Source organism: Clinocottus analis, unplaced genomic scaffold, assembly GCF_023055335.1.
Source record: "Clinocottus analis isolate CAN_PGR_092001 unplaced genomic scaffold, fCliAna1.0.p SCAF_4, whole genome shotgun sequence".
In the NCBI taxonomy this organism is placed as follows: Eukaryota; Metazoa; Chordata; class Actinopteri; order Perciformes; family Cottidae; genus Clinocottus; species Clinocottus analis.
Genome location: NW_027176153.1, coordinates 6819223 through 7054222, shown reverse-complemented (window position 1 = coordinate 7054222; position 235000 = coordinate 6819223). Strand labels below are relative to the sequence as shown.

Below are 235000 nucleotides of genomic sequence, written 5' to 3'. Positions count from 1 at the left end.
ATAGCAGGAGAACTCGTATCAGTGTCACAGAATTCCGATCAGACTTTTGCCGTGGCTCATTCGCCCTCCAACACAGAGACCAAACCCACACAATGTGCATCAGACATGGAAAGCTCACCACCAGCAGTGGATTTTAGTTCTTCTCGTAGTCTTGACGAGATCAAACATGAAGATTGTGGTTCACCATCAACCTCATCAGAAGGTACCGGTGCATCCAGCGTCCCTGTCATCCTGCAAATCCAGCCCATCCAGATCAAACAAGAGCCCAACCCCAGTGCCATCTCGGATACTGCCACCCAGCAAACCCAACCCCCCAAAGCCCATTCCCCGTCAGACATCAAAATCGCTCAACTCCTGGTCAACATCCAGGGGCAGACCTTTGCCTTGGTACCACAGCTGCTATCTGCGACAAACATTGCCAACTCGAGCAAAAACGGGAGCACCGTGTTGCCCAAATTTGTGCGGATCGCACCTGTGCCCATCGCAGCTAAACCCACTGGTCTTGGGGAAAGCGGGGACTCAAGTGCGGGGGTTCTCGTCGGAGGTCAGAGGTACCAGAAGAGCACAGTAGCGGACTTAATCAAAATGCACAAGTGCTCTTTTCCCGGCTGTAATAAGATGTACACCAAGAGCAGCCACCTTAAAGCCCACCTGAGGAGGCACACGGGGGAGAAGCCCTTTGCCTGCACGTGGCCCGGCTGTGGATGGAGGTGAGCAGAACCAAGTGTTCTTTTTTTTGACCAAATCACATGATGTCAATGACAGCAGTCATGGACTGCAGAGATGTATTTGAACACCCTTCAGATCTACACACATTGCAACCTTGAACTGATCAAAGTCTGGTGAATGGAGACGAAAGAATAGAGTGTTGGGTGGATAGAATATACAGGATGTAAGAGGTGCAGCTGAATGAGTGTGTTCTATCTATACTACAGAGATTACAGCAAGCAGGGATATCAACTTCCGCTGTGGACTCATATACAGATAGCTGTTGATAATCTATGTATTCCTCTTGTGAGTAGACTTTGAAGAGATGCCCGGCATGAAATTAGTTTTCCATGTAAAGAACAGACAGACCTTAATCAACCATTAATGCAATTGGATGGAACAGTTTTATTGTTTTTGTTGGACTCCTCTCCAAGATCTGAAATGACTCGTTTGAAGGTTTTCATACTTTTTTATCGAACAGGACGGGGCAGAGAGTGTCTTTAATGTCACCAAATTTAGTGGGGACCTGAATGTTTTTAGGGACTAGGCGGTTCAACTTCCAGAGTTTGGGCTGTTTTGCTTTTCTCAGACTAGCGGAAAGAAAACATACAAAATACACATCACAGTGTTGGTTTTAGGTTTTTTATTTGCTTCTGTAGGATTTCCACGAAATTCCCCAAAAGTCAGATGATGGCTCATTTGCATCTTTAAACATAACATTTCAGATAACTTTTCAATTAAAAAAAGTTTCAAAAACTAAGTAATCAATTGGGGATGTTCCATTGTGACTTTTTGTTTTACCCTATTCACCTGTAGGGTCAACTTTACAAAACCATTTTTTCTTTAAAGATCGTATTTTCTCAGACTCTGAGCCATACATCTCTTCTGCGGCAGCTCTTATGTACAGCAGCCATGTTTCGGTTCTGGGAATGAACATTAGCATATATTTAAGAAGAGAATGACTCAAATTTAAAATTTCAGAAAACTTGTGACAAAAAATATTTGACTGAGGGTAAGCAATCAATTGGGGCAATATATGAGTTCAAAACATTTCACCTTGTCTCCCCTGATATGTTCAGTGAGAAGGCTTGGTTTATGGATCGCAGGGGATGTTGACAGGGTCCATCTTACGAAAACTACACAAAATTATATTCAACAGTCACAATTTGTTCTGTTCTCCATGACGACTGTGTGGCTCTACTATCTGTGTGTGTTTGTATCATGGTTCAAGTTGTAGATTAGATAGAGGTCCTTTTGAAGTTCTCTGCATGCAGACTTTGCCCCCTGCTAGTTATTTCACTTGTTTGCTGACTGTCTGCACCCACTACACAAACACACACACACACACACACACACACACACACACACACACAAACACAAACACACACACACGTTCACACGCGCATACATTCGGGATGAAGCTCAAAGTTTTCAACTTCGTACGTGTACTTTTCTGTCGGTCAATCATTGCTTTTCATCTGGAATTGTGATCTGAACTTGTCTATCCAAAGTACAAATTCCAACTTTTGGATTCCATATCTATTAGGGCCGGGCAAAGTTGAAAAAAATGAACTGATTAATCGCATGATTTTTCTGCGATTAATCACATTATACGCCAAATTTAATAATGGAGTAAAAACTAGTGTATTGGAGGCTTTTATTTTAAAGTAACGTTATCAGAACGATATAACAGCACTGGAGCAACAGCAAGTTAACATACATACATATATAGTTTTTTCTTTTTTTCTGAACTGTTCAGTAGTAAGGGTCCCTGTTAGGGACAAACCACCCCTTCTTTTTTCCATGTTCAGTCTGTTGATTACCTTAAAGATGTTTGTTAAAGACCAGCAATTGATTTACTTCATACAAAGGCAATAAGTGCTTTTCATGTTTTTTAATTGAGTTCAGTTTTTCTTCCTCAGTGAGAAAAGTCCAGCCTGTGACGCCCAGTTCTGAACTACACCGTCTGGAGAGATTGAAAGCGATAAGCCCCTCCCAATGCAAAAGAAAGTTAACACATGATTAAATAGTTACCGCCATTAAAGGATTGTCAGATTAACGCTAAATTAACATGTTAATCTGCCTCGTCCTAATATCTATACATGGAGGTATTGCCGGAGAGTGCATGTGTTTGGGCGGAGGCAGGGTTGTGTTAGGCCCAGCATCATGCTTCAGGTTACACTGAGTGTGACGGCGAGGTTAGAATTTGCATAAGCTTTAGGTGAGGTGAGTAAAAAAGAGAACGTTTAGAGGTAAAAGAAAGTTAGTCCCCCCTCAGTGCTCTCTGCACTGAAAACCTGCAGAAACTTAAAAACCCTCCAGATGTGAAAGGTTTTTACAGTGTGTGTTATGTCTGGGCTTAAATTAAAAAAAAATCAACCCTTTATGCATTGTTTGAATCTGGTTTATGGCAAACATGTGTTTTGGTCCCATAAAGATATGATGTATACATTTTGTAGCATTGTTTTTTTTCCCCCTGTGTAATGCAATCAAGATGATGTTCAATCCAAGCCAATGAGTCATTTTGGGAAACACGGTTAGTGGTATTATGCTAAACTAAACTAATTGGCTCAAGGTCCATAGGAACAGATATGCAAGTACTGTAAATCTCTGCAATCACTTTACATTCATGGCTGACACCATGAGTCACCTGAAATTGATTTTGACTTTGGACAATTCTACACACTACGGCAACATGAATGCGGACGTTTTGGCATTCAGGGAGAGTCGGTGATGGAGTAAGTGCGGCAGCAGTTATTGAAGGTTCCTGGTATAATAACAAGGCAGAACAAACGCGGGGCAGGACTGAACAAGATGAGAGTTGTTTCATAGTCGCTTGTTGGATTAGGTCTTTGCCTAACATAAGAAAGTCCCCCTGCGGGCTGTTGGCATTTATTTGCACTAGTTTCTGTTGTTTCTGTTTTACAAATGTTGCCGTTGTGTGATACGAGGCTGATATGACACGTAGTTAGGTGCATTTGTTCTGACTGGGTTGCATTTCTGTCCTCCCCAAACTGCACTCCTACAGGCAGCAATATACTGTACTCTACAGTTTCCCTTTTCTTGCTCCTCTCCCCAGGAAGTGGAGGTGAGCTTGGGAGTAAGGCCCCTCTTATCCTCTGTAACCGGAGAATTGATCCATGTGTTGGCCCCCCTGGGGTAGAGAGGAGTGGTATTTCATTGGCTCCATGTTTAACTCAGTAGAAGTTGTCTTTCTTCCCTCTTTTTTTTCAAAAGCTTTTTGGTATCCCTCTCTTCCCCTCTGTCAGTAGTTTATGGTCATGCTCATGTAAAGAACTGGCCTGGCAACACTTAAAAGGAACCCATGCAGTCAACAGATCAGACTCCCACGTGAGTTTTTCTTTATTTTTATTTGGAGTCGGACAGGGCTAGAACACTAACAACTCGCTGTAATAACGCGGCAGCTGTCATCGGGGCTCTGGCACGTTGTCCTTGTCAGCCGATGCATCCGTCATTACAACAAGACAATTGTGTTGGGTCGCGACGGAGCTGTCTCAGTTTGATTTAGCGCCACTCCTGGACATTTAGAGCTCAGCTGACCATCAGTCAGTTGTGACACGCATCGATGAAAGCAGACAGTGTCCTGCTTCAGAACTAATTCAGGAGTTCAGCTCCTCTGGTTTAAAGAAATTTTGTGAAAAAATCGTTATTGATTAGTGCTGTCAGACATTAAAATGACACGCAGTTGAAACTGAGCCGCTCATAAACACAGTGACGGGACTAACTAAACATGGGTAATGAAAGACAACAGATAAAAGCAAGTACAGTACGTGCGCTTGCCAACAATCTCCTGTTAACATAATTTCTCGGGTATCCCAACCAACCTGATGGTCCGGTCCCGCCCTCACGCGGATGTTTTCAGAGCGCTCTGTTAAACTGTAGAGCCAAGAGCGCCATTTAGAAACAAGCCAGAACAGAGCCTGTGCATGTGTTTCCCACGGCGCCCACGCTCAAATGTGTTTTTGCGCTGCAGCTCCGCCAAGACACCCCGAGGAATTAAGGTGCAAGAGAAAAACTATGAGAACTGGCACGTGATCAATTTCACCTCCACCAACCCCCAAAGAAAAATTTGAAGACCAATCAGTCTATTTGCACAAGTCCTAAACGCATGTTGTGTTGAAAGATCCTTCCAAGAGCGGTATGTTGAAGTTGGGTTCAGGCCCAGTTTGAATCAGAAGAACAGCTGCATGGTTTCTATCATGCCCTGGCTAGAAGCTGCTATAGTACGACTCTAAGGGGTAATGTGTGCATGCACGTCACACGCACATTACCAGAAGGAACAAATGTGGAGTGCAGGGCATGAAGAGACTGATGTGGTTTCACATCTTTACTTCAACAACGATATGCCTCTTGGTGAACATTAAGTAACCCCGCTAATCCGTAGCATCTGTACCCAAAGAAAACCCAAAGATAATTATCACCGACTTCCATTTCCCTCAGCTTTATGGAGTGTAAAAGGTACGGTAAGGTAGGTGTGGCAGTAAATCATTGTCAGAAATGGAATATAATACCAATAAGTATGTTTTCCTTCATGTATAATCACCTAAAAGGAGAGTTGTTGTGTTTTCTTTCCCTTAGAATGAGCTGTTTATATTGACATGGGGTCCTTTTCAATGTCACAATGTTGTACCACCATGTTTCTACAGTAGCCAAGAACGGACAAACCAAACATTCAGCAGCAACAGATTTTTATCCAAAAATTCTGATAAACCAACTGTACATACTTGACCATCACCAAAGAGGCGAAGTTAGCAGCTAACTGGTGAACAAAGTGAAACATTTAGTTTCTTAAAAGGTAAAGCTAATTAAGCTTTTGGCCAAACCAGAGCCAAAAGCAGAGTAAACTCAAAAAGTCAAAATAAATGTTTTTGTTCCGTACAGTTCAATAGGATAATTTTTTTTTAAATTGAACTTTTAAACATAACTATTACTTTTCACAGTGTTATTGTATCAGTCTTGTGCTAACTGCCTTTAAGCAACAATAAACTCCTTTGTTCTTTTGTTTCTTAAAAGAAAACAGCATTGATGTCAATACAAGTAATGCATACATTCCACAGATAATGGATAATGGTACATAGATAATATTTAATGGTTACAAGTTAGCCATGCTAGTGACGTAGCTTTAGGGACGTCAAAGTCCGTCAAAAATTTCCTCAAAAGCTTTTGCATTGACCTTTGTACCATGGTCCCCAGAGGATCAACCCTAAAGCTGTACTACTGTGTGTATTCATGCTAATTTGCAACGGTAGCATTCTTACACACACAACTGTGAACAGAGTAACAGAGTAAATAGAGCTCCTTAGCCTCAGGATGGCCGCATTGTCACCAAGGACTTCAGCCAAAGACCTTTTGACAGTCAGGCTTTTTATAGGGCAGGCTTAAAGTGTTTTGGCAATAAATAATAACCGTGCGTATTAAAAATAATAGACAGGTTCAGTCAGGCAATCCCTCCGCTGTGTACTGTCAGTGGCGTGACTGCACACATCAACATGGAACCAGACGGTAGACGACAGACGGGCAACACCTTTTGGGCAACACAGGAATAAAAGGTCCGTTGGGATGGCAGAACAAAACAATGATATCATACTTAATATATTTCATTCTTTTGCAATGGGAACATATTTTGCATCTGTTATTTTCACGTAATTAGTCAGTTTACAGCAGGAATGCTGTCGTTCACAAAAAACGCAGCATTAGTCTGGTCACACTGGTGACAGATTATCTGTAATAAGCTCCAGTGATAAGAACATATTCTCAACATGTAAAAGGCCAATCAACAGATGAAGGGCTACAATCAAAAGTAATCATTAATTATTCTTAATTATCCTTGAGTGGTGACTAGAAAAGATAACATCTGGCTTTCTGACTATCAATGAACCAAATGTACGAAAAGCAAAGTGAACCGGCGTCAAATTCCATGTATGTGCAAATTTACATGGCTGTTAAAGCTGATTCTGATTCTCTTCAAGGCTGAGTGTTACTTTTTCAGGTTCCTTGCTTTTCAGATTCCACACTTGGGTCTTGTATGTAGGCTCTGTCAGTTATTTTCCTTTTATTGGGTCATTAAATGATGAATAGGCTGGTTGTGTAATCCACATCAATAGTGGAAATGCTTTGAAATAACTGTGAGCGACATCTTTATGTCTCCGTGAGTTATCGCCTTCATGACTTCAGCCTGCTGGTGCTACTGGAAATACACAAGGAAATAAATCCATGTTACAGAATAATCTGATTTTAACAGCTTTACTTTACAGTTACGCACACACACACACACACACACACACAGGCACTACGCTATCAACCACTTAACCCTTCACTATCATGAGATCCCACAATTGGCCAGAGCTCATGGAGACCAGAGCAGAGCAGGCCAGGAATAGACTGGGTTTGGATCGGAGCTAAATATGGGTTGGCACTTTAACTTCACAGAGAAGATGCAGGGCATGCCCTAATGCCCTCTATTTGGCTGTTTAAAGCATCGCCATAGGAAGTGCCGTTTCATTTAAGCTCGAAGGGGATCGTATTTCAAAATGTCAGTCAAGTTCCTCTGTGAAATTCTGTGAGTTTGGATCGACTGCAATTATGGAATGAATCATAAAAATTGGTGCTTCATCTTCCAATTTCCCTTCTGGCAGATTCTCCCGGTCCGACGAGCTTTCCCGACACCGGCGCTCCCACTCGGGAGTGAAGCCATACCAGTGCATCGTCTGCGAAAAGAAGTTTGCCCGCAGTGATCACCTATCAAAACACCTCAAAGTCCACCGCTTTCCACGAAGCAGCAGGACAGGGCGCTCTGCAAACTGACTCTTCTGACCCCACTCTGACGGACTGACGCTGAGTGCGGATGGGGGGGGGGAGGGGCTATGTGTGAGTGTATTTGTGTGACGAAATACAGCGGAGGGAGGGGGAGGTTGAAAGTCCAAACAACTTTGTAAAGGGGTCTGTGCAGGACTCTTGAGCTGGTGCGTGTTTATGTTTATGTTTAAACGTGTCCGTGTGACGTACATCCATGGTACTGTTATAATTTATTTAGTGGTGAGGAAAAAACTGTAAAAAAAACAACAAAAAACTAAAGTGAAACAGAAAACTGTTACTTGACACAACACCCTCACAGGTGGAATAAGCTTCTTGTATATAACAACTGTATTTGTTTTTTGTCTCACTTAAATCTTTTAGCTGATCTAATTGCTACTCAGAGTATTTTTACACTTTGTTGTTGTTGGAGTCAAAAGCCTTATATGGGGGAAAAAAATGCTAAGGGGTCAGCTACTATATAAATCCCTTTTTTACCTTCCTGGAGCCAAATGTTGTTTCGCAAAAACGCATCGCTTGATGGCTTGAAATTTTATTTGTTGCCCAACAAAAGCTAACTGGACATGGGGAGGTGCTGGGGCCTTGGCTCGATTTCTCCCAAATTGACGGCAGAGTGAATGATGCATCAACATTCCTGTAGCTTTGAATAAGTGTCTTTGTTGCCTTTGAGTCTCATGACAGGGACAAAAACAAAATACTGAAGTAACCTCAAACACAAGAAGAATGATCATGTCCAATGTTGAATTACCACTCACCGGCAAACATCATGTCACTACGTAATTTGCACTGGCACACGTGAAAAGTTTGTATTTCTGGCCATTTTTTTTTTTGTCTCATCTGCTCCAGAGTATTTCTTCACAACATTGTTCTGACAATTAAATCAATCCAATGTTAAAAACAGTAATTTACAGAGGCATGTTTGTTCCACGGTCTTCAACTTGCCATAGAAAACATTTGTGTTTTTGTTTTGATGTCATAATCAGTACTTTATGAGCCACTTTACTTCATGTCACTGCTGGCACAAGTGGCACAAGCAAAGGCTGATGGTCTTGAACGTATCAAATCTCTTGCCTCCTCTCCGGCCAAATTTAAGCGTATTTTGTCTGTCAATGCAGATGAGTTTTACTTATCACATGAAACAAAATCATTTACATATCCCATCTACGTGAATTCTTTTTTGCACTTGCTAATGATCCGCTTTATGTATATGTATATTCCTATGTATATGTTACTTCAGCTGAACAGCGGCTCTCATCGCCACAAATAGCAACCACAGGATATTTACAGTACAAGTGAAGAAGAGACACAAAGTATAAGAGAACCGTAAGCTACTGGTCAGACCAGACCAAGTGGAGCCTGGTGTACATGCTTTGGTGAAAAAATATATCTATTGAATTTATAAGGGAGTGCTTTATTTCTTATAAATTCAACTTTTCTTTTCTAAAGCAATGAATGTGCTCAGTTGTGTGCTCTTTCAAAAGTCACATCGACTTACTTTAACATGAGTAGTGTTTTATACTTTTGTAAGAGGCAAGTCAAACATGGCTCTTCCGCTGAAGCTTTAAAAATACAAAACAGTTATCATAGAATATTTACTTTGGTTTTATTACTTTTTACAGCGTATTTGCCAAAGCAGATTTCCTCTGTCCCGGGTCTTGAACATATCAGATCTCTTTCCATGAAACGAGATGCCTTGGTCTGGTACTGTAAGGGAACAGTGACTGTTTTGCTCTTTTTTTCCCCCTCATATCACATTTACCTGTATGCACCGCTTTAGCGTGTGCCATTGTGCATCTCAGTTGAATTAAACCAAATGTGTCGCGGGATTGACGCAAAATGCCTGCTGCAGAGTTCAGACCTGGTTTCCGTGTAACCATAAAGTTGAGGACCAGCTGGCGATAATCCGTCACCTCAGCGTTTGGAGAGAGGAATGTTGACGTTTTGAACTGGAATCCAGTGGATTTTTTTTGTTTTTTTTTGGAAGAGTTTGATTCGCTGAAACCTACATCCATTGACGAACCCCTTGCGTGATGGGTACGCGGCGGCGGATGGAGACGCCGATTGGAAGAAGTGCAACATCGATGTCAAGCATTCCTTCCGTACGATCAGGAGAAACACTTTTCTGAACGGGTGTCCCGTGTGAGCCTATGAATGTATGTAAATACTGTATATGCATCTGAAAGGAGATCTGAACTATTCTTGGAGTGATTTCTGTGATTGTGAAAGATTCTTTGAAAGAATATGTAAAGAAAGAATAACATGATGATTCAAATATATAGTGAAAAATATGGTAACTTGCTTTTTCTTGACAGGTTTTTACACAAAATGCTCATGAAATGTTTCAGAATTTGTAACATTATCTCCAATATTAATATCTCTAACTTGGTCAGGTGCAAATTGCAATACAGCATAATGTGTTATGAAACATGTGATGAGTAAGGTGTGTATGTGCTCTGTAAACACGTTACAAGCAAAGAGTTCCGTTGAATGTTTTATTTTTGCTTTTGTTCCTACGTAAAACACATTTACAATAAAAATCCCAAAACCGATTACATGTTCTCTGTTGTTATCTTCGAACTATTCACAGTCATGATCAGCATTTATAACACAAGTAATTTAAACAAATAAAATAAAAGTATTCGGTAATAAACACGGTCATGCTTATTTTGCTTTTTAACGATTTTTATAATAATTAAAAAGCGAAAGAAGCGTTCAATAAAGTAAAGGATGCCGACAGAGATTAATTTTTTGTTAAAGAGTAAAATCCTTTTTGTTTAGCCAAAAACGACAACTATATAAATACACCAGACTCCATTAACAAAACTGTACATTAAACTTGGCACACTTCAATATTTACAACTTGACATCAAACTCACAAACAAAACCTTAGTTCATCTTTTGGAATTAGGTAACACAAAATGTTTTGATTATTATGTAACAAACAGACTTTTGTATCATTGAATACAGCACTATATGAACCAGAAATATATCTGCCTTAACAAGAGTCCTGAGAGTACAGCCCTGAGCATTCAATAAATGACATGATGCAACGTGGGATTTCTCCCATTCGAGCTCAATATGCAGCTGCTTGCTTATTAAATTTGAGCCATAGCAACTTTATAATGTGCTAACGATATGTCTGAAATCGTGCCCTATTTAGTAAAAGTGAACTTTATGGACAAAATAAAATGTTTCCAGGGCACATACACTACATGTTCACTAGCACAATCTCAAAACAGTGTTGTGGGATTGTATAACTCTACACTTGCGGTGATGACGCAAAACGACTGCAGTTATAAGCTTCTATGAAACAAGAGATTTCTTTCTTCTTCATGTTCTTTTCCGGTATGTATTCTAAAGGTCAAAATAGAAATCCCATATATAAAAGTATGGTTAAGTGACCCATGTGTTTTGGATTGTGGTGCATGCCTACTACTCATTATGTGAATAATTTCTGTCATATTCATGTGATGTGCAGTAACTCTGGTACGTTATTCACATGACATCTGTTGCTTCTGTCCATCCGGGCAGAGGGATGCTCTTGTGTTGTTCTCCTCAAGGCTTCTTTCCTTTTTTTCCCCTGTGAAAGGGTTTTTACAACAGTATCTTTATTTGGGGGAGTTTTTCCTGATCCGATGTGAGGTCCCAGGACAGGGATGTTATGTGTACAGATTTTAAAGCCCTCCCAGGCAAATTTTGTATTTGTGATTTTGGGCTATACAAAATAAACTGAATTGAATGGAATATGAACATATTCCTCTTGAGCTTTTTATCCACATATAGCTCACGGAGTGAGAGGAAAATAAGTGTTTCCTGTGAACTCGCATGAGGAACATAAAGTTTGGCAATGTTAGAAATTTTCAAAATTCGTACCACATGGCAAATTTGCATGGAAATTACACCCCCTCCCCCACAACCCCCCCCCTTTCCATGCTCCTTCATCCAGACTCGTCCTTGTTCACCCCACGACGTATACCCCTCCTTCCTCACAACATCTTTAAATGATGGCTTTGGATGCTTTTTCAGCCTCTTAGGATGTTTGCTGTGTCATTGAGAACAAACAGAGTGGTAGTGGCTAAGCGTCTGTGTGCGCGGTGTTTGTTATGGTTATAGATCATGTTGATTTGTGAGACAGTGCCGTCTTTCTTCTGGGAGGCAACAGAAGGATTTCATTCAACACATCTGGATCCGAACTTTTTTGCTCGTCTCAGGTTCAGCAGCGAGGGTCCCTTTCTTCAGAAGATTTTCTGAAAGAAGAAAAAAAAAGGTTACTAGACACCGATTACCTAGGCGTACTTAAACACTGATTGCTTGGCATGCTGTCATGCTGAGCATGTACGAACATGCCACATGAGAATCAAATACAGTCCATTACTAGGAAAACAAACTCTTGTGGCCATCAAGCTCTTTAATGTAATAATCATTTTGATTTTAGAAAATGGCATTTACAGTCTACGGGGGGTTCCCATTAGACATGTCATTGCATTCCCACATAATCAGAGTCAGTGTAGTGCGGAAACTGCCAAAGAAGAATCCTTTGACGACTGAAGGACTGTTCCAGCGTCAAGGATCCTTTTAATTCTACCAAAAACCTTTGTTCTGAGGATTTTCCAGATTTTCCAGGTTTTCCACTCACAACCCTGTTCCCACGATGCATTTACTGATCCCTGATTTGAAAACACACTTAACAAACTCTCAGTTGTTTCACCATAGCGGTCCACAAATTCATGAACAAATTTGAGGCAAGAAAAAGGCAATCCAAAATTTGCAATCTTGCTTGAGCCTCACCCATATTAGGTCTACAAACCCCAATTCATGCAACGAACCCATTAATGTTAAAGTGTTAAAGTACAAGAGGCCAGTAATGGCCTGGCAGAGAGAGATGGTGGGGTAATAAGAGCGCATAAAACCAGTATATTTTTACATTTAATGCTGTGAATTAAGGATTTATTTTGACCAAATCTTTCGAGCAAAAGTTTGTGATTGTTGTAAGTGTAAGAATAGGATGCGATTGTGAACACGGTAAACAATGTTCACTGACCTTTAGCGTAAGCATTTGAATGCTAACACGCTAAACTACGATTGTGAACACGGTAAACAATGTTCACTGACCTTTAGCGTCAGCATTTGAATGCTAACACGCTAAACTACGATTGTGAACACGGTAAACAATGTTCACTGACCTTTAGCGTAAGCATTTGAATGCTAACACGCTAAACTACAATTGTGAACACGGTAAACAATGTACCTGCCTAACATCAACATGCTAGCATTGTCGTGGTGCGCATGTTAGCAAGCAGATGTTAGCATTGAGTGCAAACCACAAGCAAGTATGTCCGTAATTCTATAAAATAAATCTTATACTCCACTTTCTACATATTTCTACACTTTCTACACTAAGGTTGCCACCCTCTTAATATGTTTTACATCATTAGGACTATACCTCCTACAGCAGCATAGAATATACTGTAATGCTGTAAAAAGTCAAGTAAAACAAAAAAAACAGGAAGCAATTTGGAGCCCGAGAAACAAACATACAAATGATACAATTTGATGACATATTTTCATTTTAAATTGGCCTTTTTATTCTAACACATGTAATTAGCAAAATAATTATTATAGCAGCTGAGAAAGGTGTCTTACATATGGAGGCTCCATCTCCGGCGAGCAGTGTTCTTTACGTGATCACGCAGCATGATGTGATGGGTCTCGCAGGTCCAGTGAAACGCCAACACGTTTCATTTAGACTGCGACGACTGGGCATGGCACTTTATTCACACGCAGGAGCACAAGCAGGATAAACTTAACTTGCACACCTTGTGCAGCAGGCGTGCAAAACAGACAGTTCGGTAAGTGTACACATGCTGCACACACACTCACGTGGAGCAGGGAGGAATTCTCCTGTGGGCAGACATTGCTAACCCTGCCACCTGAGAGCCACATTTATGACAGCGGGAGGGGATGGATTCCACTTCCCAGCAATTTGGCTAGCCATGTGTTCCAAGGAGCCCACGTCTTACATCATCCCCATAGGACAGGAAACGGACATTTTCATGTCTGACTTCTGCTCTCTGCACTGCCTTGTGTGTCTGTGCTCAGCACGTGCATTGTCGTATGTGTCACGGCCTTGTATACCGACAAAGAAGTCACTCTGTTGATCAACCGCATGAAAGAAAAAAAACACACCTTAAGAGTTTGAGCTCCGATCCCAAGTGAGTATCAAAAACACAGCGCTTGTTTATGTGCAAGATCAAACATTTAGAACATTGAACTTTACACAGTTAAGACATGGAAAATTGCCCAGGGCATAAACCAGCGGCCCTCAGTAAAGGTTTCGGCTTGTTTCTTCCAAAACAGTTTCCGTTGAGACAAGCGGCACTCACGCATCAGTAGAAAGTAGTCCCCAATGAAAACTGTGGACATTGAGATCTGTGGATCCATCAGTGTCAGTGGAACAAGGATCTAGATGTACCACAAATTAAAAGTATTGCATTGAAAAAATGATATTTGTCAGCAAAAGGTTCTAAATGTATCAAAAGTAAAAGCAGTCATTTTGCAGCAGAACCCCTCATGTAATTATTATGTGATTGTTTTATTATTATTGATATGATGAGTCATCAACAGGCAGCATTTTAATACTGTAGTGGGTTGAGATGGAGATAACTTAAATGGGTTTGAATACAATTAGGAAGTTAATTAAACCTGAATTTAACACTTTAAAAATGTATAAATGAAATAAATACATGTCAGTGTTGTATTTTGAATGACTAGAACATTTTGAAAATATAGTTGCCTCTATGCATTTTGTAGGATGCATAGCATGATGATGCCAAGCCTGCTTTCACCATTTGGGGTGGGAATTACGAACCACGATTTGTTTGAACATATTTCTTCCAAAGTTACATTTGTGCATGTGTCACAACCTGTTAAATCATTTCCATACACATTTTAAGTAGTTCACATACTTATTCTAAGCCAGACAATGATGTGTAAGGAGCAAAACAAACAAAACTCTATAAACAAAAGCATATTTCTTTTTTTTCATTTTTCCTTTCTCCATCCCCGCTCATTCCTTTTCCATGCCAGGATTCTTTGAAGAGATGATCCAACACAAACTCCTCATCAAGTAGTGGAGCGTGGTGACGATTTGTCACCGAGATGATCGACAACCACCGACTGCGAGGGAGGCGAAGTCAATGGAACCCGCAGTTTTCAAAGGAGAAGAAAAAGTGTGGACCGTCACTTTAAGCACTCGTCTCCCTCGGGCAACAAGCTCTAAACTCACCTTGTAGACCAGCTCTCCTCCCTCACTTTCTCCAGCCTGCTTTCGTTTCACATACTGTATATTGAACCAGTATGCCACACACACACACACACACACACACACACACACACTCACACACCTGAATGCCAGTGCAGACAAAGAAAGTTCGAAGCTCTTCTAGGCAGGGAGGACCTCCCCCACTGAATGGAAAACTCTTGGATGTATCACTGCTTCTACATCCAATTTCCAGTAACACCATCTGTCACCATTATCTAGATGGAATCCTTTTTTTCTCTCTCTATCCGTCCACATTAACACATGTTTTATGTTTCAGGCATCTGAAGAGCGACTTACAACCAAAGCAGAATGGAGAGGAGGATATCCATCATTTTTTTCTTCTCCTCCCATGTCTCTCGCTCTGCCTCAGCCGGCCGACTCTTGGACAGCTAGAGGTGATTTTAATGAGGCAGAACAAACTGGCAGATGGCCAGAGAGGCCGCGGCACTCATGAGGTTGGGATTGGGAGCGTGACCGCCAGACCCCGAGCTGAAGACGTTCAAAGCATTTATTAACCAGTGTGACATACTGTGGTGGCAGCACAGGGAAGCATTGATTGCAGTTGTACTTTTATAGGTCACTGCCTGCTTAGCAGCTGAAAATGTGGAATCACAGAAGATGTTTTAACTTAAACCTGCACTAACAGACTGAGTGGGATGCAGCACGAACAGTCAAATAATGACTTGATGTTGTCTCTATCGACACGTTAAAGAAACATCTTTGTCGGTCTGTCATTGGTTGGCAGTCTGTGGAGTTTTTTTCTTAAAAACGCGACCCCTTTTACATAAAGGTTTGTTATTGTTTGTTCAGCGTCAACCACATTGAGCTTGCATCAAGTAGATTATTATTTACATGTGTTTTTATAAAAAGAAAGTTTGCGCTGCAAAAATGCGAAATATGGAAAAAGAAAAAATATCTCGTAGCAATTTATATAAGTCGTGATGACCTAACAAGTTGCATTTCAGTGAGCTAGGAGGACTTTTGTATTCCAACTTTTGAGCCAAGTGCAAAGTGCGGGAGATCTAAAACTAAACAGGAAAAAAACAGAAATGAAAACGATCATGAAAAACAAAAAAGTGCAAAAATGTTTTCCCTACATGCAAAATACAGATTACAGTAGCCAACAATGTGCATACAGATGGACAGATGATACACAGTCATTGTAGGAGAAGCACAGGTGGTACTGATGACTTAAGGATGGGTTTATTCTATTCAAATGTACTCGGATTAGCCAGCACACACAAAACATGACCCCAAAACCAAAGCAGCGAAATGGAATTCACGCTTTTATTATTTGTGTTTCGATGACTGTGAAATGTCAAATTGTCTTCAGTGAAAGAAAGGTCCTTTAGGCTGTAGGATGGGTTAAGTTTATGTTCAGGTTTTCATATTTTTTCATGCCACAAATGAAAATCCAATGTCCCTAAACTAACAGCGGCTGCTGAGAACATCAAGAGAGATTACACTAATTCTGCTGTGTTCTCAGTGAATGCAATGTGTCAAACATGATGAATCGCTTCGTGCTGTAGAAATGTCAAAAACAGCCTCTTGCTAATGTCAACTTACTTTTAGGAGATTACCCTTTGTTTGGTGGGATTAAAGAGGTAAAAGTCGCTCATTCAGACTTTCTCGTTGCTCGTCCTAGGCATATTGTGTGGAGCATCAGAGTTAAGTAAAGGAAAGTAAAATAGCATCCAAAAAAAGGACTTTTGACGTACTTCGGCCCGTTACCCACAAGACATCATGATCTGTGTCTCCAGTCCACGGCAGTGTCCCGTGTCCTGGCAAACATTTAACAGGCTGATGAATGGTGATGTAAATGTGAGCGCTGGCTTCAATGTGTGTTTATCTAATGAGTCATACCCCCCCCTGAGGAAGGCCATGATGACTTAATCTATCCTCAACTGCAAAGAAACACAGTCTGTGTTTGTGCATTAGTGTGCGTGAGGTGGTTGGTGTATTTCGGTCCGTGAAAGCTTCCGTGTGTTTGCAAGCGTGGACATGTTGGCCAGCAGGCCTGTACAGTATTATCAGTTCGGGTGTCACTGGTAGAGCAGCAACCCTCAGCTCCAGTGTGAGGCCTCTGTGTTTGCCATAATTAAGCTACAGTTAGCACTTCAGCACTGACACCTTCACATGGTTCTGATCCACTGTGTTTTGATTTTCTCTCTGTTGCGTTTCCAATTATTTGTACAGCACCTGTTTAGAATAAATGGTTACGTCTTCCGTAGAGGTGGGAAAAAAAAAAAATCTTCTTCTGCTTTCATGTGTGCGTTTTTTGTTTAATGTAGGATGCAAGAGTTGCAATAAGTAAGAAAAAGAAGAAGAATGAATTGGACGATTCTGCAGCTTTTTCGACACAATTTAGGCCTTTATTTACTGAAGCAAAACAGAAGGGATTGTGGATGACATAGCTTGTCCAGCTTTCACTCAAAAGACTAGAGTTTGGTAATCCTAAATCTTCTGACCATAATCACACCATATTTACCAAACGCAGATCATATTCTATATGTTTTTGGCCCTGCTGTCCTGGCTCCTCAAAGAGCTCCCCATTGACATCAGGACAGCAGACGACATCTTCCGTAAAAACCCTTTTTTTTTGATCGGCTGATGAGTGGCACCTCATGGCAGAACTCGGGGCAGACGGGCTCGATTCCTCCGTGGTGAGGGCAGCACTACCAGGTCATGTTTGCGCGCTGCGGCACATTAAATAGCCCAGAGTTTTTTTTTTCAGCGTGAGAAATACGATGTGTAGCAGTAGAGCGTGACTTAAGACCGAAATGAGCGACAGACCAATGTGAACCTGCTGTGTGTCTTTAGTCTTTCACTGCAGTTCTATTAAGTGCTTAATCAATGTGTTGATTGTACAAAACCCACAGTCTGTGTAGTCTTTCAGATACTATCGTAATATTAGCTTGCGCAGCTGGTATTAAACATGCTAGCACTTCTAGTGAAGCATTAGCGCTCTTTGTGAGGTGCTGGCTTGGCTGTCCCCAGTCATATCCATCTTCTTATATGTAATTTGAATGTCTTTTTATAAATAGGCCAACATCTTTGGGAGGAACAAACAAGACTGTTTTGAAGTGCTGAGTTCAGCCTCAGGGCCATGGATGCGGAAGCCTCATTAACCCAGTGACGCAAGAAAAGGAGTCTCGCGCATCATGCGAGTTGAAGTCTGGACCTGTTGTTATAGGTCATGCCATTAAATTGTAATTTCCAGGAAACTAAGAAGCAGAGAGTTAGAGGAAAACACATTTCTGTGTGTTTGAGTGACACTCACTAAAACTAAACCTCCTCTGACCATGCGGTGTTTTCTCTGATCTAAGATGAACATATTTTCAAAGCATCACTGCTAAGCTGGCTGCATCTATGCCTAAGATTCAAAACTGTCTAAAAGTGTGTGCTGTAATCCCCCTGATTCATCACGTCTCGCTCTGCTATTGATATGTTTTTGGCTGTTTTTTCGAGCGCGATCATTCGGAAACAGTTGTAGGCTTTTGTCTTAAGTTTGAACTTGTTTGGATCAAACTTCATGAAAACTAATCCAATAAAAGCAAAACTGATCCTATTGACTCTACTTCTCTCTTAAATTAATCCCTCAGTAAACACTGTAATGAGTTTATGTCTCAATCTCTAGTTTCAATTCCTCTTCAATACAGCATGATGTTCATTTAGTAAATTATAGTCCATTTAAAGTCAAACAGACCATAAAGCAGGGAATGCTTTAGGGTGGCGCTACCTTGTGATTGACAGGTTGCTACCACAGCGTCGTCCTGTCTGGGAGTTATCTATGTTTTTACAACTTTTACTCTTCTACTGTGTGTTTTTTAGTTTAGTTTAATTGTAACATTTTGGTCGCATACAAATCGGTTGTACATGTCTGCAGTCCGTTGTGTTACTTTTGGTTGCAAAAACCAAGATGTCTCTGGCCAAAAACCCGAAGTAGCCAATGAAAATATGACAAATTTGAGGCCTCTAAACCGTCGACAAACCACTGGCTTACTTTTTTGGATGCAGTCTTTTTTACTTCTTATCCAGCAGCGGGTTGCATCTTCAAATCTAATTTTGTGATATAAGGATATATTCACAATGATTACACTTCCTTTTAAAACATCAAAACACTTCAGAAATGTTCCCTCACATTCCTTTTTTTTGCCATGTCAGAGTATGCCAGTGTAAATCTCCGTCAATAATGTCCATGGGAACGGCAGGGGCGAGGAAGAGAAAGGGACAAAAGAAGTTGTGTTTCGGAAAACTGGGATGTTTGAGTTCGGAGAGGGAGAGGGTTGATGTTGTCAGCGTGTACCTGCAGATTCTCAAGTAGACACGGTGAGAGCAAGGGCCCCTACCGTATCCCCCTAAACACACTCTCCTTCTCTTACGTAATCATGTGTGTGTGGCTTGGTTTACTTAGATATATGAGCATATTGCCGCACATGGGAGACATAAAAAAACAGCAGCAATACATTCACCCCCACCACCTTTTATCGCGTGGTATTTTTGGCTACGTAGGAGCTCTGCGGCTACATTATACTTATTTACACTCACTTTTACAGCACTTTAAGAAAAGAAGCCATGAATTAGAGACGCGCATGCACACACTTGAAAGGCACAAGAGAACGCTGTAAAAAAGGAGAGCGGAGGGAAACATAACTCACTCGTGCCGAGTGCTCTCATTCCGACTAGCCCTCGGGTCCTGTGAATGTGAGGAATTCACAGCGAGGGGTGGAGGGGGGGAAAAAAAACTGTTTGATAGCGTCGCTTCTGCTGTTTTGCAGATGGAGAGACGTGTGACACCCATTCAAATCACACACACACACACGCACACACATGTGCACCCGGCAGGAGGCGTCTTAACCAAACTCCTACGCAGACCCATGCTCACTTATGTTTCACAACACACATTTATAATTTACAAATGTGTGGAAACACACACACACACACACGCGCACGCTCGCTACATGCAACAGGAGACCTTTTAAGCTAAGCCATAATAGCTTTCATCATCTGGTTTCACAGAGTGTGTTCTAACACAAACCAACATCTGTCAACTGTCAGTGCTGTGTCACACACTTCAAGTGCAGTTTCATCCTCAAGACAAACAGCATCTTATTATTATTCAATTCATAAGAAGACCTTGTTCTTATCGTATAAGAAGCACACATATGTACCGGGATATTATGTGTTCCTCACTGTTAATTTTGGATTTATTTTTGTCTGTTATGTGAAATGTGATGTTGGCGCAGACAGTGGTTGATTAAGTGTTCCTGTATTTATGATATAATCACTTCTTGAGACATTGTAGGGTCAGTGGACATGACACCCCTGAACTGGGGTGTATATATATATATATATATATATATATATATATATATATATATATATATATATATATATATATATATATATATATATATATATTGAAAAAATATATAAATTGAAAAAAGGTGCCATTTGCTAAACCTTCATAAAGAGTAACTTTAAACTCAGCGTTGAGAGTTTCAAGCATTTCACAAAATAATATGCCTTTTTTACATACACTATATATGAAAAAATAAACCCGTCAATTTAATGATTCTGGTTGCAAAAATAAGTCTGATAGTATAGAAGTCTATGAGAAAATGACTCTACTTCTCTCTTGATTAATCGCCTCAGTAAACATTGTAAATAATGAGTTTATGTCTCAATCTCTAGTTTTAAGTCTTCTTCAATACAGCATGATGTTCATTTAGTAAATTATAGTTATTTAGAGTCAAACAGACCATAAAGCAGGGGATGCTTTAGGGCGGGGCTACAAGATGAATGACAGGTTGCTACCAGAGCCGTATATGGTATCTCTGCGTTACTCTTCAGCAGTCAAAATATAATCACTTCCGTTCACTGGTTGCAAAAAAACAAGATGGCTATGCCAAAAATGCCAAACTTTAAGCTTCAAATTTCCCAAACCAACAGGTGACATCATGACGACTACGTCTTAAAGGGTTCAGGCAGACATCTGTTCAGACTGATGAGTACAGGCGCAAACCGAGCGAGCGCTCGCTGCTTTGAAATACAAAAGTGTTAGTGAGTAACTTTGGCTCATCATAATTGCATGCACTGGTCATAACTACCAAACGCTACCACTCATGTCTGTTGTTGTCTTTCTACTACTTGTTGACTTGACGGATCTAACAGAGAGAATGTGGATGAGTTTTACCTCAAATAATCCTGCCAACACACCAAAGGATGCTGTGGCAGTGTCGGCAGAAATAGTTTTGACATTTATGCTTTAATGTGGCTTGATGTAAAAAAAAAAACTAAAAAAAACGCGAACGTGACATAAGAGGTTGCCGGGGTTGTGGAGGTCTGTGCATATAAGACACTTCATCCCCCATTAGCTCTAGGGGGGGTAGCTTTTCCTTTCAACTTCCTGGCGTACTTGTTTCATGAGTGCTGCTTGTGTTCGCCGAGTTCACCGAGTGTGGTGGAAAATAAAGTCAAAACACAAGCTCCTTTCATAGTACACCTTGGGAAGTTGACTTTTCCTGCGTGTGGGGGCGACAAAAGAGAGAGAGAGAGAGAGAGAGAAAGAGAGACAGAGACAGAGAGAGAGAGACAGAGACAGAGAGAGAGAGAGAGAGAGAGAGAGAGAGAGAGAGACAGAGAGAGAGAGAGCTGTCTTCATGCATGTGCAAGTGAAATTCTTAGTAAGGAGTGTTCATACATACACACACACACACACACACGCACACACACACACACACACACATTTGGGGGGTTGAAGGAAGGGAGCGTTTTACCTAATAAATCTCATCTGGTCGACTTTGTTCCGCAACTCAAATTACCTCACGGTCATTTACTGTAACTCAGCGGAGTTACACTGAAATTGAGCACCAGTTTCCTGAACACTGCAGGATGCCAGAAATGTCAGAAATCACAAGACAACTGAGACTTGCCCCCAAGTCTTTATTTAGACACCAAAATACTGGCCCTGGAGTAAACTCAGCCACTATGACCAGCCAGTGTGTGTGTGTAGAAGATCCAAAAGTATTTTCTACACACTCACCGGCTTTTTTAAAATGTATTTGCTTGTCAGAACCGAGCGCGCCGCGAGAGCTAAAGCCCGCCGCTTCGCGTAATACCCAGGGGGCAACCTCGGTTTCTGCTGAGGCCAAAGCAGAAGCATCTTAAAGCCAGGTGCATCTCATTCAAACGCTAAAGGAGATCTTGAGATGCTGAGGGCCACTGACCAAGCGTCGGTAGGTTGAGGCCCTGGGAGGATACGAGCAGGCTGCTGACGCAGGGTTCTGAATTCTACGAAAGGACCGAGAGAGACAAGAAATGGAAACCCTGGTAGATACTTTGCTGCTGTGAAATGTGATGTTCTGGCTCACAAATAATGCCTGTGGGCCACAGCAGGCGGCTAAAAGAACTTGTTTTACGTCACAGACCCTTTCTGTGAAAATACTGTAAAAAAAAAACACTTTTGGTGATTTTTAAATCTTAAGTGAAACGGGAGCATGACACTCTTCTCTATGAAGAGAGAAAGATGCATAACAAGTGCTGGCATTTTGTAGATCCTGAGTAGGTAGCATGACACACGCAGTATCCCGCCAACAAATAAAAGCATATCCACTTGCATGAAATCCAACCGGTTAAATACTGCAGCTTGGTCAGTGCCTCTCTGCATCTGATACTGACACACGAGGCTTTCAACTAGCTCCAATGTGAACTCGTCCCATCAGACCTTTCATGCAATCTTTCCGAAACCAAAGTAAAAAACACCAAAGCTGTCTGCAGCCCTATCAGGGGGCGAGTTACAGAGACGCAGAGCACTGTGTGTGTACTTGTGGTTCTCAAAACTAAAACTAAGTAAACCTTAGTTGGAGTTTTATTTTGAAAAGCAACTCTCTGCATGTAACAAGCGGAAACTGACGTGTGTGACATGAGAGAGTGAGAACATGTTGAAACATTATACATGCTGGCTGGCAGATGATCAGTAGTTTGCTTCTTTTTAGTGAGAAAAACCGAATGTGTGAAAAAGCCAGGGGCAGCAATAAAAACAGTAATATGTGATGAGTGACGAAACATCTCATTTTTATCAAACCAACGTCAAAGACGAGATCTCTGAAAGCTTCTTTCATACTTTTAATTGATTGCACTGTTATCTTCACTCAATCTTTTCTTGGAAGTTAAACCATTACATCATTTGGTGAGGAAGAAAAAAGAATATTAAAAAACAGGGTTTTTTGCTTAGGGGCAGCTTAAACACGCTGTAAACACAACATATGACCTTTTTTTTATATACATGGGGAAGTTGCTGGCGAACAGCAACCTATTGTACTTAACACATCCAGCTCATACCGAGCAACATTAGCATTCATTCAAAGTGTATTTTTTGATTGTCCAACAAAGTCCAATACTCACATTCCTTTTAGCTCTACTTCTGGTTCCCACAAATGTATCTGGCTCTTTATTGGCTGAATGCTATGTTCCCCAGCTAGTCGTCCTTTTCTTGCGTCTTAGTCCCGCCCACCAGGGATGCATGGAGCGACGCAAGGAAACCAAGCGAGAAGAGAAGATGCAAGGAAATATGTTTTAAGAGACATGAAACGTCCTTTTCTCCGAAGCGTCACGTGAAGCGATGTCGTTCAGCTGTCAGTCGTTGGAGTGGTTTTCTGCTCCGGACCGTTTTTAGCAAACATTCCAATAAAAATGCATTTGAAATATTGATGAAAATGATTGTATGTTTTCAGTTGATTTAGTAGATTTATTCTATAACTTTTATAAAGACACAGCTATTATCAGTGTCAGAGTGGAGGTGTTTTTTCTGTAGTCCTGTTAAACAAACTGCTTTGAGTATTTATATACTGTCTTTTGTTCAGTGTCCCGCTTACACGCAGGATCAATTACCAGAGGAATGCATCTTATTTAATAAATATCTACGTCGGTGTGTTTTGAAATTCTAATTGTGACCTTATAAAATAACCATACATGTTGTAAAAAGTGTTTCCTCTCTGCAGCTCTCTGATTTTTACATACATAATAAAAGTGATTGAGGGAAACAACAGATCAAATATTCATAGGAAATAGTTTGAGGTCCTTTTTTTGTTCAAACAAACAATAAATGAACACACATTTTACTCAGATGGTGAGTAAGAAAACATTAAAATATATAACTTGAGTTGATTCTGTGATCATCTTCACTCCAGCGATCAGGCCGCTCAGCTGCAGCGTCCAATCAAAGGACAGAGGAATGGTGAGGGGGCGTGTCGAGCGTTAAAACACTTGCTGGAAGCCTGCGCTCGGGACTCCTCGATTATGGCTCCTCCGATTGCCCTCCTCGCTCCTCGCTCCTCGCTCCTCACTCCTCCGAGCCAAAAAAGAGCTTTGGGAACTCCTTAAATATGGCGGCGCAAAACCACTTCCGGTTGAATCGAGGAGCGATGAAACGAGAATTTAGAGACCTGGGATGTACCCTCTGTCTGCTGTTTGGTGCCGGGCATGTAGATGAGTTTTCAGAGCCAAAAGTGTGAGTATGTGCGATACATTCTTGATACACAAATCATACTATTCCTATTCAAGGTCAAGGGGAGCCAATCCCAGCTGACATTGGGCGAACGTGAAAACTCCAAACTGAAGAACCACCTGGGATTCGAGATCGAACACTTTGACATTGTGAGATGAGAGTGTTAGCCACCACTCCATTGTGTAAGTCAAAAATCATACAGCATGCCTTTTGTTTTTAAGCAATATGGTACGAGAGGCAATACTATATCGTCAATATTGTATCGTTCAAGGGTGTTCACCACTGCCATGTATATCATTCCCCCCAAAAATCTAAGTTTACACAAAACAACTAACGGTCGCACAAAATCGACCTGTTGTTGAGTGTGCACTGATATAGCCATACAGAACATTATTGCTAAATACAGTACACCCCATGACTCACTCTCAACCAATCAGAATGCTTGATTTCATCTACCCGTATTATAATAGACAATACAACCCTGAAACCTTTATTGTTTTTTAACGATATCATGCTCACGTTCCCAATTATTCTCACATTTTCCTTATTTGACAATCTCCATGTTTTCACGCTGCACAAAAGTAAAAATGTGTTTTCCGTATAATAATCCTAAAATGTTAAGATTAGCTTCCAATAATGAAGCGGGTGGGTTTGCGTAGCATCAGACGCCGAGAGGCACTGACCAACCTTCTGTACCTAAAATATGACCTAAAAAAACGAAATCAAAATGTCCACAGTCCGCCGAGCTAAGAGCTCGACCACACCCGCAGAACCAAAGACGTATTTGTAACGGGACTCTCACGGTCGGCTGCGCCCCGCGGGGGAGACAAGCCATAATTGCGGTGTTCATTGGCAGACATTTGGCCCAAATGGAGAAGAATTATTTAAAATTACAATAATGAAGGTCATTATTTGGATCTCGAATTTGGTCGGTGCTCACACCCCAATCCCATAGACATACAGCAGTAATGTAAATACACCGGCAAGGTGCAGTTTATCTGCAAATTCACGTGCGCACATACACACAGAAGCGCACTGTGACGGTGGCGGTTAAATAAACCCTACGGTGTTTACTGGGCGGCAGGGAGACTTAAACGGACTCATTGAGGAAGTCAGTCATCTGAGAGAGCTTGAATTATTTTCTACCCCTTCAGCCTTGAACCCAAACTTGTGTACTTCTGTACATCTTTCACAGGGACCAGTGAGGCTGATGGGTTGCAGTGGCAGCAGCCTCAGCAACATAGCCCAGGTATTCTTTGGCTGTACGCAATTTGTCACATGCATTACAGCCTCAGCGACACATTGTTAAATTGAAAAAAACTAAACTTATATATCTTTTAATTTTCTGCTAATTTTGAAGCATACAGGGTGACGTTGTTTTGGAATGACACAAATAAAAAAAACAAATACATAGCTCAATATGTGAAGCATGTACATCTTTCCTCTCTCTAGTAGATGTGATGAGTAAGCTGTAGAGGCTCTACTACAACATTAAGTCGTCTCGGGATGCACTGCACTGTGAAGCTTCGGGGACCAACCAGATTATTTCAAACATAATGGAGCCCACTGTTGGAATTTATGAGCTTTAGTGGAGAGTTTGGGTGGACTCTGTTAGAGTTTATAGACTCACGACTTCAACAATAAATGGTTTTACTGACCAGACGGATCCGTCAGACCCAAAACACCAGAAAAACATTCAAGTGTTTTAGAAAGATTTAGCCTATAGTACCACTTCATATCATGTCTTTTTCATTTCATGCATACCTGCTTTGTAGAAAACGGGTTACAACGACTAAAAGAAAATCACTAATATAAAGTTATAAAAGTGCAATGTGTAAAATCTGGCAAGAATTTTACTTTAAAACAGTTGATGTTATGCCACAAGACGTTTATGTGTTGTGTTGCAGACGTCTGCTAAAATAAGCGTGCTAGCCAGCTAGCCAGCTAGCCCCCGGTCTGTCCTGACTTGTAATACCACTTGGACCTGGTGAGGCGATAGTGAGTCGCTGAGGTGTCCAGTCTGTTCTAAAAGAAAAAGGATGTAGAAAAAGAGCCAAAACATTCCCACGTCCAAGTATCACAGCTTGATCAGAGGGATGCATCGTGGCTCAGTTCAGCGTATCACAGACTGTGTGTCAGTAGTGGACATTGAAATGTCTCCCAGTGGTTTATAGACTGCTGTTTTAAAGCATTGAGCTTCAAGATTTTCATAATTTACTAAATGAACATCATGCTGTATTGAAAAAGACTTGAAACCAGAGATTGAAACGTGTGTGTGTGTGTGTGTGTGTGTGTGTGTGTGTGTGTGTGTGTGTGTGTTTGGCTTACATCAATGACAGGGCTCTATTTCTAGTGCTGAGTTACAGTATGACCATCAAGTGGTGTGTGTGTGTGTGTATGTGTGTACTGTGTCAGTGTGTGTGTGTGTCAGTGTGTGTGTGTGTGTGTGTGTGTGTACTATGTGTCTGTGTGTGTGTCCGTTGGTGTCGGTTAGGTGATGATGACCTGACAGAGTGCAGGCTAAATTACAGACAGTCATCTGATGAAACATGATCTGTATGTATAGCTGTGTGTGTGTGTGTGTGCGTGTGTGTGTGCGTGTGTGTGTGCGTGAGGGGGGTCTAGCTGGCAGGCTGTGCAGTTTCCACCAAGTCAGTGACATTGTCACCCAGCCAGGAACAGAGCGGGACTCTGGGCCGGCCAGGCTGGGGGGAGATACGGCCAATTACTGATGAAACAAAAGAAAGCTCATTGTAATTTCCATAAGAAAACCCTGCCAGTACACACACATTAATCATGTTTAAATGTGGTACAGGAAATGTCATGAATGTGCATATTCTTTCTCTCACTTTTCAGACCACATCCCAAATCGTCTCAGTTTGCTTATTTTATTGTACTGTATGTATTTATAAGTATATATAAACTTGTGATTATACGTATATATCGTCATAGCTATATTTTCCTTAATAGTATTATCCTATTTTGTTAAATCTTAATACACTGCATTTCACATACTGTTTGATCTAATATATTTTATTCAAATTTTATTCAATCATTTTTTGTATTTTGTAAAATGTAATCTGATTTCATCTTGTCATAACAAAACAAACAAACAATAAAAAAGCACATTTTCTGTTTACACAGTTCCTTTTTTTTTCAGTACCTCATCCACATTGACTTTTTCTTTTTTATATTATGTATCAGAAGTTATGTTTACCATGGATTTAAGGTGAGTGGGATTGAAACAGTAAGTCGCATCCTGTAAAGGATGTGTGAATATCTACAGAGTTCCAGCTTGTGGATTGCGCCCCTATAATTGAGCTATTACAGTTGGCTCTGACTGCGATATGTATGCATAGATACTTCTTTCACGTGTGAAGTTGCATGTTCCACAGGTATTTGCCGTGTGCCTCACTGTAAGAAACCCTCCTTAAACCATTACAAAAGTCTGTTTTTTAAGGCCCCGCTGTTGTGGAACACCAAATATGTGTGAGTTGCAACAGCAGCTTATGACAAATAAGATCCACAAAGGCTCTGTGGCTTCGGATCCATTATCTTAGGCTTTATTATAACTGGAAGAGACTCTATGGTCTACTGTAAACACTCCAAAGGACACTCATTTATGATTAGTCGAGTCTTTGCTTTGCAAGTGGCGAATCTGTTCTGTTACAATAACAAAATGTATCTTCCATATTTAATTTGCTCAGCGTAGCATTATGCAGCGACATGCCCAGTATTTTATTTATCAGCACCACAATCGTGGTGTGTATTGGACTGGATGTACACACAACATTACCTCCAGCATTGTTATTGCACCTTACGACACGCAACCGCACGGTGTGTGGCAAAGTCGTTTTGGATATGTGAAAGACGCCAATGTCCCACCGAGTCCATAAATCCCCCAAACAGGGTTTGGGCTCCATTCTCTGCTTTTGGGTTATTAGTTGACTTTCTCTGTTTACAGCAGAGGGCCTCCTGGATCGCTTTTAATGGACTGAATTTGACGATTGGCCAAACAGCTCCACCCGGCAGTTTAAGTGCTAAAACTGCAATAACACAGACAGACAGACAGACACACACACACATACATGCAGTTGCCTGGGGAAAGATGTGCAATTTTGGGGTCAGTGGGGTGATTGTTGAACGTAGGTGTTGCCTTTCCACATGTAGCTCATTGCAGTTCACTGACTACCTGCATTATACTATTTAATCCACTAGATTGAGAAATAACAAACAGAAACGCTTGCATTGCCCAGTTTCACCACTGTCATCAGATAAAGATTGTCTGTGTACTTTGGATTTGAACGTCATTATCTGTTCCAGCTGAAGTACTTACACAACGAACTGTGTCACATTTCAGAACTTCTTCCCTCTTCTAGTGCAACTTTCCTCTGGATGCATTATTTACAAATGTTAAACTCGTGATTACACGCACTATTTGTCCCACAGTCAGCTGGAGATAAGGGGGTTGAGGTCATTTGGGCTCTTTACTTTTTGTAACAGTACCTCAACATCAAAATAACCCATGAAATCCTGCATTCAATATTTTTATGTATGAAACCCAAATGAGTTCTAATACTTGCATTATTTTATATATTTTTTTCAGAATTTCTTTGTGAAGAAAATGTATATTTAAAATAACGACACCAATTTTATGACATATTTTGATCATAACTAATAATATCTAGCATGATCTGAGCAGTAATAATAGTAATAAGACACTGTTTTGGAAAGATAAGGACCTAAAGAATCAAAATCACAGTAAAACAAAGCATTGCCCTGTTACAAAGCATTTTTTGTCAAAAACTGTGTCATTTGGTTAAAAAATGGAAACATTGTCTCACTGGAACATTCTAGGTCTTTAAGTTTGCATAAGCCTTCCCGCTTGCTGTATGAAGTGTTTTTAGAAACGTGGGCAGTACACAAAATAATATTATGAACCCAGACATGATGGAGTTTGATGTTCAGACGTATGTGGAATTTACACAACAAGTATGAAGCAGAACTAGTGGTTCTTTCCATGGTGAATGGCGGACATGGTAACTGTTTTTACAGCGATAAGCCACGCCCTCTTTCAGGCGTGAGTAACATTCGCAACGCGTTTGGTGTGAACTCAGCTTTTTTGTCGAGCCAGCTGTGATCGCAGCAAAAAAAAAAAGTGTCACAGACCGACACGTTCATCCAGTCCGTGCCGCCACACGACTCCACCACGAGCATATGGGGCCGGGGGACTGACCCGCGAACCTGCAAGGTGCGCATCACGCGCGCCGCAGCTGACTTTTATTCCTCAACTGGGTTTCAGAGACCCTCTGACTCGCGTGTGCGTTAGACTCCTTGGTCCTTGTTTCAAGGCGGGTCGGGTGGGTTGCCGACATCGCAGCAGACCCCTGACGCCCTTTACGTGGGCCGATCCCCGCCCTGGCGACGCAACACGGCACTAAGCCCAGTGCACCCCGGTCAACAGGGCAGGGGGCGCATCCCTCCCGGTCGCGACGCATTACAGTGGAGGAAATGCACCAGGCGGGGGTCAACAAAAATGCATGTTGTCCAAATCTATTAACAAAACCGCCACGCTGACCCTGCACAGTGCAGACATGACTTTGCTGCACAAATGCAGCAGCAGCAACCTCTCCTTGCGCCAAGGAGAGGCCGCGGGTAGAAGCACCAGCACCCCCAGTGCCGTGGCTCTTTTATGATTAAATACGACTGCAAATGTTAAAAAAAAACAGTAACATAATCAGCATTTTACTCACCAGACGAACATAAACCTCTGTAGGAGAGGGGTCATTAGTAAGTCCTGAGATTTTAGCTTCTAGGTTTTGACAGGCCCCGCCCCCCCAACCTCACTCAGAGTGAGTAGGACAGAACCAGAACCAGCTAGCAGGCGTCACCGTGTTTAACCAGCGGAGAGAGAGAAGACAGAAGAAGAAAGAGAGACATAGAGAAAGACAAAGGTGAGATGTGATTGGTCAAAGAGCGTTAAGGAGCGTGTCAAGCTGGCCAGCGACCTGAACACAGAAACAGAAAGCAAGGCAGCAGCAAGGCAGCATTTGTGTAAAACAATTACATTATGAAATAGATATAACTTTTAATTATAAAAAAAATAATAATGATTTTTGTGTCATCTTTATTTATATATAATTAGACGTCTCAGCAATAACATGAAATGCTGCATATTCAGGGTCTCCTGAGGATGATTGTCACCATTGTCAGGTCAACATTTCCCTTCGACAAAGACTTTGGGTATGAGCTAAGGTAGCTTAAAAAGTATGGACTTTCTGGTCACCCTTTACATTTCCTCTGGTGCTGTCATGACAAAATGTCCACTTGTGAGCAAGAAACCAAATCAAATGCAAGTGGCCAAATTGCCACAAAACTCACTGAGCGCATTCACGCCCCTCACAGAACGACCCCTCTCAACTTCTCTTTGCTCTCCTCTTGAAAACTCAAGCAAAAGTGGTTTTTTTTTTGTTACTTGTTTGTCTTTTTCCAAGCACATTCATGCTCCCACCGGGATAAACCCTCTTAATATGACTAACCACATAACTGCTCCTCTAAGAACCGCCCCCGCAGAACAAACTACTACTTGTATGGCAGCGAAATGTTGAGCTGGAAAGTCTCTTTTATACCGTCGGATCTCAGGAACATTTGCAGTACATTGAATTGAATCACTACATAAACTTCCAGGCGACTACGCATCCAAATCCAATCTAAGAGCGGACTGGGGCTGATTAGAAAAGCATTGCCTCCGTGTTCTAAACAAGAGTTTGGGCTCAGTTGCAGCAGCACACAAGGCCAACGATCCCAGTCATTAAAAAATAAAGCAACAGTAAATTACATCCTGAACGGCTGCCATTCCTTTTTTTTCTTTCTTTCTGTTTTTCATACAGAGATCCTGCCATTATTATACCATATACATCCAGCATCTGGTTTCCATTTGTATTCGTAAGATGGTGATTGCGGTTCTAGTCAGCCAAGCTCCCCCCCCCCCCCCCCTTCCTTTTGTTTCTGCACTTCTATGGTTTCTATTCAATACTCCGATACAGCAGGACGAAGTGTCAGACCAGAAGAAGAATGACAACCATGTGAAGCCTAACCGCTGCTGGCATCCGTCACGCAGAAGAAGAATGCAGAAGAAACTGTGGCGAATAAACTCAGCACAGAGCAGAAGATACTTTTATTATTACATTTCTCAGCTTTTCTGCCTGCATCTGCTCGAGCGCTGCCGCAAGAACACTCTTATGTGTAACCAAGCTTTTGGTCAAAGGCCTTGAGCTTTGTTTATACTCACGCTTGGTGAGCATGCACGGCGGTGTTGATACTCTGTAAACCAATCTCCATAAGTACACAGTACAACCCAAACATGAAAATACATATTTTTCCCCTTACCTGTTGTGCTATTAATCAATCCAGATTGTTTTGGTGTGAGTTGCTTAGTTTCGGAGAGATCTGCCATCCCTCCAACATAATGGGACTCGGCTTGTGGTGCTCAGAGCACCAGAAAAAATACATTTGAAAAACTAAACAGCAATATTTTTTTTTTTACCAAAGATCATGACCCAGAAACTCAAGGTAATCCACAGACCTTGATGTGAGCAGTTTCTTGTACAGTTGACAGCAAATGGCTCAACATTTTAGATTATTCCTTTGGACAAACTGTCCATTAAACAAACAATGAGAAATAAGGCAAACAGATAAGTCAACCAAGAATCAAGACTCTCTCACATAGAATAATATATGTGTGCGTTGTGTAACAGTGCCATCTTTATACATATGTCTGAGGTTAAATTCCTGTAATATGTGCACCAGAGGAAACAGGCAAAGAAGATCATACTCTTGGATTATGAGGGCCGTCTGGTTGATTTTAACATTCACCAGTATCTGTTACAGTTTAACAGATGTGCAGTCTGGTAACTACACACACACACACACACGCACACGCACACACCCATTAAATGCTCCATGAGGCCTCCATGAACACACGTGTGGTGATTTACATCAGAGGTGACGCTGCACAGGATTAAAATGTATTACTCTGTGTTCCAAATAATAGCCTTCAAATGCGTTTTCCACAGAGCGTAAGACTGACTGAATGCACTGCATGCTGAACATTTGATGCTGACAATAAAGCCGACTGTCCACCAGCTCGTTTGACAGGCTGTAAAAGGCTTTTGTTTAGATACTAAATTACAAAATGCTCTGGTTGAAATTCCCATTTTTTTTCTTCAAATTTTGCATGAAGTCCAATCCAGACTCAAGAAGCTCAACTGGTTGGTGGTCAAAGGTCATTGTGACCTCACAAAAAACAATCATCCTAACTCAAGGATTCATATACCACGACCGATGACGATTCCACACAAATGCCTCAAAGGATAAAGTGATGAAAGAGGTTGGGAATGTCACACCTTTGTGGACGTTACCGCTTTGATGACCAAAATAATGAGGAAACCTTAAACCTTCTGTATTATGATATTGAACATATCTGCTGTGTTCACTGACAACATATTTATGCTGTCACTGCTATTTTGATCTAATCGTAGCAACTAAAGCATTATTAAACTATCGGATTATTATCGGCTATTATCTACTGTATAGGCTAAATATTATGTAAATACACTGCAGAGCTGTGAGTGTCCTTGACTAAGAGTCGTATTATCTGTCCTATAATTTATTGATTTACAAATCTGGCTCTGCACTTTGAGTTTCCCTTCAACACATGTGTTTATTTCTGCTGCCTGATTATATAACCAAAGCTCCAACCTGCTGCCAGAATGTCCTGTCAACAGTGTTTGTCTAGACATGGCTTACCCAGAATGCTTCCTGGTATTTATTGGCTTTCAGAGATGTTTCGAAATGCGTCTTTGATGGTTACTGTGTGTCACTCGTTAGGGTTTCATTAATTATTCATCAACTCTGTATTTTGAGAGAGAGACATAGAGACAGAATGAATATCAAATGTTGAAAATATAGAGATACAGATATGCTGAACATCTTTGGTTTGTCTGAGGGGTAGGGCTGCTCGATTATGGCTAAAATCATAATCACAATTTTTTTTAATCAATATTGAGATTATGATTATTTATAACAATTATTCTATTCAATTCAATCATGAACAAGACCACTGCTTCTACTTCCATTATTGTGTTACATTCTGGATAATATTCAAACGTACACATATTTGCATCACAATATGAATAAAATGTTTACAAAATGTTTCCATACGCCAGAACAGTAGGTGGCGCAACGACCGCTTAGAGTCGACCTGCATGCCGACGTTCACCGATATCTCCCTCCAGGAATTTTCCGCCATCTGCGTATCTTAACATTCCGTCAAAGACGGGTTATGTAAATGCTCATATTTGCGGACCTCTTTAGCCAAACGTTCTCCGACAGGATCCATTGTTCGTGTTTCTGCTATGGCTTTTAAAAACAGCGGTATTATGCTATGAAACCGGAAATGCGAGACTCAGAAAGGATGTGGTTAGCAGACCAATCACAGCCTTGCGGGCTGCGAACGGCTCGCGTAGCTTTGACGGATAGTCAGAAATTTGGGGTGACGCACGCAAGCACACAAAATGGCTGCTGGGACTATGCAAGGGGGTTCTTGCGTGTCTTGCGTGTTTGCGTGTTTGCGTCTCTGCGTAAAACTAAAGTATAAATCAGGCTTTATGCTTGTCTGTGTTGAACGTAAGATACCGTTTCCACAACTTGTAAGAGCGTAATATCTAGTTTGTGAAAGACACAGAGAAACATAAATTTCACACGAGGAAAATCCCGGACGTTTTGGAATCCCATGCCGGACGCATTTTTTAGGTCTCGAAAAGAGGACATGTCCGGGAAAAAGAGGACGTCTGGTCACCAGGTAATTCTCATTACTCACAAAAGTCCAGTGATCCCCTGTCAGCGCCACATGATCCATAGCAGCCAAGTCATTTCCCTTTTTGTTCTTTCCAGCTTCATACAGCTCGTGGATTTGTGTCATGATTGTGCGTCTTTGCGTGCTTTGATGCTCGGGTCCCCCGTTGCCACTCGCAAAACTTTGCGAGTGGCAAGCTCATTCTGCGATCATGCTCATTTAATCGTGGAAGACAAAATCGAGATCGTGATTAAAATTTGATTAATCGCGCAGCCCTACTGAGGGGTCATCAGACTTGTATTGTGGCTGTGGAGGAACGACTTCAGGAAAAGACTAACCATCTTTAGCATGAGTGGTCAGAAAGAGGAGCTCTCATGAAGCTGCTGAGGAAACAAGACGAGCAAACGCTCGTTTCTCTTCTCTGTGATTTTCTCTCGTGCTTTGGGTGTCACTACTCAAAGCTGCAGAATGTCCCGCAGGTCGTGAGCTTGTTCTTGTTCCCCGAGCATTAAATACAAGTGCTTTTCTCATGCTTTTGCCGTCTTTCAGCAACGCTAGAGCAAACTTTTAGTCTGCATGAGACACACCACTCTAAGTGACTGCAGCATAAACTGCAACTGGAGGAGTCGCCCCCTGCTAATCAGCAGAGAGAATGCAAGCTAGGCTCCAGCTCAAGCGGCGATCTCTGTTCTTACAAGCAAATTCACAGTCATGACACTTTTGTTTCTTTGACGCACATGTCACACATGGCACCAGAGATTCAGTGTGTAGTCCAGATTTCTTTATTCTCTCCCAATACTGTGAACAGTGTGAATACAAAGAGAGTCCCAAATAAATATCTAGCTATTATGCCTATGTAGACGTCCTTCCTCGGCTTTCACTTCTTCGTTTTTATAAACACAAATATAACATTAGCTGTGAAACACACAAATCGGACATATACATAGCCTATGCTAACTCAGCACTGCAGATGTCACGAGGCTAACTACACTGGCGCTAAACAGCTAGAGTGTGAGTAGCATCCGTTGCTAATTAGCCAGAGTTAGCTGGCGTGTCTCTTTGGCTGATACTTCTTCATTTAAGACTGTTTCTGCACCCGTTACATCAAAACTCGCCATTGCTACCAACTGGCGACAACGAGTATCGTCCCGCAGCCACTACAGGCAAAAGCATACACACACATATACACACACATATATATGTGTGCGTGTGTGTATGTATATATATATATATATATATATATATATATATATATAATAATCTTGCGTGTTTAGTTTATTCCATTGATGTTGTCTGTAAATGTGGGATGCTACTTTGAAAAAAAAAATTCCTCTTGGGGATTAAAGTACATATTTATCTATATCTATCCATCTACTTAGGTCCCCTCACTTGCACTTCTTCTCTGACAGATTGTTTTGCGTTCCAACCAAGCGCTCCAGGGCCACCCTGACGTTTTCTGTTTTGATCATGCCTTTTTGAGTTAAGTCATTATCTTTGGTATCTCTGTCTTGATTGTTGCTTTTGGGTCCTGGATATCCCTAACAACCCTAACAATATAAAACAATAACACTTGAACACTAAAACAATGTTAGCCCTTAAAAGGTCCAGGGTGCAACACACACACTGGCTGGTCGTCGTGCGTTGTAGGTTTACTCGCGTCAGCATTTTTGGTGTCTAAATATCATTTCAATCGGCAGTTGCCTGCTACCTATTTCGAGCCCAACCATGATGCTTCTCCTAAACATAACTTTGTGGTTTTGTTGCATAAATCTAAACACGTGTTTACTCTGACTGTGCACGCAGCTACCCAGTGTGCTAGTAAGTGATCTGACAAAGCATCAGTGTGTAATAAGTCAGTCTGAGAAATCAATGGGAATCCCATGCAGCTTTAGACAGACGGATGCACTCACGATTATGTCTTTAGTTTTCTGTTTCTTGGAGGTTATCACCATCTTTCTGTCAGCTGACCTGACTCTGATTGCTTCTTACACTGAGCGCAAATGAAGCCTTGTGTTCATTCACGGCATTATAAAGGCATCAATGTGTTTGAACCAAAGTGCTTTTTAGATGCTCAAACTGCGCCTGAAACACACCTTTCTGCCATCAAAGTAAAACACTTCCTCCCAAGTTCAACACAATAGATTCCTTGAAGGAAAGTTTTGAGCTTGTTTTGAGCACAGCCCAAATTTAAAACTACACACTAGTTTATTTTCACTCCATCCTACATACAACATCCTGCTGCTGGAAATAGAGCCCCAAATGTTGATTTATCCGCTGCTAAAGTAGTCCCAGACAAATGCATTTATAGCTTCTGTTTGAGTATCATTGTTTTGAAACTCCAGTGCCTAGCTGTTTCAGCAAATGATGTATCCTTTGTAAGAATTTTTGTTTGTGCACAGTTTTTGAGCTAAGGTGAATTAATCAAGAATATATCCCATTCAGGACATATAATTTCCGGCTAATCCAATAAACGATATTTCATATCTAATTTATCAGAAACATCAGTGGGAGTTTTGTTGTAAGTTTCTTTTTTTTGCGATTGAGTTGAGCAAATTGAGCGGGTGTTCCTCATTAACAGAAAGCCCTAAAATTACAACCCAATGCCCTGCAGTGTATTCACCCTTGGATGTAATTTTATCACTGAGATAGAACAGGTTGTGTATGCGCTGCTGTACTTTTTGGGGGATTTTGAAACACATTTTATGAGACATTTCTTATTGCCTCCCGTCTGTCGAAGGAACCCTGCGGGCAATGTCTGAGGGCGCCTGGGACCCAGTGGTTGACCACAGGAGAGTCCTGCCAAGCCATTGTAACGTTAAAACAACCACTGCATTCCTTGCACTGCAGTACAAGCACTGAGCCAGGCTTGGAAAGTTACCGAATTTGGGGTTTGTGATTTCCGAAAAGCTTCTTGGGGCTCAGATAATAGAGGTTCTGCTTTTAGACTAATAGAAAAAAAGATTATCTTGGAATGAAAAGCACTTTGTGAACCTGGAGATTTGAATTGGTGCATGATAGAAGTGTATTGATGCTGGTGGCAAGCATCAGATTGAGATATAAGACACAGCTTTAACCCTTGGGTGTGATTATGCTCAGACTGATTTGTTTAAGACAACGGTTGCCAACATCTTGTAGAAATGAGCACATACATGCATTCTTTGGCTTTTACACTCCTCTTTGCCAACTGTGAAGCCTTAAAATATTCTTTCTGGGTGAGAAATAAATGGGGGCCACATGAAACAAAACTGTTCATTAAAGTTCATCAAACAAATTACGGGGATACACAGTTAAAAGTTTTGAGAAAACCCCCATTTTAACTTTGGTCACGCTGTTTTTCAAGTAAAAGTGGCATCATTTTACATCATTGCCATGCCACTCTGACATTTTTCCTTCCATACATACCCTTGTGTCTTTTGCAAAGATGAAAAGGGTCGTTTGTCACTGGATAATAGAATCAAATCATTAAATTGGAATACACTTGTGTGACCAAAGCCAAGTTAAACATTCAGTCTCTTTCCCCAAAATAAGTGTGTGTGTGTGTGTGTGTGTGTATATATATATATATATATATATATATATATATATATATATATATATATATATATATATATAATATATAATATATATATATATATAATATATATGTAAGATTGGAACCATAAATTATCTACACACAAACACACACCTGTCTGCCTATATGACAACCTGAAATACATGTAATTAGTGTGAATGCAAGAGAATGATATTGATATAATAATTTGTATTTGTTTGACGTCAGCAGCTGTTTGCAACAGTCATGATTGTAGCAGTTGAACAAGTTGTACACAATGAAAAGGCGGGTAAGGGAAAATGTCATTAAGGAATTTGGCACATTGGCAGAAGGTTTGATAATAATATTGCCAAAGTCTGTTCTGCACATCTTAAATGCTGGAACCCCTTTGCAACAAAACCGAATACAGCAGGTTTGTTGTTTTTTTCTCTCCTTGAGCAATTGCATTATATTTTCAAAACAGTGGGCATCTGTAATTAAAAATGACTGTCTCCAATTAATTTTGTTGGTGCATTCAGCGCTAAAATATACATATGTGTTGGAGTAAAGGTGGAAAGGCTGGTTCTATTGTGGGGCACAATAGAACCAGAAGTACTGAGCAGGGCTGATTGTCAGACCCCTGCGGTATTAAAATTTGCCGTTTTTTAAAGTGAAACTGGTGCTCGGAAACACTACTGCTTTTTGTTCAGAGTGATCGCCAAAATCAACACAAACATAAAGTTCTCATCGTAGCTTTAGGGAAAAAAAAAGGTTTATCGGTGCAGTAAACGCCTTTCAGATTTTGTGTGCCCCATCATAGAAGCTCCTCATTAACCCTGAGATTTGACCCTGTGACCTCCGTAATATTTCCAGCAGGCTCTGCCAAGCACTCTCCACTCAGCGCTGCGGTCGACCGACAAATATGGGCCGATTCGTTATTACTGCTGCTGGCACCGGCTCCTGAAGCACGCAGGGACCTGGAAACTAAAGTTCTCAACCTGAAGCTGTTTTTACGTACACAGGAGCATTTATATGCCACCGGTGGAGCTCTTAACTGGAGCGTGTTTGCAATTCTGTTTCGACTCACGTTTGTCCTGCAGTAGCCGATTTATTTTCCCCTTGCCCAAAAAAAGGCCTCCGTGAATGTGCTCTGATATTTTTTCTGTAAATTGCGTCTCAATATATTGCAAACACTGATAATCACATGCGTCCATTTGCATACAGCTTATTCTGTAAACACATGGCTTGCTTAGGATGGCCTGCCCGATCTTACATCTGTAATTGGGCTTAATTTCCTCCTCCGTTGGCCAAATCAGATACAGCGACTTTGACATTACACAAATAGCCAGAAACCCTGCCAGACACACAGCAGCGCTTTGTGTGTTGGTACAAATCCCACCACAGATATCAACGTGGGGCTCCTTGTGGTCTCAGACAAAAAGATCTTTCAGGTACTAAAAAAAAATAAGATGTGGAGAACTAGCATCTGTTTGTGTGACACATAAACAGATGCACATCTCATTCTTACTCACCTCTCTTTTCCCTTTTTCCCTGGCAGCCATTATCTTGCCGTCTCCCCGTCGTGCTGGCTGAGCCCCTTGGTCCGGGCCATACACTCGCCCCATTCACTCGAACATTTTTTGTTTGTGTGTGTGTGAGTAATTGCTGCAGTGCCGCGTATATGAGTTTACTAGAACAGATAGGCAATCTCATCCTCCTCTTTCAAACCCTGAATTCAGAATTTACATACAAGATAAACAACATAAATGACTTCAGTGACATGATAGAAACAAACAGAAAACAAATTAATGGAGTAAGTAAAGATATCTTGTTTTAAAGTAGAGCAGTGAATGTTAAAGGAGTGTTAAGGGTTTTGGGCTCTGGGTAAAGTAGCCGGTTGTTCCCTCTTAGGCTTTGGCTTTTGGAGGAAATCAGGTCTGATTAAAAGGGAGCTAAAAGCTGCCATCCGTACCATCCATTCCTTGCTTTTCCAAACTTTCCAGACCTATGTAAACACTTTGGAAGGTGACTTTGATTGGAGTTGTAATGTAAAGCCATGCTGTGCATGACGAAGTGGCTGAGTGGTTAAGGCGATGGACTGCAATTCCATTGTGCTCGGCACACATCGGTTCAGATCCCATCCTTGTCTCAGTCAACTACCTGCCTTTGCAACTGCAGAGCTTTGTACTTTACCTGTGATCAAGGAAATAAATTACAAGAAAAAGAGAAGTTGTGGAACTGAATTCTTCTGGAGCTAACACCAGGCTTCCAATAATTGTAAATGCTAACAGTAAAGACAGTCTGCATGTAGACAAAACAGAAATATGCTGAAAATCTTCCTTGTCCACTATTCAGTTGGTAAATAAGAGTGTTTCCATTCAACAAGTATCGGGGGTTGGGGGGACGACACAGTTTCCATGTGCTGTTTAACCGGTGGAGAAAGTGCTATTGCGTGGTTTCATTCAATCTTCTTCAGCCACTGATCAAATGCACAGAACAAACAAAAGTCCATTGGAGAATGTGGGCATCCATCCCCCTACATCGCGCATGCTAAGCGAACACTCTACCATTTGAGCTAATTCCCCTCTGGAGAATGAGTGCCGGTAGTCTCGGCGTACGTCGTTTATACGTACCGTCCATTCATTGCTTTTTCATACTTTCCAGACCTATGTAAACAGTTTGGAAAGTGACTTGGATCGGATTTTTAACGTATCGGCAGTCTATATGTAGACTAAAAAGGAATATTGCTGAATATCCTCTATGCCCACTATTCAGTTGTTAGGTAAGAGTTTTTCAATTCAACAAGGCTTGGGGGGAAAACAATGTTGCCATCCTTTGAAGAATGTGGGCATCGATCTCACTAGCTACCACATGCTAAGCAAGCACTCTACCATTTCAGCTAATTCCCCTCTGCAAAAAGAGAGTCGGTAGTCACGGCAAACCTTGATTATACGTACAATCCATTCCTTGCTTTTCCAATTTTTCCAGACTTATGTAAACATTTTGGAAGGTGACATGGATCGGATATTTAAAGTAATGATAATATAAATCTAAAATTTATGTAGATGCTTTTCATATTCATGTCTAGTGAAGTTCAGATTAGGTTAGCGAGGTCAGTACAACACAGCTATGCAGCTAACGACGGCTTCAGGGTCTCTATGAGACTGAACAGTGCGTAATAAAATATTGTCACGATCCCCGTTAACTATCTTGAAGTGAACATAGTACGTCTAGTAGTGTTAAATCTCTGTTATGGGTTTGTAAGACTGTAAATACTGTTATGTTAGCTTCTGTTAACCGCAGCGAGCAGAAGCATTTTTAGCTTGTGCCCTGACCATAGTCTTGAGTCTGGCGCCTTAGACCACTCGGCCATCCTGACAGCTGAAGAGCAGTTTCTGTCCTAGGTCAATGACTTAAGTGTAACATCATGCTTTGCCCTATTTGAGATTGTCTGCGCTATGAAAATATCATACCTCCCTGTCAACGAGGGTCAGCACGTAATTTTAGTGGATGTCCTCCTCTATCCTCATGCTCTGCTGGCTCAAAAAGCTGGGCCTGGAAAATCAAAAGAACAGTTGTGAGTTTGATCCGAATCTTGAGATATCTGTTTTGCCAAAAAACAGGGATAAAGTTCTCTGTCAAAAGTGGGATTTGAACCCACGCCTCCAATTGGAGACCAGAAGCCTCTTTGCTGAGGAAGGAGTCAAGTCTTGAGTCTGGCGCCTTAGACCACTCGGCCATCCTGACAGGTGAAGGGCAATTTCTTTCCTGGTTCAATGACTTAAGTCTAACATCATGCATTGCCTTGTTTGCGATTGTCTGCGTAATGAAAATGTCGTCCCTTTATGTAAGAGAGGGTCGGCACGTAATTTTAGTGGATCTCCTCCTGTATCCTCATTCTCTGCTGGCTCAACAAGCTGGGCCTGGAAAATCAAAACAACAGTTGTGAGTTTGATCCGAATCTTGAGATATCTTTTTTGCCAAAAAACAGGGATAAAATTGTCTGTCAGAAGCGGGATTTGAACCCACACCTCCAATTGGAGACCAGAAGCCTCTTTGCTGAGGAAGGTGTCAAGTCTTGAGTCTGGCGCCTTAGACCACTCGGCCATCCTGACAGGTGAAGGGCAATTTCTTTCCTGGTTCAATGACTTAAGTCTAACATCATTGCCTTGTTTGCGATTGTCCGCGTAATGAAAATGTCGTTGTCCCTTTATGTAAGAGAGGGTTGGCACGTAATTTTAGTGGATCTCCTCCTGTAGCCTCATTCTCTGCTGGCTCAACGAGCTGGGCCTGGAAAATCAAAACAACAGTTGTGAGTTTGATCCGAATCTTGAGATATCTTTTTTGCCAAAAAACAGGGATGACTTAAGTGTAACATCATGCTTTGCCCTATTTGCGATTGTCTGCGCTTTGAAAATATCATCATGCCTCCCTGTCAACGAGGGTCAGCACGTAATTTTAGTGGATGTCCTCCTGTATCCTCATGCTCTGCTGGCTCAACAAGCTGGGCCTGGAAAATCAAAACAACAGTTGTGAGATCGATCCTAATGCTTGAGATATCTTTTTTGCCAAAAAACAGGAATAAAATTGTCTGTCAGAAGTGGGATTTGAACCCACGCCTCCAATTGGAGACCAGAAGCCTCTTTGCTGAGGAAGGAGTCAAGTCTTGAGTCTGGCGCCTTAGACCACTCGGCCATCCTGACAGGTGAAGGGCAATTTCTTTCCTGGTCAAATGACTTAAGTCTAACATCATTGCCATGTTTGCGATTGTCCGCGTAATGAAAATGTCGTTGTCCCTTTATGTAAGAGAGGGTTGGCACGTAATTTTAGTGGATCTCCTCCTGTAGCCTCATTCTCTGCTGGCTCAACGAGCTGGGCCTGGAAAAACAAAAGAACAGTTGTGAGTTTGATCCGAATCTTGAGATATCTGTTTTGCCAAAAAACAGGGATAAAATTGTCTGTCAGAAGCGGGATTTGAACCCACGCCTCCAATTGGAGACCAGAAGCCTCTTTGCTGAGGAAGGAGTCAAGTCTTGAGTCTGGCGCCTTAGACCACTCGGCCATCCTGACAGCTGAAGAGCAGTTTCTGTCCTGGGTCAATGACTTAAGTGTAACATCATGCTTTGCCCTGTTTGAGATTGTCTGCGCTATGAAAATATCATCATACCTCCCTGTCAACGAGGGTCAGCACGTAATTTTAGTGGATGTCCTCCTCTATCCTCATTCTCTGCTGGCTCAACAAGCTGGGCCTGGAAAATCAAAAGAACAGTTGTGAGTTTGATGCGAATCTTGAGATATCTGATTTGCCAAAAAAACAGGGATATAGTTCTCTATCAGAAGTGGGATTTGAACCCACGCCTCCAATTGGAGACCAGAAGCCTCTTTGCTGAGGAAGGAGTCAAGTCTTGAGTCTGGCGCCTTAGACCACTCGGCCATCCTGACAGCTGAAGAGCAGTTTCTGTCCTGGGTCAATGACTTAAGTGTAACATCATGCTTTGCCCTATTTGAGATTGTCTGCGCTATGAAAATATCATCATACCTCCCTGTCAACGAGGGTCAGCACGTAATTTTAGTGGATGTCCTCCTCTATCCTGATGCTCTGCTGGCTCAACAAGCTGGGCCTGGAAAATCAAAACAACAGTTGTGAGATCGATCCTAATGCTTGAGATATCTTTTTTGCCAAAAAACAGGGATAAAATTGTCTGTCAGAAGCGGGATTTGAACCCACGCCTCCAATTGGAGACCAGAAGCCTCTTTGCTGTGGAAGGAGTCAAGTCTTGAGTCTGGCGCCTTAGACCACTCGGCCATCCTGACAGCTGAAGAGCAGTTTCTGTCCTGGGTCAATGACTTAAGTGTAACATCATGCTTTGCCCTGTTTGAGATTGTCTGCGCTATGAAAATATCATCATACCTCCCTGTCAACGAGGGTCAGCACGTAATTTTAGTGGATGTCCTCCTCTATCCTCATTCTCTGCTGGCTCAACAAGCTGGGCCTGGAAAATCAAAAGAACAGTTGTGAGTTTGATGCGAATCTTGAGATATCTGATTTGCCAAAAAAACAGGGATATAGTTCTCTGTCAGAAGTGGGATTTGAACCCACGCCTCCAATTGGAGACCAGAAGCCTCTTTGCTGAGGAAGGAGTCAAGTCTTGAGTCTGGCGCCTTAGACCACTCGGCCATCCTGACAGCTGAAGAGCAGTTTCTGTCCTGGGTCAATGACTTAAGTGTAACATCATGCTTTGCCCTATTTGAGATTGTCTGCGCTATGAAAATATCATCATACCTCCCTGTCAACGAGGGTCAGCACGTAATTTTAGTGGATGTCCTCCTCTATCCTCATGCTCTGCTGGCTCAACAAGCTGGGCCTGGAAAATCAAAACAACAGTTGTGAGATCGATCCTAATGCTTGAGATATCTTTTTTGCCAAAAAACAGGGATAAAATTGTCTGTCAGAAGCGGGATTTGAACCCACGCCTCCAATTGGAGACCAGAAGCCTCTTTGCTGAGGAAGGAGTCAAGTCTTGAGTCTGGCGCCTTAGACCACTCGGCCATCCTGACAGCTGAAGAGCAGTTTCTGTCCTGGGTCAATGACTTAAGTGTAACATCATGCTTTGCCCTGTTTGAGATTGTCTGCGCTATGAAAATATCATCATACCTCCCTGTCAACGAGGGTCAGCACGTAATTTTAGTGGATGTCCTCCTCTATCCTCATTCTCTGCTGGCTCAACAAGCTGGGCCTGGAAAATCAAAAGAACAGTTGTGAGTTTGATGCGAATCTTGAGATATCTGATTTGCCAAAAAAACAGGGATATAGTTCTCTGTCAGAAGTGGGATTTGAACCCACGCCTCCAATTGGAGACCAGAAGCCTCTTTGCTGAGGAAGGAGTCAAGTCTTGAGTCTGGCGCCTTAGACCACTCGGCCATCCTGACAGCTGAAGAGCAGTTTCTGTCCTGGGTCAATGACTTAAGTGTAACATCATGCTTTGCCCTATTTGAGATTGTCTGCGCTATGAAAATATCATCATACCTCCCTGTCAACGAGGGTCAGCACGTAATTTTAGTGGATGTCCTCCTCTATCCTCATGCTCTGCTGGCTCAACAAGCTGGGCCTGGAAAATCAAAACAACAGTTGTGAGATCGATCCTAATGCTTGAGATATCTTTTTTGCCAAAAAACAGGAATAAAATTGTCTGTCGGAAGTGGGATTTGAACCCACGCCTCCAATTGGAGACCAGAAGCCTCTTTGCTGAGGAAGGAGTCAAGTCTTGAGTCTGGCGCCTTAGACCACTCGGCCATCCTGACAGCTGAAGAGCAGTTTCTGTCCTGGGTCAATGACTTAAGTGTAACATCATGCTTTGCCCTGTTTGAGATTGTCTGCGCTATGAAAATATCATCATACCTCCCTGTCAACGAGGGTCAGCACGTAATTTTAGTGGATGTCCTCCTCTATCCTCATTCTCTGCTGGCTCAACAAGCTGGGCCTGGAAAATCAAAAGAACAGTTGTGAGTTTGATGCGAATCTTGAGATATCTGATTTGCCAAAAAAACAGGGATATAGTTCTCTGTCAGAAGTGGGATTTGAACCCACGCCTCCAATTGGAGACCAGAAGCCTCTTTGCTGAGGAAGGAGTCAAGTCTTGAGTCTGGCGCCTTAGACCACTCGGCCATCCTGACAGCTGAAGAGCAGTTTCTGTCCTGGGTCAATGACTTAAGTGTAACATCATGCTTTGCCCTATTTGAGATTGTCTGCGCTATGAAAATATCATCATACCTCCCTGTCAACGAGGGTCAGCACGTAATTTTAGTGGATGTCCTCCTCTATCCTCATGCTCTGCTGGCTCAACAAGCTGGGCCTGGAAAATCAAAACAACAGTTGTGAGATTGATCCTAATGCTTGAGATATCTTTTTTGCCAAAAAACAGGAATAAAATTGTCTGTCAGAAGTGGGATTTGAACCCACGCCTCCAATTGGAGACCAGAAGCCTCTTTGCTGAGGAAGGAGTCAAGTCTTGAGTCTGGCGCCTTAGACCACTCGGCCATCCTGACAGCTGAAGAGCAGTTTCTGTCCTGGGTCAATGACTTAAGTGTAACATCATGCTTTGCCCTGTTTGAGATTGTCTGCGCTATGAAAATATCATCATACCTCCCTGTCAACGAGGGTCAGCACGTAATTTTAGTGGATGTCCTCCTCTATCCTCATTCTCTGCTGGCTCAACAAGCTGGGCCTGGAAAATCAAAAGAACAGTTGTGAGTTTGATGCGAATCTTGAGATATCTGATTTGCCAAAAAAACAGGGATATAGTTCTCTGTCAGAAGTGGGATTTGAACCCACGCCTCCAATTGGAGACCAGAAGCCTCTTTGCTGAGGAAGGAGTCAAGTCTTGAGTCTGGCGCCTTAGACCACTCGGCCATCCTGACAGCTGAAGAGCAGTTTCTGTCCTGGGTCAATGACTTAAGTGTAACATCATGCTCTGCCCTATTTGAGATTGTCTGCGCTATGAAAATATCATCATACCTCCCTGTCAACGAGGGTCAGCACGTAATTTTAGTGGATGTCCTCCTCTATCCTCATGCTCTGCTGGCTCAACAAGCTGGGCCTGGAAAATCAAAAGAACAGTTGTGAGTTTGATCCGAATCTTGAGATATCTGTTTTGCCAAAAAACAGGGATAAAGTTCTCTGTCAAAAGTGGGATTTGAACCGACGCCCCCAATTGGAGACCAGAAGCCTCTTTGCTGAGGAAGGAGTCAAGTCTTGAGTCTGGCGCCTTAGACCACTCGGCCATCCTGACAGGTGAAGGGCAATTTCTTTCCTGGTTCAATGACTTAAGTCTAACATCATTGCCTTGTTTGCGATTGTCCGCGTAATGAAAATGTCGTCCCTTTATGTAAGAGAGGGTCGGCACGTAATTTTAGTGGATCTCCTACTGTATCCTCATTCTCTGCTGGCTCAACGAGCTGGGCCTGGAAAATCAAAACAACAGTTGTGAGTTTGATCCGAATCTTGAGATATCTTTTTTGCCAAAAAACAGGGATAAAATTGTCTGTCAGAAGCGGGATTTGAACCCACGCCTCCAATTGGAGACTAGAAGCCTCTCTGCTGACGAAGGAGTCAAGTCTTGAGTCTGGCGCCTTAGACCACTCAGCCATCCTGACAGGTGAAGGGCAATTTCTTTCCTGGTTCAATGACTTAAGTCTAACATCATTGCCTTGTTTGCGATTGTCCGCGTAATGAAAATGTCGTTGTCCCTTTATGTAAGAGAGGGTTGGCACGTAATTTTAGTGGATCTCCTCCTGTAGCCTCATTCTCTGCTGGCTCAACGAGCTGGGCCTGGAAAAACAAAAGAACAGTTGTGAGTTTGATCCGAATCTTGAGATATCTGTTTTGCCAAAAAACAGGGATAAAATTGTCTGTCAGAAGCGGGATTTGAACCCACGTCTCCAATTGGAGACCAGAAGCCTCTTTGCTGAGGAAGGAGTCAAGTCTTGAGTCTGGCGCCTTAGACCACTCGGCCATCCTGACAGCTGAAGAGCAGTTTCTGTCCTGGGTCAATGACTTAAGTGTAACATCATGCTTTGCCCTATTTGAGATTGTCTGCGCTATGAAAATATCATCATACCTCCCTGTCAACGAGGGTCAGCACGTAATTTTAGTGGATGTCCTCCTCTATCCTCATGCTCTGCTGGCTCAACAAGCTGGGCCTGGAAAATCAAAAGAACAGTTGTGAGTTTGATCCGAATCTTGAGATATCTGTTTTGCCAAAAAACAGGGATAAAGTTCTCTATCAGAAGCGGGATTTGAACCCACGCCTCCAATTGGAGACCAGAAGCCTCTTTGCTGAGGAAGGAGTCAAGTCTTGAGTCTGGCGCCTTAGACCACTCGGCCATCCTGACAGCTGAAGAGCAGTTTCTGTCCTAGGTCAATGACTTAAGTGTAACATCATGCTTTGCCCTATTTGAGATTGTCTGCGCTATGAAAATATCATCATACCTCCCTGTCAACGAGGGTCAGCACGTAATTTTAGTGGATCTCCTCCTGTATCCTCATGCTCTGCTGGCTAAACGAGCTGTGCCTGGAAAAACAGAAGAACAGTTGTGAGTTTGATTCCCATCTTGAGATGTCTGTTTTGCCAAAAAACAGGGATAAAATTGTCTGTCAGAAGTGGGATTTGAACCCACGCCTCCCATTGGAGACCAGAAGCCTCTTTGGTGAGGAAGGAGTCAAGTCTTGAGTCTGGCGCCTTAGACCACTCGGCCATTCTGACAGGTGTAGGTCAATTTCTTTCCTGGTTCAATGACTTAAGTGTAACATCATGCATTGAGTTGTTTGCGATTGTCCGCGAAATGAAAATGTCGTTGTCCCTTTATGTAACAGAGGGTCGGCACGTAATTTTAGTGGATCTCCTCCTGTATCCTCATTCTCTGCTGGCTCAACGAGCTGGGCCTGGAAAAACAAAAGAACAGTTGTGAGTTTGATTCCCATCTTGAGATGTCTGTTTTGCCAAAAAACAGGGATAAAATTGTCTGTCAGAAATGGGATTTGAACCCACGCCTCCAATTGGAGACCAGAAGCCTCTTCGCTGAGGAAGGAGTCAAGTCTTGAGTCTGGCGCCTTAGACCACTCGGCCATCCTGACAGCTGAAGAGCAGTTTCTGTCCTGGGTCAATGACTTAAGTGTAACATCATGCTTTGCCCTATTTGCAATTGTCTGCGCTGTGAAAATATCATCATACCTCCCTGTCAACGAGAGTCGGAAGGTAATTTAAGTGAATGTCCTACAGTATCCTTATGCTCTGCTGTCTTAACTAGCTGGACCTGATTCAATAAAAGAAGAGTTGTGAGTTTGATCCCCATCTTGAGATATATGTTTTGCCAAAATGTAGGGAGGAAACCTGCAGCTAATATTGTCTATTAGAAGTGGGATTTGAACCCACAGTTTCAATTGGAGACCATAAGTCTCTTTGCTGAGGAAGGAGTCTAGTCTTTAGTCTGAGGGATTAGACCACTTGGCCATCCTGACAGCTCTACTTCAAATCCTTTCCTGGTTTTATGTCCTCCTGCATCCTTATGCTCTGCTGTCGCAACTATCTGGGCTTGGTACAACAAAACAACAGTTGGCAAGTTTGAGCCCCATCATGTGATAATTGTTTTGCCAAAAAAATGGATGAAACCTGCATAGTGACCTGTTTTGGATTTTTAAAGTAAAGCAAGACAAAACAGGACCATTGCTGAATATATTCTATGTCCACTCTTCAACTATTTTAAAAGGTCCCGTTCCATGCTTTCATTCAATCTTTTTTAGCCACTGATCACCAGCACAGAAGAAACCAAAATGATTAAGCGTGACTACAAAATCCACGGAGTATGGCTTTGTGAACGGAGGTGACCATGCAGAGCTCTGAGCTCAGTGTATGGAGTGTGGTCTAACGCTCGCCGCGATAACACTAGCCTCGATAACACTGTCCGTGCTACCACTAGCCTTGCTTGCTAACGTAGCACTAAAGGCTTCAAAGCTAAAGCGGTATCTAAAGACCAAACATCCAATCCTCATGCTTCAAAAGAAAGGACAATGTACAACAGATGCAGAAAAGGTCTGTCGTGTCACTGATGGGCAACTCAAAATGTGCTCTTAAAGCCAGCTGTCACAGATATGAAGAGCAACTTCTGGTTCTGCAAAGATGAAGACTGCTGAAGCTCATCATTTACATATTATAATGATATTTTTTAAATTGACATTATCATGTGAATCACGCCGCCGTGATTTATGACCCTCGCCCCCCAGAAGAACTCCCCCAAATAAAGAAAAAAGTATTTTTTCACATGACGGGCCCAGAAGATAGCCAAGAGTCAAACCACGCTGGCATATTTGTATGGGGAAAAGGGCATCGCTGGTGTAACTAGGCCCTCAATGATTTACTGTAGTGAGCACAAAACATGACGGTTTTGTGACGGTTGCATTCATGTGACTTTTTGCACTGCATTATAGGATGATCTTAGTCGTTTATTCAGGGTTTAAAAAGAGAATTTCACCATCCATTTTCAAAATCCCCTTCAGACAATGAAAGAAGACTGAGGCCATGGAAAGCGAATTATCAATGCAGAGGCCAAACACAATTCTGAACTCACTGTATCAAACCCCTCAAGTGTTTTTTGACACACACTGGCGCACAGAAAGAAAAGTTTTAAAGACTTTGACTTTCCACATTTATTGAACTCAGTTAGTTTATGCGAGTATTTGCTGGCCTTGCAGGCGGTTCTTGCATCTGGGTTGGTATGACATTTAACTGGGAGCGGCGCTTTCAATATTGAGGCCCGGGATGGTGTTTGTTATGGAGCGGTACCTCCCATGGTATATCTGCTTTCTCTGTTGCACAGGAATGTACAGAAATCGAGACCTTGTAAAGATTTCGTCGGTGTAGGGCATCCAAGAGAGAGAGAGAGAGAGAGAGAGAGAGAGAGGTAGACACACACACACACACACACACACACACACACACGTATATACATAGAAAAAGTGTGCCTGAGTTTTGTCCTGAACACAGAGTTTTTAAACACTACCACATGCTAAGAATCCAGCAGCGAGAAAGAGAGAGAAGACACACACACCGTGCCTGTGTGTTTGTGTATTTACGCTCACTTATCTGGCGCTGCATGACAGTTAGAGAGAACGTTGACTGTATTACCCACTGCTGACGCCTCAAGGCAGTTATCCCACTGATTAGGCTGTACTTGGCGGAAGACCACGAGGCTCTGCTTGGAACCAATAAGTGTTGTAACTCGGTCATTCACACACTTACGAAGACGCTCGTCACAATGAACTTCTCTGGCAGAATTATGCGAGAAGATGCACGGCTGGTCAGAAAATGTGTTTTCCAGAAAACTGTCATTGTCGTCCAACATTTCCTGGTTAACGTTGGACGTGGTTGGACTATGTGTGTGTGTAAGTGCGTGTGTTCTGTAAGTAAAACGCTCCATCAAGTGTCACATTTGACACCTAAAGCAGTGAAAGAATTACTTTGATGTGCTGGGCAAATGACAAAAGCAGATGAACAGTCACAGTTGAAACTTGTTTGTAGAGTGAATTATGTGAAATCTACTAACTTGAAAAATGTACAAACTTAAAAGATCCTGGCAGACACTGGACAATTAAATGGTTTTTTTTAAGCATCTTAACCACATCGGTTCAGACTTATTTTACAACCAGAATAGGTTGGTTTGTTGAAGTGAGCCGAATGTCAGGTTGTGTGAACCCTGACCTTGGCTCCCAATTGGTGTACAAAACCACTTGTGAAGTTAACCATGGTTCCCAATCGGCATACAAAACCACTTGTGACCCTAACCAAGGCCACCTTGCGTATCCGTGGTTTGCAAAACCGAGCGCATGAACTTTAACCATAACGACCGATGGCTGCACGTGAAGCCGTGTGACTTTAAACGCGGCTGGTTGGGACTGTTAAGTGATGGGTGTGCATAGTCGTGTGTGACCATAACCTGCTGTCAATAGCACTTGGTGTTGCTTTGAGGGTGGGTCTGTTCCACATCACGGTTTTTATAAGTTTTTAAAGTTTCCCGTCACTCCTAGTTTTTGAAGGAATTTGTTTGAACCGAATCATACAACAAACAAATTCTAAATGTAACCTAATCAATGTTGAATATATTTGAAACTTCTTCACCCAAAATCATAATCATACAGTATATATCAAAAGCATGCATTGTTTGAGTTCCACATTGTATTAGTATACCCTTTATTATGAGCAAATGTATACTGGTCAATGCAGTATACGACTGATAAAACACATGCCATTGCGGCGCATGATTGAAGTGTTTTATTAATTATCTGCTCTTTAGATCTGGTTTTACCATCTGTGAGTCATCAATGGCTGCATGCACAATATTACTCGCCCAAGGGTCCTCCTGGCACGCTGGCTGCTACTTGGCCTAGAGAAGAAGTGGGTTCTCTCTCATATACTAAATAAATACCACTCTCTCTTTCTCTCACATACACACTTTAATGGTGTTCCAGAGTCTGAGTCACAAAATGAAAACGGTTCAATTATGTTCTTTTACGCCATTTTGTGTACTTAACGCATGGACTCAAAAGAAGGAGCGCTCCAAACTAGAAGCCAAGCCTCAGCCAAGGTTGCACACTAACAAAGACATCATTCCTCACTCTCTCAGGACAGGCGATGTCATGCTGCCAGTTGGTTTCATCTGCTTTCTGAGCAGATGAAACCAACTGTGAAGGAAACAAATGAACAAACAAGCCATATCAAATATAATTACTTATCGTCCTTGATTTATTAAATTGGGCTCTGGCACAAGAAAACCAACATGATGTGGAAGAGAGAACTATTACGAACGCATCCAGCAGCATCAGAGTGCGGGAAGCACGCGTTGTTAAATATGAAGCTCTGGCATCCCAACAACATAAAGATGCAAAAACTATATGCACTCTGTTGTTTTGTTGGGCCTTCGTGGCAGCAGAGTCACAGAGGGTTGGTTGGAGAGGTGTGTGTGTTTTTTTTTTACTCCTCCGCTCTCTTTTACAATCTATCCTGGTCTCTGGCCTGCTTCCCTTTCCTCACAGCAGGCCGCCTGCTCTACGGGAGGAGTAAAAGAGTCTGCTCCATTCATTATGTTGAAGCTCCGCTGTCTTTCAGGCTTTTTGAACTTCCACTAGCTGCCAAGTGTCATCCAGGCCCGACAGTAAACCTTTCTTTTTCTTTCTAAGGAGCACTAATAGGAGGCCTAGTAGTAACGTTATCAGCAGCAATGCAGAAGTATCCCGTAAAACCGAGTGAGGCGGGCATAATGCCTTCGCCATGGTATGAAGAAATATAACGTTTATAGAAGGTCTGAAGACGTGTTTATATTAACCCTTTGTTTTCATGAACAGCAAATAATGAAGAACACATATTTTTCGACTACACCTTGAATAAGGAAGGTAGTGCATTAGTAGCACTTTAGTAGTACTTAAATGCCCCTTACTGATAGCACATTGTAGTTTGACTTTATTAAAGAATTTGTACTTTCCTGATTCTTGTTGTTCTCTGTATTCACGGTTGAATGCACTTATTGTAAGTCGCTTTGAATAAAGGCGTCAGCTAAATGACATGTAACGTAAAGAAGATGAGAAGAAATTCAACCACCTCTTATCATGGCTGCCACTGAGATACTTCTGGTTCAAAAGACTTGAGAAACAGTGCACTGTAGAAACAGTGCAAATCCAATATTAGAGTCATGTTAATAGTATTACACGTTAGCCTCGATCTTATACACATGTACAGTACATTGTACACTGCTTCTGCAACTGCCAATGTCTCCTTGTACTTTAGTTTAATACTGTTTTCACATGTAAACCACATGTGAAAACAGTATTAATTTTGATTAAAGAAATGAATCAAAGAACACAAATAGCAATAGTCACACTAACTGGGAGCTGCTCACGGTAATTGTAATGATAACAGTGGCGGTGTTTAAAGCTGCATTGGTAATACAGAGTGAAATGACACTCGGGGTGACATGTGAGGAATATGAGCCGGTGTCCCCCACACCTGCTCGTGTGTTAGGTGGAGCAACTGCTTCAGCCTCTGAGATTTACAGTGACAGTGTGTAGAAATAAACCACACACACACGTATGACTGCATACCATGTGATACAAGGTTGTTTCTGAGAAACGCTCTTCATTTAAAAGTCATTGAAATTGTGTTGTTTTAATAGTATTTTAGTACAATATTACATTTGAGTCAACAATGAATCCAGCTGAGTGATCCTCATCTCCAGTCCCACGTGGCATCTATCGGGTATTTGGTGTGTTAAGAAAAGCAATGCCTGCTGCTACAATGTTCATCTCCTGTCAAAGGAGAACACTGGAAGTAAAACTAAAATCCCATTTTCTTTTGGAAAGAGAGAAAGCCAAAGGAAACGCAGTGGTTCAGCGAGTAGAAATGTGACCTTGACCCCCAGCACTTTGAGCTTCTCCACAGCTCACCCTACAACCCCTTGCCCCCCCCCAACCCGGCACTAGTTCCCATATATCGGAGTTTAAAAGTCTTTGACCCCTTATGCTCGAACCAGACAATTTGCAGAATCATGTCACATGAGCCTCCTTGCACTAGCAGGAGGGAGAGTAGTGATTGTTATTTTTACAATATTGCAAATTGGATCATTCAAACTTCCCACTTATAATAGATTTGAGTTCATCATGGCCTAGACCAGCGATTCCACAAAGTGTGGGCCCACCAGTGGGAAGGTACTGCAAGTGGGCCGTGAGAGGTCATTTATAAATAAATAAAATGTTTTTAATTTTCAATTTTGAAAGGTTTGAAATTAATATAAAAATATTCATGATTTAACTTTCGTGTTATTCTTTTACTGGTGAAACATAATAACACGATCGTTCGTCAGCCAAGCCGACAACTTCTTTATTAACGTCTTCCCTTTTTCACCACCAACATTTCTCTGCACCTCTTCTTCTGTTTTCCTCCTTCAAAATAAAAGCCCCGGAAACACCATACAAAAGCTTACACTGGCAGCAAAGACGATGCCTGCATGCGGAATTAAAGGCGGTTTTGGATGAAGCAGTAAATTTCATCAATGGGAAGCGACCACCGGCAGCTTCTCCCGAAGACTGCTTGCCCGAAGGTGCCGGTAACGACCCACAACGCGCCGGGTCCAGGACAGAAACAGTCCCCGTCCTGCCAGGACGGTAAGAGCCCCCGTCGCGCCGGGTCCGGTCTTCTCTAAGTCGGGTTGTCAGCTGTCAGCTGTTTGGCGGCGCGTATTTGTCGTCTTCGTCGCCCCCCTCCTTCCTCCCTCCGTCGACTAAATCTTACTCCGAGGTTTGTTGAAAAGTTGGCAGCTCTGGAGTTGTGATTAAAGGGTTAGAACCATTGCAATCTGCTAGCAAAAGCTAACAGATTGCAATGGGATAATCCTAAACGCAGCCGTTTTATTATTATTTACAAAAATATTCATCTGATATAAAGTATTTGTTATTGATCTCCAATTAAAAGAATATGGTGGACCTAGAACTGCTGAGTCATCGGAACTTAAATACCTAAATTATCAATGCTCCAAAGCAGTTAAAAAGGCTTCCAATTTGTATTTCTTTTTTTTAAGACATTTCCAAACTTCCAATTCCCTGAACATGTGAATGAAAACATGTATTGTGTCAAAGAGATACTATGGTTTTCATATGAGACACACAAAAAACATGAACCATAGATTCTGATGTCCCAAGGAATACAGGCCAAAACTAAACAGTATTCAAACCACGCATCACAGTTACCAATCCCCCAGGCTCCATATGTGGCCTCCATTTCCTTGAAGTTGAGGCTGAAATGACAGCTGATTGCCAAAATTCTACTGTTTTGCCAAACACGTTGCATTGCTCAATGGACAGAAAAGAATAGCAAGTGTTGTTGTGTGTTCACTGTGAGAGGCAGAAACAAAAGCCCATCAGGGGAGCCCAGCTGCTGCAGGCCAAACCAAAAGACACATGTACGAAGAGCATCACCTCTACATCAAGAGCATGCAAGAAGAGTCAGCAGCCTAATAACGCAAAGTAAGAAAGGGAAGGACTTGGACTTGGTTCGGCTGTGGACACTACCATGCAGCTCCGGGACAGCGCAGAACATTTTCCCATGCAGTTAGGCCATTTTGAGCTCTGCTAACACAAAGGATTCCACACCACAACGAGAGGCCACAGCCTTCCCACCTGACAGCACACATTAGATGAGGACAACAAAATTAAACTATACCCAAGCATGTACGTTAATGCAAGGAGGCACTCTACAGATGCCCTTTTTGCAAATCGCCAGTTAGCTATTCCTATTCAGAAACATACATGGCCACAAACAGCATGTTTGTATTACCAGAAAAAATAAACAGAGAGGTCTGAAACACATGAAGTTCTGTGTTTGGCTTAATGTGCTTCACAGTGCAGGACTCTCTACCACACATGCCATTCCCCTTTAGTTTTATGACAAAAGGACACATTAAAAAAAATAAGTATGTAGGGAAACCTGCCATTATCAAGTATCAGAAAAGACAAAAGTTTTACGGAGGATTGCAGAAACTTTTCCAGACAGGTCAAATGATGACCTGAAGAACAAGAATTACCCAACAAACAAGCAGTTGTACCACATGGTAAGTGGGGCTTTGCAGTGCGAGCCATGGTTGAAGTCAACAGTAGAGGGTATGAAGAACATGGCAAGCAAATCCTGTTGGTTCTGGAACAGATTTAACAGCAATGCCCAATTCCTAATGTGTGGAACACTTTTGCAGCAGAGTTCTGGAGTGGATCGTTGTGAGTGCGTCACCCAGCGAAAAGTCATAAACCCAACGAGTTGAGCCTGGACTTTGTCAAAGCGTTGGACCAAAGACGCAATAGAAATGCAAGCTTGCATATTTCACACTGAGCGTGAAGTGGATTCACGGACCCGTCTGTTTGTTCGTAGACACGTAACCTTGATAAGACAGCTTTCAGCATTTCGGCTTACAATCTTGCCCTCCATTTTTAAATGTACCATGAATATGAAACCACTATATCAAGGACTTGTACTGGATGAGAGTAGCAATCAAATCCTCGTAAACACTGATGAAGCATCAGAATTTGTTGAAATCTTTGCAGCTTTGAGTGAAAACCCAGTGACAATTAATTCATAACATAAGGGTGTTTGTAATTTCAAAGGAAGGTTTACATTACATTTTCCGAACCGCTTATCCTATTTAGCATCAAGGGGGACTGGAGCCGATCACAGCTGACATTGGGTGAAGCCATGGGTTCAGGGTTCTCCAGTTTTTCTCAAGCCTCATATAGAGACAGACAACCATTCACACTCACATTCACACCTATATGGGTAATTTAGAGTCTAATTAACCTGAGCTGCCTGTCTTTGGACTGTGGGCGGAAGCCTGGGATTGGGCTATGACGTGCACCCCACGTGCAGACCTGAAAAGCGAGCTTTTCAAATTGAATGCCTCCGGTGCACTAAGGGAGCATCAATTGACAAGAGTCAAATGAGGTCAGTGCAGGTCAACAGGTTCTAAGCAGGGCAAACTCAAACATAAATTTTCAGTTGAAAAGCTTAACGCCCAAAAATTGTTTCCATAACATTTGTTTTGCAAATTTCAGTGCATTTCACACACCCACACACACACACACGATAAACAAAGACAGTTCTCACTGTAGCTGTAATGACACAAGGAGGTGTTGCAAGAGTGGGTGAAATAGAGTAGTGTGTGTGTGTTTGTGTGTGTATGTGTGAATGGAGACAGCCTGGGGCAGGGCGATAGAGTGGGCAAAGGGGGAGTATCACAAGGTCAGCAGCTGCTGGTGTGACCAGCAACAGGTGCTCCAAGGTAAACCCAGAGGTACACCAGTTAGACACATAGACACATGAGCTATCGGAGAGTGACACACGTTTAGTCAGATATCTCTTTGCTGATACTTTCTTTGCTGATATATATATATATATATATATATATATATATATATATATATATATATATATATATATATATATATATATATATATGTACATATATTAAGTTGGCGTTCTGTAAACCATAAAATATTGTAACACCGGAAAGCCTGCAGATGAACAAATGACTAGTCAGGTGGACGGGCCAGAAGTAGAGCGTCAGGTGTGGAGACAGAAACATAGAAAGACTGACTGGCCAAGGGCTATCATGATAGCGTGGCTGGCAACAGGGGACGGGGACATTTATTTATAGCAGCATTACAAGTTTGCGTGATAGTTTCCACCACGCAGGCCAGAGACCCTGGAAACACATCTATCGCAGCTGTCAACCGCTGCGCTTATCGTCACGCAAGTGCCAAAGCTGCCCTGTCTGCAGCAGCTTACGAAACACTGCAGGGACCAAGACCCTCACCGCCGCCCATCACGCCTGACCTGGGGTATGCACGGGAGTGCTGACCTCATTCTCCATTCTGAATACAAAGGCCAACGCTCGATGGGGATTGTGCAATTCATGTTATGTACATCATTTAAATGACTGAGGGTAAATACATCAAAATCTTCCATATTCCCCTGATAGCTTTATTATCAGCTCCTGTGTTCCTGATGTCCCTCCCATGGCATGCAATACACACCATTGGCATTTATCCTATTTTAAAACTGTATTATATATATATATATATATATATATATATATATATATATATATATATATATATATATATGTGGAACAGCAACAATCCACCAATAATACATTATTATGGAGTTGGACCCTGTACATTATTTCATATTTCATTCAGTTTGAAGTGCAAAAGATAAAACTTAACGCTGAGATACCTCGTTTTATGGTTTACACATTCTTAAAACTCCACACTCCAAGTTTGACAGGAAGGCTTTCTGTAAAAAATATATATATTTTTTAAAGTTAAGCCTCTAAGCCCGAGCTGAGATAACCCTGATGAGATCAGCAGTTATTTAATTAAACTTGACAGAGCTGCTTTCAGAGCCAGAAACTATATTAAATAACTGTTTCCAGAGTGCACTTCTTCTTATGAAGAAGTAAACGGCTCTATCCGTGAATGTGGAGTGTCCCTTTGACATCCACTTTCCTTTTAAAGTTTTTTTATCGTGTTATTTAATGGTATAACCCTGTAGAAGACATATAAAAACTTCTAATTAGCTTGTTCCAGCTCTTTAAAGAAGCTATAATTGATGTGTAAGCAGACTGAAATTCTCAAATACCAGAGCCCGTGTTTACATCTCCACAAAATGTTAACCTGATTTAGAAACTTTGGGTCATGAACACAGTATTCTTTCATGTTTTCTCGCGAAAAAAAGGGAAAAGTCTGTTAGCGGGGGTACTAGTTCCAGCTGTGGAGAACATTTGGCTGTTTAAAGGTGCAACATTTTAAATTAGCAAACAGCTAAACAGCTCTGTAAAGACAGAGCAGGTTATAGGACAGTGTCATGGCCAAAGCAAAGAGCACTGTTAGCACTGTTTGCTGCCGGCTATACCAGCGCCATGTTGAGAGCCATATGGAGACAATGCCTGAATTGCTCGGAATTTGGAATTTAGCACCTTTAAGGAGCGTTCGCGGCAGCGCACGCGTGTCTCAAAATAAACTACGGCGCCCGCGATGGAACACTTCACCTCGTGTGGCGGTGTCGCTCATTGACGTGTTTAAGGTTATCAGATTACAGTGGGCGAACATTGTGTGGACATGATCTCAGCCAAGCACATGTATTAGCAGGTGGTTGTACGTGTCATACCTCTTTTTTTTTTTTTTTTTACAAAAACTAACAAATGTGACAAAGACAAGCAATTTTGACAGAGATCACCTTACACAACACAGCTATAAAAACATATTGCCACCTCACCTGATGTTCCCTGCTTGTGATACACACACACACACACACACACACACACACACACACACACACACACACACACACACACATATATATATATATATATATATATATATATATATATATATATATATATATATATATATACACACACAGTAATTAATGGTACATTCTGCATTGGAGGGCTCACACAGTCATGGCAATATGGAGCCAAAAAAACACTACAAAAAACACAGACTGTACTTAAAAAAAAAACTAAAGGCAGAATTGCTCAGACAAATAAGGAAAGACAATCTCTCTGCTTTCGATTACGAGTGGAAAATAAACAGTGAGGGGTTGTAAACCAGATTTCCATAACCTCTTGGGGCTTCCGACCTCCGACTAGAAGGGTGAAGGAATCCATAAGTATGACATGGATCATGTTTCTATAAAGTGAAATGAAGCCCGTTACAGACGGATGGTACTAACAGACCACCGTGCCCGTTGAGAGCCACCGCGACTCCCCGCTGCTCCACTTTTCTACTTTGAAATCTTGGAAAATTGCTCTTCATACATGTCAACTCTAATATAATGAACATTTTCACAAGCGTCTTGTGTTGTGCTCGCTGCAGCCAGGGGCATGTTTAAACTGTCAAGTGCTCTTAAAATAAACACGCCTCTCCACTGTTGAGGCTTCAATATAATGTGGCAAGTAGTTGAAAATTTTGTGAGGCAACTGTTGTTCAACCCTTGTTTATGTTTTTTTTTTAAAGCCCTAAAAGTAAGTAAGACATGAACTGGACCTTTGTTATTGTTCTGACTCTTGAATCTATGCCTCCCCCTGGTGGAGGGGTTGTAAAGTGTATGAATCAGTGTTGGTCACACGCCATCCGCCTCAAGGAAGCTGTTGCGTAGTTCTTTTGTGTTTCTGCATCCTTGACAGTAAAACTTGGTGTTTATTCGTCTGTGAGATGTTTGGTTGTCTATTTAATGCATGTTGTATGGCCTCTCCTACTGTCGTAAGACAGGTTGGTTTTTCCCTACTGATGATGTGTTGTTGCAATAGTAATCCGAGGTAACTTCCCGTCATTCTTGAGCATACGGCAGGCCGACTTCCGCTTGTGTCGCATCCGTCAGCGATGACCTGATCAACACACTCCTGTCAGTGCTGATTGGTGCCGGCGGCCATGCTGCTGGATTTAGCGTTTCCATCTCATCGCCACTGAGGGGACGACAAAGACCGGCAATATGACTCCTGCTCCAAACTCATGTCAGACTTCATCATCGCCACTTTTGTTTTTGTTTTACTCAAAGCTGCTGTTCGGATGTTTTTTTTATGAACAATGTGTGCAGCAATTTCATTGTTCTCTTCCTGATTTGTTGTTTTTTCTTCTTCTCTAAAACAGATTTAGCTTGCGTTTGTTTCCGTTTCAGTGCATCGGTTAGCATGTTCAGGTTGAGACCTCGTTTAAATGATCTGCAAGCATATGTCTTTATTATTGCTTTTATTGTGTATTTCACTGCACATTCTTGGATCATGTATTTGTGCTTTCTTACCTGTTGCAATGTTTTGGTCCCTGTTATGTTCACTTTGTGTTAGTTCATGTTTTTTCGACTCCTGTACAGCACTCCGTGACCTTGTGCAATATAAATAAACTTTACTTACTTTACTATCAGGGTAATAAAAAAGTATTGCAAAAAAGAAGAATAAAAAAGGCCAGTCCGAGGAGAGGACCCGCTGCCTGTGTAGATTTAAAGGCCTCGTTCTCAGCTCATTAAATCACAAAGATTATTAGTTGCAGGTGTTTGCTAACAAAAACATAGTTATGAATATCATACTTTTTTACCACCTAAGGCCCCCCTGAATCCTACACACTGGTGCTTTACAAGCAGAATATGCTACCTCAATAAAACACCAAGGCATAATGAAATAGAATAAAATAAATATCAATGTGCAATGAACATCTCAATGCCACTATAGTGCAAAATATGACATAATACAGAACACCTTACTGGTAGTTATGAATAACAACCAGCAGATAGAGCTGCTGCACATGTGAAGTCAAAGAAAACGGAGCCATTCTCACTATGTCCCCCCCTATGAACGACAGTGAGGAGTGTATTTAGACCACTCCAGTATTAACATGCCGTCAACATGACCGTTAAATGTCACAAAGTGGTCATGACAGTGGTCATCACGCTGCTGATGGATATCAGAAAGTATCCAAACAATTTCAATTTTGGACGGAAATGGACTTAACTTCAGTTTTCTAACATCTAGCATCCTGAACATGAAACGAGTGCAACTTGAACTAGTTTGAAAGAGCAACATATTGGTCATTAGCCGTGACACGGCTTTGACAAGTCGTGAAATATACTCTCTCCATGAATGAAAAAGTGAAGGCGTTGCCTCTGCCTGCTGCTGTCACCGCTCTTCCAGAGATGGAAAGAGACAGGAGAGAAGGGGGATGGGGGGGTATATCAGTTATCTGCCAATGCCATGAAATATAAGACGGTGGCCCAAGACGGTCTCCAATGATGCACGCGCTCTAACAGTGCACACACGCGTGTGCACGCACAAACGCTTATCTTTACGCACCGAGGCGTGCTCAAAACTGCACTGATAAATAACCCATAATTCTTACTTCCGTTCAAAATATCTAACATGTATCGAAGGAAATATACACAGACCGATACACACAAGTACATCTCAACGCCCCTGAATAGATGTGTAAAATTGTTCCCACATACAACTAAAGGCAATTAGACAGACACTGACAAGGTGGCTGGCAAATGAGAGATAATTACAACAGATTCAAAAGATGGTAATATGAAACGCTCAAAACAAAAAACACATGACTTAATTGCATACTTTTAAAAAAGGGGGAATAATATCATTAAAGACAGCGAGAGATAAGGTAGTGTGGCTGTGCAGAGGCAAAATGAACTTCATCAAACCATATAGTACAAGTTTCATTTTTGTATGATTTCTTCAACACAATTTGAAAGATTTTGTTTTCAGTAAGAGAGTTAGTGCCTCGCAAAAGTTTTTAAACAACCAATCTACAGTTTAGAAGAGTTTTAGTCTACAGTTTCTCACTTTTACATTTTTCAACCGAGCTTGCATTCATTTTCTTGCATTCATGTTCTAACTGCCTATATTTATTATTATATTGTGGGGCGACTGTGGGTCAGTGGTGGAACAAAGATGTCGTTGTATGAATAGTTTGTTAGTCCTGATGGGCAGGTGGCACCTTGCATGCAGCACCTCCCATCAGTGTGTGAATGGGTGAATGATGACATATTACAGTAGTAGATTGTGCCCATCATGGCAAAGCCTCTGGGCATTTCTCAGAGCTCATGGAGGATGAGCTCATGGAGGAGCCACATCGAAGACTTCCAAAGGAAGTGCATCATGCAGAAAGCCTTCGAGTCCCATCAACAGTTCCAACCTGCATTCCCTTTATTATCACATCAAGAAAATCTCAATCAACCTGAAAACATATAGGAGACATTCACATCTTAACCGACATTTACAAATTTAAAACATAAGTGAACATAAATAAACTATATGTGTTTTTCTTTTTTCAATGAGGCTTTTTCCAGACAGAACCTATCAATTTGATTGTCTTCTTTCTCTCTCTCTCTGTGTGTGTGTATGTTTAGTGTGTTGTTTTAGAGGGTGTGTGCACATAAGTGAGAGGACTACCGGTTGTGGCATGGTATCATAGCACAAGACATGTTCACATATACATATAGCCTTAATATAGACATACACACACATAGCAAGCATCCGCGCGGTTATTCTTGGGAGCTCGGGGTTCACCTCGGCCGTGCACGCGCTTACCCTCACAAGCTCCGGACATAATTAAGGTAAGGACGAGACAGGCAGAAACTCCTCTCCGCTGTGCTGTGCTTTTATTCACCGGGGAGACTTTCAGCCCCGAAAGAGTGGTCTGAGTGTGTGTGTCTTCATGGTCAGCAACACAACACGGGTTCTCCGTCTAACGGGGGCCGCCGTGGTGTGCCGTTACGGGGCTTGAGCCGTTCATGCGAGACTCTGGAACCGGGCAGCAGCTGACCTCACTCGGGGGTTCGCCCTCAGTTACAACCGCCAAAATGGTTTGGGGACGGTTCTTGCGATGACTATTTCTACATGTTCTGATTCATTTTGTTTTCTCCTAATTTGTCTATTCCACACAATCTGTAATACGGCAATTCTGCTGATATTCATATGACTGGTAAATTTTGTTTGGAGGGGGGCGGTGCTTAAACGGTTGAGGTTTGGACCCCATCCCTCATGAATTCCTGACATAACAGAGTGAGAAGAAAAAATAACTACACTATATTATAATTATTATAGTAATGCTTATCAAAATACAAAAATAAATCATAATATATATATAATAATAATAATAATAATAATAATACAAACACTGCAGTTCATGTAACATTTGTTTTTAAATATTATTTCCAAACGTCTGCAGTTTCTCGCATTCTCCACTGGGGGGCGGGGCTACTCCTTGTGTTTATCCAGTTGGAAAGCGTTATTTGCATAACCTTGGTTACCGGGGCCGTTGCATTATGGTATGTAGACATGGCAGCCTGCAGTGGCGGTACAGAAGTCAACAGAGGCTTGTTGATGGACACTGTGGGGCTCTGATGCGCAGCTAATGGACCTGCGGACACGTTTGTACATTTCACCGGAATCCAGGAGTCTTTCGTCGACATTGTGTGTTTAAAGGTTTGCATGGTTTGTGGTTTGAAGCAGTTTATTCCGGTCTCTTGGTCCAGCTGGACTGTGGTTCACCAACACACCCGTCGCGTAACGCATGAGAAGTAACAGATGCTTTAAGCCACGCGAGGACTCGTGTGCTCGAGGACTCACGTGTGCAGAATAAAATAAAACACGCGAAATGAAACGAGCTGTCAGGAGGCGGGTCCACGGAGGGTCCGAGCGGGAACAGTTCTTTCCTTTATACTTCACAGTTACAACTCACGTTCAAGCATTTGGAATGGTGTAAATGGGCGCTTGATATTCCTCAATTATTTGTTGACGGTCAATAGCACACATTGTACTTTATATGAAAGGTATACAGCGTTGTAATATGTTCTGTCCTGACCCACACATCGTGTGTTTAGCGCACACAAGAAACAAGACGTCAAATAGTATAATTTAAACAGCCATATTAAAGGCCCAATGTGCCTAATATATCCCCAACAATCCATAAAACACTGTTTATGATCATACAAGTAAGGCACACGTCATCATTGGCACAGCTGAGCATCTGGTAGGCAGTGTTTATCCATGCCTACTACTTTCATTATATCAATCATTTCTGTCCTATCTATTAAATGTGTTCTAACACTGTTGTGTTCATTCTGGTTACATGACATGTATTGCTTCTGTCCATCCTGATACAGGGATCCTCCTCTGTTGCTCTTCTGAAGGTTTCTTCTCTTTTCCTCTCTGTTAAAGGGCCCTCTACAGCCCAGCCAATTTGTGATTTTGGACTATACAAAATAATGGAATTGAATTGCATTGAATTAAGAGTTTCCCGCAGTAGTTGAAACTGAGTCAAAGGACTCGTAAAATATTACAATTCAATTCAAGTAGTAATGTAGACAAAAGGATTATTATAGTGAGAAGGTGACGACACATTGAGGATTGTTTTGATTGAATATATAAAAGAATATATAGATATCTTACTGTATGCTGCACAGTCACCAGGCTAATAAATTAATAATCAGGATGATAAATGGCCACATTAATTGAAGAACATCAAATAGGTCATACCAAATTAGAGGTTCAAGAGAAACTGTACAACTTCTACTCCTTTCCACACACCATTTGAACAATTTAACTGACCACGCTATTTATAGATACAAATTTAAAATGTTTGCCGTTTGTTGGTTTGTGGTCTCTTTACAACAACTGACCCTTTTAATTCGGTACCCACAGATTAAGCCAACACCACCCCACTCGCCACAACCACCACCGCCATCATGCCTGGTGAGGATAAACCACCAACACAACAGACCCGCCAGAGGAAGAAGAACAAAAAGTCCCGTTCCAAGGGGAAGAGCCTGAGTGGGAGTCCGAATGCCCCTCTGGGTGGCGCCGTGGACGGCCAAGATGACCTCCTCTTATCCCCGGCGTTCCAGCCTCCAAAAAAGCTGACAGAGGAGAAGCCGAAAGTGTCCGTTGCCAAAGTGGAGGAGGAGTCGTCCATTGCTATCTGTCTTCAGGTGCTTTTCCCCTACCTGCTGGCTGGCATGGGCATGGTGATGGCCGGCATGGTGCTGGACGACGTACAGGTAAGTGAGGCAAGAGGCTGGTTTTGAGATATTTAACTGGCAGTGTGCCCATTAGTACCTCACGGTACATCTTTAATGTCTTGTTGTAAACTTGTTTTTAGAATTCCTTCCCAACTACCAGCAGCGAGGCTTCTAGTGTGTTGCATCCAACAGCTTTTGATAAGTTAGTAGATTGATATTATGTGCCAATTTCTTTGGTTTGTCTGCTGTTACGTGAGATTACGAGACATATATTTAAAATTAGCATCCATTCAAATATCCTTTGAAAATAGTTATTTAATGAATATTCAATAAAATATAAGTGTATATTGAATTGTATATGTTCTATATTAAGACACTGATGGCACAGCGCCGTGTATTACATCTTTTTTTTCAACAAAGAAATGGTTTGCGCTAGTAAGGGGGTACTTGTCTGAAAAATAGATTTCACAGGGGGTACATTACTGAAAAAAAGGTTGAGGATCACTGCTCTGAATCATCTGCAAATGGCAGGCAACGTTTTTCCAATCGTCTATTATCCATATTTAAAAAACTTGTGCCGTTTCCTGTTGAGTGGCACCCAGAAGCCCACTTTTATATATTAATTAATGAATATATGAAAGTCAATCAATTGAGAAAAATCAATTGAGAATTTATAATGTGTTAATAACTGAGCTACAGTATTTAAGAATTTTGATGACTGTATTTCATCCAGTCTATAAAACTCCCACCAGTGGCAACGTCACACTTTTCCATTATGAAAATTATTACATTGTGATTGCTTGTTTCACGAGGTTACTAATGACACATTTTTTGGATATTTTCATTTCTGTTGAAAGATGTGCCATTAAACAGGTTACTGTTTTATGTTTGCTTGTAAAATTGGTCAAATATTTGCTAGAATGCAATTCACAAGTTGGTCACAAGCAGCAGAAGCCGAGACACTTTTCCACCTCGAGGAACGCAGAGAGGAAGTGAAGCGGAACGGAGACACCGCCAACTGCTTTACAATCACCTAGCACCACTTTGTCTCTCTCCTTCTGTCCTCCACCGATACACGCGTCTTATCCTCACATGGCATATTCCCTTGGTTCCATCTCGTGCTCATCAGTATTTCCTCCACTCTCTTCTGTTACCCACCATGCATCTGACGAGGAGGATAGTTACTCAGGAGTTTTGGCTCGGTCCATTTGTCCCAAAGCAAAGCAGACATGAAAGGACAAAGAGAGACGCCCGGGCGTTATGATGTGACGAATCACTATATTGCCAAACTGTTACAAGGAGTGTGGGAGGGCCAAATCCTAATTCATAAAATATAAGTGGCAAAGGAGAAGGCTGTGAAGGTGAGAGGAAGAAACAAACAATACAATCTGATGCTGCTGCTACTTTTTATGGAATAAACCGGAACCGGAACACCGGCGCTCTGCTCGCAGTTTAAAGGGTGCGTGCATGTGTGCGTGCGCGCCCGCGTGCGTCTGTGTGTGACCTGTTGACTTGCATTTATAAATCAACAAACTTGCATGTCGTGGTGTCTCGCATTGGTGTCAGATTCAATATACCGTTTGATAAATTATTTCGGTCCATCGGAAACAGAAACGTATTCAATGGAGTTGAATTTTTGGGTGGAAATGTCGCAGAGGCTTCTGGATTTTATGTGTTTAGATTTCCGCTTGTTTTTCAACGGCATTTCATTTGGTGCAATGCCGAATGGCTGGACTGCCTTTGTGATTCTGAGAAGAGTGATATATAGGTGGAAATATAATTCCCTTGCCTTTTTTTATAAAACCTTATCTTCATCAAACATGATTTTCTTCAAATGGAAAATACACAATTCTCATGGTTTACAGGAAGTGAAATGTTTCACCTGTGACAGTCTAGTGACAGAGTTTGAATTTGGTGTCTTTTTGAGTGAAGGGAGAAAAATGGAATCACTTAAAATGCAAATAAATGAATTGAATAACAACAAGGGTAATAATAACCATTCGAAAGAGAAAGTGTCTGAGTTGTAGAAGCATGTTTACAAGAGAGAGAAATGTGATCCTGAGATTCTTGTGCACTGACATCAATATTTTAGTCCAGGGGAGCCATGTTGTAGTCACACGGAATAGAACCTATTTGTTTGGTCTCACACATTGTTTTAAAGTAAAAGAACACACCAGGACCCTTTTATGACAGGACCACAATGCAAATATAGCAGGTGGATGCGAGCTAGAGATGGATGGAATGGACGGAGAGAAAGAATGAGTCACAGTGTGGAGAGAGAGAGGGTAAGAGAGAGAGAGAGAGAGAAACGTAGCTTGACCAGCTGACATGGAGAGAGGGATGTCACATGGAGGGAGAGCGAGGTAGGATGAGAGGCAGGCACGCAGCAAGAAATAGAGGGTGGGAGTAAGCCGGTTGTTTCTCTCATGAGTTTGCATGTTGGGCCGCGCAGACAGCCCCGCCTCTTCCTCTGCTACATCACGACAGAGCAAAGGGATGGAGGGAAGGAGGGAGGGAGAAAAGGAGCAGGACTACCCTGACTGGAGGAAAGGAGCACTTCAGCCTGCCAGAAGCCGACTGCTGCATCCTGTCAGTGGACCTCCTCGGATCTCTTTTTGATACCACAGAACTCTTTTTCTTTGTTCTTGTTGTTTGTTGTTTTGCTCCTCACCCTCACTGTGAGCCTGCCACAACAGAGGAGCTGGATTGACAAAGACTCAAAGGAATCCCGCCGCTTCCATCGCTTCAGACCTTTCAGGGTTGTTCTTCCTTGTCTTCTCGCCGTCAATCATTCAGCTGTTACCACAAGCACTACTGTCTTATTCAAGATACAGCTGTGCATTCAGGCTGGAGGTCAAGCAGATTTCAGGCTGGATCTAACAGATTGAGGACTAGATCTTGCAAACACTAAACTCCTCAAGGCTTTGAAACTCCATCAATTGGTTTCTGGAGTAGATCAGCTAAATCGGACTTTTGAGAACGGAACTCTCCACTGTCGGGTTCATTCCTTGGTGTTAACCTGTGTGGATATCGAAGGCATCTTTCCAACCTTTACCTCAAAAGGCAGCTTGGTTAATGACAGATTTTGACTCCAGATGTGGATGCATCTGCGCTTGGTGACGACCATCGGCGGCCGATGAGGAAGAAATGGTGTTGATGATTGTGATCCCCGGGGGTGCTGATAAATAGATACAGCATCACTGCTGACTCACCACCGGGCCAAAGATGTCACGCTCCATTGCCCTTAAATCAGAGTTAAAGCCTCTAATCTTGACGTTGTCTGGGGAAAAAGATAAGCAATCATACAAATGGGAAATTAAGTAACAATCTTGTACATGTTTTACTTCAGAACATCTGAGGACATGGCACCAGCTGATTAACTTTTATCCAATTTTTCCCTAAGGTAAAAAAAAAGGGCTCTTGCAAGCAGTTTTATTTCTTCATTAGAGAAAGAAGGATACAAAGAAAATGTATGTTTTCGTAATACTTTGATAGGAGATCAACCGTGCATTCACAAATCACGTTTGTCCTTGCTGTTTTCAAACCAAGGACGACCACATCGATTGGTTTCTTATTTTTTTGGACACATCAGAAGCACATTTTTTTCCCTTTTACAATTGGATCACATTTCGACTTACCATGGGATAACTACACTTTGAACTAAGTGCTCAAGTAACACCACTTTCAACATGGTGGTGACTCGTCTGGAGCTGGAGCTGTGCTACCAGGGCAGGAAGTTACGCGGCGTGACGTGGAAGTTGACTCGGTCAGAACATGGATTCATACCAGAGAGCTCCTGGCTCATTGCTGCCCAGGTTATAGTGCCGTTCCTGGTGTCAGGGCTCGGACTGGTCTCCGCTGGTATTGTTATGGACCTCATACAAGTATGGAAATCTTGAGAAAAAGTATTTGTGGAATTGTTTTTCAGAGATTAACACATGGGTGAATAGGGTTGGGTACCATCTGAGATTACTCGTGTGATAACCAAGTTTCCAAAAGTTTTTGATACCTTACATTACCTTACTATTTTTTTACTCAACAAAAGTAGCCATAGTTTTTAAACTTTGTCTCAAACGTCAATTGACCTAAAATCGGTAACAAAAATGTTGGGTAAGGTTGGGAAAAGTTTCAAGTTACGATTGATTAAACGTCAAACATTGCTTGCAGATCTGTAACGAGATTTGATGACCATCTCCCAGTCCCATGCCTCGTCACAAGCCTGGCCTACACACACTGAGATTCTGCCTTGCTACATATTGGTAGCACTATACTCTGCATTGGGTCTGAAAGGCGCTGAACATCCAGTACCGACATAATTCCAAGGTTACAGGGTTGAAATACAGTAGACTTCTGTCTTTTCAAAGTTGAGAAGAAGTGTATGAATTTGAGAAATGATTTGATTGTGGAATTTCTTTGGTACTTTACAGTTTTTGCCACTCGGTACTATGGACACATTTAGTCAGTAGCATAGAATTGTTGATATCCAGTTTGGACCTTACCAGCTCTGTGGTTGGATGGGTGAATGGTCTGACAAAGAGTTTAGCATAGTGTTATAGATTATTAAATAATGTAGAGAGATGGGTGCACTGAGTACAAACTGTATACAGATGAATGTAGACCTTTCAATAAAAAGGCAAGAATTGACACAGTGGAGTGAAAGGCAGAGATGAACTTTGCCTGCTGCTTGGGTAATTGGGCATTGTATTTATATGCGTAGCACCCACCCTCCAGTTCCCCTGCTAGCAATGTCAACAATGTTTGTGTTGTTAGCAGCATTGGCTTCTTGCCACTTGCTCAACCAGCTCCATATTGAGAGCCGTGTGGAGGCAATAGATAGAGTCCAGATTTCTTACTGAGTACATTTGAACACCTTTTGTTTATGGGGAGAGTTACAGGAAAACTAATTGGGAAATTGGTGGACAGATTTATTTTTGGAATAATTGCATAGACGGAGGGGAGACGGTTGGCAACATTTCACTTACAAACAAAAGGATAGATTGATGGATCGATGCAGCTTCTGCATCTGTAGTAGTTTCAACCACCATGTTTAACAGATGGAGCGCTGTAGTGTGTTCCATTCACCTCTCTGAGCTTTTCCAATCACATTTAAAAGTAAAGGAGAGGAGAGCCCTGGGATGAAAGTGGACCTTTAATTTAATAAGTTGATGGAGGACAGAAGCCAGAGAGGGAGTATAGAAACGTTGGTATCTTTGACTGTGTATCTGTGTCAAAGCAAGCCACACTGCCACAATATTTCATAAAATATAGCTTGAAATGTTCGAAGTGCACATGCTAATGATACAATATTGATGTCTGAACGATACATAACTATATCAAGCAACAGTATTGGCAGCAAATGTGACAGACAGTTTTATTTTCTCCTGAGTAATCTAGAGTAGGTTTTTTGGCGATCACATTTAAACAGCAGCAGCAGTATTACAGCAGAAGTGGGCCATGTCCCAAGATAGCCTCACAACATGACAGCTGTCAGCGAGACCAATCAGTTCGGAAGCTGAGAACAATGGTATGAATAGACACAGACACACACAAAACGTTCACTATGCTCTTTGTCATGTCTCTGTTCTTTCTCATGGCCTTGTTTAACCCCCTTAAACCTCATCACCACCCGCCCCTCCCTCCACAGTCGCTGCGATATTAACAATTCAGTAAGCAGGAACGATCACACATTGATCGTGTTAAACATTGGTGGGTGGAACTATAAAGCACAAGGGCACTATAGATGTCCGGTTCAGAAGGAGCTCAAGACCAAATCTTAAAATAATATTAACTACATTGTTCTTTTTTCACTTATTTAAATATATAGTTCGTTGGCCAGAGCTGCTCAACGTCGGGTTTCCTTTTCTCCAAAAGTTGCAACTTGTAAAAAAAAAGAAGAAAAGAAATTACATATTAATAAATAAGTATTTGTATTATCATGCATTCTCATCCATGCTGCAGATTAATCTTGTCAAGTTCATGCAAAGGCACATTTGAAAAAAACAAAGAGCAAAATATTTCTCTTCTTCATTACATACATTTTGATTTAGTGTAACTGAATCACTGATCATATTTGTGCTTCAAGGACATTTCTACCCCTGAAAAAATATACATTTATTTTTTATAACAAAACTTCTTATCTGACACTTTTCCCTTTCTTCCTTCTATTTCCGGCCTACTCTGTCAATTCCTCCTCTCATCTTTAATTCCCTCGCTCCCTTCCTCCCTGCCTCTGCTCCACATCATTCTGCTCTTGGCAGCTTCGCTGTTCTTTTATATGTGCATCTATTTAGAGATCTAAACCATCTCGGACCTGCCAACTGGAGTTGTAGTGAGAAAATAGGAGACAGACTTTGTGAACTGTGCGTCTTCTAAACCCAGTGAACCTCTGCAGAATGGCGTCAGCCGATGCTCAGGGATGTGGAAACAGGAAAAGTAGCCGACCAAGTTAGTCTAGAATATGCAATGTGTTTATTTAACTGCATCAGTAAGGGACACAGTTCAGACGGTCAATGGAGATGCTGCTTATGCCTCCATGCCGGAGTTAGCTTGGCCGCAGACATTGTGGTTTCAGGTTGTGTGCCTGTGCCATTGACTGTAGAGACAAAATAAAATAGACATAGTCATCGTTTTATCATCAATTGATTAGATTTCCATTATGAAGCCTCAAGTTCGCAATTTCACCATTGCCATCTTGGATTACGGTCATCGCCATCGTGTTTTTTTTAGTTTTTTTTTTACCAATGAACAGAAGTTACCATATTTGGTATGTGTAGGAGTGATGTACAGACGTATATGTTTCTGGTAGCATCAGCGACCTGTCACAGTAACCCGGCCCTAAAGCATTGCCTGCTTTATGGTCTGTTTGACTCGAAATGACAACATGCCTTCTCCACGCGAAGGAGTTCAAGTATCTTGGGGTCTTGTTCATGAGTGAGGGTAAGGTGGAGCGGGAGATTGGTGCGCTGCAGCAGTAAAACAGGCGCTATACCGGTCCGTCTAGGTGAAGAGGGAGCTGAGTCGGAAGGCGAAGCTCTCCATTTACTGGTCGGTCTACGTTCCAACCCTCACCTATAGTCACGAACTCTAGGTCATGACCGAAAGAACGAAGTCGCGGATACAAGCGGCCGAAATGAGCTTCCTTCGTACATCGGCCGGCTCAGCCTTAGATATAGGGAAAGGAGCTCGGACATCAGGAGGGAGCTTGGAATCGAGCCGCTACTCCTCCGTATCGAAAGCAATCAGTTGAGGTGATTCGGGCATCTAATCCGGAAGCCTCCTGGACGCCTCCCATTAGAAGTTTTCCAGGCACGTCCAACTGGGAAGAGGCCCTGGGGAAGACCTAGGACATGCTGGAGGGATTATATCTCCCGGCTGGCCCGGGAACGTCTTGGGCTCCCCCAGAATGAGCTGGAAAATGTTGCGGGTGAGAGGGAAGCCTGGGTCGGTCTGCTGGGTGTGCTGCCACCGTGACCCGACCCCGGATAATCGGCGAAAAATGGATGGATGGGAACATCATGCTGTATTAAAGAAGACTTAACACTAAATATTGAGACATAAATTCATGTTTTCAATGTTTACTGAGGGTGTTAAAGGAGCCCGCCCTCCTGGTGGGCTACTGAGAAGCCTCTTCCTCCGGTTTGGCTCGGCTGACGCGCCACTGTTCTGTTTCGCTGATGTCGCTCATTGCATGGGCGCCGTGCGTTTCTCCGGTGGTCCGATACTCTGCTGCGCTGTAGCAATAGCAACGTCGCTTCGTCCTCACTTCCCAGTCGCTGTGGCAGTAGCGACGTAGCCTTGTCCTCACTCTGGCGCCTCCGTCCCAATGGCTTCGTCCTCCAAACGCCGCATCCGATAGCCATCCTGGTCTCTATTTCGTTATGTCCCAAACGTGCTGAAGTTTTGAAACAAATTTCCCCTGGGATAGACGTTTCTGACTAATGTTAAAGGACCCCGCCCTTCACACTTGCTACATTTGACACACTGTCCCCGAGATTATTACAAACTTCTCCATTTTCACACACATTTCCTGCATTGGATGAAACCCACCTGGTTGTATCGGCAACACATTCATCATTGCACATCATTTTTGCTTTAAACCATGTTTCATGTTTTTCCCTTTCCTCTCATGGTAGCAACCCCAACAGACAGTAATGCAGCTCCTCTGCTTCCTCACATACCTCAATTAGCTCTCTAAGAACACCTTGTACCTGGGTTGTATCACCCTCGACCATAAAACATTGTATCTCTTTTCTTTTGGCGGTTGCTTTAGTTAACTTTGTTTTTCTGCCATTCTGCAATGTTTCTAATTTATCGGCAAATGCTTTTGCGGTGAGCTTAACATCCTGTTTTTACATTTGTGTTTTAACCCACCCACCACACCGGGTTTATAAAATGGCACATGAGTATCATGAACATTGGCCAACACGCGTCACGCCTCTCATAATAAATGGTCAATAGTCCACCCCACTGGGTCAAACGCAAAAAGTCTGTAGTCTCTGTCAACCTGCTTCGGCCGCCAATGCTTTGGGTGTATTGTCCCACTATGTGTGTACACAATGTACATGTCCACAAACTGGTCTCTCCTCCGTTATGTCTCAAACCTGCCGAACTTTTCAAACAAAGTTCTCTCTGGGATAGGGGTTTCTGACTAATGTTAAAGGAGCTCGCCCTCCTAGTGGGCTACTGAGGTGCCTCTCCCTCCGGTTTGGTTTGGATGACGCGCCACTGTTCTGCTTCGCTCAGGTCATGTTCCCGCACTAGTTAGAAGGATCTACGGACAGGCGGTTCGGTATAACATGCGTTTATTGTCTTTCTGTGGTTCCACAACACAATATTGTCCAGTGATGCCCATTTGTGATGCAATGCAGATTGAGCCAGCTGATTGAGCCACCCCGTCACCTTCGGTGCCCTAAATTCTTATACTCCGCCCTGTCTCAATCAGATACCGCAGCACCGTTCCTGCCCCCAAGGTTAATGCATCCCTCACTTGCACCCCTTCTACTGCTAGCCTCCTCTTCAATCTGCCTCGCTCGCTTCTAAATTTCTGGCAATGCCACATGACATGATCCACCGTTTCTGCTGTCTTTCAGTACTGGCACAGTTGGGTGTTTTTTTAATTAATTGCATTGTTTCGTTTAGCTTGGTATGTCCAATTCTGAGTCTGGTCAATATATTTTGACACCTGCCGTCAATCATGTTCCAACAAGTTATATAGTGGACCTGAACAGCACCACCCAGTGTACATACATAGCAACAATGTGCTCCCATTTGGCTTCTACAGAGGAAATGAATCAAGAGAAGTAGAGGCATTTTTTCATAGACTTCTATACGACCAGAGGAGTCGCCCCCTGATGGTCAGAGAAAAGAATGCAAGTTTTAAGACACTCCCGCATTGACGTCACCCAGCAGAACCAGAGGTTGCCGCCTGGTTACGTCTGTCCGTTTATACATTCCGCCTAGAATTTCTTCAAATTTGTCCCACCTTGATTTATGGATCAACTGATTTAAATTTTGCTGGTTACAGTTAAAATAATCTTTATGAACAGATTCTCCATTTATACACAATAAGACAATATTTTGGTATCAGAAGCATTCTGGTTTCCACTTTGTAGTTCGAGTTGTATTGACCAATTACGTTTGAGCAGGTTTTGGTGCACTGCAAGTAAACAGTTTGAGAGTAAAAGAGGCGGGAACGCACCTACCTAAACACAATCTCAGATCCCACTGGCTATCGTCTAACAATGACTTTGCTTTTCATTGATTTTCAAATCAATTGTACACTGGCTACGTGTGATCTCTCAACCACAACCCCAACCACATGTCAAGTTGCTAATCGCCTGTAAACAACAAGCAGCTATCAGCCGCTGACGACAAGGAACCCCAGAAATATGACCCGCTTATTGCCGTCAGCCCAATAACCGATGGGTCCTGAGATTGAGGTCACTGGGACCTCATAGCCACATCATTTATTATGACAATTTCACAGAAATGTCATGAAAATAATGTAAGCGATGACATCTTGGACGGGCGTTGATGAGAACTACAAGATGCAACCGCGAGGCGCCGGTGATTCTCGTTTTCAAGTTGAGTGAGTTGTAATTTAGTGTGAATTTATAGTTGTGATCAATGCTAATCATTTCAAATGTGTGTGTTTTTTCCAGCACTGGAAGGTGTTTAAGGTGATAACAGAGGTGTTCATCCTGGTGCCTGCGCTGGTTGGACTCAAAGGAAACCTGGAGATGACCCTGGCTGCTCGCCTCTCCACCGCGGTAAGACGACTTTCTTCTCTAATATATACTGTATATTTCTAATTGAAGACACCACTGTAATCACTCCTTAAGACTTAATGTTAACAGCCTACATACAATCAATCACGCACAAGTGATTCAGGACCAAGACCTACTTACAAAAATGTCTCTTTTAATTCTTTAGATATCACGTGATACCAATGTGGTATGTTTTAGTTTCCCAGCTCGGTCAGAGGTCTACCAGATATACTGCAACAATAAGTGTCTTCGTGGTGGAGCAACTTGCTTCTGATTGTCAACAGTTCCTTGAAGCATTAGGCATGATAATGCAACATGTTCAATTATTCAGAACGATATTGAGATCTTGCTTTAGGAGTTGGTCCTGTGCAGTCATTTACAAATTCATTTTCACAGTTTTGGAAGGTCCTTCCTGTAAGTTCTAGTATTTTACAGACCAACTTATTGCAATATCAGCGTATCTGGGGCATGATGACATTGTCACGAGTCGGTGAGACCATCGGAAGCTTTTTAAAACAAGCTCTTGCAACTCTTTTTTTATTGAAGCCAGCATATAACAATATCATTATTTTGTCACTGTAATATATATATAAAAGACAATGGAAGAAATGTAGAGGTTAGAGAATATAGTAGACCTCCAGTTTAGGAGCAACCTAAAAATCCATTTTTCTTTTCCTTCCTCGGCACCTACTCACATCAATATTTACAGCGTACAGTACGAGCCTTACTGTGTACCAAAACAGAAAAAATGGGGACAGCAGTGCAGATATTCGAGTAACAAAATATTAGAAAATATTAAAGGTCTCGGCTATATTTTTAAAATGTGTGAAACTCATAGTTTGCTGTGAGTCATACTTGAATGTGCACTGGGTTATTAAAGAAACACCTAAATGCAAATATGATACTGCCTTCTTCCTTGTACTTCTTCTTTTGTACCCCAGTGGGTTGAAATGTCTTTTCCCTCCACATTCTCACTGAAATGCTGGCACCTCTCTTTGTTTGTAGGCCAACACAGGACAAATGGACGACCCCGGTAAACAGTGGACCATGGTGTGCAGCAATCTGGCACTCATACAGGTAACACACTTACTGTATACTCACATGTTGACCGCTGTAGGCTTTAGATGTGGTCTCATCTGAGATGTTGTAAAGGTTTAATCCAGAAGATGATCAGTCGGTGATGAAGATAACTGCGAGCTGCAGTAAATGTCAGCGTTCTGTATGTCACATTTATCGTTGCCCCTTCTGTTTTCTTTTACGCAGGTCCAGGCGACTGTGGTGGGTTTCCTCGCGGCCGTGGCAGCCGTATGTCTGGGGTCGTTTTCCAGGGGGGGGATTGAACTGGACCAGGCCGCAGTCCTGTGTGCCAGCAGCATCACTACGGCCTTCTTCGCTGCTCTTTCCTTGGGTGAGCAACAAGGGATGATTTCACTGTACAAGTATTACCCAACAGCTGTGGCTCGATCTTCACAACTAAGATTCAATTAGAAACATTTTCAACGCAAAAAAGGCTCCAACCCTACATTTAGTCTTAAAATGTCACATGGCACGTAACAAAAAGTTTATTAGAACATCAAAAGAAGTTTAGAAAGTAGATTGTCATTGTGATTTATAATAAAACTAAGGCATTAAAGAGGTTAAGGGAGTAAGACACTTCACTGCTGACCTTTTGTGTGTCATGTTAAAGTGTTTTCCTTAGTGAAACGCCAAAGCTATTGTACTGTACAGGTTTGTTCAACTGGTTTAATGTTCTGGGTTCATCACAGGACAGCACAGGCACAGATGTGTTAAATGTGTCAAAGACAGGACGCAGTGACAGGAGACTACAGCTGAATCCCTTTTAACTTCCTCCTGCGGCTGTCCTCTTTATTGGTCAGCGCTTACGTCTTTGCTCAATCCTGCGTCCTCTTCATGCCACATAAAGGAATCATTACTAGTTTTAGGACCCACGCTGATTTTCTTAATTGCAGAGAGTTCGATGTGAAGATCGATACCACTCTCAATATGAAGCTAATCTTCTCGTCTAGCTCTCAGCAAGTGAAAGTATCTTTTGGTCTTTATTCAGTCAAAGTAGATTTTGTTAATTCATGCCTTTTTTTACTTTCATTATTGAGTCCTGTTCAGCGTCTTCATCTCTTGCAGCTTGTGCACCTATCCCCATAGCATCCTTTCCCCTCACGTCATCGCTGCATGATCCATAATTCATTCTCACCTCAAATGTTCTGGTGTTTAGCTCGATGAGTTTCCTCTGGTGCTAAGCAAAGCCTGTCTAAAAGGTTCTCTTTTCCAACAAGCCATCGTTGCGTGAGGCTGGTTGGTTCTCTGGAAATAGTTTGTATCAACGTTGAGGCCGAAAGCTTTATTTAGCATCTTGTGAACCTTAAATATAAAAGAGTTGTTTCCTTATTTTAACCTTTTTAACCGTCTCAGTTGAAAGCAATGACACTTAAATTTGTATCAATCATTGGGTTTTCTGTTTCTGTCTGTTCACACACTCTCTCTCTCCCTCTCTCTCTCATCCCCACCTCCCATAGGCCTGGTGATGATCGGAGTGATCATCGGCTCCAGGAAGGTGGGCATCAACCCCGATAACGTGGCCACGCCCATCGCTGCCAGCCTGGGCGATTTGATCACCCTGTCCCTGCTGGCCGGGGTCAGCAGCACACTCTATGAATATATCGGTGAGGAGATACAGGGACCCAGAGGCATGATGGGAGATAAACCGTCTGCTCCGATTCATCTGCTTGTCTGGGCTGCTACATTTTCTGGCGTTAAATGTACATTTAAAATTTCTTATCAATGTTAAGTACAATGAGTAGCAACATTTTGACGATTGCGAACCGTCTTTTTATGAATTTTCTTTTCTCGCTAATATCTGAAACACTAGACAGCAGTAAAAGTCAGGTTCATTTTCTCAAACGGCTGATATGGAGGGGTGATTTTCAATAGCTAACCTGTGTCCTTTCCTCGCCTCCCGTCATATAAAACGAAGAGGAAAGAGAGGCAACCAAAATGATGCCTCTTTTCAGAGCTGTCATTTTAGAGCGACGTCAGTTTAATATGACATGTGTCACTGCTGCAACAGCTGTTGTTTCATATCATACACATTTATTTTATGACTTCTGTCAGATGAGTGGAACAATGTTCATGGCAACCTGTAAATGTACTATTACTTCAATTCAAAACATTGCAGAATGATTATGAGAAAAATATAGGGATTGCTACACAAGAGGTGAGGGAAAGAAAGCTTTTTATCTTTTTTTTTTTTCTGCCCATAAACCTTTATAGAGTATAAGAAGCTGTCTGTCCCTGTCGTACAGATATATGGTACCTGTCCCCCCTGGTGTGCCTGGGTTTCCTGGCTCTGATCCCGCTGTGGGTGGTGGTGGCCCGGCGGAGCCCTCAGATCAGGGAGGTTCTCCGCTCGGGGTGGCAGCCTGTTCTAGTCGCCATGTCCATCAGCAGGTATTTACTTTACGTTATTTCACTTCATTCATTCATACATCTTTGTATTTAGCACAATTTCCAATTTATGAACCTTTAACAGAATAGTTCATAAAAACAAAGTATGCAGTTAGATATGGCTTAGTGTCAATGATGTATGCAGGTTGATCCAAGCAGGTTGTAGTAGGTGAGTGGTGAGCAAATACACATATCAGCCCTCTGACCTGTAAAAAGCTGCCATCAGTGACTGCATGTGAGTCTGACTTCCCTCTGCGTTTGTGCTTCCCAGTTTCGGAGGCCTCATTCTGGACAGGACGGTGAGCGACCCCAACTTTAAGGGCATGGCTGTCTTCACGCCCGTCATCAACGGTAAGCTCTATAAGTCACCAAACGAAGAGATACGTTCACATTTTAGCCATTATGTTTTATTGGTTGTTCGCTGTGACAATTTATAAGCCGCTATTGCAAAGATGTTATCACGGCAGTGCACAGAGGGGATGTCATGAACACGAAGCCATCTCAATTCCCTTCATATTGATATTGTATTTAACTAAAAACAAGAATGAATGTACATTTTCTTTTCATTTTTTTCTAAATAAAACTTGTTTTGATATTTACAAAATATTTACACAAAGGAAAATAATTTAAAAAAAGACTCGAAACCGATTGTCAAAGCAATAAACCAGAAATATCAAATCAGACCACTCCTTAAACAAAAACCCTCCACCAAAATATAACTTAAATAGAAACATAGTCCCATAATATATTAGTCCCAAATAAGACAAAGAGTAAGAAATATACAAAAACATCAAAATCAAAACCACAAAATTCACTAAACAAAAACAAAATATGCCACAACAGCTTCACAAAAGAAAAACTAAACGGTTGTCATTTACAGCATCGAACAAATCATTATTTTTACACACAGTTTGTGCAAATAAGCCGCTATTGAGTCTGAGTTGGTTTTTGAACAAAGTCTCAATGTCCAGTCTTTTGGCTCATTCCTTTTGACCTTTTGAAAAAGGCTGAACACTCGGGTTCATGCCCACAAGGCTCCGTCCAGTCCCTCTACGTGACAATACCAGTTCAACAGTCCTGTCACATAGTCCTGAAGAGCTCTGAGTGCCGAGCGGCCACAGACTGCACCGACCGAGTGGACTCCTCGTTGTGGGTCTGGTGCCGGGCAATGAAGTCAGAACTGAAACTGCAGTGGGACTGAATTTAAAATGTTTAAAAACTTGAATAAAGGTCATTAAATCTAGCCTCCTTCTTGTGATATTTAAGATGAGGGGTTAAGGTAGACTGAGTCTGATCTTACATTTTTTTTCATCTATGTACCCAAAGACGCTTTGTATAGGGCAGAGACAAACAGAACAAAACTACAAACTAAAAGGAAATTAGTCGAAGCATTATGGACAAAACTAAAAATAGAAAGACAAAGGAGCAAACAAAGAAAACAAACACAACATTTTTTCCTCTTATCGTGAGTAAAGGGAAGACGAAAGAAGAGAGCGCAATCAGCTGTGGAGAGCAGAGACTGAAACTGTCTGAAGGTGAACAGTTACTTCAGTCACATAAAAAAAAGATGTTTACCACCAGAGTGCCATTTTAGAATAATGAAGAAGACGACGACGAAAAACACAGCCTTTAGAATAAGTGGTTGGGCAGCGAGCCGCTGAGTCGTCGACATGAACCACTAATGGTCCAACCCAAGAGTCCCGGCAGAGCAGACCGGGCCTTTAATGAGCGGACCGCTGCCCGTCTTGCCTCTGGTTTCCTTGATCTTCCTCCGTTTCTCAATTTGAAATTTGACAATCTGGTTTGAAATTCCCATCTTCCCACGCTGGCTTGCATCTACAACGCATTGCTTTTCTTATTGTTTTTACAAAAAGTTCCCTTGAGCCTTTTCCAAATCATCTAAAAATCAGTGTGGGTTTTTTGGGTTACTGTGTGAGGCACAGATGTTCTTATCAACTGCAACAGACCCAGTTGGATTCAGAGGAAATGAGCTGTGAAGGAGCAAATAAGAAGACTTGACTCGCACCAGAATGGAAGGTTTCAATCTTAACTCAGATCCGTCATGTTGAACCCCGGGGAGCCTTGAAGAACGTCACACCCGTTTAAACATCTGCCCGCAACTCGTCGAGCGCATCAGACACCTTGACACAAAGTAAGAAACAAGTAGTTTATCTGAGTTCTAGGGATACCCACGACTGTGTCTCTGAGATCATTTTATTTGTGTTGTTTTATTCCGATTTTACCGGCGCGTCGGCCTCAGTTTATTAAAATGGACTCTTGTGTTTTGTTACTTGTCTTAATAATACTGTGAGCAGACTGGGGTGAAGGAGTTGAAGTGTCTTTCTCTGGATTCTGACTCCGGTTCACTTCATCGGATTTATGAGGATACAAAATCAATATCGGCTCTTTTGAATTAATATGTGTGGGTAAAACGAGGAGTCTTTGTCCGAAATTGGCTCCTTCATTCGTGTGTTCTCAGTCGCTCTCTGCTTAGTCTCCTGCCCTCTTGTCTGGCCCCGCCCCGTGTAGGAGTGGGCGGTAACCTGGTGGCCATCCAGGCCAGTCGCATCTCCACCTACCTGCACTTCTGGAGCATCCCGGGGGTGCTGCCCTACAAGATGAGGCAGCACTGGCCCAATCCCTGCATCAGCTTCTTCTCCTCAGGTAACACGGCCAGGCTGAATGCACACATGGGCATCGATATACACATTGTGTTATTTATTACAGAAAAGGACATTTAAGGCAAAGCTTTCCTAAACTGTGACATTTCAATAACGGAGAAGACATTATCAGGATGACTATGGGAGCAATGGATAACATTACATTTTTTTAAAGATTGGTTATTGTCGATGAGCCATATTTGCCGACATATTGTTTTTTTTGTTTGTTTTTTATAGACGCTGGAATAGAAGACCTTGTTATGTTCCATAGTTGTTATTTGAAGTTTTACATTTGAAGACAAATTTAAACATAATAACTAACCATTACCCGATAAAACATGTTTACTGAATAAAGAACGAATGCGTCATAATGTAACTCAATAGAACCTCCATATGGTAGCTGTTAGCTCTAGCGTTAGCTCGCTCTCCGCATGCCGATTTCCTCATAGACTAGCAGTTCACTACGTACCATGCAGGGATGGGATGATGCCTGAACCGTAGTACGAGATCTGTGGGGATCTCAGCTCAACTACGACCAGTTACACCACTAAGAATGAAAATATATATTTATTAATTTCATTTGAAAAACTCAAGTCATTTTTCACTTGCTCTTAGTTCAGTTTTTGCAGCGGAGTAAGATGTTGAAATTTTGCTCCCATTTGTCTGGTGGTCAAAATAAACGCCACGTTAACCCGTCAGCTGGATGAGTACCTCGCCAATGGTCTGCTAACACATCTGCCAAAATAACTTGGACAATAGCTTTGATCATCAACATATGATAGCTTGATCTGCTACCCACAAGTTACCAAAAACAAAGCAGATTTACTGTTATCTCAGATCATATGATATTAGTTAGTGAACACTAATTAATTTTCAGTGTCATGGTGTAACCATCTGTTGAAGCTAGAATGTTTCTGTTTGTAGTCTGCTGTTTAAAGAACATTGGATATCATTTTTGATCACGAGAGTGACCTTTTTCTGGGGTCAATGTCCTCTTTAGGAACTGAATGGATTAACCCCGCAGTAGAGTATCCTGAGCAGCTTGTTAAATAGGTGCCAGCTCTTTGTTTGAACACCAGGACATGACTGACTCAACAGTGAGGAAGACTTGCTGCTAAAAAAAAAGGGATCCCAGTGTTAAAATGAAGCGCTCGCCTGTCCGTGTCTCCCAGGGCTGAACTCCAAGTCTGCGCGGGTGCTCCTGATGCTGGTGGTTCCCGGTCACCTGGTCTTCCTCTACGCCATCTCTCTGCTGCAGGGAGACGAGGCGCCCATCAGCGTAGCCTTCACCCTCTGCTACCTGTTTGCTGCTCTGCTTCAGGTAAACTCGCAGAGGTTGTCTTTTTTTTATGTCAATGGATCTGAAGTTTTACAGGACTCTGGTTTAACACGTTCTTGTCCGTAGTGTCAGTGTGATTGCACAAAATTAGACCTTGTGCAGGTTCAAATAGATCTCACGTTTCATATCTGCCCGATTCCCCGAACACATACCCTGCTGTATGGTCTGTTTGACTCTAAATGGACCATACATGTATTGAACAAGACTTGAAACTAGAGATTTTTACTGAGGGAATAAATTGTTTTCTCATAGACAAAAGGAGTCGCCCCCTGCTGGTCAGTAGAGATAATGCAAGTTTAAGGCACTTCTGCAGGGGCTTCACTCTTCACCCCCGGGGGGTTGCCGCCTGCTTTGACCCCATTCCTCCCCATTCCATCCATGTTTAGTTTAGTTTCCTCTAATCACAAACGTCTCAGCTCAGCTTGTCTTCCCCCAACAGGTGGCCATCCTCCTTTACTTTGCCGACCTCATCATCCGTATGATGTGGAGACGGAGCCTGGACCCCGACAACTTCTCCATCCCCTACCTGACGGCCCTGGGCGACCTGCTGGGCACCGGCTTTCTGGCCCTCTGCTTCCGCAGCGTCTCGCTGGTTCAGAGCCTGGGTCTCTGAACGTTTCTCTCTATTCCTCCCTGAACTCTTGGTCAGCCACTTTTCTCACTACACCCATTTTGTTACATTCACGCCGAGATGCTTTTGATTGGACAATAAAGCATTTTCTGATAGTGGTCACTGGGCCAGTTCACACCGAGGGATCTGTTCTTTGTCACTAAATCAAATCTTTACGATGACGGAGACACACTCATTTTACAGCCATCCATCTGGGCAAAGGAACACACGCCCGGCCAACCGTATCCATATTAACCTTTTATTAGTTCTCTGTCCGTCAATGAATTTAACTTTTAATTTTGAATCATTCCTCTTCATCTGTCATTAACTAAGTGTGAGTTTGCTCGGTGCTCACCGTGTCACCTCTTTGGCTTCATTGGTGGAATATTTAGCCGCTTTACGTCTTCAGGGAAGACCAAACAATTGTTCCGTTAGCGGCTCTTTGACGATCGGAACGGCTCAAAGCGGTCAACGTTTGGCAGGGCAAACAAACAAGATATCATGATATCATAAAAGAGCTCAAGAGACAGATTTCACCCGGAGTCTGACTTGGCAAAACAGTCTCCCTCTCATAATGCTAAGCTAAGTTAGCCAGCCACTGTGTAACGTGAACACTGGTGTCAACGTTTTCATCCGACTCAACAGGACAGCGAAGAAGCACATCTCGGCAAATGTTGAGCTTTTCCTTTTGACGTTTAGAATGGGATCCGTTTATGTACAAATCAGTTTGCAATTCTACGGCCCTTATCCCTGTAACCATTGACAAGTGTTTCATCCTCCTCACTTCGTTAAATTCAATTGCAACGCAAGTCACCGAAATGCCAAACAGATGAGAGGACATTTTTGCCCTGATTAAAAAAAATACAACTCAGATCACTCTGACGACACAAACAAAAACTCTCCAGAATGTCTGACATGTCGTCAATATATTGCTTTTCTTTGCACACACAGACAGAGAATGTAATACATGTGGCACACTGCTGCAGCAAAGCTAAAGAAAACGGGTTCAGAGTTCTCAGCCTAGAAGGCAAACTGTTCTAAAATTCTATTTTCTGAAATAGAGAGGCCGTATTAATGCTGTCATAATGCTTTTTAGGATGATTATTTTACACCCACCCCCCCAGTATCTACCAACTAAATGATGTTTTCTCTCTGCTTTCTTATCCTTATGAACTAGTTTGTTTAAGAAATTAAGATAATGTGTTGCGGTACAGGTTTGATAGAATATAGTAGTATATGCATTCAGATATTAAAACCTGAGTGCAGCCACTTTGTGCTCAAAGCCCGAAAGTGTTAACTCCACCGCTTTCTTTATCGGTCCGGATCTGTCGATGTTGTTGTTGTGTACACTAAAATTACACATTTGTCAGGCAAATTATTTTTTTAGATAATTAAAAAAATTTAAATTAGCATTGAAGTCACCGACGGATCCGAACTAAATTGTGAGCATTGGTGTCGTCATTGCACACTAATGATAGTTCAAATCCCCAAACCCTCGTGTTCCAGAACACTGTGAAGCCCTGAAGCCCTCTCACTGTTTGTATAGCCGTCTCAATCTCGCACATTTTGAGCGGCGACTCGATGTATGAAAATAAAAGCAGTGAATGAAAACGATTTTTCTACATATTCATTTTTAACCTGACAGCTCAAGTAGCCGCAGAGAATCCACAAAGCCTTACACTGATTATGAAATCCTCCATAAAACCTCATTACAGCATATATATATATATATATATATATATATATATATATATATATATATATATATATATATATATATATATATATATATATATATTGTGTCACATTCACACACGTGTGACCGCTGGGTTGAGAATTCAGAATTCATCTTTGTTTCCCCTCCAGTCTTCCCTGTTTTCTTTTTCCTGTACGTTTTATGAAGCAAATGTCACTTTGTCATTTAAAAAGTCACATGTAAGTGTCTTGATTACCCAAATTTGCAGTATAAGTATAAAAACCACAGTATTTAGAGATGTAGTCCGAGGCAGACTTCTCTCTTGCTATCATTCTTCACGTATAGATGGGCTTAAACTCAAAAAAACAGTTCTCAAAATGTAACTCATGACGTCACATGACGCAATTCCACTTTCAGCGTTCTCTCGTAAAACCTCCCTGAAGTGACCAACCACATTTCCATTGAAATCTGAAGCATTTCTAAAGACCTGTCCAAAATGATTTTTTACTGTCAGGTATATCTATATCACGAATCAAATAGCTTTTTCACTGAATCATCGAGACTTAGAGGAGAAGATTGTAAAGAAAGCCTCTCGGCAAACCAGACAACAAGCCTATTGTCCAAAATGTCAAATATTTCATTGTAAAATGTGGTTCATCATCCAGCCCTGATCATGTGGATGTGACTTGCACCTTTTCCTTTAATAGTCGTCTACGGCGGCCTTGGTGTCTGATATCCTCCACGACTCTGGAGTGTAGATGAGATGGAAGGGCCTCGGTTCAATGTTGCAACAGTCTTTTCTCTCCTGCTCTCTGTTCGCAAAAACTTGTCCTGTACTTTCATGTTGACACCGCCACGTGATGAGTTTAGAGGCTTTAAAAAAACAAAACATTATTTTGTAATCCGGATGTGTTCACGCTCACCCGAGCTTCCACAGCGGTTCAGCCCTCAGTGTGCAACGAAGATGTGTGCTGTCAAGTATGTGACAAATGTTTGGTGACTGTTTATGTGATTTCTGTGGCTATGAACAGTTATATTTTAATAAAAACATACAGTGTAATGAAATACCTGCTCCTTTTTTTAAATATGTGACTGTCTACACACACACACACACACACACTTTATTGTTCATGCCTGACATGAAAATGTGGTTAGTAATCTAAACTAAGACAATGACATGAGACAATATTTCGTGGGTGAAAACAAATAATGTATATATATATATATATATAAAAAACGTATAAGCCTCCCTCTCTAAGAAGTCGCACAGGTGGAATAATTAAAAACTAAGTTGTGGTTCTGTCCGTTGTTCTTGTGTCATCACCTGGCCTTGGCTTTTGATTCCTGTGGATCATTTCATGGAAGCCAACGGCCCGATAATTTATGTACATTTTTTTATAAGGCCCAAGAAAAAGATGCATGAAATACTCATAATCATTTCATTGGCATGAACATCCTAATTTCATATTTCTTAATTCCAAAAATATATACATTTGTAATGAGCTGCTCCAAGCCTGGAAAGTGGACGAGATCAGGCCGCAGCATCAGGGGGCGGAGCCACAAGTATGCCGTCAAGTCGGGGCAGTTTTTAGCCGCCTTCAAAGAATAAACAGGAAGTCAAAAAGAATAAACAGGCTCCATCAGGTTACTCATCCGGTTTTGGCTCCGCACTAGCATCATACCTAAACACAGGCTGAGTTGGCTCCGCCCCAGCATTACACCTAAACACAGGCTTAGTTGGCCCCGCCCCAGCATTACGCCTAAACACAGGCTTAGTTGGCCCCGCCCCAGCATTACACCTAAACACAGGCTGAGTTGGCTCCGCCCCAGCATTACACCTAAACACAGGCTTAGTTGGCTCCGCCCCAGCATTACACCTAAACACAGGCTTAGTTGGCCCCGCCCCAGCATTACACCTAAACACAGGCTTAGTTGGCCCCGCCCCAGCATTACACCTAAACACAGGCTGAGTTGGCTCCGCCCCAGCATTACGCCTAAACACAGGCTTAGTTGGCTCCGCCCCAGCATTACGCCTAAACACAGGCTTAGTTGGCCCCGCCCCAGCATTACGCCTAAACACAGGCTTAGTTGGCTCCGCCCCAGCATTACGCCTAAACACAGGCTTAGTTGGCTCCGCCCCAGCATTACGCCTAAACACAGGCTTAGTTGGCTCCGCCCCAGCATTACGCCTAAACACAGGCTGAGTTGGCTCCGCCCCAGCATTACGCCTAAACACAGGCTTAGTTGGCCTCGCCCCAGCATTACACCTAAACACAGGCTTAGTTGGCCCCGCCCCAGCATTACACCTAAACACGGGCTTAGTTGGCTCCGCCCCAGCATTACGCCTAAACACAGGCTTAGTTGGCTCCGCCCCAGCATTACACCTAAACACAGGCTTAGTTGGCTCCGCCCCAGCATTACGCCTAAACACAGGCTTAGTTGGCTCCGCCCCAGCATTAAGCCTAAACACAGGCTTAGTTGGTTCCACTGTGGGCTGGAACTAAAGGGCGAATTATACTCTTGCAACTACAACTGCGGCTGGCCACGCAGTCGGATTGACGGACTCGTTTTGGTTTATAGTTCCCGTGCGTTTTCCAGTAGGTGGCGCAACGACCGTTTAGAGTCGACCTGCACACCGACGTTCACCGATATCTCCCTCCAGGAATTCACCGCCATTTCGTGGCCGTTTGCCTGACATGTCATGCCTCTGAGCCACCGCTGGCTCAAAAGATGTCAGATTTTTAAATTTATTTTTCAATCAAGAACGACGTAATTTGTGTTGGACATTTGTTTTTTAATCATTAAAAATATTCTAAATGCAGCAAATACTCACACCTGTTGTCCTTTGGGGTCCTAATTGACCCTGGATAGTTTGACTGTTAGTTCAAGAACATAAAGTGGATACTTTCCCCGATTCTGTTACACCTTAATGACAACTTCATTCAAACACTTTGACAGCAGAGGTGGAGCTGGAGCAGAACTGCTGGATCTCCATAACCAATCTGGCAATCATCAGAAGAACACTTCTGTTTTTTGGGGCGATAGTGCACCAAAGCATGACTCTCGGTGAAGGCAAACTTGGATGAGAACCGAGCCCCGTCTGTTTTTGACACCAATGCAGGGGAAGCTCAGACTCAGTCCTCCGTACCGAAGTCTTCCCACCATGTACAACTTTCTTTTCAGCTGCTGCAGGTCGAGCGCATGTTAAGTAAAGAAGTCGTCACAGGTGATTGTTTTCCCCTTGAGACCTTCATGTCAATGACAACTCACATGCCCTGGTTGTTTTCTGACTGTGCACCAGTTTACTGTACACTTGCATAGCTGGACCTGGCATTGCATGCTGCCCGTATTTTGTATCCCATAATTCCCTAGTTTACTCGGGATGTACTGTTTGAATGCACACAGACATTTAAAGGGGATCAGCTGCTTATCCACAGTCACATCAGTGCCTGGATGTCCATCCATGGCAAGAGCGACACCCCCTTGTGAAACGTCTTTAGTGCCTCATCAACATGTTCATCATCGTGCTCCTTCACTACCTCATCAACATGTTCATCATCGTGCTCCTTCACTACCTCATCAACATGTTCATCATCGTGCTCCTTCACTACCTCATCAACATGTTCATCATCGTGCTCCTTCACTACCTCATCAACATGTTCATCATCGTGCTCCTTCACTACCTCATCAACATGTTCATCATCGTGCTCCTTCACTACCTCATCAACATGTTCATCATCGTGCTCCTTCACTACCTCATCAACATGTTCATCATCGTGCTCCTTCACTACCTCATCAACATGTTCATCATCGTGCTCCTTCACTACCTCATCAACATGTTCATCATCGTGCTCCTTCACTACCTCATCAACATGTTCATCATCGTGCTCCTTCACTACCTCATCAACATGTTCATCATCGTGCTCCTTCACTACCTCATCAACATGTTCATCATCGTGCTCCTTCACTACCTCATCAACATGTTCATCATCGTGCTCCTTCACTACCTCATCAACATGTTCATCATCGTGCTCCTTCACTACCTCATCAACATGTTCATCATCGTGCTCCTTCACTACCTCATCAACATGTTCATCACCGTGCTCCTTCACTACCTCATCAACATGTTCATCACCGTGCTCCTTCACTACCTCATCAACATGTTCATCATCGTGCTCCTTCACTACCTCATCAACATGTTCATCATCGTGCTCCTTCACTACCTCATCAACATGTTCATCATCGTGCTCCTTCACTACCTCATCAACATGTTCATCATCGTGCTCCTTCACTACCTCATCAACATGTTCATCATCGTGCTCCTTCACTACCTCATCAACATGTTCATCATCGTGCTCCTTCACTACCTCATCAACATGTTCATCATCGTGCTCCTTCACTACCTCATCAACATGTTCATCATCGTGCTCCTTCACTACCTCATCAACATGTTCATCATCGTGCTCCTTCACTACCTCATCAACATGTTCATCATCGTGCTCCTTCACTACCTCATCAACATGTTCATCATCGTGCTCCTTCACTACCTCATCAACATGTTCATCACCGTGCTCCTTCACTACCTCATCAACATGTTCATCACCGTGCTCCTTCACTACCTCATCAACATGTTCATCATCGTGCTCCTTCACTACCTCATCAACATGTTCATCATCGTGCTCCTTCACTACCTCATCAACATGTTCATCATCGTGCTCCTTCACTACCTCATCAACATGTTCATCATCGTGCTCCTTCACTACCTCATCAACATGTTCATCATCGTGCTCCTTCACTACCTCATCAACATGTTCATCATCGTGCTCCTTCACTACCTCATCAACATGTTCATCATCATACTCCTTCACCACTTCATCGCCATGTTCAGTAAGAGGACTATAGACGTTATTAAATTTAATAAATCACCCATAATTCAAGCAAATTACATCAAATGCATTATAATCACTAAGAGCATAGTATTAAACAACCCCCATTATTTTCAGACTATTTGATGAACAACAAACTCATTTTGTTGGCAAAATATTTCATCTGGGGTCAGACTGACGTCCTACGCGTCTTGTCCAATAAACAGTTTATTTATTTATTCACGTGACAGGAAAGTGACATAAGGAAAATGAAACTCAAGGAAAGTGAAACTAACGGTGTCAAAACAACTCCCAAGTCCGCGTCATCCCCACAGAGCGAACGAGAGTCCGCGAGTGAGAGCCATGGCGTCCGCGACGTACTCCGAGGAGTTGACCTGTCCCGCCTGTCGGACCTTCTTCACGGACCCGGTGACTCTTTCCTGCGGACACTCCTTCTGCAGGGAATGCGTCGCGGGCCCGCGGTGTCCGCAGTGCGAGACGTCCATTCCTGCTGAAGCAGGGCGTCGTCTCCCGACCACTCTGACTCTGAAGAGGCTCGTGGAGAAGGCGAGAGAAGCGGAGAAGATGAAGCAGGAGCCCGGGAGCGCGAGAGCGGAGGTCTGTGGATCACTTCATGGAGGCCAACGGCCTGAATATTTATGGAAAGGGTTTTTTATGAGGCCTAAGTAGACAATGCATTAAATATTCGTAAATAAGTACATCATAATATTGTAACGGACTCAGGACATGTAATGTTATGGTTTAAATGTTAATTGTTTGTTGCGAGTTCGGGAGGTCACATAAGCTGTGTTGCGGTGTAACCTGTCACTCAAAGTAGCTACCTATGAGCGTGCCTGTGATTGGCAGAGCGAGTGAGGGAGAGGGGCGGGGCGGAGGGGGGGGGGGGGGGACACAGCGACAGCGAGCCTGCAGCTCGTTGCGAGGCTTTCAACAGTCGGTGGAGACCGACTGCGGCCGCCTCGCTCTCGTGAGATCATCATTCACCTTGGTTCATGACATCAGAGCAAGTCAAGATCATTTTGTACACAAATCGAACCGCAGTGGGAGCCATTTTCTTTTTCCTGTGATAATCAGGCAGAAACCTCTGGTTCTGTCGTGAGAAGTCCATACGGACGTTCCTTAAGACCTGCATTGTCTCTAATGATCAGAAGGGGGCGACTCCTCTGGTTGTATAGAAGTCTATAGAAAATTACTCTACTTCTCTCTTGATTTATTCCCTCAGTAAACATTGTAAACATGAGTTTAAGTCACAATCTGTAGTTTCAAGTCTTCTTCAATACAGCATGATTTTAATTCAGTAAATTATGGTAATTTATAGTCAAACAGACCATAAAGCAGGGGATGCTTTAAAGCGGGCTTACTGTGATTGACAGCCGTATACGGCGTCTCTACGTCACTCCTCGACATTCCAAATATGGTATGACGTCAGTCGTAATTCAAGATGGCCAATACTGCAGTCCACAGTTGTAATAGATAATGTTTTATTTCCATAGGTGGCTGAGCTGTGCCCTGAGCACGAGGAAAGGTTCAAACTGTTCTGCGTCACCGAGCAGCAGCTGGCTTGTGTCATATGCCGAGACGAGGAGAGGCACGACGGGCACAAGTTCAAAACCATCAAGGAAGCGGCCGCCTCCCTGAGACGGGAGCTGGAGGAGGACGTTGAGGCCCTTCGCGGCGACATCGCAGCGACAGAGAACCTCGCCGACACACAGAGGGCCGAGATGGTGAAAACCAAGGAGAAGTCTCAGCAGCTGGCGACGCAAATCCGCAGGCAGTTTCAGGAGATGCATCAGTTTCTGAGGAAGAGAGAAGATGAGGTAAAGAACGAGCTGCGATGCCAAGAGGAAGCCACTATGGAGGAAATGAGGGCGAGCTTCAACGCTATGGAGACCGCTTTGTCTGAGAGCAAGGAGTCAGAGGCAGAGCTGACAGCGGTTCTGCAGATCGAAGGCTCTGAGGGGCTCCTGAGGAGCTGGACTCGGGGTAACAGCGGGACGGCCCCAGAGCGCTCCTTCAGGCCAAGGGCCGACGATCTCCGAGTGGTGGACACCTCGCTCTCTTTGGGGCCGTACGAAAGCCACCTGCAGTTCTTCGTGTGGAAGGAGATGCTGCAGGTGATCCAGCCCCGAGCAGAGCTGCTCACACTCAAGAGCATCAGCGCAGATATAACAGTGTCAGATGATGGGCGGAGTTTGTTTTGCACGCCCAAGAGCGAACAAGCTCCATCAGGCTCCTCATTCAGTTTTAGCACCACAGTAACACCAGACCAAAACCGTTTCTTTGGCTCACCGGCGCCTGGCTTTGGCTTCCCCCCACAATCGTACCAAAACAGTGCCTTTGGCTCACCAGCGCCTGAATTTAGCACAGGCTTTTTTGGCTCCGTCCCAGTATCAAAGCAAAACACAGGCTTATGTGACATCTTAATCAAGCGCCATGTATTCAGTGTCAATGAGTTCACTTCAGGGCAACATTACTGGGAGACAGAGGTTGGACACAGGGACTATTGGGCACTCGGGATAAAAGATTACTTCCTAAACTACGACTGCCAGAAATATTCCGCCTGTGATCCCAAAACAATCACAGAGCTAGCACTGGGAGCCCGACTTCGAACGATTGGCATTTACCTAAACTGCTCCTCCAGGAAGCTCTCCTTCTACGATGCAGACAACATGACACACATTCACACTCTGATCTGTGGCCCCATGTCCACGCCACTGTCAGCATACTTTAACATCAGAGTCACAACACCTGATCGTAGCCCTCTGACAGTGTGCTGGTACTGAGGGCCAGATCAATACCACAGCCAGTTTGAGCAGCAGAAAATACCCACAGTTGTACATGAAAGATGATAAATAAAGTAAATACATCACCAAATCTGAAAAAGGCTAATTGTTTGCTGTGTTGTATATGCGCCTGTTGGTTCACCCGGCTTACTCACATTTCTATGGGCTTCATCATAGCAGTTGTAGTTTTGGTGTCTCATGTATAAAGTATCAGATTGTGAATGCTATTCATTATTTTGTGATTCTGTGTTCTCTGAGGTTTTCTTAGCCGTCTGCCTGACATGTCATGCCTCTCTGCCACCACTGGAGGGCAGTGCTGTCACATGACCTCTTCTGTATGAACCGCAGCCAGTCTCAGTTTGTAATGAATACAAAACTAACATGACCAAATATACTCAATAAAACTTTATTGGCTCAAAAGATGTCAGATTTGTTCATTTATTTTTTAATCAAGAACAACAGACTTTGTGTTGGACATTTGTTTGCACACTGACAGAGAAACATGTCCTCCAAGGAGAAGTCTGCAGCATCTATCCTCTCGTGCTGTCCAAGACCATATTCATCTTCATCCTTGTTTCTGTTGCATCTCTGTTTTGCATTGTTCTAAAGTTATGGATGACAGACATAACTGTTAATTAGCCCGTGGACCTCCGCCCGTTACGCCCTCACACAAACCACCGTTACCTAAAGTCTACAAGGACAAACAAGGTTAAAGGTTAAAGGCTGCAGACATCAAGCTTGTCTGCAGCCCGAGCTGACGTCATGCTTATTTACAAATGTGGTCACAACTTCTTACGTACAACATGAACCGTACTACCAAAACTATCTACAGCCCATGTTTCTTAATTTCATCCATGTTCCTAATAATTATTTCCGATGAGTCAGAGTACATCGGTTGCTGCACGAGGCCGAGTTGTGTTAAACGCCGCTTATTTAATAAACCTGATCTCAGCTCTGTCGCCGTGGAACAAAGTTCATCATGCGCTGCAGTCATCAGATCAGTCATCTGGTATCAAGCATGAGTTTGAAACACTTTGATATTTGAAACATGTAAGATGTTCTATTCTCACATTTTAATTGTTAGCCAGCAGATAACTTCACTAATTTGATACATTAAATTTTATAAAGGTATTAATAAATGCTTTGTGTATGCAGAACTACACACGTGATTATATTTATGTAAATATTAAAGGGACTCTGGAGACCCCATGAATAGTTAAATTGAAATTTGACGGATGGCATTGTGACAATAGTCGTTAATATTTCTAAAGCAATAAGCCCCTCCCAATGCAAAAAAAAAAATGCAGTTAACGCATGATCAGATAGTTAACGCCGTTAAAGGATTGCCAGATTAATCTTGCATTAACTTGCTCAGTCCTAATTTCTATAAATACGAAAAATGTTATCGTAAATTTTCTTAGTCATGATGATGCTGTTGTGAAAATATGACATCAGGACGTACGAGGAAGCTTTTGAATAAAGAAAGCGTACGTTTTTCAAGAATAGTTATAACAGAAGAGACAGGACACGCCCCCTTAATGTGACTGATTCGTCTTTAATCATCCAAAGAAACTAAACAAGTTAAAAGACACGGCCGGACACACACACATATACGCACACATACACACAAGTGCATCAGTATAATCCTCATTTGGCTATTAAAAAAAAAAAAACAGCACATGAAAAGTTGGTCTCAAAAAGTCTTAGATATAGAGTTTGGATCCAGTGATGTTGCTATGGGATACAGATGCACAGGTATTAAAATTCACATTTTCCTTCCGTTCCTATGAATGAGCCGAAAGGTGCTGCTCAAGCTTGCTAAAAAACAGATCATGCGGCTTCAAAAAGAACATGTGGAGGAGGCCATATTCTAAAGACCACGCCCGTGATGGTGAGGGAGTGTGTTCAGGGACTATGGGAATATTCGGACTGCGGCGTGAGGATGTCTGCACTTAAACAGACGACGTGCACCACCGACGTGTACCTCGTCAACACAAAGACGGTGCACGTACGACACGGAAACAAGAAAAACGTTAAATTACAAAGCTCAAAAAAATAAAACGATAATCTATTTTGAAGAAGAAGAAAAATGAATAGAAAATTATATCTACATCTGTATATAAAAATGAAAGCTTATAAGTTAGTTTTGTTTTTTCCCCAATATTGAAACCCATTTTGTGTGCGCACATTATATATATATATATATATATATATATATATATATATATATATATATATATATATATATATATATATATATATATATATATATATATATATATATATATCCATGTGTGTAAAAGTGACCTAGGATTGCCTGTCAGTAAGTGTAGAATCATCGTCACGCGGCTCAACCGGCGACAGAGATTCTTCAGCTGGAAGTTTCCCCAACAAGCGAGACGGCCGATGGCTCTTGAACACAATCCTCTCGCAGATCACGCGCCTTTGAGAGGATTTCCGTTACCGTTTGAAATGTCAGTGGGCTGTAAAAACCCGACACGGTAGCAGCGAGCGGGCATTGTGCCCCCCGCCGTCCAGAGGCGGGAGGAACAAGAGAGCAGCAGAGAGACGGCTTCATCATTCATCTGCACACGCACGACTGGAATGATTGGTCTCCTCGAGGCGAAGAGCTCGGCGGCCCGCGGGGGAGTGTCCCGTCGGTGTAATCGGATGTTACCGAGGACCCCTAAAGACCAGAGGCCAATGAGGTAAACACACAGAAACAGAGGAGGGGGCGGGCTCAGCTTGCCTCCACTTCCTGCGGTCCTCACAGAGAAAACCTGGCGTTGGTTGGAAGCCGTGTCCAAACGCTCCGCCTCTCCGTTCAACGAGTGCACCCCATTCTGACGGGATGAAGACGCCCTGATGTTGGAATGAAGACTGAAGAAGAACAAAAAACAAGGCCAGGAAGAATGTGTGTGCACTCCTCGAATAAAAGGAGCAGAGATTAAGGGACACGGGTTAAGGCACCTTGGAACCCTGATGAATCCGAGGTACATTCCAAGACAGGAACTCTGAAGTGACCCGGTGGGGCGTGGTAGGCGTTTATCCCCTTCGTCTCTGCAATGTCCCGCCGCCGAGAACATGTCCGTGTCTGTCCGTCTGTCTGTAGCTCTCCATCTCCCGTGGGTTCACAGCATCTGACGGAGGCGCCTCTTTTTCTGTGCGTTTACAATCATGCAGAGGAGAAAGAAAAAAGGACGGCTTCTACATTTCAGGAAATGCGCTTATTCGTGGTCGCTGTCGACGGGGAAGCATTTGGGAGGGGTGGGGGTTTGCTTTGTCCAGCCAGCGACCAACGAGTAACCGAGCACGTTGGTTTTATCCAACGAGCGGCGGGACAACGACATGCGGGACCCGTCCAGCTTCATAGTTTGAGATGCCAACTCTCTCCAAAAAGAAAAACCAAAAAAAGCTTATTTCCCAAAATGTTGAAGGATTCCTTTAAGACACAAAAGAGCACACACACACACACACACACACACACACACACACACACACACACACACCCCTGCACACACACACACTAAAGCTAACAGTATCAGAGGTCCAACAATAGCCAGTCTAGCCGGCGCAGCGTGACGTCAAGACACACACACAAACACACACACGAGCCCCCCACCACACTCACAGTAAGGGAGGACTACAACTCCCAACAGCTCTGGGAAGATAGGATAGTGCATCGAGGATACTGCAGTCCATTGTTTTCTATACATTAAGAACATTGTGACTATATTTTATCGATATATATATATCTATCTGTCTATACGCTGCTGTTCAAACGTTTGGGGTCGCCTGCCACAAAAAGCTTGATGTCGAGAGGACGACTCAGGAAGTCTGCTGGAGACTTGGTGTAAACATTTGTACACTATAATGCCTAGACAATGCTGGAATATGATGAGGTGAGTTACTCAAGTAAAGAGTTTTTTTTCTTCATATTTTCAAACGTCCCAATGGAAATGGAAGGGCAGTGTAGCGTTAGCCTAATCACAGAGTATCAGCTGACCACACGGTGACCCCTGAGCAGACGGCCCAAAGCAAGGCGCCTACCAAGAATATTTAAAGCCCAAATGTCAGCATCAGAGGTGCTCTTCTGCTTTGCTGGACCGAAAACAAACTCTAAATCAAAACGCTATTTGATGGGTCAGAGCATCGTTCGCCCCTTGAATGCAACACTGTGGGGGCTAAACGTACATTTTAAAATCATTTCATTCTTCTTCTTTTGGGGCCCGGTCGATTTTAAATGTGCATAATGCACAGACATCAGTGTAATAGGCGACTCCAAACCTTTAAGCAGCAGCACACACACTAGTGGCATTGAGCCACTAGAGTAAGGTAACAGCAGTGTAGAGATGTGAGGCTTCATGCGTGGCTGCTGTCTCGGTGATGCACAGACTCACCCTCAACAGTCAATAGTGGCGTGATTACAGTTAAAACCTACAAAAGCAGCGTTAGTCTTAAAGTTTTTTTTTTTTTCTGTTTGCAAAATCCAATATTCTGTCATCGTGACCAAAAAAAACGATGACAACGACTCGGACAAAACAAAGCAGACTCCCTTCTCTCAAAGTTGAGTCCCAAAGTGGAAAGGTGCAAAAGAGAGGTTGTGTTGGTGGTAGCAGTTGTAGAAGTCGTCACTTGGGCACTAGGCCGCGGGATTGTGGGTAGAGCGGGGATCCTGGACTCGAGGGGCTGAACGGAGACGTCGGCGTGCTCGACTTCTTACCCGTTCTTGGTCGACTGGGTTGAAGAGAGCAAAGAGAAGGTTAGACTGGCAGCAGCAGGCGGGGAGCCTAAACATGGAAGTTTTTAATTACGCCTAACAAAATGCACATCACTGACCTTCACTAAGTCCCGCCCCCCTACCATCAAAGCTACCACGGAGCCCACACGCTCACCAACTGCACTCCATAAGGAAATAGTTTACATTATCTTCTCTTTGTTTTTATCTAATCTGTTTGAATGGTTGATCTAGAACGTCAATCTGATTCATTTTGTTGTCAGCTGCGAAAAACTGGTGAAGAATAAATAAAGATAGAATACAGACAGAAGTGCTAACGCTAGATAATGATGGGCTAACGTACTCTGCTAATGTTAGCTTCAGGTTTAACCATGGCTCCAGATCCACTAAACCAGCCTGAAAAGTGTCTGCTGAGCTGAAGATGGATAGTAGGAGGACCGTGATCGTAGGTGTCCGATGCTATGCTATGATAGGCCAGTCTGTGGGCGAGGGGCGGGACTTAGGTAAGGGTCAATTTGAGCAGCAGCCTAACCCTGGTATATGCCACCTGAGTCGAACAACTGGCCTCACCCAGACTTTGGTTTCTTGAGGCTGGCGCCTGCGGGCGGGGTGGATCCCAAGCTGCTGTGGAAGCCAGAAGCATCCACCTGGATCTCATCCTCATCTCGAAGAGCGCTCTCCAGAGCTGCCGCCACCTTAGGGGCGATAACCGGCTCTTGGTACTCTTTAGTGGTCCGAGCGGGCAGGTCCATGTCCAGCATCATGATGTTTTCAGCCTGAGGGGAAGAGAGACGAACAAGTCAATCCTGATACGTTTTGTGTGTAAACTCATGTTGTCAAAACAAGAACTGTGTAAACATCTTATGGAGCCCCGGTGTCGACATTAAGACCGACACCATCCTGCTTTGTGCCATCAGAGCAGAACCAAACGTTGAATTGAACGTTGATATCAAACAAACTGCGAAAGGTTGAAACTTTTAAAGGCGAAAACATGGACAACTAGTAGCAACCTGTCAATCACCTCTAGCCCCGCCTTAAAGCTTCCCCCGCTTTATGGTCTGTTTGACTCTAAATAACCATAATTTACGAAATGAACATTGTGCTGTATTGAAGAAGACTTGAAACTAGAGATTGAGACATAAACTTATGTTTACAATGTTTACTGAGGGAAGAAATCAAGAGAGAAGTAGAGTCATTTATATAGACTTCTATACAACCAGAGGAGTCGCCCCCTGATGGTCAGTAGAGAGAATGCAGGTTTAGTGCATTTCGTATCGGCTTCAATTTCCAGAGCAGGAGGATGCCGCCTGACAAAAGTGCATTTATTTTTAAAAAAAAAAATCATATTCAACTGAAAATATTTCATGTCAATATTGGGCCAACTGTCGAGATGTTAAACATGATACCTACATGCATTCCTGTGCATTCCATAATCATCAGTGAATAAATATCCTTTCCTTGATGTGTGAATACAGGTCACAACGTGCATCTTACTTTGTATCTCATGTCGGGCCGCATCATCATGGCCACGCGAGCATGGTGGCTGAGAGGCCTCCTGTAGCCGACCGCAGACAAAGGCCTGGTCATCATCTGATGGTCACTGGAGCGGACACACACCGAGAATGAGACAGTGTGCACGGCGTTGTGGGAGTATTACATCTTAATGTATCATAATGGTTCTGTCATTATCGAGGAAAAACCTTGTACTTCAATGGAAGAATTGGAACCCTTGTATCTCTATAAACCGATCATCTTCGAATCCAAATATTTTCTATCGCGGTGCTTTTCTGCAGCACGGCTCACGGATCGGCAGCGGTCCGTTTTGCTCGGTCGGCATTAGTGATGTAACGGACCGCTGCCGATCCGTGACCTGTGACCGAGGCGTCTCTACAAAGCAATGCAACGTGCCCCGTGGCCACGATGCAGGTTTGAACCCCCTGCTGGCTCTCATCTATTTAACATTACAAACACATGTCAAACATTCCTGACAAATCATACCACCCTTTACCAATAAATATTTCATTTCAAAGTCATGAAATATTCATCGCTAACATAAGCTGGTCCATCCTCTTTTTAAAAAGCTGCTGCGCTCAAGTTAGAGCACTTCTAATGGACATGCTAAATGTAAAAAAAACAACTAAAGGCATGTTATGATCATTGTGTTACTTACTCCTCTATACGTGTGATGGGCTTCATTTTCCAGTATTCGTCCTCCTCATCAAAGTAAGCCCTGTTGACGATTTTGTTCTTCTCCTCTGAGGGGATGAAGTTCTCGATGATCAAATGTCTAAAACACAAAACAAACAAGCAGTTAGATGAAGGGATGACACACAAACAGCAAACAGACTGAATACTTAATATACATAACAGTTATTACAGCTATTACACTTCAGCAGGATGTCATTGTCAGTTAGAGAGAGAGACAGAGACAGAGAGAGAGAGAGAAAACAAAGACAATCAGGGATCTGTAAAAGTAATATTTTCTTGTTTTTGTATGATCACTCTCTCTCTTATTTTTTAAACATGAATTAACTGATGAAAGTCAATTCATCGGCCAGCTCTTCTGACTGCATATAAGAACCTCATACACACACACACTTCAAACTGTGCCTTTGCGCCTGACGGCATGACACCAGGAGCAGCTCGTTACAGCGTGTGCAGCAGACTGAGCTCATGAGGGACAGAATACTGAGCAGCGTCTCATGCAGGCTCCATACTTCAGTTTGAGGTCCCTGGTGAGCTCATTCTGGGTCTGCTCCAGCTCCTGGCGCTCGTTGATATGCGCCTCCTGGATGTCGTGGATTTCTGCCTTCACGGCCTGCAGCTTGGCAAACAGCTGCAAGACAGAGGAGGAGAGCGAAAGCCACGGTTAACGGTTTATAGAATATTACGCCTTAATACACCTGACTGATCTCATGAGGAGTTATTGATTATCCAAATAGACTAAAACAAAGCACATGGTGTATTCTTGTCAGATATTACCTGATGAAATAGTACCTGACCTACTTACTTGCAGACAAAAAGGCCTAACAAGTACTGAACATCAGGCTTTTCAAAAATAAAACAGACCCATGCAGTACTGATGCCTTCACAAACAATCAAATGCCCATTTGTACTAGCAGTGCATTTGTTATGTACTCAGGAGATATTCATTGATTTACAGCGGCAGCAAACAATGACTCTGTGAGTCGGCCATCCGCTGGCCCCGCCCCGCTACCTTTTTCAGCTTCTTGGTTTTAATGTCGACCTCCTGCTGCAGAGAGCTGTAGGTCTCCTTCAGCTCCAGCGTCTCTTCGTCACGACAGTCCATCTGTTGCTGCATCTCCCGCTCGCGCCGTTTCTGGAAACGCACGGAAACACGCACACACGTTAGGGAATTCCAATAAAATTCAAACATCGCACCACATTATGACACATGAAAAAAAAAAAACATTATTTGCAAACCAGCTGTCAATTAAACAAGTTGCGTTGCTTGTGTTGGAAGTCTAGCAAGCGCACAGCAGATGTGAACCACAGAAAAAGAAACAGGACACCAAAAAAAAAAGAGAAATAAATAAAAAAGCAACAGAGACCGCATTTTGTGGCGCATTTTTGTTAACGGAATAAATAGCCCAATGCGCAACTTGGTGCTTTGGGCAGCGCTTTACACTCCATTAAACTACCAGCCTCTTAGTGTAGTGGCTGATAGGTTGGTATACGCTTGTAGCCAATAGAACAACAGAATAAAGACTTTCTTGGCACGATTGATCTTGGACCTCGACCCTGTTCTTTGTACGTGGACAACAGAGTTAGCGTGATTTGATTGTTGAAGATTTAACACAAGTCTGTCTTTTTTGATTTTGTTGTCCTAAACTAGACCTGCAATGTATTAACCGACTGCTGGATTACACGTTCCTTTCGTCTTTATCTTTCTCCCCCCCACAGGTTGTGGTAGCCATATATTTTGTCTTTCATGCGTCTTACTGAGCCCCTCCTTTTTCTTCTCATTTCCCAAGAGGCTCATTTAATAATTCTTACTGCGTTAATATGATTAGTGTCTGTCCTATCTTAACATGGCTTTACATTTGGACTACAAAAAAAATGAAATAAAACAGCTGGGAAAGCTCACGACAGAATGAGGACCCGTCCTGACGGGGACCAGAAGGAACTCCATGTTTTATATCTGAGATAAATCTGTGAGCTCATGGTGACTAACTGGAACAGAGGCAGGCTGTATTTGCATTGTTTGAATGTTAGTAAAAGTCCTGACACTTTGCATGGGAGCTCCATGTCATCAGTGTGTAAACAGATGAATGACGACATGGAGTGTTAAAAAGCTTAGACTGGTCGGAAGACAAGAAGGGTAAAAAAGAACAGTCTATCTATGTACCGTCACACCCTGATACAAAACAACTACTCTGTCATCACACATTTTCCGTTCATCACGCGTTTGGTTTACCTGTTCTGCGATTTCCTGCCTCCTCAGCTCCAGCATTTTCTGTTGCTCATTGGTGTGATCCACAATATTCTTCCCCCCGACGAGGAGCTTACTCTCCATCGCCTGGATCGAGGAGAAAAAAAAAGGAGACGGAATGACGCTGCTTACATGTGTGCTACAACCCTCAAATACAAAATCAATCTGATGCATACTTGACGTACAGAAACGCACATGAGTGTGACAAAGTCAGCTTACCTTCACTTTGGCTGCAAGCATCTCTCCTGCGTCCTTCTCCTTCTTCAAGTCTTCCATTTTCTTCTCTTTCTCTTTCAGCAGCAGAACTTTCTCCTCCGCCACCAGACTGTGATCCTCCATGATGGCCTTCCTCTCCATCTCAAGCTTCTCCTGCTGCTCCCGCCAGTAATCTCCTTTGTCGTCCCCGTCTTCGTCATCGTCCTCCTCCGTCTCTCCGTCCTCCAGGTCGTCACCATCGCTCCCGTCCCTCCTCCTCTGCCTCCTCTTTTTCTTCTTTCCGGAGCGCTTCTGCAGCTGTTCCTTCAGCCGGGTGATCTCCTCTTGAAACTCCCGGAGCAGGGCATCCTTGGGGTCCTCGTTGATGCGCGGCTTGTTTTTGATGTTCTTCGCCCGGTTGGAGTAGCGCAGCGTCGTCAAGGTCTCCTCCACGTTGTAAGACGCCGGGCCAATGTTGGCGACCATGACCGTGCGGGCGTTGCCCCCCAGAGAGTCCTGCAGCAAACGGGTGAGTTTTGAATCTCGGTAGGGGATGTGGCTGCTCCTGCCGTCCACTAGGGACGATATGACGTTCCCCAGGGCCGAAAGGGACAGATTGATCTTCGTGGCTTCCTTAAGCCTCTCACCCTGAGCACCCGTCTTGGTCTGCCGTTCACTACCGGCTAAATCCACCAGGTTCAGTTTGCCCACTCGGATGTGGTTCTCCCCTTCAACATCCAGCTCGCTGCACTCCACTGTGATGACGAAGATGGCGTGCGAGCGGGAGCTGTGCTCGTTCATGTTTGTGGCGCCCACCGAGCGGTTCTGATTGCCCACATTCATGACATGTTCTATCTCCCGCACACTCTTGGTAACAAATGATGAAAGGTCCTTGACGTACACGCCGGTGTCGGGCCTCTCCCTGAGCTCCAGGCGACGCGTCTGGTCTTTGGAGAGCAAGTCTTTGATCTCCTCTTGGTAAATTTCTAGATACGACGCTCTGACCAGGTACTGCTGATTCTGGGAGCGGGAAATGTGAGTGAAGATATGCTCAAAGGAGTTGGGGATCACCCCTCTCCTCTCTGTATCATTTCTCACTCCCTCCATAGTGTACGTTTTCCCCGTACCGGTCTGCCCATAGGCAAAAATGGTCCCGTTGAACCCCAGCAGAACTGACTCCACCAGGGGCCTGAAGGTTTCATCGTACAAATCTATTTGCTTGGAGTTCCAGTCGTAGACCGAATCAAAGGTGAAGACTTTGGGGTGGTCACTGGACGAGGCCTCCCTGGGGTTCCTGACCATGATCTGGCCCAATTTGACATCGACGGCAACCACCCTTTCGAACTTTGCTGCCCGCTCTTTCTCATTCATGGGGCGACAGCGGACCACTACCTTGACCGTCTCGGCGCTCTTGCTCTTGGACATGTTGCAGAGCGGCTGTGCCGACCCACCGGCGCTCGGCCCTTTGCTTGGTCTGGCCTCCTGAATGCAGCTTCAGGAGCAGTTCCCCAACACAAGGACCCACATCAGACACTGTTGGGACAAGACAGGTTCCATGATTCAACCTGCAACAGCAATTGTCATGGTAACTCAATACCTCAATGGTTAATGCGGCACACAGATAAGCACATACAAAGTAGAAGACTCATTTCAGCTCAATGGAATACAAAGCTGTTGACAGACTGGGTGGCCTGACTGACACCTGTCCTTCAGGTCCAAACTCCCTGCTAGTGACAACGTCTTTGTTTTGCCTAGAAACACACGACGTGCCTCAGAGCCAATTAGTTTAAATTGAGTGAGTTCAAATGAATAACCTCTTCAAAACGGAACATGACGTGAACGTTACACACTGTTCTAGCCGAGTTCCTATTCCCGTTAAGCTAGCGTTAACCGACTAACGTTAGCCACACGAAGCCCGTGAACAGGCTGCTATAAACGTCCTTATTCATCTCCGACAGTGAACGTTGGAATTCCAGGTAATTGTCGTTAAGTGACAACCACTTTGGGCGCTCTGCCAGCAGTGTCATGTTGAAAAACCATGGTGGTTTCATAGCTGCTCAACCCGCGCTGGAGTTCACGGGTCTTCAGAGTAGCGGCTCAGCTAAGAAACGCTAGCCCACACCGAGCCCACAAGCCCGGCCTAGCAACGACAAACACTGGGTAACCTATGCTACAACGCGGCTAGCGTCACCTGGCTAACGCTAGCAGCCAGGTCATAACTCAATGAAACATATCGCCATAGGAAGAAGGAAAACAATCACATTGACGCTGGAGCCATAACATCCATGAAGTACAAACACAGCTGTGCACCCGGCAAACAGATACGTCGTTAAGGACTTACCAGTGGCGACCGTTAGCTAATCCAGAACTCCCAGTCTGCCATTAGCCGCAGCTCGTCCCAACAACGGTCCCGGTTGATGAGTTGCCAGATTCAAGCACTGCATCCCTCCTCCCCACCAGAGTGGTACGTGTGAAACCATATTAAGGCGTATCAATAGCGAGCGTCGGAGGGACCGTACGTATTACAGTTACGCACAAAGCGTACAACTTAAACTGTGAATAACGATGCGGTAAGACCCAAATGCAAGAATTACGGAGAAAATAAAAGCAAGGTACGCGGACATATCTGGCAACCACGTCTCAACGTGCCTCTCCAACGTAGCTTAGTACATCAGCTGATTCCACCGCACTCCTGGCTAAGCTTCCAGTCAGGGAGGTAAACAAGCTGTGTGCATCACTTTATTGGTGAAAAAAAAACCATTATACAAATCATTCAACTTCAAATGTTGTGCATTCACTGCTTTCACACAGAAAACACAATTAGCTTACCAAACATCCACACATGCATTTAATCAACTGAGCTTGTGCAAATCAACTATTTTTGTCTCTCCCAAAACATCCATTAACACTCACTGGATTGCACTCTCTCCCCCTGCGTCTCCCTCTCAACATTTAATACATGGTTCCACACATTTTTGTCAGTTTGGTCCTGATAGGAATTGAGAGGTGCAAAGACGGTCTCCTTTTTCCTCCCTATAATTAGTATGTGCATGGAGATCGGCTTACTGTGCTCCCCTTGGAATGAAGGGGCAAAGAGGAAAAGGAAAGGTGGGATGGAAAAGGAGGGGGAGAGAAAGAGCGCAAAAGAGCATGGGGAGAACATGATCGCCGGCACTGCAGTTCCTTTCCAGGGTTCGCAGGGTGTCAACGGAGCTCCTGCTACAATGATGGCACTTCAATACATGGTTAGCGGCCGCTGACTGCAACAGAAGCTAAATGTTATTGGGAAAAGTTTCCGTAACAGAAAGAAAAAATAAAAACTAGCTTCAGTAGAGTGAACACAAGTAAGTGGAATTCAAGTGTTAGAAAAAGGTAGATACTGGATTTTCAAGCAGGGAACAGACACAAATAAAGTGTCCTGGTCACAGCATTGGCAATGCTGCATCATATTCATAAGCCCTTCCTCCTTTCCTCGCGGATTAAAACCCATTCAAAAATAGGACGGGCTTTCACGGACCATCACGTCACGCATAAATGTTCTCTGCCTTCCACTTGGCCGCCCCATTGTGTCCGGAGGTGGAGACCGCGTCACCATCACGCTCAGAGTTCTTCTTTGGGATTTAATTTCCCGGGCCTGTCCATGCCAAAGAAGGATGACGGAAGGTGGCCGATGTCCCGCTCTCGCTTCACAAAGGCGGAGAAGGAGGAAACGCAGTTGCCAATGAAGTGGTCTGCCCGCCCCAAGATGTACAGGTCCGTTTGGGCCGAGTCGGGTTCGAGGCTCACCACTTTCACCTGAAAAAGGCCAGGATGGAATAAACAGATAAGCAGAAAGTGACTTTTCAGGCAGTTACGTTTAAATTTCTGACCGGGTTTTCAGGAAGTTGATTCTGGCTTCGGCTATTTGGGCTTAACGCATGTTAACCATTCAAATTTGTCTGCAAAGAATCTAATGAAACTGCTAATTGTGACTAAACCTGTTATTCCATTTTGTGCTACAGCTGACAAGCCAGTCAAAAAGCAGCCGGCCAGTTCAGGTTGCACTAAAAAGATCACGGCAGGAACGAACAGGGGAAGAACATGAAGCTTGTTAATGTGTCCGTGGAGGCGTTTACAAACCCACCTTTCCCTTGAGAAACTTTTCAATTTCCCTGCTGTGGGACTCTGAGTCGGTGGCGATGTACACAGAGCGGGCCGAGGTCCTCTTCGTCCACAGCTTGACGGCCCTGCGGATCTCCGTCAGGTCGGGGAGGCACATGTTCATGGTGAGGGGCAGGGCGGTCTGGCGGTTGTGGCCGACGCACTGCGGCGAAGCCATGAAGTGAGGCCCCGCCTCGCCACTCTTCAGCATCTTGCAGGCATTTTGCTGTGCAGGTGAAAGGACAAATTAGAAGATTATGACTGTGACGATTTACTGGTAAAAACCGAATTACAGCAAAGGACTGCAACTAACAAGTTTTTTTTTGGTCACAAATCGATCAGTGATTTGGTCTGTAAAAGATAAAGAAATAGATAAGTGATGCGTTTCCCGCAGCCCAAGGCGGCGTCCTCAAAATATTTACATTTAAGAAGCTGGAGATTAAGGATTTTATTTTTCTTGAAAAAAAAATACTCAAAACTAAATCATCAATTATCAAAATAGCTAGAACTTTATTGGCCGGTTGACAACTAACTGATGAATTGCTGGAGATAGAATGTGACGTGTGAACACATGTGTGATTGTCTGTGTGTGAAGAATATGAGTGAAAGCACACACACACACACACACACACACACACACACACACACACACACACACACACACACACACACACACACACACACACACACACACACACACACACACACACACACACGGCAAAGCGTATCTCACCCAGTCAACGCCAATCCTCAAGTGAATGCCAATGTACGGCCGGAGCAGCAGGGTGGCGATGTGCTTTTCTCCCTCCTCCACCATCTTGTCCGACCACACCACGTAGCGCTGCAGGCCCACGTGCTCCTCTATCACCGGGAACTGGGCGGGAGCCCCAGGCAGCGCCAGCACAGGGTGTTCCGAGGGGGGGAACCTGCTCCAACAGGGGAACGCATTGAGACCTACAGGAGAGGAACAGACAGGAGCCACGGCGCTGGAGCAGCGGGATGCACTGTTGTGGACGTATTTTAGACACCTTGAATAAATGTACGCTATATTAAGAATACTTCTACCGCTTGACCTTACCGCCAGATGGCCCGTCCACTAAGGGTGGGAATCACCAGAAGTCCCACGATACAATATTTTTACGATACTTAATTCCCGATACAATATTATCACGATACATTGAGTATTGCGATATAATGCAATTTATAATAAATTTCCAACCGCAAATTCTCTCCAAAGGAAAACTCTGTCAACAAAAAATAACTTGTTCTTGGACCAAAACGTTTAGAATTGATTAAATAAAAGACTGATACTTGGCTTCCATGTATCGATACAATATCACAACGCAAAATATCACGATACTATGCTGTATCGATTTTCCCCCCCACCCCTACCGTCCACTGGCAATATAAGCCGTTGTCTATGCCCTCTTCAAAGCCACTAGACCCAGAGTCAAAAAGAAAAGATTTTCCTCAACTTTGTTGAATCCAGGCTGACCCTTCTAAAACCCAAAAGTCACACAATACTGCAAATTAACTTATCGATTGAGGCAGCGGTGGCCCAGCAATGGTTGTGTTCTGTTTTTTTTATTTGTCATTGGAGTCTTGTAGCTTTAAAGAGAGTATCAATCACTGCGTCAGGTCCCCATCAGAGAGGGCCGTCTGTTCAGATATGCTAAAGATAGCATAGACTTGACCTGGCATGGATTTCTTTAGGTGTCTAAAATACATCCACAGCAGTGCATTGCTTTCCTCCCGTTCTGAAACTCTTGTCTGTTTCTCCAAACTCCAGCTACTGTAGTAATACACTGACTATGGAGAGGAGCCTCATACAACACCCAAACTATCCCTTTAACAACTGCAAAGGTGAATGAAAATCTTGAGGCAGTATCCTTAAGTCTTATGTCCTCTTCGATAATATTGAATCGTGATCTTAAACAGTATGGTGGAGCTGCTCCAACATGGACTCACTTCTTCATCCACTGAGGTTGGTGGTGGGAACTAAAGGAAATGCCAGCAAACAAGACTGACGTGTCAAAGTCCACACCAACGTAGTCCCAGAACGGACCGAACGGGTTCCCATCCTGAAAACGAATCAGAATCACCCATCCGTATCAGAGCAATGAATATGTCGAAGTAGCCTCAGAGTTATAAGGTGGGGGTTTATAGACCACCAGGGGGCAGTGTTTCACTGTTCACCCCTTTCACGTTCAGGCTTCTTTGCTTCACCTATGCTCACATATCTCAAATCTGGGCAGTAAAGAGAAACTCTGATCCCCAACATGCTCAGGATATCGGCTCCACTGGGCGCTCACCTTCATGGGGCAGGACTTTTTGTCTGCACTCCGCTGCGCGGCAGTCTCAAAGCAGTACGCTCTCCTCTGCCTCAAGGGCCAGTATTCGGGAGCCAGCTTCTCCATGAAGTCCTCCAAACTGACCACACGGTGGTAGGCGGACAGGGCCTCCAATTGGAAGAACTCACCATAGGGAACATGGACCTGAATATAGAGCAGGAAGGGAAAAGAATGGTGAAACCACACAGGCAATTTTGGGTTAGGGCCGGGTTTTCTCATGATGAGACCAGAGCATACAGTGTTTCGGTCGGTTTCATAATACTGTCACACTTTCCTAATCTGATTGGGTTCTTTAATTAGGGCTCAGCGCATTTCTGAAAGACAGTTGTTGTTGTTGTTTTGTTATTTGTTGCTCTTGTTAGTATTTCCAGCAGCAAGACCGCGTCTGTGGGACTGACTTGAAATTAACTACATTGCTTTCCTACATTGTTTTTCTTTGCTGCCACAGACGATTCTTTTCTTCACAAATTAATCTGCTCCCATCGCAGTTTCTCAAAAAAGTCCATGATGGTGTCTGTAGTGCCCCCGTTGCCTATTTCACCAGGCACTACTTGGCTGCTCCCATGAGATTGTTTTGACGTGTTTAAATTAAAAGACAATGTCCAGTGTTTAGTCCGTCATGTTTATTCTTACCACAAACCAAAATAATAACTTCATCGGCTTTTTTTTAGACAAGTTCACCTGCTTTATAAAATACCCATTCTCAGGCACAGATGAAGCTGGTTACAGAGAGGAGGTGGAGGGGGGATCTATTGAGTTTCGCTGCCTCTTATATTTTGAACCGCACAGCAAACCCACGAACTGTTTTCTGAATCAGTCACGTGGTACGGCCGGCTCGCGAGACTTCGAACGTCACCACATACGTCATCGACACAAGCCTCGGTACGCGCTTCACCAAAATCTACTTGATTACTCGACACGCGGTTCGAAGCCTCGACACGAAAGGACAGATCACTATTTTAAATGTCTTGCTTTGTCAGTCCAAAAAAACTTGTCGGTGGCTTCCGGCTCACTGACTGTACTCACATTGGTGTAAGGGGGTGTGTGGTGGCGGTACACTATCCAGGGAGGGACCGCCAGGGTTCGGTTCAACATCTTCGCAAAGGCGAGAGATCCCAGGAAGTGGTCTGCCTGGTTCCCAAAGCGACCTGAACAATGACAGTGGGCAACTTTATGCTCAGTGTCGACAGTGTTATCCTCCTTCCTCACGACAAGAAAACAGGAACGTCAGCCACCGTTATACCATGAGCTATAACTAAGGAGTCTTGCTCAGACAGGAGGAGCAACAGCTGTAGTTAAGTTACAATCATACTTTATTGGAGTTAATCTCATAGTTGTCCCTCAGCTCGACTCGTTAGTTAGCTAAACTAGCTGCGCGCTAAAGCACTGTTGCATTTTATCTGACGTTACACTCAAATGTTACCAAAGTTTTTAGTTTTATTTTTTGACCTGCGGTCCTCTAGTGAATTCAAAGCAGAGCTAAAGGTCTGAGTTCATATTTACGCGATAAAAACCTAAACTATGCCAGAGAGAAAACTCCACTCAACTTATGAATGAGTGAAGTTTTGGATTTGCTAGCTTTGCTCCTCTGGTAAAACAGAACACAGACTCCGTGTCAGCCACAAAGAAGGAATTACCCATGCACGGGCAGTACAACACGTAGCCGTTCTGATCCCACGTCAGTTCTTCGGCAAAGGTCCGACATGGTTGGAGTAAAAACGCTAAAAGCAAACTCGTTAGTTTCAGGGCATGCCGTGCTTGTTTTTTAACCGCCATTGTGGGCAATTTCACGTCCCAGGATGCACTGGGGTTCAGTACGCTTCTTCTGGGGATTTAACGAGGTCAAAACGTGCATCAAATGCGTCTACTTCCGCCCAGCGGAGCGGAGGTGGTACGTCGCATCAGTGTGGCGGGCACTGGATGTTTTATTTTGTGTGTGTGTGTGTGTGTGTGTGTGTGTGTGTGTGTGTTTATATATATATATATATATATATATATATATATATATATATATATATATATATATATATATATATATATATATATATATATATACATACATATAATTCAGCAACCTGAAGTAGTTGGCAAAATTATAAATGGCAAAACAAGTTATTATCTTTAATAACAGCAAATTAGCATATGAACATTGTCATAAATAAGTCAATAAATACTTTCAGCTACTAAAAAACAATGATGCGAGGATTTAATTTAAATGTAAAGAGTGTGGTATCTGTAGTTTGCATCCTAAAATATTCAATATTCTACCAATAGACCCAGAGCACTAAAATGCAGCTGTCTTTTTTATTATTTTTTTAATTATTATTATTACTACCACTACTACCTCGTATCACTACTTTATTCAGCCCTCTGCTGCTTTACAATTTGATTTCATTGAATGAATAAATATGAAAATAACTTTGGATGCACAATATAGATTAGTTTCAGCCGATACAGAGACAGAAATGCTTCTCCTGGCACATGCCAATACGATAACTGATAATTTCACATTTTTGTAATTCCGCTATTGGAATAATATGTAAAAAAGACAACTAAAACAACTTGCAGCAAGATTCTAAACATCCTACAGTAATACAAGGTAGGAAATGAAAAATACAAAATGAGGATGCGAGAACAAACACCATGTTATAACCCCTGAAGAAGGTGTTCTTTTACCACAGAAAAGTGACACTTGACACTGTCGTCAGTGTTCCTGGCACGTCTGAAATCCTTTAATGAAAGACTCGAAAGCCAGAAGTTTAACTACAGACAGTGAGCTGAAGAGAGAGCAGAACCTCCAGCAATGTGATGGCTGGAACACACCAGACCTCATTGTCGTGCCATTTGCTAAATATTCTCTGGAAAAGTCAAGCTCATCTCCATCATGGCTGTCTTTGAGCTGTTGTTTTTTGGTGGTTGGATAATCAGTCGCAATAACAAAATAAAAATCTTTTTCTCCATATGCTAAACTATATGATTTCATTATTCAATTAGGGTAAATCATTAATGTCTTTGTTTTATTGTTTGTTTTGTTGGAGTATTTTGGTCATCAAGACCCTTTTACAGTTCATAAATAGGCACAACGTGAATGGAAGAGTGCAATAGCTTTTTCCAGGTCCGTGTGCTGTTAGTAAGACTGGAAGTTGCCCCATATAGTGGCCAGATATATGCTTGTATTTGTTAGAGAGACCAAGCGTGGAATGTTACATCCACAAGACATTACGAGCTAAAAGTCACCAGACGATCCAACTGCGTTATCTGACTTCACATACAAAACCTTAAACATCGACTCAGGGATTTGACTTTTTTCACTGTTGAAATGGACGCTACAAACACAAGTATTGTTCATTAGTCCGTCAGTCAGCAGTGTTTCAGGTTAGCGTGTGACTGTGTTAACTGGTTGACTCCCAGCTGAGAGCGTTGTGGTCGCCAGCAGCATCTGTTGAGAACACCAACAGAGCATGAAGGTGTCCTGGTAAAAGCCCGTAGTCATTTTTAAATAGATTCTCAATTGTCTTTATCCTCAACGAAATCCATGTACGTGAGTTACTACGGGCAACCACTGACGCATTGGGCTGAACGTCACCAAGTTAAAACGGTCACTCTTTAGCCTAAATCACCTGCTGCATTGAGGCCGTGATCCTGTATTGGGAATCCTGTGGAACTCGAGTCCACTGTTGGAACGTTGACTCTGACAACCGAACGTGCAACAACCGGACATTTTGATGCAGTTTGACGCTCGCTCACTTGAAGTGGAGGCAGAGCACGCGCATGCGCACGCGCGTTTTTGATCGTGGTACGACCAAAAATCTTTATCGCAACATCGGTCGTGTCATGTCGGTTCCGATATACATCACGGGATGGCATGTTTTTCTGGTAATTCAATAAATGAATACCCCATGTGAAATCATCATATGGTTTGCCAACTCTTGTGTGAATGAAATGCTTGAAAAATAAAAAAGTTGAAGAGTAGAACTTCAGCGTGATCCGATTTTATCGGAGAAATGACGATTTGGACGATGTCATTGTCTGACGTCATATCTCGACACGCGGATTCATCGCTATGCGATTCCATTGACAGACGACTGACATTCACACTGAATAATCGCTGATAATACATTTCCTCCGGGATTCCGACGGCACCACCGTCCTCATCGGGCTCCCCCCGCGAAGACGCTCACACGTGTGCTCAACATGGCCGAACACGTGGCCTGGGCGCGGCCCCAGACTCTCTGCCAGCTTGCCTTGCTGCTCCGGACCAAGCGATGATTGCTTAAACGTGTCGCATTAAAGAGATCATTCATCTTCTAGGGAGGCGCCGGGTGACGCGGCCGGTCTGCCGATCTGCCGGCAATTTGTTGCTCATTATCGCTCCAAGGACAACCCAATGCGTGCAAGGCGGCGGTGGTGATAGAGCGTCAGGATCTAACAAATAACACATGGGGAGAGTGAAAAGGGTGCTTCTGAAAGGGCCGTGGAGATCAATTTTCTCCATTCAAACCATAAACCATGACTTATTGGTGGCGTTTCTAGTTCTTCACAAAGAGCATTTGGAGACGTTTTCTACTCGGGCCTTTTGGCTTTAGAGGATTCCCTAATCCCTCCACATCCTCCGGTTCAGCCAACCACGTCGGACGCATTCTCTCTCTTTGTGTTCCATCACTTTTTCTTTTCTCTCCGATGCTCGACAGCTGGCCTCTCTCTCTCTCTCTCTCTCTCTCTCTCTCTCTCTCTCTCTCTCTCTCTCTCTCTCTCTCTCGGCCCTCCTCTTCCTGTGCCGTTTCTCTGCTCCTCCCCCATTCCCTTGAACGCACACTGTTTCTCATTGTTGGAGAGGACAGCGATGATAACAATGCAAAGCGAGCCGCAACTCACACAGGTGAACAAGTGACAAAGTGCTCACTTCGCTTTACTTCATTTTCCTCATTTGTCATTGGTTATCCACGTGGTATTATCTTATTTTACGGGATATGAAGTTGTACTTTTTTTACAGTCCTGTGTTTGAGCAATCTCGTTTCCCTTTTTCGATCTATAAGTTCCTCACACACATAACACGTTACTTAGGTAGCTGCAGAGGAAGTATGTGACGTTTTCATTTACCCCCCCCTCCTTCCCCTCCGCCTATGTGGCCTTTCAGAGGGAAAGAAGGTAGTCAACCTCAAACAACCCGCCCCATGTTGACCTTTCTGTGTTGTTACTGACAACTTGGCTTTCAGCTGGTGTGATTTCCCAGAGCGTGCAAAGACCAAATTTATCTCATGTTGAATCCCCCTAAACTGCAGTTTCTCCACCAAATCGACCTATAAAAGGAAATAAACGGCAGTCCTTGAAATGCATTAGAAAAAAAATGCTTTTTTCTCTCAGGGTGACGATCAGGATGGAACAAAAAAAAGTAACAAAACTCCTTTCAGCTTGAAAGTTTTATGAAGACAGCTATAGTCAAAAGTAACACAACTCAATTGTCAAAATCGCGAAAGGTTGCAGTTTCACTCTCAGCTATCTAATGAGCTTCCCCGACTGGATTCAAGGGGGAAAAAGTGAGGATTGAGTTTCATGACTTTGTCCATCATTATTTGTATTTTCAGGTTTCCCATTGGCAGCGGTGTGATTCAGATAAACCCTCAATGTAAAAGCAACAGGAAGTAACTAACAGAAAGCATCTATTTTGGCTGTAAATGATTTTATCTTTAGGTTTTAAGAAAATAGCCAAAATCTATTTTTATTTGTCCCCGCAGCTAAGAGCCGTTGTTAAAAAAGTAAGACTACAAAACCGCTGACAGAGGAATATACAAAGAAACAAAGTTACAAATAAAGTGACAAAGAAATTGCAATGAATTAGGTTCTTAAAATGTATTTTTGGTCTATATTTAACAATGCTAAGAAAAGTAGTAAAAAAGAACCAAACGCTGTTGACAAAATGTCCATTTTGAATTCGTTTTCTTTTGGCTGCAGCATGGTGACAAAAAAAATACAAAAAAGACGCACACAAATTATAATTTAGGTTCTCTAGAATATTTCTAAAGGCCTATGAATGGCCTATATTTAGCAGTGTTAAAAAATTAACCAAACTGTGTTTGCTTGCTCATAACCTCTCCCTCTATGACGGATGTGTTCCGCCCGTCTACCTTATCAACCTGCTGCACACCAGCGGTGCCGGCTGTCCGCGACCTGATACTCCACCTCCGTCTCAGCTGAGCTCCACTTCCCCACCTCCCGCTCTGGGCTACTCAGATACCATCACACACCAGAAGCCGGTTATATAATCATCGAGCTTCTGGCTTGTGATGGTCACACGTAGCGGAGGAGTGGTGTGTCATTCTCATGTTGTGTAACATTTGTGTCTTGCAGCAGTCATCATATTGATTCATCGGGGTTGATGTAACTTGGCTGTGCCAAACTGGACATTTATGGTTGAATTATGTTCAAATATTCCCTGAACACGTTGGCGTCTCGAGGGTGCTGCAGGGATGACGTGGTTTTGGAGGCCCACCCTTGAAGTTATCAAGTTTAAGTCTCTTTAGTTTGTGTTAACCGCAGACCTTACGTCAGGAATCTGACCAAACCTAAATAAAAAAATAACCCGGACTTCAAGACGAGGAAACAGGAAGTGCAGAAATGAAAAGACAGACTCAATATTTGGGGAATTGGGACTCTTCAGCCTAACTGCAGCGCTGTAGCACCTGCAACCACGAAGTAGTTAGTTCTCCCCATAGCTTGCATGTCGACGTGTCCTTGAGCAAGACACTGAACCCCGGGTTCTTCTCAGTGGCCCACTGCTCCTAAAATTATTATGAATGGGTTGAATGCAGAGAGCAAATTGTATGTATGGTATATGACGACGTGTTTAAGTGTGTGGGGCGACTACTTGTGTTTTCTGCAATAATGTAAAAAAAATCCCAGAAATACAGCAACCCTGTGTGCAACTGGGAGGGACGTGTCTCTCACTCTCTCTCTCTCTCTCTCTCTCTCTCTCTCTCTCTCTCTCTCTCTCTCTCTCTCTGTGTCCCGGAGGTCCTTTCTCAGCTGTTTATCGCCCATCTCCACTAATGTAAACCGCCCATCTGTTTTAAACAAAACACATAAAAACACACAGTCGTTTCCCACCCAAACGAGGGGATCGCTGGGCATTCTGGTGGCGAGGAAATACACTCCAGATGTGAAACTAATTGTCCCTCCTACTAATTGCTATTGTGTTCAGGGATGCTGATTCCGTTGTGTCGTGGTTTGGGTTTTTTTTCTTGTGTGCATGCCTCAAAGCTCGAGGAGGCGACTATGTAGCCGACGGTGTGGACGCGGATGAAAGAGGGTCACCGGGGGGCGAGCTGGAGATCAGACTACTGTTATAAACACGGGCAGATGTTTCGGCTCAGCTGCCTGATGAGGACTTTATTTAAGGAAGCCTTCTGTCCTGGCAACTTCTGAGAGAATCTTCCCTTTCTCTCGTACCCTGGCAGTGCATCCAATCAGGACTGATGAGGCGTGTGGTAGCTCAGAGACACGCAGGGGGAGGGCCCCGCTCAATCAGACCGACAGTTAAAAATCGCCGGCGGGCTCTGCTCAACAGACTGCGTCCGCACCGACCACGCCGTCGTCCAAACAAACTAACAGCGGCCAAATCAAAAGAGGTCGACTGGAGGTATTTCCCATCCAAGACAGCGGCAAAGTCCTTCAACGTCTGCGACGCCAATGTTCGGAGGGATGGCACGCCAAATGTAACGCATCAGGGTGCCGATCCCAGCTGACATTGGCTGAAGGCAGCGTTCACCTGGACAGGTGTCCAGTCTATCTCAGGGCTCATATGGAGACAGAGAACCATTGACACTCACATCCACGCAGGTCATTTAGAGTCCAGTTCGCCTGAGCTGTATGTCTTTGGACTGTGGGAGGAAGCCAGAGAACCCACGCTGCCACGGGGAGAACATGCCCAGTGCACACATAAGGACCGTCTGGAACCCGGGATCGAACCAAGGCCCCTCTTGCTGTGAGGTGACAGTGGTAGCCAACAGAGCATCGCCCCGAAGAATTTCGATGAATTTGAAAGATTTCTTTTACCAAGTTGCTGTAGCGCAATTTAGTCATTTTATTAGTCAGGATTGGGTGTGTTTAGATCTGCATATTGTTCACAAAGTTATGAAAGTGATGTGTAAGTCAAGTCTAATAATGTGCTGTACCTCTGTTACGTTGTTCATTCTGGTCACATGACATCTATTGCTTCTGTCCATCCGGGTAGAGGGTCCTCCTCTGTTGCTCTCCTGAAGGTTTCTTCCCATTTTTACCTCTACATTTTTTTTTCTTCTATATTTTTAGGGAGTTTTTCCTGATCCCATGTGAGGTCCCGGGCCAGGGATGTTGTATGTGTACAGATTATTAAGCCCTCCGAGACAAATTTGCATTTGTAATTATGGGCTACAGAAAAAAAATAAAATTAAAAGATGTTGTTGGTCCAAGTCACTTTATTTGTTTTACCTTTTTAACCAGATAAGTCAATTGATTAGCAGTTCCACACAGTGAGGGAGACGATTACTTTGAATTAGTATGGGATCTGGACGGTATCAGCCGATACCCAAAAACCGTGTATCGGTATTTCGGACACAGAAATTTTTTGTTTTATATTTATACATTCTTCACATCTAGCATAGAAATGATTCTGATGACCACAGGTGTAATAACACAACACTGTTTAGATTGAACATAATAACGTGCTGCGTACTGTGCGTACTCACAGTCGTTTTATTATCGGGCCGATATAAAAACTCTACAGATACGTGACGTTCATTCCTGTACCACGTGGTCGTTACTGTGGAGGGAAAAAAAGAAGAAAAAGAAAAAAAAACTCTGCCTTCATCTTGTTTTTGCAGCATCATTTATTACAGACTGAAGCGCCGGAAAATAGTTCATTCATTAGCCTTTATAATAGTTTATGTAAGAGTTTAAATGTATGATAGTTGTATAATAGTTTTCCAGAGATGATTGGATTAAAACAATAAATAACCATGTGCTTATTATTCTATAACAGAATGCAGAAAAACAATATACATCTTATTTTGATCAAATACATTATGTCTGTTTGTATAACATGTAGAAGTCTCACATTTAGATTTATTTTAATGTGCAAAGATGGAACGCTTTTCCTGAAATCCACAATTCAACCCAAGTCTAATCTTTCATCGAAACTTTCTCAGTTTTAATATTTCGTTTTTAGCAGATCTTTGATTATCTTCATGATGAATGAATCATGAAGGAAACAATAACTTTCATCTTTGCCTTTAAGTTTAACTGTACATGAATGAGCCATTACTTAATATGATTAATTACACTGTATCCAACAATATATGTATTTAAATTCTATGTTTCTTCTTCTTATTATTATTATTATTTGGGAGAAAACTAATTCTGCTGTGCAGGCTACACCAGCACAAATTAGCTATATTTTCTCTGTCAGTTAAATACTCAATTATTGTAATTTTCGTCGCTTTTAGAAAATAATTGTTTGCCTGATTGTAACACGCCACGTGACTTTTTTTTAAATTTTTTTTAAAGCGCATTCGAAAGCTGGTGTTCACGTGGACATGTTTTTTTTTATTTTTTTTTTAGTATATTGCTTTTTATAAATGTCCAAACATTTCCAGCACGCGACGAAATCAAATTTTCAAAGTTGTTTTGGATCCAGTTCCTTCTTCTTTTCCCTCCTACTTTTTTGAGCATTTTAACGGAACTCATCAGCGTCGCCATATAAAACATCTAAAGTACCTGCGCCCGCGAGGTCCAAAATGATGACCGTCTGCGCACCTCCCGCACTTTAACACGTGAGAGGATGACACATTCCCCATCTCGTCCTCCACTTATCTGACAGGTAGGCCTCGAGCAGCGGACCCTTTGGGAGACCCCTCCCCCCCCTCTTTCCCCTGGGGCATCCCCTCAACAACCCCCCCCCCTCCCCTCCCACACACACACAACTGCCATGTTCCACCCCGCTCCGCTGTATTGATACGGCAAAACTACTCTCTTTTTGTTGCTGCTTTCATGTTCGGTCAGAATTGTCGCAATTAGGAGGCAGCGTTTAATTACAAAACCAAAAACGTGAATAACTAACAAAAGTTCTCTGTGATACTGTGATTTTATTTAATACACGTTTTACTATAGCGATCATTAAGAAGCTGAAGTAGTTTGTTTAAGTTAGCCTATCATATTTTGGCTCTTTAAAGACGTGTTTCTTAACAATCAACAGGCATGAAATTTTGTTAAACTCTGATCTCACCACAGAGACAATGATATATATATATATATATATATATATATATATATATATATATATATATATATATATATATATATAATGTTTTATATAAATATATAATTGTATATATGTATAAAATAGTTTATATATGGTCTTGTTTTCTAACAGCACTTGAAGGCAGCATTATTCAAGAGTCTCGCTCTGCTCCCCCAACACACACACTCTCTCTCTCTCTCTCTCTCTCTCTCTCTCTCTCTCTCTCTCTCTCTCTCTCTCTCTCTCCTTCTGCCTCAAACACATTCACCATGCGGGCTCGCGTGGAGAGGGGGGCGAGGGGGAGGAGAGGGGAGAGGGGGGGGGGTGATGAGGAAACGAGTTAATGTGCCCTGGAAGTAATTCTTTCACCCCCACCACAACCCCTATCTCCCGCTCCCCAAAAATAAATCCAAACAGAAGGCAGAAGGTGGAGGAGCAGGACCAGCACCCCCAGCAGCCCCAGTGGCCGCCCCCAGCACGTGGGGACCCGAGGCGGCCGTGCACATTCCTGCTGAAGGCTGAACGGTCTCGTTTTCTTGCTCCGTGTTGACACTTGTTGACGCTTCAGCAGGACAACAGAGCAGAGACTCTAGTGTAAAGCTGTACGTTTTGTTGTTGTTGATACTGTCATTTATGGAAACATTTGTTAGTGGGCTTAAAAGAAACATGTTTTCGTCCGAATAATTGCGAAAACCTCACGTTTCAACAGTGATAATATATTACACTGATAATGTGCGTGTGTATAAATAAACAAGCACGTTAAAAAAAACTTTGATGATGAGTGATGCTTTTCCGTTCTTAATAAAAACGTTGTTACCAGTTTGTTCATTAGAACGCACCAATTTCCAGTGTTTCTTTTTATGGGCTGCATCTTTCATTTCCTATGAAAATACACGTTTGTTACAACTGAGAAATAAATAAATAAACGTTCTCTTAACGAGAAGAAACTTTATTAGGATCCTGTAACATGTTCACTGGTTTCAGGAGTAAAGGGGGATGACGACACAGTGCATTTAAAAAAAAAAGGATAGTCAAATATACATGTATTTATACAAATCCTTCGATTTCTCTCTCTCTCTCTCTCTCTCTCTCTCTCTCTCTCTCTCTCTCTCTCTCTCTCTCTCTCTCTCTCTCTCTCTCTCTATAAAAATATATTTAACAACTGCAATACGCATTGAAAGTATTCATATTGAAATATTATAAAAGATATATAGAGGCTGAATCCTGTATTAACATGCGACTGTATCAACATGATGATATATACATATTACATGTCAATATATCAAACTCTGCCTCCGTTATAGGTAATAATTAATTTAAATATTTATGTTTTTCATAAACCGAATCTAATGCTTGTATAAATTGGACTGCAGGTGTATCAACTGGATGAATTGCTTGTTGACTGTGAGGACTGGTCCGAAAAAAAACAGTAAACTGTCCCTGCTTGGGAAAAAAAAAAAAAAAAAAAAAAAAAGTTTGTGAAAGTGGCCTGACGTCACACTCCCACAATGCTTACCGCCCCATAACTCCGCTGCAGCCTGAGGGGAGCCAGGCACACTCTCAGGCCCCAAATATAAGAACAATTATTGTTGGGGGGGGAGAAAAAACAAATCGGGAAAATAAGAACGAAACGACCGACCGAAGGTGGGGGGGGGGAGGGAGGAACAAGAGCGGCGGCGCGGGGCTCTCCCACGGTCGGGTGTCTGGTCCGGTCCGAGATGGAAGGTTACCGGGGCTCCATGTGAAGCTGACTAATGCGGTGCTGGAAACTTTTCGGTGGGTAAGAGCTGCTTTTCTCCCCCTCTGCCTCCCCGGCTCTCGGGGGGGAGCCCTGAACGCGGCTGCACGTTCTGCTGTTTGCATGTGTCGTCTTTGAAAACAACTCTTTTTTTTTTTAGTTGTTGTTTTTTTTTTTACCAACTTTTTTTTTTTTTTACTCTTTTTTTCTTCTTCCTTTTTCTTTGCTATTACCAGCCTCGCGCTGACGTGCGCGAGGCTCGAATTGTTGTGAATGCGTTTGCTAGCTATCGCGTGGACTACTTTTTTTTTTTTTTTTTTTGCGTAATCCTCGCGTACTTTCGCGGCAGCGTGGAGCGAGAGACCTCCGGGTATTTAATTTGTAATGACGCGACGCCTCCTCTGCCCGTCGAGGCTTCTTCTTCTTCTTCTTCTTCTTCTTCTTCTTCTTCTTCTTCTTCTTCTTCTTCTTCTTCTTCTTCTTCTTCTTCTTCTTCGTCTTCTTTTGAGTGGTGGTGTAAATATGTTGCAAATGCGGTCGTGTGAAGTTGTTGAAACGTGGTGCACTTTGCCCCCCCCCCCACCTCCACTCTTGCCGTTGACTGTCTCGTGTTCATGTTTTAAGCACTTTTTTTTTCTCCCCCCACAAATATTTATCAAAAGTGTGGTGGCACGCCGCTGCAGAGGGGAGGAAGTGTGTTCGCTTTGCGATGGAGGAGGGGGGGGTCTAATAAAAGCGGCTGTATACGTGCATGTATACGTGCACCACGCTCTTATACGTTCTCCAAATGAGTGATATTTAAAACAAATACCAAACCCCTCCACGCTGTCGCAGGCTGGATGCGAACTCGGGCCTCCTTTACCTGCATTGTGTCGGTTTGCTTCTGATCCTGCGTGTGTCTTCTGTGAGGGAGAGAGTGTGCTTTTCCCCCTCGGAAGCGGGTAAATAACAACCAAGAAACCCTCCCTCTCCCTCCCTCTCTCCTCACTTTGATAGTGTGTGTGTGTGTGTGTGTGTGTGTGTGTGTGTGTGTGTGTGTGTGTGTGTGTGTGTGTGTGTGTGTGTGTGTGTGGAGGGGGTGCTGAGGGGGTTTAGGGTCAGAATGTGGGGGTTCCTTCATGCACTTGTTATTGATGGCTGACTTGGCTGCTACTTTGGTCTTTGGTCTTTATTGTCAATTCACGACTGGAAATGTGCAAAAAACTATTGTTGAAGCACCATGAAGTTGTTGATGTGTTTTATGTGTGTGTGTGTGTGTTGGTGTTGTTGGAGGTTTAAGTGCAGAGTGTGAAGAGAATCAACTTCTCCGCCTGGTTTCACTGGCGCTCTATCAAGACAGGGATTTACCGTAATCATCCTACATTATTATACTATAATACCCTTATTCCACGGCTGCAACATTATTGAAAAACATAAACACAGAAGAGTCTGACTTAAGAGAAGTTGTTTCCCTCCACTTGAAGAGGCGAGCTGCCTTCCATCAAGGCCTCCAGCGACATAATAAGGAAATGGAAGTGGGTTTGTCACGAGACAATGGCTTTGTTGCTGCCAGTCGCCGTGCAGGCGGAGACCCGTGTGTGTTGGGATGTGTGCCACTCTCCGGCTGGGACAACCGTCAGCCTCCAACGCTTTAGAGGACCGCACTGTTGGTATTCTGGTGCACCTGTTCATAGCTTGTGTAATTGGCAGTAATAGTTTCATAGAGGGTGGGGGGGGGGGGGGGTTGTAATATAAATGAACAGCTGTATGTTTGAGGTGAGGAATACAAGAATAAATGAAAAAAACAAAACAATAAAGGAGTTATTTTTGGTTTGTAAAACATTTGACTAAAGCGTTTTAAGTCAGCGGTGGCCAAACGTCTTTTAATTGTGGGCCTAAAATCAAACGAGTCCCGGGCCAAATAAAGATGAATCAGTTTAGTTTTCTCCCAGAATATCCAAGTTTCTACTCACACAATTCATTTTCTATCAAAATAACTACACAACAACACTAAACAGTTCCACTCATAACATTGCAGTCGTTCTTTGGTGTGCCCACATATTACACACATAGTTTCTGTATCTGCTTGATTTAAGTTTAATCTAAATGAATTCAATACTTTCAAACTAGTACAGGACATAGCCTAAAATGATAAAAACAAGATTATGATATGTGTAAAATCTGTAGAAACGTGAGGTTCAGTGAAAACAAATTCTGTTCAAATGTTACAAGTGTGGACGTGAGAATGTCTATCGTCAGGATGTAACAAAGAGACTGAGAACATTTTCTAATAAGTATTTCACATTTAAAAAAAAAGAAGAAAAAAAAGATATGCTCAAGCCCTATTCTAGTTTACTTTAAAAAAAAAAAAAAATTAAATTTAAATCCTGCTGTAGTTTTGCAGACCGAAGTTGGAACAAGTCACTAAACACTTCCTGCTTGATGTTTAATCTTTTATCCGTCAACGATCGTGCGCAGAAAATCAACTCCAGAACGTTTTCCTTCGCAGCCCTACAACTCCTGACGGTCGGCGCTGCTCCGAGCGTTCTCAGCCGCTCCGGCTCCCCAAAAAATGGTTTTCTGCAGCGTCCGCTGGCTTCTTCTCATCAACCGCCGTGCGATGCCTCCCGTTACTTCCCTGCCCTCGCGGTCGGAGGCAGTACGTTTCATGTTTGGCACTCATGAGATTGAGGCAAAGAGAGAGAGAGAGAGAGAGAGAGAGAGAGAGAGAGACGGAGGGGAGGTCTCCTCTGAAGTTTCCCCCACAATCCCTTGTGCCTCTGCGGGCAGCGGTTGGTAGTGGCGGCGAAGCCGGCGGCGGCGGCAACGGGCTGATTTCCATTAGAAAAGAGCATCAGTTGGGTTAATGGGAGGGACGGCCCCTCCGAAGGGACAAATGGTAGTTAATAACCAGAGAAGAATCGGAAAAGCTCTGATCCCTCCCTTTGTACCTCTTCACCTTGCAGAGGCAGCGATGGGGGGCAGAGAAGATGGGGACAAGGGAGACCGGGTTCACGCTGGAATGGATGTTGTTCACCGAGGGGCTGCAATAAGATTGCGCTATTTATTATTTTCTCTTGGAGAAAAGACACGAGGGGGGGGGGCTTGAGAACTTGAACACGACTGCAGAAGACTGTGTGTGTGTGTGTGTGTGTGTGTGTGTGTGTGTGTGTGTGTGTGTGTGTGTGTTCCAGTGGCGTTGGACGATTTATTTATTTGTGTGGTCGGGGTTTCATGCAGTAGCTGCTTGTCGCGTTGAGAGAGGAGGGCTCCGGAGATACCGCGTGGGAAGCATTTCTATTCATTCTGTTCGGATTTGAAGCATCATTTTCACCGGTTTCAAACTCTTGTTCAAGCAGAGTTATTTGAAAGCTGCTTGTTTGAGAAATTATTTTGTCAAAATAAGGAAGGGATGGTATTTAAAAAGTATTGCCAATACCGCCCAAAACCCGCTCTGTGTGTTGAAAGTGGATATTTATAACCCTGGAACTAAGAATTATCCCTGGAGCTAAGAAGTCTTTGTTGCAGTAGTTTTAAAGTAAGATGTTGTGTATAAAATGGATGATTTGTAATTTAAAGTAGGGCTGATTTCCAAAAGTTATTTTGAGACACATTGCTGAAAAGTTAGTTCTTCGATATTCAAAGAATCCATACTTGCGGCTTTAAAACCGATCGCTGAATAAGACATTTTTAGGGCGACCAAAGTGTTACAATTAACTTTCATGGAGGGAAAACAAACTGTGAAAGGTTTTTAAGACGAAAACACAGACAACTCCCCGACCGGACAACGTAGCCCCGCCCTAAAACATTCCCTGCGTTATGGTCTGTTTGACTCTAAATGACTATCATTTACTGAATGAACATCATGCTGTATTGAAGACGACTTTAAACTAGAGGCTGAGATGTAAACTCATGTTTACAATGTTTACTGAGGGAATACATCAAGATAGAAGCAGAGTCATTTTCTCATAGACTTCTATACAACCAGAGCAGTCGGCCCCTGGTGGCCAGTAGGGAGAATGCAGGTTCAAGGCACTTCAGCATCGGCTTCACTTTCCAAATTCCATAACTCTTCAAATTCCATCAAATAAAACAAAAACCACGCTAGTCTGTTTTTGATTTCATCTTTTACATGAAATTTGATCACCGTACCGATTCATAAAACACACGCTCACGTTCGATAAACATGTTGTTTTTTTCCCTTCACATTGGGGATAAAAACACGCATGAAATGTCGCTCTTTACCTCGTTTACGGTGAATACAGCCCAATATACATTTACTGCATTTACTTGGCAGCCGTGACAGAGAGCAGAATTATGCTTTGCTGTGTAATAGACTGATTGAAAACAGACGAATATGCAGTCCAACACACACACACACACACACACACACACACACACACACACTTGCATGCATGCAGATATTTACAGGCCTAATTAAAGTTTAAAAAAAAAGAACCTTAGCGTTTTCATTTTTTATTGTGCATCGGCACAAAGTTAATAATACACGCAGACACATGCCCTCGCTTTCCTCACGGAGGCCTTTCGGACCGGGCGCTGCAGCAGCATGCCGGTCAGAAATAGTAAGAGGATGCTAGATGCTTGAACCGCATACTGCCACTTTTCCGCGCCGATCTTTTTCTAGGAAGAGCGGGCCCAGCTGTGGCTTTTCAGAACCGAGATCCATCCATCCACCAGCACCCATGGTTTACACCACACAGCACACGCGCTCTCTTTCCCCTCCGGTTTCCCTATTTCCTCCACGTACCTTCGTTTTTTTTTCGTCCCCTCATATTTTTCACCCCTCTTTTTTTCTTCTCTCTCCATCCCTCCATCCCTCTCTGTTTCACCCCTCATCTGTCCTTTTCTCCCGGACTGAGTTTACAGCCCCCGGGCCACTTCCGCCAGGCTGTCTGCAGCCGATTTATTAATAGGCTTTTCTCTCTCTGCAGTAAACACAGCGTTGGTTAAGGGGTCGTCTCTCAGACACTGATAGACTTGTACTTAACCTTAGGCACTGGCGGACTTGGGGATAGAGGGAAGTCTGTTCCAGGGATGAGCCGCTGCAGATGAAGTCAACGAGGGAGCGCGGGGGAGATAAACACAAGTGCCCTACTGCAACGCGTTTGGGGATGTTTTTGATTTTGGCCGGCGATGACAAGTATTTTTCCTAAAGGTAGCTGAGAACTCTGAGTAAGACCAGCGGGAACAAACGCAGGGCTTCCAACCGGCGACTCATTTTAACCTGTAACTTCAGTTACGTAACAAACATAGTTTTTGTTGACCAGGATGTTTTCCTCAACGTGGTTTTGTTGCCCAACGTAACGCAAAGCAACTCAACCAATGCAACTATCTTTTCTTTATGGCCCACATGTTGAACATCGAGGCTACAGGGACTCCATAGGCCTCTGACCGGGCGTCCATGTGAGATGAGTTGGGAGTGAGCTTCTCATTGGGCACGATCCTTCAAATGAATGGACATCCAGAGCGAGGGCGTTTTCTGTAAAGAGCGGTCCGTTGAGTTTGCCCGATCACTTTAATAAGAAGAGAGGGAGTGGTGCTGGTCAGGTATCTGCACACCGCTCAAACGAAACATGGATTTGTTTCATATTGTTGTGATGTCCTCACTCTTGTAAAGCTGGAAACCCAAATATTCGTGCTTTTGGTTTGATGAGTGACTTCAAATTGTCGGTCACTGAATAGACGGGTTGTTTTCAGCTCTAGTGTCTTATTAATATGTAAGTATTTATAGTTTATTGAACATATAGTTACATTTAATCTTCAAAGCCTTTCTATTGTTCATGCTTTTGTTTTTGATTGATCCACGCTGCTGCATTAATAACTCACTCATAAACCCAGATGTAATTTGTCACAGAACTTCTTTTCTGAAAGAGTGCTTTGAAGCGTGCTCTTCTTACTTTTACGATCGTTTTTCGTTATTGATTAATCTGCTGATTATTCTCTTCATCAATTGATTGATGGTTTTGTTTATGAAATGTCAGAAAAAAGTGAAAAACAAACAAACAATCCTCAAGTTTCAGAAGGCCTCACTTGAAATAATCAAATATCTTGTTTTGTCTGAACAGCAGTATAATTATATTCTGCCCACTGATATTAAAAACGTAGAAAGTCATGATGCCAGAGTGACAAGTGAGTTTGGATGTTTTTCCTAATATGCTTTTTCATTGTTTGACTATGGACTTAATAGTTTTTGCTCCTATTTGAAGAGAGAAATTAAAGGAGTTTGGGAACATATATTTAATTACTGAAGGCTGAAACAAATAAACAGAGAAACGACTAATAACCTGCTGAACATATTTATATATGAATTGTTGAATTCAGTCATCACATATCAGATGTTTGGTGTCCAACTTCTCAAATATAAGGATTTGCTTTTCCATCTCACTAATTAAATACTTTTACAAATGTTTTGCTTTAAAAAATACAAAAATAAATAAATAAATAATGCAAAACCACTAATTTGAAATCGAAATGTGTCTTTTTTTATACACTTATTCATTTAAAAATATTTAAAAAAAACAATAGCAGACGAATATGTTTTAAAAACACATTTGTTTTCACTAATATAGCTGCATACAGGATGGCAGAGGACTTATTTTCTTAAATAAATGAATCTTAAAAAACAAAAGCCCAAACCCAACTGTAGTCTAAACCTGCTCATCCTCTACAGTGGACAGAGATGCGTTTCATTGAATATGATTTGTATTTGGAAAGAGATGCGCCAACACTGAGGCAGAGCCGATCCAAATGAAAATATCTATTTATTTATTCGTGATCATCAGTATTCCTGTCACCGTCTGTTCACATGGTGAGGGCCATTGGAGCCGAAAGGGGAAGCAGAGCACGGCACGCCAGTGCGTTGTCGAGGTTAACACGTGACTCAGCACACAGTTATGATGTGTGTGTGTGTGTGTGTGTTGAGTGTGTGTGTGTATTAACAGTAATATCTCGTGAGTCAGCCAATGGACGAAACCTGATCCATGCGAGAGAGCGAGAGGGAGTGTGACCACGGCTACAGTCACGATGACTACTGCTTCTGATTCATCCTCAGAATTCCGCAGAATGTAATAGCGACAGTATAGTACTCATTTGTGCTGTTTGCCGTTCCCACTTTTTACTTGTTAAGATGTGCGTCCCTATGGCCAAGTGTTTAACATAATAAATAGATAAGAATAAATGTCATAATGTGAGCTATAATAAAAGGCTACATTATTTGTCATATTCAGTTTCTAAACCCATCCCAGGAAGGTTTCCAATACTTAACAACGACCTAAAAAACCACCAGGATGCTCAAACTCTTCCTCCCTCCTTCGTCTCCTCCAACTTGTTTATCAACCTGCTTCTCTCCTCTCCTCTCTTCTCCCCTTGCTGTGTTTTGATCCCCCGTCTCCCCTCTTTCCTCAATCGTACTTCTCCGTCTCATTATTTCCTTCGAGTATGCTCCTCTGTACTATTCTCCTCTCAGAGCTTTGAACCCCCCGCCCCCCTATTTCTCCTCCCTCTGTCTCTCTCTTTTTCTCTCTCCTCTTCTTCCCCCCACGACCACTTACCAAATTAAACCCCCCTCGCTCCCTCGAACGCATTCCATCTGCTTCATAAACACACACACGTTGCACCAAACACGTAACGGTACTCGGAGGGGACTTCCTCACATCTCTCTCTCTCTCTCTCTCTCTCTCTCCGTCCGTTCTCTCCTTTTTTTTTTCGCTCAAAGTCTCGCGGGGGGAACAACAACAAGTTGGAAAAATGAAAGTGGGGGGACAACTGCGCGGTCCCCTCTCTGCGTCCCCTCCAGGGCCAGTGTGAAGTTTCCAGTTTGATTGAAGGCCTCCTTTCTGTGGTGTGCGGTGTGAAAGCTGTCCTAATTGAATGATAAAGTGCCCCGAGATGGAGTCCAGTGAATAGCCAACAATGGCCAGCCTGTGTGTGGTAGAGGGATTTTGGTTCACATCCAGCCTCTGCCTCTCTGCTCCGAGAGGGGGGCCTATTATAACGCTCTCTGCTGGACTTGGTCACGTGACATGCCTACCCCCCCCCCCCCCCCCCTCTCCACTCCACCTCTCCTGTCTTCCCCGCCCCCTCTGCCAATCCGGTCGCATTGTCAGCCTCCTCTTCGCTCTGCCGCTTTTGGTTGGATGCTCTCATTTTGCCAGCGAGTGACTTTCAGTAGCATCTCTCTCTCTCACTCTCTCTCTCTCTCTCTCCCTCTCTCTGTGTGTGTGAATGTGTCTGTGTGAATGTGTCCAGTGGCAAGTCAAAGTGTGCACCATCCACCGCTCCTAAGACACCAAGGTGGCACAAAAATAATTATAAATCTTCTTCACCCAAAGAGTGATTTTTTCTTTTTTTTATGATTATTTGGGCATTTTTTTTCCTTCCTTGGTCTAAATTCTTCCCATATTTCATGAGATAAAAAAAAAAAAAGAATGCTGTTGACTAATTCATTCAGACACGAGCAACGTGCATCAAAACAGCCTGGTATCAAACCTTCACAAGCAACTCTTAGAAAATACTAGGGCTGCAACTAACGATTATTTTAATAATCGATTAATCGCTCGATTATTTTTTCGATTAATCAATTAATCGGATAAAAAATATTAATTATAAAGCATTAATTTGCAACGTTTTATTACAAAAACAGAACTGACAGTGCAAATTCACAGTGCAAAAAATCTTAACAATAAAGAATTTATAAAAAATAAAGAAATAAAAATCAGAAAACTTTACAGGGTTTGTTTGAATGTAAGAACTTGTTCTCTACACTCACAAACATGCACACACATGCACAGACAAATACACTCACAGACACACACTCACAGACGTACACACTCAGAACTCAGAGAACAAGAGATGATATTACAGAAGTAAACACTCAATGTATCAACGGATAACTTACGGACTGCACTTTACCTAAACAAAGGTTATTGATTTGATATCAAACTACAAATCCCAGCAACACTTCCTCTGCATGAAGCCTCATTATATCAGACTGTTGAACGCAGGTCTGTGTTCTGCATATCAGAGGAGATATTTACGCGTTACTTCTCTTGAAGCCTCCGCGGTATTTTAAAATGAAGACGTTATCCAACCCAACAGCTCAAACACGGGGAATGAACGACTAGCTAGCGAGCTAACGACAACGGTTAGCCTAGCTGTTACGATATTGTACACGCAACGCAACGCGACTACAGGCTGCTTTAAGGCTGATTTATACTCGGGTTTTACGCAGAGACGCAAGACACGCATGGCCGACTTTGCGTGGTCAAATCGGCCATTTTGCGTGCTTGCGTGCGTCACCTATCCGTCAAAGCGACGCGAGCCGTACGCAGCCCGGAAGGCTGTGATTGGTCCGCTAACCACATCCTTTCTGAGTCTGGCATTTCCGGTTTCATAGCATAATACCTCTATTTCTAAAAGCCATAGCAGAAACACGAACAATGGATTAAAAGAACAAAAGAGTATAATTCAGCCTGAGAGAAGGTACAACGCGCTGGAGAACCTCCTGGACCTCCTGTCTGCTGTGCTCCGCTCCGCTCAACTGTTTTGTTTAATACTCAAACATCTCCGTGACGTTTTGAGAGGCATAATAATCGTGCAACACAACGAATCGATAATGAAATTCTTTGCCAACTTTTTTAATAATTTTTTTTCTCTGGATTTTCTGGATTTGTTGTTGCAGCCCTAGAAAATACCCTACCAAAATAAAATGTACAAATTATAAAGAAATGCAGAAATGCAAAAGATTGCCCCCGCCAGGCTATTTTATATATATATATATATATATATATATATATATATATATATATATATATATATATGTATGTATGTATGTATGTATGTATGTATGTATGTATGCCTGTCAGCTGTCCTTCACATATCCACCTCATTCAACCAGACTTTAGTGCACTTGTTCAACTTCAGACTGAACTGAACTGGAAAACATGAAAAGCACTTATTCTTTTGTATAAAGTCAATAAATTGCTGGTCTTAAACATACATCTCTAAAGTAAGCAACAGACTGAACATAGACAAAAGAAGGAGTGGCTTGTCCCTCACAGGGACCCTTACTACTAAACACTGTTTATGTTGTTCCCTGATAAAATACTAATGTCTTTTCTCTGGTACCTGTTCAGATTAATCAGTTATTTTTTTCAACTTTGCCCAGCCCTAAGCATGCATACATACATACATACATACATACATACATACATACATGATACATACATACATACATACATACATACATACATACATACATACATGATACATACATACATACATACATACATACATACATACATACATACATACATACATACATACATACTGGTTTGAACACTTGCTGCTTGGTGGTTGTTGTGAGACTCCTGATGGGGCGGGGCCAGGACAGGCACGTTGTGGTACGGGATGCCGGGCAATCTGTTAACTATTTTACCCTCCAACTGAAACCTAAACCTTTTCCTCAGAGCGAGAGAGACGAGGCTTCTAACAGAGCTCCTTACATTCCCCGGCACACACACACACACACACACACACACACACACACACACACACACACACACACACACACACACACACACACACACACACACACACACACACACACTCAAAGTGTTGAAGAAGTAGTGAGGTGGAAGACCACCCTCTGGCATCCTAGTCATTCAAATGAGTGTGTTTTTATCTCTGGGGGCTGGAAGAAAGGAGGAGGAAAGTGCTGTGTTAAAACGCGTTAATGAATAACTCCTGAGCCCATCACACTTTCCTCCCTCACTCACAACACAACCCCATTCTTTATTTCTTTCCTTCTTTCTTTCTTCAGTCGATGTGTTACACCTTGTACATCCATATGTGTTATCAGTGTTTAAATCTGGTCTGTTTCCTGAGAATTCACCTCGATTTGACTCTTGGTATTGGCTCTATAAAACGGTTCACCCCGATATGTCTGCTCTACAGACTGAATGTAAGAAGTGGACGGAGTCACTCATTGGTTTGCCATTGCCATCTTGGTTTACGGCCGCCCACGTGTTTGTTTTTTTTGTCAGCCAATGAACAGAAGTTACCAAAATTAGAATGCAGAGGGAGGATGTAGAGATGCTGTCAGTATACAGCTCTGGAAGCAGCAGCGACCTGTCACCTTGCAGCCCCGCCCTTAAGCATCCCCTGCTTTATGGTCTGTTTGACTCCAAATGGACCATCATTTAATAAATGAACATCATGCTGTATTGAAGAAGACTTTCGATTGAGACATACAATCATGTTCACAATGTTTCCTGAGGTAATAAATTAAGAGAGAAGTGGAATAATTTTCTATAGACTTCTATACAACCAAAGGCTTCATTCGGCAGACACTGAGGTTGCCGCCTGGTTTGATCAGCAGTCAAAAAGTCTCACAACTAGTTGAAAAGCTCCACTACAGTTTGACCTACTTTTTTGTGATAGTTACTTTGCAAAATGTGGGATAGCTCTATTCTGGTATAGCTATGGCTAATACTAGAAAACATATGTAGTTTTGGTCCATTTACCAATTTACCAAATGCGTTTCATTCTGATGTGTAGAGTCTATTCAATAACCATCATACAAATATGTATAGACTTTATGAAGGCAACAAATAAACAACACAAAAATACAAAATACTCACGTGAAAATATTATTGTGAAAGGTAAAAACAGTAGATTGTGTCCGTGCTGCTGTAAGCTTGTTCAGACAACTGAGCTCGTACGTACTGTAAAAATAAATAAGGGGCAACTCAGGGTCCTTTATTTGCGGTTTTCTGTGAAAGTTTTCATGACAAAAACAGAAACAAATCAAACAAACGCCCCTAGTGGATATAAGTCTTAATGCTGGCTGTGTTTTTTTACTTTGGCGACTGTGGCTTCGTGGTGAGCAGGATCGTCTTTCAATCAGAGGATCAACGGTTTGATCCCCAAGACACTTAACCCTAAATTGCTCCTGTAGCTGCGCCGGAGGAGTATGAATGGTTAATAATCCTGATGTGGTGTGGCACCTTCCACGGTGGCTCCTCCCATCAGTGTGTGAATGGGTGTGAATGGGTGAATGATGTCATGTAGTGTTAAAGCGCTTTTGAGTGGTCGGAAGACGAGAGAAGCGCTGTACAGGACCGTTTACTTTTCTTACCGTGAACAAATGTATTTTCTCCCTCGGTTCCATGGAGCTCCACTCTGTCAGCCACTCTGCGTCACCATGAACACACACACTGTGGTTTATTTTGACTCAGTCCCACACACAAACACACACAAACATACACACTGCCATAAACAGTCACTACAGCATCGAATGTGTATTCATCCGCTGCTGAAAATAGTCCCAGACAAGCCTGCTGTTTCGTCTTGTGTGAGTGACGTTTAAATGAAATACAACAGTGACCAGCGGCTGTAGGCGACATTTACGTCACCAGGCCGAGCCACACAAACATGGTAGAGAGCACATTTACACTTTTATTTATAGACACATTGACACTTGATCAGATATCTACTTAAAAAAAGTTATAAAGTAAATAAGTAAATAAAGGTCTATAACTCATTGAGAAATACGAGCTGGAACTCGGTTCTACTATTCCGATCGATACAAATAGGTTAAGTCTTTCACACAAATTTTCATAATGTTTTCATAATACTTTTTTTTAATATAAAAGGTAACAAGAGGCTAGGGCACTTCATCAACGTAGGCAATCGATAAATACTTTGACAAAGTGGATTTTAAGAAACTTTGTCGAATGCATTGTCATGAATATCATTTGATATCCATTAATTTTGTAAATGCCTGGGAATCTGTATGTTGATGCTGTCCAATGTCGAGTCTCTTAGTGGTCATGTGACGATGCAATATGGTGATGTGTGCGTTTGTAAGTCGCGTGCCCGAGAGCCCGTCGTCCTTCAGTTTTTACAGTCGGAAGCCGACATTGTGATCGCGATCGTGTAATTGTGCAGTATGAACCACGATGCTCTGGATCGCTGCATCCCGAAAGCAATTTGTCGATTGAGTTGATTGGATTATTTGGCAACCAGACGCTTGAGCAAAAAAAGGCCACACTTGGCCGGCTGTGTTGATTCGCCGCTTTGCTTTGTTATAAACTACATACTGATACACTGAAGGTCTTTGGTCGGACAAAACAAGCCTTTTGAATTTGTAACACTGTGAAATAAAAAAAGGAAACTCTCCTCAACTAATATTTTATGGGAGTAGATTATTATTTAGCAGGAGAGTATTATTTCCAGAGGTTTATTGACACAAAAAAATATTATTACTTGTACAGTTGCTTCAGCAATTTTGTATCGGGCACCAAACTAGAGGCCTTAGTCTAGTGGCTTCCCCCTTCTCTGGTGTTCTGTCTCTCATCTGTTACCCAAGAGGTGCTGCTCTGCCTCCAACACAAAGACTCATCTGTGAGCTCTGACACTGGGGAGGAGACTCGCTGTTGGAGCTGTGCTTGTTTCCGATAGGATGGAGTCGGGCCCGTGAATCTGGCCTCGGCGTCCGAAAGCCGCCGTTCGGTGTGATTCTCTGCGTCGACTGCTGATTGCGAACATCTGCGTTATCGTGCTCCTCCGTCCTCCTCCGTCCTCTCTCTCTCTCTGTTCCCGTCAGCTGGCTACTTTCTCTTCTCTTTTCATCTCGTTCTTGTTATGAATCCCCCCCCCCCCTCCCCTTTTCCTGCTCGCTTGTCACACGGCTGTCATCCGCCTCACGGGGCCTGCAGCCTCCGATTCTCAGAACGTGATCAAGTTTCAAAAAGAAATTCAAGGAATGCAAGCTGCCCACTGCCCTGCTTATGCAAGAATGTTGTTTTTACAAGTCTCTACCTTTAACACCCCCTTCCTGCAACTTACCACCAAACACACACACACACACACACACACACACACACACACACACACACACACACACACACACACACACACACACACACACACTACTTTCCTCTTTTCCCCTTTCAATACCCTGAGCTTTGTTTAAAAATACTTACTGAGAACAGATAGAGAGGGAGTCGGCGGCGTTCAGCAAACAAGAAATGAAGCCGAGGGAAAGTTAGCGGTGGACGGAAAGGTGTAAGGAAAGAGCAAAAAGTGGGAAAAGGCTGTGGGATCCATTGGAACCTGCAGATTTCTGTAAACAAAAGCCCGTGGCACAATGCCTGTTGTTTTAAGCTGAGCTGACGTTGCCAAACTTAGAGATTGTTTGTTGCTGACCGCATCTGAATCAGAGAGAGCCAGCGGCGGCCTGGGGAAACAAAAGTGTCAGAGTCCCGGTGGCTGGATGGACTGGCTGTGTGTGTTCCAATCAGAGCAGCTAAATGATCACTGTATGTGTGTATGTATGTGTGTGTGTCAGTCATTTATAGCTTCATTGTTGTGAAACACTAAGCTAGTAACTTACAGCGGTTGTCTTTAGCGTCAAAAATGCAGATGCTTGCTCGGTGGCCCCTCTGGGTCCAGTACCAACCCACCGGGGGCCCTCGTTAGCGTCTGCACAAGAATTGTAAACTAACAACATTGTAAACCATCGACGTCCTGATTCGACAGTCAAAGCTACTGACACGGTGTCGAGAGCGAGAAGGTCAATGTCAAGCAGAAGTGTGTTGGACGGTTGCGTCAAACACAGGACTTTCACCCAGGAGACAGCTGATCGCGTCCCGTGTGAAACTAAGTCCCCCCTTTCTTATTTGAGTGTTGTAACAAGCATAACTCATTTTAACGCTTTGACTCTAAAGGGACCGTCGTTTACTTGATATATTAAGATAAACGATGGATCAAATGACTGTGGTCATGGTGACAAATCCACATATAATTATCACTCGACTAATCTATGTTGTTTGTTTTGGTCTATTCAGTCTCACGGCTCTCATCAGCGTCCTTTCCAGCAACTTGATCATATCTGTGCCAGGTGTGTCAGCAACGACCACTGCTGTAATGTTTGATAGAACTGATACAAACCACCATTTCCCCCTCTTGTAGACTGCAAGTGTATGAGATACGTTTTGCACTCGCACGTCTCAATGCCCCAGATACGCAGCTGTCTGTGCAGCACAACTGCAGTTCTCCGTGGAGCGCCTCATGTCGATTGTTTTAACGCTTCCTCTGGTGGTGCTTAGTTTCGTTAGCCGTTATCTCTGTTAGCTGCATTAGCCCCGTCAGCTCCGCACCGCAGGACTTCCACCAGCTGCCAACTGGCTCTCATCATACCGACATGGGAAGACGCGGCCCGTTGTTTCTCAGTTCAGTTTCTCATTTGCCAAGCTGTAGTTTGTAGGTGTGCAGATAGTGAGAAACTATTCCTATCCTGAGTGGAAACGGGAGTCCAGAAACTGAAGCGGTTGTTGATCACTTGCGGAGACAGTTGTCAATTTTAAAGCGTCTTTTAAAAGAATTGTGGTTAATGCCATCGCTGGAGGTCCTTGAGCACAAAGGAGAACATCAAACATGCGGCTGATGGGTCCAGCAGTATGCGAGGACAGACGGACAGACACATAGATGCACACCATGCACCTAATACTTGATCTCCTGACGGAGATAATAATCCACTGTTGGCTGAAACGTCAGCTGTATCAACTTAATAAGAACATAATACCAGATCACCAAATTGAGTTGATCTACTTACTTACATAATTACATATATTATGTACAGGTGTGATGTGCTTTTGTATAATAGTACTCAGGGGTCACATCTAATGTTACAGTTCGTAATGGTCTGTTAAATATATCAAATGTTCTGGAGAACAGCCATTCTCACGTTGGACTCAATGTTACATCATATTCAATACGCTAAAGGTTGTTTGGTTTCGTATGCATGTAAAGTGAGGAGGCCCGCAGCTGTAAAAAGTCTGCGTGTTTGTTGTGTCCGCACGGGCTCTGCTCTTTAAACATGTCGGAGAGAGAGAGAAAAAAGAGAGAGTGGGGGAAGGAGGGCCATTGGCATGACGCCCACTGGCACCGTGCCCACATCTCCGGCTGCTGTGGAGCTCCGTGTCACAGCCAGGACTCCCTGCCAGAAGGGCTTTCCCCAGAATCACCTCTGCACACACACACACACACACACACACACACACACACACACACACACACACACACACACACACACACACACACACTCACACAGTCATGCTGCCCATGTGTTTAGTGTCAACATTTCGATAAAGCTGTGCCAAGCTAACGGTGTATTCTGGCTAGTGGTGTGACTGGGCAGTTTTTTAGATAGATAGATTTTCCAAAGTGCATTTACTGAGGTACTTCATTTCGGTAGCTAGGTAATTCTATTGTATACGTGCACTCCTCCGGGGCTCGACAGTACTGCTGGCCCCGGAGCCCTGCGCGTGGCCTGATGTCCGATCATGCGAGTGGAAAATTTACATGACCATGTACAAATATTTGTTTTAGTTGCTGAATGATATTCTGACGTAGATAACATTTAACTTGCACTTGCAGCTGTCAGTGTCTTGTTGAATGTATCTTGTGGGGCGACTGTGGCTCAGTGGTAGAGCAGGGTTCAATAAGGGGATTGGCGGTACCCGGCTCATCTAGCCATGTTGGTGTGTGGCGCCCGTGTGTGAATGTTAGTTAGTCCTGATGGCCAGGTGGCACCTTGCACGGCAGCTGCTGTCATCAGTGTGTGAACGGGTGAATGATGACAAGCAGTTAAAACGCTTTGGGGTGGTTGTGAAGACTAGAAAAGTATAAGTCCATTTCTGGACAGCATAAAACTAACTCGCAATACTTGACTGACCTCAAAGATAAATTAAAACGAGCCGAACTAACACAAGTTGACCTCGCTCCATTTTTTAAACTTGTTTTGCTTCAAACTACGAAACTTGCATTCTCTCTACTGACCATGAGGGGGCGACTCCTCTGGTTGCAAAAAGAAGTCTGGTTGTATAGAAGTCTATGTAAAATGACTATACTTCTCTCTTGATGTATTCCCTCAGTAAACATTGTAAACATGAGTTTATGTCTCAATCTCTAGTTTCAAGTCTTCTTCAATACAACATGATGTTCATTTAGTACATTATGGTCATTCAGAGTCAAACAGACCACAAAGCAGGGTACGCTTCAGGGCGGGGCTTACTGTGATTGACAGGTCGCTGCCGCTACCAGAAACGTATACGACGTCTCTGCATCACTCATTTACTCATATTATGGTAATTTCTATGTATTGGTTGCAAAAAAAAACATGCTTACAGCCGAACGCCAAGATGGCAACGATAATACTGATGAACTCGAGAAAAAATGCCAGTCAAGGAACATCACCATGACTACGTCCACTTCTTATGGACAATCCGTGGTTTTAGAGGGATACAATAAATCTATTCGGACTGCTTTGAAGAACGTGGTGATGGTGAATTATTTATCTTGGTACAACCACCCACATCTGTTTTCTTTACAAATTAGCGTTGAGAGAGAGATGCCATGTTGGTATTCGTTTGTGGAGCCAGTTAATCTTGTAATTAGTGTCCGCTGTACCCCCAATCATCGTTAAAGGATAGACGTGTGTTCCCCAGATGTCTCACTCCATCCAATGTTAGCAGCCGAGATTAGTAAAGAGGCAAATGACTATGATTATGGATGACAATAAAGACAACCGTGGCTATGATGATGATAATGATGATGATGATGATGATGCTATTTTGCGTCTCTATCACGGCATGTTTGATGTGGCTGGCAAGTTTTTTACTCACATACACACATATCAGGACTTGATTGAGAAGAAGAAGAAGAAGAAGAAGAAGAAGAAGAAGAAGAAGAAGAAGAAGAAGAAAAAGAAGCTCCTCCTAACTTCTGGGTGTTTGAGTTGGCATGTGGGACAGAAGAGAAGAGAAGGAATGAAGGATGGAGAGTCGGAAGGAGATGAAGAAGGAGCCCAAGCACTGCATGGGGGAGGAGGAGGAGGAGGATAGGGGGAGAAAGAAACAAAAGCACTATGAAAGGGGAAGAATAAGTCGGTAACGCGAAAGGGAAGTCGGTGCGTCTCTGCGTAGTTGTCGCTCCTCATGATTTATTTGATGTACAATCCGGTTCCAATCCAGTTGACTGACACTTACGAGTTGAATATAATGCTAGCTAGCTAGCTTCTGTTCTGCTAGCTTCTGTAACTCGATGCCATCTCTCTCATCTGTTCCGACAAAATGAGTCACAGACAAAGTGGCATCCACTTGCTATGAAAAAATGAAATCTTTGTGAAGTTAAACGATGCATTTCTCAGCATATACAAAAACAGACGCATCCCATTAATCATTGACCATCACTCATGTTAATACTCTGTTTTCATGTGTGCGTGTCGTCTTTTAAACAGTTAGATTAGACTGAGATTTGCCGTCCTGTGAGTTCATGTGGGAATTAAAAGCTTGGTCCTGTTTGTGCGTCATGTGTGTGCTGTGTGGAGCTGGTGAGGAGGATGCAGGGGTCAGCCAGGTCAGAGAGGGGGGGTGAGTCCACGCTGCCTGTTTGACACTGGGAATGTGTTTGTTAGTGAGACTGCAGGCCTCGGTTTCAGCTTCATACTTGTATTAATATTTGAACGAGCAGGATATTCGTGTTGATTTCCACCAATTTCTGACCAATGAAATTATTCTGCAATTGCCGTTCTTTTGTGTAATAATGAGCCACAAGTTTGTTTGTTTTCAGGGGGTAACGTTTTACCAGACAACGTTTTGCTAGACACTATTGGTGTTTTCCAGAATAATGGCCAGAATTTGGCATTTCCCATATTCCCATACCACATTTTCTGATTGCACTAGTGATAAATAGCGTTTAATGTTCAGAACAGCACGTTCTTTTCTCTCATCTTTTGCACTCACTGTCTCTTTAAGAAGGTTGGTTGTTCCTATTGTACATTCAGCTGCTGTTATTGTTATGTATGTTATTTATTGCGTCGCGTACATACAGGTGGCGAACCCACATGGATTTGTCAGACACCAGAAATACTTTGCAGTAGTGAAACGATGCAAACACAGGCCGTGTGTCTCCTCTGTTAATACATTCTGCCACAAAAGCGTTTCCGTGCAGAACCAAGACTCCAGTGATGTGGCCGTAGGGACAGATATGTCGCTGGGTTGGTTATGGCCTTTTGGTGCAAACCAAAACATCTCTAAAGCTCCCGAATTTTACCAGTGAAATGTGCTGTAGACATTCTTGGTCCCCAGACGATGAATCCTACTGACTTTCCCAGATAGCACCATCATCCATCTGGTCAAAAAATTTGTCCAAAACTACCTGCAAAACTACCGACACTCCCATTAGTCTCAGCTGTACTTTTGTGCTTACGGATAATTAGCAACTATTAGCATGCTAACAGGTGCTAAATGGGTGCCATCTAAGTCACAAGGCTTTTTTTCTCCTCTGTAACAGTGTTCTCCACCTGTTTCCTGTACGTAACTGTGACTTCTGGTTCAATTGGTGGTCCAAAGTCTGTGTGATGTTTCGGAGGTTCCTGTGTCGTTCAGAACAGCTATGTACCTTTTTTTTTTAATTAGACAGGAAATGGTTGCATGAGGACTGAGGTTCTAATTAAAAGTGAGCCTTTTAAATGAGTGCAAAACCAGCAACGGTTCAGGGGAGTTTACGTCGTCTTGTCACTTTCACCTCAGAGCGAGGGGAAGTCAGGAGAAGCACCGAGCGCAGAGGGTGAAGGTGTTCTTTAGTGACAGTTAGATGAGCCCTGCTAACCCCCTCAAAACCCCCCCGGGCCAGACCACAGCCACAGCTATCTTTAGCCAGGAACACCGCTGGTTTTATGGCCACATCCAGGCTGAATGTGGCCAGGACTAACTGTCGGGATGGGTGAGGGTTTGGCATGGCAGAGCGGAGCTATGGTTGGTGTGTGTTTGTGTGTATGGAGGAAGGGGGAGGGAGGGTCCTCTCACCCTCCATTCCTCCTTCCTCCATGTGTAGACCTTCACCCTGGGTCACAAGCAGGAGAGGAACTGAAACCTGGGGGGAGGAAGGAAGGAGGGAACGCCATTAAAATAGATGAGAGGTTCATGTCTTTATCATTGAACTCAACTAGTTTGATGATAATTCCCTGCTAAGTCCTTTTTTTTTTTAAAGAAAAAGCCAAATTGCCTAATAATCAAGCTGCATGCTTGATCCCCGGTGACAATTCTTTAGCTGATTGTTTAGCTGATTTTCATCCGTCTCTGGGAATAAATTTGTTTTGTTGCATTGCATTAAAAAAAAAAAAGAAGAAGAAAACTTTTATCAAGAAAATACAAACGCAAGCAATATGAAGATATCTGAGAAAATGTGATGGTCATTTTCTCCTATTTTTATTCACTACTACTTTGATCCCTTCATTTGAACTCGTGGATTATTTACTGGATCCTTTATTTGATGCACAATAACTGTCCTCTAATGTACAGCTGGCCAGACAGAGAATGTGAGACATGATTTGATAATAATAACACTCAACTTTTGTATTGGATTTTTTAAGTATGAAATGTAGTGCTCCACGAAAACAACATGGAATAAAGATAAAAACAGAATGCCATATAAAATATATAATGCCATGATACTGAGAAAAAAAAATCAATTTAAATACAATATCTAGAATAGATACTATAAGATGGAAGACCACACTGACTGACCAATACTAATAATAGTATTTAGCATATAGCATATCAGCATGCACATATACATGAACATGCTTTTAAGCACAGCTAGTTTTGTGTGACATCATTGAGCTGATGGCGGCCATGCTGCCTTCATCCTCCCTGGCCTCCAGTTCCCGGTCAAAGCGCTTAGTAAAGCGTGACCTCCCCTCCCGCCCCCCCGTCCCCTATTGCAAGTGACTCCAGTTTTTTCCCTCTCTTTCTTTTTGTATGTTGTCATCCTTCATCCGTCCCGCGTTCACCCGTCTTCTGACCCCCAAAGAACCACTCAGTCAGAAGCAAAGGAGCGTGACTTTAAAATCCCTTCTTTTTTTTAAAGATTTCATCCTGAAAACACCACAAATGGCACCTTAAAGACAGAGCCGTCTAAAACTATGAACATGACGACACGTAAGTACGCTGGATTATTGAAGTTTTAGAACTCAGAAACAATCGCCATGCTTTCGGGGCTCCAGCCATTTTGCTTCATAACAACACGTGACCGCACATGTTGACACCTTTATCAGTTTACTCTGGGAAAGACTCCTTTTTTTCAACTGATTTCTGAAGCTTTGTATCATCAGGGATGTTTTTCTATGTTTTAGATTGAATGTTTGTGCAACATGCCCCTCCCCCCCACCCACCACACACACTTCCCCACCCCCCTCTTCCCTCTCGAGTGCGGCTGTTGTCACCTAAGCTCCGGATGGTGAACTCACTTTCTATATTTAGTTTGTTTGTACTGTACTGTGCAGCGTCCTGCTATGTGGACCAGGGTTCTGCAGAGGCCACCAGGCCGCTCTGGTCCGGGACCGGTCTGGCCCTGCATCGCAGCTGCCAGCGCAAACAAAAGAATCCGGCAAAAAAACACCTCCCCCAAAAAAAAAAAAAAGGAAGAAAACCAACGTTGCTGGATTGTGGCCACGGCAGGCAGTGAAGGGGTTAACAGCACTCACTCAGCATGCGGGAGCCGTGGCGGGCGGGCGGGCAGGCAGTGCAGAGCCTGACCTCTGACCCCTCAGGAAAGGAATGTGGAAGCTCTTTCATCCAGGACAGAAACCAAAGACAACCGGGCGGTTGGAAAGTGGCGGTTCAATTCTGCCCTCCAAATGTTTTCTGATGAGGAGAAGTGCGCAGAGGTTTCCCGTGTGAATGCGCTGCGGAGGGCTCGTTGCAGCCATTTTGAAATGAAGTCCCATCCTGCAACTCGCTGCTCTCGGATCAGTACGGTGACGGCCGAGTGTGATAAGTGGTTGGAAATGGCTGCAGTTGCTTTCGTGTGCTGGCGGAAAAGACTGGCTATGAAGCACGGTGTGCGCTGACCTCTGACCTACTACATGTGTGCTGTGTTTGAAGTTACGCAACAAACAACACGGCCGTGACATGGTACGGACATCTCAGGCTTTTTTTTTGCCGTTGATTTAATCCGGTCTATTCTTCAGTTATCCAAATGTTGTTGTTTTTTGGTCGATTGGCAGTTCTACTGGCGTCACCTTTCCCATCATCAGTACAAGAAAAAGACTTCATTGTTTGCATATTTTAATAAAAAAAATTTAAAAAATTGGGGAAGGAGCAACGGAATAATTGGGGGCAGAAAGGGATAGAAGGAATGGTGGACACAAACATAAACAACAACACTTTGGGATAATATTCAACATAACTTTTGCTGACTTTTGGATAATATTTAATATAATATTATTATTTCACATAGACTGTATAACAAGTGGACGTAGTCATTGGGATTTACCACATTACTTTGTGGAATATGGGTTTGAAGCCTTGATTTTCAGGCTTTTTGCCGTCGCCATCTTTTTGCAACCAGAAGTTTTCAATTAACTTTCATGAAGGGAAAAAAGGGTTGAAGCTGCAAGATGAAAACAATTGACAACTCCCAGATCGGACAATAGTTTGGTAGCGACCTGTCAATCACAAGGTAGCCCCGCCCTAAAGCATCCTCTGCTTTATGGTCTGTTTGACTCTATTTAAAGTTAACCATAATTACTTTGAACTTCAAATGAAAGGACTACTAAAGACCTGTAGAATCAGAGTACAATGAAGTAGCATCACTACATCAGCCTCTACCTCCATGTTAATGTGGACCATGTTAACTCATGGTCAGTAAACAGTAGATGCCTGTAATCTAATCCCATGCTGCTACTTTGATGACATTTTTAGTTCTCTGAGTTTGTCCCACTGGGACAAGTTTACCAGTTTGTATCTTTCCCAATATAATCAAGCAACACATGGAAAGAGTTCATTTTCTCTTTTAAAGATGCACATAAACCCTGCATGAAACCTGAGAAATAGTTTATAATTATCCTTTCTTAACAGCAGACAACTGATAAAAGCTGTGAGATCTACAAATGGCCCTTGAAACAGAAATAGACAATTACATGATTCATTTGCGTAAAGCGTAAAACGCGTTTTCAGTTCTATGTTTATAATTCTTTGACTCTACATAAATGCTTAATGTATCGGCATGTAAGAAAAAGAAGAAGACTCCAATACATGTAAAATGGCCCGTCATGTAAAGGAGTTCTTATTTCCTTCTTGCTTCCTCGTACAGAGTGTTGAGTGCATCTGGAGCTCGCGCTGCCTTATGGTCTGTTGTTGCTGCAGACGGATTCCCTCTACAAACACAACAGTGAGGAGAACAGCCGGGGAACTGAAGTGTCTTCGTTTTTTTAACATGTTGGGGGAGAAACGCAAAAGAGAAACTTCGGACAGATTGTCATCAGTTGATGGAAACAAAATGAGGAACATGCGTCGTGTGTGAAGTGCTGCAGAGACACGTGCGATGAAAAACCTGCACATGCACTCGCCGCTCGCCCCTGTGGCACTGAGACCTCGCAGTAGAAACAGGAGAGCGCTTGATTTAAATCAGTCTTCGCTACAAACAGCAGGTTGAGTTACGAAAGCTTGAAGCTTAAATGACACGGCTTTGGTGCGTCAGCTATTCAAATTTTGACTGAAAAGTCTACACAGCAATTAAACTACGATTAAACACATTCTAAAAGTGATTTAACTACAGCAGATCGTGAATTACAGTGGAGTCAAAAGCAGAAGGGGTCGTTACGGCTACTCTGCTAAGCGAGGCTAACGCTAGTTCATTTTTAGCGGGGCTCGTGTGGCTGTATGAAACTAGAGATTGAGATCATAAACTCATGTTTACAATGTTTACTGAGGGAATAAATCAAGAGAGAAGTAGAGTCATTTTCTCTAAAACGTCTGACTTATTTATGCAACCGTAGGAGTCGCCCTAGAGATAATGCAAGTGTTATCACGAAAGGAAAAAACTGTAAAAATTGATATTAGTAACACTTGTGCTTTTCCTACTGTGACAAGATATCCCATTTTTAATAGGGGTCACATTTTGAAACAAAACCTTTTTTGTAAACATGAACTCCTTCCTCTTGATTCTTGAACATTGTTACTAAAATGGTCTCTGATTCCCACCTCTCTCTTTTTGTAAGAGATTAGTTCCTGTTTGCCTTTTCAAATCAAATCAAGTGCCTTATCCTGTAATAAAGTATTTCATTATTATCATATTACATTTTATTATCATATTACATTACAGGAGAGGGTCCCAGTGTTGCTCCCCAACATACAACATGAGTGCATGGCGTGGTGTTGCCGATCACGTTGGATAAACGCTGAGATGTGTTCGGGGACCAAAACATTTTCGTTGAAGACCAAGGTGTTAATGTTACGTGATCCAGTCGTAACACTGTGGTATAGGTCGGTCGTTGGGGCGCGTTGGGGTCCCGTGTGTGAACCTGCCGCTCCACATGGCCTGTCATGGTGTGTCCTTTGTGTGCAAGCTCTATTAGGTTTAATTCTATAACTTGACGGTGTGGATTCACCTCATTGTACTGTATCTGCCCGCCTTTGTGAGGGCGTTTGAGCACGCCGGCTGGGGGGTAGTTGGGTTTGGGGGGGTACATGATGTTACATTCGGCGTGACCAAAACTCTGTGTGTGTGTTGTATGTGCTGTTGTGTGCGGAGGAGAGGGGCAGGGAGACGCGGCATGGTTCAGGCCAGGAATGTGCGATGTGGGTAGGCTGTACAATGGAGCCGGGCTCCCTGAGGGTGGTCAATGGGACGGGTGTCACCCCCCTGCACCCGCCCTGCTGGGTGATGACCACCGCACAACGCCACAGCTGTCCGGTCCTCTTAACCGCCGCGTACGTTTGGGAGAAGCAAACTCACGTGTGCACGCTGGAGACACGCGGGAGCGGACAGGCCATGCTGGTTGCGCGTAGAAGCGATGACGCGGACGTGCGCGTGACCCTCGCGCGCGCACCCTTGAGCCGCCGACCTTTGGACACGCGCTTGTGCATTTCCATGTAAACACCTGCAAAAGCACTCAGAGCAGATTCCAATGTATTTGCTGCGTCTTTCTTAACTCATTGACCCCTCACACAGAAAGGATGCCATTACATGCGGAGGCGTGCCTGCGAGTGTGTGTTCTGTCACACACGCCCACATGTGTTGACGGTACTGACACGGGCTCGCGTGTCCGCCTCTCGGACCAGAGCGCACGCTAACACTGCGAGCAGCGTGTTCTGTGTCCGCTCAACCTTGGACCCAGCTGGTGTGCTAGCAAGCGAGGGGTCACAGAGGTCACCGAGGGTAAATAAGGGAATGCAGGGATGGCGGGGTTGGGGGAGTCCAGCGGTCTCTCTGGAACACAAGTTAATGTGGGTTATTTTTAATAAACAACCAAGGGTCAGTCGGGACATTTTCGTGGTATAAACACCCCCCCGCCCACAAATACAAGCTCCTCCCCCAAACACCCCAACCCTCTTTCCATCCCGGAGGAGGGGTGAGGGGCTGTGTGTGTGTTTCTCATAGGATTACAGGAGCCTTATCCAGTTCCATTACACACACACACACAAACACGCACAACGCTAGCTCGGTGCACCCGTCTGTCACCTGTACACACACGTGTCATTTCATTCACATACTAATAAAGACATTATGCTGTAGCTGTGGCTGAGAGTCATCGTCAACACTTTTGTTTTTTGCGAAACTTCTGCGCTCCTGTCGTGTCCGTCAGACTTGTCGGTCAGCTCCCCCTAGTGGGCTTCAGCGGAACACTTGCTTTTGAAGTGGACTTTGCTGATGACAATCAAGTCAAGCTTGTTGAGTTGAAAGGAATCATAGCGCAACTTGCTCAGGTTCCAGTCTTTACAGTTTGGGTGGCAGTGGGTCAGTGGGGGGCAGGGATGTCCTAAAGTCAGCGGTTTGATCCTCCGCTCTACTAGTCCATATCGACACTTAAACCCAAATTGATGTGCAGTGATAAAAGGTAGTGTGGACATGTTTTGAGTGGTCTGAAGACGAAAAAAGTCCACTCATAATTTTTCCAGCTTCATCAATGTATTTTGATAAATGTTTTGTCAAAGGCTTAAAATCTCAAATCATTTCTCCTTGCAGGACGATAACAATGCAGAGCAGTCTTTCCCACTCACCCCCAACCGTAGCTGTTGGGACCGGGTGAGGAGCAGAGGACAAGAGAGTGCAGGAGAGGAGCGACTAAAGCAGAAAGAGAGAGAGAGAGAAAGTGAGACGGAAAGTTCAGGGACAGAAAGGACAACTCGTATTTCAACAGGTTAGTTTGTTTGGAGGATAAAGTGTGCTTGATGTTGACACACACATTGAATCAGTTTTCTTTAAAGCACACACTTTCTGTCTCACTGCAGATTTCGGCGTACCTCAATGTCCCCGCGGGATCCTCGGCGCATTCTGTGAGCCGTCGACTCCCCCCACGCGCACACACAACTTCCTACGTTGAGCCCGCCAGGCCGGGGAGCCACGGGTGAACATTCATGGCAGCGGCACTCTAGGGCTGCCATGGCAGCTGCTGCCGCCGATGCCTCACACCGTATTACCGCACTGACGCCGGAGGAAGAGGGACGACGGGCCGCCGCCAAGCTGTTTGGGAGCGCCGCCCCGCTGCCACGGATCGAGCGAGAGAGAGAGCGAGAGAGGGGGAAAGAGAGAGAGTGGGAGAGGGAGGACGAAGGAGAAGGGGTAGGAAAAGTGAGAGGGAGCGAGTGTTTGGTGTGCGGGGCCCTGTTCGCCTCCCAGGAGAAGCTCCGGCTCCACGCCTTGGGCCACGCAGGAGAGAAACCCTTCCACTGCTCACAGCCACACTGTCCTAAGGCCTTCAGCTCCAAATACAAACTCCTAAGGTATCCAGAGTCAATTCACATCCTCTTAGTTGCAATATGATGCATGGCTTTTGTATCTTTCTCAGAATCCAAGGAGCAAAAAGCTATCATTTTTACATCAATACATGCAACTTGCTAACTGGAGCTTCAGAAAGCAATAACTGATTCACGGCTATCTTTTCTATCAGTATTTTTATATGAACAATGGATCACATGATCGCTTGTAGGTGAAAGGCATCACTTATAATCCTCACCAGACGTAGTTCCCCTCAGCTTTACTCAGAGCTTCAGCTTCTCTCAGCTCAGTTGTTTTGGTTTCACAGCTCGAGACTTTACTGTTTTGGTTGAGTCTCGCGGCTCTCATGAGCGTCATTCTCAGACGCAGCCATCAGCTGTTTCCAGTGAGCTCTGGACTCACTGCCCACGACTGGCCCTGCCCCAAACAGCAGGCAGACAAAGAGCTGGCTATGTCCCTGTGCTGGTGGAGACCAAAGTCGGAGAAAAAAGAAAAGTGATTAAAGCATTACATCCATCAACTGGCCAAGAACCCGGCTCCAAATAAACAATGATGTCGCTCTGTAACTTCTGGATGTGCCAATAAGCTGTTAGCTTTGTAAGCTGTTAGCTTTATAAGGTGTTGAAATACCAATGATGTGTTTAGGGCTATGTTTTTTCCCACCAAGTGGCCAAAACAATCAATTATTGCAGGTTTAAGAGACTAATGCCTCATTTCCTCTGAATGCTTCAACTCGTCATGACTCACTCCTTTTGAAACTCGACAGATGGTACCCAAAAAAGTAGCCGGTACGATCCACAACTTTTGCTCATGGAAAACGAGCGAGTTGAGTTGAGGAGAGCTGTGCAGTACCATGCAGTGGAAACAGTCAAACTCATCAACACACTAAGATGTTTGGAATCCTGTGAATTACAGGAAGTGGTTCTAAACCCTCTTCGGGTGCTTGCTTTGAACCACTGTGACTCATTTCTGTTTATAGACACAAGAGGGTTTGGCTAAGAGGAATTAATGCCTCACTCTAGCTTTCTGACAGACTGCCTAATAAATGTGACAATAAGACAAGGCTTGCATAACATCCCCTTTCCCTGTGCTCCTTTGCAGGCATATGGCCACACATTCTCCACAGAAGACCCATCAGTGTTCGTTCTGTGAGAAAATGTTCCACCGCAAAGACCACCTGAAGAACCACCTGCAGACCCATGACCCCAACAAGGAGGCTTTCAAGTGTGAGGAGTGCGGGAAGCACTACAACACCAAGCTGGGATACAAGCGCCATGTGGCCATGCACTCGGCCACGTCCGGGGATCTCACCTGCAAAGTGTGCATGCAGAGCTACGAGAGCACACCGGTGCTCCTGGAGCACCTCAAGACCCACTCCGGGAAGTCTTCGGGTGGCGCCAAGGAGAAAAAGCACCCGTGCGACCACTGTGACCGCCGTTTCTACACGCGCAAGGATGTGAGACGGCACATGGTGGTCCACACGGGTCGCAAGGACTTCCTGTGCCAGTACTGTGCCCAGCGCTTTGGCAGGAAGGACCATCTGACACGTCACGTGAAGAAGAGCCACTCGCAGGAACTGCTGAGGATCAAGACGGAGCCTCCGGATATGTTGGGTCTTTTAGCGTCTGGGTCACCGCCTTGCTCTGTGAAGGAGGAGCTCAGCCCCATGATGTGCGGCATCGGTCCCAACAAAGACCCCATGATGGGCAAACCGTTCCCCAGCGCGGCCTCTTTTCCGATGGCCATGTACAACCCCCACCATCTCCAGGCCATGTCTAATTCTGGGGTGGGTCACCCGCACCCGTCCCTGATGCCCAGTCCCTTGTCTGCAGCTATGGGCATGGGCTGCCACATGGAATCCCCTGGACCTCTTCACCCACGCTCCCATCACCACCACCACCACCACCACCATCACCACCACCACCATTCCCCTCCGCTGCCCACACACCACCAGTCTCCGGCTCACCAGCAGCAGCACCAGCCCCAGCCAGCCCACAAATACCAGCTGGGATCTACCTCATACCTGCTGGACAAGCCCTTGAAAGTGGAGATGGAGAGCTTCCTCATGGATCTGCAGAGTGGCTCGCCAGGCCCGATTCCCTCTGCAGACCCGCATGCTGCTGCCTCACCCACCAAGGACGGACTGGAGCCCACCTCGGGCCTGGTGGATGAGCTTTGTGGGGATCACCTCCTGTCCAAGAGCCCTGCGGTGATCGCGGAGTCTCTGTGTGCTGCTAACATGGACTTCTCCCACCTGCTGGGCTTCCTGCCCCTCAACCTGCCCCCCTACGGTGCGCCCATGAGCACGGGAGGGCTGGTGATGGGCTACACCTCATCTGCGACCCCCTCCTCTTCTTCCTCCTCCTCTTCATCTCTGCACGCCGTCGAGCCCCACGCCGCGGCAGTCGCCACGGCACCTTATACCTCTTTGCAACCGCAACCTCAGGAGCAGCAGTGCTCCAGCGGGGGTCTGGGGCTCGGACCCTTGCACCCCCACCCACCAGTGTTCAGCTCCAGCCTTAGCACCACCACGCTGCCTCGCTTCCACCAGGCCTTCCAGTGAGAGAGCCGGTGCTCGGCCCAGCCGGGACGGCCTCCTTAGCAGCCTCAGCTCAGCTCAGTGTGGATATTTGGGCCCGGGGTTCTTTAGGAGCTGTTGAAGGTAGAAGTTAGAGAATTAACACAAACGAACACGTAGGAGCCTTAAATGAAAGTCCTCAAAAGCTTTTGATTTAGCCTTAAAAGGAAGTTGAACCTCTGAGAGCAAAAATGGAAAAGGTGAGAGAAGAAGTTGAAGCAGCTTTTATTTGGGCTTTCTCCCCCACCCGACCCCCGCCCGCCCTCCCTTATCCTATAGTTATAACAATGTATTAACCCATCCTTTTTTATTTCCATTTACTCTCCCCTTTTATCCCTCTTACATCCAATATTTAGTAGTATAGAGGGCAGGATCAGTAGGCCAAAAGGCGTGGTACTGCATACTTTAAGTAATAATATTTAAAAAAAAAAAATCTAAGATAATTTTTAGTGAAGATTATCTGTCTTGTTGTGACCCAGAAAAAAAATAGTTTGAAGTGGATATTTTGTTTTACTTTATTTTTATTTTCCAAATGTAAGAACATGGTAGAACGTGTGTCATCTTTGAGTTTTGAATGCCCCACTCTAACAACCCGATCAGTGAAGGGTCAGTGAAGGAACCAAGAGATATAGACATTGACTCAACAATTGAACCGTCGCTCTTTAAAATCATCCTCTTGATTTTCACACAAGAGCCGCAAAAGCCCCTCTGCCTCCGATGAGAAACATACAAAAGTGCTCTTTAAACCTAAAAGATTAGACGGATGCCCCCATCACTTTGAACTGTAGCTGATGTGCTCCTAGAGTCAGTCAGCTACAATGAAAAAAGCTCACTTAATGAAAAACAGACTCTTGATAAGAGTCCCGCTTGCTGCCTAACAGACCCGTCACACACATGGACACCCACTTTTCAAAAAAAGGAAAACGAAAAGTGCGTGAAAGTGTGCAAGTTCGTTGAAAATTATGTAATATCAAGCTGGCTTTTACTGTTCCGAAAGAGAAGCACTTTTGTTTTTTACTTCAAACATTTTTTTGTCTTTTGACCTTGAGAATTCTCTTTGGGAAAGCTTTTGTCTCCTTCCTCGCGACTTCTCGAGGTTCTTGGAGACTTTCTTCTCTCCTTCCTTCACCTGTCCCCCTTTAACAGTTATCTCTTCAAGTTCCAACGACAATTGTCTCATGATAATTGGTGCCGTTACTTGGCTGCCCAACATACCTAAAATATATATATATTTTTTTTTGGAACAAACGTCTTTCGGCAGTCTTCAAATAAAAGATGCATCATCATGGTAAGGATGAACCCTGACATATGTGAATGGCACAAAAATAACAAAGCAAAATATTTCAGTGACAGATGAGTAAAAATGTGTTAAAGAATGTTATTGCAGTGTACGAAATATCTCAAACATGAATATTATTATTGCTTTTTATCTCAGTAAGGTGTATTTTAGGTAGACGTATTAAAACTTAAGTGATGATGTTTTTGTTTGATGTCTGGCAGGTTTACATTTGTGTGTATCTTGCATTTTTGATCAAACAAACGGATGAAGTATTAGCTTTTTCCCCTCAAGCTTTTTTCTGTCCTATCAGATCTTTACCTTTACATGTGCTTGAGTTAGTATAGCGGAATCAGAACTGTGGATGGTGTCTATAGCAGGCCGTTAGCGCCTTAATAATCCATTAGGATTTGAACTAAATAGATTGTTGGGATGCTGGGGTCCACGAATCTATGGCTGTCGAGCGTCGTCCGGTGGGTTACGTAACCCCTGTGCTGTGAGGAAAAATCACAGCAATCAGAGTTTTGGATCCTTTCTAACCAATTAATCACCAGCCTATTTACAAACCTGAGCCCAAAAAGTTAACCGAAGCATCAAAGTTAAGCAGCTGCTCTCCAGCTAACGTTCTGTCCGTGGCCGCGAGCAACGCAACCGGCCGATCCGTGACTTCAAACGGACTCAAGCCCACGCGAACTAGGTGTTGTCGTGCCACCGGCGAGCCCACCCCACCCCTAATCACCATTAAGTGTTGAGTGCAAACGAAGAAGAAAAAATGGAGCACATAAAAACGAAAAACACAATACATGTTGCTGCTTGTAGCTACGGTTGCTGATGGACGACAACTGTAGACCACTAGAACATTTCATTTGGTTTATTTTTCTTTTCTTGCAAGATGGACAGCGAGCTGAAAACATGCACAAACCGAACCGACAAAGTGTTCTTCATCCCTGGGCCCCATCCCCTCTATACTCATCCTCCTCCTCTTGCTTCTCATCCTCATCCTCTCCCTCCTCCTCCTCCTCGTTCTCCTCCTCTTTCTCTCTCAGCTGCTTTGTAGAGTCAAAGGTAAAGGGTCTGAAAAACGCCGGTGCCCGGGAGAACGCAGTCACTGAATTCCCAGGCTTTGACATTCAAAGCACAGGGGGGAGGAACACATGACTGACTGCACAACTTGGAGGTATCGCTCATAGTCATATATTTGTTTTGTTTGTTGTCATATGATATATTATTTTCTGTTTGTATAAAACAGGACCTCGAAAAACAACACAACACATCACCTCATTTTTGTTTGTTTTTATTTTTTTTCTTACCAAAACCTGGGGAGAAGAAACTACATTTTTGCACAATTGCTCGTTACAAAATGCTTCAAGTGTTACCTGATTCAGCGACACCGTAGGATTCGGGCCCCCGGCTTCTGCGGGTCTGGATATTGACGCAGGAAAAGCTTCCCCACAGTCTGACTGTTGAAATCTCAACTCCACCGCTAAAATCCTAGATTTTATAATCAAAGTTCTGAACTAATTTGAAACTAATTTGATTAGTCTCCCCTCCTGGAAAGTCTTTTTTTTCTTTTTTAAAATGGCTTTGTAAAATGATCAAACTTTTTTTTTTTTTGATCCTAAACAAATTAGCTGTCGGCACCTTTCTAAGATTGTACATGATATTTTAAATTAAAAAATAAATAAAAAAAATTGTTCTTTAAAAAAAAAAAAAAAAAAAAAGAAAAAAGGTTTTTCAGAAAAACCCTCTTGGCTTAAGCCACATTTGTAGCAATCAAATTGAGCATTTAAATAAAAAGCTTTTGGCATGTATTAAGTTTGTCCTCCCTGGGTTTCTGTGAGCTAATCTGAATTCTAGCACTTTCAACCTTTAAAAAAAATAAAAAATAAAAAAAAGAGTATTTTTTTCTTTTAAAACTTCAGCTTATATGTTTATGTTTTAAATGTGTATTGATCCTGTATATGTACGTGCCATTAGTTTGATGTGTAGACTTTATCAACCTTTGTGTATTTCTCTTCTCCAAAAGAATAACAGTATTTTTGATAGACTTTTCACTAATATCTTTCTAAATAGAAGCCCTCTGCCCCTCCTCCTTTTATTTCTTCTTCTTTCGGGGTAAACCTGTACCTCTCTCTCCCATGAATCTATCTAATCTAATCTACAGCCGAGCGCTTGAAGAGAACAGCAACAACATATCTGTCCTTCTGAGGCGGTCCAGTGTCAAAGCCACAACCTGCCATTGAAACGTTACAACAGAGAACCATCAGCGGGCCAAATTTAGACCATGTAACTGAAAAAGAAATTAAAAGAATAAAGTTAGAGTGACCCCAAAACTTAGCACTTAAAGCTTAAAGCCCCTGAACTGCTTGACCCGGTCAAAAGGAACGACTTCACGCTGATGAAGACGCATGTGTTGTTTTACTAGAAAGCACAGTTAGGTTTCCATCGCGAAGTTGGTAATTGACTGTCACACGTGGCTTAAAAATATAGTAAAAAGTAGGATTCCTTTTTTCAGAAGTAGATGAACAGTAGAATCTCTTATAAATATTTTAGGACATTTAAGTGAAAAACATGGAGGCCGTACTTGTAGCTGTGAAACAGTGATGCCTGAGGTCATATCAGTGTCTTTTCCTTCTGTCACTTGATTCATACACTAATATGCACATTTATTTTTTTTACCCATGGTTAATTATATGTTTGATATACAAAAGTTACAAGAATGAGGTATGAAATCTGAATAACTTCAATCCAAAGTGCTCATTATATGTCACCACAATAAGATATTAAGGCGACATCCACACCACCACATTTTCATTTTTAAAGTTGCGCCAACAGTCAAAACTGCTCGTCTGGACGCATAGCATCTGTCTAAAAACGATGTTTAAAAGAAAAACGTAGTCGGGCGGATGTATCCAAAGTAAACACCACAAATTAAAACTGTGAATGACTGAAAAAATGTTCTTTAAAAGTGAAAAAAAAAATGTAATAAGGGAAAATGTTGACTTCTACTTCTTAACTACTACTACACCTTGGACATTAATACAAAAAGATCCCGTGACTCGGTAAATAAGAATTTTATTTACTGTCTCTTCATTCTGATTTACTATGCCATAATCTTGACTTTGGACATCATTTACCGTCATAATTTTGACTTACTATCCGGCTTCCGTAGCGTCAACGGACACAAAAAGGTGACTCCAAACCAACGCCGCGCTAGATGACCCGACTCCCGACTTCTGCCGGTGATGCTCTTCTGTTCCTTGCCTCGGCTGTAGCTCCATTACCTCGACCTGCACCTACTAGGGATGCACTTATCCTCACCTTCTCCTCTTTACTACTAGGTGCAGCACACAAACATTTTAAGGGAATTTGTTTATCAGTTTAACTGATTTGATTTTAATAATGCTCTTTTCCTCCCCCTCTTTTCTTTCCTTTTTTTTTGCTTTTAGTAAAGAAACTGGGTACTGCCTGATGCAGGCGACATCCACATGTAGTTTTATATATTTCTAGCTTAATGTAAGTCTTGCATTCCAACCTCTTTGTGTATCTCGTTTAGTGACAGCCCATTTTATTTTCATCACTTGCTATTACAGCCACCTCTGGAATAAAAAGGGTGAAAAAAAAGGTGATTGAAAATAGAATATTTGCATTCACTTACACTATTTTATATAGCATGGAGTTTATCAACTACAGGGAGAATTATATAAATGATGTGCTTCGGAGAAAGAAAGAAAATGAGAAGTCTTGCTTTTTTGTTACATATCTCACATGCAATCAGTTGCTGCAATGTAGAAGTGACAGATTTGTATATTGGTTGATCCAAAGAGATGATGAACACAACAACAGAACTATTGACTTATTGTACAGTACAGTGTATCTTTGAGTTGTCATGTGTTATGTTGAAATGATTAAAAGACAAACCAGCGGTTTCATACCCTCTTTGCATTCCACTTTCATCTTTTACTTTAAATGGTTTACTGCTTCCATGCCACCGGTAACAACCTGCTGGGCCTTGTTACGATACTTTAAAACTGAGCCGGACTGTACTGATTATAAAAAAAATGTTTATAATAGCCGTAATAGCTTATCACTAATGCTAGCATGCTGACCATATATGGTAATACGGAAAATGATGAATTCTCACTAGATTCCCTGGTAAAACGTACTGCAGAGCGGTTTTGGGCACTATTAGCGGTGGGATTTATAATAATGCTGCAGATACAGTTCAAGTGTCTGTTACAATAAAAGTGTATGTTTCTTTTTCATTTTTTCAGTTCAGAACCAAGACAACCGAGAGAGTTTCCTAAAATCGCAGTTGGTTTTCCTAATATCGCAGCACTAGCCGACTAATGGCTTTTGTCCCGTGTGTGGCTAACTCTCGTACCGGACCAGAGTCTGGATTATGTCTCAGGGACCTGCACCAGTAAGCCTGCGTCCCATAGTGTCAAAACTACCCTAATTATAGCACTATGGAGCTAACCTATACTTACGTCCACTGAGCTGACTCACATGTACACTTATGGGAAGCCAGCAGTGCCATAACTCAAGAATAGAAACTTCTTTGGTTTTGTAGAATTCTTTTGAGGAACCTGGAGAGCTCGTAAAAAAAACAAATTAAATAAAAGGGGTGGGCCGAGACACCACAACACAGATGTAATCATTTGATTACACCCTCCTAGACTCCGAACACGTGGGAGACACACAGGGACAAACCACACATTTAAAAGCGACGGCAAGTTGGTTTTGGGGAATCTAGAGCAACCGACTGACTCAATCATCTCTATTCAAAACGCCCTTAGGCCATCCTGACCACAACAACACTACTTTAGGAGCAAAGGAAGTCAGACGGCAGCTGGTAAAACACGGTTTTGTATCCTTTCCGGCTCACGTGACCGCAGTTTCACAAGCATGTCGGAGAGCTAGGGCGGCCTTCAGATCACGTAAGAACGCGGAAAAAAAGGCTTTCTCTCGAGCCGGAGTTCGGTTCGTCCGTTCTGGGCTACTGTGAAAAACGTGGCGATGCAACACTGTCGACTACATGAAAAGAATTAATCCTGAGCTAACGAAAACACGACCAATCTTAGTTTCTAGTGATTATACGCCAACGAAATCCTATTTCTTCATATGTTTTTTCTTCTAATGGATCCCCAAAATGCTACACTGGCCTTTTAAAAAGGGGAACACCAGCGGTTTAGTCCAGGACATCCATACCGTTGGTTGGCAAGCGGCATTCTTGTAAGAATGGTGCGACTCAATCCCGCCTTTCACTTGATTTCCCGCCTGGACACTGCCCGTGTCTGCATGCCAAAAGACCGAAGGTGATTTCATACAGTGAGCGATGATCGCTGTGGAAGTTCTCCAGCATGAGACTGAACTGCAGTAGGAAAGCAGGGATTTTACATGCAAATTTCTGCTGGGCGACGCAAATACGCATGTTGAAATGTTTCAACTTCTTAGCCAGGTATGTGGGAGCTAAATCCTCTTCGAACAGTGGTACAATCGGCAGTTCAGGGGAAACAGTCACAAATTGCAAAATGTATCTGCATAAGTAACGCTCAAGTTTGCATTTGATCAGAATTTAGTTTTTTAAGCGAAGTGGTCAACACAGTGGAAGATGATCCTCATATTCAACTTGTCATAACTTTATTGTTTTGTCATTGTACATGTTGTAATTGGACATTCTGTAAAAGAAACAGAGAAAAGTAACAGAAACAAGTTCCTTTCAGTCATCATGAGCATCATGCTTTTGGCTAAACCGATGACGGGATCATTACAGAGAGCGCCACAAAACAGCGAAACGCAACAAATACAAAGCCGTCTTCTCTTTTTTTTGTCTTTTATTATTTACATTGTAAACCCCTTGATCATACATACGCACGCATGACCCGGGCCTTTTTAAAAGTCTATGTGTAAAAAAAATCCCCTCCCCCACCCGACATGTGCACGTCCAACAGCAGGAGAGGAGTGTCGGCTGCCTTCACGCAAGACAGTGGTCAAGTGTCAGCGGCTCGGCAGCTCGACGACGCAATGCAGAGAGCAGTACAGTAAGAAGATGATGTATCCGGGTGTCTGATGGGAGCGGAAATAAATTAAAAGTGGAATGTTCTCTACACGATGCCGACGTTGTGCACCGTAGCAAGCAGCTCATTCGGCGCTCAACAAGTGTTGAGTTAGCTTGATGACACGGGGAGGAGTCGTCCGCTAACTCAGCCGCTTTGCCCCTGGAGAATCAGGGTCGATCCAAGCGCCGCAGTTCTTCACGTAAACCAGTTTGATGGCAGCCACAAAGACAATGATCGATTACAATAAATATTTAACCGTAGAGCTCGGAATGTCCTGCATATTTGATGAGAATGTTTCATCTTGGCTTGTTGGGAGTTCAGTCTTTAAAATATTCTCTTTGGGACTCAAATCCAGCGTTACCTGTACTGCATTCCAGACCCGCGCTCCGCTGGGCGAGAACAGTTCTGTGCTTGAGATGTTTAGTCGGGTTAGGATCATGTTGACGAGCCTGTGTTGTGTTTCAAGGAATACTTTGTCATTTCGGGAAACACGCTCATTCTCTTTTTCCCCAGTTGGATGGTAAATATGAAGCGACCTCCAGCAGCTGGTTAGCATAGCTTAGCATCAAGACGGGAAGCGGCTGAGCACAGCTACACTGGCAAGATTTGGTTGCTAATAAGCTAAAAAGTATATTTCCAACACGCCCTCATATCTGGATGACAGACTAAGTCGTTTGCCAATGACGACCTATAAACAACATTTGGTGTGAGGCGGTCACAGTTTTAAACACGTCGGGGAACTGAACTACTTACAAACCAACTACTCACAAAACAATTTGGGTAGGTCTAAGAAAATATCACAGTTTGGGATGATATAAGTTTGTGACTTAGTTTCTGTCTGCAACTTAAAATAACTCAAACGTGTTGATTTTAGGTGGTCACGCGGGACACGAACACCGGTCTCCTGGGTGGAAGGCCTGCTCGTGTGAACCTTCCATCTACCGAAACTCCTTTTATGGACACTACATGTGAAGTGCACATCAACGCACTGCCTCGTTTGCTCCGGTCATAACCATTACAGCCCCTGGGGGTGCGCTCAAACAACCGGAACAACAGGTTCCTGTAAGCCGCCTGACAGAGCAACCCAACGGATGTTTATGCGTTCATGAGGATTGTGTGGTGTATTTCGTAAAACATCAAACTACTCCTTCAATGTCATAATTATTAAACAATGTATTTTCTATGTATAGTGTAATTTAGCGACATTAAAATATATTAGTTGTTTTAGGGACGCCCTTAGCTCGTCAAACACCTAGCCAGGTTCCACCCATGCTCTAAAGGCAATTTTACAGTTTTTAGCAGACAAATTACTACTTTGTCAACCCAAAAATGTCATTTGAAAAGGGGGGGGAAAAAATCAAACATGAGCTGTAATTCCAGAATACATTATTACTATACAGATCTATTAAGAAAACTGGATTATATTTCAAGGCTTTGTAACCCACGACACCCAAGCACCATCAGAATCATCTACCACCGCCGGTAGGAACACAAAGATCTTGTGTCTTTTCTCATATTATACACAAAACCATAAACCGCATTAGATTCAAACTTAAAAGAAAACGGCACTTTCTTTCCATTGCTGCATAGTTCAGCAGCCCACCAGTGCTACGGCTACACTGAGGGCAGGATAATGAGCAGAAACACATATCTGAGTTACAAAAGAAGTTTCTCCTACTGGTCATTTCTGTGCAGATTTTCCTTTCCTCCAACTCCAGTGGCTTCACCCAACAGTCCGCTGCTCGAGGGCATCGGGTTCACAGTCCCATTCAGTGCCGTTCTGCATCATTGAGAGCAAATGGACCAATATTTGGACTTTTATCAGAGAGCCGTGGCTTTGGGAAGGAAAAGGGAACATCTCCATTACGTTGTGGTTATCGTGGACATGGAAACTGGAGTAAAACTAACAGAACATTTAATTTATCCGCTCTTGTGTTACAATGCTGAACCTCCCAGCATAATTTCCCTCCATACGAGTTAAACACAACAAAGTCAAAACCATAACCACAGTTAGACCCCGGGCCCCTCCCCCAAACCTCCAAGGTCTCTGATACTGAACCGAAGTGACGTTTGAAAACAGAGACAGTGGAAAGACAATGAAGTAGCTCTGTAGAAGATGATTGAAAGATAAGTTAGACTCGTAACACAAACGAAAAGACAAAACAGAAATGTGCAGAAACCATCGTCTGACAAGCTTTGGCCCACTGTGTTGTGTGCGAGGTGAAACAGCAGGAGATATTAACCGTCCCCCCTCGGAGTCTCTGTCCCGGATGGAGGAGGGAGGGGCAGGGAAGAGTAGAAGAGAGAGAGAGGGAGGGAGAGAGACAGCTGGTTTAGCTCTGCCACCAGGCTGTTCTTCCCCAAGAGGCCAGTGGGTGGGGCTGTTGCGCCGTAAAAAAGCCCCAGTCACGTTTCCTCGACACACAAGTCAGTGCTTGTTGGACATGAAGAATAAAAAATATATACATTAAAAAAACAAACAGAATGTGACCCCAAAAAAAAAAGAGAACAGCAGCAACAGTGACCACTCAGTCTATCTTGACCGCAGCATAGATTTTCCGGATGAACATGTACGCTGCGTAGAAGCCGATCGTGCCCGTTAGCAGCCAGAAGGACAGCACCATCAGGGCCGTGTAGCCGAAGTACAAGAGGGAGGGGATGAACTCCACGATGTCCAGCTGGGGGGAAGACAAGAGCAGAGCAATCAAGTTACAGTTGGGTTGTATTTGCTCGTCACCTGCAGAGATTTTAAAAATGGTGAACATTTTTTATAGAAAATAGCAGAGGGTGAATATTAGGACTTTTAGTTTAGTTTAGGTTATTAGGGATGGAATACACGCTCCATCAAGCTCCATAAAGCCAAGTACGGGTTTAAAACTACTACTACGCCAGTCCAAGTACTTGAGCCAGTTCTTCATTGATACACATAATATAAATGGAAGCTTTGTTACTGCTGACAATGCTATGGAGGAGGAAGAAGAAGAGTTGAAGTTGGAATTCTCCTTTGATTCCCATTTGTTCTCATGCTGCAGGTTAAGACTCCAGCTGGAAAATCCTAATTGCATTTATGCGGTTGGCATGTATGAAAAAAGAAAGCTGGTCTGCAGTTTGTTTTTACAGCACATTCATTTCTATGAATTGATCAGACACGAGAAGCGTCTCCAATGACGTATGTAACGTTCCTCACATTCATGCAACCGATTGTAAGTCTGGAGCTTCCTGTTTCCTATAATGCAACTTGACAGAACACCCTCTGTCTGTCAAATGCACAATGTGTTATTGGGGACTTCTCAATGGAAAACCCCCCCCCACAAAAACAATAAAAAAAGTCGGAGTTCGGTGACGTCGTGAAGTAACGTAGAATCATGGGAGTTTTTGCCAGAATTGCAGTCAGCTTCTTCATTTCATCAGAGTTTAAAACAGTTGGAAACATTCGTGATGATGTGAGTACACAACAAAGACCTGACATTATACATCTTTAAATGCAGTCATCTTTCAAACTCAATGATCCCAGTTTGTAGTGCAGGTTTTCTGTCTTTTGGTGTGTTCACACCGAAAGAGTTGCGAAATATTCACGCGAGTAGATTACATGTAAAGTCATTGCAGAGATGCAATTTTTTTTTTTGACGATTCAATGTTTGTGGGACTTCCTTAACAAGTATAAAGCAGAACTAGTGGTTATTTCAATGGTGAATGGCAGTGCTGGAAGCGGCCGTCATCCAGACGCAGTTCCTGGATGAGGCGGAGCTTTGTGCAGCTACGAATAATAGTGTGAACCCAGACACGGGGTGTTTGATGTTCCGATATTTGTGGTATTTCCACAACAAGTATAACGCAGACAGTTGTTAATTTCCCATGGTCGACACTGGAAATGAAAATGTTTTACAGGAACGCAACCGGGTCTGTTCAGGTGAGCTCGTGAGGCTATGTGCTGGTAACTAGGGAACGGGTCTCAAGCCACGCCCCCTTTCCGCCGCAACTGGTTGTGAAAAAGAGAATTAATCACATAAAGTGTCGACCAAGTAAAATCAGGCAAAAAAGTGTTGCGAATATTAGCAACGCTTTTGGTGTGAACACAGCATCAGGCCTGACTCACAATAAGCCTGATGACATCATCAGAGATACAAGTTATTTGAGTGCCATTAAGACAAACTTATCATTCTGGGCTTTTTTACCTTGTTGATGAAGTAGAAGGCGGCGTAAATGAGGACGTAGAACGCAGAACCTCCTGACACCAGGAAGGTTCTCCACCACCACCGGTAGTCCTGATGGAGAGGAGGAACAAGAGAAAGCACAGCGTGTGGGTTCCATGTGTTTATAACGTCACCTCTCTGGAAGAGGCATCCACTAGTGAGGAGGAACTATTGTTACGTTATGAATAATGACCTGACTGCCTTCATTTATAGAGAAACATGCTGTATATTCTTTGCAATATGTTGGGCTACACTTAGACTATTTTTCTTTCCACAATGCAGCTTTAGAAGCCTCATTTAGTCTCGTTACATTTTAAATATTCTATTCCCCAGACTTATGTAGGAAAAGTACAGCGAACATGCACCCTTCATTTATGTATTTATTCATACAGTCGCCACACCTGGTCCTTAGTGAACTCACCTCGGCACACAGCTGGAAATAAACCATGACGATGCTGATCTGAGAGCAGGACACCACCAAGATGATGAAGACCAGGAACAGGAAGCCAAAGAGGTAATAGAACTGATTCTCCCAGATGGCCTGTAGGTGGTGACACACAGACAGACACACACACACAGACAGACATAGATAGACACAGACAGACACACACACAGACAGACATAGATAGACACAGACAGACACACACACAGACAGACAGACAGACAGACACAAACACACACACACACACACAAAACAGAGAGAGAAAGGCATTTTGCCATTAAATTCACATCAGTAACTTACTGTAAAAGTCAGGTTACAAGCCGCTACAGTTTTACTGACAATTGTTATCTTCCAATGTTCAGTAAAATATGAGATCATTAAATCCTTTATGCTTTTGATCTCTGATAATGTTGCATTGTACACAACTAATTAATGACTTGACAGGACGGCTAGCATCCTTAGTAGCACCACTAACAACTAACGAGAGGAGGTTTAATTCAGTTACATTATGATGCGTTCAGGCTCTGTTAAGTAAAAACGAGTATTGGAGAAGGTAAATTAGAACGTTATCATGTGTTCACATGTAATCTGGTCGAATTTAGTTTTGTAAGAAACTAGATGTTTTCACATTACTAAAAATAGATATTAGAGATCACTGATGAGCTGTTTACACTAGCTCTTATAGTGCATCATTAAAACTACCAAAGACAAGATTGGGTTTAATCCATAAAAAAACAATTTTATATTTCCTTATTATTCAAATTACATAAACAAAAAATCCCTGTAAATGCTGACAGTAACAAAGTAAAAGTATAACGTTGAGACCCTTTGATGGTTTACTGACTGTGCAGCACTGAAAGAAAAGGAGATTCCACTCCGAACTGATCGCAGGACGTTTAGAGCAGAGCACTCACGCTGAAGATGAAGAAGAGCTCGATGAACATGGCCCCGAATGGCAGGATCCCGGCCATCAGGATTCTAACGGACAAAAATGAAAACACTGTGATTATTCAGAAAAGCTCAACACAAAGGGCCTCCCAGTAAACCGCCTATAGAGACCAGAAGCAGATTATGGGATGGGTCGTACACTTACCCTACAAACTTGTTCATGTACCAGCGCTGCTCCGGGACCTGCCGGGGGATCTGGTTGGTGCGCACTGGGTTATCGTATGGCTGTTTGCGGAAGCCAAAGTAGTAACCAAGGTAGACCAGGGGCATGGAGATGCCGAACCACATACACAGCAGGGCCAGCATAGTGGTGAAAGGAACCTGGGGGGGCGAGAGAAGAGAGCAGTCTAGTGGCTGATCTACGTGTCTGCCACTCTGCTGGGTGCAGGAGAGGCTACTGTTTCTACACACTGCTTCAGTAGAAGAGTCTAGCCGTTTGTATATCTTTGGGTTATTTCCTGTTTAATAATAAACTGTCGGCGGTTATATGTTGTTATTTTCACTTCCTGGTCTGTTTCCAAAGTACTTTGAATTAGCTGTAAAAACCGTCTGATCTCCACGTCACCCATGCGTCATCAATCCCCCTTGGTTGTATCGGTGCCCCATATTTAAACTATCACAATAAATGACACATTACCACAATAAAATACACACCCGTGACTAATGGCTCCTACAGCAAGGTTGTTGGTTCTTTGACTGAACGTTTCTACCAGCAGCTCAATAGATTGTCAGCGATACCAGATAGTAGAAATACGGTAGATAACTTTACCCAGACAACATTTGGCAAAGTGATCCGTTACAAATCGTATATAAACGACACTATTTAAAAAAAAGTAATGAGCCTTCTGAATGTATGCAGAATGCCTCCATTTGAACTCACCGCCCCAGACGAGTGTTCTCCCCAGATGAAACAGTTGAGGATGAAGCAGATTCCAAACACCACGGCGGGATACAAAGTTGCTGTCTACATGGGAGACGAACAAACAAACACAACGTCAGCCTCTCTGTTCACAGCGATCTACAGTACGGCTTAATGCTGCACCTCGGGTAAGCTGCACACAACAAAACAAGTACACGAATCAAACGAGTTATTCACTTACGCAAAACGCTCCTTTTCTCCACCGGTGGCCCTTCAGTGTGCGGTACAGTCGGCCGGCAAAGTAGCCGCCGAACACGCTGGAGGAGAAACGTCCACAGATAAACAAAGACATTCCGGACTCTTTGGGATTTCCTCAGAGAGATGAATGTGGCTCTTACCCCATGAACATGAAGAGAAAGCAAGCAGTGGTCATCAAGGCTCCTCTACTGGATGGAGACAGCATGCCCAACATGGCAACAACTATGACACAGACACAGACACACACACACACACACACACAGATACAGGAGCATGTGGTGGTTAGACCTTATAGGGATGGACGATATGGAAAATAAATAATAATAATAATAATAATAATAATAATAATAATAATAATAATAATAATAATAATAATAATAATGTGGTATTAAAGTGGTATTTTTAGGCTGTGTTGTGTTTCTGCACTGCGTGGTATTCTCAGTGATGGAACAGATTCCTGGTAATGTTGCCTTTTAGCAATCGCTTTGTGGCATACTTTGCAGAGGATAGTAGAGGGATTAATTCAAAATAATCAGACATGGAACAGACTGGACTGTGCTTGACTCCTTTCTGGGTTATTAATCCATTTTAAATGGCCGCAACCTCGGTTACAATTACTGCCGTTTAACTGGTGAGCTCGACGCAAGGTGGAATGCATCATCTGGTTTCAGATTTGTCAGCTGGTTATTCCAAACATCGATACAGACAAGGTGTTGCAGCGTGTACGTAACCAGTTACAGCTTGAGAGAGCCCCAGCACCATGAGAACACTGCTTTGACCCAATTTCACCTCATGAATAAATGATAAAGGAAAAGAACAATGTGGTCTGAGGAGAGATTGTGCACACCGTCAGGATCTACAGGGAACTGATTGAGGAGAAAACAAACTCACATATGACAATGAGGATCATGCAGAAGAGCTGGATCCCAGAGCCCAGCAGGGAGCTGAGGATCATGGGATATTGAGGCGGCCTGAACACGTCGCCGTGCACATTCTTCCACCCCGACTCCTCCATGGTGTCCTCCTGGTCGGAAGGGAGGAAGAAAATGCGGTCAAGTCATTCTGATCGCAACGATGTTCTCAAAAAAACGAGATGTGTGTTCTTTCTCTAAAGACTTGCTGAAAGCAAGCAAACTGTGTGTTTTCTTACGATGTCATCCTCTCTGTTGTAGTTAGCAATGTCCTTCCTCAAGGTCCTGATAATGATCATACTCAGAATACCTGAACGAAGAGAAAGATCAGGAATCTCATTACCACCCATGCTGTAATCAATCTACAGAGTTTCTATGTTCGACATCATACATAGTAGGAGAGCAGCAATAAGTGCATTAGTATTGAACCGTTTGGTACAGGACGTTTAGTATGCGCCATCCTTTCCGTACCCCTCGGACTCGAACAGCTGAGTCTACTACTCGCACACAGGCGGAACGGAAATGACAAAACGCGAGTTTCGCCCAAAAAGTTTCGGTAGCGCACCAGATGCTGTCAGCTGTAGCAGCGCTGGGGCATGCTAGTTGGGGTTAGCCCGGTTAGCCGTTAATAGAGCTTAATGGTCCGACTTTAACGCAGACACTGATGTTGGGTTGAATGTGTGGACGCCCTTCAAACATTTAATTCACGACGGCATCAACAGAATGTTGACTGAGTCCTTCCTTTCACTTGCGGATTCAGACGATGCCAAAATGTCTAATAATGCAGAGTATATGGGACTACGCTCCATTGTCGGCGATCTAGATTTAACTACGAGAGTTCACATGTGCGTTTAGCCAGTCTGTCGTGCCTGCCTTGTATTTAGCGCAAACTTTACGACAGCTGCGTCGAGCAGGATGTGTCAAAACAGGACATACCAGACAGGAAGAAGACGACCACCACGGAGTTGACGATGGAAAACCAGTGAATTTGGACATCGCTCATGGTCAAGTAAGTGTCCCATCGAGACGCCCACTTCACCTCGCTCTCCTGCACAGAGGGGATAAGAGGCTCAGCTCACCATTCTCTACATGTCCCGAGCTTTGTTTACCCTCTCACCCTAGAAAACTCAAACAGCTGGGGGGAAAGAAAAATGCCTTCATTTTATCATCCAACCTTGTTGCTTAGCAATGTATAACTTACTTTGTTAAACGTATTGATACAGATTGTTGTGACAGACTGGTCTGACTCCTCACTGAGAACCTATGCTGCAGTCACTGCAGTGTTTCCCCTACCGTTATATTAGGAGGGCGGGGAGCCCCCCTGAAAAAAACCCCGCCCCCCTGTAATTTTCTCTATAGCGCCAGATCACAAAATGTAATTTACGGTTCGCTTTCCTATAGAATAGATTTACACCTTTCTTTTATTATTAAACAAACTAAACGGCCATCTTTTATTGATCGGATCTACACACAGCTTGTCATTTATGTCTACGTGGTTGCGCGAGTTCCGCCCTGATGTGCACACTTGCGCGCATACAGCGGACAGAAATTTGTCGACAAATATGTTGCGTGAAAAGTAGACAACTAAGTTATGTCTGTGTTTAAATGCTCCCAAGTTAAAGATGGCATCAGTAGCTCTCCTGCAAGGAGCACCAGAGCAGCTCTCTGAACGATGTTCTCTGAACTGAAAATGAAACGAGCCAAAGTGCTCGCGTCTTGTAGCCAACCATAAGCTGCTGGCTTTACACATAACAAAAGTACAAGGTACACGGACATAAAACTACACGGACATAAAACTAAGTCATGAATGAATACATGGAGAAATGCCTTTACTGTCGGGTAAATGTTTAGTTACACCATTAACAAGTTAAAGTTGCGCATGCGTGACTCGCCGATTCTTGCCGTTTTGCCAAAAGTCAATCTCCAGAAGTCTCCGTCAGGTTTTTTCTGCTGTTCCATCTCTCGAAACAGAAAACAGATCTCAGATGGACATGGAGCATAAACTGAGAGTGGCCGTATCAAATCTACAACCCAGTTTAATACAGCTCACTGCAGCCACTAATACTGATGCAACCTGATGCTCACATATCTGCACTCATTCCGTTTTGTCAAAAAGATATTAGCTCATTGTTTTCCACAATGACCTATTTAGTAGTAACTCAATATTAGTTATTTTTTGCACGTATAGAACGTTATTTTCATTGTTCTAAGTGATTGCAATTTAAAAAAAAAAAAAGGTCTGATGAAACAACCTGGTTTACTTGAAAGTTATTGTAATTTCCTTTATTCTGTCACTATAAAAGCACAGAGGGAGTCACAAAATTATGTTATTTACAGAAAAAGTTTGAGAACCACTGCTTTAAGGGTTTAAGTTTGAGAACCACTGCTTAAGGGTCCCCCTGAAGCTGTAAACCTCGGGGAAAACCTGCACTGACCTCCCAGTGGACCGAGTAGGTGAAGAGGACCTCGTTCTCCTTGGTCGGGTCAATCTCTTGTGGAGCAGAACCACTAGCCTCAGGCAAAGTGCACGTCCTGTCCTTTTCCACTGCCTTCAGATCTGGAGAAGAAATGAATACAACACAAGTTTTACAAGAAGGGTTGCTTTACTTCACTGGCTGCTTTTAAAAGAGAGTGTCGCCACCTACCCTCAACTTTCACACTTTGGGGTATGACCTCAAATCGCACGACCCTGTAGTTATGGACTTCCCCTTGCTCCAGCTTCTCTCTGTGGAAGTACAGGATCAAGGACAGGTGGTTGTGCAGATAACACTGTGGGGGAGAAGAGAAGAAAGAAAAATGAGTATCCTTCAAAATAAAAAAATACAAGTAGACTCTTGTATGTATATTTACATAGTATGGTTGGGCGATATTGAGATTCCCCTTCTGATGATATTGCTTTAGAAAAAACAACAATAGAAGAAATAACTGTCCGAAAGAAATTTAAAAAAGCTGACGAGAGGTGAAAGTATGTATTGACGGGAGACACACATGTTGCAATGCCCAGAAATGGCACTATGTCAGCGCTATTTTACCCAAGGACATGCTCCACAAGTTACATTTATGGAACCACAAGAACACAAAGGATCGAGGATGTGCAAACCAGGAAATGATTCATCAGGAAGGCCTGATGAATCCGGTGTGGAGACACGATGCCATATGTACCTTGTTGCCGTCGACGAAGCCCAGCCGGTAGCCGTGTTCAAACTGGACGTCTTTGGCCAAGTCTTTCTTCTGCTCCTCCTCCACTGCTGCCTCCCTGTTGGGGTAGAACTCCAACCGGGTGGCAACTGGCAGATTATCTGCAATACTGAAAGGCACAGAAGAGGTGTTTGCATTTTGACCATTACAAAAAAATTTAATCTCAACGCCGGGTCATCTTAAACATATGATTGAGAACAGATCAAAATGATGACTACATTATGCAACAAAGTACAAGAAGAGGAATTGCTTGAATCATTATGTTAGACTTTTAGACTCACTGAACACAAACTTTTACTCAATTACAAAACAGTAGTGCGTATTCCTCGTGGCAATAGGTCAACAACAGCAGCATTCTGAGGGATTCCCCTGGAAACAACAGAGGAAAGGATGCTCACAGGTGCACATAATACTCCTCTTGGACTCGCTCCGCCACCAGCTTGCTCTCTTCTATGCTGAGCTTTTTCTTGTTGCATACCATCTCACATTTCCTATCCTTGTTCATCTCGACATTGTAGAGGGTGTTCACAATACGGTCCCCACGCAATACCTCACCTGTAATCATTGTAAGAGAAGAAAACGTATATATTTATGAAATATTTATATCTATATTTTTTTTGTGTGTGCAAAATACAACATGACATTGCTTGTCCCACTTACCAAGATTCTCTCCCTTGTAGAATACAGAGTCAGGCTTACAGAAGGGCAGGGAGTAGTATTCATAAGGAAGCTGCGTGCGAGAGCTGGTCAGCTTTACTGCCTGAAAGACAAATGATCTGACTGACGGACAGCAGCTCGTAAACAGTGATATGCAAAACTACACTCACCGCAGCGTGGGCGATGCAAACTGTTCTTTGGGTGTGGGCTTCCCATAATTGTGTTGTTTTTTATGTGCAAACAAATAAAGTACATTTCATAAGAGCAGCATACAGCCAAAGGGAAGCGCAAGGTGGAAGTCTCCAAGACGTCTTCCCAGCTGACGCGTTTGACTTGAACCAAACAAACTCTGATGTGTTTGACCGTTAGGTTTGCCTTGTTGAGGCCAAAGTAGACAAAACTAAAGTAGTGTTGACGATAGATATTTGATTGGTTGCTCGTCAGGGAAGCAGGGAATTTCCGGTATAAGGACGGTTTGACTCAAACTCTTTCAGGGGGCAGGCCTTCAAAGCATATGGTTATTTTTATTCCTCCATATCAATTTGAGCGAACAGGGGTTAGAATTTAAGTTATGTACATATGTGCAAATCCATGATTTTTTTCGGTGTGAGAGGCGCACACTTGCATAAATAAGCTAAGATGAGAAAACGTCCACAAAGAAAAGCCACAGTTTTGTTCAAAACCGGGATCTTCAGGATGAAAGATAATGATGCTTATAAGCTGAACAAACATTGCACAATGTTTCTGCTCATCCATGAAATGTTGACCGGATGAATTTCAGTCTTACCTTAAGATCTACTGTGTCCCCCTCGTGGAAGTCCCGGGGAGCGACTCCCGGAACATAGAAGGGCCGAACAACAGGCAGTAAGGACAACAGCAGCAAGGCCAACCACGTCTCCTGCAAAAACAGATGCCAGCAAATACGTCACCACACAGACACTTCCACTCATAATATGTGTGTTATGAGATTGAACGGGGACACAACATTACAGATTGAGAGATGCAGCGGTCGATCGGCTGCCGTTTAAAGCGGTTTTCAGCTCATCGGCCCGTCACATATCATTTTGTCACATTAGGATATACATTACATTAACACACATGACAGTTTTATGTCATGTCATTTAATATCGGAACCCGATATTAAATGGGCCCCAGGGCTAAAGACCAGAGTACTATCACACTAACGGGTGTGTCAGGACGGTCGAGGAGCGCTTTTCCACACACACACACCCAAACACACCGCAAATGGATCAGGGAGGCAGTGATGAAGAACTGAAACACATAGAAAAAGCAATATTTTTGTATCTGCTCAGTCCACCACCGCCGTTTTACACAATCACTTTTATACAAGTGACTTCAAGTTGTCTTTAGGAAGCGGTATGTGTACGTGTCCGCTGCGTCTATTGATAAAGGGCGGAACAAAAGAAGTGAAGCTGGATGCGCTGTCGTTAACAAGGTTGTTTCTCTTTTGGTGAAGTGTTTATATTCGATCACCTTCTTAAAGCATTGACGCAACATAACTGTCAGCTCCACAAGCTAAACCAAAGGATGTCTGCATGCTGGTTTTTTATTCATTCCCAGCGACACTTGGGAATATAATTTATTTGATCGACATGTTTCCAGTGAAATATTAACAGAGTGTGTATAGTGACTCTGTTGTGATTAACATGACTATTGCTACTCTACAAACTGAATGTAGCCTTGGTTTATTCTAAATTCTTCAGACGACCGGGCTGACGTAAGAAAATTTACAGCTAATACGCACACTTCTTTCCAGTTTATGTCAAGCTATACTGCCATCGCAATACTGAACATAGATGTTGTGCATTGCAGTTTAGATCAACATGCTTTACAAAGTCTGGAAGTTAAGGAACACCTTGCTTTCCTCACACCATACCAACAAAACTATGGGATGCAGTTTGCCTGGCCCAATGGATACAAACATAATCCATTATTAGAACAGTAATGACAGGGGGGGGGTGATCGCTTTAAGTCAATAAACATCCACTATCTTATCTAAAGAATGCCAATAAAATGACTACATCAAGTCACAGAAACATTCCAAACGAATCAAAGACTGGCAAAGTAACAATCAGGGCAGGATATATGAATATTGTAAAGCTTTGTATTTTTATTTGACAGAAAAAACAAGAAAGATGGCACAGCTGTAAATCTGACAGGGCACAAAAAAAGAAATCTGTGAGGATCCTCAGTCCCACATGCCTGTGAACACCGAGGAGGCTACAGGGTGCCAAAGCTGAGACGAGAGACACACTATGCATACAAGTTAACTGTTGCCCAGGTGATTCTGCAGCGGCAGCTTTATGTGACAGAAAACTTCACAGCCAGTGTTTCTCAGACGTTGTGTTGCGGGGGACAGAGTTCTTGTCGTCCTTCTGACGTGGCTACACGGAGGACGAGAACAGATACCAGGGGAGAGAAAGGCCTATTTCCCAACAAGAAGTTGATCCAAGACACAACAAAATAGAAACACAAAAAGCGTCCTGACAGCAAGTCACTTCTCATTCCCACACGACTATGGCAGCAGACTACCATACCATGCAAAATACCGCCGTGGACTGGGGGGTCAGGGTATTGAACCTTTCTACCTGCTGATCCACAGCCCCCTCAATGTGTGCCAGCACTTGTGCAACTTGACAGAGTCTCAGCTGTTGTGCAGAGCCACAAACTTTGGGGAGAAACACTGCAGTGTGCTGATGTGGAAAGCACAACAGCACATGTGATTTCTGCCAAAGGTTCCCTAAATTCTGACTCAAGAGCGGAGGAGGAAGTGATGGTGTTGGTGATGGGGGGACATCATTATATGCCGTTATTATTTTGTCAGTTTATTTTTGACATTATTTTCAGTATATGTTCTACTCTTCAATTATGGGGGGGGGGGGGGGGGGGGGGGGGGGGAAAGAGACTTGCGCTGAATGTACGGTCCAATGCTGTGAGCGCAGTGATTTGTACATGCATTTGGAGTTTACGGTACGGTAGTAAAGGAAGTTAGCAAGCGTGGCTTCCGACACAGACGACATTTACGTAATTGGACGGCACCGGAACAGCCGAACCCTGCAGACGCTCTCAGTTCACGCTGCGCTGGTCGTCTTGCCGTCTCCGTGAACTGACGGCGACAACTAGCGCAGCCTGCCGCGGTCCTGCGGGGTCGCTAACAGCTAACGCGGAGCCAAAGTTCGGCCAGCTGATTGCTCGAGGCTGTAACGGCGAATGACAGTCCAGCAACCAAATATGTGGCGATTTATCCTCCGTCAGCAGAGTTTAGTGTATCGGACAAATGACACAAATCGTTGTTTTTTGTTTTTGTTTTTTCCACAGCTCGTTAACAGTCAAGCTAGGCAACGTTAAACGTGGCTAACGTTAGCTAACTCTATTAAGCAGTTAGCTACATTGCCAAGATCCAAACAGCTTCAAACTCAATGAAGACGCGACCGAAAGTCAGCGTTGAAATTGCGTTTATCGACCGGAGGATACGTCTACTCTCCCACAGTGGCAGCGCTGCGTCGGAGCTCATTTGGGAAAACAGTATGAGCGAGGCGTAGTTTGAAGAAAAAGAGTTCGCTTTTCCACTTACCTTAGCCGCGGCCGCCATTTTGAATACGTGTCACTAGTGACGTCGCGGAAGTGCTCTATGTTTTTTTCGATGCATGCATTTGTTTTTAATTTGACACACCCATATGTATTCATATGAGCGATATCTGACCTTCAAAAACTTATGATTCGGCTCCACCTTTATGAATTCAATTGATGCATACAGTCAAACGCACTAATTGTTTATAAAACAAGTATGCAATACAAGCACATCAAACATTGCTTGCTTTGATATAAATGCACAGATAGTTTTTTCTGAAACAATTTATTTGAAAATGTTCACTACAGTTGCATTGCGCCAAGCATCTAACCAAACAACATATACCGTTTTATATTGAAGAAGAAAAACACAAACAAACCATTCTCTATATTTGCGTTCCATAAAAAAAAAAAAACTCTCACTTGTTTCTAAATGGTTAATTGGTTAACATCTTAAATACTTATATTCCCTTTAAAATTTGTAGGATCGTGGTCCACACAATCCATTGCTATTTCCAACAAAACAAGAATCACATTATCCAGAAAGTGTAGAAAAGAAATGCAAACAGATAAATCCTTCACTGAAAAATAAAAGGCATTTAGTTTTGGAAAGATTATTGCACCCAAGACACATTAATATTCAGTCCCATTTGCACAAATAAATTAATTATTTCACAGAGAAAATAAGAAGGCCTACATATGTGGAAAATCAGTTTGCATTGCTTATTTTAATTTAGTTCCCATATACAGAACAAAAGTTGACTGAGCCAAAAGGATCAACAAGCATGATCAGTTAATATGGCTTCACATAAACCCTATATTCCTAAATAATTGTATTTTTTTGCGTACTACATATACAGAGCGGATGGAATATATTAGAAATGTTGAGACAGAAAAAGGCACAAGGAAGTGGTAATGCTATTTTCAAGCCACATGCCGGAACACATTTATGGAATATACATAGAAGATGTAAGCATATATCAGCCATACAGTATATCTCGCACTTTGTAAAGTCACTGCCCCCTGCTCTACCTTCCTTTGATGGGTGCACAATGTGCATTGGTGCACATGAACTAAATCCAGTCTTTTTTCACGCGACTGCTTTTTGGTGGCCTTGCTTGTTTGCCGATATGGCTGTATCCGTGTGTGAAATAATATTTTCATACATGTTATGGAAAAACGTTGAAAGCTGGTCCAAGAGCAGCTGTACAAACATTGATGAGGTTAGAAAAGTGGTATGGCTTTTTATCTTTTCTTTTTGTTTAGGAAGATGCTTTCTTTACAGCACAATGTAGGGCCTCCTCTCCCCTACCGTGTTGTTTTAATATTGTTTAGTAATAATGATAAATGTATAAATTATTTATTGACACTTTCTATGACGCTCATGTTTAGAATGTATCATAAAAATATGCTATAATCTGTTCATAACATTGTCTGGTTATTGTTATAAGCACTCATTAGTATATGTTTCATGGCAATCATGACATATTGTCAAGCATTATGAATAATTATGAGTGCTTGTAACTAAAACTTAACAGTGCTATGAATACTGTACAATACAAATATGTTCATAATGCATTATTGGCATTGGCGTCGAAGAGTGTTACAATTGTTTTTGTATTTTGCTTTTCCATATTCTCTCTTGTGTGGTTATAATAATTTAAAATGTTAATCAGGAGCGCCCAATGAAAATATAAACAAATATTAGGAAAAGTGATACATAGCTTTCTACAATATTGTTCATGAAGTTTCAACCCTAACCAATTATTTTTGTACAGTCCCTTGTCACATGAACTGCACTGCTTCATGTAGGAACAGGACTTGCTCTTGAGTGTGAACAGAACAGCACTATTAGAGAAAAACATGTCTGTGGATGTTCAGCCTCATGGCTGCTGCTGATACTGGCTTTCTGTGGCTGTGTAGAAGTCCTCCAGGACACTCTGCAGGTAATCAAAGGTGGGACGGTCCTCGGGCTTGCTCTTCCAGCACTCCAGCATGATTTCATAGAGTTCAGTGGGACAGCTGTCCTGACGCTGCATTCGGTAGCCCTTCTCCAGGGCACGGATCACTTCCGGGTTGGTCATCCCTGAAAACAAGAGCATGTGATCGGGTCAGAGGAGGCTGGATGGGCTGCGATTCATAGTCGCCAGAGGAGGGAACCCTGAAAATGTGGTGTTCCATTTACTTTACCTTTAGCACTATGATAACACTGATCAATCGTGGTTTTGAGGTAAATAACCAGAAAAATACATGGGATGGATTACAATGTCATTTCTTTTCTTTTGTGACCATCTGACTTTTTCACTCGCACCATCTTGAGTATGAAATTGTCCGATGCATTGGTTTATGACCAAATACCTATGACATCACCATCTGTGCTGTACTTTCCAACTAAGTACTAATCAGACGCTATTATGCTATGATGCTATATTAAAATGGTAAAAATGGTAAACATAATATCTGTTTGCACATTACTATTGACATTATGAGCATGGTAACATGCAGATGTTTTCGGTTACTACACATGCTTATGCACAGCTTCACAGCTCTGCTAAACCAGGAAGTTAGCGTCATGCTGGTTCCATCAACTAAAAGCAAGTTGGATTATTTTATTATTACAGAAAATTCATCCGGACTTTGGTGCGTTTTTGTCATAATACCTTGAGAAAAGCTTGATTGATATGAAATTATACACTGTCAATGTCTAAGGTGATGCGCTGTTGAAATGAGAAGGAAATTACAAATGGCCCTCCACACTCATAAGGCACATCTGCATCTTCATCGGGATCCCAAATTTTGAAAGGCCACTTTACACAAATGCCAATAATTAGGCTGAGTTTAGGTTCAAAATTATAACAATGCCTTTGCATTCTATATCAGATCTGAAACCAGTGACCCACTCACCCGGGTATGGTGTGCGTCCATAGCTGATAATCTCAGTCAGCAAGATGCCGAAGGACCAGACGTCAGATTTGATGGTGAAAGAGCCGTAGTTGATGGCCTCAGGGGACGTCCATTTAATGGGGAATTTGGCTCCTGGGTTGGAGGGCAAAATGGAGAACCAGTCAAGTAATGTTAACATTGTTAATTCCATGCAGGTCACATATCCGCTCAAACTCATACATCCTCTGGCTCATTCAATAAGCCATACAGCAAGTGGCTCTAATCTTCACCCTTTACTAATTTTGGCACTCGTGTTGTAATCCGACATCTCGTAATTCCCCCAGAACTGATGAAACTGTTGACTGCCCCCGTTTCATCAGTTCTGGGGAAACTGGTTCTTTCGATTTCTGATCACTTCTGCTGATTACACTCGGCTATGCAACGCGTAGTGTTGCGTCGTACCTTCCCTGGCCGTGTACTCGTTGTCTTCGATGATGCGGGCGAGGCCAAAGTCAGCGATTTTGCACACCAAAGCCTTGTTGACCAGGATGTTGGCAGCACGCAGGTCTCTGTGGATGTAGTTCCTCTGTTCGATGTAGGCCATACCCTCTGCGGTCTAGAGACAAATAAGTCCATGTAAAATAATGAAAACATAGTGGCCAATAGCAGCTATCACTGGCAATAAAAATGGACAGGACACTATAACACTAGCAGCATTTCCTTATTATCAACAGAACTTCCATGCTCTCAGACATACTATATGTGTAATAGACTTTCTTTACGCTGCTCTTTTTCTTTCAGCAAATTGCTCTGCTGGTAATAACAGAAAACTGACATGTATACATGTGTAAATGATTTATTCAGATTCATATTTGAACGTGACATAACTGTCAGGGTGGGTAAATCCACCTCCGAAATGTCACTTTGTCAAAATGTTAGTTTTTGAACATTTGTGAATACATTTCTTTCTTTTCCCTTTGTATAAATCTATACTCAACAACTTTATACGACAAATATTCAGCACCCAAGTCCTCACCGACACTGCTACTTTTCTTGTTTTTTTTTTGCCTTTGCATTTCCCTCGTTCCCTGACCAACATAATCAGAACAGGGGATCTATAGTCAAAAATTGAATAATTGTCTTTATTATGTTTTCAATAAGTGTAAAACATTCCGGACACTTAGACTTGTTGTGTTTCTATTACCTTATAACGAAACCTTCAAATCTACATTGGGCAATGCACGGCCACATTTCCACAGTAGCTTAGAAAGAACAAACCAAATACCGGTTCCAGTCTGGAGACCATAGACTGAATATAAAAAATTTCTCCTTGGAGATTAATAAAGTACTTTTCATTCATTCATTATATGAGAAGTGAACATAGTTATAGTGACCCATTGGTTTGTGGTTTTGAGGCTTTGAGTTTGGCCATCACCATCTGGGGTTTTGTTCGTTGTCATCTTGGTTTTATGCAACCAGAGAATGGAAGTGACCATATTTGGAATGTGAAGGAGTGATGCATTATACTGCTCTGGAGCAACCTGTCAATCATCTTGTAGGGCAGACCTAAATCATACTCGACCATCATGTATTAAATAAAGATCTTGCTTCATTGAAGAATACTTTAAACTAGAGATTGAGACACAAACTTATTTTTACTGAGGGAATTAATAAAGAGAGACGTAGAGTCCTTTTCTCATAGACTTTTATACAACCACACTTATTTTTTACAACTGGATTAGTCGCCTCCTGATGACCAATTGAAAGAATGCAGGAGTTCAGCATTTGCATTACTCTTTTGAACAGGAGGTTGCCGCCTGGTTGCAAACTCGGCACTAGATGCCACTTAAACCTTCAAATTAAAAATCCCCTTTCAGGACTATAACATCAAGCAGGTTTAAAACACAAACAGTGACTATAAGTTGGTGTGTTTATTTACACAGATCTCACATGTTGCTGCAACTTTCCAAGAATGTTGTGCAGGTTGGAGGTGCTTAAGATCTATGATACAGTGTGTTTCCTTAGTCATTATTTGAGCTATTGTTTAGCATTACTACACCCTGCATTAAGTGTTGTTCTTTTTATTGCAGTAAGTATTGTCTATCATTCTCCGAACCACCATACTTAGAAACAGAGAATTCAACTCTTCTTTTCTTCTGGTGTACAGTCAGGTATGAAAGAGCAAAGATCACCAGTGGCCCACAGTAAAAACAACAACTGTGTATGACGTGCAGAACTGATTTGAGTATTCATATCCAGCTTTTGTAGTGTTGCAGACACACAAAGGATTCATTGACATAAAACACAAAACAACCAAACCGATCTGCTCCGGCAAGCCGTCATGTGACGGACAGAATATTCACACTGCCTCTCACCTGGGCAGAGAAGTCGATGAGCTTGGGGAGCTTGACACGATTGCCCTCGTCACTCTTCAAGAAGTCTAATAAACTACCTGTAGACACACGCACACACACACACACAGATTAAGAAATGTGTTTCTTTAACTAACCATTTCAAAGGAAGATACGTTTGATAAATCATAACTTTGTTTTATCAACGTGCTATTGAAAACATACATGTGTTAGATACTTTGTAAATGAGATCGATATAATGGATTTAGGTAGAGTTTAAACAAACATTTAATATCAGATTAAATGTAGTAAGTAGGCTACGATCATCAGAACAATACGGCTACGTATATCCTTTTCAAACATTTATCACCAAAGATTCAACCAAGTTAAATACATTTCATGCAGATGTTATGTACTGCTAAAAATGTCTTGACTCTGCATTCAAGGTGAAAGTCAAAGGTTCTCACAAAGACAGCTCGACAAAACACACACACACACACACACACACACACACACACACACACACACACACACACACACACCCTTGTACTTCTAGCTTTGTGAGGACTCTCATTGGTGTAATGCATTCCCTGGCCCGTACACTAACCGTAACCAACTCAACCAGATGCTTGTGAAGGACTGGCCAAAACGACCTCAGTTTGAAGTCCAAAATCTCAAATTGGTCCTCACAAGAATAGCTGTACAAGTGTACACACACCCACACAAACACACCTTTCTCCATGAACTCAGTGATGATGTAGATGGGCTCCTCTATGGTGACCACAGCATTGAGTCGGACCAGCTTGTCGTGCTGCAGAGTCTTCATCAGGTTGGCCTCGCCCATGAAGGCCTCCACCGACATGGTGCCAGGTTTCATGGTCTTCACCGCTACCTTGGTGTGCTTGTTGTACGTGGCTTAACGCAAGAGCAAACCATTAGAATTAAAAAAATGAATTGGTGGCTCCATACCTCCATCAGTAGCTGGATCATCAAACGATCTGGATCATCTCACCCATCCAGACTTCTCCGAACTGGCCGGCGCCGAGCTTCTTCTCCAGTCTGAGTGACGATCTCGGGATTTCCCAGGCGTCTTTCTCCCATGGCTTCTCAGGTTTGGGGCTCAAGCATGGGTTGGTCAGGTGTTGGCAGAGGCCATCTCCCTGCTCTGGAATAAACAGGATTTTTTTGTTGAAACAATAAACATTGTCAATATTTTTAATCTTATGAACGGAAAAATGATATTATTCAACAAATCATTAAAACATAAGTTTGGCAAAAGTAAAAACTGCTGATTCCAGTACTAACCGAAGAGCAATTCAATATCACTTTATAGTTCATTGCAATTACTAAGAGACAAAAACGTAATAACAAAATAACTGAAGCACTAATTTATCCCTCTGTTGAGGTCTGTTAAACCACAAGTACATTGTCTGCTTTACAATGAGTTTGAAATTCTAAAACAACATTTTTACAAATACCTACACACTGTTATTTACGTCAGACACATCATTCAAAACTAAAAGCATGTGCGTGTTGTTTGCTTAACACTTCCATTCAAATACCGACACTCAATTACACCTGCACCCATCATGCACCTGTGAAAACACTTGTGACCATTAAGATAACTTAGAAATCACTATGAACGGGTATCAGGGTTCACCCTGTTTCATATAATTTGAGGTATTGAAGTGTGCTCTGCGTTACTGTGAGCTTCACAGTTAGTGGAAAGACAAGAAACATTAAGAGAAAATGAACCCCTGACTGATTATTGAGAACCCCTCATTTGTTCTTTACTTTGTGATTTCATGGACTACTCAACTAGAGTGCTAACGCACAGCTGTGAGGACGTAGAAATCGTTCACTCACTCTTGTAATGGCTGACCAGCTCCAGCAGGGTGGGGAAGGTGTTGCGCGGAGAGATGTAGAATCCTCCGTTGTCCAGCGTTCGGATCTTGTAATGTTTGACCGTGTCACTGACCTGGGGGTCGCCATCTCTCACAGACAAGGAGTAGCTGCCTAAAACAGAAAGAAGAACCGTGACTCATTTTCTTTCGTGAAATTTTTCTACTGACACCAATATTTTTTTCCAGTTATACGAGCATGTATTTTTAGACGTTTTATCGTTTCAGAAATACCCTAAAGATGTTAATTCTTCCTGCCGAGCAACACTTAAGGGGCACTAGAATAATTTAGTATTGCACTTTCATAAACCTGGGGAATTCATATAAAACAGATTAAAAAAAAACACCCAAGCTATCCAGACTTTTACTCTGATAGGGGTAGGTATATAGGGTAGGGGTCAAGCTCCAAAAATATAGGATCCCTAATTTCCCACAATGCATCTCATTAGAATCTTTAAAAAACTGCTGACATCGTCTTCGATGAATCCTTTCATTAGCAACCAACTAGAGGAACATCTGCACTAATGACAATTCTCGCAATGTATGAAGTCCACCTTCTGCTATTGTCTCAGCTCCCTTAAACACCGCTACTAAGAAAAGTACCAGGTGCTATCCAGGTAAATCCGACTCATTGTGCCTTTAATGTACAATTTTCAAAGTCACACGTATGTCAACCAAGCTTATTTATGTGTGTGAATTCATCTTTTAATAACAGTTTCTGCAATAACTGCCCAAATCTAATTGCTTGATTTGTCATTTCTCTCTCAATAACTTTGAATCCTGACGATTCATAAAGCTCCACGAGAGGACAAATAACCTTTGAACTCACCCTTGGTGGTCTCGCTGTCTCGGATCATGAAGGAGCCCACTTTGTTCCCGGGGGCCAGCAGCTGCCTCTCGGCATCTTTCCTGCTCACGCCCTTGAAGAACCACCTTAACAACAGGAAACAGATCAGTTAGCGCAGAAACCCTCTCAGCGGACCTCCCCGTGCAAGCCTCGAGACAGCCTAGAATGAGGTGCCATCGAGATACAGCACATGGCACTGTGTATGGTGATGATGCATATGAATGTGTTTTAGATGCGAGTCCACTCACTCCTCTGCCTCCAGAGTGTCTTTGGCCACATAATTACTGGGAATGAAGCCCTCCTTGCCCGAGCTGATTAACTTAGCTTTCCACCACTCGCCCGATCTACAGAGAGAGAGAGAGAGAGAGAGAGAGAGAGAGAATTGTTTATCAGGTGTGACTTGACAAAGAACGCCCTTCACCAAGTCCCAGTTCCTCATATCTCACTGTTGGTACTTACTCCTCCAGGATCCGGAGCTTGTCCCCCTTCTTGAAGCCGAGGTCTCCGTCGTGGATGGCCTCGTAGTCATACAGCGCCATGGCGATGCTCTCTCCTGCGGAAGCACAGCCCAGAAAAAGAATTGAAAAGAAGCCGGAGGCTCGATGCGCAGCGTGGAACGCGTGCCTCTTTACATGTGTTCACTCTCTGAAGATCGGCATGCTGAGAAAAACTAACTCTGAGTAACCCTTCAACTATGGAGTTGTAACCCAGCCTGTTTTTTGGGTTTGTGTAAAGTCGGCATTTGTCTGCTTGTTCAGCGGATTCACTGTATTGACGTGTGAACCACAACTATCTTGGGTTCCCCCGGGCCTCGACTATGTAGCTGACTTCCTTGTGTGCCTGATAATAATAGCAGTGGTGTCGCTCTTCAGTGCTTTGGAGGCCCGTCTACTAATGGAGCCTCAGATTCAAGACTCTATGGTGGTGTTTGAAAGGTGTGTGTGTGTGGGGACAACCTTCCATTGACTGATCTTAGCAGTTGAAATTTCATAGGAGATACACAAGTAAGGGCGCACTGTGTGAGTGGAGTTGCATCGATATGAAGATACAGATTGTGACTCACCGTCTGAAGACTTTGATTTGGGCAGCATTTTGTTCTGTGGATAGAAAGACATGCGGCGGTATAAGGATGAGAGCAGACCCTTCAAATATTCATCCCCACCCCCAGTTGATTCAAAATGAGAAAAAAAATGTGTCGCTAGCTCGTTGTTAACTTGCTTTAGTGCCATGTTTAAGCAAATCAAGATATTATTTCATAAAATAATAGATACATCTCTATATGAACATTTTTAAATGTCAAATTCAGCTATAATGAAACCACAAAGAAGACTTTGTCTTATCAACTTTTGGCGACTGTGGCTCATTTGTTGCCCGTCTTTCAATCAGAGGATCGGTGGTTTTCGGGGAGGCTTTAGCTCAGGGGTCGTCCTGCTACCACGAGGTAGTCGGTTCTATCCCCAGATCCCCCCATAGTTCACAAGTCAAAGTGTCTCTGAGCAAGACATCTAACTCCTGGTTGCTCCACAGACGCCTCACAGGGCAGCCCACTGCTCCTTAATCAAGGATGGGTTAAATGCAGAGAAGAATTTCCCCAAGGGGATTAATAAAAAGTACATGTTTTTTCTTCTTTTTCAAGCACCGGCTTCACTACTTCCTGTCGTTGAGCAAGACACTTCACACCGAATTGCTCCCCGTTGTTGTGTCTATGATGTGTAGAGCAAAAAAATGTAAGTCTCTTTAAATAAAAGCGTCAGCTAAATGTAAGTTAGAGCACGTTGTTGACCGTCATCTCCAGTCGCCTTTTTGTTTTAGACTTCTGGGAGATAATACAACTCAAGTCTCCTGCCCAAGTGCTCTACTTCTGTCACTTCCTCTTCCTGTTGGGCGGTGAAAGAGATCTTACAGTCATTACACAGGAAGCAGTAGCCACACACTGCACTGCGACATTGATCAAAGTCTGCCCAGTATGCAAACAAGCCACAGGAACATGCGTGGAGTGTCTGTGAGAGCAGACTGTGGTCGTAACTAATGCTACTCTGTGTCCTTTTCTCTGTTGCGTCTCATCCTCTCATTGCTTCTGCCATTGACACCATCAATCCTCTTCATGCTTATAATTTAATGCCAGGGCACTTCTGCAGGTTCATCCACACATTTGGGTCAGACACAATGTGGCAAAAGATCTAATCGACATTCAGTGGTGGGAAGGAACTAAGTACTGTGCCTCCGTACCTTGATTCCATTTCTACCTCACTACATTTAAATATCAGCTCATGAAGCTCTTGTGTAAGTCCATTCAGGGAGACACTCTCATGTGCTTCGGCTTGTAATTTATTGCTTATTCATCCGCCAATCATTCTTTACACTTGGCATTTCCTTGCTGTCATTGTTCGGGGCTGTCAATCATGACACCAGCTGTGTAGATCAGCTGGTCCCCTCTCTGCAATAAGCACAACAAAACAATTTCATCATAAGCCTCGGCAGGGTGGTGGCTATGGACGGTCGAGCTCATGGTAAATATCTGTAGTCAATGTAGATAAGATTAGTAAGGAGACATTCATCTTGCTGCCGTCTGTTTTTAAAGAGTTCATTGATGTTGCTGTTTGGCACCCCTCCACTTCCCCACTCTCTGCCCAACCTTCATCAGATCCGTCAGCTTCACTCGCACCACCACCAACAACAACCGGATAAAATAATATGAACTCCACTAGGGGATTCATCTTGTTGCCGATCAGGGCAGACGGCCCCCAAAAAGCTCCAAAAACACAAAGGCTTTTTCATCGCATTTTATCTAATAACAATAAACAACAATCATTTATTTGTCTTATTTTTTTCTCCTGATTGAACTACTGTTGTTACTTTTTTTTGATCAACCTTTTCACCTTGTGACCCAACAAGAAAAAGCAACGTCTTTGGGCACATTTGCAACCCGGTCACGATCCTTTTTTTTGCGACGTTTCGGAAAAGTGTTACCTTTCATATCGCTTAACAACCGGAGATGTATAAATAATCTTTATACATCTTATACAATGTTACGTCAAGTCAGTGTTGACCAATGCTTTTGGTTTCACATGGAACGAGCACATTGGTCTGCAGGGTGAGAGTCTGTGTTTGTTTGACCTGGTCCCCAATCACGACCTGCCCTTTGTGGACATTTCTCGCTTTTCATACTCATCACTTGCTCTGCCCGAATGCAAAAAATGACATTCAACGTAACTGTGGTTTGTGGAAATGTAGGTTTTTAAAAGCTATTCCTGCCGACTGGATTGACATTTGCAACCCTTAGAGGTAAAACCTCCAGTATTACCCCCAAAAAGAAAAGATCAGAGAACAGTCTGAGTAGTCATAAGGGCCATTTTTCCTGCACAAGTAATTCTACTTTTGATGTATTCGGAGTATCTTGTTGAAAAATCTTCTGTAGTTTCACAGAATCAAGATTTTAAATGTGGAACTTCGACTGGTAATGAAGTATTTTTACATCGCTGTATTGGTACTTCTGTTTTGAATAGTTCCCCCGACGGGCATGTCACAGTTTTAATAGGAAGGGGGATACTTGCGGAAGCAAAGTGCAAACGACAACTTCTCTATGTGACCTTTTATACATGGTACATTGTTACTTACAGCTTTGTTGTAGGAGTTTGGTGCCGTGGGGTCTTTGACGTAGTGAGCCGCCTGCACGCGGCTTTGCTGGTCGTCGTTGTTCGTCGCTTTGTCGAGAGCATCCTGCTCCTGCTCCTTCTTCGAGCCCACACAGCCCATGGTTCCTTCTGCAGCAGGACAACAGAGGAGAAGCAGCAGGGCATGAAGCAAAAAAACTGGTTCTCCCAGCACTAGAGTGCTTTATACAGTGGCATTCACACATGTTTAATAAGGGACATAATGCAGTTGTTGAGGAAGTGTTTGCGACAGAAACACTGTTAATACATGAACAATTCAAGTATTAAATGACCTTTGAATACCACAACAGGCACGATGCTGGTCAAACATTATGAAATGAAACACTACGAGGAGGTATTTTTCTTACCAGATAGCTCTGAAAAGACAGACTGATTTGTGTTAAAGACTATTTTTGAACTTTCTACAAAAACTGTATGCCAATAGTAAGATTACAAGTTCTTTATCAAATGGGTAGCTCCAATCAAGCAATCAGATTGGTTTGTAGCAGCAATATGATAACCGCGTGCCAACGCTACACTGTCTGGTTCCTCTGATAGAGGTCCTCTTTTTATTGTGAACATTATCATTTATTAACAAACCAGATTAACCGCTTTGGGGTTGTATGCCTCCGCCAGATAGGCCGGGTGGATGTTCGTGAGATATCACGTTGACAAGGATTAACGGACATGTGAGCGCCCCCCACTGGCTGGCTAATAATGGCCGCCGCTCTGCATTGTGTTCATACAGCAGTTCTCCTTCAGGAAAACACCTTCCTCTGACTGAATAAGAGACGCACAGCAGTACGCACACACGTCACCGATCACATAATCCTCCAGGTCGGAAAACATAATAACAGGAACAGTAAACCAAGTGAAGTAGAGTCATTTTCTCAGAGACTTCTATGCAATCAGACATCTTTGTTTGAGGCACCGTCAGCATCGTTTCACTTTTCAGACCCAGAGGTTTCCTTTTTTTTTGACTGTGAAAACAACTGGGTTTTTTTTTTCTTAACTTGGACCACTTGTAAAAGCTTTTCTCACTTAAGAGGAAAGCAAAGGCAACATCGGCGAATCCCAGGAATGTATGGGTGTTCGCAAAATCTGGACAAAAGCTGGATACAAACAAAAATAAGAGTGCGGGTGTTCTCATATCGCTTCCTGTCTGAGGCCTCTTATCTCTCTCAGCTGGCTGTTACTGTTAATGTGTTTGAAAATGTCCCATGTATTGGGTTGCGAATATATAAAAATGGACTTTCACAGGACGTTGTTAGACATTCTTCACTTCAGTGGGGGCAGACTTATAAAGCTGACACGTTCAGCCAGTTTATGGGAAAACCATGACAATGATTTTGGGGACGCGTCTGAAACCTCAATATTGTTGGTTTCATTCTGACTTCATAGCGTTCACGGATGTTGGCCACCTGCTACACTGTTTTAATCGATGTATTCTGATATTACAAGAATCAACCCAGCAAGGTCTTTCCATCTTCCATTAACATGTGTTCATCAGCAATGTTTCAGCAATATTTAGTTTTCTTCTTCTTTCACACGGAGTGTGACTGTGTGTATCATGTAAATGTATGCAGTTATCTGGAACAAGGTTGAGGAGAAGCGAGAACAAAGAGGGAGTCTGTGATGGCAGATAGAAGTTGTGAACTACCACAGACCCAGTCCATACATTTAGAATCCTTTTAACTTGAAATGTTTCTGCAAGCGTGTCTTTGATGGTAATCTACAGTCACAGCCATACTCATGAGCAGATACTGGCCTGCTGCCTCTTACCGCTGTTCAGTGGTTAGCAGTGGAAAATGTTTCATTTGGACATTCAGACACAGGAAGTTTGGGTGTTCTGCAGGTCAAAAGGAACATATTTGCTTCCTTTTTTTTTGTTCCTCTTTAGAGGTCTAATTGCAGGAGGCTCAGGCTTGCAAGTATTGAACAGTTGCGGCTCCTGTCATGTTTTCACTGATACAAAATGGAGGTCACCATCAGGCTGGTGGTAACACATTGCCCTAGTTTGCCTCGGTGAGTGAAATCTACATTTCATTGAGCCTGAAAGTAAATGTAAATCTACTCAGTTGACAGCTCTTAATGAATGCTAACTGGAAGAATGTTTTGTCAAACTTTAAGTGGAAGACAGTGAGATCCATTCGGACTCATTGATGGAGGCGAGCAAATAAAATAATTTAAATTAAGATGAACCTTTTTGAAATGATTTACTGATTCAGAAACATCTCTTTTTCAATGTGAGTCTATGGGAAAATAGGTTTGTGGGCCTAATGGCGTCATGTAGCGGATGTGGAAGTTGTAATTTCACAGTTTGGGCCCAAATTTAAATTTGCACCCAGCGGCCATGCCTCGTCTCCATAAAAACACTTAATGTTCACAATTACGTATAGGTATCACTGTATATGTCCAATTAAGAATTAGTAACAAATGAGTAACTTTTCATTCTTGTTTTAAACACTCAAATATTGATAGTATTTGCCTCAAAAGTCCAGTATCGCTCGGGCTATATAAAATGTGTCCTGAGATTGGGCCTGAGTAATTGTAGACTTTGACACTACTAAAAGCAGAGTATGCGCTCCTTATACATTATAATGGATTGCAGCAGGTGATTCACTGGATAACGCCTACTGTCACCATAGAATATTTTATTTTATTTCTGGCCTCACAGCCTCTCAAGGGACTTTTCCGGTTCAGTGCAAATGACCACAGTAACTTGCCCCCTACTGTGTCACCGACTGGAAAGTACAATAAAACGCACTCATGTCACATTTTTTTTGCTTTTCATGCACAGCATTAGATGAAAGGATTTATACCATTCTCATGTCCATTATCTAATATATGGAGCTCACTCTAGCAGATGCTAAGCTTACTGTAAAAAACAGAATCAAGGAGAAACAGCAAGTCGGTTTCTGCCTGAAGCCAAGAGAATCCAACAACCAGTATTCCAAAAGCTCACCAAGAAACATACGCTAAAATATCTCTGGCGTCCATCTTGTCATCGCAACTCTCGGGAGGAAAGCAATCAAGACTATTTCCGAAAATGTCAAACTTCACTGTTCAGTCCAGAGTGAACAACCTCCTTCCTCTGCATGTCAGCATGTTTTTGCAGAGCATTATGAGGTCACAGTGAAAATGACCTTTGACCTTTTGGATGCAAAATGCCATCGCGTCATCATTTTATTGAAAAACGGGTTTTGTGTGCTTCAGTGACCTTCGACCACCAAAATCAGTTTGTCCTTGAGTCGAGGTGGATGTTGATATCTGTTCACGAGAATCAAACAGACACAGAGGCGGAGTGACGGAAGGACAACCTAAAGACATAATGCTCCTGCCAGCTGCATATACAGCTGACGTTTCACAAGCATTTCGCATATCAAAACTAGATGATTTTGAGAATGTGGATATCAAGTAGGTGAAGGAATGTGTTTATCTTCCTGTTGTTGAGGATATGAAAGATTAATCTATAAACAAATTGCCTATGCTTTGACTACGCTGACAGTTTCAGTTCTGTGCTTCTGTTTCTTCTCGTTGTGACTTGTGTGTAACTGTCCAGATCACGTGCTTTGAAAAGTAGACCTCTCATCGAAGAGTGACCCACATAAATATAGGTTTTTAATTAATTCATTAATTTTGTCTGTGTTTTGCTCCAAACCTTTAGTCTGTAGAATCAGCTCTGTGTTAGTTTGACAATGTCGATAGAAGACTACGTCTAATGCTGGAAATCCAAAATCTACCTATCTATCATCCCCAACTCAGTTGTTCCTAAGTAAGAAAAAGTCAGAAATTCTTAATTCTACCAACAACTGTCCAACACATGTTGAAAGACAAACTCTCTGGGAAGTTAATAGGAATTCAGTTGTGAGCAGGGTATGTCTATTTTCATGAGCTTTTTTAAGAAAGGATGAAAAAGTGTCTCGCATGAATGTAGATCATAAGAATGATGATATTTCCCAGCTCACACAACAACATGAGCCTTAAACTTGGCAAAATAAGTTAGTGTGGAAATCTAACACTTAAAAATAGGTATTCTTGCAGAGTTAGATTAGAACATTGATACCACTGTAAGATGCTTAATATAAGGCCAGCAGCGTGTTAATTTAGTTTAGCACACGGTCTTGTGTGCTAAACTAAGCTAACCCGCTGCTGACCTGCCGTGTGCAAAGTTAACTTCTCATAACGTCGGCAGCTCACTCTTTAACAACATCTTTCATGTTGGTGTAATCTGTAAAAATCTAGTTTCATGCAGGATTATGTGCCGGATTATTTCTCAGCTAGTGGCAGTGACATGCTGGTGTCTCAGATTTTTGCCTGGCAACCTAACGTTGACTACCAGTGATAACACGTTCATACCCATCTAACAAAATGGAGCCACTGTATAATTTGTTCGTTCTGGGTTTGTAGAAAAATGGTGCAACACAGTTTGTGACATGGACGGCAGACTGTATGTAAGAAGTGGGCGTCACCCGTTGGTCCGTGGACTACCGTTCTAAAGCAACAACATCGACATTTTGGTTGTTGCCATCTTGTTTTTTTGCAACCAGAAGTGAAAACTGAACCCTAAATGCAAAAAAAAGGCAACCAAAAATGGTTACAATACACTTTCATGAAGACTCTCAATGGAACCATAATTTGTGTGTTGCCCCCTAGTGACCATTAGAAAGAATGCAAGTTTCACTTCACTTCAGTATTGGCTCCGCTTTTCAGACCCAGAGGTTGCTGCCTAAAGATCACCTATTTTTATACGTAAATATAAATGGCTTATTCTATGATTGCAAAAACACAACAATTCTTTGTTTCAGGTGATAATACATGAATGAAAACATAGTGATGAATATCATATTCTGCTATTAAATACCTCCCGTACACATTGGTCCTTTTAAGCAAGATCACATGACTTTTCTATAAAGTAACTTATGCAGCCACACAAGTCTAAAAAGAGTACTGAAGTCAGCAGTGTAATTAGTAATGTAAGAACATCTATCTACATTTTAGAAAGTTTTTTAAACATTAGACACCATACTGTAAATTTATTTGACAAAGGAAGAGCATTTTCTTCTTCTTTCAAAGGTCACACAGATGACCTAAATGACCTAAATGAGCACCATACTTTTCTAGACCCCTGCTATCTAAACCAGGACAGACGTATCAACCACAAACCTCTCTGTTGCATTCGTACATAGTGACATACCATATGTTAACAGTATTAACAGCCCCTCTATTTTTAATTGAAGTGATGGTTTACTAGAATTTGGAGAGATTAACACAGGAAGAGAAACCAACCTTATTATTCAAACAGAAAGAAGTAATTCACAAAACATAATAAATAAGAGTTCTTGCCCAAAAAAGTACTTTACTAGTCCAAAACACTTATTAAAATTCAATGTTGCTGACCTTTCTGTCGCCTCTAAGCTAAGTGTTAGTATAAAGGCCGAGTTCATAAATATCATACCATATCATATAATGCAAATAAGTACCTCTGCAAACTTCACAAGAACCATAAATCTACAAAAAGACAGGCAGCCACATTCAGTGCGAGCTTTCAGGAAGTGTGGATAGCGAGGTGCATTGAGCCCAACAAGAAACACACTTCAACATTATAGACCCTACATGTGTCATCGTAACCCTAGCTAGCAGAACGCTAGCTAGCGTGACCCTAGCCGGCGTAACCATAGCTAGCATAGCCCTAACTAGTGTAACCCTAACTAGCATAACCCGAGCTAGCATAACCCGAGCTAGCATAACCCTAGCTAGCGTAACCCTACGCCCATCTGCACCAATAGCGATTCATATCAGACTAAATAGGCCTCGAGGCAAGATTTCGGCTGGTGTCCCCATCGCTCCCTTTTAACACCTGAATAGTCTTTCCAACTTTCCCACATGGATGTAAAGAGACTGACTGACTGACACAAAGTTGATTATGAGGTTGATGTGCTGGGCTGATGCCGCGGCAACCCAGAAAATAGGATACAATGGGCTTCATAAATATGTTGTTGTAGGCTTTAAAAAAAATAAAGATTCAAACTAAAATTATTTAAATAGTAACAGTAAGGAAAATCGAAGTTATTAATACATACAAAATAAAATCAAAGTTTCCCGTCATTCACCTGTAGCGCCTATGCAGAGGGCCGGCTCTTAGGAGTATTATCTTACCGGAAAACTAGTTTAACACATAAGAGCTGAGACTCTCAACAGCTGGGAATACTGTATGTATTACATAACATGTATTCTGTTATGAGAGGGAATTACTTTTTTTTTTTAATGATTAAACAGATGTACATTTTGTGGGCTGCCGGCTGTGTGTACCTGTTTGGGACTGCCTCAGGCCATAACAATACCACTTGGCAGCCTGGCACACAAACAGCAGCATCAAAGAAGGAAAGAAAGAAAGAAGGAAAAAAGAAAGAAAGAAAGTCTGTATTGTTATTCAATAACTTATTAGCAGGAAATGACTCTGGACTGCTAGATGTCTCCATCTTAGCATTCTTGGGTGTTTTTTGCTTTTAATAATCATACTGGTGATGATGTATTAGACATTATGGACAGTCCTGTTGGACTGAACACAAGCTCCTCCCCCATTTATGCATCTATAAAATGTGTTTTTTGCTTATTCCACCGCCTATATCAAGTTTGCTTGACAGAGTATATACAAGTATTAATGTATATAAAAGCTAAGACTTATATCTTGTACAATCTACAAGTATTTTTTAAACATACAATTATAATTATTTCATCAATTGTAATGCAAAGAGAAGAAACAAGATTACAGTGTATTTTCTGCACTCTATATAGTTTAGCATGTGTGTATGCAGGGATGTAGCTTGTTGCATAGTGGAAACATTGGCATGTGCCAAACATAATGTGCCAAATATCAGATGCAGAGCTGAAACAATTGATTGATGGACAGAAAATCAATCAGCAGTTTTTTTTTCCACATTTATATTAATCATCAAGCAATGTCATTTTCTGGTTCCAGCTTTTTAAAGTTAGAAGATGTACTTCTTGTTTTCATATCATTGTAAATTGAGTATCTTTGAATTTGTTGAAGAAAACAAGACCTCAGCAAGTTTCAACAACTTTTATTTTACTCTAGACCAGAAAGTTCATTGAGAAAATACGAAACAGATGAATAATTAAGGGAAGTGGGTTTGTCCCAAACATATAATTTTGCTTCTGTGTCAAAGCAATTTGGAATTTCTGGGGTTGCGATATTCCTCAAGGGGGGAAGCAGACTGAAGAGGCTGCTGCAGGTACTAATGCAGAATGGGGAATTGAACCACTGGTATGAGGCAACGCTGTTAATTCTGCGGTGTACAGTACATGCCAAGCTAATGTTTCATGCACAACGTGTGATACACTCTCTAATAACTAACACGTGTCGCGGGATAGCAGATACGTGATTCTGTGGTTCTTTGAGGGGCCTTATTAAAATGTAAAATGAAAGTTAGTGCACAGAGACTGTAAGCGGAATAGAAACTAGTCTACTGTTGCTGCTTTCTGGTTTGGTCGAGATGGTCAGTCTAAAAATAGCTCGCACACACGCGCGCGAGTCACATAAGGCATGGGAAAGTGGTGGGAAGCGCAGGAATATAAACGTTTTATTTATTTCACTTCACTTGAGCCCACTTTCATATTTCCTCTTTGCATAATTTGCGCACAGTGACGTCTGGAGACGGTGGTTGTTTTAACTCAGAGACGTTGAAGTTCCTCTTTTTTCTTGCTCCCTTTTTTGAAAAAACCGCATGCCAAATCAAAACGTTCATATTACAAGTCCGACACATACATATAATATTAGTTTTGCTCCTCTTTCAGACCGTCTACCAGCAGTCTCTTCACACACAGATCAAGATGAAACTTACCGCGCTTCAACCGATCACTTGCTGGTACTTGTGCGCGTGGAGATGTGCTCTTCTAGACTTGGGTGTCCGTGTAAAGCGTAATCCTCATTTCCTTTCCGCCAGCTCCATCCTTTCACAGAACTTGTTTTCTCTCTTTCTCTCTCTGGCGGGTTTCTGCTGAAGATGCGGACCGGTGAAAGAGGCGCAGCGCACTGAGCGCGGACGAGGAAGTCTGCTGTGAGAAGGGGAACCAACGCACGCACGCGCGTATACACACACACACACACACACACACACACACACACACACACACACACACACACACACGCACGCACACACACGTACGCACACAGCTGCTGCTGATTCAGATTCAACTTTATTGTCATTGCACAGAGTAAGTACACATGTAGTTTAGCATCTGACCAGAGTGCAAAGAGAAGCAGTAAAAGTGCAGTGGATATGGATGAAAAAAATGGCCTTGTGCGTCAAAACACGTTTTTTTTTAATTATATTGTATCTTTTATTGATCTGTTTATTTTTTAAGATCATTGTCTGGAGTCATAGTTGACCTACTTTTAATCCTGCCAAAAAATGTAACGTTGAAGCCAAATTCTTATCTATGCTGCTGTTTTTTATGTTTTGGCGTGGATGGCCAGAGGCAAGAATGGATTAAATGGACGGATGCCATGGATGGGTGGACAGATGTGAGGGACACATTTGCATGGTGCCCAGGACAGCTCATGTATTCAAATGAGTGGGACAGCCATCGTCCTCAGGGCAGAGGCGGGCAGCAGAGCTGGAGGCGTGGGCGGCTCAGCCGGGGTCCACAACAGCGGCTCGGCAATAACACATCAGAGAGAGCTGCTGGCTCTCCAGATGTAATCCTTAATCAACAGTCAGGATTAGAAAGAGTTCCTTCTGAAAGCCAGGCTGCAGTGACGGAGAGAGGAAGGGCTGTTCTTAAGAAGATGAGGATAAGAATGAAATGAATTAGATCAGAAAAAAAGGTTGGATATAAGAGTTGAAAAAAAAGTGAAGGGTAATAGAAAATACAAATAAAAACTCCTGCACGAGGTAAAAAGATACATGTTTGGTGTTTAGCAGCTGCTCAGCAGCCGTTGACCATGACGTTACACCATGAGCCTTTTATTCTGACATATATGGGCCTCAGTTTGTGGCTCTTTATATTCAAATGTCGGGGAGGGGGGGGGAATGAGTTCCTCATTTACCAGGTGGAAGTTCCACAGAAAGCTTAATGATTATACAATACATGTGAGTGACGCATTACTGTTGAGGATGGTGTGTTTTGTTGAGCAGCTTAACGAACCTACAACATTCACTGCTGAGGACATCGTCGCCACTTGTTCTTGTCTTGTTGACATTTGTCTTGTTCTTATTGTCTATTTGTCTTGGGATGTGTTCTTGACGTGGGTTTTAGTTTTGACTTGGGCTTTCTTATTGACTTGGGTCTTGGTTTTGGCTTGGACCTTGGTCTTGTGTCTTGATTTGGGTCTCCCTCTTGACTTGGGACTTACCTTTTTTTAACTTACTTATTGTTCTTGACTTAATACTTTAAAGCCAGACTTGATGGGATTTGCAACACAATGACTTTGTACAATCCCTGGCTGTGGGAGGAGATGTGAACATACACCAAATTTCGTCTTGAATAGAGTAATGCTCTGCACGATTGTAATCATTAATAGACTTTACCTACAAATCTTTCTTTGTGTAAATTGAATCTGTGAATAGAATGGTTTTACAGGAATCTGACCAGTGAGATGATTTCCTGTAACAGTACAGTTGTATCACACCACACACTGATGGTTTCCACTGGTTTCTACATCCCTGTTCATCACACTGCAACCGTTTTGCATAATGTCCTGAACTAAACGTCACACATGATGTTACTTATATTTCCCAGAACACTCAGCATTATTCACTGGGGGTTATTCACACTTCAGTATGTGCACAGCAGGTGTGTGGTAAGTTATGTAAATAACTTACCACACACAAGGAGCCACGGGAGTAACATTAAAAACAGAGGTTTATTTCAGCATTGGAAGTAGTGCATTCAGACAGAAGTTTCTAAGAGTATACATTTCATCATGAGAAAAAAAGGCCACGCAACAATACAGCAGTTATGGAGAAGGATTAGCATACTGTAAAAGCCAAAGCACGTTATACTTACAATACAGTATATCTCATTTACTTAACTGAAAGATACAAATGGCAGCGGAAGGCTATTTTATCCAATGACCGTTGACCAAGTGCTGTGCTTAATGGATTCTAATGGCTTTGAGAGACATGGTAGAAAAACTAGAATCAATAAAATACCATTACAGCTGCACTGGTTTTCAAATAAAAAAGCACACTTTTGAAAAAGAAACTGAAAAATAATAATTCCTTTTTTTTGTAAATATTGACTGATTCTGATTGGGGCATCGCCAACAAAAATAGCTTATATATTTAAACAATATAGACACATTGACTTGCAGTGCTCTTACAGCTGTGAACGGAAAGTTAATACTTGCAAAATATGTACATTCTGAAAATGAAAAAGAGGAAGAGGAACATGTTTTTTCTTAGTTTTCGCTTGAGATGGGCTGAGGGAGTGGCGTCTCTGTGTCAGAAATAGCCACGCAGTGACAGTAATGTTAGTGTGAGTTCTACCTTGTGTTACAAAAGTCTGTGTTCATAAGTACAACCGAGTCTCAGTTCTCCAACAAACAACTATGAGCTGCTGAACAGGATGCTGATGTGTGCTTACATGCATATTAATATTTGCCATTAAATGTTTTATTCAGATGGTGAGAGTCTAAAGAGAGACTCTAATTTTCATCAATGATTAGATTGATCATGATTTTGTGATTTTATGGAAATGGGATTTTGTGTTGTTAAAAAAAAAATCCCAATAACCAATAGCATTTGATGCTGGCATTAAAACACTAGTTCCTTTTGGAATGTCCAAGGAAGCACATTGAGATTCATGTGAGCAGGAATTGGACATATACCATTTATTGCAAACACTATATGGTGCGAGATTCCAAATGTTCCATCTCCTAAAATGTCTATTTGGATATTCTGAAACTAAACAGCACATTAAAAGGAATGTTGATTTGGCAGGTGGACACAAAAACAAATCCACATTTTGCTCTGCGTCTGCTGGACGCAACACTGTGAGTCCATGTTGTATCAGCTCTTCAGCAAGTGCTCTTCTCCTCAGTTCTCATTGTGATCTTGAGCTTCCTCTCTCGATGGATGTCTATGAGAAGGACAAAGGAATTGTTAAAAAAAAAAACATTTGGCGAGGGTTGGTTGTGTGGATTGAAATACTGTGCATTCACAATATGACACCTTATCCATTAGAATTGTGTTTAATATGCCATGAATGTGTAAGAGGCCTATACATTACAAATGTGATTGGACTTGAAGACCAAACACAGGAAGAAAAGAAAGAGGGGAAGAAAGAATAGTTGACAATTTGATCAAAGGAGCAGGGTTTAACTGCAAATATCACATTCGAGGCATCACACTGGTCAAGAAACAAAATATTATTCCGTTCCATTATCCAAACCAATTAGCTAATCCCCGCTGAAGGCAGGGTTCACCTGGACAGGTCTTCAGTTTATCTCGGGGATCATATAGAGACGGACAACCAGTCACACAGGTCATTTAGAGTCCAAATGAGATGCATGTCTTTGGACTGTGGGAGGAGCCTGGAAAACCTGGAGGGAAACCTTGCTATCTGCCACGGGGAGAACGTGAAACGCCACACAGAGGACGACTCAGACCAGGATCTAATCCCCAGCCCCTCTTGATGTGAGGTGACAGCGCTAGCCACTACGCCAGTGGTTCTCCAATGGGGGTACGTGAGATTTTTAAAGAAAATATTTAAAATGAGCATTTATTAAAAAATCTTTAAAATTTTTTATTTAATAAATATTTAATACAATATTCGTGTAAGTTTCTGAACTGACTTTTATATATTCTAATTTAGATCAGACACTGATGGCACAGCAATTTTTCATGACTAAAAAAAGGTTGAGAACCACTGTACTACACCACCGTGCTGCCCAGGTATAATTCCATTGAGGCTATATAGGTTATAAAAGTCAGATTTTACATCAGAATTAATCCGATCTACGTGATTTGAGGATGCTTGACCAGTCAGACTCTGAGTTGGGGGACGCCCCCCAAGAAAGACACACAAAGACTCGAAATATTAACCAATGCTTACGGTCTGTTTCCGAGTCCCTGTCGGTTTCCGTCCCCACAGATGCCCTCTTCCTCTTGCCACCGTGGTTGCTCTCTTGTCCTGACGCGTTCCCCTCCTCGCCCTGCTCATCGGAGCTGCTTCCTGGCTCGGCTGCTGGTGACACCGTCTGTGACAAGGCGGAGGAAGCACAAGGGCTTACAAAAGAAAGGTAGCTCCATTTCAAGTGAAAGAAAACAAGCTAGCGCCAGCAAATATAGTATATAGTTTGAGTTTAGAAAAGAATTCGACAACACAGCCTCCACTGTGTCTGCGTTGGGGGCTTGAATGACCTCACCTTGCCGTTTGAGGATAAGGATTCCTGGAGAGCAGAATTCAGAGTCTCCAGCACCACAACTATTAGATACATGAAACCAGACAGTATTATTATTCCACTGTGCTCAGTTAGCACACGCATGAACACAAGGCCGCGTATGAATCTTTACTGCTCACCTGGACGTAATGATATAGTGAGGATGGGCACCTTCTTCCCGTTGCTTTGGTCGGTCTTTATATTCCCCTCCTCTTTCTGCTCCTGCTCTTTGACTACCTGTCGTGACGAGACCATCATACCATGAAGCCCATGTGTCCCCTCCTTAGCATTTCTTTTGATTCTATTGCCAAGATAAATTACCTTGTGGTTATGGTCATTGGTTGGCTTTTCCTCTTCTAGCTTTACTGGTGTGCTAGAAGTCCAAGAGCACGAGGGAGGAGTGACAGGAGAAGGTGATGATACCCTTCCAGGTGAAAATAGATTGGCCTTCACGTCAATGTCAGGGCTCATGTGTACTCTCTCTCCACCATGTAAGGATAATGGTGAATCATCTCTGGATTTGGACTTTCCTCGATCAGATAGGTCCAGAGGCCCATCGCACATGTCTCTTATCCCTTCTGGAGAGACCCTTTCAGTTTTGGTGGGCAGGATTTCCTTTCTTTCCTGGGGCTTAGTTTGAGGCTCGACATGCTCTGGCAGACTTCTCAACCTCAACACCACAGTTGGTTCTTTGGCATGGGGCTGAACGGCGCTCTGCTTGTGCCAGGGAGACCCCAAAACCTGCCTTATCGGGCTGGCGTGTTGGCTCGTAGGGATCAGGTTGGGAAAGCGTGGCAGGTTTGGCTTGAGAGACGGTTGCACCAGACTCTTCCCAGGAGCAGCTGCAGTAACCCAGTCTGAGGCTTCAGATACGGGCCAGGAGAAAGGAACAGAGCTGCTCTTGATCGGCTGAGGACGGCAGGGGACCGGAGCATGGAGCACATGTCTGCTGGGGTTCACTTCTCCACCAGTAGAGGAAGGAGAGCTCTTAAGAAGGAGCGCTTGAGAAGGTATGGTGCATCGCTGGTCTGGTCCTTCAACACTTTGGCCTCTAAGTTGTAAGAAACAGAGGCCAGGCAGATATGTCGAAGTTAAAATGTATTATTTAGCATAGTAATATAAACCACAATTAAAATCTTCAATATAAACTTTTGAAGTTGACTGATTGTTCTTTCTTGGTTCCCAAAACAATTCTTTGTTTCACTGATTTGTTCCATTCATTGATCCATATTTATATGTCCCACCTCCTATGGGTGACACCATGTTCCGTCCTCCAGGAGAGTGGCTTGTATGACTCCTGTGAGAGTGGAAAAGGGCAGAAAGAAAACAAAATGAGCATATTTGCGAATATCCTTAATCACATAAATTAAACAGTTTAACATTCAGGGAACAACTCCACAAAAATGACTCTCTTTCAATAAGAGTTTGATGAGATTGATACCCTTCTGTGTACGCTAAAGATGAAGCTACAACCAGGAGAAAGATAGCTCAGCTTAGCATTAAGACCAGAAAAAATGGTCACAGCTTGCCTAGTTCTGTTCAAAAGAGATTTCATTTGTTTTTACACTTCTTGAGGAATAAACAAAAAAGGAGAAACACTGAGTTATTGAGGGAGAGGTATATGTGTTTGCAGGCTATTGGTTTCCATCGGTTTCCACTTTTGACTGTATGCTAAGCTATGCTAAATATGAGAGTGGTCTTCTGAGCTAAGTAGCTCAGAATTTAGAAACTTACAAAGTAGCTTCTGTTCATCCCTCTCAATCGTCTCTGTTCACTTTCTGTCATGAAACACAAACAAGAACGTCATGTAAGAATATGATAATCAACAACACAAACAAGCAGACACACATATCCTCCCAGCTCTTCTTCATGTCATCCTCACCTTCAGTTCTTTGGTCCGTCTCATTTCTCTCTGCAACACTGCCATCTGCTGGCTGGTTACTGGCCCTGCTGGTGGCCTGAGTGACGAGGGCCACAGCTCCAAACGCGGGTGAAAGGTCAGGGGAGCTGTTGGCCTTGACCTCTGTGGTGGTGCTGCTGCTGTTGGAGGGCTCAATGGGACATTTGCTGCACAAACACACATTGTTACTCGGTTAGTGTGTGAGAAATTGTTAACCATTGGGAGTTTACGACAGGGAGATATCGGTCATACAAACAAAATGTTTTGACTTATATAAGCTATGCAAGATGGTTATAAAAAATCAAACCAAAATTTAGCATTTATACAAATGGTGTGAGAGTACAACGGGCGTATCCATTCAATTTAACACAGCGGATAGGTCGAAAGTGGCGGCCATTTTTAACATATTCTAACAGCGATCTTCTGCATCCATGGCCTAGAGCAGCGTTCCCCAACCCCCGGGGCCACACAGAAAGACTTATTTTTTTAAGTTTAAAAAAATTAAAATAAAATAATAATTTTAAAGAAGAAAAAAAAGTTGGGAAAATGTTTTATTTTGAAAAAGGACCGGATACATCCGTCTGAGTCTCTCACGAGGTCACGAAATACATGACCTCTTGAGACATGATACGTGACCTTGTCAGAAAAGCTAGCAAACCCACAAGCGATAGCATACCCATAAGCTAATGTCCGGATCGGCGACCCATTTGTCAACAAACTCAGTGAATCAAGCCTGTACATATAGGAAGAAGATCAGCTGTTGGTGATTGCGAATGACAGTGGCCTTAAAGCTACATTTCACGCAACAACTCTGCCGGTGTTCTGAATCAAAATAAAGGCAGAATATCTTGAGATTGCCAAAAAAGCGAAGAAAACGCTGCTTCTATTTCCAACGTTAAAGCTCGTTGAATTAAAATTGGTGAATTGTATTTGTATGGCCAGTCCGTGAAAATATTGTCTGACATGAAACCGGGCCGTGGCTAAAATAAGGTTGGGGACCACTGGCCTAGAGGAAGTGCACTAGTGTTTCCTTCAACCCCGCCTCTTCACTGCTCGATATCAGTCTGCTCACCTGAACAGTGCTTCATTATGCCGACAGAAATAAATCTGGATTAGTGCATTTTACAACTTTATTAATCTAAAGATAAAAAACCTATCAAAGGGCTATGTAAGTGTATTAAAGTTGATTTAACTAAGAAACAAGTACATTTTCGAATTTCCAGACACCTCTTTACCAATGTAGGTTTCTGAGAAAACGTAGTAAACCCATAAGTTGTAATCCCGTGGTGGCCACTATTTAAAATGGGCTTTTAAAGCCGGGCACTAACATCCGTATAAACTGACTGCAAGTTCTTTTGAAAAAAAACAACCTGTTGACTTGTCCAATGTCCTCTCATTCTATTTCCATGCTTATTCACCGTACTCACTCGAGTGCCGCTCTGATACTCCTGAGTTCGTCTCTCAGTTGCTTGTTCTCCTTTTTCAGGTTGTTCATCTCTCCCGCTGCAACACAGAACCCGAAACATGATCAGAGCACTTCAAATTGTTTATTTAGGGCCATAAGAAAAAACACAAATGGAAGGTTGAAACAAAAGTTGTGCCAAATGCCAGAAGCAGAAGAAGAGACAGGAAAGGAAGGGAATTTAGGGAATTTTAGTGAGACCATGCAGACAGACGATGGATCAGCAATGGATGAAAGGTTGATTTGAACAGAATACCCAGTAGAGTGATGTGCTGGATGCTCTGTATCTGTGAGGACTCAAATTCCTGCTGTCTCCTCTTGGCGACCTCCTGAGTCACTGTGCATCTGTCACACAGCCCTGCCCTCAGCCTACACAGGAACCAGGAAGCACCAGAAACACTTATGTCATCTTAACGCTCAGGTACAAAATGCAGCGCCCAGCGCACTTAAACACACATTCTACAGTCTGGTAGAGCCAGACGATGGAACCTTTCAAAGAGGAAGTGACATATATATATGTATGTATACCTAACTGTACCTAACTGACCTAACTGTACCTGTTTTCCAGTGTCTTGATGTTCTCGGTGAGCACTCTCTGCTGTTCTTTCATCTGCTGGTTTTTGGAAAACAGGTCCTCCATTCGCTTTGTATCACTGTTTACATGCACGCAAAGAACACACACACACATAGGAATCAGACTACTGGTAAAAGGTAATGCCCATCCGATGTCACGTTGTCTCTGGAATATTCCTTTCTAAAGAATCATTCTTTTTGTTTCAAAGCTGTAGCTGCATTTCAACATCAGCTTCCATATTTACACTCCTCTTTTCATTTATAGAAGTAAAAGTATCAAGAAAGTATCAAAAAAAGTGTGACCACGTTCGGAATTTATTTTTTTACGTGAAATTACCGAAGAATTATCAAAAAAATGTACTTAAAGTTCATGCTCAAAACCATCGAGATGATGGTGATTTTAGCAAACGTTCTCTTTTAGTGTGTGAGGAATTACAAAAGCTATTCATATAGAGAGTTATAGGCTCCAACACAAAGAAGAAACTCCAGAATAAATAAAGCTGTTATAATATTTGGCAAAAAGATGCAACTAAAAACAAGAAGAACTTGATGTAAAATATAGTTTTGCAACTGCCCTGAGGAGGAACTCCAGGGAAGAGAAATACTGGATTTTTCCAGTTCAGTAATAAACAGCTCAACGGCAACTTGTTGGAACTAAATAATATGTTCCACACTTTCCGAGGAAAGTGTGGAACATAACTTTGTGTGAACTTTGTGAAGAAAGTTTTCATCACAAAGTCAAGGTAACACTGTAATGAATATACAACTGATCCTTTTGTGGTATTCCTTTAATTAAAAGTGGACGTGGATGTGAAGCCGGAATGAAAAATCTCTAACAAATATAACGGTTTTTTTGCTTTTTATTGTCACTACTTGGCAACCAAAAGCCACAATTTGGTGGCCAATTTCTCATTACCCGGCTGGGCTTAACAGTCAACCTGAGTTGCAAGGTTAACTGTCAAGCCCTCAAAACCGCTGCAACATAATCCAGCTTCGGGGGCCAAGGGCCCACATTAAGAGCTAACGTTTCAATGTAATGGGTCAAAACCACATTTAGAGCCTTTAAATCCAGAAAACAGTGACGAGTGTTATGAGTATCTCCAGTGATACGTCTCAGTGATAAACACACCCGGTCTAACCTCCTGAGCTGCATGAGGTTAGACCGGTTATGACACAATCTGTAGACTTGACCAACATTTTGTACATGTGGACAAGGACAATCCATCCTCGTAAGTTTATTAATCGGGTTAAGTTTGAAAAAATGCATTAACTGAAGGCATGATGTGATGCCGGAGGACACCGGCATCACATCCACATCATGTCTTTGTGAGTAGTAGCCATGGAAGTTCATGATAAATGAGATTTAGAGAGATTTATGAGAAATGTATGTATTCCCTCAGTAAATATTGCATATTACGTTTATATCTCAATCTCTAGTTTTAAGTCTTCTTCAATACAGCATGATGTTCATTTAGTAAATTATGGCCCAGTTAGAGTCAAATAGACCAGGCTATGCTTTAGGGGCGGGCCTACTGTGATTGACAGGTTGCTGCTGCTACCAGACGTATACAGCGTCTCTCCGGCACTCTTCTGCTTCCAAATATGGTAACTTCTGTTCATCGGTTGCAAAAAGTAAAGATGGCGACGCCAAATTGCTGAATTTGAAGCTTTAAAACGCCAGCTCACAAATCAACGGGTGACGTCACCATGACTACGTACGTATACTTCCTATACACGGTCTGTGGTCGCACCCTGTTTAGCGGCTGCAGTCTGTTGTGTTCTCCCTCAACACTGGTCCAATTTAAAATGTTTCATCCCCAGTACACCCCAAAACATGGGAGGAGAGGATCCAGGGAGAAGAAAAAAAAAGGTTTAATTTAGTGGGAACATGTTTGGATGCTTCTCCAGCATTTGAACTCTCTTGGATTCACTGCCAGTTGTAACAGGAATCATAAATAACACCACTCTTGTTTCTTTCTGTTCCAAGTGGAAACGAAACAAATATTTTGTGACTCAGCGCCAGACTGAATGACTTGTTGCAACATGAGCTTTCTGCCGAGCCGAACATGACCCGGACCGGCTGGTCCGCGCAGCGCCCCAAGTGGTGGAACCCGTGCACACCTGAACCTGAAAGTCTTGTCAGTGTTGTCTAAACATGATCGTGCAGGACCTCGGCGAGCTGAACCATTCACTCACCAGCCTTTCTTGTTGGACAGCTCCTGGATCTTCGCCTGCCACCCTGGACCCAAGAACACACCTGGTTATATTGCTCAGGAATGATATGAGATATTACAGCTCTGTCTCTCCTATTTATTTCTGCTGTTCCCATGATTTCATCTCACCCTCCACTTCTCGGTCGTGGAGCTCCCGCAGTTTGATGAGCAGGCTGTTGAAGCACTCCATTGCAAGACTTTCAATCTGACTGTACAACAAAAGACAAGAGACAGGAAAGGTTTTTGATGGATTGATTCAACTTGTGCTATTTATTCTTCATGAATTTTTTCAGACTCGTGGTAATAAAACATCCACGATACACATTTATGTGTTTTATTGAATATGTTTTAGTCTGGGGAGGAGTGTCCTGCGTTCTCAGACGATAATGCCTCATTTTCATATTTAAACATCAGGCAATTTGTTGTACAAAAAAATATTGTCTTATTGTAAGTAATCAACTTGGGAAGTTTCATGTTGATATTACTTTTTCTTTTCACACCCAAAAAAAAAAATCCAGTTTTACTCTTCTCTATATTCTAAGATGATGGGTTTGATCTTCAATTATTCATAGCCTGATTTATACCCCCAAAAATGTAATGGCTGTCGACATTATTTTCTTTTTTATGGAGTAATACAAAGAGCTATCCAAATTGTCCGTCATAAAAACCTCTAACTCTCTATGTCAATAACATGAAATGTTGCTTTATCTACTTTGAATATGGATGAAAATTATCACATATTAATAAGATAATGCCTCATTTTCATATTCAAACACAGATTTTCAGAAAAGTTGTCATACTAAAAAGAAAAGTATCTTCATGTAAGTGATCAACAAGGGAAGTCTCGTAGTGATATCTATCAGTAATGTGTTTTGGGGGCTTTCCACCTCTAGTTTTTATCTGAAACAGAAATGTACTCTTCACACACCCTGAATCCAACACTTTTTCTGAGTATTCACACTTCAAGCTACTTTATGAAATGAGAACACAATAAATCAGTCAGTTATCAAAAACTTGGGCGTTGTAGCCCGAGGGAATGCGGCGTGTTGTGGACGTTCGGCACCTCTTTCATGATCCGTCCGTGCTGCACGATTGCGTTATATCAAGGAAGATTAAAAACTAGCTCGACTGGTCCTGCGAGGCCTGGCACTCAACCCTGCGGCCTGTGTTCACACACCACAGCTCCCACCGTGTGCGAGATACGTTGACATGCACGCACACGTGCAACTGCCGCATGCCGCAAAGAGATTGCCTGTTGATTTGTCAGTCGGAAATCCTCAATGTGTCTCTTCTGCTCCCACTCACACGTGATCACCCACAGACGCACAAATCAACAAATTCTACATATGGTTTTGATCCGTGGGGATCCGGCCCTCTCGACATGTCAGGATGTGTCGGGCCGTTCAGATCAGCAAAGCAAGAAAAGACCTGCCTGCCTTCCTGTGTCTGCTCTGCTGTCTCATCATTATTCACACACTCACACAAACGCACAACTTGTCACTGTTTAACAGTTTGTTTTCGCTGTGTTTACTTTGTATTACAAGCGTAACGTGTGTCTATACTGGGATCACACCCCCGGACTAGCTGAATGCGAGCTAACTGCTAACTGGGGTTTAGCTACGTCTCCCGCGCTTTGCTACCGGTGAAGCAGCCTCCCGCCAACCGGGTTGTGTGTGTGTGTGTGTGTGTGTGTTTCTGTGTGTGTGTGTGTGGGGGTGGGGCGGTAGATGTTTTCCCACGCTGGATTGTATCTAATGAACAAACTACCATGTACGCGATTATCGACGAGCCCACATCTTAGTCCTCTCGTGTTGGACTGCGGACAGACAGACCGCTACAGAGACTCACTGTTGCCCCTAGAGATACAAGTGGTTATTACAAGACGGGTCGGGGCTAGCAAGTTAGCGCGCTCGCTCTCGTACACACCTCTGCAACACAACACATCGACGCCGCTGACCCTGTCGCCTCGGACCCTGTCACCTCTTCACGTTCTGTTTCGTAATTTTTCGGAACGCTTTAAACTAAAGTTCTGTCCACATGCTAAATTACGTCGACCCTTAAAAAAACAGACCTACAGAGCGATAAGGGCCGTGTAGGATATGGCATCACATAACACCGCCGCGGCTCTAATGTACACTTTATGGTTGGTGAACCAGAACTTGAGCCACTCTTAGCTCTTTAGGCATTCAGTCAATGCACAAAAACACCGACTGATGCTGCTCCGAAAAAGGTAAAAAGGCAAAAGGCAGCACAGCCGGGCTATAACAACAGAACAACACTTATCACTCGTTTCATTTTTTCACCTGTGACAACCACTGAGAAATGTGTGTGGATATAACAATACATCAAGATAGACACTTGTATGAGCCCCACCCTACACACACACACACACACACACACACACACACACACACACACACACACACACACACACACACACACACACATACACACACACACACACACAGAGTTGTATATCTATTCATATAAACTTTAGTTGTTTTTTTTTAAACCTAAAATCCCACAAAGAGCATGGAAGGCCTGATGTTTTTTTTTCTGAACGCCGGCCCTTGTCCTTGACCTCCCTCCCAGGCGCACATACCTGTGTCTCCCCGACCTACCTGTCAACCACCTAGACTTAACTGGCCCTCGAGGCAACAACAGAGCTGAATCAAAGGAAACTTACCTCGCACAGACAGGAAAGTCTTCAGCTCGCTCGCGATCAAGAGATGGGTTGAGTGGTACAAGGAATGACAGAGAGAGGCAGAGAGAGAGAGAGAGAGAAGAGAAGGAGAGAATAATGAGGTGAGGGAGAACGCCCCACAACCTGCCCTTCTCTCATCTCTCCACCCCAGAAAACCGGTCGGAGCTGTCGTCCCCTTAAGGAACACAAACACCGAGGCCCGGGCAAGTTCTCCCTTGATTTTCCTGTTCCTGCTGAAATCCTGCGTAACCGGCCAAACCGGCTCCATAAAGCCCTGAGGCGAGAGAGACAAAGCCAATCGGGAAACACAAACATGTGATGCAGAAACCGACAGTCGTTTGAAATTACAAGTTAGAGAGGAAGAGGTTTTCAGTTTTTCTTTATTATTATTATCATGTTTTCTTCATGAATAAACTTTAAATACTGGCATGAGTCATGATGCTTGGATCATATATGCATTCATGTATTTTAACTGTTTTAAGTTTAGTTCAGTTTGGTGCTAAATCTCAATGGGAATATCCTGGAAAGTTAAATGCTAAATAACATGAAATATAATAAAACTTGAACCATGGAATTTGAATAACTTTTCCAAAAGACTATGTCCCGAATTTTAACCCTCCCAATTAACAACTGAGCTGGTTGTAATCACACAATGGGAGTGTGATAATACTTTACAATGTATTGTAAATTGTTCCAATTGAATAATAAACAAATCCTATCTTGAGTTCTGACCGTACATATACGGCACATAGGCAGCCGAGTGTGTGAAGCAAGCCACAACGCCGCGGCAAGGTGTGGTGGCCATGCTGACTGTGGTCCGGTATGTAAATTCGACAGGAACACAGCAAACAATAGAAGTGTGTACTCTTTGTCCATGGAGCTCCGCTTGATCGATGATGCTTGATTAGAAAACTGCATTTCCTGATTCCTGAACCAGATTCCTCACAACCGGCCGGACGGGGCTCGGGTGGCATCTCCCTCGTCATCCTCATTCTCTTCGTTCAAACCGCCACTCCTTGTTGTCGCAGGTATTGTAAATAACTGAAGATGAAGATTACATGTTTCCATTTTTAGCGTTCACTGATACACGCACAGCAACACGAGAAGATAGAAGCAGAGGAGGAGTAGCTCTGGGATGGAAGGACACGCAGTAGACGTGGTACATTCTGTCACAAGTACAGAATGTACCAAAATGGTTCGAGAAAAATGACTATATAGGAATGTGTGAGTGCCAAGAAAGACTTATATGAACAATGGAGATACAAACACACACAGAGGGAGAGGTGAGCCAATGGTACTGAAAAGAGGGAACGGGGGGGGGGGGGGGGGTAAACAATAAGAGAGGCAGAAGAGGGTTGGATGGAAGTAGTTTTAGCGATATTCTCAGGACAGACATGTACTTTCACCTTTTGGAAACCAGAGGTCCCATATGTGAGTCTTTTTCACTTGTTCCCTGTGTTCAAGTGGTCATATGAACCTAAAATGAGTTCTAATACTTGTGTTATTTCATATCCTTTTTTTCAAAAAATAAGAATAAAATATAAATAATATATATTTTTAAATAATAATTATAATACATCCAGCGTGATTCTGAGCAAGATTTGGCAAAAATCCGTCCTTGAACGGTGACCAAGTTTTTTCAACTTCATGGTTCAGGGCGCTGCAGCAAGTTCATGAAGTTATGTAAGTGCTCAAATTGAACAGTTACTTTATTCATTTTTTTACCCATAGGTACATTCTCACAAGGGTTACAGTATTGTAGAACTTTAAATAAAGTTAATAAAAGTTGTGGTTGCGGGGATAATTAAGTTCATGTTTTAAAAAAAGAGAATTGTTTACTCGAAAATCAGGCACTGGGCTCTCGGGGTCCAATTAATATGGCTTTACTAGATTACTGAATGGGCTTACTGGGCACTGGGTGCAACGGGTCAGAGAGGCTCTATCGGCACAAACCTCTGTCTGAATAGATAACGTCTCTTGTCAGAAAGTCAATTAAAATACTTTCAGGAGACACAAAACTACCACAAAGAGAAGTAAAGCTACCACAAAGACACTGGAAACGGCCACAAGGCGACACAAAACAACCACAAATATACGCAAAAAACACAAATTTGCTTACAATGACGAGAGAGAGATGCAAAATGACTACAAAGAATCACACAACAACCACTAAGAAACATAAAAGGACCACAAAAAGGTTGAAAATTACTACAGAGACACAAAAAAGAAGTACAAAGAGACACAAATGATCACAAATGACCACAAAGAGTTGCCCAATTACTACAAGAGATGCAAATATAATAACAGTAACCATAAAGTAAGGTTCTACAAGGAGACACAAAACGACCCCAAAGAGACACACATTAGCTACAAATACATTTGAAATGACTTAAAAGATACACAAAACAACCACACATAGACACGCAGTTGCTTCAATGAGATGCAAAACAACCACAAAGAGACTAATTTGGATTGGATGCCGACAAAGGGAAGCTTAGGTTGGTGTAATATAGTCAAATATTCTACTTTTAGTCCAAATTCTGAACTTCTCTTCCACTATGCTAATAAAGTTGAATCGAATGGCTCATCTAAAAGTGTAAGTTGTAGTTTCCTCCACCAGAGGGCCCAGTTGAACCTCGCAGCAGATGGATCAGTGTGGGTCTGCTGAAAGCAGGACATGTCTGAGGCAGCTCCGTCTATGGCGACTCATAACTTTCCCATTTGCCACTGAAGCACTGGTGGTAATGAATGACTCCTCAGACGGGGAAAGCAGTTTGGGTGGTTTGAGAAGCATGCGACCGCTGAGTGGAGTGCGTACAGGGGGATCCGGGGGTGAAAGGTCAAGCCTGCAATTTATCGCTGTCCTTATTTCCCCTTCTGCTGCAGAGACTCCTCACGTATAGCTTCCCTCTGACAGATAAGCTGAACACCTGAGGTCTAATAAATTCTTCAAGAAATCAACAACAAATATGTATGACCATCATGCCTAAGGTTCCCAACAAAAATTGCATCATGCATAATTATTGCACTCTGAATTTTATGATGGACACCGCACAGCTTATTGTGATACTGCTTGAGCACAGTTCAGCTTCGACGTATGTAAAGTGTAATGTTTATTTTCCATCCAGTTTTCGGTTGTGCAGTCATAAACTGATAAAGGGGGGGGAGTACAGTGCAACTCAGTTCAGGAGGTCCTTTAGCGCAGCCAATCCGAGAGGAGCATGAGCAACATGAACAAACAGAAAGCTGTAACTACACAATCCTATCAGAATATGTGTGTATTTTACAGGGTGAGTCTGTCTCAAGGGCTTCTGGGTACAATAACACACAGCATGGGTACGTCTGAGAGAGCGTGATGTGGGTGTGAGAGTGTGAAAGTGTGTTTGCTGGGTTGTCTGGGTTGAAACGTTCAGTCCAATATGGTCATGAACAACTAGTCTTTACTGTCTGATACATTTGACAAACTGTGCTTGCACATTGAAGTATAAATACATTCAAACAAGCAGTACAATTTTTGGAATTGTTTTTGTTTTTAAGAATAGAAATCAGGTTATTGAGCAAACAGAAATTTCACATCAAGATCAAATTATGATCACAAGATTTTCACTATTGTTGTTTCTAAATTCACATAGGCAACATCTGTATAGGGCCTAGCCTGGCAGGGTTTTAAACCTACAGCCCTCAGAGTGGGAGACACGAGTAAGCATTGAACTATCATGCCAACTAATCTACTTTATTATCTCATTGGCTCCCACGAGGTGGACCTTTTTGGGTTTTTGAGTGACATGTTTCCCCAGCTGTACATTAGGTGGATACAGATATTCATGGTCCCCAGAAGGTGGATATAAATGACATTAAAGACCCACTGGGTTCTCCTCTAGCGCCACTAGCGGGTCAAAGCTTCCAATCATCCACTGAAATATCTCGACAACTATTAAACATTTGGTGCAGACATCCGTGATCTCCTGAGTGGGGTTCTCATCGGCTTTCAGTTTGTCATATACTTTGGTTTTTCATCAAATAGTAAGAACTTTGTGATATTTTCACAAGCGATCGTTGTATCATTTATTCCTAATTAACGATTGTTAGGGGAGAGCGGGCCTTCGAGCAACATGTTGGGTTGAAAATGCTGGGCTTGTGGTTCAGATTGCCACCAAGGAAATATGTTCAAAAATCAACTCTAAATACATTTCTCCAAACTCATCTCCTTCCTGTTTTTCTTCAAATGGGCACTTTCAGATTCAGTAATGATGTATGATGTTACGGATGTTCCATAAAAAGGTCACGAAGAGACGTGCTACATAAACATTTGCAGATGTGAACAATTTCCAAGTTGCCACTTTCACGGCTCTCCTTATTTCTCGCCGCAGGGCGCTGTAAGTTACGATGTGAGGCGTAGGAATTTGAACCCGTGAGACTTGTTATGATGTTCATCCAGCAGCTCTCACTTGTTATGATGTTCGTCCGCCCTCTTCTCTCACTTGTTCCCCCCGCCACTTCTCCTTCTCCTCCTCTCCTTCCCTGCACCTCTTATTTATGATCATTACCTTGACCTGCACCAGCCATCACTAAAACACTCACAGGCCAGTAAATCACTGGAGCCTCTCTCCCTCTCTCTCTCTCTCCGTTGCGTAAACAGCGTTTAACAAATCTGTCGAGGAGGCAATAGGCCTGAAGGGCAGCGATCACACATTGTCACGGTTGCTCTGGGAATATTGTTTCACTATTTTTTTATTACAATTTATTGACTTATTTAATCTATTTCCCATCCAAGAGGAAATGGACTGTAAAAGCAATGCTGTAATTGTCTGTGGTTGAAACCTTCCCCAAAGGGGCAATGTGTCTCAGTGCAGTGTTCACTTGCTGGAGTGCTGAATCACAGCTGGAGGGACGTGCGGGGCAGCAGCTTGAGTAACTGTCAGCAGCCAGGACGGCCAGCGCTTTGCTCAAGGGCACTCCAAGAGGAGGCGCTGCAGCTGACGGACGCATCGACCACCGGTATGAGTTGACCTGCGTTGAGTTTGCTCAGTGGAAACCATGTCGCTTCGGTTCTAGGAAATGGCATTTTGTATTCAAAAAGTTGACGTTGCTTAATTATTTTTATTCTTTTGAGGCCTTGGTTGCCGTTATTTCCATATGTTCCATAAGCTGTAGACTTTGCTCTCACTCCATCAGCTTTTAAATTTTTTTTTTTGGGGTTATTTACTTAAAGAAATTGATTTTCTCATCTCTTAAAGGTATAATGAATCGTTCGACATATTATTATTTAAAATATTTTAGTGACTGGATAGAGATGACTCTTACAAGTGAAATTAAAAATAGTACATCTTTTAGATTATACTTATTTAAGTAAAAAGTTATTTATGATAATTCTTTTTTAATAATATTTTAAAGTGATTAGATTGATAACATGAAATGAATAATGAAGTCAAAACAAATCTGCCAGTGGAACAAATAAAAACTTCCCTGGCAAAATTTCTTGAAATAATATAAGAAAGCTGGGATGCTCAAAAGTAACACTTTTTTTTCTCCTAACAAAATACTCCAAAAGACAACAAGTCCCTGCATCTCACTGAAATATTACTGTATAAGTGTTTGTCTAGTATTAAGCCTTATGAGCTATTTTGACTAATTAGACACAAACCCCTGGTAAGATGTTTTTGCAGTGTAAACAAATAGTTAGACACACACACACACACACGCACACACCACACACACACACACACACACACACACAGATAAGACATCAAAGCAGCAGGCAGATTTACAAGACACTGCGGAGGGCCTTTAAAAAATACTGCTGCATAAATGTTTGTGCAGCCCTCTCCATGTCAGGCACCAGGGGGAGGCGAGCGTGGCGGAGCAGCGCGGCCCGGCCCGGGACCCCTCGGGCAAACCGCGGCCGCCCATGAATCTGACGAGCCGTTTGCATGTCTGTGAGGGGGAGGCGCTGGAGCGGCTGTAAATGGTTGACGGAGTAAATCTGGCCCGCTCCGCGAAGCCTTTGACAGGTGCACTCTGGAGATCTCTGACCGGGCTTGTGTGAGCCATGCTGGGGAGAAAGAAGAAAGATATGCACGGCTCCCATTAGACATACAGATCAGAGGAAAGGCAGGTGGCTTTTTGCAGGAGTGTCCTTCACATAGCTTTTTTTTTTATGATGACACAGTGCCTCTTAAGGGGCTTTGTTGCTGTTATAACAAACTATATATCCTGTCTCGGTATATAAACTGACACCTCGCATTTAGCCCATTACTGCAGCAGTACAAGTTAACACCACAGCCGACAGAAATGGCCGGCTATCCCAGCCTCATCCAACAAGCGAAGAGTTGCTACACCAACCGGTCGTCGAGCTGATCTTCGGATTAAGACCTGTGTGTGTGTGTGTACACGATGTCAGAGTGTGTGCACGACAGCATTGAACCTCACCATTCCGCCACCCTCATGCTTACCATTGTGCGCGCTTGCAGTTATGCGCCTCATGTGCTGCGGGTGTGCACGTGTCACTAAACCTCGGCCATTGGACTCAGACGAGCCCGGCAGGGCGTGGCGGACTGAAGCGGAGCGTTTGATGGGAGGGTGGAGCGCTGCGTGGCTACTCCAGTATGTGCACTGGACCCATGCCCATGTTTAGATACACACTGTAGGGTAGCCCAGGAGACACACACACACACACACACACGCACACACATGCAAGTATACTCTTCACCTTTGAACACACAAAAGGAACGAGTATTTTAATACTTCTCTCCTCGCTCGTTTTGGTCCCGTTCTGTCTTGTGAATTAACTTATTTTTTTAAAAGTTTAATTTAAAATATGTGACGTGAAAGACAACTCAACATGAACGTGCATTTTAGAAGGAGAGACACCACGCTCATTTTGCAGCTCCATAGTTGTAAATTGGATTTTCTACTAGAAAATGAATACAATATTTGTCTCTTACTGTCTGTCTGAGTATACCCGTTCTCTCTCTGTCTGGAACGCTCATTCCATATTCAATCCACAACATTGAGCAGAAAGACGTCTGAGGGAAACTGCAGAGTAGTTTGAACATCTGTGGCTCCATAATATGAGCAACACCTTTCTCATAATCGGTCGTCATTTGTTCAATTTAAAAATATCAACTAGAGAAGCTACAAAAATGATTTTCTTGCCTAGATCATCTCCTCATGATACTGGCCACCTCTGGTAAAACCGCCCACATCCTCAGATGAACAGGTCATGTGATTCTACCCCGGTAGTATCACGGCATATGTTAAGAGTGGGACTCAGGCCATTTTATTCTGCCTAAGGCAAAAGACAATGTGACTGAGGCGATTTCCCAAGCTTTTCAAGATGGCATTTGGAAGCTAGCATTTAAGCTAGCAATTTAGTTAGCATTTTTGAGAGCATTTTTGTCAATGAAAATCTCATTTGAACATAATATTAGTAATTTCAACATAATTTGACCGGTATTACAGTCTGCCTGCTGTGCAGTGTGTCTAGAGGCAGCTTGTGCACCCCCTTCACAATTGGTCAAGTTTTTTGTGTTTTCTGATAAAAATGAAAAAATGACGATATCGAACATTAAAATAATAAATTGTGTCCAGTGCTGCCAATATAACTGGAACATGTACCTATAGTTTGGTTGATACAAAGCCTGAAAACAGGTTCAAACAGTCTGTGCAGGATGGTGGTGGGTACCAGGCAACTTTTGCTAATGGACAAACCAACAATTTTGCCTTATCCTGTTGCGTTGCACGCTGAACAGAACAAAGCACAGACTTTCGCTGCATATTAATGTGACGGAGAATGATAGTGTCCCCTCTACAGCCGAGCCAGAGAGCATCCAGATTTGGCAGCGCAGCCCGGGGCCACCCAGAGCGATGAGTAAACCTGAGACTTCAAACAAGCGGAGAGGGAGGATAAATATTACAAACCCCGGCAAGACAGAGGAGAAGAGAGAGAGAACAGGCCGAGGCGAAAGGGACAGTGTGTGATAATGAGGCAGAAGAAAGAGAGGAGAGAAAAAAAGGGAAAGAAAGTGCCAATCACTGAGCTGGTGTGTAGTGAGAGTGTACCTATCTGTACACAAGTGTATGTGTGTGTGTGTGTGTTTATGAGGTGAGTCTGTCTCTAAAGTCTTATGGTACTAAATTGCAGATCTCGACATGCATGTTTGTTTGTGCATGTGTGTGCGTGTGTGTGTGAGTGTGTGTGTGTGTGTGTGCGGGTGAACTTTGTTTTTATCATATGTGGTTATCAATAGTCAGTGTATACAGTAAAAATACAGGAAAGAACCGGAGAGTTTGAGGATACCTCAAGGTTCTTCTTCTGTTAAGCACACACACACACACACACACACACACACACACGCACACACACACACACACACTGATCGCAAATATAACCAAAATGATTAAAAAATTTTGGGATCAGGGAGCAGAATCTTAAATTTGGACCTGCTCCTCCTTGAGCAGGCCCAGCTGACATTGGGAGATTGTATACTGTGTTATTGCTTCATGGATTTCAACCAAACGTCACTGTCTGACACACGGTTACATCTCTAGTGACTTGAATTGCCGTTCTTCGAACAGGTCCCACTCCCACAACCTCCTCTCCTTCTTTCATGTTAACACACCACGCCTGCTATCTTTGACTGGATTCACTTTCACACAGACAGACACACAGACAGACAGACAGACACACAGATAGACGCACAGACAGACAGACAGACAGATAGACGCACAGCCATCTGAGTTGATTAGTTTGTTTGTGTGTAAGATGCCCTTGTTGCGGGCGGACCGTGCGAGCCCCGTTGCTGTGTTGCCGCCGGCTTCCTGTCTGTACCGGCCTGTTTCCTGTGTGCGTTTTGCCTCCATGACAGGACGCCTGCAGGCTTCCTCCCCCAGATTACTGTGTGTGGCTCTGCTGATAAAAAGCGTACTGCTACCGTGTTTTTCTCTCCCACCCCCGCCTGCCCGCCACCATCTCTCAGTCTATTCCTGTTTGACGTTTTCTCTTATTCCGTCACTACATGACTCTGTTTTCAGCTCTGATGGCCATGCGAAAACATTCGCAATGATCACATCGGTCTCCATTCCGGCTAATAGAGATGCACAGAGGGTCCTGAGAAAGACAAAGTGTCTCGGTCACATGTTTTTTGTTTTTTTTCCAGCCAGACGAATGGACTGAAGACAGACCAAAAGAGGCGGGGTAAGGGATAGGTTTGAGATGACCAGCATTAGGCATTCTTCTCTTCCTCCTCTCTCACTCAGCCTTAGCAAACAGATTGCTTGGCCTTGGATGGAGTGAGTGTGCGCGAGTAGAGGGAGCGTTTGGAGGAGCGAGATAGAGAGACTTTGCCCTGATTTATGCCCTGTTTCTAGGCCGCAGCATTCATGTAACACCCAGCAACCTCCAATCCCCCCTTGTCTTCTGTAAAGTTCAAGGAGTAATTGTTACTGAAAATGCGCCTCAAAGCATTAAACTTTTCTGCACGAATGATCCAGCCTCAGATGCTTCCCCGCCGGCCCCGTGTGCACACAAACAGCTCAAACCCTGGCTGCTGTCACCGGTTTTGCTAACCCATCACATTGTTGCGTTACAGCGCTGAATGCCTTGAGCTCTCCTGGGAACCAAAACTGGAAACATTGCTTGGAATTCCCAACAAAGAGGAGCCCTGCGTGTCCCTGACTCCAGGAAAAAAAAAATGCTGTTTACTCTCTCGCTGCCCCTTCTCACCCCACTGTGGCCCCATTGGCTGTCAGCGTAGCCATTCATCCTGAGAGGAGCCAATGAGCAATAGGCCCCGGCGCCAAGTGGAGCCAATCAAACTGCACAAGATTGTGACATTGAGGGAGATGCTGGGAATAGCCGGCCAGTGTTTATGGGCTCCTGCCGGCGTGACATAAAGCAGAACCCCCTGACGGGAGAGGGAGAGAAGAGAAAAAAAAGCAATTAGGCAATTACACCATCTAGTCCTATGAGGATCCCACATCACACTGTTTTCTTAGCCTCTTCAGGGGCCAATAAGGGACAACCGCCTGCTGAAAAATGATCGGTGGAAGGACCGGTGGAGGATGGCAGGGAAGAGGAATGGGAAGGAAAGAGGGATGGGAGGGAAGGCTGGACGGCAGAGGGATAGGAAAGGGAACGAGAGGGAGGAGGTACGATGAGGAGGCGAAAGTGAGGGAGAGTTCAGAAACGGGGAGGGGGGAAAGTGGAGGAAGAAGGATGTTCAGGGAAAAAGGAAGAGTAAAGTAAGAGTCAGTCAGATGCTGAGGATTTGAACCTCAGAATAGTGGAGTGAAAAGCAAATGGCTGACATGACGTAAATCGTAGCTCTGAAGCCAGATTGATCGGTAGATGGCGTAAACTCGGGTTACTCCGCCCACCGCATGTGACACTTCTCTTTTACCTGATCATTTGTTAGGACTGCGAGGCTGTGCTTGATTGACATCTCCCTCACGGTCCTAGCTTTGATCGCTCCTGTAAAGGCGGGATAACTTAGACATCGATCTTCCTTATTGGTTTATGGACTGCGATATAGCTCCACCCAGCATAACCCAGAGCAGAGGTCTAATCAGCCTGAATAAGTGAAAACACCTGTGTGGGTGTGCCGGGTTTACCTAAAGTTTACTTTACTCATTTATGACTGCTATGGCAAATAGTAGATATTTATGGTTGGAATAACCTCCATATTTGTATTTAGACTGCTGCTGAATTAAAGTAAATATTACTCTCACGATAAGATTTAACTTACATTTTTAATTTCCACTGCACTATTATATTTTAACTTTATTTGTACAGGGGGAATACAGAGAGAGGAATGCTATCTTCTTAAGGAACGCCCTGCTCACATCAACACTTCTCTAATGTAAGGCCACTACGGCACACACACACATATGTTGCTATCATTGCTGCTAACTCACGTCTCCCTAACTGCAGTTTTTCTACGAGGCAACAGGTGGGCGTAACAAGTGGGTGCAACAGACATAAAACGTGTAACAGTGTCTGGTGTTAACCAGAGAGAGAGAGAGAGAGAGAGAGAGAGAGAGAGAGAGAGAGAGAAGTTGTGTGTTGATTACCGCCCAGAGTGACTAAATGCATCTGTTAAGGGCTAAAACCAACCAACCGTTGCACATTTGCACCACGGTACTCTTATTCCTTTCACTTTTAAAGGGCTGTGTATGTCAGGTGAGCAGAGTAGACAATGATAGATAGATAGATAGATAGAAAGATAGATAGATAGATAGATAGAGAAAGTCAAGATGTCAAATTAAGTAGTCAAAGTCGGTCCAGTGAGCCGACATGCGCACCACCAGGGACCCGACCCACTGAAGTGGAACTGGGCCATAATTCATGTTATTAATTACACCTGTGCTTACCCTGCAATGACGCGTCTACATTCCAGTGAAAAAAGGACCTGTTGGATGTCATTTCTGGGTTTAGGTTGCATTATGGGAAATGCAGTCACCTGCATTTTGGAGGCTTGACTGCTCTGCTCAAATGCAACGCACGCTTCTGGCAAGACGGGGGACACTCAAATCACAGTGGTACATTTTGTATTTATTCCTGCTCCGTGTTTATGGATGAGGGGAGAAAAGATTTTAAAAAATGAAAAAGAAATCAGGAACTAGGTTTGAATGAAGCAACTTAAGAAGGAGCTCCAGCTGAATTCCATCAACATGTTTTCATGGCGCGGCAATCCGGGCGAGAGTCATGGCGGTGTGGATGCTTAGTCACAGGATCAAACCTGAAGCTGGCAGTGGACCCACCAGAAACCGATCCATCTTCCTGCAGCAATGAGCAAGACACCTGGGTGGTCTTGCATCGCTCTCGCCCATTCTCTCTCCTTGTAAGTCTGTCTTTTTTCCACTGTGCCTTTTCACTCCTTCACATTGCTTTCTCTCCGTTCTCCCTTCTCTCTCCGTGCATCCTTTTCAGCCTTTGTCATGTCCAACCAGCAAACTGCAACATAAGAACCTAGATAAAAGTCCTTAAGAGTTTTCCGCAGTGCTTCTTGATTTTTCTTTTGGGGGAGGGGGGAATGGGCCTCTCCTCCACTTCCTATCATTTGACTCTCTCTTGGTTTCAAAGCCAGTTATTCTCTCTCTAAGTATGCCATTGAGAGACACGTAAGGTCCTCCAAGACCATTTCAAAACCAATAAACAATTGTCAAGTGAGAGGAAAAGCAGAGGGAGTGCGGTACACTTTAAAAGCACATCAAAGGCCGGAGGAAGGAGAGGCATGAGGATGGGAAACGTGGAGGGATAGGAAAACACACACAGTCGCGGTTCCTTCACTGGAAAGTAGTTATTCCCAAGATTGGGTCAGGACCCAAAAGTAGGTCACAGGATATTTGATTTGGGTCTGCAGAAAGAATTTGCTGAATTTCGGCATTAGTCTTTTAAGTAACATTTATATTTGCAGTACACCTTTGTGCCACATGAGGGAGTCTGAATCACCGAATCCCCGATAAGTGTAGCCTATGTAGGGCTATAAAGTATTAAACAATGTGAATATGTTTTTAATAACATATGCATGAACAAAGTTGTAATGTGTTAGATGTGTATCTCCTTGAAAGTGATGGTTTACCTGTTCAAGATAACATGAGGTGATGTGGAAATGACAAGGACGCTAATTTACACACATATTCACTTTTCTCTGTATTTATAGGTGATTTGGGTCTATTGTTTGTCATTTATAAAGAGTGGGTGCCCAGAAATAAAAGGTTTGAGAAACACTGGACTTTACATTGACATGCTTTAGTTCCCTTGAGACTTAGCCTAACGCTAACCATAACTACCACCCTAATCCTAACTCTTACCCTAACTTACACCAAGTTTAAATGATTTCTGTGTATTTTGTCCCCAAAAGGGAGGCGAGTCCCCACAATGTGACAAAAAGATTTAGGTCCCCACAACGTCCACACACACACACAAACAACACATGGATGTGGCAGACGATGTTCAGAAATTACATTTTTGCTCATGTTAACTCAGCGGTTCTCAAACTTTTTCTGTCACGCCCCACTTTGGAGGAAGCAAAATGTTCGAGCCCCAACGTCCCAACAACATTGGAAATTTTTTTTTTGGAGACTCCTCCATCCGTGCTTTTTTAATTAAAGAATCACTTTGTTAAAACATTATAAATAAAGTTATACATGTGCAAACAAAAACTCATATTTGGCCAAAAAGATTACCAAGGAAGCCGGTTGGATCCCTGTTTTCTCCACACAGTTTCATGTTGAAGTGTCCTTGAGCAAGACACTGAAGCCCCAGTGCTTCACAGCAGCAGAAAGCTCCTTAATTACTAAGGAGATTTGGGCAACTAGCGGCTAACTTAGTCTCAGGCTGCTACTTTGATCAGGCTACCAAACCAAAAGTCACATCACTTGAGGTAACTTGTCAAATGACACGCAGTTTCCTCTGGAGACAGTCAAACTTGTGTACAGTACAACGTCTTTAACATGGGGTAAAACCCATAATTTACAAGACAGGTGGATGCCTGGCAAGGAATTCCCCCTCACACCTCCACTGTCTGACACCTCCCCCCCACATCTCTCCTCCCTGGTCATGCTTGAGGAGCCAGGCTGGCTGAGACAGAGGGAGCCAACCCCTCAGTAGGGCGGTGGAGGATGGGAGGGGGAGAGAATTGGGAGAGGAGGGAGATAAGTCGACTTCACAGCCCGTGACATAAATCACATCAAGACATGACAGTAGGACATTGACCAGGGCCGCTGATAAAGCCCAGCAGGGAGGGAGAGCGAGGGAGAGACGGACAGAGCAAGAGAGAGCAAAGTAAAAGAGAGAAGACGAGGAAGAGGAGGAGAAGGAGGAAGAAAGGCCCTTTCAGGTTATTATTACCCCTAGAAACTCCCAATCTTCAGCGATCAGTAGTCACTAATGAGTGAGTTTGTAGAGGTTGCACAGTGAGTGGGTGGCATTGTTTAATGTGGCTATCTGCTTCTGCTGCCCTCCATTGTTACACGGAGGCTAGTTGGGTTATTGAGTTATGTATGCGTGCGTGCGTGCGTGCGTGTGTGTGTGTGTGTGTGTGTGTGTGTGTGTGTGTGTGTGTGTGTGTGTGTGTGTGGAGTAGGGCATCATGAGCTCATAGTCTGTGAAGAAAGATTATCTGTGAGGTGATTAGACGGTCCAGGGAAAATGGGTGTCGATTGATGCAGATTCTTTGTGTTATTGGTTTGGACAACTGGAGCTGCTTCTTCAGCAATGTTTTAACAATAATTCATGGGGCAACAAAGCAAAGCAAAAGCTTTTCTTTTTTTCTCCCTTTTTGGACACTCTGGCTCTCTGCTTCTACTCAAAGGTCAACACAGTCAAGACCGATTACAATTGTTTGAAGGAGCAAATTTACAGATTAAAGTTTGTCAAAGAGGATCTCAATTTCATGTCCTTTTTTTTTGTCCATGCCCTGTGGACCAACACTTAGAAACGCTTTTTGATTGAATTATTTGATTTATCAGTGCTGACCAAATATTCTACAAATTACTGTTGACAAATAAATGTGTTTTATGATGTGACAATGCAATGGTTAAGGTTTGGTTAGGGCTGGGCACAATGTTTAGTTTTAGATTTGGATTCAAATAAGCACAGATCAAATTGCAACTTCCAGATAAGGGTAGGGGACCATTCTGTCATTAACTTATTTAACTATGGTCTTATTTAGGTAAATGATCTGATAACTCAAGCAAATTCAAACAAATCCTGTAAATTATTAGCAATTATGTTTAGCTCAGGTGTGTGAAAGTGTTACCAAACATATAGAAATCTACTTGTTCGGAGCTTTTTTTGCACATGAGGATGTTCTCCCTCAGCTTTTGCTCTCTCACTCAATGGGCATTGAGAAAGAATTGGGGTTTGATGGCTCTACATTTGTGCCACATTGCTGTTTACTCGAATGGCTAAGTTGTTACAAAAAACAAACATCTCTCCATACACCGATATGCTCCGCTTGGTTGCAGAAGGCCCGTACATCACTGAGACAGCCATTAAATGCCAGCAAAGAGTGACTGTGATGAATGCCAAAGCCTTGCAGCTCATACATGCAGGCAATCATTTCATGGTTTAGGTTTCCAATTCTTTGGAAGACAACTTCTAACAAGTAGAGAAAAGTAGAAAGTCAAAGAAACCAAACCTCATGGTGAATCACTAATTTGACTTAGAAACTCATATCTTTAACTTAAACATGATTATTTGTATTTCTATTGTGCATAACAGCAGAAAGTTTTTGTACTCTTCAGTGATTTATGAGGCCTGAGAACAGGTCATCCTGTTATCTTTATAAATCATCAAGCCTTAGCAAATTGCAATAGAAACATGCCTTTGTTTCTCTCCTGCAGGTGTCTTCATTGAAAATCGTGACTGATATGTCTCTCGCAAATGTTTTGTAAATTTATCTCAATGTCATTTCTGACTCAGAGCTGTATTAAACGGTTACCTGGAGTAAAACTGAATCGTGTCCCCTCACCGACTCCAACTGGTGGCTGCTGAGGTCTCCATTCGCTCTTAGCGGCGTCCTGTTGGCATCCTGTCAAAGTCAAAGTCCTTAAGTTGCTAACTTGCTACTCGCGTTAGCTAAGGCGGTGGCAAGCTACTGCTCGATTGAAAAACAGTTCAACGTAAATCTTAAAAACAGAACATTTGTGTTTGGCTTTTTGAGCAAATTTCCTGAGTAATATTAAAGAGTTTAAACTGATTGCCCATCTGATTTCCCACCACATAAACCTTTTGTACTGTAAAAGGTTCATTGTTTCTATGTTAAAATACATGATATAATGAATACAACAGTAACAAAAGGGATAATTTAACAGTTTTTGACTCATTTGTTCTCTGGATAATGTAGAAGCGAGACTCAGTAGGGATACTGTGACGCTGTAAATAGTTTATACTGACAGCTTGGGACAATCCTAAACTACAAAAGACAATGTGGACATTTCTCCAACTGGCTCATCAAAGACATCAAAGTTCAAGAATTCATAGTCCTCCGCTCCACTCTAAGCCCACAGCCCCCTCGCAGACCTTATCAGAGAGCTGTGACGTAAGCCTGAGCTCTCTCTTTCTCTGAACATTGAAACCCCCACCAGTGCAACTAACAGAATTGAGTGTGTTGTGTTTGCCAGACTTGCTGCTGGAGACAGAAACCAACTGGCTTCGAAATCCTGTCGCCAAGAAGAATGTTGGTATTGTACGTTTCTGCAGACCACGAGATAGGTTGAATCAAAAATAGGCTTAAATAGGTTTTTTCATCAGCCTCTTATCACACTTACAGAAAGGCACAATGATTAGCGTGTTGAAACAATTGGTTAGATTGAGGCAACAAAACTTCTTAGTTAATGTTAAAAAAAGATGGTTTATATTGAAATAACATAAAAACTTTACGTAACACCTTAGAAATGTTACTACCGTAAATAAATTCAAGCATAAAGGAACAAATGATGCAACGTAACAAATAAATAAATAAATAACAAACGCTCGAAAAGCAACATTGTGACACAAGTGTCATGTTATATAAGTGTCATGTCCTGTCTAGTTATATAATGTTATGTAACTAAACTAGCAACACTTTTGTCGTTTAGTTAGTTAATTTATTACCTATTCTATTTCACTGTATACTTATACACTGTACATCCATTGCATTTTTTTATTTACTTTATTATTTAATTTTTTATAATATGTACTGCTCTGCTATTTTATTGTATTATTTTATAGTGTTTTTTTACTTAATATTTTTATTTTTACTGCTACAAACAAAGTATCCATCTATCCATCCATCCAAACGTCTACTTTTAGTCTACATGGGACACAAACAGAGGTCTCAACCGGTCCGAACAACATTTAGTGTACCTTCGTCCTTGTTATACTCCTAGATTTACCATGTAATTACTGTAAAAAAATAACAACCTCTCCATATTCTTTTCACTTACTCCAAATGCAAAAACATGCAACATTAAAAAACAACAACAATGTAGACCTTCAACGTACCCCCCGCTTGCAGAATCCTACGATGCCATTAGATTTTCCTGGTGACTCAGCTGGGCGTCTACCTCCTCAACACTTTCACCAAGTTCAAACTTGCAACCGCTGCCTTGTACCGCTGCACAGCAAACGCTCACTGGGTGATTTACTGGGTGATTTACTGGGTGAGGAGACAATGGTAATCCACGGGGTCAAACATAAATGTGGGTCTTAAAGAGAGACAGAGAGAAGAAGGATAGATGATTATTATACAGAAATGTGTCCTTGTGTGAATGTACCAAAAGTTTGTGTGTGTGTGTGTGTGTGTGTGTGTGTGTGTGTGTGTGTGTGTGTGTGTGTATGTGTGTGTGTCTGTGTGTGTGTGTCTGTGTGATGTATTTGGGTCTGGGTCCCCCTGGACAGTGGGGCCTGCTGCCTGTCACGGTGAGTGGCCTTATCTTCCCCAAACATTTACTTAACCCTTTGTCTTACAGGACCCAGGACAATGAGACAGGCATGAGGAATCCCAGCATGTACACCCACACACACACACACACCCACCCACACACACACACCCATAGAAAAAGACACACAGAGTTGCTTTTTGATACCCGACCTCCCTGATTACACCGAGTTGCCCTGCACACCTTTTGGTCATGCTTCACCCCATATAGACATTCATAATACCAATCAATCACCACATGCTGTGCTGGATCCTACCGTACATGCATGTCATCTCTATAACATACAGCATATGCTCAACTCCATAAGAAAATAAGTGGTTCCCTTGTGTATGACATTCCTTTTTTTGTGTGATTTATGGTCTATTCTTTGATAAAGGTGAACCCATATTGTATTACGACCTTTGTTATGTTGTTTTTTTTGCAACAGATATATGGAAGTTGCCATATTTGGAACTCGGAGAAGTGAGGTAGAGACGTCACATACGTCTCTACGTATCATTGCATAGAAACATAATGAATGAAAAAGGAAGGGAGGTGTCCCTAAACGGTTTGATTTGGATCTAAAATGAATCATCGGCTCAACTCAACACCCATGGGAGGTTTTTGGAGTCAGATTTTACACGGAGCTCCACCATCGTCATCAAAACACAAACTGAGGGAAGAACATGACAGCTGTGCTGACTTTTAGGGATTTAGGCTCAACACACATTTTTTTTTCCAGACACAGCAGTGTGCTCAGCTCAAATAAACCCCAAATCCACTGAATTATAACCATTTACAACAGCAGAAATGAGTAAGGATTGTGGCGGCCCCTGTGGATAAAAGCGGTAGTGTTTCCAAGCACCAGATTGTCTAGAAAACCTCTTATTTCGCAGCAGCATGATCTGACAGTCAGTGCTGGTTCTGGTTCTGGTTCTCGCGTGCCTCCCTTCCCTCTAGTGGACCAGGCAATACGTCCTCGGTCTCTGGCAGTGTGGCATTGTTATTGGCCCCCAGTGTTGAAGTGTGTTTAACGCTACATTTCATTGCATTTTCTTCCCCAGTCCACAACATTGCCTGATTTTACATTAGAGAGACCCCACTTTTCATTGACGCCAGAAGCCCGACTCGCCTACGTTACTGGTGAACCTTCAGGCATGCAACCAACTTAATGGTCATGAGACACCATTTGACATGATTGGGCCATTCCTTTTGATTGCCCCGTCTCTTGTTCTGGCTGGGCTGGCTGGAACTATTTATTTCTTCTTTGCGTTTGAGCCGCTTGTCTCGGCTGCTGTAAAGCCAGTTATCAGTACGTCTAGCTAATGTGAGAGAAGAATGCAGCAATCAGCCTTTGTTTCTGTGTCAGCGAAAATGAGGTAGTATGCCAGCAAGTATGTGTGTGTGTGTGTATGTGTGTGTGTGTGTGTTTACATATATTTGTGTGCATGCATAAATACTAAAGAAGAAGAAGAAGAAGAAGAAGAAGAAGAAGAAGAAGAAGAAGAAGAAGAAGAAGGGGGAAGACAGGTGAGGATGATCACAAAAAGGGCTAACTTCTGCTGGTTCCTTAGTGTTCATTTCATGGCCCTTCACAACAGCAACCATGTCGAGTGGGTATCATACAAGTGTGAGTCTGTGTGTTTTTGTCCTTCACTGGCTTGTCTGAAGCCGGCATATAAACCGCTTGCATACCGCGTGTCATGAAACGCCATGTCATGAAACGCATTCCGGCGTGTCATTTAACTCCACATATCAGCATCAGCAGGCCACGATTCAAATCCGTCGCAAAAGAGAAGGTTCTGAGTCCAATCTTTCTTTTTCTTCACTTCAGTTTATTCAATTATAACGATAAGAAGTAAAACATTTAAAACTGATTGAGGCTTCAGTTCAAATTGTAAACGTCTCGCTCTCTCTCTCTCCCTTCCCGGGTAACCCAGCAGCTCCTCTTGGCTAAACCCACTGCAGCCAGTCAGTCTTTGGTCCGTGCATTCTTTCCCCCCGTGGAAATCAACGAAATAAATAGGGTGCATCCCAGCGCAGGAAGCGGAGGGGAGGCTGCTCCACGGGTTATCCAGAGTGCACATTCAGAAGCTGCAGACAGGAACAGATGAGCCAGCAAGACGGATGAAGGTAGGGACTGAGAAGTTAGAGAGGGAGAGAGAGAGATGGCAGCTGACAAAGGCAGGGGAGAGCCAAACAGATGAAGGTACAAAGGAATGGAGAAGCAGAGAGCAGGGGAATGAACTTAAAACGAAAAAAGGGAGGCTTACTTAGTCCAAAGTGTGCACCAGAGAGTCGAGGAGGGGGGAGGGAGAGGAACGAGGATCAAGACTAAAGGAAATTGCCAAGACACAAGCAGACAGAGGCGTGTGGAGAATGAGATACATAGCAAGCTAATCAGAAGACAAAACCATTAAAATGATGTACGCTTACTACGCTGAGGTGAATATAAGTCTGCTGTGACAGTACAGTGGTAGAGGAAGGACAGACAGAAAGAAAGAAAAAAAAATAAAGAGAGAGGTAATGGAGAGAGATGATAGAGGGAGCTCCACGTGCAGTGCTTTATGATGGCTGTAATGATCCTTATTTAGTGCGGTGCTTATAGGTGCAGGAGCGGTGGTTGGGGATGACTTCACCAACTGGGGCTTCATCAGGAGATCAAACACAGCGGCTGTCAGGGCAGCTGGCAACGCGCTGCACACAGCTTAACTCCATCGGTCTGCCTTCAAAGTGTACAAGAAGCGGAGAATGTACAAAATGTAATACCACGGCTCTATGTATTCTGGAGTAGACAAAGACGAGAGCGGCACAGACAGAGAAGGTCTATTGGGGTGGTGCTGGTCAGTGAATCCTCGTCCAACGTATCCTCATATAACGTATCCTAAAGCAACGTATCCTCGTCCAACGTATCCTCATCCAACGTATCCTCGTCCAACGTATGCTCGTACAACGTTTCCTCATATAACATATGTATCCTCAAGCAACATATCCTCGTACAACGTATCCTTGTATAACATACCCTCAAACAACGTATCCTCGTTCAACGTGTCCTTGTACAACGTGTCCTCGTAAAACGTTTTCTCATATAACGTATGCTCAAGCAAAGTATCCTTGTATAATATACCCTCAAACAACGTACCCTCGTAAAACGTATCCTCGAAGAACGTATCCTCGAAGAACGTATCCTCGTACAACGTATCCTCTTACAACGTATCCTCGAAGAACGTATCCTCGTACAACGTATCCTCGCACAACGCATCCTCTTACAACGCATCCTTGTACAACGTATCCTCCTACAACGTATCCTCCTACAACGTATCCTCGTATAACGTATACTCAAGCAATGTATCCTTAAGCGATCCTCGAATAACGTTTCCTCGTATAATGTATCCTTTTACAACGTATGCTCGTAAAACGTATCTTCAAACAACGCTTCCTTATATAACATATCCTCCAACAACTTATCCTCCAACAACGTATCCTTGTACAACGTATGCTTGTACAACACACATCCCCATATCATTCAAAGAAAATTCACCTGTAACATGCATACAGTCTTTTCAAATTATACTCCAGACTTCACAGAAAATAATGCCTTATAATAGCCTGACATTTTTCTCAGACTGCCATTACACTGCTGTCATCCCAAAAAAATCAATTTAACCTGATAATTAACATTTCTTTTCAGTAACATTTTGCACATTTACAGCGCCTTTCAAACACAGCTACAAGTCAATGTGTTATGGCGAGGAAACGCATATTTAGCAAACACAATGAGGAAATATAATCGCTATAAGAGCGTCCAAATCGTATGTTACGCTTGTCATTTCATTGTTGTCAACAATTCAGATAGTGGATCATAAAATCTATAGATGGTGGATGAAGCCCGAGTTGAAAAGTTGGATGGATCAACACAATTATTATAATTCCTCCTGAGGAGAAAGTGAATGTCTGTATTAATATTTCATCGCAATGCATTCAATATTGTTAAGATAATTCAGTCTCGATTCCCATTGTCTTTAGCGTGGCTAAAACCCAAACATAATAAAAGTTGATGTGTCAGATTTTTATATATTTTAGGAATATATTGAATAAGAGTATATGTGAATATTGCCTCTTAAAATACAGACTTAGACTTTAGTCACAAATTTGAAGACTTTAGACTCAACTTGACAAATAAATTAAAAAAAGACTTGAAAAACTAATGAGTGGTGACTTCACTTGGACTCGGCGTCTCGTCTCTTGCCTCTGATGTCAAGGTCCTTTGATAACGGGAATTAATAGTTTTTATGTTTTAGTTTTAAACAGGACTGTTTTGGAACAAAACAGTGGAATTATGAGAGTGCTGTCAGACACACAGCCTGGACTTTGTCACCTTTAAGTTTTGGCATGACAAAAGCTTTTTTTTTTTACATGCAAGCACACCTCCTAGCTGAGAACGATTAGCAGGATGATGATTATAATTTCATGCTGGGTCCAATGACTGTTGATATGACAAGCAGTCTCTCACTTCTATCTGCTCACAGCGGGAACAGGATTTTTTCTTTCTCATCTGGGGCGGAGGGGAAGAGTTTTAGATTCTGTGCTCCTTCAATGAACCTTTAATTATGCTTAAATCTTTTTATAACGTTGATATCTTTTTGGAATGGAAACAGTTTTGTGCTACGCGGGAATCCATCCAAAATTGGCTTTTAGCCCACACTGGACCGCCGGCCTGCCTTTCTGAAGGGGAGATCAGGCAGTAGTCCATCTCTGATGAGTCAGTGACCTGCAGGCCAAATGGGAGGTGATAGTGTGTGTGAGTGTGTGCGTTTGCATCCATGAGTGTGAGTGTGTGTGTGTGCGTTTGTTAAAAATACCAGCAGACCCTTGGAGCCTCTGCGCCGGCCATCGCCGACGCCACCCTGACAACGACTCCGAGGTGGTGCTCTGAGAACCGTGGCGACGCCCCCCTCTGAAGGGCTGTACCTGGCACGCATCACTCTGCACCTCTCTCTCACACACACACATAGACACACAAACAGACACAGACACACCATTCGCCTCCATTTACCATCATTCTCCCTGCTTCATCTGTATCTTACCCATTAACTCATTTAATAAACTTGTGTTTCTGTTTTCCACTCCCTTTTGCTCCACACCCTCATTTTACTCCCTACATCCATTTTAAGTAGAGAAACACCCTTCATGATGTTCAGGTTGGAAATGGAGAGGAAGCTTAAAACCATAGAAACAGGAAAAGGGGCATTCTATTCAAATCAACGTACCAGGATGGTCAGAGCAGCGGCCATTTTTAAAATGTTAACCGTTGCAATTGCGATCGTTGTAGAGGACTAACGTCCGTCTAAACGAACATGATCAGACTCATTCAGGTAAGTTTTTGCAGTAACAACAAAATTGAGAGTAGTGATGCCACGAAGCTTACAGAGACGGGGGAGCGGGGGCAAAACTCCATCTCGCCTACGGAAACCAAAGGGCGAGAGCCGGCCCTGATTGGACCGGCGCTCTCTTGTCCTCCTTTGTGACCCTGTGCTGAGAGGTGAATCTGGCGAAGTGGGTCCGCACGCATTGTTGCTCTGTGTGCGGAGGCGAGTCAGCAAACATGTTCTTCCATGACCCGAAGTACAGAACAAACCAACTCACTAACGACTAGTTTACCTGCTATTCTTTCCCATTTACCATTTCCTGCTACTGTACCTCCGTGGTTCCCAGAGGGTGAAACTACTTTCCTGTGTCAGTTCTTGGGGTTTTAAGTCTGAAAAGTCTAAAAAAACAAAAAACGAAAATGAATAATGATTTTTCCTCCGAGGACCATTCCATTAAAACTAATTAATGAGCCAGTCTGTTACCTTGGAGGACATGTTCCCTCATCACTGGAGTTTACGTTGACTCAAACCCCCCACACCGGCCTGCTGCCACAAATACTTACGAGAGCACAACATGAGGATTAATCCGCCGCTTAATACAGTCCCCAAAAATGTCCTTAAGCTTTCCTAACTTTTTATTAAAAGAAACCTTCAAAGATGAACCTGTAAGTTTGTGAGATGACAGAGCGATAGGCCGGGGAGGAAGTCAGAAAGTATTGTAACGGGACAAATACATTTCTTTCAGGCAAATTTATGATTTATTGTCTTCATGAACCCTAAAAACAGAGATGTTTGAAGACGCTGATTACGCCGTTTCATAAAACGTGTTTCATAAAGACAACATATTCGAGTTGATGTTGCCTCGTAGCTTTACTCTTCATGAATTATGAATTCCTAGAACACATCTTTTGACATAATCCATCTCACATTTTCAGCCCAACATGATGGGATGATGACAACTCCAACAGCATTTTGCAAATGTTGAACACATTCACCAAGACTTCATGATACTACAAGCATCAGTGAACCTGAGCTGGGCCCATCTCTCGATCCTTTTTCCTCTTACATCCCATAATCACGTTTACTTACACCAGTACATTTTCTCAACCTGTCTTTGATTCTTCAAAGAGACAGCGTGGCGACCTGTTTCAGAAAGTAAAGAAGCCGTTGACACTTTGCTCTCTCTTTCTCCAGATTCCACATCTCCCTACCTCCCTCTTTCTCCCCATCCTCTCTCTTCATATATCTGCTCCTTTACACCGAGAATAATCCTCAAACCTTGCATTTCTCAGTCCTCCCCTCGCACAACTTTTTTTTTTTTGTATTGCTCGCTCACTGTTCATAGATCTCCTCCTCTCATCAACTCTTCTCTTCACCCATTCCATTCAGCAACCACCTCCCCCTCCTCCGCAAACCTAAGCAGCCCCCACTCACTCACCCCTGGCCCTTGGTGATGGAGAGAGGAGGGGCGATGGTGTTGAAGGGGAGGGGAGGGCCTGTGGGGGTTGAGTAAGCCTGGACTTGACCCCTGCTTTCTGGGCTCCGAGTAGTCTCCTCTCCACCCCGGGCCAATGACGGATGGAGAGACAGCTCGGCACACACACGCGCGCGCGCGCACACACACACACACACACACACACACACACACACACACACACACACACACACACACAGCAGGAAGAGTTTTCTTTTACACTCCCACGTGTAAAATACAGATAGCACCCATCCTTGTAAAAGTCTAAAACACACACACACACACACACACACCAAATTTCAATCTTGGAAATGAGACACATGAAATCGTGTGATGGATGTCCATTCGGGCGCCTGCTAACAAATCCATCTATCCATCTGTCTTTGCCTCACTTTGCACCCAAATGTGCGCGTGAGCACGGCGTGTGAATGTAAATCTGTCGCGTGCCGACCACAATACAGCGTGTTGTGTACACAGGTTTGTATAGAGACACTTCTGTCAACTCGTGTTCTTTATGAGTGATAAGTGACAAATCCACATTTTGGATGAAAAATATGAAATCAGGTGAACCTTCTTTTTTATTTGCCAGGTCTAGTTGGATTTTAGCTTCATCACTTTCAAATCAAGTCACATACATTATCTTATTTTTGGTGTCGCCTCGTTGTGCCATCTTCTTCTGCATTCAATTAGTGACACCTGACTGAAGAAGTAAGCTCCACCAAATGTTTATGTCAATGTTCCCGACTTACTAGACTCACATCAGGGCGGTTCATGAAATGCACCTTTCTTCACATTTCCTTTTACTGATGATCTGGAAATTAAAATTAAAAAATTAAAATACGTATCTGTCTTCCGAGGAGGCTGTTAACTATTCAATGTGCCTGACTTCAAAACTTAACTTTGATTTCATTCAAAAAGCTTCCTTGAGTGTGCATTGGTGCATCAAAGTGCTTCATGTAGTCTGGCTAATGCGTCATAGGGCATAGCTTATCTGAGTTTAGACCAATGAGATGAACTCGGCAGACTGAGAGGTCAACGTCCCAACTCGTGTCTTTGTTTTACAGAATTATTCCCCACTAGCTAACGCTACGGGGTGCAACTGAGCTATGTGGCTAGGTAGGCGTAAACCAGACTTTTCAGAGGGATGATACATCAGCCGTCTGGGAATGAGAGAGAAAAGACAACAATGTGGACAACAATATACAGTCAGAGAGCATCTATCCAACTACACATTTAGGAAGGTTCCTCCTGATTTCCCCCTCAAGGGGACATTTCGCGCTCCCCCTCACCCGCTCTTCCTGTAACCTTTTCTTCTCAAGGAAACAATCAAACTCACGGCCGCGGAAGTCATCGTTTCTCGTGGTGTCTCCGGGTGATCCATCAGCCCGTTGTTTCCCGTCTTATTTTAGGCCTCGCTCAGCCTCTCCTGTTGTGTGTTTTTCCTCCCAAAATTGGAAAAAATACGTCTACGAATAGACCCCAGCCTCGCTCAACAGCTAATTATATCAGCAAGGATTGGGTGATTCATGGTCTTTGCCAGGAGAGAAAATATATCTGACTACCCAGTACGACTCTTTCTTTCTCTTTTGCCACAGAAATATTCATGTGAGAAGGTCATCCGACGCACGATGGAACATTCACCATTCACCAGTATTTAAGCTCTCTGTTGCTATCTATGCATGTGTTGCTCATATTCAGGGTGAGTGTTATTGACTCTAGATAAAACTATGAATGAGGCATTTGTGGCTGAAGTGGGTTCACTGTTCCCCTCAAATAACCCGTTGCTCTTGTATTAGCTTGTCCAGGTTGGGCTGTTGAGTTAGATAGGTTGGGCCAGACTGTATTGGTTAGTGTTGGTCTTTGAACTGTTTCAAGTTCTCGTCTGGTTTCTCTTGTTCTTTCGAGGAACTTGTCATTATGTTCAGTTGGGGTGGGATTCATGTGATGTACATGCATTTAGGAAACCATGGTACAAAGAGAAATCATGAAGGGAGCCCATGGGACAGCCATCTTTCTTTGGGCTCACCTTTGACCAACCCAAGTGTCACCACGGTAAGCTATGCTGCATGGCTCTGACAGTTTTCCTCGGCTCAGTCCTGGTTCAGGTTCTCTCCGGACGACAGCCTCAGGTTCTGCTGAGTGAAGCCAATGTGGAAGTCTCTTGAACTGAAAATGACTTGATTTATTGGCTCAGTAAATGTGAGGTCATGGTCTCAATCGCGAGTCTTCTTTGCACCATAACGGTGGATTCTTATCTTATTCCTTTTGGCAAACATGACCGAGGCACATACATCACCAGCTGGAGCAGAGTGTAAAACCAAACTATAGCACCGGCTACATGATCTGAGCTATTGGGCTGAAATGTGGCAGACAATCATGGGTTCAATAGTCATGTATTGTTTTAATGCAACACAGAGATGAGCAACAAAATTCACTTGCAGCCTATTTGTAACACGACATGCACATGACAAAGAAAACATACAAAACCTAGTACATTCCTGCAATAACTGTTTTATTTGCATTATGTAAACAGCAACATTTTCAAATTCAAAATTAAATACGAGGAATAAAACATTGTCCATGAACTCTGTGTTCATACCAAGCATCGTGGTGCAAACACAGTTCACCTTCTCTCGGCCCCCGGAGTCCTGATCCCTGTCCTGCTGTCCGCCCGTCAAGTGCAGCTTGATCTCGGGTGAACAATGGATCAGGCCTCTGTGAGGACATGGACTCAAGAGTCACCGACCTCCTGCTGCTTTTCATCCATGGGTCGATGACGGCGGACCCTCGTGGACCATCGTGGACATGCGGATGTGGAAAGTATAAATAGGCCTTGAATCACATAAACAGAGAACACGCTCACATGAACTGTAGTTACCGGGTTACTGTAAATCAGAACCCGTCCTCATAGACTTTTTTTTAATATAAGTATGTAATGCGACCTGAAATGGCCTCTCCTTTCATCCACTTGCTCTGCTGTTACATTCCCCTGCCTGAAGGCTTTGTAATATGGCAGCTTCAGCGCATGTAAAGCTCAGAGCTGCACATGGCTGGCTTGAGCCCGGTCGGGTGACTGAAAGGTTAATGAGTGGGAGGGCGGGACGGAGGGGTGAGGAATGAGGAGCATGCTGAGGAACAATGCTCCTCTCACCTTAGAGAGGAGCACAACAATGGTGACAAATCAGACACCTCCAATGACCCCAGAGCAGAGGTCAGGAAGAAGTACAAGCCAGTGCTGCAGACCAGCACATCACCAAAACATCATTCAATTCAAATGTTTCCTCAATTGCCGCAATATAACTCCATTCATCCAGCATTATTGTTTCTAAACCAGCGAGTTATGGTATGTTATTTACTGTAAAGAGGTGCTAGAATTAACATTTTATTCTGACGAACAACATCTCAGGTAAAATGCAATGTCAGCCATAAATTTGTGTGTGTGTGTGTGTGTGTGTTTTCCTCCTCTCCACGTCCTCCCAGGTCGGATGCACTTTGGTTTATGGAGCCCTTGTTGTATTTCAACTCTTGGCCTGCTTGTTCTGTGGACTTCAGACGGCTGAGGACGTGTCCCCCTCAATGCAACCTTATACACAGTTGTTGATTAATTCATCGAGCATTACTCAACAAGATCATGGGCATCTTTCATGAACTGAAAGTGACTGTGAAAACTAACACTGCAGTGAAGTTAGAATTAAAAAAATATATAAAAAGTTGACTGGAGGAATCTATTTTCGATCAAAATAAAATGTAAATTGATGAAGTAGGTTTGAAACAGTTCCTTTGACTTAAATTCTACTTCCAAAGTATGCCAATTGATTTGTCTGCAGTGTTTTTGCAACGTTCCATCTGTCATGGAGACAAGAAGAGGAGTAGGAAACTCATACTAAAATGTGAGTCGTATTCTAACTAAACCGGTGTAGCGTGAATGATCGGCGATATCAGCAACACATATATTTATTTCTTGACCTTTCATTGAGTCTCTTTTTGTTTTTTTTAGTCAGTAGAGAAACACTCGATGATAACATGTGGTACGGAGGGGCACTAAGGGGAATCACCACAGTTGCCAATTGGAAAAGTTGGATTTGCGACTCGGAAAGTAAAGCGAACCTCACCAATCCCACTCAAGCCTCAACATCCAAGATGGCTGCTCTGTGTAACGACAGTAAAACAAAATGTAGTAACAAACTATCTATTAGCACTCATTTCTTCTTCGTGTCTTATTGAAAAAAAAAGCATTTTGATGAAAAATGTGATAACAAATGTGGACGCACGTAATGTGTTGTTAACAACCAATATTTCTAACAATAGCTAACCGTGGCTAACGTGGCTGGAGAAAATCAAATGAAGTTTTCCAATGTGTTGTACTGGAACACAACAAACTCATGTTGTGCTTTATCTACAAAACAAATGCATTGCAATTCATATATGGCCCACACTGACTACTGTTCTGGTCTTGTGTGAGAAGTATGCGTTGATTTATTTGTCATGTATCTTTCGTTGTTATTTAAAGCCACACCATGATCTTTTCCTAAATCCTAAAAAGCAGTAGTGTTGCCTGAATCCTCACTAAGCTGTTTCCTATGAATACTTTTGAAAAGATAGTATGTAGCATCCTACAGGTGGTCTTGCACTTTAACTGATGATTTTAAATGTGTTTTATACATTCCAAAACCAACTTAAGAACTTCTTCCTCTTCGCTAGAGTGCTAAACCATTTCTTTATCCATTCAGGATTTACTCTTAAAACCGACATTTTAGCTGTTAAACGGCCCGCTCTGACTTCCATGTGAACTGTATGTTTCGTCTTCAAAATAAAAGCACTTTGCCTGCAAACAGGAAACCAAATACATGTTGCTTTGCACACAAAAACATGCAACAAAAAACAACAAAATTGAGTAGCAAACAGTTCCTAACGTTAGAACACATTGAGTTACTGACACAGTATGCATGTAACGAGCATAAGGAAAAAAGGGGGCGGGGGCTGGGGGGGGGCTCTACGGGTCAAACGAAAAACAACCATCCGTCACCAAGTAGACCGGGAAGTTGGTTTATTTGTGAAGTAACCTCTGTTCTTTAGTATCGACACTACTGGAGTGAAGTTGTTTCCTGGGAAGAAAAACATTTTAAATGTGTGTGATCTTCC

General features: G+C 42.9%; 9 protein-coding genes and 19 non-coding genes across 33 annotated transcripts in view; 4 read left to right on the top strand and 24 right to left on the bottom strand.

The window, feature by feature from the left end:
• The window catches only part of LOC137800686 (Krueppel-like factor 15), a 10249-nt gene extending 2700 nt beyond the window's left edge, over positions 1 to 7549 (top strand). For both annotated transcript variants that reach the window (XM_068597978.1, XM_068597979.1), the window contains exons 2-3: positions 1 to 710; positions 7365 to 7549. The exon at positions 1 to 710 is cut by the window's left edge and continues 824 nt beyond it. In XM_068597978.1, the coding sequence (XP_068454079.1) occupies positions 1 to 710; positions 7365 to 7533 (879 nt within the window). In that variant the 3' untranslated portion in view covers positions 7534 to 7549. The remainder of the gene's footprint in view (positions 711 to 7364) is intronic.
• Positions 7550 to 41392: 33843 nt separating this feature from the next.
• trnal-caa (transfer RNA leucine (anticodon CAA)) lies at positions 41393 to 41503 on the bottom strand. The gene is made up of 2 exons: positions 41466 to 41503; positions 41393 to 41438 (listed from the first exon to the last, which is right to left on the bottom strand). It is a non-coding gene; the product is annotated as a tRNA-Leu (tRNA).
• A 257-nt stretch (positions 41504 to 41760) lies between these two features.
• trnal-caa (transfer RNA leucine (anticodon CAA)) lies at positions 41761 to 41871 on the bottom strand. The gene is made up of 2 exons: positions 41834 to 41871; positions 41761 to 41806 (listed from the first exon to the last, which is right to left on the bottom strand). It is a non-coding gene; the product is annotated as a tRNA-Leu (tRNA).
• Positions 41872 to 42348: 477 nt separating this feature from the next.
• Positions 42349 to 42459, bottom strand: trnal-caa (transfer RNA leucine (anticodon CAA)). The gene is made up of 2 exons: positions 42422 to 42459; positions 42349 to 42394 (listed from the first exon to the last, which is right to left on the bottom strand). It is a non-coding gene; the product is annotated as a tRNA-Leu (tRNA).
• A 256-nt stretch (positions 42460 to 42715) lies between these two features.
• Positions 42716 to 42826, bottom strand: trnal-caa (transfer RNA leucine (anticodon CAA)). Its single transcript has 2 exons — positions 42789 to 42826; positions 42716 to 42761 (listed from the first exon to the last, which is right to left on the bottom strand). It is a non-coding gene; the product is annotated as a tRNA-Leu (tRNA).
• Positions 42827 to 43087: 261 nt separating this feature from the next.
• trnal-caa (transfer RNA leucine (anticodon CAA)) lies at positions 43088 to 43198 on the bottom strand. Its single transcript has 2 exons — positions 43161 to 43198; positions 43088 to 43133 (listed from the first exon to the last, which is right to left on the bottom strand). It is a non-coding gene; the product is annotated as a tRNA-Leu (tRNA).
• A 261-nt stretch (positions 43199 to 43459) lies between these two features.
• trnal-caa (transfer RNA leucine (anticodon CAA)) lies at positions 43460 to 43570 on the bottom strand. Its single transcript has 2 exons — positions 43533 to 43570; positions 43460 to 43505 (listed from the first exon to the last, which is right to left on the bottom strand). It is a non-coding gene; the product is annotated as a tRNA-Leu (tRNA).
• Positions 43571 to 43831: 261 nt separating this feature from the next.
• trnal-caa (transfer RNA leucine (anticodon CAA)) lies at positions 43832 to 43942 on the bottom strand. Its single transcript has 2 exons — positions 43905 to 43942; positions 43832 to 43877 (listed from the first exon to the last, which is right to left on the bottom strand). It is a non-coding gene; the product is annotated as a tRNA-Leu (tRNA).
• Positions 43943 to 44203: 261 nt separating this feature from the next.
• On the bottom strand, positions 44204 to 44314 carry trnal-caa (transfer RNA leucine (anticodon CAA)). Its single transcript has 2 exons — positions 44277 to 44314; positions 44204 to 44249 (listed from the first exon to the last, which is right to left on the bottom strand). It is a non-coding gene; the product is annotated as a tRNA-Leu (tRNA).
• A 261-nt stretch (positions 44315 to 44575) lies between these two features.
• trnal-caa (transfer RNA leucine (anticodon CAA)) lies at positions 44576 to 44686 on the bottom strand. Its single transcript has 2 exons — positions 44649 to 44686; positions 44576 to 44621 (listed from the first exon to the last, which is right to left on the bottom strand). It is a non-coding gene; the product is annotated as a tRNA-Leu (tRNA).
• Positions 44687 to 44947: 261 nt separating this feature from the next.
• trnal-caa (transfer RNA leucine (anticodon CAA)) lies at positions 44948 to 45058 on the bottom strand. The gene is made up of 2 exons: positions 45021 to 45058; positions 44948 to 44993 (listed from the first exon to the last, which is right to left on the bottom strand). It is a non-coding gene; the product is annotated as a tRNA-Leu (tRNA).
• A 261-nt stretch (positions 45059 to 45319) lies between these two features.
• trnal-caa (transfer RNA leucine (anticodon CAA)) lies at positions 45320 to 45430 on the bottom strand. The gene is made up of 2 exons: positions 45393 to 45430; positions 45320 to 45365 (listed from the first exon to the last, which is right to left on the bottom strand). It is a non-coding gene; the product is annotated as a tRNA-Leu (tRNA).
• Positions 45431 to 45691: 261 nt separating this feature from the next.
• On the bottom strand, positions 45692 to 45802 carry trnal-caa (transfer RNA leucine (anticodon CAA)). The gene is made up of 2 exons: positions 45765 to 45802; positions 45692 to 45737 (listed from the first exon to the last, which is right to left on the bottom strand). It is a non-coding gene; the product is annotated as a tRNA-Leu (tRNA).
• A 261-nt stretch (positions 45803 to 46063) lies between these two features.
• Positions 46064 to 46174, bottom strand: trnal-caa (transfer RNA leucine (anticodon CAA)). The gene is made up of 2 exons: positions 46137 to 46174; positions 46064 to 46109 (listed from the first exon to the last, which is right to left on the bottom strand). It is a non-coding gene; the product is annotated as a tRNA-Leu (tRNA).
• Positions 46175 to 46434: 260 nt separating this feature from the next.
• trnal-caa (transfer RNA leucine (anticodon CAA)) lies at positions 46435 to 46545 on the bottom strand. The gene is made up of 2 exons: positions 46508 to 46545; positions 46435 to 46480 (listed from the first exon to the last, which is right to left on the bottom strand). It is a non-coding gene; the product is annotated as a tRNA-Leu (tRNA).
• Positions 46546 to 46798: 253 nt separating this feature from the next.
• Positions 46799 to 46909, bottom strand: trnal-caa (transfer RNA leucine (anticodon CAA)). Its single transcript has 2 exons — positions 46872 to 46909; positions 46799 to 46844 (listed from the first exon to the last, which is right to left on the bottom strand). It is a non-coding gene; the product is annotated as a tRNA-Leu (tRNA).
• A 256-nt stretch (positions 46910 to 47165) lies between these two features.
• Positions 47166 to 47276, bottom strand: trnal-caa (transfer RNA leucine (anticodon CAA)). Its single transcript has 2 exons — positions 47239 to 47276; positions 47166 to 47211 (listed from the first exon to the last, which is right to left on the bottom strand). It is a non-coding gene; the product is annotated as a tRNA-Leu (tRNA).
• Positions 47277 to 47536: 260 nt separating this feature from the next.
• trnal-caa (transfer RNA leucine (anticodon CAA)) lies at positions 47537 to 47647 on the bottom strand. The gene is made up of 2 exons: positions 47610 to 47647; positions 47537 to 47582 (listed from the first exon to the last, which is right to left on the bottom strand). It is a non-coding gene; the product is annotated as a tRNA-Leu (tRNA).
• A 260-nt stretch (positions 47648 to 47907) lies between these two features.
• Positions 47908 to 48018, bottom strand: trnal-caa (transfer RNA leucine (anticodon CAA)). Its single transcript has 2 exons — positions 47981 to 48018; positions 47908 to 47953 (listed from the first exon to the last, which is right to left on the bottom strand). It is a non-coding gene; the product is annotated as a tRNA-Leu (tRNA).
• A 260-nt stretch (positions 48019 to 48278) lies between these two features.
• trnal-caa (transfer RNA leucine (anticodon CAA)) lies at positions 48279 to 48389 on the bottom strand. Its single transcript has 2 exons — positions 48352 to 48389; positions 48279 to 48324 (listed from the first exon to the last, which is right to left on the bottom strand). It is a non-coding gene; the product is annotated as a tRNA-Leu (tRNA).
• Positions 48390 to 62871: 14482 nt separating this feature from the next.
• Positions 62872 to 83842, top strand: LOC137800225 (solute carrier family 41 member 1). Of its 3 annotated transcripts, none has more exons than XM_068597313.1 (11): positions 62872 to 62958; positions 65048 to 65403; positions 75525 to 75632; positions 76635 to 76706; positions 76893 to 77037; positions 78164 to 78310; positions 78950 to 79094; positions 79363 to 79442; positions 81621 to 81755; positions 82924 to 83072; positions 83530 to 83842. In XM_068597313.1, exons 2-11 carry the CDS (start codon positions 65092 to 65094, stop codon positions 83701 to 83703), a joined length of 1467 nt encoding a protein of 488 aa, XP_068453414.1. In that variant the 5' UTR covers positions 62872 to 62958; positions 65048 to 65091; the 3' UTR covers positions 83704 to 83842. The 3 variants fall into 3 exon arrangements, with proteins under 3 accessions (XP_068453414.1, XP_068453415.1, XP_068453416.1); XM_068597314.1 differs by lacking the exon at positions 62872 to 62958 and adding an exon at positions 63685 to 63829; XM_068597315.1 differs by lacking the exon at positions 62872 to 62958 and adding an exon at positions 63712 to 63817.
• Positions 83843 to 90537: 6695 nt separating this feature from the next.
• On the top strand, positions 90538 to 93487 carry LOC137800643 (zinc-binding protein A33-like). Its single transcript, XM_068597917.1, has 2 exons — positions 90538 to 90879; positions 91776 to 93487. Exons 1-2 carry the CDS (start codon positions 90625 to 90627, stop codon positions 93063 to 93065), a joined length of 1545 nt encoding a protein of 514 aa, XP_068454018.1. The 5' UTR covers positions 90538 to 90624; the 3' UTR covers positions 93066 to 93487.
• Positions 93488 to 97516: 4029 nt separating this feature from the next.
• On the bottom strand, positions 97517 to 105013 carry kif3b (kinesin family member 3B). 3 transcript variants are annotated; one of them, XM_068597681.1, is made up of 9 exons: positions 104713 to 105013; positions 102476 to 103984; positions 102242 to 102343; positions 101021 to 101143; positions 100521 to 100639; positions 99974 to 100090; positions 99298 to 99403; positions 98374 to 98579; positions 97517 to 97802 (listed from the first exon to the last, which is right to left on the bottom strand). In XM_068597681.1, the coding sequence occupies exons 2-9, from the start codon at positions 103874 to 103876 to the stop codon at positions 97697 to 97699; spliced, it is 2280 nt and encodes a 759-aa protein (XP_068453782.1). In that variant the 5' UTR covers positions 103877 to 103984; positions 104713 to 105013; the 3' UTR covers positions 97517 to 97696. The 3 variants fall into 3 exon arrangements, with proteins under 3 accessions (XP_068453782.1, XP_068453781.1, XP_068453783.1); XM_068597680.1 differs by having other exon boundaries at positions 104793 to 105013; XM_068597682.1 differs by lacking the exon at positions 104713 to 105013 and adding an exon at positions 104085 to 104250.
• A 173-nt stretch (positions 105014 to 105186) lies between these two features.
• On the bottom strand, positions 105187 to 110727 carry pofut1 (protein O-fucosyltransferase 1). Its single transcript, XM_068597670.1, has 7 exons — positions 110580 to 110727; positions 109969 to 110090; positions 108904 to 109086; positions 108560 to 108672; positions 107325 to 107517; positions 106575 to 106817; positions 105187 to 106246 (listed from the first exon to the last, which is right to left on the bottom strand). Exons 1-7 carry the CDS (start codon positions 110716 to 110718, stop codon positions 106052 to 106054), a joined length of 1188 nt encoding a protein of 395 aa, XP_068453771.1. The 5' UTR covers positions 110719 to 110727; the 3' UTR covers positions 105187 to 106051.
• A 10177-nt stretch (positions 110728 to 120904) lies between these two features.
• On the top strand, positions 120905 to 155513 carry plagl2 (pleiomorphic adenoma gene-like 2). Its single transcript, XM_068598208.1, has 4 exons — positions 120905 to 120991; positions 146988 to 147162; positions 147254 to 147745; positions 148842 to 155513. The coding sequence occupies exons 3-4, from the start codon at positions 147405 to 147407 to the stop codon at positions 150301 to 150303; spliced, it is 1803 nt and encodes a 600-aa protein (XP_068454309.1). The 5' UTR covers positions 120905 to 120991; positions 146988 to 147162; positions 147254 to 147404; the 3' UTR covers positions 150304 to 155513.
• A 1707-nt stretch (positions 155514 to 157220) lies between these two features.
• tm9sf4 (transmembrane 9 superfamily protein member 4) lies at positions 157221 to 172740 on the bottom strand. The gene is made up of 18 exons (XM_068597768.1): positions 172718 to 172740; positions 169910 to 170020; positions 169126 to 169225; positions 168864 to 169020; positions 168430 to 168574; positions 167913 to 168036; positions 167703 to 167824; positions 166204 to 166315; positions 165507 to 165577; positions 165248 to 165380; positions 164497 to 164578; positions 164340 to 164415; positions 164120 to 164203; positions 163385 to 163560; positions 163206 to 163269; positions 162271 to 162390; positions 161832 to 161921; positions 157221 to 160334 (listed from the first exon to the last, which is right to left on the bottom strand). Exons 1-18 carry the CDS (start codon positions 172733 to 172735, stop codon positions 160185 to 160187), a joined length of 1935 nt encoding a protein of 644 aa, XP_068453869.1. The 5' UTR covers positions 172736 to 172740; the 3' UTR covers positions 157221 to 160184.
• Positions 172741 to 173017: 277 nt separating this feature from the next.
• Positions 173018 to 192345, bottom strand: hck (HCK proto-oncogene, Src family tyrosine kinase). The gene is made up of 13 exons (XM_068597407.1): positions 192214 to 192345; positions 184314 to 184459; positions 181759 to 181792; positions 181155 to 181248; positions 180944 to 181039; positions 180678 to 180781; positions 179814 to 179963; positions 178960 to 179112; positions 178680 to 178862; positions 177972 to 178048; positions 176059 to 176212; positions 175618 to 175749; positions 173018 to 174799 (listed from the first exon to the last, which is right to left on the bottom strand). Exons 2-13 carry the CDS (start codon positions 184449 to 184451, stop codon positions 174597 to 174599), a joined length of 1518 nt encoding a protein of 505 aa, XP_068453508.1. The 5' UTR covers positions 184452 to 184459; positions 192214 to 192345; the 3' UTR covers positions 173018 to 174596.
• A 1908-nt stretch (positions 192346 to 194253) lies between these two features.
• Positions 194254 to 212055, bottom strand: rbbp8l (retinoblastoma binding protein 8-like). Its single transcript, XM_068598054.1, has 15 exons — positions 212039 to 212055; positions 211449 to 211661; positions 203035 to 203114; positions 202889 to 202931; positions 200677 to 200772; positions 200376 to 200488; positions 200085 to 200160; positions 198640 to 198824; positions 198492 to 198535; positions 198002 to 198054; positions 197079 to 197808; positions 196898 to 196994; positions 196743 to 196801; positions 196430 to 196574; positions 194254 to 195454 (listed from the first exon to the last, which is right to left on the bottom strand). The coding sequence occupies exons 1-15, from the start codon at positions 212053 to 212055 to the stop codon at positions 195393 to 195395; spliced, it is 2013 nt and encodes a 670-aa protein (XP_068454155.1). The 3' UTR covers positions 194254 to 195392.
• Between the last annotated feature and the right edge of the window lie 22945 nt (positions 212056 to 235000).

Bases quoted from the DNA above. Each gene is read 5' to 3' on its own strand.
- LOC137800225 (XM_068597313.1), top strand. From the start codon at position 65,092: ATGCCTGGTGAGGATAAACCACCAACACAACAGACCCGCCAGAGGAAG. The intron at 75,633-76,634 runs GTAAGACGACTT...CTTTGTTTGTAG, and splicing joins CTGCTCGCCTCTCCACCGCG to GCCAACACAGGACAAATGGA. The intron at 76,707-76,892 runs GTAACACACTTA...TCTTTTACGCAG, and splicing joins GCAATCTGGCACTCATACAG to GTCCAGGCGACTGTGGTGGG.
- LOC137800643 (XM_068597917.1), top strand. From the start codon at position 90,625: ATGGCGTCCGCGACGTACTCCGAGGAGTTGACCTGTCCCGCCTGTCGG. The intron at 90,880-91,775 runs GTCTGTGGATCA...TTATTTCCATAG, and splicing joins CCGGGAGCGCGAGAGCGGAG to GTGGCTGAGCTGTGCCCTGA.
- kif3b (XM_068597681.1), bottom strand. From the start codon at position 103,876: ATGTCCAAGAGCAAGAGCGCCGAGACGGTCAAGGTAGTGGTCCGCTGT. The intron at 101,144-102,241 runs GTAAACCAAACG...GTGCGTTTCCAG, and splicing joins GGCAGGAAATCGCAGAACAG to AAACGGCGCGAGCGGGAGAT. The intron at 98,580-99,297 runs GTAAGATGCACG...TCTTCCCCTCAG, and splicing joins GGCCCGACATGAGATACAAA to GCTGAAAACATCATGATGCT.
- pofut1 (XM_068597670.1), bottom strand. From the start codon at position 110,718: ATGGCGGTTAAAAAACAAGCACGGCATGCCCTGAAACTAACGAGTTTG. The intron at 109,087-109,968 runs GTGAGTACAGTC...CTCTATATTCAG, and splicing joins ACACACCCCCTTACACCAAT to GTCCATGTTCCCTATGGTGA. The intron at 107,518-108,559 runs GTGAGTCCATGT...CTGTTGGAGCAG, and splicing joins CAACCTCAGTGGATGAAGAA to GTTCCCCCCCTCGGAACACC.
- plagl2 (XM_068598208.1), top strand. From the start codon at position 147,405: ATGGCAGCTGCTGCCGCCGATGCCTCACACCGTATTACCGCACTGACG. The intron at 147,746-148,841 runs GTATCCAGAGTC...GCTCCTTTGCAG, and splicing joins TCCAAATACAAACTCCTAAG to GCATATGGCCACACATTCTC.
- tm9sf4 (XM_068597768.1), bottom strand. The intron at 165,578-166,203 runs GTATGTCCTGTT...CTCTTCGTTCAG, and splicing joins GGTCGTCTTCTTCCTGTCTG to GTATTCTGAGTATGATCATT. The intron at 160,335-161,831 runs GTAAAAAAGCCC...TCTTCCCCCCAG, and splicing joins CCTTCTACTTCATCAACAAG to CTGGACATCGTGGAGTTCAT.
- hck (XM_068597407.1), bottom strand. From the start codon at position 184,451: ATGGGCTGTGTGGGCTCGAAGAAGGAGCAGGAGCAGGATGCTCTCGAC. The intron at 181,249-181,758 runs GTGAGTCACAAT...GTGCTTCCGCAG, and splicing joins CAAATCAAAGTCTTCAGACG to GAGAGAGCATCGCCATGGCG. The intron at 176,213-177,971 runs GTGAGAGGCAGT...ATTTGTCTCTAG, and splicing joins TCATCGACTTCTCTGCCCAG to ACCGCAGAGGGTATGGCCTA.
- rbbp8l (XM_068598054.1), bottom strand. The intron at 198,825-200,084 runs GTGAGTACGGTG...GTGTTTGTGCAG, and splicing joins AGTATCAGAGCGGCACTCGA to CAAATGTCCCATTGAGCCCT. The intron at 197,809-198,001 runs GTGGGACATATA...CTTACAACTTAG, and splicing joins CATGGTGTCACCCATAGGAG to AGGCCAAAGTGTTGAAGGAC.